Below are 268,483 nucleotides of genomic sequence, written 5' to 3' on the forward strand. Positions count from 1 at the left end.
GGCACTCCTTACACAATACTAACTATTTCACTCCCTGAGACCCTCCTGTAAACCTTCAGCTCTTCAAGCTGTCAACAAATATTAGGAGTCCTCACTCTCACAATTACTGCTCATTACAGAATACAGAATACCTTAAAACACAGTTTTTTTAAAAGGTTGGGAAAATTCATAGACATCAAGTTTTTAGCCTCATAGCTACACAAAATCTCCACCTTCAGAAGTAGCATGTCTCTGAACACCATCTTCTGTGGGGCAGACGACATAGGATGCCTGTTGCATTCATTCCCACCTGTGGACTTTTCCAAGATGTCTGGACCAACCCGCTATTGGAAAAAGGAGGCGGGACCAGATGGGCCTTTGGAGCCTAATGCAGCGGTAGCGCAGTTCTTACTGTCTGTCCAGAATAGTTTAAAAGCATAGATGACTTTAGAAAGATTAGATAGATCCATGGTCTAGCAGCAGCTGTTATATGACTAAAGGGAAACTCTGTGTGTTCATATAATTTCTCAATCTTAATGTTGAGAGGCAAACAGAAGAGTGCTGTTTTAAACTGTTCTGTTGGATTATTTACTATGTTAGATTTCACCCCAGCATTCCGGCATAAAGCTGAGATCAGCATTCTCGTCCCCAGTCCTAGCCTAATAGCTTTAGTCAGTAGAACACCTTAAATCTTCTACAGAATTGCTATCAGACAATGCAATGACAGTCATTGCCTTAGATGGCTTTGAAAGGGATTAGACAAATTGGATGTAAAGATGTTGGGCAGCCCAAGCCAGATGCGGCAGGGGGAGCTCCACAGTGAACAGGGACAATTGGGGAAGGGGGTGCCATGTCATCTTCAAAGAGCTTTGGGTAATATGGAAAGAAGGGAAATTAAAAAACCTTCCTGTCACCAAATAGACTAAACAGGCGTACACCACACTTTTCAGCGGCATAGGTCTGCAGCCATGGAGGGGGGCATTCTGGGGCTGGAAGGCCAATGGAAGCTGACTAAAGTTGGCTCCATCCCTAGGAATACTCCCAGCCTGCCCCCTGCTGTGCCGGCATGCACTTGAATGCTAGTACATCTCTTGGGGGGCAGTTATTTCTGGGTGTGGCTGCCACAAAGATGTGGCACCCACACAATGCCCTCTTTGGTTTTCCCACTGGCGTAAGTACCTCTTAAGCCAGCAGGTAGGTAAATGTGCTGGCATAGTTCCCTGCCACTCTCACAGGTCAATTTGCCCCCTCCATCTGAAATGGGCCCTAAAGACAGTTATCAGTTGTTGTTGTTGTTGTTGTTGTTGTTGTTGTTGTTGTTGTTGTTGTTGTTGTTGTTGTTATTATTATTTATTGTATTTGTATACCGCCCTCCCCGAAGGCTCAGGGCGGTTTCCAACAAAATAAAAAGTTAAAACATCATATATATAAGTTAATTAAAATACATAAAATATTAGACTAGAGATGGCTTCAGCTATTCTATTCCCCCTTTTATGAACCCACGGGAGGCCAGATGTTTGCTTTTTGTTGCAGTTGATATCATCCCGGCTGGCCAAACGTTATGATACTTAAAGAGAGTCTCCAGTCAGAGATTTTGTGCCACTGAAGAAAGGGGCGGAAGTCACAAACTTGGTTCATCAGCTTTCTGAAAATACTTGGTGAACCACTTTGGAAAAATGGATGCTTTATGAGATGGCCTCTACTCTTTTCCACCAAAGGATGATAGTAGAATTGTACATTAATCCACCATATCCTGGACCTTCTTTGTACTAGAATGCTCTGCTTGGGTCCTACTGCCTACTTAGTTCTATCCCCAAGGCACAAGTACCCAAGTAGAGCATTCTAGAACAAAAAAAGTCCAGGATACAGAGATTAATATACAATTCGACAGTCACCTTTTGGTGGAAAAGAGGATAGATGATTTCCTGACCTCCCTGTCAACTCTAGAAACTGTATGGCTGAGAATTTCAGAAAGGTTAATCTGTAACAGCGAAATAAAACAAGGATCCAACCTACTCCTTAAAGGGTAGAGAGTTATTCTAGCTCAAGCTTTCATGAATCAAAGCTCACATGCAATAAGTTCGGACTCCAAAAGGCTTACGCCAGGGAGTAAGGGCCCTTGAAGTGCCCATCATATCCCTCAGTTCTGTATGAATGAGAGAAGATACTTTCGGAGGATAAAATAAAGGGGGCCTTTCTGGAAAAAGCGCTTTTGAAGGCAGGAACATGGGGAAAGCTTAAGCGGGGACATGCCTGCGAAAGAAAGGGAAAAGTGGTTTGGAGCAGAGCAGGAGACACAACTGGGGGCTCCCAGAGGAAAGGGTGCTGCCTGCCCCACCCCTCTCTTTCTCACACACCCCTCTCATCCCTTCCTTCTCCTCACCTGGGAGGCGACGCCGGGACGGACAATATTTAGTGGCGGCCGTGAAGCGCGTCAAGCTGCCGATGGCTCTGACAGCACCCGCCATCTTGGCCCAGAGGGGAGGTTGAGCGGACTGACAGAAGCGGAGGCGCCCCTGGCGAAGAGGTCGGCACGGCAGGCAAGGTGGGCGGGACCTTCCACTTTCAGAGGCGCAGCACGCTCCGGAGAGGGCTGTCTTCGGCAGTGCCTGCTTAGAAAATTTGGCTTGCCGCTTTTCTGCTCGGCGATCAAGCTTTTTGAAAAATTGCCCTTCCTCTCTTTTATAATCACACTCTTACTTAGAGTCACACGAGGTACCCCGGGGGAAAGACCGAGATGGTTAGGCAGCGATTTAGGCGACTTTATGCAATAGCTGCGGTTGGTAGGGGGCCTTTCTGGAAAAAGCGCTTTTGAAGGCAGAAAAAGGGTGGGACTATGGTGCGTCAGGCTAGTCAGGGGAGCTGCTCGGTGGTTTAGGAGCAGCCGCGGTTCGCTGTCGAAAAGGTAAAGGCGGCCGACCCGCAACCTTCTAGAAGTTCTGGGTTCGAATGTAGCCATGGGTTGTGAGGCGGAGGGGAAGGATTACTCTGAAGGGCTGGTAAGGAGTTGTGGGCGGGGTTTAGTCCTTTTTAGCTCTGTGCTGGATGGATGAAGAGAGCGAAGAGTTAAACAAGAACCAGTTTGGTCTTTAAAATCGTCCAGAGCCACTGAAAGTCTTCTGATTAATTATGGTTGTTCTGTAATAAATTGCTAGGTTTTCAGTGGCTCTCTACCGGGCGGGGAGAGAGTCCCGTCTGGGTCTTATTTTCTAGAGCTTTCAGCCCTGCAATGCAAGAGAGTGTTATCTCCATGTGGCATTTGGAGAGCGGAAGCTAAAAAAGTGGTTTGTTGCACAACAAAAGCTGTCTAGCTTGTTGTAATAAGTGCCCTGGAAATTGGTTTGAGGGGGGTTGTTAGCTAGCCACCTACAAGGAACTTAGGAAGCAATGACTTAGATCCCTTAGAGCATTTCTGTGAGTGGAAGGATGTCTCTGCAGGGCCACCTTTTCTTGCCTGCCTTCTCTCACTGCAGCCCAAAAATACCCCCTGAAATTCGAAATGCTGTTCCTGAGCAGCACTTAAATATGATGTGTTAACTTAATTGATCTGGTTTTCCTTTGAACAAAGTTAGATTTTCTAGTCTGGAGGAGAGAGGAAACAGTTTTCAGCTGAATGTTGAGCAAAACAGCCTGTTTGTAACTGTGTTTTAAAGAGGGAGAGCTTTATCAACATGAAGTGTCAGAAATTCTGTTCAGAGTAGAAATAAAACGTTAAGCTGTAGATGTTAGATTTAAGTATGACTTGAAAGTCATTCAGTGAAACTTCATATTCTCCTAAGAAAAACTTTTATCAGAGACTAGATCGGTTGGCTTGCAGTCTTTTTCACCTTTTCAGGAAGCCTCATATTAACCCAGGAAATAAAATAGAAGCAAAAAGAAAATTTCAACCAATTATAGGGAAATATTCAGGAATTTAATCTAATGAAGGGAGATTGCATCTTTTGATGCACAATGGAGAAGCACCACCACAGCCTAAGATGAGATTGCAGTTTCTGCCTAATGGGAGCAGTTTGAAGACTTGGCAGTGGTTCTGGAAATCAGTCTAGCTGTGACCTTGACTTTCTTGGATGGATGTGTGAACTGGGCTGGATGCCCACCATGAGTGTTTCTAACAAGCCAGCAGAGTCAAGTGCTTTTTTTGTCCTTCCTTTTCAGGTTTCAAAATGACATCCATATTGACCTGTACTGTCAGAACCTTTCCAGCTGCCACAACTTGGGCTGCCCGGTTCCGTAAGTGCTCTCCTGATTAATCACCAAATTGTGCAGCACAGGGAGATTCCACCCTGAAACTGCTATGGCTTTTAAAAGAACATCTAACCATCTGCCACAATCTGAGTTTCATTGCACTGGTTTTCTTAGCCTGGGAAACATAGCCTAGGAAAATTATACATTGGCGTAGTAGTTAAGAGCAGGTGTATTCTAATCTGGAGAAACTGGGTTTGATTCCCCGCTCTGCCGCTTGAGCTGTGGAGCCTTCTCTGGCAAATTCAGATTAGCCGGTACGCTCCAACACATGCCAGCTGTTAATCACAGCTCTATAGAGCTCTCTCAGCTCCACCTACCTCACAGGGTGTTTGTTGTGGGGTAGTGGGGAAGGGAAAGGAGCTTGTAAGCCCATTTGAGTCTCTGTACAGGAGAGAAAGGGGGGATATAAATCCAATCTCCTCCTCTATGTGTGTGTTAAGTGCCATCAAGTCACTTCGGACTTATGGCATCCATATGAATTAATAATCTCCAAAATGACCTGTCTTTGATAGCTCTGCTCAGGTCCTTCAGACTGATGATCCTGGCTTGCTCTGTTGAGTCAGTCCATCACATGTTGGGTCTTCCTTTTTTTTGTATTATCCAAGGCTTTCATGTTTGCAATCAAGCGGTACCATGACGTGCCTCTGAAGATGCCAGCCATAGATGCAGGTGAAATTTTAGGAGCAAAAATTACCAGACCATGGCCCCACAACCTGGAAAACTCACGACAACCAGCTTTTGTCTTTTCTTAGCATTATTGTATTTTCCAGTGACTGGTTCCCCATAATGTGACCAAAGTATGATAGCTTCAGTTTAGTCATTTTATCTTCTAGGGATAGTTCATGTTTGCTTTGATCTAGGACCCACTTGATAGTTTAATCCTCAGAATGTCACCCTAGTTCATATATTTATATTTATATGGATATTTGATTATTTTATTATTCTGCTTTTGATTTGTGGAAGGCTGAGAAAATGTATTTTATATTTGGGTATTTTTATGTTCTTTTGTTTCAGCTGTGAGGGCATTCAGCTGTTCACACCAGTTAAATACAGCAGGTAAAGCAACGGCATTCAGTTATTATATCTAGATACGTAATTAAATGGGAGCTTTACTTTCATGCCTGTTTCATTGCACAAGTTGGAATATGCAATTAAAATTTTTTGTTAACTGAGGGCTATTTTGTTAAAGCTGTAAACACACAAACTACTGGATTGCATCCTAGGCATCTGTTTTACTAATGGCAAAACCTTCCCCTGATGCAAGAGGGTTCAGCAGTGGCATAGTGGTTAAGAGCAGGTGTATTCTAATCTGGAGGAACTGGGTTTGATTCCCTGCTCTGCCGCTTGAGCTGTGGAGGCTTATCTGGGGAATTCCGATTAGCCCAGGGGTCTGCAACCTGCGGCTCTCCAGATGTTCATGGACTACAATTCCCATCAGCCCCTGCCAGCATGGCCAATTGGCCCCTGGACTAGACTGAGGCAGGTGAAAACTACAACCATCTGGCCCTTTGGCACAATTAGCTGTTATTGGCCATGCTGGCAGGAGCTGATGGGAATTGTAGTCCATAAACTTCTGGGGAGCCGCAGGTAGCAGACCCCTGTGCTAGGGGACGGCATAATTGTTGGCTTAATAGATTCATTGGATTCAGTCTGTGGTTCCAAAGGTACAGTATAAGAAACACAAGCCAGTTCCAGGAACACATGCATATGTATTCTGTGGGAACATGTTTTTTTCAGATTTGGGGGTCCTTTTATGTGATCTTCATTTCTTATTTGAAATTCCTAAATTGCTAGGAAATAAATCTGAATGTTTTTATATAAATGTGTTTAGCATTGCACTATTAAGTTGTTTCTGGATGAAGCAGGTATCCTTTTTCCATTTTATATTATCACTAAGTTATTAAACATTGTGTACATTTTGGAGTCTAGACTTTTGTTGAGTCCCAGCAGTGGCTTATGGCAATTTTGTGACTAGGTTGCCAGAATGAAGAAATTTAGCAGTTAATGGATGGCACCTGTTGATGTACAACAACAAAAACAGTCCCCTTTCCCTAACATATATATTTAAGACAACTGAAAAACTATAACTATAGTTATGGACCACTAAGAAATGTTTAATCAGCATCTGAAAGGCATTAAGGTACAGAACAGGGGAGGGTTTCAAAGCAATTTACTGAGGGGACTTAAACGCTTATATTTTCCTCTTGAATGTCTGCTCCTTTAATCTTTTTTAACATTGGGAGTGTAGACAATGAAGCTTTGTATTTTACAGTGCTTCTGAGCATTTAGAGAGCTATACACACGTACCACTCTGCTTTGGATTTTGCTGCATATATGCTGATATTTGTCTTCTGGGGCAAAATAGTGGCTGTGGTTGGGTCTGAGACTGGTGAAAACAATGCTTTTGAAGAATAAACATTATTTTAAGCTGAAGTTTTGCTGTGAATCCTGGTAAACTGTATTCAGTAATTGGGTGATATTTTCTTTGTGCAGTTCAGCCCAAGAGTAAGAAGACTTTAGCCAAAAATGGGGTGAAGAATATTGTACTGGTGGATGGGGTTCGTACTCCATTTTTGCTGTCAGGAACCTCGTAAGTATTAAACCCCTCCTTGGCCAAATGACTGGGATGAAATAAGTAAGGCAGAGGGAAACCATACATGCTCAAAGCCTTCATTATTGTTCCTTTCTTTAATCCTCAGGTATATAGATCTGATGCCACATGACTTGGCCAGAGCATCCCTACAGTGAGTACCATATTGTATTAAAGGAGTACAGAAAAGTGTGACTTTATGTGAACATAGACATGCAGTGATTTAAAATATCCCAAGTTTGTCCTGTTCTCCTACTCCTGCCTCTAGTCCTGGAAGAGTCTTTTATTCTCTGTTGATCAGGTTCCTTCTCCGAGTCCTTCTTCAGTGGAACCTTTCAAGACCCACTTTTGATTGCCCTGCCTTTGTGGAATGATATAAATTGTGGGTTTGTCAGTTTCTTCCTTTTCTTTGCCATTCCAACCCTGCCAGTCTATTGTGGAATATCAGTATGTCAAGTAAGGATCTTGAGCTGAAGATGCTGTTGGTACTAAGTCAGGGTAGACCAGAAGGACATTGGCACAGATGAGAATTGATTTGCCTATCTTATTTTTTAAAGGCTGTATTTTGCTTTGTGCCGTAAAGATTCTGTGTTATACTGAAATTGAAATGGTTTAGAACCTTTTTGATTTGTTGGTCCAAGTCTGACTTACTCTGAGATGGGAGCATCCAGCCCCTTCCACTTTCTGTCTTGTGTGCATTTGTGTGACTTCACTCCTCTAAGATCATAGCAGAATGAAACAGTCTGTTCCCTAAGTTCAAAAATCAACAAAACATATAACATTGGTTCAACACTCAAATTATTTCTTAGGGTCTTGCAAATGAGATGAATAGTGAGAATGACGTAGAAGTCATCACCCAGTTTATAAAGGTCTCAGATATTTTCTCTGTCTATTTCTTGAGGGTCATCTGTATGGGTAAAAAAGCATCTGGCCTTTCCTGCTTAACCTCACCTGCCCACAACTCTGTACTGTCTTTCCTCTTCTGACTAGATTCCACTTGAAACCTGATCTGCTAAATTTGATCTTGTAAGCTTTGGTTATGTTCCATCATATGGTTTGCAGGGTTTGACCAGTAGTCATGAAGTAGCCTTGAATGCGTGATCTTTGGCCAGGCAAATTCACTTCCCTCCTTTTGCAGGCGCAGTTTTTAATCAAGGCTGGCTAGTGATTTTCTTGATTTTGCATGCATGTACATAATTTCCTCCTCTGACCTCTTTCCACAGGGGCTTGCTGAACCGGACCAATGTACCAAAGGAAGCTGTTGACTACATTGTTTTTGGCACTGTTATTCAGGAGGTGAAAACAAGCAATGTTGCTAGAGAGGTGAGTTAAAGGATGGGGGAAAGCACTAAACAGCCTCTTTAAGACACTGTGTGAAGGAAACAGAATGAATGTTACCTTGAATTCTTGTGCAGTCTAGTTTTTAAAGCAGCATCTGTGCATTCCTTTGCATTTCTCAGAGTACTCATTGTGTATTATAGAAGCCCACAGCTCAGTTCTTCGTCATCACTATACAACCTCTGTGGGGAGTGGGGGGTGGGGTATGACTGTCCCTAGCCTTTTCCCCACATCTGCTTCTGGAAGTTAAGAAAATAAAATTATTTATTTCACTTCCAAAGTAAACCCTGTCCCCAAGCTCTGGATTAAGTGCTGACTCTCAAGCATTGTGCTTTGGAAGTGCTTGAAGGGTGCCAGGAGCACAGCCTTACACAGATGAGTTCCAGCCATCCTTGTGAACTAATAATGAACTAATAATAAAGGAAAGGGGCGTTGCTTCTGATCATGTACTGTAATTTAGAGTGTCTGTGAAGCGCCTCCTTAATTCAGCTTGATGTTTGAGACAAGACTTCCTTCATCCTGAAAGAAGTGGTGTCTCAAGAATTATTGGCATTCGGCTCTGCAAACATCCCATTCACCCCTTTTTTTCTATTAGTTTCCTATCCATTTTGCTCTCTCCATCTATAATGACTTGTATCTCTGAGGCTTCATTGTAAACTATTTCAGAACTCACTTTTGGCAGTGATGGGCTATAAATATCATAAATAATTTTATTTCGGAAACCTGTCCAGGGAGTACACATTAAGTGAGAGGCCTAACTAATTCCTTGCTTTCTACACTTCCTATCATGAGACGTTGTTCCTGTCTCTTCATGTTTGCTAGACTAGTTGGACTTCCTTTTCACCCTCTTTTGGTCTGCTTGTGGTCTGATCTCACAGGCTGTTGTGCCAACTAGGACTAAATGCATGATTAAATGCACCAGTGGAGTGTTGTAGGCCACAAATACAGGTAAGTCTGCAGTTCAAGAGGGCTCATGTTCAAGGCTTCATAGCTGAAACTAACAAAGTCAGACTGTTGTAGAAAGGGATGATGTTAGAGACTGGACAAGAGAGGTAAGCTTTCAGCTCACTTGTAACCACCTCAGCTGAACTGGAAACATGGCTATTAAAGCCCAGGCTGACCTGCCAGCCAGGAAACAAATGAACAAAACAAGAGCAGTGAGGAGAGGAACTTGGGCTGCCAAATGATCAGATGAAATTAATCTCCTGGCCATTTCAGTATTCTATAAAGGACTGACCATGTTTCCTGTTCAAATGTAGCATCCAAGAGATGTGTCAGTGAATTTATTCCTTTTGGGTTAAATGAGAGCCTCGGTCAGTGAGCTAGCCTACTGAATTCAGCCCCATTTTGTTAGAAGTCCTTGACACCATAGGTGATGTGGAAAGTCAGTCTTCACCAGCACATGTTGACAATCTCTCTGTTGGTGACTGCTGCTCACTAGCAAAACTATGGCCAGGGCAGGGGAATGTTACCAACTGAACATTAGCTACTTCTTTGCCTTTCTGAGAACAGGTGAGCTGGGTGAACCTCTGGGGTGAAGTGAATGTTTTCCAGGAATACCATTGCAGTTAAGAGCTTTAAATAATCTATTTCTGCTAAGCAGATTTGTTCCAGCTCTCCTGGTGTGCTTGCCTGTTGTTGCATGCTTGCTTTCTTGACACGCTGTCCAGCAGCACCGATAGTTTGTTTACCTTGCGGTGCTGTCCTGACCTTTAACCCAGCTGGCTGTGTGTCAATTAAGGTGTGTCAGCCAGTGGCCATGGGTATTTATGGTCGGCTGACTCAGACATTCTGCTGCGTCATGTGAAGTGGCTTTATGCAGTCAGACCTTTGACCCACATAGCTTAGTATTATCTACTCTGCCTGGCCACTCTTCTCCTGTGTCTTGTTCTGAGATGTCCGTCTGCATGTCAAGCATGTTCTACTAGTGAACTCCACAGACATAAAGGATGATAATGTTTAATCATTTGTGTAACTCTTTTTCTGGGGCAGTAATGGGCATTTGTGGTCCATTCGTTCTTACTATTACTGGCATACTTTCAGGAACTTTGATGGTCGCTTCCATGCCAGTCAGAAGACATCCAAAGTCTTCCATCTGTGTGGACTGCTTGGGTGTTGTGCCTAGCAGTCATGCAGACGGTACCCTTCTCAGGCAGTGGGAAGTGTAAGTTGATAGTTTACATGCACCTATTTAGGCTCTTTGATTGCCTGTGGCTACTGCTTCATCCCTGCCGGTAGGAGAATTTGTACAAGCTGTTGGTATTTTTAAAATCCAGTTGGCATAAGATCCACTGCCTCCATGAGACTTTATGAATGTATTATTTACCGGAACGGATGTAAATAGGATTGGATTTATGTTAGCAATAAGGAATGTAATTGTATATAATACTTGATGAAAATGAGAGGATATCATTGAATACAGATGAGTTTGTTTAATAATGTTTGAAAAAATCATTTCATAAGCCAGAGTGCATTGGGTGTTTTATTGGAGATAGTTGATATTGACGTTGCACTCAATTTGTGTATATGTTCATAAGATCCACTGGAAGTAGCAATCTCTAGGGTGCAAAGGAATATTGAAGACCCAGCAGGGGACAGGCAAGTGGTCAGCTAGATGTGGCTTTAAGATTAGAGATTCTTCTATCCTTTTGTATAATCTCTTGTTTGACCATAGTCTGATAATCTCAGACATAATTTCCTCCTCCTTCTCAGAAGTCTCATTTCCCTTCTTCCCTAGCTAGCGAGGTAACTGAAGGCTATCTCTGTCTCTTACGACTTGTAGCTGAAATATAGTTCCCTAATAAACGTTTAATCTTACCTTTAATCAGTGAGTTTGCTGCTTTTCTGCGTAATTAGCAATCTGCCAACACCATGCTGGTACCCAGTGACAAACTTTTAAAAACAAAAAGGTCTACCCTTGAAGCTTGTGGAAGAAGATTCCAGACAAACTCATTCAAATGTCACAAACCTGCATTTGAGCAGCATCCACAAAGTAGTAACAGCTGAACTTACTGTACTGTGAACTTCTTGAAAAGTCTTAAAGCTGAATTCAGATCCCAATGTAAACATACCTTGAGAGCCTTCATTTTTCAGCACCGGCTACCTCAACAGCATTTTTCACGAGACCAAATGAACCACGTGCCGTAAAGCTCTTTACATTCTCAAGGAGCACTGTAGGAATGAGACTGTTCTTTGTGCTACATCCGGCAAGCGCCTGACGACCTCCATACTCTCTGTTTTGCAGGCTGCCTTGGGAGCTGGCTTCTCAGACAAGACTCCAGCTCACACAGTCACTATGGCTTGCATCTCTTCAAACCAGGCTATGACGACAGGTACGTCAAGCAAAAAGGACACTTAACAGGAGCCTGGTGCTCTAAGTAACAAAAAGGCATGCTGATTGGCTGCTGATGCATGAGCTGACTGGAGGGTGATTCTCAGACAATTTGCAGGATGTTGGCTTCTTAGAAGTGGCTGATTTCTATCTTGTTCCTTCATGAACTGCCTTGCTTTGTAACATTATCCATTTGAAATGGAGGAGGCTGTCTCCAAATGCATGTTTCCATGAGCAACATCTTGGCAGTAATTGCTGAATTATTAGCTATCTACAGAAAGGACTGCTTCTGTCATCACTCCACATTAAGGTTACAAATGGTCAGACTCAAATAAGACTAAAGATTAGGTTCTCAGAAGGAGGATGGAGGTTTAGCAGTGCAGGAGCAGTGAGAACCAAGGAGTCAGTAGTAAGCAACCTGAAACTGAACAATGTGAACTGAGGGGAAAGCTGAGCTTTTGTGTAGGGATTTAAAGTAAGAAATTGAGCATGTGCAACTGCTATTCTCTGGGGAAGAATTCCCTGCTTTTGTTGGCACTGTTATTTAATGTGGTGCTATTGTGCATTGCCTGACCTTACTTAGAAGGGGCTTGGACAGATTTATGGAGAAGTCGATCTGTGGCTGCCAATCTTGATCCTCCTTGATCTGAGATTGCAAATGCCTTAGCAGACCACGTGCTCGGGAGCAGCAGCAGCAGAAGGCCATTGCTTTCATATCCTGCATGTGAGCTCCCAAAGGCACCTGGTGGGCCACTGCGAGTAGCAGAGTGCTGGACTAGATGGACTCTGGTCTGATCCAGCAGGCTCTTTCTTATGTTCTATTTTGTAACTAAGAGTTGGTTAATCAGTCCTATGAATGTGCAAAGGCAAGGGTGGGGAAAGCTTAAAGAGTGGTGCATTCGAATGGAGGGGTGCTGCTTAAGGCTGGTGAATGATACAGACAAAGCTGTAGGAGGAGGATTCTCCTTCCTAAAATAAAAAGAGGCTTCATTTTCCTACTAAAAAGTGTCACTCTTTGGTGCTGTCTTACTCTTTTCCTCTGTAGGAGTTGGTCTCATTGCTTCTGGCCAGTGTGATGCAGTGATTGCAGGGGGTGTTGAGCTGATGTCAGATGTTCCCATCAGGCATAGCAGGAAAATGAGGAAGACAATGCTCGGCCTCACAAGGGCAAAGTCCTTGGGTCAGAGGCTGTCCCTGATCTCCAGAATCCGTCCTGATTACTTTGCTCCTGAGGTAAAAATGTACATGCACATGTGCACATCCCCTGTTTCTTTCTCTGCTCATTTGTTCTGTTACCAAAAGAAGGGATAATAACTCAGATGTGGGGAAATTATATCCTTTTTATTCAGTTCATTGGGTTTCTAATAGCTATGGCTGATTGGATTGCAGCAATGGCGAGTGGGTTGGTACTCTTGAACAAATGTCACAATTTCAATGGTCATTGAGTGCAGAAGAGTGGGTGAGAGGACCAGATCTGGGTCTCTGTTCACTTCTTTTATTGATATTATTTATCATCTGCCTTTTTCACAGGCACTCAAGGCGGATCACACATAGGGAATCAGTACAGTCAACAAAATGGGACATTCAACAGATAACACATTAGGAGATTAGAAGTCTGCAACCACCAGAAAGAAACAGAAGCATAGCTTATGTATTAAGCAGTACAGAAATTACACAACAGGATCCTATTTATAATATTCAATTTACAGCAGTAAAGATCACAAGTCCCATTTATTTATCCAAGTAAATTTGTAAAACCATTTTGTGTTTTGCAGCCTTATATGATTTTAGCAGCCAGAACTGGCTAGGATCCAGAGTACAGGTAATGGAAACGTGGTCAAAATAATCCTTGTGTAGGCCAGGTTGTTGATTGGAGCTTTCTTCTGGTGTATCTATGTGAAGGTGTTGAGTTGGCCAAGTCCTGCAGAGGGCATACAGGTAGGGCAGTGGCAGTTGTGCTGACTGTGTGGTCCTGGGAGCTGATCTTTACCCGCTGCCTTCTGACTCCCTACAGCTCCCAGCTGTGGCAGAGTTCTCCACCAGCGAGACCATGGGTCACTCGGCAGACCGACTGGCAGCTGCCTTCGCCATCTCGCGTGCTGAACAAGACGAGTATGCCCTGCGGTCGCACAGCCTGGCCAAGAAAGCCCAGGATGATGGGCTCCTCACCGATGTAGAGCCATTCAAAGTGCCAGGTACAGCAGCTGCTCAAAAGCATGTGTGGAAGGTTCATAGAGTGTGGTCATAAACTTGAGGGGGGGGGGATTTCTGTATCCAAAGGAGTCAAGATGATTGACAGTCAAAAGGCTAGGAACATTTTAAGGATGCAAATGGCATTGGGGAGAGAGGGATGAAAATGCCCATCTCCTTTGTTAGCATTACATGGTTCAAAAACTAGAAGCAGCTTAAAGTGTGGAATGTTACATTAAAGTTGATGTAATAACTGTAATAAGTGTACTCAAGGATTCCTCAGAAAAGTTATTCCTGTAATAACAAGTTACTCAAGGATTCCTCAGAAAACTTCCTTGTGAATGACACATATCCCCAAATAACTCTTCAGTGCCAACTGCACAGTTTTGCAAGCGTGACCAAAGCATCAAATTTCTCTCCATCTGCATACCATGTGATAACAGGTTCTGTTTCCCCAAGCAAGGCTCTGTTCTGTGGGAACAGTATGTGTTGTGGCTTCAGTGATAAAATACTAAGGAATCTACTTAAAAGGATGAAGCTACTGGCAGTGATTACATAGTTCATAGTTCGAAAGATCTCTGACGTTTTCTGATCCTAAGGGTTGGTAGTTGGCACTGATTTCACAGCCCTGATCTAACGAGTGTACAGCTGTTGTTTGCTGATGATGCAAGGGCTTGGAAAAAGAGCTTCACTGAAAATGAGGTGAAAAAGAAGAGGAGGTGTGGTTGAGAATGGGCAGAAACTGGAATGAAACCAACTGTGGGCTCCTTGTCCTCTCAACTGACTCTTGCAGGCAAGGACACTGTCGTGAAGGACAACGGAATCCGCCCTTCTTCAGTGGAGCAGATGGGCAAACTGAAAGCTGCGTTTATCAAGCCTTATGGGACTGTCACAGCCGCCAACTCTTCTTTCTTGGTAAGGTCAAACCTGCATTTTTTTCCCCTTCGAACAATGGTACAGTTGAAAGTTTTCAGGTGTTTCAAAAACTGTTGGCGCTAAAATCATAGGCTAGACTCCTGTAATCAACAATTTAGCTGGTCACCTTTAAAATATATATGGAATTTAGCCCTTCCCTGCTGTGATGGTCTTATGGTTGCCTTGGCTTCCTGGCCTATAGTTCCTTGTCCTCCCTCTCAGCCAGTCAAGCATTTATCTGCCAGTCAACCTATATCTGTCCACCTACACATGCCTCCTCCTTTAAGCAATGTGTGAAAGGTTCTTCCCACCACATTCCTGTTGCTGTTCCCTTTCCTGGATCATCTGTTGCTCTTTCCCTCAAGCAGCTGCCACCTCCAGCATTCTTCCCTGCAGTCTTTTCTCCTTCTTTTGCCCCTTCCTTTCAGCCAGCTTGACTCCCTGCTCTTTCTACTCATCACAAGTAAATGAGAGCTTTTATAGTGTGAAAGAAACTCGGCAAGGGGCTCAAAGTCTGAATCATGATATGAGAGAAGAGAAAGGGCAGGAAGGAACAAGGGGATGGGAATAAGCTGAAGGAGAATAGGCATTTATCCTAGTCTTGTCTCTCATGGTGAAAGGCAGATGGTGTTTCTTTCTGTGGCAGGAATCTGGGGGTGGGGGGAGGAGGGCACATGTTTTTGTTTTGTTGCCTGGCGTAGCTTTCGAGGCAAGACACGTTCAGAGGTGGTTTGCCATTTGCCTCCACGTCACGACCCCAGTATTCCTTGGAGGTCTGCCATCCAAATACTAGTCAGGACTGACCTTCTTTGCTTCTGAGATCTGACGAGATCAGGCTAGTCTTCGCTATCCAGGTCAGGGTGCGTGCACATGTCAGTACCCCTAAGTACATTAATTCAGAGGTTAAATGATTGAATCCGGGTTGTCTTGGACAAGCCACCATCTATCCCAGTAAATCTGTGCCCTGTGCTGTACCATTTGAGGCTGCTGGTTGAGCCTCACACAATGGAACGTTCCCCAATGAAGACGGGGACCTGCACACAGAAACCTGGCACGTCAAAAAAGTCACCCTTAGAAGCCTTCCCCCTAACATGCTATGTTCCACGTGCAAAGGGTGTGTTTTGTATGTCAAAGCACAATTTGCTCGCTTGAGTCCGAAGCCTCCATCAAATACCTCCGGGGCGTTTGTGAGGTTACAGTGCAGTTCTGAGCTGCTCTGGCAGAAGTGCGGCGTCAGTCACAGAGCACATTCTCTACTTTCACCACTCTTGGGTCTTGTGCAGTCCCGCCAGTGTCCAGCACCGACGGCCTGCTTCTGATCAAGCTTGTCTGGCTTCCTTTTTCAGACCGATGGAGCCTCAGCGGTCCTGCTGATGTCAGAGGAGAAAGCTCTGGCGATGGGCTACAAACCAAAGGCTTACCTCAGGTGAATGGAAGTCTTCCACTTTTACTGCCACCTGCGTTGTGCTTTCCCTCTCTCCTGTCTGCTTCTTGATAGCTCTTTGCTCTGCTTCTCTCATCTAGGGATTTTGTGTACGTATCCCAGGACCCGAAGGACCAGCTGCTGCTTGGGTAAGTTGCAGACTATTGGGCTTCAACCTACGTATTTGTCTTGCCGTTTGAAATAATTATGTCACAGTAGGGCTCCTATGCTGCAACATGAGGATACCCCCCAGCCAGCCCTTTGATTCTCCACCCCCATAAAGTGATTTCTGTCACTTCAGTTCTGGCTACCAAGTATGCCAAAGGGAGATGATAGTCCAATTACTCACTGCTAGAGCACCTGTCGTGCAGGTCTCAGCTTCAGTCCCCAACATTCACATTTCAAAGGATTTTTGGTGGCACTGTTGCAGTAGTCCCAGTCCATTGGTGCTCAGTTGCCTCAGCTGGAGGAATAGATCCTTTACTAGTCCTCTCATGGGCTGTTTATGTGACCCCCAGTGTCATTTGCAAATTGGAATTTCCACAGACCCAAATTAAAGTGAAAACAAAAACCATCAGGAACTGCTTCATGAGTCCCCTTGCATCTTTTGTCTGGTTCATTTTTAGTTCTTTGCAAAAGAAAAGTGCAACTCAAGTAATTTTAAAGGGTCCAGAATAGTGCTTGCAACCTACACATCTTTGATACATTCTTAAGAGCCCAGCAAATCTGCCAGCACGATGTAGTGGTTAAGAGCAGCAGGCTCTGATCTAGAGACCCAAGTTTGTGTCCCTGCTTCTCCACATGAAACCTACTGAGTGACCTCGGACTAGTCACAGATCTTTGTGAACTCTCTGAGCCCCACCTTCATCTGTCACGGGGAGAGGAAGGGGAGGAGTTTGTAAACTTCTTTCAGACTCCATACGGTTGAGAAAAGCGGAGTGTAAATCCAAAATCTTCTAAGTCCCTCTCGATCTCAGTGAAGATGGAAAAATATAGTGGGCTGGCTTCTCACTAAATACTGTCTTTAGGGATGCCTCCCCCACCCCACTTCCCTATCTGTTCCACTTAAATTTTTGTTCTGGTTTCCAGGAGCTAGATTGGTGGTACTCAGTGGAAGTAGCAGATACGTGGGGTACAGACTGTAGTAAAATGAGGTGCCTCACGAAAGAGAATCTGGTACACATCCTTTCTCCTCCGGTATAGTCTAGCCACAAGATGACAACATGTTTACAGCTGTGGTCTGCCAAGTTAACAGTGCAAGTGCTGAGCAGTCAACTAATGGCAAGAATTACCAGTTTGGGTGTGAGTTTTTGGACGAGGGTCTTGGAAAAGCAATGAAGGAAGATCGTCATTGTGAGTTTGAGCAGCCTGTAGAAACCATATGTGACAGACAGGTGGCTGTCCTGCCCCTGAAGGGAAAAACAGCCACTCAGATGAGCCCATGGGAATGCTGCTCCAGTATCCAGTTCCCTTGGAGAAAGGGGATGAAATGTCGGGAGGAAAGCAGAGGAGAACAGGAGAGTTGAGTTCTGCCTCAGAGGGAGACTTTGTACAGGAAAAAGGGCAGCCCGAGTGAAGGGTAGTACCTGAGTAGTGTGGAAAGTGGTTTAGCTCTGTCTCTAGGGGAGAATAGGCTACCCAGTTGTTAGGTCTATCTCTGGGGATTAGCAGACCTTGTACAGTTTCGTTGGACTCTTGGGAAAGAGCAGACTGTTGTGGGTGGGAATCCTGGGCGAGAGAGCAGATCCAATCTAGTAGCTCATCAATAAAAGCTTGTTTGTGCCTGAAAGCATTAAAGAAAATTCTGGCTACTCTCCGAAGCCACAACTAATTAAAATTTATGTGCCTCAGCCAGCTCTCTCCTTTGTCTCCATGGAGACCTGCTGTCGGGGGGGGGGGATACTATCTATGTGATTGAGATGCATTCCTGAATCAATGTAACCATTTAAAACAACCAGCTAAGGCTGCTAAAAGATGTATGTAACCAGCCCGCTATATGTAATCATCGCTATTTGGGGCATTTTTTCCTTGATCGTTACTTTATGGCTTCACACGCTTTGTAAATAACTAGGCTTCCCTGGCCCTCTAGTCCCATGAGAGAAAGAATTGCATCTGTTATCTCATAGGGCAGGAAGCCAGGTGGCTCTCTCTTACTACTCTCTTACAAACCTTGGGGCGCCAGCTCCAGGAACTGTTTTTCTGTCTTTCAAAACTTCTTGGGAAAACGGGAGGGGGATTTACAACGGGGAATAAAGAGGATGGCAAAGGCCAGGTTGGTCAGAACTGGCTTTGCCAAGCTTGGGTGCTCCTATTCCTCAACAATAAATATGGAAGGTGATCCAGAAATACCTACAGAAAGCTGAGGAGGACTATAAGAGGCATGCGGACAAAAAGTGGATGAATTCTGCTTCAGTGATTTCCATAAACTCCTTGCGCACCACGAAACTTAGATCACAGTGGCAGGCCCAAAGCATATTCACTTGCCACCTTTAGAACACCTGGTAACTGAAGGGAATGTTTATAGTTCAAAACAAACCTAAGTCCCAAAAATCATAGTGGCTGTGTGCATTCCCTCAGTAAGGAAGCGGGGGATTTGTCATACCATATAATAAAAACTTGGGGGAGTGTTTGCTTTGGGAAAGCATCCCAACAGCATATCGTCTCTCTCTCTCTCTCTCTCTCCCCTCCATCACAGAGCACCAAACATAAAGCAAATCCTCTGTTATTTTTGTGTTCTGAACAAGAAGGGGCATTTCTTATAGCAGTGGTGGCAAACCTTTGGCATTCCAGATGTTATGGACTACAATTCCCATCAGCCCCTGCCAGCACGGCCAATTTGCCATGCTGGCAGGGGCTGATGGGAATTGTAGTCCATGACATCTGGAGGCTAAAAGGTCTTCACCACCTAAGCTTTGTGGCTTGTCTTTGCTGCCGGTGGTAGGGATTGGGGAAACTGTGTTAGTGCCTTCTGTATTAATATTTGCAACTTTTCCCAAGAAGCAGATGGTCCCCTCCACAAGCCCTTGAACACAGCTCTTTTTTTCCCCTCCCATCAGCCCCACCTACGGTACTCCCAAGGTGCTAGAGAAGGCTGGCCTGACAATGGCAGATATTGATGCGTTTGAGTTTCACGAAGCATTTGCAGTAAGTATTTCTAAAGTTGCATGTTAGGAGGGACTCCTGGGACGCACTCCCTATAGGAAGAAAAGCCACACACACTTCCTCAGGTCTTAACAGAAAAGGACCAACCTTTGTGCAAGGAAATGTTGGGAGTTGTACAGCCAAAGATAACTATGGAAATTGATTCCTCGTACATAAAAATGCTTTTGTGTTAATATTTGAGCTGTAAAATTGAGGACACCATCTTTCAGTGGCTATTCTTAGTCTAAGTGCCTTAGGTGGACTCCACCAAGAAAATCTAACTGGGTGACGCTCCTTGCAGCACTGTTCATTTGGGCAAATCTCAGTTCAGGCACATAATCACTGACTGAATTCACATGTCACAAAATAACCTCTGTCCGAGCTAGGCATGTCTGCAGCTTATTTTAATGTGCTTCCTTTTGTGGAGGGGAGGTGCAGGATACATGTGAATGTAACAAGCTGGGTTTGTGCCCTTTCTAAAACACTTGAATGCAGGTGCTAAGTATCTTATGGTAAAACAAGGGGCATCTCTCAGCTTTTGTTCCCCATTTGCAAAATAACAATTAGGCATTGACCTCACAATATGATATTTTATTTAGAAACGAGAACGAGTAAGCTGAAGAATAAACCACTTTGGGACAGTAAAAGGCCTCAACAGATTTTGGTGGCGGTGGAAATATATAAATCCCAGGCATTTGCACTTTTATGAGTCAGGGTCTCTATTCAAAGAAACACTAGAGATCTTCTTAGTGGGAAGGGTTTGTGTACTTGAGTCTGATTCGACTAATTCTTTTCTATATACTCATTTCTTTTCTTTTCCTTTCTCACCTAGGGGCAAATTTTAGCTAACCTGAAAGCTATGGATTCAGATTGGTTTGCTCAGAACTATATGGGCAGAAAGTCTAAGGTAAAGTTTTAGTTAGCAGTTTCATTGTAAATATGTGTTTATGCACAGTTTAACTCTGCCTGCCCTTGGTACATATTCCAACCTCTCCACATGTCCCTGGCTTGTTTGCCTCGGGCAGGCAGCCCTGGGGGACAAAGGCTACCTCATGTCTTAGGAAGCTGGGTATGTTTAGTTTGGCTTAGGGAGCTGGGTATGTTTAGTTTGGTGAAGAAAAGGTTAAGAGGTGACATGATAGCCATGTTTAGATATTTGAAGGGATGTCATGTTGGTGAGGGAGCAAGCTTGTTTTCTGCTGCTCCAGAGACTAGAAGCAGGATTAATGCCTTCAAGGTGAAGGAAAAGAGATACCACCTAAACATCAGGAAAACAGTGGAACGCACTACCTTGGAGTGTGGTGGAGTCTCCTTTGGAGAGGCTGGATGACCACCTGCCAGAAGTGCTTTGATTGTGTGTTCCTGCATTGCAGGGGGTTGGACTTGGGGTCTCTTTCAACTCTATGATTCTTTGTAGGACACTGTTGGAACTGACTGCTTTGAATAACCAGGCCCCTCAGCCTACTGCTGTTCAGATGCAAGAAGCATTCCTGCAGTAGTCCTTATGCAACCTAATTGGCTGGTTTGAGTATTGCCTTGTGTTGTGTGTGTGTGTTGTCAACACTGGTCAACCACTGCTACATATCCCATTAAAGGGGGAATAATGTAATTTATCGAAGGCAAGGATTTTGCTTATGATATTTCTGTTTACAGGTTGGACTCTCCGGAAAATTCAACAACCAAGGACCGTCACTGGGGCACTTTGGCGCCAATCGCCGCCGCTTATAGTAACTGCTGCCCACAGATTGAAGAAGGAGGGAGGGCAGTATGGGCTGGTTGCTGCATGTGCTGCTGGAGGACAGGTAAGAATAAGAAGGTTTTCCTGTTGTACACACATTGGGGCATTGGCTGTCCAGGGACAAGAAAGGGCCAGGGTTGCCTCTCTAATGCTGTTTTCCCAGAATTATGTTTTCTTTTTCCCTCCTGCATATGGTGTGAGTCTGTTCTTCTATGCATTTTTTTAAATCCAGTGCTTGCTATTCCTCTTACAGGGTCACGCAATGATAGTGGAACTTTACCCACAGTAATGGCACGGAGAACTGCAGCACACGGCATTTCCTGAGGCAACGGTGCCATTCCAGTGCACTTGCACAACATAACTGTGTCTGATCCTGACTAGAAAGGATTTTTGCTTGACTAGAAAGGATTTCTGGTGGCCTTTGTAAATATTTTCTACTTGCCTGTGAAAGCTAACTAAGGGTAGGCAGAAAGAGCCTCTGAAAAACTCGTATTTATGTCAATAAGGGGAGTCTACCATTTGTCCAACATATCATGGTGAGTTTCTTACTTTTTTGAGAACAGCTTTCAGGAGTGCACTAATTCTGAAACAGAGAGGCTTGCCAGTGATAAATAGTTCAGGTTTTAACACAAAACTTGTATGAAATATTAACTTTTTTAAAAAAGGATCTGTAATCTGAACTGAAATGAACTTGGTTATCTTTTACAATGTGGGGTTGGCACAACATTGTTGAGGCAGCAGGAAGTAGACTATGAACTGCATTGGGGTACAGTGCCTGTCACTGCTTATCAGCCTTAATAAAGAAAAGAAATATTTAGGTTTGAGTGTTCTTTGCTTTTTATCTGGTGCTTTCACAGTTGTGCTCTCTACAGCAGTTGTACGGCTCAGGGGTAGAGAATCTGCTTTGCATGCAGTTCTCAGGTTTGATTCCCAGCGTCTCCAGTTAAAGGAATCAGGTGATGCGAAAGACCTCTATAAGAGATATTGGAAAGCTGCAGCCAGAATAGATATTACTGATTGTTGGTTGCTGTCCAGTTAAGGCAGGTTCATATGTTCCTATATGCTCTCTCCCTCTTCCCAGTGGGACTCCATTTGAGCTAGGGTTACCATCCTAAAGGGGCCTGGAGTCCCCTGGAATTATAACTAGTCTCTAGCCTACAGCAATCAATTCCCCTAAAGGAAAGGGAAGCTTTGGGGGGTGGAGAGTCCAGGAATTTCCCAAGATGGAGTTGGCACCTCTATGTATAGGTTAAGGAAGCCTTCATCTGTCAGTCCGTACAAGCTGAGTGGCAATTTATGGTAATCTTTTTGTTGAAATGTGGAATAAGGGTGGGGGTGGTGGCGGGGTACAATATCCCATGCTGTGTAAAATCATGCTGCTGGTTTCCAGAGTCTTGCTTGATTGGCAGGAGGCCAACCCGCTGTCAGAGTAAGGCTCTACAAATAAGTGGATCTGCTGGTCCATGGTCGTCTTCACAAAGCTGTTCAGCTAAAAAACAAAAAGGCATTCCTGACTTTCTGCTCAAAGTGTCGCGAATGCATTTAATAAAATAAAACCATGAGGGACAGAGAAATGCCACCACCATGCTCAAACGGTTCCTCCGCCACGTACTCAGTGACAGTTGGGCTGTATTATGCCTATTTTTGCCACATTAATTCAGATTTTTAAATATATATACAATGAAAGCCCCTCATGGACCAGTCTTTGGCCAGTAAGCACCAATTACTGTGAACGTTGCTTCCTTCCACTATTTCCCTTATATTTGTTCTAATCAGCAGCATTACACCAGTGTGGTATAGTGGTTAAGAGCAGGTGGACTCTAATCTGGAGAAATGGGTTTGATTCCCCACTGCTCCACATGAGCAGCAGACTCAGTATCTGGTGAACTGTTTCCCGGCTCTTACATATCAAGCCTGCTGGATGACCTTAGGCTAGTCACATTTCTCTCAGAACATTCTCCATCCCACTTACCTCACAAGGTGTCTGTTATGGGGAGGGGAAGGGAACAGGAATTTGTAAGCTGCCTTAGACTTCTTACAGGAGAGGAAGGTGGGGTATAAATCCAAACTCTAATTCTTCTGTTTATATTTTTGTGTGTATGTTCTTCCTCATTATTATTGTGGGATATTGTTACTGCAGGCCTAGGGCTGCTTTGCTAAGGGACACAGCTCCTAAAAAGTACAGTTTTATCATCCAAAACTGTTTGTTTTAGATCCTGGCTGCCTTCAGAAGTGGTCCTTTCCTGAGGTTTCTTATTTAAATATTGTTCTTGAGCTTTACAACTCTGTGTGTGGAGAAATTGGCTGTTTTTTAGCAGGAACAACACACACACACACACATATATATGTCTTACCTCTGCAGCCTGCCAGCCTCTTTAATTGCTCAGCTTGGAATTTATAGTTTCAATCTTGCTCTGTGAACACAAATTGGAATAAAAGGGTAAACGATGGAACAGGACAGGACTTTTGCAGCAGGATTCTGCAGCTGGGAGCCCCGTTCCTACAGAATCCACTGGAACCAGAAGAGAAGTATGGGGGTCATGTCTCTGGCCCTGCTGTGCTCTGCTGCACACTTTCCCTCACCCCACCCCAGATACAATAAAGGAATAACTTAACCTGCCCAGCCCTTAGCATTGATGGCACGCTTCCTCGTGCCTAGCAAGGGGTTACTGCTTTCCAGAAGAACACAGAAAGGGAAGATATAAGCTAAGATTCTATTTCTCATGAGACCATGTGGACAACTGTGGGTTTCTCAACAGGCAGACTCAATTGCTTCACCTAGCATCAGGTAGGTTTGTCACCAAAAAATCCGCCCCGCCCCCCGCCCATTGCTGTCTGCAAATGAGAGGAAAACATTGGTCAGCCTAACCCCAGCCCTTGCAGTGGATGCAGTTGAAGGAAGAGGATTTGTAAGACTTCCAAGAGAAACAGGCATCTGTCAAAGGCCGTTCATACGACTTCCGACGCCATCCTCCAGTCACGGCAAGAATTACCTTGGCGTGGAGGCGTATACGCTCGCGATGCACGCGACAAGTGGGCGTGACCTCAGCCGGTTGGTAAGCGGCAGGCGGTTCAAGATGAGCAGCCTCTTCCCCATGCCCGTCCCACTCACCTTGTCGGCCGTCGCCTGCTGGCCGTCGAAGCTTTACAGCTCGCCTCTTCCATCGCTGGAGTCCTCGACGACGCTGCCCTCCATCTGTGGGGTCGGAGGACAGCGTGGGCATGGGCTTCTCCGACGGCCAGCAGGCTGCACGACGGAGCACAAGGTGCGGAGTGGGGACGGGGCAGGAGATGCATTAGCATGTGAAATCCCGCCGGTGCGGTTCGCTACTGCGCCGCCGGAAGACACTTTTCTCTCAACAACAACCCTTTAAAGGGTTGTTGTTGTTTAGGGCGGCCCGATCGCCTTACGCCCTGGGGGCGGGGAGCCTTGATCAGGTCGGCGCTGCTGCGTTGCAGCAGCACCGCCTATGCGAACGGCAGCCTGGGGGCTGTGTTTTTACCACCCCCAGGCCGTCGTTTTTGGCCCGTGCGTAAAGGGCCAGATATAATTTAATCCTTAACCAACTGGGTAGCAGAATGCCCAAGTTATAGCTCTTCGTCTCTATATTATCCCAAATGTGATGGCGTGGAAGCCCAGAGGAAATGACCAGACAGGGTCTTGCTTACCTGAGATAAAGTTATTGCATATGTGCGTGAACAGTTCAGACGCTTCCGAAGAGCTCCCCACACCTGCAAGGAAATACACGAACCTTGAATGCCAGCAGAGGACCTCAAAGTTGACACGTTTCTGGACATGGACAGTTCTCCTTCTGTGGTGTTATACTGCTGTCTAAACAGATACCCCCAAACTGTTCCCTACAGTTTCCATTCTGGGACACTTTGGTACAAAGCTACTTAGTGGGGCAAAAGAGGAATTAACAGTTTTTAAGAAAAAAGCTGGCCGGAAACCTGCGAAGACGATAGGATCTAATGCTCATCAAGTAAAAGCCCAGTAGGACAGAGAAAGGTTCTAATGCAACCCACTCCCTCCTGGGCTAGCTTTCTACATTCTGGGAGCACTTAAAAATGCAAGTCTTCACTTGTGCTCTAGTGTAATCCTACTTCATGCCTTGACTGCCTCTGATTGCTGCATTTGTTGACCATTTCTAAGTCAATGCTACTAATGCAGGAAAAGACACATGAATACCTGCCCTGCCTGTGGGATATTTTTCTTACAAGCACAGGCTTCTGAAGTTTTCTTCATGCTACTGATACAATGCAGTGGTAATGGAGCTCCCACTTAGCAGGTTTCCTTGTAGTTGCCTACCCCAGTCTTTCTGAGATCTTTCCCAAAACATTGCCACAGAGAAAATGTGGAAAAGATCAGGGAGCAGCTGGGAAGTTCATGGTTGCACCATGAAGGTGTGGTGAGGCAGGAAGAAAACTTGCTTCCCAACAGAATCACTTCCAGGGCAGGATCATGAAGGTAGAAGCCATTTCCAGATGTAACTAAAAATTAACAATTGACTGGCATAATACTCAATGTATCAGGTCCTCTAACTTCCCAGCTTTCATTTGTTGAAATAGAGCAGGGGTAGGGAACCTGCGGCTCTCCAGATGTTCAGGAACTACAATTCCTATCAGCCCCTACCAGCCAATTGGCCATGCTGACAGAGGCTGATGGGAATTGTAGTTCCTGAACATCTGGAGAGTCGCAGATTCCCTACCCCTGAAATAGAGTAACTTTACCCTTTTTGTTGCAAAGGTATGCCTGTCCCCTTATATCTGCACAATGAAAAGAGCTAGACACTTTTTAAAAAAAAGATAGGTATTAAAAGGTCCTGACACATTGTTTATTATAATGTTATAATTATATTCAAAGGCTGTCACAGGGATAGAGGCAAGGAAAATGGCTACCATATGGATGGGACCAGGAACATCTCAGCTTTCCCACCCATACAACAGCCATCCAGGCTTTACTGAGATCTTTCCCAAAACTTTGCCACAGAGAAAATGTGGAAAAGATCAGGGAGCAGCTAGGAAGTGCATGGTTGCACCATGAAGATGTGGTGAGGCAGGAAGAAAACTTGCTTCCCAACAGAATCACTTCCAGGGCAGGATCATGAAGTCAGCAAATCCCCCACTTCCCGTGCTTTGGAATAGGCCAACTGTTCCAGAGTAGGGTTGCCAACCTCCAGGTGGGCCTTGAGTTCTTCTGCGATGACCACTGGTCTACAGAGGTCAGTTCTGCTGGAGGAAATAACAATTCTGGGATGTAGGCTCTGTGGCATCACATCCCTGCTCAACCCTTTCCTCTCCAGGTGCCACTCCCAAATGTCCAGAATATTCTCAAGCTAGAGGTGGCAGCTCAGCTCTAGAACATTCATAAAAGAAACGAGCGCAAGTATGTTGGCGAGTGAAAGGCACACTAACCTTCTTGTCCATTAGGCAGGCAAAAATCAGAACAAAAACACCCTGGTCAGGAGGAGAATAATGATTTTTGGTTAGCAAAAGTGGCAGTTATTTGCTTAGGTTTTTTTAAAGGACTTTGTTAGCCCGTTCAAGAACCCCTGCTTAAAGTCATAGAAAGGTTTTCAATAAATAGAACAGTTAACTACCAATAAATAGTAAATCTCAAAAGCCAAAATAAACCAGGGCATCTAGAAAGTACTTCTCAGACTGATCATACTACAGTGATCCACAGAGAACTGAGATAGGAGAGGAGTCGGACTCTTGCACAGACAGGAAGACACATTGGTCAGGGCAGAGAAGGCAGCAGCAGCAGCAACGTTCTTCCTCTTCTAACTCAAGAGCTGCATGATGCTCCCAGCTGTGTGACTACCCAGAAAACTTTCATGAAGCTGGTTGTGGTGGGCTTTCCAGGCTGTGTGGCTGTGGTCTGCTGGATCTTGTTCCTAATGTTTTGCCTGCATCTGTGGCTGGCATCTTCAGAGGTGTATCACAGAGGGAAGTCTGTTACACACTGTGTCCAGTGAGAATGGGAATGTTTTAGTGGGGCATAAAATTGTCATGTGCCCGGGTGGGGAACCAATCAGTAAGTGCTTGGGTGGAACTTGCTATGCAAAGGTGTGGTTGATAGTATAGTATTGCAGGTGGGGTTTCCCACCCAAACAACTTGATTTACACAGGTACATTCCCCACATAACCTCAACAAGCATCTACGCACCTGAAGTGAATTGAGAATAGTAAATGCGTAATGGACAAACCGGGAGGCCTCCGATGTCATGGTGATGACCCCCAGCCCCCAAGTCAAACCAAAGACCGGCGTGAGGATAAGCAGTGCTTTGAAAACGCCCAGCAGAGCCTTCTTTTCCTCTCCATGGGATCCTTCTGACACCGATGGCCTCAGGAGTTTGATCAGCACCACAAACAGGATCAGGAGGTTGACAGCCACAATGATCAGGATGGGGATAGAAAAGGCGTAGATTGCTTTGCTGCTGGCACTGAGCCAGCAGATGGTTTCTTGGAGGTAGTTCTGCTTAGGGAAGAAGGCAGCCATCGTAGCCCCAGCAAGGACTAGAGGGCAGAGGTAGCCTACGGCGATCATAGCAGGGATGACGGACCTGATAGGCAGGTGGTGGAAGACAAAGATCAGGCGGTGGCAGAGCATGAGAGCCTGGACCAGCATCCAGAAGAAAGTGGCCAGGTAGAATAAATGGGTGAAGAAAGCAGCAGCCACACAGAGCTTGCTTTCGTGGCTGACTTCGAGCAGGGAAGCACCCAGGAACCATGAGCTCCCCACCAGCAGAGAAAAGGAGATGTTGGCCAATGTGGTGTAGCGGAAGAAGGAGACCTGGAAATCAAAAGAAGGTTTTAAACTACTATGGCTCAGTTACCCAGGTGCTAACTAGGACAATGATTGATGTGGAGATATGGAATTTTGGTGGGATTTAACCATGTCTCTTTTGAAGGTTATTTGAGGGCATTCTCGTTTCAATTTGTTTGTCTACAGAGCTTTGAATACCACCCACCCGAGATGCAATGTTTGTGTGATCATTTATTGTTTGCATATATGTAGGCCAATTACCAGCATTCTGTCATGTCTTGATTTGACCAAGAAAGAGAGGGCAGAGCTCTTTTGGAGGGCAGGGAGATTGAAAGCTGGAAGCATCTTTCTGTACCCTGAAAGACAGCACGGGTCTCGAAAAAAGGGAGTTTCTTACCCTCTTCTCTGGGCCCAGAAGCAGGCGAAAAGGGCCAGAGGAAAAATGGTCCTGGCTCTGCCAATAAGCTTGGTAGGCTATTAACTTGCCTCAACCACTCAGTACAACACAGAAAAGGTCAGAGTCCCTGTCTGTTTTTTTTCAGGGGTTCTTAACTCTCTCTCAGTCCTTATTTTTTAATTCATATTAACAGGACATACTGATGTTCCTCCATGCCTAGAGCGTAAATTTCTAGAGCGCTCTTCTTAGATTTTTCCTATTAGTTACAACAAAACTTTCCTTGGAGGAAATCGACAGGCAGGATTTGCTCATACTTTGAGATGCTCTCATTCCTATATTTGGGTCAGGGAGGATGGGAGAGAAGGGCCTTGTTTTCATTGTATGCAGCATGGCTCACATGTTTGAGCCACTCAGAACTGCCTGCTCTGGACTGTGTAGATTGTGATGTGAGGTGGGGATGGAGCTGGAATGTGCTGGAGAGAGTGTATGTGTGCGCGCACTCACACAAGAAGCCTCTTTGCATTTAGACCTGAGATTCTAACCTTGTTCTTCACCACGGACGTCCAGACGAGAGCATAGATGGACAGGCTGGCGACAAGAGCAAGAATGGTGGCACAGACCCCAAACTTGCTCAGGAAGGTCAAGGCAAAGCTGACAGGCACAGGGTTGATGGACATGAGGACAGAGAAGGAAGTAAGGTGGTGGCAGGAACAGTTAATAGTATTTTCTATTATTTCAGTCATTTCTGTGGTGAGAGACTGGCATCCCTCAGTAGACCAGGCTCCTGTCCCCTCAAGCAAGTTGTGATTCCAGAACACACACTGAGCCATCAGGTTCTCCTCCATGTTGGAGGTCATGTTCCGAAGACCAAACGTCATGTCAATATCAATCTCTGTCACACTCCCATTGGGGGACATGATGGCATTGGACATCACTAAACTACCCAGGATGTGGCCGGAGTCCACACCATAATGTCCTGGCAGGATCTGATCCATCTTCTTCAGCACCAGACTGGTGATGATGATGCTCTGCTCTTCGTGCACAACTTCGTCCAGTTCTTTCCTGGAGATGTGAGAACGGAGCGGGGGATCCGTGTCAAAGATTTTGTTGAAGTCACCGAGCCAAGTCAAGTTAAACGTGGAGCTCTGGAGTTCAAGGTTGGGGAGGGTCAAGTTGAACTCGCTGGTTGGAGGTACCAGAAGACTAGTGAGGTCCTCAATTGCCTGCAGGAACATGGAGCCAGCTGACTGATTCCGAGCTTGGACCTCAGACCACGTGGTCTTGGGGTCCAAATCCAGCATCCAGTTGACAGTATTCAACAAGTCCTAAAAGCAAGAAAAGAATTTCCTCAACATTGTGTGTCATTCAGTTGATTTTGAAAGGTGGGGACTACCCGAGGGAAGGTGGGAAGTACCCGAAGAAAAGAAACAGTCGCTGTAATAGTAGTAAGGTAAATCTATCAACAGATACAGGTGAAACAGAAAAGGGAACTTCAAAGGATTTGTGAAAATCAGGTGTTGGGGCTAAAGGACAAGGACGGCGCGCTCTCTGCCATGCCCTGCCTGGGAGCTTCTGTCTGAAGATCAGACCCATACTTCAGAAAGGTGAGGAAATCCAAAACTGTGTTGGCCACCAGAACCCATTTTTAATGCTTCAAGGTTGTTGGGAGGGGTAAGCATGTTTAAAGGGGTGAAATGGTGGTTGTATGCTAATATAGTTTTGGGTATTGATCCTGCGCCCTACTCTTTTCAGCCTTTCTGCTAAAGCTGGAGATTTCTAGGGGTGGATATACAATCCTGACAGCAAGCTAGCTGCTAAGAGCAAGCGAGGCCTATTATGCATGGAATGCTTACATTGGGGCTCTTAGCTGCACATGGAGGCTGTAGTGTGATCTCCTCACGTTTCTTGGTTTATATGAGAGGAGACATTCACTACCTGCTCCTCTGCTTTTCCTGGTAAGAAAACCATTTTATTCTGAGTCAGGTCATTGGTCTATCAAAGCCAGTATTGTCTACTCTGGTTGGCAGCAACTCTTCAGGAGCTCGAGGTCTTTCAAATCACCTACTATCTGATCCTTTTAACTGGAGATGCTGGGGATTGAACCTTGGTCCTTCTGCATGCAAAGTAGATGCTCTGCCTTTGAGCCACAGACCCTCCCTGGGTACTTACAGTCACAGAATGGCTGTCTAGCTGCATACTGGAATCCAGAGCCACCTCAGAGATGATGTCCAGGGTGATAACCAGAGTCAGAAGGTCCACAGGGTAGATCTTCTGGTTCTGGTCAGGCTTCACCTCCAACTTCAGCCACTCGATCATCCAAGGGACCTCACTTTGGGGACTGCCCAGCCCTGCCTGGAGTAACTGTGGAGAAGGATGTATGTTTGTGTGTCAGTGGAATCATTCCCATAAGACAGACAGAGAACAGTAAACTGAAAAGAGTCAAGGAGAAAAGGAGTGTATTTCTATGGAACTTATTGCCATAGAAGCTGTGAATACCTAGTGGCCAAAAAAAGATTAGATGAATACAGAAGATCCTTTTATCTGTAAAGTATGAACTGCAATAGTAAAAAAAAAAGTATCATTAAAGACTACTAGCCTGTATCCTAGAAACAAGTTGCATTCAAACATTATGATAAACTGTAGTCTGTGCAACAAAATCTGATTATGCTCATGGGCAGCTTCCAACATATAAACAATAGAAACACAAATTAAATTACAGTTACAATTAAAACTTCAGATAGGGTGCTGTGGGTTTTCCAGGTTGTGTGGCCATGTTCCAGTAGTATTTTCTCCTGATGTTTTGCCTGCATCTGTGGCTGGCATCTTTACCAGATGCCCAGGGGAACATGATGATCAAATACAGGGAGATCAATTACCTACTGGGTTTCTGGAAATCAGCCGTGGCTTGATGGCACTTTAGATATGCACAGATTAACTGAAAAAAGTTTGAGTTCATGTGCATTTATGCGAACGCTAATACCAGGAATAAAACTTTGTTGACTTTCAAGGCGCCACTAGATTCAGACTTTATTTCTGCTGAAAACTTTCTTCACAGCTTCCTACCTGAATCTATCCACACAGGTTAAGTGCCAGATGTTCTCATATATGCTGTTGCTGAGATAAGAATTGACTTTAAATTCTGGCCTAGAGACCATGGGGCTCAAGTCTCTTTTTACCTGTCCTGATATGATACCCCTCCTCCTCCTCCTTTCATGCATGCCTAGTCTAACAAGCACGGCTGAAAGACAAGAAAATTTCTGGCCCATGAAGGGTTCAAGTCATTGACTGTGAAAAGTCCCAGTCTCTCCACTACCGGCCTTCATTTCTCCTTGCTGTGCTTGCTCCTTAGCCTGTTTTGCATGAAGAGGACCGCTTCCACCATCTTGCTCTCCAACTCCCTATTCTGTGCCTTCTTCTCTATGGCACATTGTGCAAGACCTGGCTTGCCCTCCCTCTTCAGGAAGCCCTGGCCCAAAGGAGATAGACCCTCTCTCACCTGAGCCTCGTGTAACCCAGAAAGCAGCTCCTTGCTTGCACAGTTGTTTTGGACGTCTCCCCAGATCCCACTGGAGAAGCAGCTCCGAAGCATTGTCCCCTCTCTGCCCGTGGGACACGGGATCTCAGCCACCCGTCCTGCCCTTGTCACATTCCACCGACCCTGCACGTTCTCACCAGGGCAAAAGAGATCTCCAGCTGTGGCACAATAAAAGCACAGTGCAAGCACACCATGATTGTAATGTTACAGATTGTAATGTGCATTCTACCTGCAATCAGGCACACATACAGATAGAGTCAAATTATGCTTTATGAAGTTACACAGCTCTGGATACATATACTTCGTTTGCATAACCCCTTTTGTTTCATGACCGACAAAACCAAATTGTGAAACTCACTGCCTGATCTCCCTGTATTCGATCATCATGCTGGTTACTAGTGTAAATGGCTTTAAACTGTGATTAAACAAGTTAATGGAGAATAGTGTCAACAATTTCCAAATAAGAAAGCAATTTTTAAAAAACCCTGGGCTTCCATTCTTCCATATCTCTCACATTACCTTGAATCACGCTCACTGCCACAGTTGTTTGTACGGATCCAAGGCCACTGCTTTCAAACGTGCAACGGTATGTGGTGTCACTGCTGGGACAGGAATTCAGGACAAGGGAGTGGCAGAGTGAATCTTCAGTGCCCACCAAGTCAACTGAAGAGAAAGGACATAGCTCAGTGGAGCAAGGAAAGGATTTGGATACATGACAGGAAAATGGATGAAGGGTCTCCTTGGCTTGGAAATGACAACCTAGTGAGTTGCAAAGTCAGAATGTACATGATCACATTTTACATGGCAAGAATGCCAAGATGCCTCTTTACATCAAGCAAAACCTTATCTCCCAGTAGAAGTGCTGATGATACACAGGTGAAAGAGGAACTTGCATTGAAGGCTGAAAAGCTCTGGGCATTTCCCTCTCCCCTTTACCCACCTGGGTCTGGAGCTCCAGGATTCCAGGACGCTTTCAATGGGATTCCTCTGTTTCGGATGCAGCACTGTAGAGACAGCACATCCAGGGGGTTGCAGTTCATTGAGACTTGTGATGGAGTCTGGACGATGTCTGCTGCTACAAGGGGGACTGTAACTACCTGCCTCCATTCCTGCAGGGCACTTCCATTCCGAAAGCGGCAGATATACTCTCCTGTGAAATATACAAGGCAGAACTCTCAGGGGTTTGCACCTGTTCCTTGCCTTGAAGCACTGAGCTGCTGTGTGTGTGTGTGTACATGGAACTGATAGAAGGAGGGTGGCCTTTTGAGTACAGCTAGGTGTACTCCAAGTTCAAAATAATCTCAGGTCTTGCACCCAACTCAGCAATCAGAAATTATACAAAAGAAACAAACATTCTCCTGAATCTGTTATGGATGTATAATTTATTCAGGGCTCAATAGTCCAATAGCTATTGGACCACTATTGGACCACTTGGACCACTACCGCCCCCTCCAAAACCTGAAGCTCCTCTTCCTTTAATTACTAGGTATTCACCTGACTCTGCAAGCAAAATTTTGAGCTTCCCCCACTACTAAAGATATGAATTCTAGAAACTTAAAAAAACAAAAAGAAAGCAGAATTTGTAAGAAGGCAAAATTAGGACCTGCTGTGAAATGTTTATGCTTGTTCAACAATCTTCTGGCCAAACAGAATGTAGACCACTTTCTGCACTGTGTTTAAGAGAAACTGTCTCTCCAGGGTGAGGCCAGTGAGCAATTAGACACATAAGCTGGATGGTCACGGAAAAGGGTTCCTTCAGATTGTTGTCAAATGATTGCACTGTAGCATAACAACAATTGCTGATTTTTTAACAGCACCTGGGGAAAAAAGCCCTCCTTTGGTGCAGCAGTGGAAAAATTCAGGGGAGCGGACAGTTGGCAGAAGGAAGTGCACACAACAGTCCTGTGCAGATGATCCGCTGCCAAATCAAAAAGTAACACAGAGAACCGTCACATTTCAGATTAATTCATCCCAGCCTCATATGTGTGTGTGTAAAGTGTCATAAAGTCACAGCCGACCTCTGGCAACCCTGTGCAGATTTTCAGGCAAGAGATTTACAGAGGTGGTCTGTCATTGCCTTCTTCTGCCCAACAACCCTGGCATAACTTGGGGGTCCCCCATCCCATTATTAACCAGGGCTGACCCTGCTTAGCTTCTGAGATCTGAGGAGATCAGGCTAGCCTGGGCCATCCAAGTCAGGGAAGCCTCATTTTTAGACTCGGAGGAAGAGAGGAGAAATACAGTACCTGCCCAGTCTGGGGAAGAAGAAGAGACCCTCAGGACAGCCTTTGAGCCATTTTGCAGTAGCGTAATTTCTGTCCCATTGTAAATCTCTTTGGCATCACTCCACTTAGGATGGAAAAAGTACCACTTCACATCAGTGGCTCCTTCTGTCAAGCTGAAGGAGAGCGTCAGATCATCCTCTGCTCCAGCAGAAGCTTGTTTGGGGGGAAGGGTTGAGCTTTTTGAGACTGAAATGAAGAAAGAGAGTGTGGATCAGGCATGGAGGGATTATTGAAGGGCCATAAGAAGCAACTGGAAATGCACTCCCATGCAGACTTGACCTTTTTTTCTGGGTCTCGCCCACCACTGCTGAGCCTGTCAGGGAAACCACATGAATCCCAGAGAATGTGGGTTTCTCCAAAGAGCTCCCTCTAGGACTGTTTCAGGTTGGGAAAAATGATGCAGGAGAAGACTGAAGCCCCTTCTCTACATGCAACCTGGTCCTGTCCCTAACCAGGAAGTGCATACTCAAGAACTGAGGAGGACACTCAATTCATACTTATGACAGAGCCTATCCACCTATCTAGTCCACATTACCCTGTGCTTTTGACTCTTACCCAATTTAGCCTCACAACTACCTCATGAAGTAAGCTAGTGAGAGAGAGAGAGAGAGAGAGAGAGACTGGCCAAGGTCATCCAGCACACTTCAGGGTGTCCAGTTGCAAAGAGAACAGACAAGGTCCTGGTTAAGATTGCCTACTGGTTAAGATTGCCTACTGGACAGCAGCTACCGAGGAAGGAGGGGCTGAGAGAGTTCCAAGAGAACTGTGTTTAGCCTAAGGTCACCAAGCAGGCTTCATGTGTAGGAGTGGGGAAACAAACCTGGTTCACCAGATTAGAATCCACCATTGATGTGGAGGAGTGGGGAATCAAACCCGGTCCTCCAGATTAGAGTCCACCACTCTTAACCACTACACCTCCCATTAATCTCTTCCCTCACGTCCCATTTTTGGCTGTAACAGGTTGCAGTGGGCAGGTCAATTTTTTCACAGCATGAAGTTAAACAATTCCACCTGATAATGCAGCTCAAACTGTAAAGGGAGAGCAAGAGGGGCCAGTTCAAAAGTTGGCTACTCTAATTCTGGGGTCTGTTACTTTTATATAGAAAGGGACATTTGTATGGCACACTACAGCTTTAACAAATGCCATCCAGGGCTATTGAAGCCCAGCTACAAACTCTTGGGCAGCCTCACCCATTCTTCTTTACAAAGCCTCACCCCCAACAAAGAAATTCTCAGATTTCTCAATAAGACTAAAAGATTATCCCCTACACAGATCTGCAAACATCTGGTAACTTTGCTGCGCTTGTTATCCTAATTTTAAGATTTTTTTTTTCAGACAAGGGTTCCTGTAAAAATCTGGATGATTGTGCTAGGACTGTGGTGTCATTGGGGTGTGTGTGTTACCTTTTGAGGCTGAGAAGGGTGACTGGCAGTAACCAGTGTCTGAAGAAGTCCAGCGAAGACACTGGCAGGGGGGCGGAAGGAAGACGGAGATAAAGGACTGGAAGATGCCGCCAGCCTCACAGGCCTGTAGGCGTGCGCAAGAGTCATCGTTCCACCGATAATCTGGAAGGCAGCGGCAGTCCCGGCTGCTTCCCTTCAATGGATCACACTCTGGAGGGAGGACAAGAAGAAGGAAGGAGCAAACATACACGCAGGTTTTTGTGAGCCTTTGAGCACCAGATGCCCATGCTCCCCTCAACTATGACTCTCTTATCTGGGCCACTTTCCTCCCCTCAGCTCAAATTCCTCCCAAAATAAATTGTCCTCCCCATGATTCTGGCTAGAAATGTGGCTACACTGGAAGGAAGAGAATGCGGCTTTCGCACACACTCTTTTTAGCACCCTCCTAACAACCCTGTCTGAAAGGCATTGGAAGAGATGCTGCTCTGTAGCAGGTTCTTGCCCTGACCTGGATGGTCGAGCCTGGCTTGATGTTAGATCCTGGAAACTGATGAGAATTGGCTCTGGTCATCATTTGGATAGCGAACTACCAAGGAAGTCCAGGGTTGCTACCCAGGGACAGGCAATGGCAAACCCCCTCCGCTCATTACGCGCTTTGAAAACTCTATGGCGTCACCATAAGTCAGCTGTGACCTGACAACGCTCTTCACCAACAGCAAGAGCCCCTGGAAAACTTGCCAGAGATGCCTGTAGGAGGCAGCAGAGCACAACTGTCTTGCTCTCTGGTTCCTCAGATGACCTCAAGTGCTTCCTCCACTAAGGGTGAAAAATATACAGTTCATGTGACATAGGTTGGGTTGGAGGGGAGCTCAGATGAAGATATTTATGTTGCTCCATTCAGCTCATGAGTACTGAAAGAAAAGAGGAGGAGTTTCCCTCCCATGCTGCTTTTATCAGAGGAAATGGCCATGGGGGGGCATAGTTGCCCTTCCCTCAGGCTACGCCTGCCAGCAGCCCACCTGTTCTTTTAAATACTTCACTGTATTCTCCTTTACTGCCCTGCTGACTGGAATTCCCTCCCAGAACGCCCTGTGTGGTGCTCTCTGTGTATTCCTAGATTGCACTGATAGCAAAATAGACAGAGATTAACTGTGTCAGCAACTCCGACTGAGAACTACAAGACTAAATACTAGAGGCTTCGTCTGACAGAAAACCAGTGTCTGGGCTAATATGTCCCCTGCAAGATTTAAGAAAGGGTGGGGGGCTTATTCAGTTGGGCAAATACAGCTGCTGCCATAGGTGATCCTGGAATATCTGTAGCAGGGCCTGTCAGCTACTCACCCGTAGTTACACCGAGGCCAGTGATGGTGATTGTTGTGCCAGCAACCGTCCTAGGGACACTCACAAGTCTGAGAGTACTCTGAGCATGAGCAGAGTTCATGACAGCGGGCGCCACTGAAGTCAGCTTGATGTAGGCCGTGCCACGAAGAGTGCCTGAAGTGACAAACACACACATGCAAACTGGAGGTAGGACAGTGGTTTCAGGGTAGAGCAAGTACAATTTCCAGGTAGAAGGTCACAAATTAAATCCCTGGTATCCCTAATAAAGGCTCTGTGAGAAAGCCCAAATATGCTCTCTCCATCTTAGTGGCCATAATCAGATAGATACGATAGTTCTGAGTATAAAAGTCACGCTTGGTAATTAACCCTCCCATCCTTTCTAAAAGAAGCATGGCCTTCTATCTGAGGGAAGACATTCAAATGCCTTATAAAACAGAACAGGCTTTCCTGTTTAATCCTGATTTATTTATTGCACCTGAAAGTCTTTTTTTTTTTACTCACCAGGTGCTCTTCTGACTCGAACCGAGGGATCACAGGAGCCAATATCCTTTTCTGAGCTTCTCACACACTAAAAAAGATGAAATGAATTCTAGAGGATAGGCTCAAGCTAGCGGCCTACCTTTCCAATATACCAGTATGGTGTAGAGGTGAAGAGCAATGAACTCTAATTTGGTGAACTAGGTTTGATTCTCCACTCTACCACATAAACAACAAACCCTAATCTGGTGAACTAGGGTTTTTCCCCCCACTTCTCCACATGCAGCCTGCTGGGTGATCTTGGGCAAGTTACAAGTCTCTCAGAATTCTCTCAGCCCTACCTACCTCTCAAGGCCAAATGGAAAATATTCTCGCTAAACTGCTTGCTTTAAATTGTGAAGAAACTTGAGTTTATGGGCTGCCTGATTCAAGATAAAACAGGTTCTATGAGCACTTTTTTTGGAATTGTAAGCTCAGCAAGTTATCATCATTCGTTTAAGGCAGGTGAGACAATGGGGTAGCTTTCTATCAGGCAGCTGAATGTCTAAGATAGTGGCAGGAGCCCCAAGTTAGAGAAAATGGCTTCCACAGGCATGGTGAGCCCCAGCATATCGGGTTCTGCAAAACAAAATGAAAGGCCATTTGACGCCTTGTAAGAAGATAGCCTCGTTTGGAGGTAGTGCATCAGGTCTCAATGTATATAACCCTTTCTTGCTGGCCCCACAAGGAAGTGATCAGTTTGTAACTGGCAGCTCTGTCTCCAACTACAGAACATCCTGTCACATAGTGGGAACAAACATCCTCAGATTTACATACATTTTTTCTCAGTTCCTGGGAAAGACAGGAAATGCCTGCCTGCATGCAAAACTCAGTCTCAGGTGAAGGAGGAAAGGGGGTCTTGACAGGTCTGATGAGGTTTGTGTGTCATATATGGCCAATCTAGAGCAAGCAGAGGAGAGTGGATGAACACAAGACCTGTTTACTGTGGCGTGCAGACTGGGAAATACTTTGCAAGCTGGTGTTGTGTTTTGGCTTGAGTCATGTCTCTGATGTTTCACCCTGCAATTCTTTCTCTTTCGGGCACAGTCAGATCACTGTAGCTACTTACAGCCTCAATATATTTTAGGAAGATGCCAAATTTGCCATGCTAGAAGGATCCAAGAAGTTTTCTTCAGTAGGAGAAAGATGGGTTTCTTGCACTCTTGTCACTATATAATGTTATCCTATTTGGTTTTGTCTGACTGGTATCTGGTGCATCTTTGAAATTTCTACATTTTTGTAACCGTAAGCTCAACAGAGTATAATACCATGCATTTCACTCTCCAAAGCATCCATTTATCCTTCAGAAGTAACCTGTAGTGTGCTATTGTCAAAGGCTTTCACGGCCGGATTCAACTGGTTGTGGTGGGTTTTCAGACTGTGTGGCTATGGTCTGGTAGATCTTGTTCCTAACATTTTGCCTGCATCCGTGGTTAGCATCTTCAGTGGTGTATCACAGAGGGAAGTCTGGACACAGAGTGTGTCACACTTCTCTCTGTGATACACCTCTAAAGATGCCAGCCACAGATGAAGGTGAAACGTTAGGAACAAGATCTACCAGACCACAGCCACACAGCCCAGAAAACCCACAACGACCGGTAGACTGGTATCTGAAGATGTGTGCATGTACACGAAAGCCTATACCAAGAATAAACATTTGTTGGACTTAAAGGTATCACTGGAATCAATCTTTTTTTCTGTATGCCTGGAGATCAGCTGTAATTCTAGGAGATCTCTCAGCCTCATCTGAAGGTTGGCAACTCAACCCCAATCTCAATCTTCCTGCTGCCCTACCTCATCTGACTCACCCTCTCTGCTTATGGCAACCTTGACTCTCTAAAGAAGAAAGTTATCCCTCAGTGGCAGAGGCCACATTATTTCCTTAGTCCCACACAGCAACTAGAAAAGGGTAGACAACCTTTTGGACCTAAGTGTCAAGAAACCCACTCATGGTGTGGAAAAAGTGTATACTAGCAAACCAAAGGGTGGGGGATGAGAATTGGACTAAGTTGGAGCCCTGCCTGGGAGTAAGAAGAGTCCTCGCAGCACTGCTAGGGCCTCAGAGCTCAGCTTAATCCTTTGGGGAGAGAATGCATTCCAAGCAACCTGATCTGTCATGTTGTAGTTCAATACATATACCAGGGGTGCCTACTCCTGACATAGAATTCAGGGCAGCAGGAAACCAAAGGGACACTGAGGCTGACCTCTGTGTTCAAAAATAATTCTCTCATCACCTCTCTTTAAATGCAGTTCTACTGCAAAGGGTAGGTAGAATGGAGAGAAAGGGATTTCAGAGAAAGGAGAAACGTCTTATCCAGCCTGTGTGCCATATTAAGCATTACAGAGAAAGGTAATCCATTTCCCCAACCCTCAATCCACTGCAGAACTGCTGTCCAGTAAGAACAAGGAACTTTGGCACTGCAAAGAGCTGTCAGAACTTATGCAGGAGCAAAGTTCTTCCAGTGATTGAATCATAATAAAAGGCAGGCTTTTTTTCTCTATGGTTAGCTGGGAGGGCTGACTCAGTCACATTCCACCCAGCATCCCACCTAGTTGGGATATTCACGAGAACTCCAAAGGAAAGGAAAGCTGATGGGTGAATATAGAATTCAGAGTTGGAAGCAGGGCAGGCAGGTGGCCAAAGGTTAGGGAGAGCAAAAAGTGAGACTTACCATGTGTGCATGTCCAACAACAGGTCCCAAAATCTGAGAGAGGCAACTTAGGGACACAAAAACCAGGCAGGGGAACATTATGCCCAAGTGACCTACAGCAACTCTATCCCAGAGCAGCCCACACTGAATGTCCTGCAACCAGGGCTGCCTCTGGCTCAGAAATGCAAACGATTGCGGGTATGTCCAAGATCCAGCCAGAATAAAATCCAAGGCTTGTGTGTTCAGGTGGGGAACCAAAAGTGGGCAGGACATAGAACAAGCACTGGATTAGGATTTGCATTCAGGCTCTATGGGGCTGGGCCCAGTTAAATTCTCAAAGAGTTAAGAGGGGGATCTAATGGGTAAAGATATGAGGCTGAACTTGGTTTCTAGTTCCCAGTCTGCAGTGCTCGGTTCCTTATTTATAAATCCGAGCACAAATAGTTACGATGCTGAAAAAGTTCAGCACCCGGATGTCTTACAAATAACATATATTGATACCTGGTCCAAAGTCTGCTTTTATTACCAACTTCTCAAAAACAAAAGTCCTGAAGAGGAATTGACTGGGGGCAGCAGCCCTCAAACTTATGCTTTGGACCATGCTGAAGCATATAACATCAAACTTTGGGAACTGTACTGTGCAAGGCACCATGCCGCATAAAAACCTGGTTTTAGCACAAAAGGCTTCCACTTGGGTTGCCCCCGAGATAGAACTCAAGTTGAGCTGAATAAGGAACTGTGGCAACTGGAAAGGGAATTTGGGCAACTCATCAATCCCCTTACACACCCAATAAGAGCTTTGTGGGACCAAAACCATACACCTCCAGACTCTGGGAAACTGTGCTTCGTAAAGTCATATGGGTCTGTATGTTAAGTGCCATCAAGCCACTTCTGATCTACAGTGATCCTATGAATTAATGTCCTCCCAAACATCCAAAATGCCCTATCCTTAACAGCCTTTCTCAGGTAAACTGAGGGCTGTGACTTCCTTTATAGGCAGTCCCCCAAAGCATAACTCCTCCTTCAGGGATGCAAAGTATCCCCACTCTGGCCTTCGTTCTTCAAAATGGACTTTGGAGAGGAAGAAGCAGGGAGGGAAAAATCAGTCTTATAGCTTTTCTAAGGGGCAAGGCAAGGGGTCTTGTTGTTTATGACCTAGCCAGGCCATGTCAAAAGACCAAATGGTATGTCCTTCTCCACACTTCACACTTCTGGCCTCCTGCAGTAGCCATTTTGTGGCAGCCAACTTCAACTGACTTTTATTAGGCAGAAAAATAAACAAAATACAGGACAGAGTGGGTGTTAAAACAGGACATAAAACTGGACAAAGCATGTAAGGTTGGTAAAGAAGAGATGATCAAGCTTCCATTATGTCTTTGACTTGAGCACTTCTAATAAAAATTCAGCGGTTTTTCCAGTGATCCCGCCGTCGCTATTATTCAGCAGGTGAATAGTCTTGGTATGCTCCAAACAACTTTTTTTATTCCCTAGAGCTGGGACAAGTAGGGAGATTCTAGGTAACGCATACCTTGGGCAAATTTTGTGGCAGCCATTTCATTGCTGTGGCCATATCAGAATTGCAAATATGCTCGAAGGCTTGAAAAGATTGCATTATTTCAAGCGCCGCAAGGTGGCATGCTTGTTTCTCTCCCCTACTCCACAATAACAACCCTGTGAGGTAGATTTGTTTGGACTAGGGAGGACCTCTTAAAAGCCCTGGAATAAGTAACATGTTAGATTATTTTCTTCTCATGAATGAATCACAGTCTGTTCCATATTTCTGTGGTATTTGGGGCAAAGCTTCCAGCTCAGAAGCTTATGCGAGTTCTGGCACCTTTCCTTCTAACGTTTAACCAGTGTACTGGCACAGAGTATTTTGAGCGTGAAGGGAGAGGCGAGGCTTATCAAGTTATGCTTCTGCACACACCCAACTGAAAGGTGTGCCCATGTGAGAGAATGTCTCAGTGAAACTGGGATGTTTGCAAGACGGTGCATCACATTAGACAAATGAGTGTGCGAGGTTTTGTAGCGGGGAGGTGACATTCCATTCTTACACTTTACTGCCCTGTCATTAAAGGGAGTGTATCTCTGTGTATGGTTTTGGCAGCTGCAAACCAGGAGCCCAGGGTCTTGTTTAGGCTTGAAGAGGTGGAGCAATGGGGAGCATAGGAAGGCATAAGAGCTGAGATCACTTTCCTGATGTGTTTGGAGACTGGTGCAAGGGCTGGGAGGGTTTGTTCCAGAGTGAAGGCTGCACATAAAGCTGAAGGGGATGGATCGGACAGCTGTTGCCCCTTAGATGTCATCCTGCTGGGTGCCCAGCTAGCCTAGGGTCCCCCACAGCCACCCACAACAAACACAAGAATATTGGCCTAAAGGACCTTCAACATCTCTGAACACTGCTGGATGGTGAGTACATAATTCACGGGATGTACCTGCATAATGTGTCCTGTCAGTCCAAAGAACCCCCAGGCTTCTGAAGGCTGCTTGTGCTTTCACTAGCATTGTCGCTGTGGGCCAGCATTACGCCTGCAGCCATTCTAACTAAACGACTTACATACCAGTGCTTCAAGGCCACAATAAAGTAAGTAAATTGAAATTCAGGTTCGTTGCATGGTAGCAAGTTCACATGAACAGCTGGCCTCAGGTAAGGACTTGAGTGTCAGCTGCAGTTCCTGTTGCTGCTCGTGAGTACCTGATTTGTATCTATATTTGGCACAAATTGTCCCCCAACAGCCCCCTGCAATGACAAAATATGGTGATTTTGCACTGACATTTGAAATGATGAAAATTCAGCCTGTGTGGGTATTTGGGGGTGGGGGGGGTGGGGGTGGGAGAACATTATGGAAGAGAGGAGAAAATGAGAGTATCACTGCTTCAGAAGGGGACCATAATTTATTTATTTACCTCATTTATATACTACTCTTCTCCCCCCAGGACTCTGTCAGTTAAACATTCTCCTCTTCTCCACTGTATTCTCAAGGCAGTCCTATGGAGGTAGGTTAGGCTGAGAGTATATGTCTGTCCAGGGTCACCCACAGAGCATCTGTGGCCTAGTGTTGATTCAGACCTGGCTCTAAGATCCTAGTCCACCCTGACTACTAACTCCAGCTCAACTAGCTATCCCAGACTTCCCCCATCCCAGGATTCCCACACAACTTCCCACCCTCATCGTTACAAAGACAGCTTAAATAAAGAAACACTTCTAATGTTACCCATGGTTCTGACTTTTCCAAATAAATGGGGTTAAATACATTCATGAAGAATAAGTTCATCAATAAACCAGCATAATGTAGTGATTAAGAGTGTTGGAAGAGAAGGACTTTCCCGCCTCAACCTACAGAGGGGGTTTCACTAGATAGCCAGTGATTAGATAGGGACCTAGGAATTGACACCTTTACTCTATCATGCTGGTTCTATCCCTTTGATGTTAGACTGATACTCTCAGGGACTTCCTTCCTTCTGCCTTCTCAAACTTCTCCATCTTACTTTCACCATGCCTAGAGGAAGGATGGGTGCTCCGGGCATCCATCTCCATCCAGCTAGATTAGGATAGCTTAGTGAACCTATCTACCTACCTTTCTATCCAGAATGGAGTTCACTAACAAATACTCTTTTTAATAGATTAGAAACTACAAACGACTCCAACTTTCTTTTGTGCCTAAGCTCTCTCTCCCAAGCTCACACACACACTCATGCGCAGGTAAGCTCCGCTGTGTTTTAGCCTACAGTGCACTCTATTCATTGTGCAACGGGAAAACACACACGAGGTGCTGTTTCTCCCAACAAAGAGTAGGTGGACTCTAATCTAGAGAACTGGGTTTGATTCCCCACTCCTCCACATAAGCAATAGACTCTAATCTGGTGAACCAGGTTTGTTTCCCCACTCCTCCACAAGCGGCCTGCTGGGTGACCTTAAGCTAGTCACACTTCTCTCAGAACTCTCTCAGCCCCATGTGCTTTACAAGGTATCTATTGTGAGAAGAGGAAGAGAGAGAGTTTGTAAGCCACTCTTTGACCTTTTTTTGGTTGAGAAAAGCAGGATATAAATCCAAACTCTTCTCTGGTTCTTCTTCTATTAGCCATGATGGCTAAATGGAACCTCCATGCTCAGAGGCAGAATACCTCATTTCTTGCAGCTGAACAATGAGAAACGTAGGCCTCTCTGCCCTGCTTCTTAGGGCATCTGCTGGCCATGATGTGAAACAGTATGCTGGACTGGATAGTCTGCTGGCATGATGCACTTCGTGAAAGTTCTTAAACAAATAGTTGGGAATGAGATTTGAATAATCTTCTACAAAAAAATTTGCTGCAGCATCAATGCTTTCTGGGTGCTGGAATTTAATTCAGGTAGAGGAACCAATTGTCCGACTGACTGCTGTGGCCATCTGCTTGCACTTTAGTGCTCCTGGAGAAGAAATTTGCTTCTTGGCAGGCGTCCAGATTTTGTTTTGCCTGATAAGTACACAGGAAGGACAGTCCCTCTACCTCCGGCCACCCACCTCCCATGGCAAAGTTCAGTTGAAAATAATGGTTTCTTATTTGCAGAAGGGAGCAACATTTTACTAAGTCCCGGATTTGAGTCAACACTCCACAGGTGCCTGGCTGCAGGCTTCCTGTTGGAATAAATCTTAAGCAAAAGGGACGGGAGTGGCCAGAGGACAAAGCACAACCTCTTGCTAATAAACAAACAAACAAATTTAAGATTTCTTCTTCCCTGCTAGTCCCTGCTTGATGTTTTTCACCATGGGATGGGGGAGACAGCTGGAAACCTGGGGAAGGCTGATGGTTTCTCCTGATGATAGATAACGTTTCTCTTTTGTGCCTTGGCTGCTACGAACATTTGTGTCAACACAAGAAAGCTAGCACTGTAGCAAACTGAACACCCTCTAAAATAACCTCTAGGCCAAACTTTGCTATAAGACAAGACCTCGTAGTCCCTTTTGTTAAATGATTTGGCTTCTTTCAGGTGGCTTTGCAGCAAGCGTCTCCCAGAGACTCGCCTGGCTGCCTTCTTTGTCCAAACCCCTTCGAGAGACACCACTGGAGTGCTTAATAGCACTCAGCTCACTGCAGTGAATCACTCTGGAGAATGTTTTATCAAGCCTCCTGACCTACCTGACTCTCTTCCTTAAAGTTTGAGAATTTAAAAATAGTAGCTCCTCAGTCTTTTTTTAAAAGTTAATTTTAAGGGCAAGAAATATAAGCTCATCAAGTTTTCACATCCACATATGTTGCAAACCTAACAGCATCCACAACTGAAGAGAATCAGAATTAAAATATGAATGTCTGCAGCCTAACGGATGTTTGTGGTTTTCAGATATCCTCAAACATGAAAGGGAGGAGGCAGCTATCAGTAGAACTACTGTGATAAAGTTAACTCCCTGAAGATTTGCAACTGAGGTAGAACTTGATGGTAGGTCTAGAGCAGGGGTAGGGAACCTGCGGCTCGAGAGCCGCATGCGGCTCTTCTGCCCTTGCACTGCGGCTCCACGAGCTGAGCCACCGGCTTTCCCTCTCGCCCGCCCTCTTGGAGCGGGGCGGGCGCTTTCCCAGCAGCCGGCAAGGCCGAGCCGCCGGCTTCATCCTTGCCCGCCCTGCAGGCAGCAGGGCGGGCGCACCAATTGCCCGCGGCCGGCTAGGCCACGGGCTTCCCCTCTTGCCTGCCCCGTTGGAGCGGGGCGGGTGCTTTCCTGGCGGCCGGCGAGGCCGAGCCGCCGGCTTCATCCTTGCCCACCCTGCAGGCAGCAGGGTGGGCGCACCAATTGCCCGCGGCCGGCTGGGCAGCGCTGTGGGTTTCCCCTCTTGCCCGCCTTGTTCGAGTGGGGCGGGCACTTTCCCGGTGGCCGGCAAGGCCGAACCGCTGGCCCCATCCTTCCCTGCCCTGCAGGCAGCAGGGCGGGTGCATCCATGCGCTTCTCAGAATGAGTGGAGTAAAAGGTAAAAAACCCCAATATATGCAGTGTTATGTATTGTCGAAGGCTTTCACGGCCGGAATCACTTAAGAACATAAGAACATAAGAACTAGCCTGCTGGATCAGACCAGAGTGGTTTCACCAGCTTTTCGCCATGCATTGAGCTGGACATTCCCCATGGAACCATTTCGTGGTTTCTTTTGGACTGGGCTTGCCTTTCCTAACTGTTGGTGTGGTTCGGCTAAAGGGAAACAGAAGTTTCTAGTAGCCTCTGATAGTTGCGCTTCAGCTGGCATCTTCAGAGGATCCTCTGAAGATGCCAGCCACAGACGCAGGCGAAACGTCAGGAGAGAATGCTGCTAGAACATGGCCATACAGCCCGGAAACCACACAGCACCCAAATATGCAGTGTTATCTTTATTATTTGTGGCTCCAAGTGTTTTCTTTTCCCGTGGAAAACGGGTCCAAATGGCTCTTTGAGTGTTAAAGGTTCCCTACCCCTGGTCTAGAGGGGTATTCGGAAAGCATTACCTCAGATGCATAAAATGAGCTCTCACAAAAGCCGACACTGGAACAAGCTTTCTTAAAGATACCTATGGACTGGTTGTTGTGGGTTTTCTGGGCTGTGTGGCCGTGGTCTGGTAGATCTTGTTCCTAATGTTTCGGCTGCATCTGTGGCTGGCATCTTCAGAGGTGTATCACAGAGAGAAGTCTGTTACACACTGTGTCTAGTCACAGACACACAGCCCAGAAAACCCACAACAACCAGTTGAATCAGGCCATGAAACCCTTCAACAATACATTGAGTAACCATGGATGCTTATAATGTGAAGTAAATCACCCCCATCTCCATTTCTGCCTCTTGCACAATGTTTTGTGTTTTTACTCAGGTATACTTGACTCATGCAATTAAAAAAAATGCTATTCCCCAGTAGTAGAACTTCCTAATGATGGGTAAAGGAGAAACAGATGCTCACATGCCTCCTGGGATTGTGAAGGTAATGGAAAACCTTAAGGATGCCGAGACTCTACCTATGCTGAATCCACACACTAGTGGATATGGTTCTATAACAATAATTTGCATCTAGGTTGGCTTGCCCACTCAGGAAAATCCAGTTGAGCATTGCCGAATTGCCGAATAAACAGTTGAACAATAATATTGAATAGTTGGATACAATAATGTTGGATATTGTTCAAAATAGATTAATAATATCCAACAATATGAAAATATGTGTAGCTGTAATGAAAATATGGAGACATGCTGTAATGAAGTGAAAGAAAGTCTGAAAGAGATCCATGCTTTGCAGGGCTCGGAAGACGATGAGACAAGGCGGTTCGTTGGCCAATGGACTGTATCGGAAGTGTGTGCCTGGCTGGACAGCCGACCCTTGGGGGTTCATGGGGGCCCCCTGCTGGAGACAGCAAGCAACCACGCCATCTCTGGCAAGGCGCTGCTACGGCTGACAGAAGAGACAATGGAGCGCATGGGGATAGTGCCACAGAGCTTGCGCAAGGTGCTGATGCATGAAATCCTCTGTCTCCGCATTCAGCAGGAAATGGAAGACTTGCTGGACATTACAGATGGTGAGGTTACCCCTGTTGGGTTCATGCTCTGTGCAGAGACGGTGAACACATTTGTCGAACTGTTTTGGAAGGGAGGCTGTGCCTGATTTGAAAAGAATGTGTATGCAAGAGAGAGGAATATCCAAGCCCTGCCATAATATTTTTGAGATATTTACCCCTCTTTTTCTCCCCAATGAAGACCCAAAGTAGTTTGCATAATCATATCCCCCCTCCCCTGTTTTATCCTAACAAATAACCTGTATGGTAGATCAGGCTGAGAAAGTGATTGGCTCAAGGTTACCAGTGGTATTCTGAGGCAGGGAAAGGATTCAACCCTGGGCCTCCCACATCTGAGTCTGGCATCTTTAGAAGAAGAAGAAGAGTTTGGATTTATATCCCCCCTTTCTCTCTTGTAAGGAGACTCAAAGGCGCTTACAATCTTCTTGCCCTTCCCCCCTCACAACAAACACCCTGTGAGGTAGGTGGGGCTGAGAGAGCTCAGAAGAACTGTGACTAGCCCAAGGTCACTCAGCTGGCGTGTGTGGGAGTGTACAGGCTAATCTGAATTCCCCAGATTAGCCTCCTCAGCTCAGGCAGCAGAGCTGGGAATCAAACCCGGTTCCTCCAGATTAGATACATGAGCTCTTAACCTCCTATGCCACTGCTTCTCCTTTACCTACTTCACCCCTCTGGCAATCATGACCAAGCCAACAAAGCTGTAGAGCCGAGCAAGAAAGGGGCAGGGAGGTTGCTATAGGTACAGTGACCCATACTTTTCTGAGTTAATCAAAGCAACAAGGAACAGGGGAGAGAAGGGCTGTTCTACAACCAACTCCAGCAGCTGCTTAGAACAGAAGAAACAAAACAGTGCTGATACACCACAGGGGCTTGACTCATGCCCAGCCACCAGGGGCACAGGAATTGCTGGCACCCAGCCCCAACCTTGTGTGAGCTCCCAACCTATGAAAGCCAGCATGGCGTAGTGGTTAAGAGCTGTGGACTCTAATCTGGAGAACTGGGTTTGTTTCCTTTCTCTTCCACATGAAGCCTGCTGGATGACCTTTAGCCAGTTCACTCTGAACTCTCTCAGCCCCACCAACCTCTCAAGCAGTGCTGGGATTCAGCAGGTTTGCACCACTTCAGCAGAACTGGTTGTTAACAGGGTGCTTGCAGGCAACCAGTTGTTAAATTACTTGAATCTCACCACCTGAAGCGGTTGTTAAATTATTTGAATCCCACCACTGCTCTCAAGGTGTCCGTTGTGGGGAAGAAAGGGGAAGGTAATTGTAATCTGCTTTGAGATACATTAAAGTGAACAGAAGGGCATGAACACCAACTTTTATTCTTCTGTGTTGCAGGGGCTTGATATGAAGTCCAGCTGTGACATTGCAGGCCCATATGGTGGTTATGAGTGCCTCAGATTCTTCAAGCCACATCTGACTTATGGCTACCTCTTCTAGGGTCTTCAAGGCAAGAGACATTCAGAGGTGGTTTGCCATTTCCTGCTGTGACAGCCATTTTTCCTACTGAGGGAAGGCACACAGCCTCCAAAGATTTTTGGGATCTAGATTTGTTTTGAATTATCAACCATCCCCAGTTCCCAGGTGTTCAACATATAGAGAGTATATAGGCTTTGTGCTTACTGCTGTGAGGCGGGTTTTGTAGTACACAAGAAAACTGAGATAATTGAGGCTGGATTAATATATTAACAGCTAAGATTTACTTACAGGTTGGTTTTAAAGGAACAAACCTACAACACAGGTCTCCAGGTAGACAATATAGGAACCTGGCAGAGGCACAAACATTTAAACTGATTATGACTTCAGAGAATAGTTCTACAATAATTTCAGGCACGCACTTTGGATCCTTTCTCACACTCAGTATTCTACTCACACTTGTGTGTCAGACTAAATTGTACAAGGCCTGCCCACTACCAGGCAGGTCAAACAATCCAGCACTCTTTTCTCTCCTAGAGTTAGAGCTAAACGGCACTGCCATCCTACCAGGCAAAGCTACCCTTCTGTCTGTTTTTTCCCTGACCCTTCACTTCTCTCTCCCTGAGGCACAAATCAACTCCCCTTCCTCCTCTGATTATTCCAACATCTTGTTCCTCTTCTTGAAGGTACTTGGATGCTGGAGGAGCAGCACTCCCATGGGCTCATATGAGTGGCTGATTTGCCCTTCAGGGCAGCACAGCTTCCTGTCCATCATACTACCTCTGCATCACAACCCTGATATTCCTCGGAGGTCTCCCATGCAAATACTAGCTGACCTGGCTTAGCTTCTGAGATCTGACAAGATCAGGCAAGCCTGGGGCTATTCAGGCACACCATGATTAAGGTGACAAAATACATGAACTGACCCTGGAAAAGGCACAACAGGGCTCTGACAGCTTTCTAAACTGTAAGAGCAGAGAATTATTAAGAGCCGGGGGCCTTGTCATTTGACTTAAAGAGCACCTAGCAAGGCTTCTGTCTTGTACTGGTGACAGAACAAAGAGAGTTATCACTTTTCTACTGTAAAAAATAAGGAACATCCTTGAAAGATGCCAGGAAATTATACTTGGGTGTTAAGACATTGCCATCTCCTTTTGGGAAGTCTCCATTTTGCAGGCAACAGCTGGTATGGCATCAGCCAGATAGAATAATACTCACATGAGCCAAAAGTGGCTCTAAGGCCCAGCCCTCTTTCAAAACTAGCATGGTCTTGAAGGCACCCTCAAAACAAGGTGCTAGACAACCTGTCAAGCCAGTTTGTGTTCTTGTCCAATTCCCAGACCTTTCAAATAGAGCTTCTTTCCCACCCTCCTCTCAAAATTTTGTTTAATCTTTTGCGTGTAAAGACCTGGTCTCCGCGTGCTTGTGGTAGAGTTCGCTGTACCACTTCAGTCTGCAGGGGAGTCATATTTATTCTCCCTGGAAGAACCTTAGCACAGACGGCATGGTCCTAGCCTAGCTGTTTGCATGCTGTGCTAGTTTTGCCACCTACAAGGTTTTTTAATTGAGAAGTTTGAAAAACACACACACATAATCTATCACCAGCCATCTGAAATGGTACATTCCATCCTACCAACTCGCCACTTTGCCCCCTCGTTACTGTGCATGTGTAGACCAGGCCAAAGTGCCACACTCAGCAGTACCTTGCCCCACCCACCAAACCCCAGTTATTATAGCTGCTCTTCACCATCCTTTGCCAGAATGGGATTTCTGCTAGGTGTGGTTCTCTATAATTTTGCCTTCTTTTTACAGGGAGTGACACAAGACTGTCCGCAGCTGAGTGAGAAGCTTTGGAGAGAGCAGGCAGCTCAGTCTATGTGGATCCGAGCTTTGTTGATCTGCAAGGGATCAAGGACTACAGCGAGAGGAAAGGATGGAAGTTGCTGGACTTCAGGGCTTATCTAACAATGCCTCCATTACCAGGAAACAGGGATTTTTTTTTCAAGGAACGACTACTCTGTATGTTTTCAGGAAGCTGTCCAGCATGGGTTTTGATGACTTGAAAAAGATGCCATTCCTGTTTGAGCTTTGAGGACTTCTGGGGAGGGGGGGGGGAGGGTAGACTTCTCAGTGGCTTTTGATACCATCAATCATTATATTTTTCTGGACCCCCTAGGATTGGGAGGTGCCATTTGGCAGGGGTTCTGGCCCTGCCTGCAAGACAGGTTTCTGAAGGCAGTGCTGTACTCCTTTCAGTTTGCTCCTGTTGTAAGAGTTCGTCTCTTGCTGTTTCCATTGCAGAGATAAAGGGTTCAACAAAGCTAAAGATGGACTTATAGAAATAGACACTTCAGAATTCAGGACCTAATGTATGGCAGCAACAGATTATGACGTTACTGTGCTGTAGTGATTTACCAGTTGCCATTTAAAAAGGATCTCCTATGGCCGTGATGGCGAACCTATGGCACTCCAGATGTTCGTGGACTACAATTCCCATCAGCCCCTGCCAGCAATTGACCATGAACTTCTGGAGTGCCATAGGTTCGCCGCCACTGTCCTATGGCATGGGGGGGAGGGGAGAAATGGCTGCCATGAGGGCAGGATATGAAAAAATGTACAGCCTCTGATCCATATGGTCTGCCAGGACACTTTGACTGTGATCTTTCCAAAAAGTTTGTATCAAACCAGGTTGGTGGAAGATTGCAAAGCAGGAGTAAATCCAGTGGATAATTTTAGAGGATAACATTGTGAGGATGTTTCCCTCTTCCCCCAAGTCCAGTCTGGATGCCAAACTACAGCAAAACCTGCATGTGAAGCCACTGAAATGTGCTTCAAGGTCCCCAAATCACTTTTAAAACATTCTGTAAAGCGCTGAGAATTCCTTCATTTGAAATTAATAAAATATCTTTAAGCGGCCCTGACCTGAAAGGCCCTGGCTAACCCAGTTTCATCAGATCTCAGAAGATAATCAAGGTCAGTATTTAACTAGGAAGTCCAGGGCTGCCTTGCAGAGGCAGGCAATGGCAAACTACCTTAGCTAATATCTTGCCTTGAAAATCCTATGGGGTTGCTCTAAATCAACTGCAACTGGATAGTACTTTCCACCACCATTTTTATGCATACCATGTGCAGTCTTTTCTGTTTTCGCCTCAGCATAGCTACATTTAAATGGGGTGGGGGGAATCCCTAGTCATCATTTACACTTCTAAAGGAGATGTATAATTGCTAACTTAGATTAAGTTCATTGAAGGAACAGCTACCATGTTCAGGGGCAATTCCGGAACCACTGCTGTGTTGAGGAGCAGGATATGATTTACGTTAGAATGAAGAAGTCTTTAAGTAGCAGTTCATAGCCAAAAAGCTATTTGGGTCATTCGAAATTGTTGTGCTATACAGCTGAACTTATTCACCCAACACATCCCAAGCAGTACTCAAGAGGCGGCATATGAATTCCCTGAAAGCAAGTTGGAAGGACCTGCATGCACTTTCTCCATCCTAGAGACTCCTAGAAACTCAGTTGCCCCTTCATCTTCTTCCAGTTCTATAGGAACATCTATTCCTTGTACCACCTTGGTTTTAACCCTAAAAGCAGTTTCTTATTTTTAAGAATTCAGAAGAGAGATCTTTAAAAAGCTTGGAAAAATTTTTTTATTGAAGTTTATTTTTATAGTAATTTTTAATACAATAAATATTTACCAGTAATAGCATTTCATGGATCAGAATTCAAACCCATTGTAAGACAGTCAAACCTCCCAATAATGCATGTATAAGACAAGTATAATTCCTGGTAGAGGGCTGGGAGACACCCTCCCGGCTGTGACAGGGAATAGTTTCCTATAGCAATTTTATTCCACTAATAATAATTCTGTACAATCAGTTTGCATTGATGCAGCCAGTCCTGGTCAAAGCCCGGTGGATTGAACCCATGGAAAAATAAAAATTAAAAGAATCCCTTGCCTTAGAACTGTGGTAAGTCCTTCCAGACAGAGAGTACCGAAGACCGAGGAACCATTTGAAGGGTCAGATTCATGGGACTCAAGTTTTTTACATTCCCCCAAGGGGGGAAGGGACATGAGCCAAATCTGGCCCTTCCAAGTATTCTCTGCTGAAGAAAGAGTACATCTTTGAGGCAACGATCTGCAAATAAGCTTTTTAAAAATGCCAAGATCAAGACCCTGTCTCACATAAGCAAGGAAAATCCAGAATTTAGGTGCAGTTCAGTTGTGATAAAGCTGGTACCTGTTTCCTAATGGGGCCTACACTGAATGCAAGCAAGATAAGGGCCCTTTCCTTTCCAATTAAGAAATACCTGCAAAGACCCCTTTTCAGGCCTGGCAGCTCTCCCATGCCTGAACAAGCAACATCTGTGGCCTTTGCTAGAGCATGGAGAGCCCCTTTCCAATTTTATGCACAGCTTCAGAGGGAGGTTTAAGTCAAAGCTACAGAGGCAAAGTCAAAGCCTGAAATGCCTGCATTTCTAGGTGGGCCTGCGGTACAGGATATGCCTCCAGTCCCAGAACAAACAGGTAGCAGAGCTGGTGCTAAACCAGGGGGATGGGTGGGTGGAAAATCAATCTATATGAGTAGGATCTCTCTCAAATCACCATCACACAACTCTATATTGTAGGAATGCTTTGCAAAGCAGCAAAGGGTGCCTTCAACCTATGACTGACATATTTCCACTTTGCCCAATCAGGACTGCCGGATTAAGTCAATGCGGTACTGTCTGTGAACCCAAGCACACTGGGCGTGCACATTGTGTGAGATTTAGTCTAGAAATAGCCAGCAGGTCCTCAAGAGGCACATATTAGCCCAAACTGTTAGGGTCCACTCTATAAAATGAGAACACATTGGTACCAAGTAAAAGCAACCAGGTGTATAAGCCAGCGAAGTTTGCTATCCATTTGTCACCCCAGTCCCGTACTCTCACCTCCCCGGCAGAAACTGAACTTACATTCTATAGGAATTTTCTGGATTCAGCCAAGTCTCTGCCTCTCTCCCATCGGCAAGGATTTGTGGAGCACTTATGAAAGCTTCACTGAAGCACATTCCAGGACCAAAGTTCTGCCTCCAGTTTGGGTCCTGCAGGATGTAAATGTTGGATCTGCCCTATGGTTTCCACCCACAGATCGCTCTTGAAGAATTGCTCTTCAGGAGTGACTTAAAGAGCCAAAAGCAGATATTGAAAGGCAGTGAGTCAAGCCACAAAAAGCGAAGCAGCAAGATGCGGTCATCATTTCAGAAGACGAAGAAAGGGAATGCCAGGGCAGGGAAAACGACTGCCTCACTATTGGAAAGCAATGCCACTTATTCACAGGGGGAAATCCAGAAAGCAGGGAAGAGTCACAACATCTTTAACTTTAACAAATTCCTCTGAATGCAGGGGAGAAAGTGGTAGGATGCACACTCGCCTCCTGCGGTACATAATATATTTAACACAACACACACACACAAACACACAGAGAAAGGTGCTACAAACACCAGAGATGAAAAAATTGGTGCATTTGATTCCCATTAAATTTGCAATAGTGTTTACACGGTTACTGAAATTAAGACAAAACCAGCACAAATTAGATTCATTCATTCTATTTTGACATTAGAAGATGTTATCCTTACAGTTTTAACTTGGACAGGAAGTTAAAAAAAAATTAAGACAGCTGACTTCTTTCCTCAGCTTGAGGCAAGTCATTTAAGGCACCGATTTCCTTGTTATAGAAAAGCTCAGAAAGTAGAACCAGGTAATCAGACAGAAGGATACAGACAAGGGATCTGCCTTGGAATAGACCAGTAACTTAAACACAGACACATTATCAAGTGGAAACTGTCGTCATGCACTGGTGGACATGTGCAACTGAGCATGGGTAATAATTATGCTTCCAGGTAGTATCCGAAGGAATGATTCACTGCACAATATCATTGTGAGGGGTTTTCATGCAGGTAATATACTCCACCCATTAAAATCTGGGGGAAGTCATTCTTCTATCCAGAGGATTTTTACACGGCAGCAGCCTGCAGAACACTGTCCTAGGACCCCCAGTAGAGGAGTCCTACTTCGAAAGAAAGAGCATTCCTGCAATGATTCAATGCGCAGACAGACATGCATACACAAAAGCCACGCCCCTGCTCTGAATCAGTAGCCTTCGGAAGCCAGGAAACACGACTTTTGTAAGATTTTACCTCAGCTCTATATTTCTGCAAGGTGCCATTTACAACCCTGTACTCTATTTGATTCCACTTGTACACTGCCCTTTTACTTCCCCTTTCCTGTGCAAAGTCATTTAATAAAAACAGGGAATCCCCTTTCCCACCTTGGTTCAACATTCATTAAACAAGCAAAATCCAAATTTTTGTTTTGTCACCCACGCCCACCAGCAGTCTTTTCCCCCTGCTCCTTTCCCCCCCCAATTGTACCATTAGTTACTAGAATCTGCTTTTCTCTTGCACATTTAACATTACAAACAGAATTTGTGATCAAACTTAATTTAAAAAAAATCTATATACAAGGGGAAAAAGTGAGCTAAGAACCAGCTCCTGGATTTTACATTGCTTACCTCTTGCTTGACATAATAATTCAAGTTTACAAAACAAGAAAAAAAAAGTTAAATAGCAGTTTCACAATTGAGATGCTTTCCCCCTACAGAAATATATTTCACCCATAAGAAGGTATTCCAAGCTGGATTCTCCTCCCGTTTCATAGCATGAAACTTTTACCCTGCTGTAAATTGCGTATGAATATCCTCTGCTGTGCTCCGTTACCTCCGGGTGCAGCCTTTCCAAGGAACTTGGGTTTAGGCGGCACTCTTCATACAAGCACAAAAATTTAAAAAAGTATTCTTCATTAAATAAAGCAACAAAAGAGGAAAAAAAATCAGCGCTTGAATCTTCACCACCACTCAGTTTTAAACAGGATTAGGAACAGTTGGACACAACACTGCCAGTTGGAGAAACAGAAACAAGCCACGTGGTTAGAGGGGTCTACTAAAATTAAGTTGTGAAGGGAGTTGCTCTTTCATTTTTCTGCCCCCTCGCCCAAGGAAAGAGAAAACAAACTAATCCCTTCCTCTCTTCTAATAAAACAATACAGTGCTAGGAAGGTTTATGTACACAGACTCATGTGCCTGCAAAAACAGCCTCCCAATTTGACAGTAATTGTAGTTGCAAGAGTACACATTATCACAAGAAAGTAACACCACACACCACAAACAAGGCCCCCCCTGCAGTAAACATAATGTATGAGGCTTTGACTACTTCACCAAAGTACCTCGTTCTCCAAGTGTGACTACTCACACCGGGTGGGATGACAACCCATCTGGACATATTTGAGTAGACAACGTCTGAAGCATCAACATTTGCAGGGAGACAATGGCGACTGGGTAGAGGGGAGAAAGGTACGTGTGCGTGTGGAGGGGGAACATTCTACACATTAGTCATGCATCCACCAAAGCACTTTCATCAAGCCTTTTCTACAACGGATTTTTTGTTTACAAAAGCCCCTTGGCACTACTGCTTCTGTGGCAGGAGATGTGGACCAGTCCACCACTTTGTCCTCTGATTCCAAGAAGTCACATTATCATCACAGCCCATGGATGCTCTGTGGCCGCTCTGTGGCTCCTGAGCCACTGATAGCGCCTGGTTTTGGGGTGTCTCAAGGCTTCCACGTGGCACTGCCCCCATGCCTGGTCGTGAGGTTTCCCTGGGCACATTCCGTTGGTCTAGTGCAGGCTCCTGGCCATAAAGGTTCTTCCCCCTCTTGTGGCATGATGGAGGGGGCAGGGAAAGAACGGCCTCCACTGCCGGTGTCTCTTGAGTTCTCTGCCCCCTCCCATGGCCTTCCAAACTGAGTCAGTTTTAGTTCCATGGTGATGGCTGAAGTATATTTACACAGGCTACTGGCTTTACAGAGCCTCTGCAGACTGCAGGCTGACTTTCTCCTCTTCTGCTGCCTCCTCCAAGTCTAGTCAATCGGAATTCGGCTTTCGTAAAGAGAAGGGCCGAATGTTGAAATGCTGGCTCAGTTGGTTCACCTGTGGGAGAGGGAGGGGAAAGATCAAAGGCAGAGGACACATTAGCTTGAAAGCAGGGGTGATGTTCTGGCTGGCTGCTCGGCGCCATGTTGTCGGGCATGTCTCCCGCCCAGCCCGGCATACCACCAGTCGAAGCCCAAGGCCACACCTGGGCCTCCTTGCATACTCAACTATCTTATGTTAATGGACCTTTTGTGTTTAGTCACTGTGCTTGGAAACTAGTAAGTAGGGGACCTCAGCAGAGGCCTCCAGAGGGGGGTGGGGGGAGGGAAGAGGTTCCTGAGTGAAGACATGCTGTATTCCATAACAAAGCTATTCACACCTTGTTGTACCATTAACCTGTGCCGTTCTAGCAATCTGTGGGGAAATGGGTGAGGGACAAGATGCTTGCAAGAAGCTGGGGCCTTAGAATGTAGGAGCAGCAGTGGCGTAGTGGTTAAGAGCAGGTGTACACTAATCTGGAGGAACCGGGTTTGATTCCCCGCTCTGCCGCCTGAGATGTGGAGGCTTCTCTGGGGAATTCAGATTAGCCTGTACACTCCAACACATGCCAGCTGGCTGACCTTGGGCTAGTCATAGTTCTTCTGAGCTCTCTCAGCCCCACCTACCTCACAGGGTGTTTGTTGTGAGGGGGGAAGGGTAAGGAGTTTGTAAGCCCTTTTGAGTCTCCTATAGGAGAGAAAGGGGGGATATAAATCCAACTCTTCTTCTTCTTGCCATTTGAGCTTCTGCTGACATCTCAATAAAGGCTTCTGATCTATATCCAGAGTCTGAATAATTGACCTGTGTACCAGGAGTCTAACACATGTACGCCAACACTGAAAACAAAACTTACCACACCGACTCCGTAGTGGATGTGTGCCAGGGTGATGATTGTGGTGAGCAAGTAGAGGAGGAGAGTTTCATATTGAGGTATTAGCCCTGACATGACGACCAAGATGATCAGGGCAAGGGGCAGGAGCATCCAGTTGAGAGGCTGACACCGAGTGCTGCTCATCTGGCAGACGATCAGCCGACACTGCAAGGGATGAAAGAGAAAACATGAAAAAGGCCATCCAAGCACCACACGGGGCAGAAGCCAGGTCCGCCATCAGGCACGAGGTTTACCACGAATAAAAGGCAACCTTCGCAGGGATGAAAAGAACAGCGGTCAAAATTCCGTCATGAGATTAAAATAGGTAGATCTGTAGGCATTGGTGTATTTCACGTTAGATTGTTCCCAGAAATCCACAGGGGCAACGGCTCAATAGAACAAATGGTTTGCCGGCAGATGTTGCCAAGCTCAGCCTCTGGCCTCTACTGTTGGTTTGAGATGTTGGGAAAGACTTCTCTCTACCTGACACACTGCACTATCACTGCCAGTCCAACAATGGATCAGGGATCTGAGGCTAGAACAGGGGTCTGCAACCTGCGGCTCTCCAGATGCTCATGGACTACAAATCCCATCAGCCCCTGTCAGCATGGCCAATTGGCTGACAGAGGCTGATGGGAATTGTAGTCCATGAACATCTGGAGAGCTGAAGGTTGCAGACCCCTGGGCTAGAAGAAGCCAGCTTCATATATTCTGCAAATGGATACTCAAGAAACCTCAATTTTTTCTTGTTATGGAAGTGCAGCCCCAACATGGATGGCCCAGGCCAGGGGTCTGCAACCTGCAGCTCTTCAGATGTTCATGGACTACAAATCCATCAGCCCCTGCCAGCATGGCCAGGGTAGCCTGATCTCATCAGATCTCAGACGCTAATCAGGATACACCCTGGTTAGAAAAGAAGAGTTTGGTTTTTTACCCCTTTCCTCTCTTCTAAGGAGTCTCAAAACGGCTTACAAACTCCTTCCCTTCCTCTTCCCACAACAGACACCTTGTGAGAGAGTTCAGAGAGAACTAGCCCAAGGTCACCGCGCAGGCTTCGTGTATAGGAGTGGTGAAACAAATCCAGTTCACCAGAGAAGAGTCCACCATTCATGTGTCTACTGCTCTTAATCACTATACCACACTGGATCTTGGATGGGAGACCACCAAGGAAGTCCACAGTTGATACGCACAGGCAGGCAATGACAACCACTCCTGTTCACCTCTTGCCTTGAAAACCCTGCAGGGTCACCAGAAGGCAACTGTAACTTGAGGGCATGTTCCACCACTATGAAAGTGCAGGATGACCAAGATTGTAGAGCAACCTGAATGGAAAAGATCAAGATGGTTCTTTGTATCCACCATCTCATTTCCAATAGAGACCAAATTTCTCCAGGAAAGCCACAAGCAGGGCATGAGTGCAAACAGTCCTTTCCCTTTGTCTGTTTCCTATCAACAGCTATCCAGAGTAATACTGCATCCAAATATGGAGGTTCCATATAGCTGTCATTACTCACAATGGCTGACAGACCTATCCTCCACACTTGGCTAAACCTTTCTCCCTCTCTCTCTCTAAAAGGAAGAGCTGGAAAACAGAAACCCAGGGGAAAGGTGCTCAGTGGTACACCACTTGCTTGGCAAGGCAAGGGTCCCACATTGAAATGTGCTCATGAATCCTTATTCTGAATCAAACCAGTGGTGTATTAAGGTCAGTACTGTCTACTCCAGGGGTCTGCAACCTGAGGCTCTCCAGATGTTCATGGACTATAATTCCCATCAGCCCCTGCCAGCATAGCCAATTGGCAGGGTCTTTCATATCAGTTCCTACCCGGTCCTTTTAAGTGGAGATGATGGGGATTGAACCTGGGACCTTCTGCATGCAAAGCAGATGCTCTCCTATTCAGCTACAGTGCAACCCTTCATGCCTCCAGTTCAGGGGTCTGCAACCTGCAGCTCTCCAGATGTTCATGAACTACAATTCCCATCAGCCCCTGTCAGCATGGCCATTGTGAATTATCTTCAATTAAGGCTCTGGCCCACCAGAGTAGGCAACACTTTGACAGATCAGCACTTGGAAGTCCACTTCATCTACGGAACCCAAACACCTGCTCTCCAGAAGCCCTATTCAGCCCATGTGGGAATCACCCATGCATTCTGCATGTTCCTCCGTAACCTTAAAGGGCTGAAAGCTGCCAAGTCCCAGGGCTGATTTTTTAAAAAGCAGTTCAGTTATAGGCTTATGCACATATCCCCCAAACTCACGGAACATGTGAAAGCATGAACAGGTGTCATCTTGGATGCAAATGGGATAGTTATGCAGGAAATGCATAACTTGAGCAGGGCCCTTTTCTTGCCTCTAGGCAGGCCATTTTCACTATAGAGTGCAGCCTTTTCCTTCTGGCCCCACCACTTGACTCGGGCTAACTGGGGCTCTTGCCCGACATTAATTACTGTTGCTTGCCCCTGTGTGATGGTTTTAACATGAGGGTAGGGAATTAGGCTTTACCGAAATATTAGCAAATGCTGTCCCAACCATGAAGTAAAAGAGGCGCGGGTGGGTCTCCAGGATGTCTGACGGTGACTGGAAGATCCAGACGATGCACAAGATGAAGAGCAGCACAGGTGAGAGAAAAGGCAGCATCGCCTCATAAAAGGAGTCGTGTTTCAATGTTTTGCTTGAGTAGGCCCTGAAAAGCAGGAAGTGGTGGAAACAGGCATCGTTAGAGAGAGGAGAAGAATATTTAGCACCAGAATGCAAAAATTTGAGGGGATTTTAAAGACACCTTGGGAACGCAGCATCTGGAGAAGTCCCAAGGTTTACATTCATACTTCCTGTATGTTAGCCAAAAAGGGAATATCAGTGTTTGGAAGCAAAGTTGGGACGGATGAAGAGCAGGGCCTTTTTGTGGTGGCCTCTAATTCTTCCATGGCATTTGTAAGTGAGGAGGGCCTGTTAATCCCATTTACTTGTAGCTTTTAGAAAGGTGGTATTTTCAGAAGGCTTTTGGGAAACGACAATTTGCTTAGCTGTCAATGTGGGGTCATTTTTTTAAAAAGTAGCTGCTGTTTCTGGATATTTTATTGCTGAAATCTATGGTGTTACATGATTTGACTGATTTCATGGACTGGTTGTCTGAAAGAAATAACTGAACAGCACCCTTGTCCTTTCTTCTATGTATTCCACCTCAATAAGGTCTCTGCCAGAAAGCAGCAGCTTCCCACATTCAGCTAGGTAGGAGAAAGGGAACCGTCTCACAGAGAAGCCAATGCCGTCTCCCTACTCTGGCTGCTTGGAATGGAAAAAAAGTTATTATCACCAAGCCTAGAATTGTCTGGGCACATCTTCAGCACTTCTTTGTACCCCTAAAGGGAAGGGGAGATTTGGGGTGGGGGAGTGGAAGAGTGATCAGTAGCAGAGCATGTGCTTTCCATGGACCAAGCTCCAAGTCCAAACCTCTGACGACTCGAATGTCTGCACCCAAAAATGCCTCTGCCAGGACTAGGATCTATTACCAAAATGAACTGAACAGTAGTCTGGTAGCATTAGAAAAGGCAGGTCTAACATCTGCCCCCAATTTTACAGCTGCAACAGAAAGCAGAGCATTTGGCTTTGCTCACAAAACGGAATAGAGAAGTGGGCAGCCAATAAGTGTCCCCGCTTTATATCTCAGGGAAGGCTCCTTGATTCTCACCCAAGGCGTCTTTTACAATAATACACTGGATGAGCGGCCAGGCAGCGCCACAGCTCATATCAAGCACTGACACTTGATTTTGGAAAGCACTTACTTGTAGTAATTATGCAGGCTCATGGGAAGGGTCACAGTGAGCGCACAACCTAAGGGAAGAAAGGGCAGTTACTACTTCACCAGAAGCGCCTACGTTCCTTTAAGCAAAGCCTACCTGCAATTCCCCCTTCACATTACAGCAGCGTTGAAGTCAAAAAGCAGCACTGAAGAAGCCTTATATTGAATCAGACTACTGGTCCATCAAGGCAACTTATCTACTCAGGTAATGGTTCTCCAAGGTCTCTCACATCACCCTTTTAAATGGATATACCAAGGACTGAATGCAAAAGAAAGGTCTGAATGCAAAAGCAAACACTCTACCACTCAGCTATGGTCCCTCCAAGGACCCTCTACAGATTCAGTGCATAAGAATAAATGTACCCAGTATGCAAAAAAATGTGTGCAGAACATAATGTTATGTTTGAGAGACTGCTGGCAAGCCCCAAAGTCAGCACTAGAGGCCTTCCCTTGGAGATTTATCCTGGCTATGCAATGCTAGAGCCTTTTTTGGGCATCTCTGATTGAAGATGAAACACACAAGAATGCCGGTATTTTCAAACACAAACTGAAGGGGGTGCTGTGTGGTTTCCGGGCTGTATGGCCGTGTTCTAGCAGCATTCTCTCCTGACATTTTGCCTGCATCTGTGGCTGGCATCTTCAAAGGATCTTCAGATCTGAAGATGCCAGCCATAGATGCAGGCGAAATGTCAGGAGAGCATGCTGCTAGAACACGGCCATACAGCCCGGAAACCACACAGCACCCCAGAGATTCCGGCCGTGAAAGCCTTCAACAATACACAAACAGAAGCTTTAGAAAACCTGCACTTTTTCAATGCTTTATTCAGATTTCCTTGCTAATATCAACATTTTATCTTTAAAGAGAAACCGATTGGTTAGTTTCAAAATCTTACTAAGAAGAAGAGGAGTTTAGATTTATATCCCACCTTTCTCTTCTGTAAGGAGACTCAAGGTGGCTTACAAGCTGCTTCCCCTCCTCTCAACAGACAGCTTGTGAGGCAGGTGGGGCTGAAAGAGTTCTGAGAGAACTGTGACTAACTCAAAGTCACCCAGCAGGAATGTAGGAGTGCAGAAACACATCTGGTTCACCAGATTAGCCTCTGCCACTCAGGTGGAGGAGTAGGGAAACAAACCTGGTTCTCCAGATTAAAATCCACCTGCTCTTAACCACTACACCAGTTGAAATGGGAAATTCCAGAAACTATAGGAACATTTTTCGGGGAAAAGCTTTTGTTTTGCAGGGATAATGGTAGGCTATAATGGCACAACCACCAGCCATGCACTCCAAACTCTAGGTATCAGAAGGAGCAAGACGAGATGGTCACTGCCACACTGGCCACAAACGCTACAAGGCAATTGGGTCAACTGGTATTTAACCTTGCTGCAGACAGAAATGCTCACCTCCTCTTGCCAAAGGTGATGCAAGGGGAACACACATACTTCACCCTTGCATAATTTGGCCTGCATTTAATTATTTCAGAAATGCCTCCTATATCATTTTGGTTATGAAACTGGTCTAATAAATATGTGGATGCAACTCCAGCTGGATAAAAGGAGCTGCGGGCATTGCATGACCTCCTGTAACCAACAGCTTGGTTTTGAAATAGTGGGCCAGAACACAGCAAGACTGCAAAGTGATGAAGCCAGGCAATGACTGACTTCTCCTGGCCAGCTCATGCCTCAGTCCTACAGAGGAGCAGCTGGCTCACTGGTAGAGCATCTGTTTGTCATGCGGAAGGTCCCAAGTTCAATCTATATCTCCAGTTAAAAGGATCATGTAGTAGCTGATGTGGAAGACCTTTGCCTCAGTCCCTAGAAAGCTGCTGCCCCATCAGAGTAGATAACAGTGATCTTCATATGCCAATGGCCTGATTCAGTGCAAGGCAACTTCATGGGCACACATGTCTTATGACTCACTGGTATAAAGGAAAAAAGAAGGGGGAGGGAATGAGGATTGAGCTGCAGGGGAATCTATGACCCTATCAATACACTGATCCAAAGGAGAGGAATTGACCAAAGGCAACTTCTGAAGCTCAGCTGATGTTCAGGAGAGAAACCCTGCCGAGAGAGGCTGAACAGGTCCATTCAGCATCATAAAAACCCTCACCCATTGCTTGTGTATTTACTTAGAGCAGGGCCCCCCAGTCTTTATACCTGTGGACACACCTGCAGTAAGCACAGCAACAAAATGGCTGCTGCAAGAGCTGGAGTTGGCCACGAAATAATGGCCACAGCTTAACGTCGGTAACACTGTACAGATCCTTGTGCTGTGGTGGCAGCAGCTGCCCAAAGCAACATTTTTAAAAAATCTGCACAGCCAATCAAATCTCCAATTGGCAATTAATTAGGCCTTGCCAGGCAAAAGCCTTACCTGGTCCTGCCAACTTCCTAAAAACACTTGGCAGGTGCCAGAAAAGGTACTGGCATGCGCCACGGTGTCCACAGGCATTCCAGTGAGGATCTCTGACTTAAGAGCATTTCTACGCTGCCTCTTCTAAGGGCTGCTTGAGGCAGTTAATATTTTTGTTTTAATTTTTTTGTACTGTACACTTAGCTCAGGAAAGTGTGAAGCCTTCCTCCAGTCTAAGGAGCTTTCCTCTGATAGACGTTGCTGTTCCGTTCAGCGCAAGGGCAATTTGTCAGAGGGAAGGCTTCGAACTTCACTGAGTGCAGGAAACAAGTCAAAAAATCAATAATGCAGTCGTTTTGGTGATCTAGCCACTATGTTTTTATTGTCACAGTGTAGTGGCAATGTACATGTTCTAAGGTTGACAATGTAAGGCTCAGGCCAAATAAGGTTTTCTGCCAGCAGAAGGGTGGAGTGATTTGTTTTGCAAAAACTTCCACCTATTTCTCCCCACCCCTTCCTGAAGATCTCAATTTTTGAAAGCTTGGTTAACTGCATCACAAAAGGGAAGACAAGAAAATTCTATTCCATGCCAGAAGCCGCTCCCAACAGGGAAAAGCAACCTTTGGATCCAAGCCACTGTTTTATGGTCAAGGCCTTTTAAAACATGTTTGATACCAAAATAAAATTAAAAAAAACATTTCACAGCTTAATCTCTTTTTGAGAGAAACAAGGGCTATTCTATATTGTTTTATAAATGTTTTTATGACTTGTTTTATAATGATTAATTGGATTCAACACAGTAGAAACCGTATTGTTTCTACTTCATAAGCTACCTTGAACAGGCCTCTGGAGAGGCAGCCTATAAATTTTCTAAACAAATGATAAAAAATATCCAGCAATTAGCTTAAGTAAAGGAGATCTAAGCTGGTACTACTTGCACAAGCCCAATCTCAATACTGTGAAAGGCAAAAAAGAAGAAGACATTAGTCAGAAGAGGAGAACCTCAAAGGCTGGCATAAAGGAATGCTAATTCACTGGAACTAGATCTGCTTTCACCCCCATTGAAATAATATACTTTCAATGAACTTTAGCAATTGCTTGCAAGCGGATTTTCACACACTAGCAAGCGTTTGCAAAAGTGCATCAAAAGCGCATTGCCCAATATGTATGAAAGCAGTCCATGATACCGCAGTAAGACTGGTACCCATTTTGCAAGGTGCTGATTACTGCATTAATGTGGTGGTCTGAGAAGACATGGGAGAAGAAGCATAATTGCACAAGTGGTTGGTGGCACACTGCCCATCAGGATGAGAATGGGGAAAAAATCACCTTGGTGTAGGTAAAACCGAGGCAAATGCCTCCATGTTTTCTAGGACTCGTAGATAACATCCCGGATGAGTCCAGCAGCACTCATTAGTGGCCTGGAACAAAAATTTGTAGGCTTCTCTTTGCTTTAATTGCGTGGCCTCAAATGTGCAAGCACCTGCCCTCCTGCCAAGAAGCAATCTGGCAGCTCTGATGCTGGCACACCCTGCGGAACACCCACCCAAATCACTTGCACCCATAGCCTGGCAGATGAAGCTATCCACGTGGCTTCAAGTTTTAAGAGGGAGGAAGATTCTCAGGGTTTTGCAAATCCAGTTCTCCTAATCGAAAGCCAGATTGTGCAACACTAAGAACTCCAGCACAGCCAGTTGGCAGCTACCTCAGCCACCATTTTAAGGTCACCTCAGCAGCATCACTTGATCCCGTTTCATTTAGTAATTCTGTTATGTACAATCCTGTTTGCTTCTGATGAGCTCTACTGTAATCTGGACACAGGAGGGGCCAAGCTAGCCCGATCTTGTTGGACCTGGGAAGGTAACCAGGGTAGGCCCTGGTTAGTCGTGTTTGAATGGAAGAAGAAAAAGAAGAGTTTGGATATACCTGCCTTTCTATCCTGTAAGGAGACTCAAGGTGGCTCACGCACTCCTTTCCATTTCTCTCCCCACAGTAAACATCTTGTGAGGTAGTTGGAGATAAGAGGGTTCTAAACAGACTATGACTAGCCCAGGGTCACCCAGCAGGAATGTAGGAGTGGGGAAATAAATCTGGTTCACCAGTTAAGAGCCCATCGCTTTTGTGGAGCAGTGGGGAACCAAACCTGGTTCTCCAAATTAGGGTCCACCTTCTCTTAACCACTACGTCATGCTGACTCTGAATGGCTGAATGGGAGACTACCAAGAAAGTCCAAGTTAGTTGTGCAAAGGCAGGCAATGGCAAGCCGTTTCTGTTTGCTGTTACCATGTCAACTGTATGGGTTTTATTTATTTATTTATGGATTTATCTCCCACCCTATCCCTGAGGGACTCTGGTTGGTTGTAAATTGGCTGTGACTTGATGGCACTCTCCACCATCAATCTGGACAGAAGTCACTTGGATTCAGGAGAGACTAAATTTAAACAGGGCTAGGCTAAAATAAGCAGATGTGACCCGATTTTTGATACATTAAAAACAAAATAACTCTCATGTCAAGAATTTATTTTACAAAAAAACACTGGATCGTATCAAAAAAAAGTGACAATTACAAAGATAGGCTTCAACAGGGAGCTCCTTACCAATAATCATTGCAGTGAATAGGTCTCTATATAAGAAATTAAACAGGAAAGGTTCATACCAGGCCTCCACTCCCACAATCGAAGTCACTATGTACACTATGGAAATTGTCTGGAAAAAGAATTACAGAGCGTTAGCAGCCAGAGAAATTGATCTGATCAGGTATCCTCTTTCCAGAACTGCCTAACAATTAGGACGTTCTCACTCGTATCATGTTACAATACAAAGAAACCTGAGCTGCGGAGGCAGAAAACAGTCCAAGAGCTATTTCTTCCCACACCCACAACTGAACTTTCAAGTTTATGCACTAGTAGCAACTGGCATCCAGACTCAACCACAGCCAAGTTCATGCAAAATTGCAAATGAAGCCTCTCCTAAAAATGCGTTCAATTTAAAAAGCAAGGATGTTTGGACTCCGAGCCAGAAAGCCCCAGGTGAGAGTCTCAACCTCTGTTACAAACTTACCAGGTGGCCCATGTCAAGTCATCTGCACAGGGTCACCAATCCTCATCGGAAACAGGCTGGATGAACAGCACATGCCTCACTTTACTTGCAAAGGGAACCATGATAACTTGAAGCGTATGCATAACAGTCTTCCTAAAAATCCCAAGGCTTATGTAAGACCTTTGCCCTCAACTGATTCCTTTGGTCATCCAGTTTTTTCTATGGTATTGCTGGATGCCAGTTTCTCCACTTTTCTGAACAATTAATCCTCTCTCATTATCACTGAACAGCAAGTGTGGTGTAAAGAACCAGTGTGAAATGGGATAGTTGGGATTCAAATCCACAAGAATCCTGGGTGACCTTGGACCAGTAATCACTCTAACAGGGATATTGAGAGGATCGAAGGGAATACTGACTGATGTTGCCCTGAGCTCCTTGCAGGAAGCAAATGTACCAAGTAATGGCTGGTCCATGACCACCTCTGGCAATGTAAGAATTCCTACACTGCTTTGACAGTGCATCCCTCAGCTCTTTCTAGGATTGCCTAAATCAGAGGTGTCCAACTCTGGTACTTCAGACGTTCATAGACTACAATTGGCCATGCCGGCAGAGGCTGATGGGAATTGTAGTCCATGAACATCTGAAGCGCCAGAGTTGAACACCCCTGGCCAAAACCATTTTTTCTCCTGGGGTATATTCAACACTGTGGCAGTGGATGCCACAGGCAAGTGGCATAACCCAAAACCTAATAATCCATCTCAAAAAGCAGATGGATTCAGGTGGAGCTTGTAAAGAAAAATGGACTAGCAGAAATTTTGGAGATTTCAGCACCAGTTTTGGCCTATGAAGAAACAGACATTTGTTCCAAGAACCTTCTCACATTTATTAGTAGTCTTCCTTCACACACAAAATGTTGTCAATCTGCAATTTATAAGCCATATGCTGGGCCTGGGTATGAGACACCAAAGTTCAGTTCCTTATCAGCCATTAAATCAGTGAGTTTCCAGTCAACAAAATCCCGCCAACTGGGTGAGGCTACAAATGTTAAGAGTGCAAAGGGCTTTTGAACAGCTCCAGCGTAATTACTAGTCAGAAAATGCTACACAATTTGCCTCAGAAGCACAGAAGTTAGATTCCCCTTTCCACAAAATGCTGCTAAGCAAGAAAGAGAAAGGGGGGGGGGGGGAGATGACTAAACTATTAATGGATAAAATGTAGAAAACAAAACCAAAATCTATACCCTTTTCCACCGAAAGATCTAAGCGCAATTATAAATTAATTTGCCACTTCTTCCTGGATCTTCTTTGTAGTGGAATGTTCCACAGTTGGCCTGGTTGCGATTGAGGATAGGTCTACCCATCACTTCTTAATTGGAGGTAGACCTTCCCTCCAAACAACTGCAATTAGACCTCCCTCAAAACAAAACAAAAAAATGTCATGTGCATGGGATCACAAGGGAAAACAAATTTTATTCATCTACTTTTCACATTGAAATGGCTATTGGATGACCTGCAAACTCCTGGAAACATTCTCAAAATTGCCGTGGCAGCACAGAGCCTACTGAACCTGGCAAAAAAAGGGGGGGGTGCTATTATAGAACAAGGCAAATGTCACCAATAGTCATTCCAGGAACTATAAATGCCTTGAATGACTGACACTTACCAAGGATGACATGTACCAAGGATGCTTTAACCTGATCCTGCATTGAATAGGGGGTTTGACTAAATGGTCTGGGTGCCCTCTAAACAGGCATTTGTAGGATTCAGCTTGGCAACCCAGTTTTTACATGGGTGTGGAGCAGCCAGTGGAAGGAAGGTGGCATGGTATAGCCCGATTTTGTCAGATCTTGTAAGCTAAGAAGACAGCACTTGGATGGGAAATGCTCTGCAGAATAAGACAATGGCAAACCACCTTTGCTGCTGTTGCTTTGAAAGCCCCTATGCTGGGGTCACAAGTCTGCTGTGACTTAACAACAATTATGTCCACCCATCCAAAGGGCAGCTCTTAAAAGACAGTTCTTAAGAGTCATGCTCCATTGCCCAGCATGACTGCACGCCCCTTGAATAGGAATACACTACAGCTCCTCCAACAGGTTCCAAGCTCTCCTTGGGAAATTCACATGGCAGAAAAGTCAACACTCACCACCTGGCTGATGTCATATCCCCATGGCAGGAAAAGGATCCCTGTGTTATACTTCTCCCAGTGGGAGAGGATAAATGAGAACAAAACCACCCACAGGAGTAGGTAGAGGACAAAGACGCTAACTCCATTGGGCCCCCGGCCGAAGGTGGAGTAAACCGTCACCACGAAGAACATGCAAGCCCAGCTGTCCAGGCCATGGTCAAAGAGCTCGCCAAGTGGGGTGCTGGATTTGGTCCGGCGAGCCTGCTTCCCATCCACACCATCTGGAAAAGGGGCACAAAGAGCACAAGAGGAGGCCTTGTTAACATTTACTGTAGTCTAAAACTGCACGCAGCCCCAATGAATGGCTGCAACTGACCCAGAAAGAAGACAACTACTGTCCAAACCTACTATGTACGTTCATTCAAAACATTCAGCATCAACTTTCCTCTTGCTGTCAACCATCTTGACTCTAACTCAACTCATAACAGAGACCTAGAAGTAGCTAATGGCCTCAGTTTTCCTAAATGGCTTTAACAGTTGAGGATTACTTCAAACTGAGGGGCTGGGGTTTTCCAGAGCCTGTCCTCTTGTCTACAATCAGTCTGAGATGGAGGAACAACACTCAGCTCAGTGAGTTCTTCCTTGGTGATGATGGATACCCAGTGGATTGCTGGTTTCTGAACCAATGCAGCAATTCAGAGCTTGCTGGTTTCTGAACCACCCCTTCTTGACCTCAAGCAGAATTTCCTAATTTATCACAGCACAAGTTGGTTGCAGAATGAAGCTGTGACAGGCTCCACACCAAGGAAAACAAAGGAGAAACTGCTCTGAGTGTGCATTCTGGTTTTAGGAGCGTGAAAAGCATGTGGCAGGCTAGGCTAAAGTTTGCTAACACGGTCTATTACAAACAGATGCACATGCATGAAGTTGTAAACTCTTACCTAGCGTGTAGGCAATGAAATTGAGAAGACCCACCATGACCCACACTTTGTTCGGAACATGAACGTGTTCAGGTGCTGCAGAAAGAAAACACTGAGATAAGAGTCAGGTATGCAAGATGTGAAACAACCTCTGTTAGGGAACACATTGAGACTGGGTCCACTCTATTCTTGGCCCTCAGCTCATTCAGCTGCCTTCAACCAACCTTCTTGGCAGGCATTAACAAGAACTTAGTTGCAACAGGTTGGATCCAGCAATACGTGAGCAGAAAGGACAATGCAATTAGAGATGCTCTGTTTGCACAAGTGATAACCCAAGACTTGTAACAGGTAGTGTATCAATATAATTTTAATGAAACAGCAGCAAGCATATGGAGCAAGAGAACATACAACAGATGTTTTGCACAATTTCATTCCATCTGCTCTTGAAATTGTTTGAGAATAGAAACCTTGGGCTAAGTCTTGGGCACACAGATGCATAAAATAGCAGAGATACAATCACTTTCTTTTAGCACAAGTTGACAGCAGTGAGTAATTTTAGTACTTGCACTTGAGAAAGAATTACTGCGCACATGGTGCTCCTCAGTGGGATCCAACACAACAATTGCTATCCCCACTTGCTTTTGACCACTCTAACAGGAGGGGACTTGAGGGAAACTAGACTGGTGCCAAATGTGTTAGTTTGTGCTAACTTCTCAGTAAAATTTTGGGACTGCCAAAAAGATGCCTCCCAGCTTCTTTCCCAGGGCAACCCACATATCCAAATAGCGCCTATCAGATAAGACTTGAGAAAGTTAGAATCCATGGGATGCTAAAGATAGGAAAATGTTGGGTCCAGAAGGTCATTTTTCTCTCTTTCTCACAATACTAGAACCAGGGGGCATTCATTGAACATGCTGGGGGGAAGGATTAGGACTAATAAAAGGAAACACTTCTTCACGCAACGTGTGATTGGTGTTTGGAATATGCTGCCACAGGAGGTGGTGATGGCCACTAACCCGGATAGCTTTAAAAAGGGCTTGGACAGATTTATGGAGGAGACGTCCATCTATGGCTACCAATCTTGATCCTCCTTGATCTCAGATTGCAAATGCCTTAGCAGACCAGGTGCTCAGGAGCAGCAGCAGCAGCAGGGCATTGCTTTCACATCCTGCACGTGAGCTCCCAAAGACACCTGGTGGGCCACTGCGCGTAGCAGAGTGCTGGACTAGATGGACTCTGGTCTGATCCAGCAGGCTCGTTCTTATGTTCTTATGTCAAGTGCAGATGCAAAACTCTGTGGTCTTGAGGGCTGTCAGTTCTGAGTTGGGAAATATCTGGAGATTTGGGGGTGGATCTTAGAGGGGGTGGTGGAGTTTGGAGAGGAGCAGGGATTAATGCCACAGAGTCCATTTTTCAAAGTAGCCATTTTCTCCAGGAGAACTATTGTTGGGAGATCAGTTGTAATAGTGGGAGATTTCCAGGTACCGCCTGGAGGTCCGCAACCCTAGTGTTCATGCACATGATTGCTGAACAGAGATGACAACCTCAAAACGCCATCTAGTTATTGTAATGCATCAGAAGTTTAGAGGCAGCTAAGCTCAATTATTTCCCTGGTTTAATGCATGTTTAAGCCTGAATCTAGCCTGGGGAAGTGACTGTCAGCCCAGAACTAGGCCCAGCCATTTAAAGCAGAAGTATGCTAACTGAATTTACGTACTCAGTTGATATACATGACTGTTGCAGTATGTAAGCAATGACAGGAATCTGCCCTTTTGTTTTGAGATTTTTCCTTGAAGAATTTTTTATTTATAAAGGTCACAACATTCTTCTCCCTTCCTCCATTTTACAGCAACAATCCTGTGAGGTAGGTTAGGCGGAGAGAATGTGACTGGCCCAAGGTCACCTGTTAAGCTTCCACAGCAGAGGAGGGATTTGAACCTGGTCCTTCCACAGACTAGTCCAGTTCTCTAACCACTATATCATGGTGGCTCTCTATAAATTCTTCTGGTGAAACACAGAAGCCATCTCCTGACATGACTGCTATTGTGTATTGATCCCCGGTGAGGAAACAATCATCCTTGTTCACCATAAGAAATTGTGTCCATTTTAAAAGTTCCTGAGGAGGAATCTCAAAAGGCTTCAGGAATTGTATTGTCGAAGGCTTTCACGGCCGGAATCGCTGGGGTGTTGTGTGGTTTCTGGGCTGCATGGCCGTGTTCTAGTAGCATTTTCTCCTGATGTTTCGCCTGCATCTGTGGCTGGCCTCTTCAGAGGATCCTCTGAAGATGCCAGCCACAGATATAGGCGAAACGTCAGAAGAAAATGCTACTAGAACACGGCCATGCAGCCCAGAAACCATGCAACACCCCAGCTTCAGGAATTGTTTTGTACCTCTTCAGTGGCAACAGAACCTTCCTGTAGTCTCTCTCAGAGATTCTGAAGTATAATTCTTGCTGAGATAGATTAGCTGGAACCAAAACAATGCAAGTGATAATGTAACAGTCGAGGGTAGGCTCACTGAGGATGAGGACAGCAATATAAAAGCAACATATCAGCAGGATGCACGGAGCAGGAGCTGAAGCATCTCTAACGCTGCTAATGAATGGAAGGAGGAAAAGGGACTACAATGCTGTGGCCTAAAGGGAAAGAGTGCCTGGTCAGCAGCACTGTACTTAGTACAGGCCTATGACAGCATTCCAGGCTGCTATTTGCAGACTGTTCAAGGTCAGCAGATAATGTGAAATTGCCTTCTATTCACAAACTGCCATCTCTGCAAACTGATGGCACCTTATGCATATCAGGTCAGAGCATAATTCTGGAGTTTCCTTAGGAAAGGAATACATCAGCACTACACTCCCAACATAATTACACTGCCAAGAGCTAAGGAAGAGAACATTCGAAGCTACAGGTCCCCTGGAACATGGTGCTCATAGGTGCCATGGCAGCTACAAACAACTTTCCTGGTGCCCACCAAAGTGTTTTTAGAATGTGGGAAAGGCTGAGCAGGGCTTCTGATTGGCTTGGCAGATTTTTAAAGCTTTGGCAGCAACTGCCATCACAGCACAAAAGATCTTCCCTGTGCCACTGAAAGTAAGCTGTGTGTATGCAAGAAAATGTTTTTTAAACAATATGTTCCTTTTAAAAAGGCATCCTGTTGGAGATTCTGCTTGAATTGTTGAAGAGCTACTCTTAGCTAAGAATGACCTCGTTCCCTGCCTCCTGTGGCGGCCATTTTGTGGCAGCCATTTTGACACCACCCTGTGTCAATATTCCAAAGGCGCCACAGATTCAAAAAGGTCAGGGACCCCTGTCCGAAGCCAAGAGGACTGGTGTGTGTATATAGGGGGGAGATGTACAGTCTGAAAATTGCAGCAGAATGGATCCTAATGATCAATCCAGGGAAAAGGGCACAGACAACTCCTCCTCCTCCTCCCCCCATGCCTGAAGATAGCCTAGGAATATGCATAAAGTAGTGAACAATCGTACAATCATTTTCTTGCCTGCCCAGTTCCTAGAACATGCAAGAGCATACTACTGGAGCCCTGACATTACACTGCAGCCAAACTGAATACACCACAGTAAACAAACAAATCATTCAGAACCTTTCAACGTGCAGATGTGCCAAAAAACCATGCATCTCGCATCTCTACTATTCCAGTGTCCGTCAACATATACATATTTTTTAAAAAGAGGCAGCCTTACCAGATGCATAAAAGTCAGGATCAAAGTATGCCATGAGGAAGAAGTTGAAGACAAGCAGCAGGAAGCCACAAAACGTTATCAAATTGGGGGCCAGCCACGTAGGGAAAATCTACGGGAAAGCAGTAAGAACACATGCAAAAAACCCCACATTAATTAGCATGTACAAAAGGCCTCTCTGTGGCATTTTAAGAGAGGAGAATGTGACTGTTAGTGCCAGACAAGGTTAGCCTTCAACAGCTATCACTGTGTGACCGTTAGTGCCAGACAAGGCTAGGCTTTAACAACTGTCCCTGTGCAGTAGCACAAGAACTTCAGGCCGTAATGCGAGTGTATCTCCAAACACTTAACATCCTCTTCAAGAGGCCAAGCTTTTTGCATTAGTCACAGACAGAAAGGGCAGGGTTCATGTCAACCAGGAAGCACCAGGCTGCTCTGGAGATTTCTCTACTTACAGGGACATTACGCAGATTCACTTCAAGCACAGATACACTCGAAAGAGCAGAAATCAAAACAAGGGAAGGCAGCTCACCTTAACCACCGTATTCCAAAATGGGTGCATAACATACAGGGAGAGAGGGTTGCTGTCCACAGCGCTGTACTGTGAAGGAAACAAAACAGGGAGAGAGGTTAGGCTGAAGGCCTCTGCAAGTCTTCGAAGAAGCCTTCTTCTAACAGTTACAAAGAAAGATACATCTTCTTTCTCAATGCCATGCATATTACCAAGCATCCATTCAGCTACTTGGAAGCTTCTGCATACCTTTCACCAGCAAACTTTGAACCCAAAGAGGTTCATTCTGCATCTCTTACTCTGTAGTACCAACAGAGCAAGATCTTAAATACACCATGACTTTTACTTCAGATGTAGTGGCAGGATTCAAAATGATCCGGACAGATGAGAGAGCTGGGCCAAAACTAACACAATGAATTTCAACAGAGATAAATGTGAGATTCTACATGTAGGCAGAAAAAAATGAAATGCCCAGATATAGGATGGGTTACACCTGACTTGACAACAGTACATGTGAAAGGGATCTGGGAGTCTTAGTAGACCACAAACTGAACGTAAGTCAGCAGTGTGATATGGCAGCCAAGAAAGCCAGTGCAATTCTGGGATGCATCAATAAGAGTATAGTGTCTAGATTGAGGGATGTAATTGTACCACTCTACTCTGCATTGGTCAGACCCCACCCAGAGTTCTGGGCACTGCAATTCAAGAAGGATATTGACAAGGTGGAACGGGTCCAGAGGAGAGCAACCAAAATAGTAAAACGTCTGGAATCCATGCCCTACAAGAAGAGACTTAGGGAGCTGGGGATGTTTAGTCTGGAGAAGCGAAGGTTATGGGGGGGACATGATAGCTATGTTTAAATATTTGAAGGGATGTCATGTCGAAGAGGGAGCAAGCTTGTTTTCTGCTCCTCCAGAGAGTAGGAAAAGGACTGATGGATTCAAGGTTCAGGAAAAGAGATTCCACCTTCTGACTGTCAGGGCTGTTCGACAGTGGAATTCACTGCCTCAGAGAGTGGTGGAGTCTTCTTCCTTGGAGGTTTTGAAACAGAGGCTGGATGTATGTCGGGAGTGCTTTGATTGTGTGTTCCTACATGGCAGGGGGTTGAACTTAATGGCCCTTGTGGTCTCTTCCAACTCTATAATTCTATGTCCACTAGTGGTTTTCAGGACCGAAGGCTGTTCTCAAAAATCTTATCCCCTTTCTAGTTTTCACTCCAAGCCTCATACTGGACAATAACCTGTGTCACATCAACTAGACCAAATGCAGAAACACAGCAACTGGGGAAGCCACCTGGAAGATCAAGTGAATGCAACAGCTCACAGGGAAACCTACTTATCACAAAATTTAAGTATTACTGGTCTAGGGACTTCTTACTTTAGCAGGTCAGGGATGACTGACCTGTTATCATGCACATGATCCCTTGACCTGGGATGAAGACAGGCAAAGGGCTAACAAACACTTTTGATTTTGTTATACAGTTTTGTAATGAACCACTTGCCTGTGGTGAAAGAGAATTACAGAAGAATGGGATATTTTGCCTTCGAATCTTTGATGTTTCCCGGCTAAAAGCATCCAAAATCACTTGGGAACTACCACTACCCAATAGAGCTGGATGGACTGTATAAGGAACCAACACAATCTTTTTGCAAGGCATCAACAAACATTCAGGAGCATCAATGAAGTTGCACACCACACAATTTAAGAGGTGCAATTCAAAGATTCCTTGCAGCATAGCAGTGGATGCTGTTGTGCAAGTCTGACCACAAGCCATAAACAGCATTTTATGCAAACCCCCTCAAGAGATAGTTCCACCTCTCAAGTTTTCTACTTGTTCCCTTCTTAAACGCTGTACCTTAACATCAAGACACACAACTCAACTGCAATGTTAATTTTTGTGCTGTAATTGCAGCAACCCCTTGCAGACTGGGAGGGCAGGCCCTCCACCAAAAGGCCCTATCAACTTGTTCCCTGGGCATTTGCAGAACTGGTTTAACATCATTTCTGAACACACAACTTCAAAGAGATTTACGAGGTAATAAGATTTCAGTTAATGGATGGGGATACTTGGCAGATTGCTTCTATCCCATTATCTCTATCCCTTCTGCAGAATTAGAAAAAGACTAGCTCTGTCGCTTGGAGCTGGTGAGTAGAAAGGATCTCTCAGGATGGAAGTCTGCTTACACTATACAATAACCTTAGAACTGGAGACGGACTGGAGGGCCACCTGATCCAAAATTTGACCTGAAGACAAGGTCATCCATCTCCTAGCTCCTCACCTCCATCATCTGCTGCAGTACAGGAGGACACAATCAAGGAGCCAATAAGCAAGATGTCTGCAATAAAGCAGAAATCCATCTCAGCCAGCATCCTGCCTTGGGATATAACAGATACCAGAGGGAGACGGAACTTTCCTGGCTCTGAGAGGTCATAAAAAGACCTGAAAAGAAAATACTTTTCTAGAGACCTAGTCTAATTCACCTGCAACTCCAATGTCTTGCTGTTTACATTTCTACACCTATAGCTTTTGATTTTCAGTTGCATTTTCCAGCTTTTAAAATCTACTTTTAAACACTCTGGATTTCACCAATTTATAAAATGCTATCCATGTATTTGGATCTTCCAGATTACTAGGTGTGCTAAAAATACGAACTCCAACGATGCCAGGTCACAGAAATTGAACAAGTATATACTCTGTTCCACAGAAAGATGTTAGCAGATTGTATATTCCTCTGCCACAGAATAAAGAATGCCGGACCTTCATTGTTGGAAAATGCTCTGCCTGGGTCCTAGTGGCTACCTAGTCCTTCTCCCCCCATCCATCTGAAAGTAAAAATACATTCCAGCATAAAATGCTGTTGTATCAAATTACCATGTTCAATAATGCACAAAATAATAGTTTTGACAAAGGTAGTGTGTAAAAATGAATGATAATTCTAATATTAATTCAGGACTATATTTTAATGCGGAAGCATACAGCCTGTCAGCCCTGCCTGCAATACTGTCTGCCAGCCAGAGAAGCCTACATTGGCCACTGGAAGAACTGCAAGCCAGACCAGGTGAGCTGCGGCCTATTGGGAAACCCCTGCAGGGGGTGGGGCCTGGCAGCTCCTTCAACAACGGCTGCACAAGGCAGCAGCCAAAGGGTGGTGGCATAAGGGCGCTGCATGTTGTAGGCCCTTTTGGGGACAGTCCCCTTTTTTCATGCAAGTTGGGATGGGACTTATGTGCATGTGGCTGGTTGGCGAAAGTCAATAGAGTTGCTGTATAGATTCCCTCAGGGAACATTATCAATCTTCCCTGAGAGGACTGAAGTTTGGAGACCTTCCCTGAGGGACTGAAAGAGGCAGCTATGAGACCGCTCTTACCTTCATGGATGACCTCTGGAGACACCTGGACCAAGTCGGGTCAGTGTCGCTGATCTGTCAGCAGCATCTGACTTTGTCGATTATGACATCTTGACCAACTGCCTCAGCCTTGCAATGGCTGGGCTCCTTTCTCCAAGGCCAGGGGCAGAGGGAAGCAATATTAAACCTGTGCTCCGCTAGCTGCATGGCTTCAGGTGGAGCACCAGATCAGATTCAAGGTTCTTGTATTAACGTATAAAGCCTTAAGCAAGTCTGGGACCAGGGTTCTTGCAGGATCATCTCTCCCAGAATGTCCTTCAAAGATTGCTCCATCCAGTGAATTCCAACCCACAGGAAGTCCCTGGCCCAAGGGAAGTCAACCTTTCTGGCCCTGGCTTCAGCCTGGTGCAACGTTCTGTCTGAGGAGACCAGGGCCACGTGGGACCCTGTGAGAGCCAGTGTGGCATAGTGGTTAAGAGCAGGTGGATTCTAATCTGGAGAACCAGGTTTGATTCCCCACTCCTCCACCTGAGTGGCAGAGGCTAATGTGGTGAACCAGATGTGTTTCCGCACTCCTACATTCCTGTTGGCTGACCTTGGGCTAGTTGTGGGGAGAGGAAGGGGAAGGAGTTTGTAAACCACTTTGACTCTCCTTACAGGAGAAAGGTGGGATATAAATCCAAACTCTTCTTCTTCTTATGCAGTTCTGCAGGGGATGTAATGCAGAGTTGTTCCACCAGGTATATGGCTAAAGCAGCTCCGGTCAACAATCTAGGCCTCCCCCTTCTATCTCTAACTTTTGACTATCAACTTATTAGTCAGTTCCATTAGGACCCTTTGGTGTTGTTATTATGTGTATTTATTTAATTTTTTATGGAATTGAAATTGAATATGCCACTTGATCTTTATTATACTTTTTGGATGTTTATTACTAGAGATTTTCCTATATTTTATTGAATGTTTTACTAGATGTTTCAATGTTTTATATAAGTCATGAGCCGCGTTGTGAGTCTGGAGGGGGAGGAGCAGCTTATTAAATCCAATAAATCAAATCCAATTGTAAGGAGTCTACATGCAGCTTACAAAATCCATTTCTTCATCTCCCTGCAACAGACACCTTGTGAAGTAGATGGGGCTGAGAGAGTTCTGAGAGGACTGAGACTAGCCCAAGGTCACCCAACAGGTTTCATGTACAGGAGTGGGGAAACAAACCCAATTCACCAGGATTAGAGTCTGCCACTCATGTGTGGAGGAGTGGGGAATCAACAATTTCTAATTAAGCATCTCTTACCTTAATATGCTTAATTAGTGTAACGAATGCAGGACCCTTAACAGGACTCAGCTTTCCTTGCTGCAGAATTTTGGTTACATGCCTTGATGTAACACTTTGGTGTTCTTTAACAACAACACAGCGTTCCATGCACCACCTTGCACATGCCCTTGCCGAAACGTCAATTTTAATTTCACAGCCAGTTAAATCATCCCATTAGAGAGAGAGGCCCGTCTGCTGCCCTTAACAACTCTGGCAGCCTCCAGGCTGTTCATTTGTCAAGCCTTTCAGCACTACCAGTGGATCCGCTTACTGCTGTGAAGTTTCACAGCAAGGGGGGGTGGGGGGAGAGCCACAACCACATGTGTGTGTCAAACTAGCTGGAACGATGGAGAAAGAAGTAATGCAATCTACAAAAAGTAATGCAATCTTCACACAAGGTACACAAAGTCCCGTTTTAAAGTGATCCAATGTAAAGGAATCCAGGCAAGAACCTCCCAACCTTTATCAATACAAACAATATGTTCACTTAGATATTCTTTTACAGGAGACTAGGAAAAAATAAATCTCTTCTCATGCCTTTGTTATGCTTGCTAAGCAATATGTTGCTCCAAGGCAGGCTTGACACTTGAGCCACTGCTGGCCTAATTGAGCCAGGTCTTGGCAAGTTCATCTCTTTGTCTATCAAAAGATGCAGCTATCACCACCCAAATGCCATTTTCTTCAGCTCAGGTCCTCTGCTTGACGAAAATACCCTAGCAGTCCAACAAGCCCAAGCATTTTAAAATCCTATAGCAGAAAAACAGCCACCTTTAGTGACATTTCAAGCTACAGATGATAGATAATCTTCCAGAGTTTGAGAACTGTAATGTGTACATATGCTTTTTGCTTTTGTTTTCTGCTGGTACTCAAACTGTTTGAAGCTGAATGTTTGGATCTTTTCCAATAATGACTGTCTACTCCTATACAAACCTATCCAACCACTAAGCAAGATGCTGGCAGGGGATGATGGAACTGTAGTCCATAACATCTGGAGGGGCGTGAGTTTGACACCTGTGCTTAAGGTCTTACAATATCCTGCTTCAGGTGTCCCTGACTTATGAGATCAGATGGGTGGCAACCTGAGAGAAGGTCTTCTCAGAAATGGCCCCAACACTCTGGAACCCTCTCCACAGGGATATCTGTCTGTCCCCATCTGAATCTTCCACCAGCAGGTGAAGAATTTTTTGTTTCATCCAGCATTCACTCAATGATCCCTTCTTCCTCCCCCATGTTGTGTGTTTTATGTGCTTCTAATAAGTAATTCAGTTTTGACTTAATTGTTTTTATGTGTTTTTATAATTTTTTATGTATTTGTTTTATTAGATTTGCTACTGTACTCTTTTCCAGCCAAAGGCCAGGCTCAGGACAGCTCACACACATAATTTAACAAGTAACGATCAACCATAATAATCATTAGAACATAGTACCAATTAATATCAATGATGGTTACTGATCGGGGTAAGCGCCCCAATACAGCTAAAACACTTTCAACCCCCATCCCCTCATAATTCAATTCAATTTATAACAACTGGGTGGGTGCGGAAAACAATCAGCACAGACTACTTATTTTAATGTCTACTACATTAATTGTCATTGCAGAAAATCTAATGTACTGGGTGTACTATGTACTACCACTGAAGAACAGATGTTGGGAGATTTTTCCCCAGTGCCTTTAAGAACCCAAAAAAACAACACTGAGCATGATGAGTCCTAAGTCATTAAAAATACCTCTCTACCCATTTGTAACAGTGGAAAGCAGTTCTGCCATCTCTGTCAACACAAAAAGCAACTAAGGTGATGTGCTCAACCCCCTTGCTAGAATTCTCAGCCATTCCTTTAGAGACGCATGTCATTTGAGTGGAGGCCCCTCCCAAATCTGCACCTGGCACCTCAAGGTATTTTGTGGACAAAACTCTCTTGACCTCAGGAACTGGGGTTGGGGTTTAGGTTAAGTGGAAGGCCAGGAACAAGCCACCTCCACAAGGGCCTTGTACTCACAGTTCATAGGATGTACCCAATACGATTACCCTACCTCTAAATTATGAAGTAAATTTCACAGCAGTAAAACGCTAACCCAGTCACTGAATGACAGGCATGTGGCAGCAGATATTTGTTTAGTAGCTCTTGGGCTTGCTTGTTACTGTTTGCCTATGCTGTAAAAATAAAGAATAGCTGTTTAACGTACCAGCTAGGAGTAAAAAAGGAATCCCCACAATGAAATCTTACCTCTGCTATGAACTCCTCAAGCATCTCAGTCATTTTCAACCTCAGCCTTCCCCCTCAAACCAGCAATACAGGATAATAACCACCTAAATGACAGACCTGAATCAAGGATGCCAGTTTATGTGAAGTAGATTGCAGATTCCAAAAACAATACAGTGTAAAATGGCATATAAATACAGGAACATCATGAAAGCCATCTGGGAGGCTGTGGCAGCCAACCTGAATATTCCATTTGTGAACTTAACCTAATAGTAGGTCCTTCACACAACAGGATTTCACGCAGGGATATATATCACCCCCTTTACCATGCAGCGTTCACAAATGTGTCAGCTTCCATTTGAATGATTTTTCTACTTAAGCATGACATACAGGAAACTCATAAATGAAAGGATTCCAGGGTAGAAATGATAGAGAAGCACAGTACAGTAACTCTAAGTCCCTAAAGTTAAAGTCAAGGTTGTGGGTTAATGAAAGGAAGCAGAGTTTTTCACACTTCAAAGTCCACCCCTGCTGCCTCACATAGACTGTGCGCTTTTTCTTTTTAATACCTCAGCTAACTTACGTTATATTTTCTTTTTAGACAGCATTTTGTTAATTTATCTTTGTGCACAGAGGTCCACATATTGGCTTGCGGTTGCAAATGTACTTCTCTCCTGCTGAGTGAGTAGGATAAGTGACCACCATTTTCCCTAGCAGGAACCAGGAAGACCCACAGGAAATGTCCCTCACCCTTGTACTGAACTGAGGATCAGAATCACATCTGAGACAAGATCCCATCCGTTCCTCTGAGCTGTTACAAAGGCAGGTCTATAACATCCACAAATTGGAGTGCTGTGTGGTTTCCGGGCTGTATGGCCGTGTTCTACTAGCATTTTCTTCTGATGTTTCACCTGCATCTGAAGATGCCAGCCACAAATGCAGGCGAAACGTCAGGAGAAAATGCTACTAGAACACGGCCATACAGCCCGGAAACCACACAACAGCCCAGTGATTCCAGCCATGAAAGCCACAAATTCCAGCCACAAATTTTTACAACAGCTGCAGAAATAGACAGTGGGTGCATCCTTTCTCCACACCCAGCATTTGTCTACTACTTTGCTTTGCTTCTAGAATTTGGACACGGGGGCTATTACCTATGAAAGCTGATGTCACAATGAACTAGCTCACCTCTGACAGTTTCACAGAAAACCATCCATTACACTGAGGTCTGGTGGGCCACTGTGAGTAGCAGAGTGCTGGACTAGATGGACTCTGGTCTGATCCAGCAGGCTAGTTCCTATGTTCTTATGCCTGTGTGCCAGCATGTAAGATAACAGTTGCAAATATTTTAACAGGTGATCTAATACTGTTTTTTTCTCTGTTTGGGGGGGTGTTTTAATGCATAGCACTGTTAAAAAAAATAGAAACAGGCCTCTGTTAAGGCTTATTTCTCAGAAGTGAATTCCAGGGGGAGGGGAGGGACTAATGCGATTGCCAAGGTCTGAAGTTCACCTTGCACGACTCTAATTCCTTCTGTAAACTCCAGAGTTCATACTGCTCAGCCCCGGTTCCATTACAAAGGCCGCGTTCTTATTTCAGAGCTCTACAGCGCAAATGATTGCAAATCCAGTTTTTGGAGACGGCTTCACAAAAACATTTGATCCTACTTGAAATGCAGGACTGCATCTCTTTTACCAAATGTTGTTGAGCCTTAAAATGCGGGCTTGCCTTTAGCACTGCTGGGCTCTTCAAATAGCTGGGGGCAGTGTCATCTTCCTCCATACAGCCCAAACATGAATGTTCGGTATGTTGTCAAAAACAAAACTCTGGAGGATCTCTGCATTCCTCTATCAGCTGAGGCAGGTACAGGTAAGTCAACTTTGACCACTCCTGGATACAGGAAACCTGGTCACAGACACACATTCGCAGGCACTTGAGCTTGATGCTTGCCAGAACGCACTGTATATGAGGATGCTTTTGAAGACCACCTGGAAACTGATCCAGAACAGGACAATCAAGTTGACTGGGACTGTCAAGGCTACAGTTTGACATGAAGCCATGAATTTGGCCAGCTTTGGATAAGGGGGCGTATTTTAACAGCTGAAAAACTACTCAAAGCTACATAACCGGGCTTTTGGGGGGACCGGCCGCTGATGTGCGCCCCTTTCCCCTCCCCTTTACACTCTGGGCCCTTAAAACTTATGGGGGCCCTCCGCTCTCTTATCTTGTTTCTTTCCAGGGTGTGTTTATGAAGTTTTTATGCTGGACGCCAATGTAATTTTGTTAATTTGCTGTTTTAATGGGGTTTTAACGTAATTGTTGTTTTATTGTGTTGTTCACCGCCCAAAGCCCTTCGGGGGAGGGGCGGTATATAAAATAAATTATAAAACAAACAAACAAACAAACAAGCAAACAAACAAACAAACAAACCCTCTCTTGCTAAAAGGCAGAGGAAAAAGGAACGGACCAAAACTGAAACAAGGTAAGAGGCAGCCACGAACTTGTAGGTTTTCCTATGATTCCATACTCCAGAGCACTATTAGAGAGTGGCAGATCACGGTGTCTAAAAAGAACTCAATATCATACCGTCTCTACAACAGCAACAAAAAGCCAAGATTGAACCAAGCTGAATTTATATACTATCAACCATGGGAGAACTGCACATAATTCACAGTAAACACAGCATGGTTTTTACAGATGCCATTGATTTTTCCATAACTATGCGACGGAAATAGCCTTTGGATGCTCCCTATCTGCTATAATCACCACATACATAAGCTTCAGCCTCCATGGCACTGAGCCAGAGCTTAAATGACAACCATCCTGCGCTCAACCCCCTTCCACAATTCACGCAACTTCCTAATTAGTCCAATTTTGTAACAGCTTCAGTGAGTCAAGACACTTGCTAAAACCACACTGAAACCAAATCTCTGTTCCCAGTAAGAGCTTTTGCTTACCAGTTTTTCTACAGTATTACTATAATCTCCAATGCATTTCCCTCTTGCATCACAGGATTAATTAAGCAACCTGTTCTTCTCAGAGACCTTGTGGGGGAAGCAGGCGAGCAATACCATGGACTTAAATAAAAAGTGAACCAGCTTTAGACTGAATTTGATTGGCTTTTCATTACAGTTACTGGTGTATGGAAAAAGAACGCTCAATTTCACTCTTATCCCAGCTGTAAGGTTAAAATAATGAACCTACACAGGAACCACAGTGACTAGGAATCTAGTGACCAAGAAGAAGCACAGAAAAACAAACGCTTGCTGCTGGCTCAGTTCACTGGCGCTGTTTCACTGACGCTGTTTTACACATTAGACAGTTAAACCCTGGTTTGAGCACATGAAGCTGCCCTGTGCTGAATCAGACCATTAGTCCATCAAATAATGTCTACTCAGATTGGCAGAGGCTCTCCAGGGCATTAGATTGAGTTTCTTGACATCTTCTACTTGAGCCTTTTAACTGGTGATTGAATTTGGGACCTTTTGCATGCCAAGTAGATGCTCTACCACGGAGCCCTCCCCTAGGAGTTTGCCCCACAGTAGAGTCAACAGGGAGGGGGCATATAATCACTGTGTAACAAATGCGCTTGCTGCAGTGACACTCAAATATTGCAATGGTTAAACACACCACATATTCTGCACATTCCTAAAAGAGAAATGTGAACTGTCTAAGTTAACCTACTTCAATAGAGGCCATTGAGAAGTTATGCATTTAGAGTACCGGGGAAACGAAACACATGATTTGCCAAGTGTAATGCATTAAGAGCCTCTGGGTCAAAAGCAGATGATTTGTGCAGCTAAAGAACAATCACCCCTAGTTTGGCTGCTTGCCTTCAAATAAACAGACAAGCAAGTTCAAGAGCATTTATTGATTTATGCTCCTGGTTTGTACTCAGCTGAGTTCAGGAAGGTTTGAACCACTAAGTTCCTCTACACCCACGCCATTCTGGCATATCCCAGCTGGAAGATGGAGCGGCCATGTGCAGAAGATTAAACAATTCAGCTTCGGCATGGATTAGGAACACCTGGGCAATTATTATTTCATGTTCAAAACAGCATCTGTTTCCCAGGAGCTTCTATATGTTGGGTTGCTGCTTTGCTACTACACATAACTTTTAAAGTCTATATTCACAAACTGGGACAAACCACGATATGGACGAGTGTCTGGTTTACCTTTCATGAGACTGGCTCAAGCAGCACAATTACTGACACAAATGGGATGGATGATCATGTGAAATGACCCAGAGTCCTGTAGTTCTGTATCTCTTAATTGCCCCCAAAGGGGGTCTTAACAAGCATCAAAAGTCACTTTAGGATAGAAGAAATCTGAAACCAGTTCCATTTTTTCGAGGAAGAAAATATGCTTAAATGCTATTCTGCTCTGGAGTATTTGCCCACTGACATTGTCTGCCAGCCCCCTGACAATTCAAGCCACAGTTGGAAGCATTTTTCGGACACTCACATGCACATTCCTTGAATAAGTTAGGAAGCCCGTGAACAGCTTAAGAGAGTAGCATGTTTCTTCCTCCTACTTAAAGTGTTTTTTTAATTACAACTACTTCTTTATTGCGTTTATTCCAAGGCTTATCATTATACATAATTCGCTATGGGGTGGGATGCTGTGACAATGAACCTCACCCCCTACCAATCAGCGTGCAGGACTCACTCCTGCGCGCCCAATGGTGAAAGGTCATCTCTTGACATTCCACCCACTTGCAAGGATTTTTTATATGCTCCAGAAAGATTCAAGTCCAGTAGTACCCTAGAAACCAGCAAGATTTACAGATCTTGAGCTTTCAAGAACCAAAGCCCCCTCTATCTGACAAAGGGTGCTGCCTCACTGGCCTAGCCCAACACTCCCCACTCCCCTGACTACTCTCTCCCAGGCCCCAACCAGACATCTGGGCCAGTGGGGTAGCGCCAGGTTGCCATGCACTCACTCTCCAGCCCAGCCCAATCCTCCCTATTCTACTCCCCCCCACCAAAGTAAGCTGGCTCGCCAGCCTGACCCAAGACTGCCCACTTCCCCACACCACCTCACCCATCCTCCAAAGACCAAGTCAGGACTGGTGGAGTATGGGCATCAAACCACCCTCCCCACCAGACCCCTAACCCCCCTCCCCACCGACCTGGCACACACTTTCCCAATCCCCCTCATGCCCCCTCCCGCCCCTCAAAGACTGAGCCTGTCTTGGAGAGCCACATGGAGGATCCAGGAGAAGCCCTCTCTTTCTCCACTCTCAACAACCAAGCCAGGCCTTGAAGGGCACCCACAGTAAGCCACCAATGCCCCGCAGGTTCCAGCAGAAGCCCCCCTCCACCCCAAACACAAATCCAGCCCACCTGCTCTCCTCACACCCCAAAAGCTAAGCCTTGCCCAGCGGGGCCACGACAGAAAGCCACCCTCCCTGCCACTCCAGTCAGCACTCTCCCCATTCCCCTGCCACAAAGACCAAGGCAAAGACTTACCCAGTGGAAGAAATGAAAGGTAAATGGGGGGGGGGGGTTAGGGAGAACAGCAGGGGAGGGGCGTGAGAAGGCAGGCAGGTAGGAAAAGCAGTGGTCCTCCCACCAGCCCATTCAGTCCCACCCACACACGCTCCCCCAAACCATATCTAGAGCCCATTTTCTTTTAATTTAAATGGGCTTTACTGGTAGTGAAAATACAAAACGTCACAGATCCTGATCTGTATTTTGTACATTTATTTCCTCCCTTGTGTTATGCCCGAAGGTATGTTGGGAACTGCTGAAGCAGTCCTCACCTGAACCCAAGTGGGTAGTGTCCTCAGGATTGTATAAAACAGGCTTCTGTGTTATAGAAATTAGTACTTCAATATGCCACGCTAGCTCTTCAAATATGCCCCATATCCCAACTGTGCTCTGCAGGAGTCATTACCTCTTCAAGGCATAATATTACACCTACACATTTAGGAAGGAGGTAACTCATCATTATACTGTTTTCAAACATAAAATAAACCTATTTTGCTCTCTCTCTGTCCTGGTCTTAGTGCATCTGTGGCTCAGGAAAGAAAGAAATATTTATAAAATATTTGTGGTCAGCATCCAAAACATACATTTTAGGTGCTCCCAAGGAGCTTGCCCAGGGGGAAATTACATTCTCTGGACAGCAAACCACTTCTGAAAATTACCTGAATTTCCCTAAGGAGGCATTCTACAAGTAAACCACCCTTACAACAAAAGTCCTATTCTATACTACACAAGCGAGGCCTATCTAAAAGGCCTGTCAAAAGATCTGAATCGAGCCACATGAATTCTAAAAAATAGTTGACTCTGACAATCAAGCGTGCATCATCATTGTGCTATAAAACAGCCGGCCGAAAGCAACGCAGCTCTTGCAGAGATTTACCGTATGTACTTTTCAGCCAACTTCTGTGAGAATTCTTAAATTTGGAGGCTTGACAGGTTGTTAACTCTTTAAAGAAATAACCTGCATGTTCTATTTGCTTTAGTCCTATCCCCATCCCATCAGTCACTTGACATCTTCTGTCTCTTCCCCTTGATGACTTAAGAAGTTATATACTCAGTGTGGCAGAGGTTGCTACAATTGCATTATCTGTTTTATGGATTTTAACTATTGTATATTTCAAATGTTGTTTGCAATTAAATATAATAGTAATGTCAAAGCCAAATAAAACATAAGAACTTAGAATGTTTATAATTCTCATTTGAAATATCTTGTGGAAGCATTTTTCTAGCTTGTCGGCTGAAAATGTATGCGTGTAAATTTAAAAAGAATGTACGTTAGCATACCAGAATGGCATGAATCCGGGTTGGAAAAAGAATTGTGCTTCAGAAATCAAACTATTTGGTAAATACTAGTCTGTGCCTTGGTCTCATACTAGCAAGGGGGTTTTTTTTTTTTGGTATTTCAAAAGTACCTGCAGGAATCAGATTGCCTCAGGGCTATTTGACATAGTTGTTGGGTTAGTATCTAAGCAATTCAGGTTCAGGTCCTCTGTGATATGGAAGATTGCTGGATGACCCAGTTTGTTGTGAGGATAAAATAAAGGAGAGGAGAAGGTCGTAAGGAGCTTTACGCCTCCATTGGGAATAAAGAGAGGGTATAAATGAAGCAATACAAATAAATACTATATTGTCACTTGCATACAGAATCTGTGTGCTTATCCAACCAGGCAAACAACAGCAATTGGGGTGGGGAAAATGATGCAACAGAAAGACTTGAACAATCTACCTCACCTCCACACCATGATGGAATCTGGGTTCTATTACTTATTCAGACTGAACACACACATTCAACTGGATGCTCCATGCATGCAATTTTCAGAGTCACACCTCCATTTTGTGCCTGGCTTTCAAGTTCTAGGTGCTTCAGAGATGGAACAGTCCCAGGAGGAATAGTTATTTATGAAGCCAAGTGCCAAGCTGACATCTAGGGAGCTGTTTGGTGTATGTACCATACTTTTCAATAGGGAGGTGGGCTAAAATTGCTTCTGGATTCTTTCCAGCTAATTCTATCACTTACTATTGTTTCTTCAAATGTCCAAAGACAGCACTTCTCCACAACTGACTCTTAAAATAATCTGTTTGGTAAAACAAATTGGGTGGGGGGAAAAGTTCTCCAGAGATGAAGACCAGAGACAAATGCCTTGGTTGCATAATGCCAGAATCAAGTCCAAAGGAAGCAGCAGAGATTGCAAATGAGGACAATCCATCAAACCCAGTTTATAGCACAAATACACCTGCATAAATGAACTTCCTAATAACATGCAAACAAGCAAATTTAATTCTGGAACTTATTAACCTGGTTCTGCTTTTGCCTTCCCGAGGGAAGGTCAATGAATACAATGGATTTTTGTTTTGTACTGCAAATTCCCAGGGAAAGACAGAATGAGATATTAAAGCACTATACATGCCAGCAAGAACAAATATCTCAGCAACAAAGAGGCACAAATGGTTTTGGAAGCACAATAGAGACCAGGAGGTCAGGTTCAAGATGTCTAAAGTGCTGCTCTGCAACCACATTTCTCTGTCACGTAGGTGAAAACCCCCATCTCACATGCTACATGCATGTGAGAGAAATCTAACCTGTTAAATTATGCAAGGTAGCATTCCAAGCGTGCTCTAAATACATTCTTAATCAGACTAGATGAAGATCAAGGTTTTGGTGCCGATAAAAAAAAGAAAGAAAGAAAGAAAGAAAGAAAGAAAGAAAGAAAGAAAGAAAGAAAGAAAGAAAGAAAGAAAGAAAGAAAGAAAGAAAGAAAGAAAGAAAGAAAGAAAGAAAGAAAGAAAGAAAGAAAGAAAGAAAGAAACTGCAGGCAAGAGATGGAGTTGCACATGTTGCTGATGATATTGTCACTACCAAAACAAGCACTGCTTATTGCACATCTGATGCATAGGGACAGTGACACCTATCTGGGTTCCTTCCATCCTCCCCTAGAAAATCTTCAGTTACAAACAGTCTCAATAATACTCAGTTGAGGCATTGTTTCTCATAAAGCTGTATTGTGTGCCAATCTAACAGGGCATATGTATGAGAAGGTTTCATGGTTCCAGAGTTAAGGAACTCTGAGCAACCTTGGGGAAGGTCACTGCAAACAAGAGGACAGGCATTGATGGTTCTGTATAAGTAATGATGATCTCTTGACCTAACCTATTCCACAGCATTCTTGCAGGGCTACATAGTTGATCTGGGGCAGTGTAACTAAAGACAAAGGCTATCAGCTTCAGAAAACCATTTATGCCGACACAATGGTAGCAGCTGCTGCCAAAGCAATGTTTTTAAAGCTCTGCATGAGCTAACAAATTTCCAACGGCCAATCAGAAGCCTTGTTCAGCCAAAGCCCCATGTGGCCCTTTTTACTTTCCAAAAAAAAAAAAGCCAGTATGATGTAGTGGCTAAGAGCAGGTAGAGAACCAGGTTTGATTCCCCATTCCTCCCCCTGAGTGGCAGAGGCTTATCTGGTGAACCAGATGTGTTTCCGTACTCCTACATTCCTGCTGGGTGTGCTTGGGCTAGTCACAGTTCTTCAGAACTCTCTCAGTCCCACCTACCTCACAAGGTGTCTGATGTGGGGAGAGGAAGGGAAAGGAGCTTGTAAGCCACCTTGAGTCTCCTTAGAGGAGACAAAGGCGGGGTACAAATCCAACCTCTTTTTCAAAAACATTTGGGGGCATCAGGAAGGGTACTGACGAGCGCCATGGTGCTGACAGGCACAACACTGGGGACTTTCTGCACCACACGACATGCAAGTGCATTACAGAAACAAGTAAAAAGAAAAGACCTGTAACAAAAGAGATGCCACGCCAACGCAACTGACTCAGTAACAGACTATGTTACTGGATAAATGCTTGAAACCAATGGTGGGTGCTTTAAAATTCTTCTCTATTCACTGTCAGTGAGACTTGTTCCCATTGGAGTATTCACTGAAAGATGCAGTGGGAAGAGACAAATGATAACTGATCATGAATGACACCTGGTCATATATTAGCTCTGGATGTTTTCAGACACATTTTTCCCCCTTCTTTCATTATTATACTCTCTGCAGTCAACATGCTCAGCTTCCATAGAACATTTCTAGTTCAGTGATGCCAACATTAAATATGAGTACGAGCAGAGCACTTAGCTGACAGATCACAGATCATAAAGCCAAGAGAGAAAAACACAAAATCCATACTGCTAAGCCAATAGGCTGTTCATAATAACATTGCAAGAAACCCCCAACCTATCCTTTTTATTGCCTCAAAGGATCAGAAAAAAGCCTACAAATCATGGTGTGGCATACATTTTAAACAGAGGGCAGCTGAAGTGTTAGGAAGAAAACCTGAATTGTAACCTAGAAAAGCCACAAAAGCTTTAACAAAAGCTAATCCCACAGAAACCCGAAGTAGTTAATTATTTCCTTACTAGGGGACAAAGCAGCAGGCAAAGTGACAGCATTCCTGCCTTCCTGGCCTTTAAAGATCTACCTGCAGAATGACCAGAGTCAATACATGGGACCGCAGGATATTTTTGTTTCTCCTTCCTAACTCCCAGACTTAAAACATCATCTCAGACTTAAAACATCAGACTTAAAACATCATCTCTCCACAAGAGTCCTCCATTTCCCCTTACCTGCACAACACACTAGCGGCATACAGTGCTCACCTCTGCCCTCCAATTTCAACAGGCTTGGCTCCACCTTTGTCTTCAATCCCACTGGGGACACAACATGCAAAAGTTTGTCAGGGTCTGCCCTTGACCCTCCTTATTGAAAGAGGAAGACTTTACCCTCTATTGTTGGCCCTGAGGCAGGGGTCATTTACAAGACAATTGACACAGTCTGCTTCTTCTCAAAAGGTGCCCATGTTTTTAACACTGGTCTTTTCGCTGGATCTTTCCTAGAGCCTTCATTTGAATCCTGTTGAGTTCTAATGATCTCTAATCTATCATATGTATCACAGGAACTATAAATTTGTGAGGCACGGGCCTTTTCTATCGCATATTAAATAGTTTCATGTATGAGGAAGAGAAAACTGTCATAAGGCAAGCAATAACTAGGAAAAGAAACTGCCCAATGACAATGAAGACATGGTGTCACATGGCATTCTACTGCAACTGTCAATTAACAAGCACCAATTCCTAAATGTACACTAAACATTTACACAAAATCTACAAACTATAGCCCTACAAAGCAGCATATCCTCTACATTCCTTATTACATCCCATTCCTCTTGATCTACAACCTGGATATTCAGAAGACCTCCTGCCATCTGTCACAAGTTGCTTCTGTTCAAGAATCAGAGATGGATTTGGACCTGGCTCCTACCCAAGACTCAGAGTCTCTGGCAGAACAAGGACTCCCTTATTAATCCTATATGTCGTGAGACCGTTGACACTTTCCCCAGGACAAAGAAAACCAGGAGCAAAGCCTAGACGTATCTGGCAGCCTGGGGCATTCACTCTTCTAGTTGTGCACAAGAAGATGCCAGTCCTGGAGACTTGGCAGGATCAGCAGTCCAACTCTGGCTACAGGAAGGAGTGGGGTCATCAGATCTCTGGCCTAGCTCATGAAATGTTTTGGATAGCAAGGACCCTGCTATGCAGATGCTGCTTGGCTTAATCTTGGCTCCCTGCCAGAAACCCTGTGCCTTCATCCTCAAGTCAGGTAGAAACTATGAGGAACATCTTTCAAGTCCATTTCTATAGGCTAGTAACACATGGTTTGGCCAATCTTTGGTTCATAAAGCCACTTTTCACAATATGTGGTTGCCTATTATTACAGGCACACCAGGAAAAGCAGGGGGAAACCAAAGATAGAGACCTCCTACTTCCCCAGCCTCCTCCACATTCATCAGGTAGTTGCCACCACCTGTCACTTAGATCTGAGGCAGAATCTGACAAGCCTACTTTTGCATTTCGGTCAAGATGCACTGCCTGAGCTCGCCTCCAGGAGAACAGAATAAGAAAGGAAGGTGGATGTAAATACTTTAAGGAGAAGGTAGTCCCTTATGTGAGCACCCAGCCATTAATGACCCATGGGGTGATGTCACAATCCAACATCTACTATATTTAACGGGTGGTTTGTGATTGCTTTCTCCAGTAGTCTACACTTTATCTCCAGCAAGCAACCTCATTTTACCAACCTTGGAAAGATGGAAGGCTACCCAAAAGCAACTTCTGTCCAGATTTAACTCAAGTGGTGAGCGCAGCTTACCACTCTGTGGGGCCACTTGAAAATAGAAAGATTTAATGCACACGGGGAAATGCAAAACCTATGAAACATTGCACTCCAACCCAACCCGAATAATCTGATTCCCTAGCTTAACAGTATACAGTTCTCTATAGATTCTGAGTCATGCCAGACTGACATAAACCTATACTCTTGCTTGCTCCTGGGAAAAAGCAACAATGACTCTCCCTTCAGTTTTATTATTTTTGCAATAGCCTCTCTCCCACCTCGCTATAGATAGCTCTTTTCCTGCTCTAGATGGAGTTCAGCTTATCAGTCAGATCCTAAAAAACCCTATACCTCTCTGTGGGGCTGTGTGATTTACTGTTCTGTTCCTTCTCTTACCATAGAGGCTACCCAGAGGAATTGTGTGATTTTGAAGCTGGATTAAAATAGGAAGTCATGGGGACCAGGTGGGGATTAATGATAGTTATACTCAGCTGCGCTTTGGAAAGACACTCTGTTTTCTCCAGAGATCAAACATGCTTTTGAGTGAAGAAGAAGAATCCTGAGAAAAGCCCACAAGAACTCTCCTTCATCTTGTGCACTTAACCATAACCTTCCATCTAAAGAGTGCTCATGTTTTACAGAGGTAGCTTCAGTAGCAGATACAACACTAAATTGTTATATCCCAAATGAAAGACAAATTAGGGACTTTTTTTACTAGTATTGACATGCATGAACTGCAGACAAACATAAACTCCTGTAGTCAGCCAAACATGCCTTGACAGCAGATCAGATGATTGCTAACACGTCTTGTTTTTTTTACAGAAGCCTCTATGTTAATTTGTTTGCCACGTGTCAAAGTTAACCACTAAGGAGAAGAAATTATTTTTAGCCTTGAAAATCCCAAAGGAATCTGAGAGGTATTACAGACTAAACAGCAGCACCAAGTCATACACATGGAGCATGTTTAAACCACTCTTTCCACTAGACCCTGCAGAACTGGAGAGGGGGATAGGAATATATGGGGGTAATAAAAAAGGAATGATAAATTTGGGTTATTATACAACCTTAATGACTAGGCTGCCATTCCCCCGCTCCCCTGTCTCATCCCCCACCTCAGATGACTGTTAGTTTATTCTTAAGGTATAAGAGACCCATGGGTAGAGGAAAGCAAGAATAATTCCTACTTCCTCCATTGCCAGTACATGCAATGGAGGAAAATAAAAGACATCATCACCCCCTTGCTTTGTCAATCATCCCACAATTTCTGGACTAATTAAAGGGGCATAGGTTTACTGCTTATTGATCAGCTGGATGGACTCTAGACTCCACAACTTTATTCCCCAAAAGGCTTGATTCATTTATTTTAACAGCTGGTTATTCAGGATGTTGCTTTCAAGTCCTGGTTGCAAGTTTCCACAAGCATTTCATTGGTTGTCTTTAAGAGATAGAACTGGACTGTTGAGTCCATAAAGGTTCTTCTTCTACTCCTATAGAAAAGGACTGGGCAAGTCTCTGGAACAAATCAACATTTCTAACTGCAGAGTTGCCAAGAAAAACCTGAAATCATGGGCTGTGGCTACTAAACACTCTGTATCTAAAAGGGGATTGCCGAAGGTCTCTGTTCCACAAGACTCATTATGCCAGCCTACAGTATTATAGCCGCACCCCACTCCACCAGGGATCTCTCTGTGCCTTATTCTTCCCCTCTCATTTTGCTACACAATTCCATTTTTCACAAGTCATCAGGACTAACTAACATATGTAATCCAAGTCATGCAGTTCCTAGAATCCCTAGTAACCATGCAATTTCCATCTGCCAGGGTGAAATTTTCAGGATGTTTTTCTCCCTTGTTCCATTTCCACTTTGAACAAAAGCAAAAAGGAGGAAAGAGTTCAATGGATCAAAGTTTCATTAGAACAAACTGAAGTTGGCCACCTGGAAGTTCGTTGCTCTCTTGATTCTTTATGACAACATAAAGGTCATAAAAGCTCAGAGCTAAAAAAACTCACTTAAATCCACAAAGGATTTTGGGGCACAGGCCAAATGTAGTACAGAGGCATCAACAAATATACACTAGTTTGAGTGTTCTGTCATGATCTAATTAAAAATAATCACAGAACTCAGAAATGATAATAAAAAATACAGCCTAACCCCAACCTCCAACCTTAATAAAATAAATAAACCAAATTTCATGCCCATCAATCCTGCTATTGAACTACCATTGGAACTGAACGGCCACATGCCTATATTCCAGAATGGTGCAACCTTGACTACAATTGAGTTTGCTAATACTGACAATATCCAAAAGTTCACATTGCAATAAAATAGCCTAATGAAGCTACTGAACCCTTGTCAGAGAAGGCATTCTATGAATCTGTTCTCTTCAGGGTAGGTCTTGATCATATGGTACACAAGTGCACCCCCCTCTGAAAAAGGCATTGAGCTGGTTAAATTAGTGGATGTACCTGAATAGAGAGAGATAATCCTTCAAGTATGTGGATCCCACATATTTTAAATATTAAAATCATCACATTGAGATTTCTGAGAAACAGACAGTCCATGTAGCCATTGGAAGTCTGTCATATCTGAGAAATCATCTTGCCTAAAAGACAGTATGGCAGGACAACAGTGAGTTACCATGTCCATAAATCCAAACATGAAATTCTAGGTAGCCACTAGGTGCTCAACTGTCTTAATGGATATGCCCAGCAGCCCTGAGCATTCTGGAAACACAAAGTGTCCATCTGTCTTTGAACAAAGAATGGGTCCAACCACCATCCTTTTTTGGGGTGGTGGTGGTGGAGAGAGAAGAGATAAGATCAACTGAATTCTTTGAAAGATAATAATCTGACCACAAAAGTGGTCTCCATTCAAGACCCATAACCCCACCACCAGAAACCTGCTTGGTGCAGAAAATCCAACATCTACCCCTTCTCACACATCAGACTGTAAACAACCTGGGATAGAACCATAGCTGCTATGTAGGTCATAAAGTCCTTACAAAAGCCCAATAGTATGAACTTTGCATGGATGCTGAAAGATATTAACTACCTGCATTGGAAAATTGTGGAAGTAGGAGGACTGGGGACAATTACTGCAACTGAAACTGGAGAAAGGTCACAGATCCAAAATTGGTTCACTACTGTCATCTATGGAGATAGCTCATGGTGGGCGAGTTAGTCTGTCTGCAGCAGTAGGAAAGAGTACCTTAAAGACTAACAAAGACTATTCTGACAAAAGTTTTGTTAGTCTTTACGGTGCTACTGAACTCTTCCTCTTTTCTACTATCATGCAATCGGGTTTTACCCATGTGAGTACTTCACATTCTCCTATCAGTCTTTGAGATATCAGCAACTGCCTGCCAATTACAAACAGAAGATGGGTCATTGCATGTGCAATGAAGCAACTAGGTATCCAGCCAGCAAGAGACATCAGAAGTCAACCATACTCTCCTACATCAGTGAGCCATCTGTGACATCTGCTTCCTTGTACCTCCCACTCATTTAAGCAACTGCTTGGTCCATCCCTTGAATGAGCAAAGATGAGCACTCTTCAAGCTCTTCTGCCAGAGACACAGACTCAGCGTGAAAAACCTCAGGGGATTCTGCATTCTTTACAAAAAAAACTCTGATCCAGAGTCACAGGACAGCAGCAAGAGATATACAGAACTGTAGAATCCACCTTTTAAGCTGTGCTACTACTATACAATGCCTCTGTTTTGTTATTGGGGGGGAGGGGGGAATGACAAAATAACAAAAACAAGAATTGACCTAGGGCTTGTCCCGCTTTCTACTCTTCGGATTTGGCACCAGTATCATTCATAAAACCAGCTATTCCCCTGTGGATTTTTGCAGAGACTGTCTGTTTCAATATTGATTCTCTGATCTGTATGGAGAATTTGGCTTATACGGAGAACTTTATGAGTCTTAGCGTAGATTCTTTTTGCTGGATGTTGCACGTCACATATGAAATTAACCTTTCATTTAGTGCTTGTGCTTATATATTAGAGTCTTAAGCAGCCTGGTTATAGTGGTTGTGTGGTATTGTTTGCGTTTTTGCTTGGTTTCACTACACGTTACAGTTGAATTAGATTTACACTTTAATTGGTGGGGGGGGGGACTGTCATAAGAGTGATCATCTTGAGACATCCAGTTTTAGCTAGCTATAACCTTTGCCAGGTGCAGAGTGCATTTTTCCCTTTCAGTTACTGCTAATCTTCAAGGCTGAGCCCCTAAATGCTAATTACATCATTTGATGCAGCTGAGAATTTATAGGTGGGTGGGGGTAAGATGCTCATTCCAGTTGGGAGGAGGCACCTTGAGTAAGTCCTGGAAGATTCCATGTGGATTGGTTGAGGGGGGTCAGGAGACTATGGCTAGCCATGCCAGCAGGGGCTGATGGGAATTGTAGCCCATGAACATTTGAAGCGCCAGAGTTGGACAACCCTGGGCTAGCATTTCCATAAGAATAAGAAATGTGACAGTTAGTTACCCCTTTACCTTTCCTCCTCCACTTCCCCCACCTTTGCTGCAGGAGAGAACTTTGTTCACGCTTTGAAACCGCAGGTCTCAGGAAACAACTATGCTGTATAGGACTTCAGTGACTATTTAGAGAGTTAGTTTTATTTTCTGTGTATCCTGTCAATGCTAAACTAGATTTTGTTATTTTAACACATCTTTCCAATTATCTTAATAAAACTCCATTTGCTGTTTGAAGCAGTGTGAGTTTACAGACCAAACCCAGAAGCGCTTGATTACGTTACTGACAGAGGCTGGCCTTTCCATTACAAGGACTCTATCACTCTTGAAGAAAACCAGGCAACAGTTCTCAGTGACCCAGACTCTGAACTGTCAATTCTGCTTGGCTTCTGGCTCGTCTTGACAAAGAACAGTGCTATTCCGGGGACAAAGCACTGGGTCCTTAACTTTTGCTTGCAGAGATAATAATCAGATAATATACAAATAATCAGATTTGTCTTAGTCTTACGCTACACCAAGAAACAGTGACCTTTGCTTCAAGCCTCACCACTAAAATAATTTAGCAGCAGAGAAACATCACAGGGGCATAGGTATGCCCAGTGGGAAGATGCATACTGGATTTTGGGAAAGGCAGAGAAGCTGGACTTGGCCAAGAAAAGGAAATTGGAAAAGTCAGAAGCATTTCAACTGGGTAATACTGTTCTATCAAAGCATTCTACAGAGTACAGCACTTCTATTAACTGGAGACTCGTTTTCCCTTGTTAACAGTATACAGTTAACAGCAGGAGTTTTCTTTAGACCTTACAAGCATCCCCTCATTCCTATCATTAATGGCAGCATCTTCCAACTAAATACAATTTCTATGAGCAGTGCACTCATACAGCAGTGTCAATGCCAGCTGTGTGAAAGTAAACTTCTTTGTTTCTTCATTGCCACAACCAAGCTGCTGAAACCATCAGAATAACATCTCTGAGGAAGAGACTGCACTTTTATTCCTAGCATTTCAAGGTGCCATGACATTCCTAACAGCTTTTCTCCAGCTATTTGGTTCAAAGGCTGCAATTAAGCACTTCCAATTCAGACCTGGCAAATTTAAACTTGTAAATTCAAGGCCAGGTTATTACAGTGCACTAGCTGGCCTCTTTTGTGATGGTTTGAAAAATTCAATTGGTGCAAAAATGGTCCAGACATTTTTATCCCAAGGGCTAAGAGAACCAGGTGATACCAGGTAAAAGAACCAAATGAATTCCCTGCTTAACTATTCAACAAACTTGGATTTGCATAACTAAAATATCTCTACTGCAACTGGATACAAGGGCCAAAGTGGTGTAGTGGTAGGGGCTTCCAATTAGGAGCTGAGACATCCAAGGTTTGAACCCCCAGTTTCCTGTAGTAGGTCACTAGGTGAACTTGAGCCAGTCATACACTCTTAGCCTAACCTAGCTCACAGGTTGTTGTGAGGATGAAATGGAAAGAAAATGTAAGTCATTTTGGGTTCTCATAAATGAAGTAAATGAATACAGGAATGGAAGTCGCTTTGCTTGAGATTTTGCTGGCACCATGAACAGTGGTGAGATTCAGCAGGTTATCACCACTTCAGCAGAACTGGTTGTTAAAATGGTGCTTGTAAACAACCAGTTGTTAAATTATTTGAATCCCACCATCAGAACTGGTTGTTAAATTATCTTAATTCCACCACTGACCATGACAAGGAAGAATTGTTGCTCTGGAGACTAGATCTATTGCAAACCTGATGTGACAGACAAAAAGGGGGGGAAAAGGGGGGGGGAGAGGAAAAGCAACCAGCTAAATATGAATAATTATGTTAGACAATAACACCAACATGGCCCAGACACCCTTGAATTTGGTTTAAGTCACTTAAGGAAAAACTAGTAAACAAATTTCCAAAGATTTAGCCTTGCAATATAAAAATTACTTGCCCAGAAAGCTCAGACTTGTGAAGGCACATTTATCTTTTGTTAAGTTACCACACATGAGGAAGGGAGACACAATGAGACATAGCAGAACACACTACCCATGTCTGTTCCCATTCACCTCAAAGAAAACACACAAATCTTTTTGAGGTAGATAGTGAATCTTAATGGTCAAACCAAAAAGAATAATGGACCACATCAAGGTCATAATTTCACTTCTGTATTCACTCCAAATATTCAGATTTTTGAAGTCTATTTTTTGAAATAAAACAAACTTTTGCATTTAATTTATATCCAATGAATTAATGAGTACAAATGAGTCTGGGGGCAGGGAAAACTGTAAAGTCTATAAAATTACAGACGCTATCTGAAAACAGCATTAAGAAGCAGATGGGTACTGTGTTTAGCATCCAAGTTTGATCCTAGAACACAGGTGTCAAACTCTTGGCCCTCCAGATGTTCATGAACTACAATTCCCATCAGCCCTTGCCAGTATAGCCAATGCTCATGTTGGGAGGGACTGATGGGAATTGTAGTTCGTGAACATCTGGAGGGCCGCGAGTTTGACACCACTGTCCTAGAACATCATACTGTACCAGATTCTTCTGTTTTTAGTCAAAATTACTTCCATATTATCAGCACTTCTTACCAACCATTAGAAACTTGTTGTTCATGACAGCAATGGAATAAACTCAATTTTGGCCCATGGCAACATGAAAGGCGCAGGCACTAGCTCTATATAGGGAGGGAATGAGAAGTTGCTAGGCACCTGGCATTTTTCTAGCCCTACTGGGATCTACATAAACAACTATTAGACACATTGCCTGTCTAATTAAACTAGTTCCAATTGCCAGGTTTTCCCAGAACTATGAGAGAATGATCACCAGTTTTGCAACCATGAACCCCACTCGTTTGGTTGCCTCAAAAAATTCTCTTGGGTGATCACCAGACCTAAATTCCCACAAATCCCATGAGCAATTGAAGATTCTCAGATGAGTCAGACACCAAGAAAATCCGGTAACACGGACAGGCCACTACAAATCCTCAGCTATTGGCAAAATTGCATCACAGATAGAGAAACATGTGCGCTTGGTACAGAGATATCACTTAGTTTCAGAGAGGAAAACTGAATGGGAAAAAAATGCTGTCTCTTATCGGGCTAGCTACTGTTAGAAAAAGACAACACAAGAATCTTTTGCATAAGGGTACAGATTACCATGGTAATCTGCAAGTGAAAGCTACTCATGTAACCATACACAACAGGACTTGCAAACAGAAGCAACTGTGTACAGAAAAACAGATGCCCAAAGGGCAGTCTTTGCTACAAGCTATAGAACTCAAGCATCAACAACTGCCACAGCTCCTCAGCTCTGTTAAAATTCCAACCTCCAAAATGTCCTATCATTAACAACTTTTCTCATGTCTCAAAGACTGAAGGCTGTGGTCTCCTTTATCGAGTCAATCCTCTCATGAGAGCCAGCGAGGTATAGTGGTTAAGAGCAGGTGCACTCTAATCTGGAGTTTGATTCCCCACTCTGCCACTTGAGCTGAGGCTTATCTGGTGGACCAGATTAGCTTGTGCACTCCAACACATGCCAGCTGGGTGATGCTGGGCTAGTCACAGTTTTTTCTGAGCTCTTTCAGCCCCACCCACCAACAGGGCGTTTGTTGTGAGGGGAAGGGAAAGTCCCTTTGAGTCTCCTTATAGGAGAGAAAGGGGGGATATAAATCCAAACTCTTCTTCTTCATGTTGGATCTTCTTTTCCTACTACATTCAGCTTTCCCTAGCATTACTGTTTTTCCCCCAGTGAGTCCTGTTTAGCAAGGTGACCAAAGTAGTAGTAAGAAGCAAACACACATTAGCATCTAGAAATCTTTAATGGGATAAAGGCTGGCAAACATTGGTCGAAAGCAGTCTCTTCTGCAATAATAAAAATCTCTTCAAGTAGGTCAGAGAAGTCATGCAATTTCATCTCTCTGCTGTTGCAAGAGAAAAAGGACTTCCACGAGATATAGTCCCAGCACACACTAACCTCTTCAGTCAAAGTCCTAAACATGGTTGACATGCTGATCCCTTAATCACTATAAGACCCCTCACAAAGGACCAGCAAGAAAAGAAACCCAACTATCAGAGGCTCATTGGGCAGGGGTCATTCCACTCACATCTCCAGGTTGGCATTGCTTGTAAGTGTGTAGGAAAACAGCTCATCCCAGAGGCAAATGTGGTTGCACCTCCACCCTTTCCCCTTGTCTTCAACATTCTTCCCACATATACCCTAGGAAAGTCTTTACAGCATAAAGAAAAAAAATGCAATAATCTCTATGACTGAAAGCCAGACAGAGATGAAGTGAGGGACATCTGTAAATGAATTCACACAGGAAGTCAAGTTGGGTTCACACAGAGTATGTATTTTTGTTACCCTCCAGTTATCATCAACAATACACAGGACACTGAGAAAAAATTACAAAGACTCAGCACAGGATTGGCTGCGCACACCTTCCCTTTTATGTTGCTGGACTGATGCAAGCAGCAGAAAAGCACAGAGACACCTCAGTGGAAGATACCTCTGCACTACTGCTATGTCCTCCTCCTCCCTCTCTTGCCAATGCAGATTCTGCTGATGCTTCCCATCAGATGCAAACCAAAGGTGCGATAGCTTCTTACTGACACTTTCTTGAATACTGTAACAGGGGAATGGGTATGTTGAAAGGAGAGTGAATGCCTGGGGCTTTGCCCCACTGTGTTTGTATGGGGGGCAGTAACTCTCTCTCTTTAGTCATGTCATTCATTCCACCCCAAAATCAAGTGTGTGGATAGGAGAGAGAGACAAGGAGGAGAAAGTGAAGGGGCAAGGGAGATGTACCGCCTTCTCACTGAAAGGCAATCAGTAGAAAGGAGCTATGCATAAAGAGTGGATCTTGCACAAGAATTTCACATATGAAAATACCTTAAGCAAAGCCAAATCAATGGCTTGTCTAAGCCATTGGAATTGTGGTCAAGAGACTGAGATGTGTTTTTTAAAGCCTTTCCAAGCATCAGGGACTGGACATTGTACATGCTTCTGTCCACAGCTTCCCTAGCTAGAGCCCCTTTTCAGCCCGGCATGTTTGCAAATTCATGTACAGAGCCACCACGTGCCAAATCAGAGTATAGCCTAGAACTATAAGACTGAGAAAAAGGTCACTCCCAGATTTGCTACATGAAACCTTTCAACTGGACGTGCCAAGGGATTGGACCGGGGACTTTTTACATACACACCATGCGATACCAGGCACCGAGAGAACCATGGCCCGCTCCCCACAGCGCTGCATCAACATACAACGTGCAGGAATTAAGATGTCTTACAGCGTGTGACTGCAAAACCCAGCGCCCTCTCCACTTACTCTCACCCTGTAGTAGCCTCTGGCCGGAAAAAAGTCTCTCTCAGATGCAAACCATGTGCTACCTGCGTGCCACCTTCTACAAATTCCTGCGAGCCGCCATTCAGCATCCTCCCAGATTCACTACACAAGATCATCTGGGACCTTCTGCATGCAAACCATGTGCTACCTGCGTGCCACCCTTTGCAAATTCCTGGGAGCCGCCATTCAGCATTCTCCCTGCCAGCCCCTGCCTATTGCCCCTAAAGGGGGCAATGGGGGGGGGGGGCAGGGAGGGAGGATGCTGAACGGCGGCTCCCTTGCAAGGACCCCAATGGAGAACTCCCACCTCTCTTGGAAACACCACCCCAGTCCCCATTGCACACCTTATACTTATCGAAGCCGGCTAGCTGCTCGGCGCTCACATACTCGTAGCCGACCATGGCTGGGACGCAGGAGGGGCGCGGGGTTGGTGGGTCGCTCCGTCCTCCCGCCGTGCCTTCCCCACCTTCAGACAGAAAGCAGCGGCAGCGGCCCCAGCCGCCCGGCTTCGTGAGCAATAAATGCAGAGCGCTGTCCCTCCTCGGCTTCCGTAGTTCCCTCCACCTCCTCCCCGGCTCGTCAGTGTCCGCCCCTCTCGATCAGCCCATGAGTGACGCCGCTGAAGCGTCATCCCGCCGCCATCTTGAAAGAGGGCGCATATCCGACAATGACCCGCCTCCTTGAAATCCGCATGTATTCGCCCCTCTGATTCGGTCTTGTTGCTGTCAGTCACAGTATCGTCTCCAATAAGATCTCGGCTCCTCTTTCCGGCTTTCCCACCCTTTAATTTACGCATTACTTTATAGACGCCTCGGACTGGGGGTGCTTACGCAATCGTCGTGACGCCTGGGGAGTCCCTTAACATAAGGAAAAGAATTCTTGTTACAGGAGCCCAGCAGCACGTTACAAATGACTACAAGTCATCCCAGTATAAGTTTTCGTGATTTGGAGTGTAAATTCCCAAAAGATGTAAACAATGGGGGGTGTAGGAACTGTGGCTGAATTAAAATGAGTTCCAGGCAAAAGAGTAATCGATGCTCTCAGGGTGGGGAAGGACTACGCCCATATTTTGTTAGATAAGGCTGCATTGCCTAGTGTGAAATTAAGACTTAATGAACGGGTAAAACTACATCAGCACATAGAATGGAGGCTACATAAAGCTATAGCTGAACTAATCAACAACTGTACATGGTGGGCGAATTGTAATGAGATATTAGCACCTATTGTGAGAGACATCCCAAATCTTTGTTCTGTCTTGGGGGTATTTATTTTATATTATTGCATTTATACCCTGCCCATTCCCAATTGTGGTCAAACTCGGGGCCACTTATGAACATATAGTACATATAATGTTAAGAAAAAGAATGTTAAGAAAAAACTAAGAATACTAAAATCAAGACATACATCTACCGATGGCAAAATTATTATAATTTCATTCAGCCTATACTCAACATCCCTAGTCTTTCATTGATCTTTATTGATAAGGGGGACTACAGGATCATTTGACAATAAGAACAGACAAAAAGGGAGAAAGGGCTGAGATGAAAATTCATAATGCTAGATTCTATTAGTAATTGATGGGTGGTAGTTGGTTAAAAATTGATGGTTGGGAGACAGGCAAGATGTGGGGGACAGCGAATGGCCTCAGCCAAATGTCCGGTTGAACATCTATGTCTTATAGGCCCTGTGGAACTGATTAAGATCCCGCAGGGTCCTGGCGTCAGCTGACAGAGCAGAAAGATTTTATTTGTTCATTCATTTATTAAAACATTTATCTCCTGCCTTTCCTCTTGGTTGACAGTGGCTTACAAACACACCCTGCTAAAACCAAAGACAAAAATAACTTCCCAAATCCCTCTACCCCCTTAAAAGTTGCTGGCTGTTCAAACCCTCTCAAAAGCCCTGGCAAATAAGCAGGCCTTGCAGCATCTCCTGAAGGTCTCCAAGGAGGGCCCCCTCTCAGCTTTTCAGGGAGCCCCTTCTACAGAACCAATGCCATGATAAGAAAGCCCTACGCTCTGGTTGGTGCCAGATTGGCCACCTTAAATTTTGTGACAGACAACAGATCAGAGGTGGGATCCAGCAGGTTCTCACAAGTTCCTGAGAGTGGGTTACTAATTATTTGTGTGTGCCGAGAGGGGGTTACTAATTGGGTCCGCTTTTCCATCTCCACGCCCTCGCCTCCCCGAGAGGCATACTGCCTTTGAACGTGAAGGTTCCATATAGCAATTGCGACTAATAATGTAACTCCCTGAACTGGGCTAATCCCTTTCAGGTACTGCAATTCATTGATTCTCAGCCTTTCGTACCTTTTATCTCACCAGACTTTATCAAAGAACCTGTGTGTTTCACCATTGCTTTGCGTGTTCCAAGATTTGGTAGAGTTGGGGCATTTTTTCTATAATGTGATGATGATTTAGAAATGGACCTGGTGCAAAAAAAAATTTGGGGGGGTTGTGGTGGGGTGGCTGCCCATGGGGGGGGCATCCAACTCAGGTTTTGCCCAGGGCTCAGGTTTGCCTAGGTACGCCTCTGCCCCCTTTGCTGAGGGGGGGCTGGCGAGGGAACCTGTTACTAAAATTTTTGGATCCCACCATTGCAACAGATGGCTGCTTGATAACCATAGTTGGCACACAGGAACATATGGAAGGAAATGAGCCTCTATATTTGCATATCCCTTTAAAGACATACTTAGCACCTTGAATAGAACCTAGAAACGGACTGGCAGCCAATAAAACTGTTTTCAAAGTGGGCAAAAATATGTTCCTGGTGTCTAGCTTCTGGCAGCATTTAGGTTGCCACATTCTGAACCAGGTGTAATTTCTGGATAGTCTTCAAGGGAAGCCCCACAAAGAGTGCACTGCAGAAATCCAACCATGAGGATTATTTTATTAATCCTAATTTATCATTTGAGGGTTGAACATTTTTTTTGTAGGAGGATAGTGACTTTTAGATCTGCAGTAACAGAATGGCAGATGAAATTGGTTATTGAATATTAATTCTCTTTACCATAGCTACCCACAGTTGGGAGTTGCCCTCACCCACTGATAGTATTACTTTTGTTTTGGATCTTTTGTTTGGAACTTGTTTTAAACCATCCTCTTCCTAACATCTCCTTTCTGTTATTTGTAGCACTAAGGTATACATGTATCACATGTACAACCATTACACAGATGAAGTGCACTCTGAGTCAAAAAATTACACTGGAATAAATATTGTTAATCTTTAACGTGGCTCTGGACTCGTTTTATTTTTTCTGCAACCAACAAAGCTACCCATTTGAAATGTGTACAATCAACCTTTTTGCACCTCCTGCCCTTCATATTTGATTGACAAGGCTGAAGGCCACATTTTTTTGGGGGGGGAGTGGGGCTGCTATTGACACCAGCAGCCCCTCTATCTTATCTTTTCCCATCCCAAAAGAAAGTTACACTTCTCATCCTATAGGAATGTTGTGATTAAACACAGGTTACTTGACAGCGTCATCCTAAACAGGTCTTCTTATAATCCTTCTTAGGCCTATTCAATGATGCTTACTCCCAGGGAAGTGTTTAGGATTGTATTGCAAGTGAGCATTGGGTTAAACATGGGAGCCTTTAGGCATATTAAATTGGAGATAAGGTTCATTGAAAGCAGTGGCACTTAACTTCAAATTACAGGTGCATATGAGTGGCTTTGAATTGCAGTAGCATTGTGTGACCCATCGGACTGACAACTAACTGACCTAGAGAAAAATGGCCTGACTTTGTCGCAGAGGCTTCATGTTTGGAAAAGGACAGCTGAAGGTTTTCATGGCATAAAATTCTATTAAATCTCCATTAAAGGGATATAATACTTTGCTCCATACTTGTTGGCAACCCTAACAGCATGCTGTAGGCCTGAATAAAGTATGATGTGCAGGAGGTCAAATGCATCTGCAAGAGTTTGCACTCAATTAGTATCCTGTGTAAATTGAGCTGCTACCTAGGCTTCAAGTGTGTAGCCATGTTGGTTTGCAGTAGAAGAGCAAGATCAGAATCCAGTAGTATCATTGAGACCAACAAGATTTCCGTGGTATAAACTTGTGAGAGTCAAAAAGGCAGCTTTGACTTGAGTGCTTATACCCTGGAAATCTTGTTGCTTTTTTAAGTTTACTGAACTTAAATCTTGATTTTCTTATGCAAAAGTATGTTATTACAATATTTATATCCTGCTGTTCCTTGTGGCTTATAAATTACAACATGCAAAATAAAACCTCAAATGAAATCACAAAGTTGGAAGAGGTCATACATGCCATCTAATCCAACACCCTGTTCAATGGAGGATCAGCTGACAGCATCCCTGGCCGATTTTGCACTCTGAAATTGCCCCTCTGTTGGCACGGGGAATGCCCCAATGCAATTGGGAGTTTTGCACAGCCCCCGGCGCTGCCGTGTGGCTGCCAGGTTTCTGCCCCAGAGCCACCCCGGGGCGTTGGCTTTGCTCCATGAATTGCCTGAACAGCAAAGGTTAAGGTCCTTTTGAAATGCCCCTTTGTTGCTCCAGAGACTTCCACCGCACTCCTCCGTAGCAGAAACATGGCCAGTTTTCCCGCCTCACTGCTCTGGCCCACCCCACCAATGGACAGGCGCTGAGAAGCGGCACCCTCCCCCCCTTGCAGTGAAAAAAACCTGGAGGGAGAAACCTTGGTCTTTAGAAAGGAGAGAGAAACCTTGGGCAGAAAAGCAGCAATGTCAGGCGCCGTGAATAGGAGGACAGCAATTCTATCACACATGCAAGGATTTTAGATTAACATTTCAGATGGAGGGGAGTGGAGGACGGCGATCCAGTCGCACACGCAAGGATTTTAGATGGGGAGGGGGGGCAGAGGTGCGATCCAACCAGTTCTCACCACTTCTCCAGAAGTGGTTACTAATTTTTTCTGAGTGCCAAGAAGGGGTTACTAAAGCAACCTCCCTGCCCAATAAGGACTGGAGGTGCGTGTGTGTGGCTCCGCCACTGTTTGAATCCCACCACCATCGGAACCTGTTATTAAATTTTTTGGATCCCACCACCCGGGGGGGGGGGGGGGAAGGGCGCTGATTCTCATCACCTGTTTTGTGATCAGAGTCATGGAAATTAACAGAAGTTCTTTCAAGACATGTACAATAGGTTGCGTCAAGTTCAAATCCATTTTTTCACACAACTGTTTGCAAGTGTATTTTGCTATTCTGCACAGCTTCAAAGAGCACTGAAAGCAGTTTGAAAGTGCATTATTCTGCATGTGTGGAATGAGCTATAGTGAAAGTGAGTTGGGGAATGGGGCAAGGAACACAGGAAACGGAGGCTGACTGTGCATGCGTGAAAGAGACTATGAAAGAGCTCGCGGTGCTTAAGGGAAAGCCTGGGCTTATGGGGACCATTTGGGACTTCCTGCACTGGCTCTGATTCAAGCGAAGGAAAGAGCCGGGCAGCAGCCGGGAACTACAAGCAGGGTGAGAAGCCCCGCAGCAGGTACGCTCCCTGGCTAAGCCACGGAGCATTGAGAAAGTGCAAAATCAGCCTCTGACGAGCATCTGTCCTGCTGCTGCTTAAAGACTGCCAGTGAGGGGGAGCTCACCACTTGTCTAGGTAGCTGAACAGTTCTTACTGTGAAAGAAAAATCCTACTATCTTTCTAGCCAATACCTTTCTGCCCATAATTTAAACTCATTCTTGCAAGCCCTATCCTCTTTTGCCAACAGGATCAGCTCCCTGCTCTCCTGTAAGTGGCACCACTTCAAACATTTAAAGAGAGAAATTATATAATCCCTCAGCCTCCTCTTCCTCAGAGTAAACATTCCCAAGTCCCTCAGGCTCATTCCGCACATGCAGAATAATGCACTTTCAAACTGTTTTCAGTGCTCTTTGAAGCTGTGCGGAATAGCAAAATCCACTTGCAAACAGTTGTGACAGTGGTTTGAAAACGCATTATTTTGCGCGTGCGGAAGGGGCCTCAGCCTTTCCTCATAGGGCTTGGTCTCCAGGCCCCTGATCATCCTTTTTGCTCTCCTATACATCCATTCTATTCTGTCTACATCCTTTTTGAAGTGAGGCCTTAAGGGTGTGCGCCACCGGGGGGGGGGGGGAGTATTTTTTGGGTGTAATATTTTCAGGAATTTAAAAAAAAGCTGAAAAAGCCAAATCTCCATACTGGCTTTTTTTTTTTTTTAGCAATTACATCTTGTAATTTGGATATTATACCTCTGTTGATACAACCCAAGATTGCATCGGTCTTTTTTGTCTCTGTATCACTGTGGTGACCCTTCTGCCCACGGCCCCCAAATGTGGTGTCCACTCTTTTTCTTTCTAAATAAATATATAATAAGTGCCAACTGATATTTATTCCCTTAATTCCTCCCCACTTGGTAGCTGCCACCAGGAATATAAATTTTTTAAAACTCTTTTTCTCCTTTTGGTAGCGTGATGAGCTTATAAGGCAAAGTGGATGGCCCACATGGTCCTAAGGAAATTAAGGTGTCTCAGGGGGGATATGATTGAAGACTATAAAATTATGCATGGGGTAGAAAATGTTGACAGAGAGACATTTTTCTCTCTTTCTCACAACACTAAAACCAGGAGACATACATTGAAAATGCTGGGGGGAAGAATAAGAACTAATAAAAGGAAACATTTTTTCACGCAACGTGTGATTGGTGTTTGGAATATGCTGCCACAGGAGGTGGTGATGATCACTAACCTGGATAGCTTTAAAAAGGGCTTGGACAGATTTATGGAGGAGAAGTCGATCTATGCCTACCAATCTTGATCCTCCTTGATGTGAGATTGCAAATGCCTTAGCAGACCAGGTGCTCGGGAGCAGCAGCAGCAGCAGCAGCAGGCCATTGCTTTCACATCCTGCATGTGAGCTCCCAAAGGCACCTGGTGGGCCACTGCAAGTAGCAGAGTGCTGGACTAGATGGACTCTCGTCTGATCCAGCAGGCTTGTTCTTATGTTCTTAAGGTGAGATTCCAATGTTTCTTCAAAGTAAGATTTTACTGGTTGTGGTGGGTTTTACGGGCTGTGTGGCTGTGGTCTGGAGGATCTTGTTCCTAACGTTTCGCCTGCATAAAGTAAGATTTTATTTGTAGCCGATAGGTAACTTAAGGTTTCAAGCATAATATTTACAAAATCAAATCAAGCTGAGACAACAAATACTGTAGCGACTTCACTCAACATAAATTCACTCTGACACTGTCAGACAGCTACTCTCTCTTAGTTCTCTCAGACTGTCTGTCTTTATTTTGTCTAACAGTTTATCGAGGCTCTGACTTTCTCTGTATACCCTCTGACTTTCTAACTCTCTCACAGAGCTTTGACACTCTATGACTTCTCACTCAGAAACCCTAACACACTCTGACTCTCCGACTAGAGTTTTGACACTCTTAATCCTTTTACTCTGCGTTCCTGCCACCTTCTGCTCTTTCTGATTCTCCTGACACCATTTGCCAGTCCAGCACAGTCTTCTCACAGGCACACTCCAGAATCAGTCAATCAGTACAGTAAACCTTTATTATTTATGAATCAGTCAATCATATCATCCCTCTCACCCCGCTCCCGCTTTCTCTCTCCAACTCAGCTCTCAAAGTCACACACACGCATACACACACACTAAAATCATTACAATCACACGAGCTGCTTCTATTTAATTTACAGTTCACCGGTTCCTCCAAACCTTTTTCACACACTGCTACCCAGAAGTGTATCCCCCTTTCAGTACACGTGTTTCTCCTTTTTGTTACCCAGATGTAGAACTCTGCCCTTGTTCTTGTTGAATTGTATCTTGTCCACATTGTTCCACTTTTCCAATGTGTTCAGATCTTGCTGAATTCTGGCTTCTGGGGTGTTCCCTGCTCCTCCCAATTTTGGTGTCATCTGCAAATTTAATGATTAGTCCCTCCACCCCCTCATCCAGATCATTTGTAAAAAATATGGAAAAATACTGGGCCCAGAACTGAGCCCTGTGGTACCACAGTGGACACCTCCTCCATCCCTTCGGATGAAATACCACTGATGCTTGGAGTGCGATTATCCAACCAGTTTCTTATCCATCTAACTTTCCTAGAGTCCAGTACACAGTCCTCTAGTTTACCCATCAGAACTTCATGGGGGACCCTCTCAAAAGCTTTACTGAAATCCAGAGTAGCGATGGCGGTGGAAGCTTAAAGAGCCGTATTTTGCGAAAGATGCCTCCCGACGTTTCGGCTTCGCATCTGCATACTCCAGAGACAGATGCAGGCGAAACGTCAGGAGAGAATGCTGCTAGAACACGGCCATACAGCCCAGAAACCACACAGCACCCAAGTGATTCCGGCCGTGAAAGCCTTCGACAATACGATTTCAGAAATAACTTCCCTGCCCTAGAATATCTGCAGAGCATACACTGTTAAGCATCTTGATAGTAACGTTGCAGTGCCACATTAAGATTTCTAGTAACAGTCCCTCCTCAGGGAGTCCAGACCACGGAGTGGGAGCTGTAATAGACTGGGCTCAGGTTGATGCCAGGCAAGCTACTTTAAACGGGGGAACAGCCAGCAGGTGGCAGTCTGAGAACATCAATGCTCCACAGCGGTTTAGGAGAAATTGTGCCTTTGCTTATATGAGTCTGCTCTTACAAGGTCAGTAGGCCAGTTTCAGTAAAAGGCCATGAATATAAAGGTGACACCAATGACAGATTTTGCCTTGCCAGCATCATTTTTAAATCAGGCCTTAGTGATGCATGAAAATCAGAGTTCTGGAGATCTTGGATGAAATCTTTTCATAAGAACAGCAATCCAAATATTATTTGAATAAATGAAAGTAGAGAAATAAAGCAGCATAGGTGGAAAGTTGATTGGAGAATAAATTTTAAGAAACCAAAGATTCATGCTAAACACCAGGGACTAAATTCGATGACTTGCTTCTGAATACACGTTCATAAGATTATACTACAAGAGAGGAATATTTATTGATGATCTTTATAGACTGTATTTATAGACTGCCTTTTTCACTGAGACTTGAAATGTATTTATTATCCAGATTTATTTACCAAATATTGTAAGAGCTAAGTAAAAGAACAATGTTAAAAAGGAAGCAGAAATAGTATATGGTACTCTATGAACACACAGGGCAAAACTCAAATAGAAAACACCAGCTATGTAGATACACAACAATAAAGTTTGCTAATGTGGATGATTCCTAACTATCAGTGATCCCATTGAGATTCCATCTACCCCCAACTTGAGGTGAGCATTCAGTTCCCTTCAAAAGTAGCCTCACTGTCACCCAGTTTCCAAGCATGAGCACCCTCCCAGCCTGTGAGGAATCTTATGTACTATCCCTCAAGGTTCACATTCTGTACTAGTGACTGGCTACTGTATTTCCCTCCATTTTCCCAAATCCAACACTGAGGCTTGAAGGTCGCCTGGAAAATGTAGGGCTGCAGGAAAGTTGGGAGAAAAACCTTTGTTCGAGACCTATAGGCAGCTACACTCCTTAGCTTCAAACCTAGGATCATGACAAACCCAAACATCTTTAGGGAAAAGTGTAACACCCTCTTCTGGTACTCTGGATAGGAGCATCAAAAATGTAACTCCTGCAAACAACTAAGATAATGAGATCCAGAGAATGATTGACCCAAGATCACCCTTTTGAGACTCAGAGGGAATTTGAACTAAGGTTTCCCCAACATGGCTGCCATTGCTTTCCCTGGTACTTGCCAAGTGTTTTAGAAAGCTGGTAGGGCCAGGTGGGTCTTTTGCCCAGTAGGGAATCTGATTGAACTATGGAAATTTGATTTGCTGTGCAGATTTTTTAAAGGCTTTCTGAGGCTTCATTGCAGGATGTCAGGTGTGCCTTCTTTTCCAGGGTCTGTGGGATGAAGGTGTTTCAAGGAGATAAACATGACAAGCAATATGACCACTTGAAAAGCTAGTAACACAATGATAGGATGAAATATTACACTGAAAAGAGCCAACATGATGGTTAAGAGCAGCAGACTGTAATCTGGAGAACCGGGTTTGATTCTCCACTTTCCCACATGAAGCCTGCTGAGTGGCTGTGGGCCAAACACAGTTCTCTCAGAACTCTCTCAGCCCACATAGTGGCAAACTACCTCTGGGGTTGTCATGTTGTGACTTGCTGGTACACACACACATTACATTGTGTGATTACACTGAAAGCTCCTGTACTGGTAGAGGACATATGTTGGGGTGAGCCAGCGAACCTCGTAGGGTCTCAGAAAGTGCGCAGGAACGCCTGTGCCATCTGTTACCCCTCGGGCAAGCAGACTCACCGATCACAAGACCCCATGACTCACGGGTCACCAGGTGTCCTGGACAAAGGGACAAAAGGTGCGTACCCCCAGGTATGGATTAGGCCCACACAGGAGCGTTTCCTCCCGCACGTACGCAGCCCCTATGACTCATGTATTGCCCAATATTCTCCCGCTCTCCCGCCTTCTAACCCGCCTCCCGAAAACCCTAATAAAAGGTGCCAGGGACCGCTAGCTCGGCAGGTTAGCCGCTGGCTTCTCTCCACTGGATGATATCTCTGCATCTCGTCTCTTCATTGCATCACCTGTGACGACTTCAGACATACCAAGGAAAGTTTCCCACCATGAATGATCCCCAGCAGTCTGACTTTAGCTCAGATCTGTATGATGTGCGCATTTGCAAGTCCCACTTAAAATAGCCTTCCATCCCATTTCCTTGACTGTAAGTAACTCTTGTTCCAAAGAGGGATGAGTTAAATTTTTCTTAATTCTAAACCTGTTCTTAAAGAAACAGGGGAAGCATTTCATAGATGGAAAGGGTAACTGTCATATGCAGATGTGTTTGGGGGGGACAGAGGGAGCTGACAACCCAGGTGCAAGACAGGCCAGAGCCTTTACCCTTCATCCTTCCCAGTCTCTCCACCTGGATGGCTGGCTGCCTGTTGTGTTTTGCTGGACCAGGCTTGGTACAAGACAACCGGGCCACAGTAGAGAGGTGAAGGAGAGAAGCCACCACCAATGGAGCCCTGGGCACTGCTTGGCTGGGTTACATGAAGGGCACATTGGTGAGTTGCCCCCCCCTCCCATTGTGGCCTCCCTGAGCTCCATGTGGAGTTCGGGAGCAGGGACAAAGTTGAATGCTGAGCTGGCCAATGTGGACCTGGCCCTCCCTGAAGTCCACATGGAGTTTGGAGCTGGGCTGGCCTGTTTAATGATGGGCTTGGATTGCCCAGGTCAAGCTCAAAGCCTGCAGTTTAAAGCTGGATGCAGACAAACCCAGCCCAGCATGGAACAGGACTGTCTGGCTCCCATTCAGTGGGGCAGCACTGGCCAGCTCAGTGTTCAACTATGTACCTCCTGCCAAACTCCATGTGGACTTTGGGTGGGGCACAGTTGGGCTGGGAGCAGTGGTACACCCCTGTTAAACAGTAAATATATGAACACTAGAATAGGAAAGTAATAGAATGCATTTTGCCCATCTAGGCTAGGATAGAGATACATTGCAGAGAGCTCGTCTCATCCTCATGGCAATTAGAGAAAGAAGTAGGAAGAGAAGAACTCAGCTTGAAGGACAAAAGTCCCTAAGAGCAGCATTCTGAAAAACAGAGAGAGACCAGCAGACAAGAGGAAGGTTACTGAGGAAATTGACCTATCTAGCTTGCTACCTCAACTTCTTTTTCTGATATGCTCTGTACAAAAAAATTTGTATGGTCCTTTACTTCCAGCAATCCCTCCATAATCTCTGGTCCAACATACATAGTGCCTCCAAAATCTGCAAAATCTGATTGATGGAGGATGACAGTGGAGAAAAAAGTACAAGAGTGTGACTATCTGGGTACTAATTTCCCCCTAACAGTAGGAGGACACTGACTAGTGAGGAACACGCACAAATTCAGTCGTTGGGTTAAAATAATTGGAAATGGTTTATTAATCACAATGCACAAACTAGCAAATAAAACAATGCAAAAGCAATCAACTCTTAAATCAAAGACAAGATAATACAGGATACTGAACAATCTGCTGAAAACATGGCTGTTGAAAAATGAACTTACAAGGCACTTTATGCAAAGCATTTAAAAGTCAAATGATTGATGAATAAAATAAAATAAATGACTACATAGCAATAAAATATGCATCATCTCCATTACATATAGTTAAAAAGCTAAGGCCAGCACTCTAAGCCACCCTGTGTTTCTACAAAGCAGTTTGTATAACCAGCGTGGTATAGTGGTTAAAACTCTAATCTGGATAATCCAATTTGATCCCCCTTTCCTCTGTGTTGTGCCTACTAGGACTACTCATAGTTCTCTTAGAACTCTCTCAGCCCGCCTTCCTCACAAGGTGCCTGTTGTAGGGAGGGGAAGGAAAGGTGATTGCAAGCCACTTGGAGACTCCTTAAGGTACAGAAAACAGGATATAAAACCCTATTTTTCTTCTTTTCTACCATTTCTTCATCTGAAGTTCCCAGACAGAATACTCTAAAAATACTTCAAAAAGGCAAACCGAGGAGAAAAGAAAAAATACACCAATCAGAAAGAAGCAAATCAGTGCAAGAAGAAAGAAGGGGGAGGAGGAAGAGTGGGTTGAAGATGGGATAAAATTTGACAAATTAGGAGCGGAACATTTAAGATGTGTTCTCTAGTTTTTCATATTCTTTTTCATGGATCAGTAACAGCCCCTTGTGTTCTTAGGTGAAGTTACACATTTTTCTTGGCTAGCCAATGATCAACATTTATTTCCCAAATATTTTATTTGGGAGATCAACATGATGGGTCTCTTCCAGGAAAATTCTCTTTCTTATCCATTAGGTCTCAACCAACCTCATAATTGTCTATCTATCCCATCTCCATCACCACAAATGGGTACAAGTGAGGCAAATGGTTGAATGATCATCTTCACATAGCCTTGCCACATATCTGAACTCCTGCGATCACATGATTATTCCGTTGTCATATGAGATTAGTTTTGTCTCTCACAGTCAGTCCTATAATACACCAATAATAATTCCCTCATAAATTAGGCCTAAACTATATGTGATGTTTGGCACAAGTTGGGATTGGATGTCCTCTGAATCAGCTCCTATGGCGATATAGCTCATGATGTAATAGCCCCCTTCTCCCCCAGTGCTGTGGTTGTGATCTGCATTGGCCCCAGGCATACGTTACAATGTTTCTTAAAGACAGTAACTTTTGACTGTAACTCTGTACAACTGGGGGTGGAGGATCCCTGCAACCAATTTATGACCAAATGTCATATCTAGTTCAGCCCTTTGTGGATGAGAGAACAAGAAACTTTTGATTTTAAAATGACAGTGGCACTCTAAACAGAAATCTATGGGCTTATCGTCGCATGAAGAAGCTTCGGATGAATGTCTGAGTAATGTTATCTAATTTCAAGAAACTATCTAATTTCAAGAAAAGCTCTAATTGCTCCATGTGAAGACGAATTTCATTTGTGGATGAATTTTCCCAGTCATGTGGTATTTCTCCCTTTCCTTCAAAAACTCCTTCGTAGAGTTCTTTTAATTCATTTCTAAAGTGGCAGATAAACCATTTCCAGTAAAACTTTGAAGCGATGGTGTCTGTTTGGATGTTCCACTTTGCAAAATCAGATCCTGCTGTACGATACTGTTTGAAAGGAATATTCTTTCCTTCAAAAGTGAAGGTGCAATCACTTGCTACAATACTAGAGCAAAACTCAATAACAAAATGATTTGTTCCTTCCCACTGCCTGCCCATTACAGCCTGTGGACGATGGAAATAGGTGCTGTGTTCCCCATCATGGTCTGGAATGGTGTTTGTGCAGACAGCTTTGCAAAATGGGCACTGCTTCATGCATCCGCAGAGCTGATCAAACAGAATCTCATGAGGCTTGGCAAAAAATGGTTCCAAATCAGTTTCAGAGAATGTTCTTTCCAGATCATCTAGCACAGGGATCAATGCATCGCTAACAGTTTCTTTAATCAACTTTATGCCTATGACTTCTTGGTGCTCAATGCTGCTCAAGGTGTGCCTTGGAAGATACAAGTAGTCTCCTACCCTGCTGCAGAATTCATCCAGCCACAAGGACACATTGCCTCCTTTATCTTCAACGACTGTGGTCGAATCACTAATAGACTTAAGAATAAGATTTTTTAAAAAATCCAGTTGAGAATATAAGAACATCTTTAATTTTGGATTCTTTTTATCCAAACAATAGTTGTTAACTCGTTGTTGGATAAATTCTCCCATTGAGTAGCTTGGATTATAAATGTACTCAATATATTTATTGAAATTTTCCGTTTGGGCAAGATGAGTCAGCAAGTATAGATCCAAGTTCTGTCGGCCACCATTAAAAGCTGGGTCTTCAGACTTCATCACATTGACTATGTTGATTGCAGTTTTTTCATAAATCACATCACGGATTGCCAATTTAAGGCTGCTGCATAAAACGTCAGCAAATACTGTGGCTGATTTTGCTCCTTGGTAGGATATAGCGAATGATTTAAAAAAATCTTCTTTCTTGCTGTTAAGGTAGATAACAGGATCACTTTCTTTCTGGAAGATTTCATACATTTTCTCAAACCTTTGTGCTGCCTTTTGGCACAAATAGAGTGATACATCCACAGGGTATGAAAATAGTGATGTCTGATATGCATCTTCAAAAGCACATATTTTGTCTTTTATTAATTTCACTATTTCATGAAAATAACTAGAATTATAATTCATCATTTCCTCTTCTCTCTTCTTGATGTATTCACAGATAAGCCTCTCTAGCTCTTTTGTCAACTCACAGAGATTCGTCACAATGGGTTTCTCATTTTTTGGAGAAAAGAATGCCTTAAATTTCTTTAAAAAAATGTGATAAAGAGCCTCAGAAGGAAAACGTGTCCATTTAGAGGATTCTGTAACCCTGTTTCTAATATCATGTTCGTTTCTGAAGTATTCACAAAGGAACTTTTCCATGTCAGCCCTAATACTGAATGTCTTTTTGTGGGATGCAGGAAGAGATACTTCTGCAATCCATTCTTGCCACAGATTATTAAAATAATCTCTCAGTTCATTGTCATTCAGCTCTCTGTCTCGGCAGCGTTGAGCTACTTCTTTGCTTTTTCTCGACAACTCGCCGATGTACTCAGATTTCCTTTGTTCAAAATTCCTCTGCCTCTTCTTGAGGTTAATAAGCTTTTCACAATTTTGACAAGTTTTATTAATGAGTTCTTCTATTAAAAACTCCAACTTATTTTCTTTATGCTTTTTCCACTGAATAATTAGACTGCTGTATTTGTCCTCCCGGAAGTATTTTTCCAAATCTGCTTTAACATCTTCATATGTCTTTTGAATGCTCTTTTCCAGGGATGTTCTCTTTATGGCTTTGAGTATTCCATTTTGGATCTGGATGTTCAGTTTATGGTGCAGATCAAGCATGAAGCTCCTCAGCTGCCAGGTCCAATTGCTGTATTTATTATCTAGCCTATTGTAGGCAGCAATCTCCAGGGTATTTCTAAAACTGAACACGAAAGTTTCATTCAGCAATGCCTGCCACAAGTCCTGAATGCGTACTTTTAACTCAGAGAACGTCAGGAGGCCCAGCTGGGATTTTTTCTCTCCATCCAAGAGAACTTTTCTTTTCAGTTCTTGTACCTTCTGACTATAACAGGGATTTGGAGGGGCCATGGGTAGCTCTCCCTCCCAGAGATGAGGAAAATAATAAACATGAGAGTTCACATCAAACTGGATCACTTCATTAAAGCAACTGACATCACAAGACTCTTGCTGAGCCGATGCGACGGACATTTCATCCAGGTTTTGCTGGAGGCATCTCAGGCTTTCCCTGTTTTTTTCTTCTGTAGTTATTTCCCCGGTATTTTGGTGCACAAACAAACAACTTGGGTAAAGGTTCACTTTCTTCATCCTCAGAAATGCCTGCACAGCAATCTGAAGCACATCCTGTATTTCCGAAGGGTTCTCTCCAAAAATATTGATTATTGTCATGTTGCCCAGGCCAATGACAAAAGTGGCTAACTCATTATCGTGATTAAGTATCGCTCTGTTTTCTAGTTTTGTAGCCTGAAGTCCTTCTGTATCAACAACAAGCAAAAACTCAAAGTTCAGCCTCGGTTTGAGCTCATCAGCCACTTTTACTAGTTGCATGAAAGCACCTTTAGTGCATCTCCCTGGACTGACACTGAACTGAAGACCAAACATGGCATTCAGGAGGGTTGACTTTCCTGTGCTCTGGCTTCCAAGGACACAAAGAACAAACACTTTTTTGTCCCCCAGCTTCTCAGCTAATGTGTCAAAAATGGCACTGATCCATTTTATTGGCACGTGTGACGTGTCACCATCCATCAACTCCATGGGATATCCTGAAATAATTAGATCAGCTGCTATCTGTGGCAGGAACTGGACAACCTGATTCTCTTGAGGCAACACATCCAAAACTTCGTAAAGCAGAGCAATCTCTCTAAGAAGATGCTCTAAGCCGAAGGTGGACTGGCTTATTTCCTCCGATAGTTCTTCTAATTTACGATGCAAGTCACTGTTTTCTCCTTGCAGCGTCTGTGACCATAAATCATGGTACTTTTCTTGAAGCTCTGCTAGGTGATCGGAGGACTGGTTAGCCATAAAGGTTTTCAGCCATTGCAGAAAGTATATTTTGGTTTTATGTGAGGAAGAATTGAGATCTGTAAGGAGTGATTTCAAAAGGTCATTAAAGGGGAAAGCCTGATTTAAGTGATCTTGCTTTATTCTTTGCTTTGCAGAGTATATTTGGCTCATTTGTTGCTCGAGTCCCATGTTGTCATGGTCCTGCAGATGGTTTTGTTCCCTGTCTTTCTTACACCACATGTGCCATAATGATCCCTGCAGGGGCAGCAGCGTGCTTTTTTTCCTTAGGATATGCTCATCTTTCAGTATATTTACTGTATTTTCTGCCATGGTCTTGCCTGATTTACATTCCTCCTTGTCTTCATCTACGATGAAGTGATGCTGTCGGGCGATGTCTGCACATCTCTCAAGGCTATGACAAGCATTAGAAATGTTTAGAGCAGATTTAATTTCTTGTGCCAGTTCCCCAATTAAGGCTGCCTCATTACGATTATTGACAGCTATTTTTACTCGTGTTGCAAGCCTATTAGTTACAATTTGCTCTTTGTCAACACAAAGGAAAATGAAGGGTTTCGGAGACTGGAGGAGTTTTCTCAGAAAAGTTTTGCTGTCTCCATTCCAGTCCTTTTCTGATAAAAGAACCACAGTGACAGAGGCTATCTCTTGCAAAAAATCAACCTGCTGCTCATACTCTTTTGAGTCTCCATGAAGATTAGTGAATGCAATGCAAGTGTCAAATATGTCATTTTCCTTCCCACCAGGACAGTACCAGGCAATTTCTACAACTCCTTTCATCAAGAGACCATTTTTGTTGCTTCCTTTGCAGTGACGATGGAAAAAGATATCATGCTTTTGTTTATTCAACAGATGGTTCAAAAGCTGGGATTTAGAATATGAAGATGTGCTAAGCCTGATGAAAGACACCACAGGTGTCTCTACCTGATAAATCAGTTTATCAGTGCATTTGCTTCCCTTCTCTTGCCACTGCTTACGGACCTGGCAGAAGGACCAAAAAGGCAGCTCTATTTGTGAAGTGCAGGGAACGGGGACCAAGAAAGGGAGGGCTAATTGGCAGAATGAGAGCTTTGTTGCAAAGTACTGCCTCATAAAATCATCTGCGCAGTAGAAAATGGCCATCTGGACATCCATTGGGTGGATGGACTTCCAAACACTTTGAATAACTTCATGACATTCCTCACTAGAATCTCCAAAAATGTAATCTAAATCGTCTAAGTGCTTGCTTACATCCAACAGACTGGTTTCACCATGCTGAACACTAGTGCCATCTTTGCAAGCCACATATCTTGCCTGGTAGTCCAGCATTAGTATCTTTCCCAAGAAATAATATGGCAGTTCTTCATCAGTATGAGGTTGGCCGTTAAATAAAGATGTTTTCTGAATGAGATGGAAGTCTGACATTTTCATTTTATTTGGATAATACTGTTCCAGCTGAAGTCTCATCAACAAATTTAAAAACTCATTATTCAGATTATGGCTCCAAGTTTTGTCCTGGTCAGAATTCACATCTGTGATCTCTGAATTTCCTGATTGGTTTCTGTCCTGGGATATATCCATTAATGCTCTTAAGGCATTCTCTTTTCGTTTATCATAATTTGTAGCTTCATAATTCCCTTCAATAAGGTAAGTCAAATCTCTTTCCAACAAGTTCCAGTTATTGCAGGTATTATGTTTTCTGAGGACAGTAGCAGTTTCATTTGGCAAAGGATGTTTCATGTGGTGAATGATAAAAGCCAAGCGTCTTTTCTTCTCATCTGGAGACACATCTTCATGATCAACTGATATTGTCAGACCTGTCAGAATTAAGTAAGCCTGAGCTCTATAAGAATCCTTTTTGTGAAGAGCCAGATATTTCTCATGGGCTTCTTGCATTTCCATTAACATGAAGTCAATTTCTGGAACACCAAGGTCACATTGGAACATATCAAGTTCTACGTGGTATCCTACACTATGAGCAATTGACTGCAGCAATAGTGTGCTAGGTCTTCCTGGGAATTCTCTCTCAAGGCCTTCAATAAGGAACAGAAAGCCGGGCTCAAATCTGAGGAAATTTGCACTATGTCCTCTTCTCCTTCTGCTGCAGCAGAAACTGAAGGCTTCAGCAGTGCATCCTTGATGCCACTCTTCTTTTCATGAAGGATGCTAATAAAGTCAGCTATGTCTGTAACTGAAATTGCTTCAGGCTGCTCATTTTCACCACGATAGATCCACTGCATGATGAGTGATGAACTGGGAAAATACTGAACTGAATAAATGTGAGGTTTCAGAAGGAGGCAGAGAAGAAGTCGCATATAGCTGATGTTTGGAGCTATCAGATCCTTTTTCAACAATAAAACTGTCCGTTCCAGGAAATTCTGAAGTTCTGGATTTGACAGGCATATTGTACGCCACATGTGTTCTGACTTGGTTTTTTCATAGAGCTTCTTTTTGAAATTAACCAGTTCTTCTAGTTTATCTGGATCAGTTGTGATCTTCCATCCACTGAGGCCCTTCAAAAATGCTGTGACTTCTTTCTCCATACCAATCAGTTCCTCCCCACATATCCTACTTACTTTTCTGCCACTTAAAGTTTCGTAAAATTCCCTGAGATGGTTAGAAATGTCAAGAACATCTTCAAAATCTTCCTTGTGATTAGACAGGACAATGTCCCATATAGGGATGAACTCATCGCCCCGATCAATAACACTCCAAATTTTATTACTAGCAGTCAAGCCAGATTTCCAAGGTGTGAGTGAATCTGCTTCAGGGGGACCACCTGTTTTGCTTACAAAGAGTTGGATTTCTGTTTGTGATGATTTTCTCTCAGTACTATTGGATGATACATCTGTTTTGGATCCACCAAAATCAATGCCGCCAACCTGACCAGAAAAGCAACCTGCTATGTAGACCCCAAGAACGTTTTGGACTCGTTTCTTCATTTCTTCTAGTTGGGTTGTCTCAAAGCCCTCCGAAGATGCTCTCCACCAAAATATCCCACCCAAGTGGACTTGACTGTTAACATGAGAACCAAATCTCTTGAAAAAGCTCCCACATCTGCTCTTTAAAAGGTCAGCCTTGTCGTTATCAGAAATCTGTCTCGAAAGATGTTCAATCTTTCTTAGCTCTTGCAAAGCTGAACTGGAAAGCTTGAGCTGGTCCTTTGAGAAATGGCACAAAGCAAGTGGGATGTAGTTATATTGGGCTGCGCAAAAATAAGAATGTTCAGTGGAAGTCTTCAAGGTTTTAGCATGTTTTGAAGTTCTGCTGTAACTACCATGGGTCTCTGCAATTATTGTCTTTAATTCACCCTTACAAGCAAGGCTAAAACTGAGACCCAAGTGCTCTACTGTCTTTCTGAATGTAGATTCATCTTTTGATGATGAAAACTCCATCTTCTCAAGAAATGACCCTTGAACTGGACCACAGAACTTGAATCCTTTTGGAATCTGGATGAGCTGCTCTCGTTCACCCAACAAATCTGTGATATTTGTGGTTTGATAAATGCCCTGCAGAGCCAGACCTCCTGATGCCCATGTTAAAACTTCATGGTCAGAGAGATTCTCACTTCTGGTCACTAGCTTTTCTGACTGGGACTCTTGTGGAAGCTTCTTCTCTGTCACTTCCCTCAAAGTCTCTCTGGGTTCCTTTAAGCTCTCAGGAAGAATGTCTATAGCCTCCTGCAATTCCTTCACGGCTTTTTCATGTTGGATTTTTTCTTTCTGTAGTTGTTCTTTTATATCCTTCAGGGCTGATTCAGCTGATTCAGCTGATTCTTTAGGGTCTTTTGATTTTGAACTGTCTTCAGGAGATGACTCTTGAGGCTTCTGGAGTGACGTCATAGATTCCTCACTGGCCATCATCAGCAACTGTTGTGATGTCTGCTTCTCTTGGGTGTGCTCTCTGTTTTACACAGTCATCCTAGCTCAGTGGTGTTAGCACCTGTTTTGGTCCTACAGAATGAGAAGAATGAACAAGTCAACCAATAGTTCTGATCTGAAGGCAGGAAATTCTAATACTATTGTAATAAAGCTTTCAATCTCCATCTTGTTACCAAAGGGAACTATCTCAGATGTTAAAATTCTATTGTTCAACCAGCCTGTATACAGATACAGCCCTCTAATTTTTCCCTTTCAGGCATTGCTTGAAGATATGGCTATAAACCAGGGTTTTAAAAAGCAGGTGTATTACAAAGGTGTACTTGTCAGATCTTTTTGGGAGGGGGAACTACAGAGCTCTGTAATGTCATCTCCAGAAAGCACCTTCCTACACTATTTTATTTATAGATGTATTTATAGAAACACCACCAATTTTGGATATATGGTATAGTTTTTTCAAACTCACTTTTAGTAAACACAAACTAAAATACAGCATGCAAACAAAGAAGCAATTTTAAAATTGAGCAGAATAAACATTTAAACCAGCGTGATTCTATGGCCCCTTCCGCACATGCAAAATAATGCGCTTTCAAACCACTTTCACAATTGTTTGCAAGTGGATTTTGCTATTCCGCACAGCTTCAAAGAGCACTGAAAGCCAGTGGTGTACCTAGGCAAACTGGAGCCCTGGGCAAAACCTGAGTTTGATACCCCCCGCCCCCCACAACAACAACCTTTATTAGGCATTTTCAAAGAACAAACAAAGAAAGAAAACAAGCATTGGCAGGAAGGTGGATTTAAAAGGAGAATCTAGGTTCTTACCAGGTAACATGTCAGGGCAATACATATAGCACCGCAATTTCAGAGTATCTTCATGAGTTTCAACTGATATTACCTGTAGCTTGGTGGAAGTATTCAGGGTCCAAAGTTATGGACTTCTCAAAGGTGTGTAGCCCCCCATCTCCTATTAGCTCCCGCATTGGAAACAATGTGATGGGGACACTCCCTATGGAGTCCATACCTTTGACTTCTAAACCAGCCATCACCAAAACCTGGGTGATATCATTAGGATAATCTCATGAAAAATCCCTGAAATTTTGGTGCTAAGCACTAAAACTGCGACCCCTGCAGGCCAAAACAGGAAAAACACTGAAAATTCAAAAAAATCCCACCTGCATTTTGGTGCCCCCTCACTGGGGCAGGTGGTGCCCTGGGCAACTGCCCACTTTGCCCAATGGGAGGAACACCTCTGCTGAAAGCAGTTTGAAAGTGCATTATTCTGCGTGTGCGGAATGAGCCTAGGCCAATAAAGGCTTGCTTAAGTTGCTTAAGTTGTAAACCAGCGTGACTAGTGACTGAGATGCCAGTGCTTAGCAGGTCTGCTCAGAATCCTACTGAGGTCTATTCAGTGGCATTTTCACCCAGAAAAGAAGTTTTTACAATTGCAATGTAAAACAAGCAACTGCAGTGATTTGTTTGAACCAGATTTTAAAAAAAACTGAAACAAAACATTCTAACCACCTCTCTGAAACTTAAATAGTGAAATGATCACAGCAATGGTGGTGTGAGACTTGGGTTGAATTTAACCAAACATAGGCTAGGCCCCGCTGTGTGGTGGTAGTAAAAATTAGTCTCAGGGGGAAGAGAGGTCCACAATCCTGGCACTTCTTTTTTGTTTCCATTACAACCCTTTCAAATATCCCACCTTCTTCTCCATCTTAATGGATATGGCTGAGGCTTCTGTCAGGGGACAAGGAATCCTCCTCATAGCTACCCCCTCAAACAACGGCAGACAGGGCATCCTTTCAAGTGTCAGACAGACTCCAGACTGGCTCTAGCTCCACCAAGAACCTAGAACCCAGACTAAAGTCCCTGGTAGCACTCTCTTTGTATTGCGTGGGCATGGATCAAGAAGAGCCTGGGACAGATGCAATCTTGCCAGGACTTTGAGATGGCAGATGGTGTGGGACGGCAGAAAGCAGAAGCACGAGGGAACTCCCACTATAACTCACGTCATTAAGCATTCAAGCAGCCACCTTCTCACCTCTGCTAGCCAGCCCCAGTTCACTTTCTGTTGATACCTGTCAATCCAGTGTGACATTTGTTGTGACTGTATTTTCAGCCATGTGAAGATATATAGGAAACCCCTGGAGCTGACTTAGATTCCTTTGGCTTCGACTGTGTGGTAGCTTGACCTTCTTATGCTTGAAACCAGTGTGTTTCGCTGCTCATTGTTGTGTCTCAACTAAGGAAAGAATAAACAGTGTTCAGAAACTTGGTCAGGTAACATCAGATTAAAACTGAGACAGACAGACAGACAGACAGACAGACAGACAGACAGACAGACAAAGACCTTTGGCAGCTGTAGATTTATTCTTGCTTTCCTGTACATTTCTGTAAAAGATATCACTTTTTAAAGGAGTCACTGGAAATGCTCACTCTGAAAAAGCCTGGATGAATCGTCCTGTGATTATGTCTCCTCCCTGGACCATTCCCCTTTTTCCTTATCCAACCCAAGCTTTGCTGGCCATCTTAGGAAATTGTCAGAATAACAGGCGTCCGCTTAAGAACATAAGAAAGAACCTGCTGCATCAGACTGTCATGATGGTGTCGGGTGGCTTGAGCACTGGGGATGGAACTTGGCTCAGTGAACTCAAGGTGAAACTATTCTTCTGCTGTTTCCTGACTGCTTATCTCTCCTCCATTCAGCTAGTGAAGGCAACATACTTTGATCTCTAGTGAAGTTTGGTTCAGAGGGTCCAAAGTTATGGACCCTGCCGTAGCCCCATCTTCTATTAGCTCCCATTGGAAACATTGGGGGATGGGGCACCCCCTTTGGGAGTCCATAAGTTTAGACCCCCTGAACCAAACCTCACCAAACCTGGGGGATGCCATCAGGAGAGTCTCCCAACAAATCCCTGAAATTGTGGTGTTGTTAGTCTAAAACCTGCACCCCGTGCATGCTAAAACCCAAAAAACACTATAAAGACAAAAAACACAATGGGGGCGGAGCCGGACATAATGGGGAGGCTGGAACTCCTAACCCTCACTCTTACCACGCCCTGACCAGTGATGGCTAACCTTGAGACCGAGTGCTCAAATTGCAACCTAAAACTCCATTTATTTATTAAAAGTGCCAACATGGCAATTTTAACCTGAATACTGAGGTTTTAGTTTAGAAAAAAATGGTTGGCTCTGAGGCACATGTTACTCAGGAATAAGCTTATTGAAGCAACCGTGCAACGATCCTAGGAGGGTTTACTCAGAAGCAAGCCCCATTGCCAGCAACCGAGCTTACTCCCAGGTAAAGGATCATGCACAGGCCAGCCTAGATGTGTGTGTGTGTGTGGGGGGGATTTTCTACCCTCCATTACGATGAACTCTAGCGCGAAAAGCCCACAGAGAGGTTCCTATACCTCTGCCCCTCGCCATAGGTTCGCCATCACTGATCTAGTCCATCACTCTGCTATCTCGCAGTGGCCTTCTGCTGCTGCTGCTCCGGAGCACCTGGTCTGCTAAGGCATTTGCAATCTCAGATCAAGGAAGATCAAGATTGGTAGCCATCGATCGACTTCTCTTCCATAAATCTATCCAAGCTCCTTTTAAAGCTATTCAGGTTAGTGGACATCACCACCTCCTATGGCAGCATATTCCAAATAACAAACACGCATTGCGTGAAGAAATGTTTCCTTTTATTAGTCCTAATTCTTCCCCCCAGAATTTTCAATGGATGCCCCCAGGTTCTAGAATTGTGAGAAAGAGAGAAAGGTGTCATAGGGCTATCTGAGGGGACTCTTAATCAGAGGCATAGCTAGGGGTTATGTACCTCGGAGTTTTGCTGCCCCCCCCATGTTTGTGTTTTTGTATTTTTAGTGTTTTTTTAGTTTTTGACCTGCAGGGGGCACAGTTTGTCGACTAGCAGCATCAAAATTTCAGGGTATCTTTAGGAGACTATCCTGATGATACCATTTGGCAGTTTTATTTATTTATTTGTTTATTTATTAAGCTTGGACTTCTATACCTACCATCCCAAGCTTGATCATGGGGTCCAAAGTTATAGACTCTCGAAGGTGTAGCCCCATCTCCTATTAGCTCCCATTGGAAACAATGGGGGATGGGGCACCCCCTTTGGGAGTCCATTACTTTGGACCTCCTGAACTAAACCTCATCTAACTTGGGTGGTATCATCTGGAAAGTCCCCCGAAAACTCCCTGAAATTTTAGTGCTGCTAGCCTTAAAAACTGCACCCTGCAGGCCCAAAACTGAAAAACACTAAAAAAATACAAAAAACAAACCTGAAATTTTACACGCTTCTCGCCAGGGATACGAGATGGTGCAACGTGCACACCATCGCCCCTCAGGAAGTCTGCCTGTCCTATCAATTCATTGGGAACCTGGTGGTTCCTCCCTTTCACTCTTCCTTACTTCCTGGAGGTGTCTGGACTTGTTTTGGTGGCTCCATGCCTGGACAGAGCAGCTCTTCCCCAGCATGCAAGGATCGTGTACAAGTGGTGGTGGGGTGGGGGGCAGGCAGTGGTAGGAGCCAGCTGATGACAAGCTCTGTTGTTGCTAGCTTCCATTGGGGAAACATTGAAGCACCGCACTTCAACCCCCCAGGTTCCCACGGTGCTAAGAGTCCCCCCCAGATAGCCCTATGGCTCCCCAGGAAAGCCTCCACAGAGTCAGCCTGCTCCATGGTCCATTCAGAATTTCAGCCCAAAGGTTGCTTATCACAGCACTACAGCATTACGTTTACTTATTTTAATATTGATATCCCTATCACTTTTGGAGCCCACAAGGGTGGAATTGACTTTGAGAGGGAAACTAGCAAACCCTGTATCAGGTCTTGTAGAAATATTCATTTTTTAGCCAGGCTGATGTAGTTTTTGTTGCAGCCAGCTTGTAAGGCTGCATTCAGTCAGTCTTTTGGTTCAACCTCTGCCAGTTCCTATGCTTATTACATGTCTTTTATCCAGTAGGTTTCATTATGCGGACTACAAAACAATTCGTTCCTCTCTTTTACCAGTGGAAAATCCTTGGATCCAACCCAGAGTGTCATTTGTGGAATGGGACCTGGACTTCTGCATACAGAAGTCCCACTATGATGAAACAGCCACTGTACAAAATATACAGTTAAAGCTGCTTTCCATGTAATGATACACACTATCGGCTCATCTATCTCAGCACAGTGTATTCTGTCTGGTAACAGCTTTCCAGGATCTCAACAGCACTGAAAAGGAATGGCTAAACAATGCAAAACAACTGCAGTGTGGAACCATTTCAGCCAAGTTATTGTGCCATAATCATTCATAAGCCAAGAAATTAATATTGAGGGGGAGAGAGAGAGGGCTATAGGCACACACACAGTGCTACAAACAGAAGAAAGGGGGGGGGGGTCGTCACTATGAAAAGGAGGCTCCTTAGTCCAGAACCTGTGTATACTGCATTGCATTACAAGCCAAAGATAAAAACAAAATGTCATGAAAAGAGTAAATGATCCCAACAGAATGTGTTATTCCTGGGAACATGAGGGTTTCCTTCCTAAAACACAAACATTCATAGTGATTGCTATTTCAACAGGAAATCTGTTTATTCAGATAACTTGGAGACAGCCTCCAACTCAGCAGTATACTGGAAAAGGAAAGGAAAAGAAAAATACTTTGGCTATGAGGGTGTGCATGCTATTATTTCCAGTTAACACGTTCCTACCACTTTACTATTAACTGTGATGTGGATATGCTAGCTTATAAAGTTTTAAGCCATTGTATTTAATCATACAAGTTATGTGAGTGTAATTCACGAGGCACCAAGCACTTCCGAAACTTACTTTAATTGGAAGAAATGAAACTCATGGGGCAGGCTGACACTGAGCTTTTCAGAAGGTTTGGGAAAACAGGGTCCCTCAGTAGAGATAAGAAGTTAGCAGAAGCTCAGAAAACATTTGATAAGGGTGGAATAGGTTGATATAGCAACCAAAATATCTGGGCAAGATGACATAAATCATTCAGTGAAGGTCCTTGTGCTGTAGTGTTGATAGGCACAGCGCAAAGCTCACTCAGCCAGGTTAAAATAAACCAGTTCCACTTACATTCCTCTGTTTCAAAGTTTTATTCATTCAAAGCTGCAGCTCTGGGAGATCTCCTATGAGGTTCAAAGAGGAGTCTCAGAGCTTTATTGTTTGCAAACATTATTTATACTCTTTTTATTAAGCCCTCCCAAGCAACTTTTTTTAACATTATCCATTGGTTGGACTGTGACGTATAGACTGCCTGTCATGCTCCAACCTTTTTCCTCCCATAGCCCAATCTTTGCTTTCTATATTTGGGCATAATTTTATGTCATACCTCTGCCCCTACTAGATTTTGCCGCTTATCAATCGCTTCAGCCCCATTATCTCTCTTGGCTCCACTTTTGCATTCTTCTAACCATTTGTTACCGCTGTGGCTCGGGTAACAATAAGTGATTTCAGCTCAGCAACATAATGAGGCACAGGAAGCCGATGATCTTCAAAGCCCAAAGACGTTCAAGATGGTGGTCACACCGGGCAGGGAGAATCGCGCTCTTGCAACCAAGTGCAATGTCTTTTATTCCCAAACTTCAAAGGGGCAAAGAGGCAGGTAGAAAGGGGAGGTAAGGGGGGCAAGCCCCTCACCAAACACCAATAAGAAAACAACAATACAAAAGCAAGATACAATTACAACTTTGGATGGGATCACAAAATCCTGCTGTCAAATGTAGTCCCGTGAGATCTCGCAGGGGGACTACGTTTTGAGAGTCCATAACTTTGGCCCCCCTGAACCAAAATGCACCAAACCTGGGGGTATCATTAGGTCAGTCTCCCGATGAGACCCCAGTTTGAGACTGTACCTTCAGAAATGTGCCCCAGCCTTCAAACCCGCATTCTCCAGGAACGTCGGCAACTCAATGCAGAACAAAGATTCTTGGGCAAATTTCAGGATGTTCTTGCAGGGAGGGCATTCTTGGACGTATCAGCACGTAAAATTTCTCCTCATAGCTACCCCCTCAAACAACGGCAGACAGGGCATCCTTTCAAGTGTCAGACAGACTCCAGACTGGCTCTAGCTCCACCAAGAACCTAGAACCCAGACTAAACTGGCATAACTCTCTTGTATTATGTAAGGCGGATCAAGAAGAGCCTGGGACAGATGCACCTTGCTGCGGACTTTGACATTTAGATGGGGGACGGCAGAAAGCAGAAGAATGAGGAACCTCAATTATACTACGTCGTCAAGTATCTCAAGCACCACCTTTCCCTCACCCTTGCTAGCCCCAGTTCACTTTCTGAAGGATACCTGTCAATCCAGTGTGACATTTGTTGTGACTGTATTTTCAGCCATGTGAAGATATAGAAAAACCCTGGAGCTAGACTTGCTTAGATTCCTTGCCGCTGACTGTGTAGCGCACCTTCTTCTTATGCTTGAAACCAGTGTGTTTCGCTGCTCATTGTTGTGTCTCAACTAAGGAAAGAATAAACAGTGTTCAGAAACTTGGTCAGGTAACATCAGATTAAAACTGAGACAGACAGACAGACAGACAGACAGACAGACAGACAGACAGACAGACAAAGACCTTTGGCAGCTGTAGATTTATTCTTGCTTTCCTGTACATTTCTGTAAAAGATATCACTTTTTAAAGGAGTCACTGGAAATGCTCACTCTGAAAAAGCCTGGATGAATCGTCCCCAGATTATGTTCTCCCTGGACTATCTCTTTTCCTTATACAACCCAAGCTTTGCTGGCCATCTTAGGAAATTGTCAGAACAACAGGCGTCCGCTTAAGAACATAAGAAAGAACCTGCTGCATCAGATCAGAGTCAGTGATGTAGGTGTCGGGGTGGCTTGAGTACTGGGGGATGGGAACTCTGGCCTGTGAATCTGCTGTGTGAAACTATTCTTCTGCTGTTTCCTGACTGCTTATCTCTCCTCCATTCAGCTAGTGAAGGCAACATACTTTGATCTCTAGTGAAGTTTGGTTCAGAGGGTCCAAAGTTATGGACCCTCAAATGTGTAGCCCCCATCTTCTATTACCCCATTGGAAACATTGGGGGATGGGGCACCCCCTTTGGGAGTCCATAAGTTTAGACCCCCTGAACCAAACCTCACCAAACCTGGGGGATGCCATCAGGAGAGTCTCCCAACAAATCCCTGAAATTGTGGTGCTGCTAGTCTAAAACCTGCACCCCGTGCATGCTAAAAACCCCAAAAACACTATAAAGACAAAAAACACACAAATGGGGGCGGAGCTTCGGACATATAATGGGGAGGTTGAACCCGAGAACTCCGCCCTTACCTACGTCCTTGACCAGAGTCCATCTTAGTCCAGTGATGGCTTTAACCTTTTGAGACCGAGTGCCTGTATAATTGCAACCCAAAATCCAGTTATTTATCGCAAAGTGCCAATACGGCAATTTAACCTGAATACTGAGGTTTTAGTTTAGAAAAAAATGGTTGGCTCTGAGGCACATGTTACTCAGGAATAAGCTTATTGAAGCAACCGTGCAACGATCCTAGGAGGGTTTACTCAGAAGCAAGCCCCATTGCCAGCAACCGAGCTTACTCCCAGGTAAAGGATCATGCACAGGCCAGCCTAGATGTGTGTGTGTGTGTGTGGGGGGGTGATTTTCTACCCCCTCCCACATGATGAACTCTGTGCGCGAGTGCCCACAGAGAGGGCTCTGAGTGCCACCTCTGGCACTCGTGCCATAGGTTCGCCATCACTGATCTAGTCCATCACTCTGCTATCTCGCAGTGGCCTTCTGCTGCTGCTGCTCCGGAGCACCTGGTCTGCTAAGGCATTTGCAATCTCAGATCAAGGAAGATCAAGATTGGTAGCCATCGATCGACTTCTCTTCCATAAATCTATCCAAGCTCCTTTTAAAGCTATTCAGGTTAGTGGACATCACCACCTCCTATGGCAGCATATTCCAAATAACAAACACGCATTGCGTGAAGAAATGTTTCCTTTTATTAGTCCTAATTCTTCCCCCCAGAATTTTCAATGGATGCCCCCAGGTTCTAGAATTGTGAGAAAGAGAGAAAGGTGTCATAGGGCTATCTGAGGGGACTCTTAATCAGAGGCGTAGCTAGGGGAAATGGAGCCCGGTGCAAAATCTGAGTTTTGCTGCCCCCCCATGTTTGTGTTTTTGTATTTTTAGTTTTTGACCTGCAGGGGGCACAGTTTGTCGACTAGCAGCATCAAAATTTCAGGGTATCTTTAGGAGACTATCCTGATGATACCAGCCTGGTTTGGTGAAGTTTTATTTATTTATTTATTTATTTATTGCTTGGACTTTTATACCGCCCCATCCCCGAAGTTTGGATCATGGGGTCCAAAGTTATAGACTCTCGAAGGTGTAGCCCCATCTCCTATTAGCTCCCATTGGAAACAATGGGGGATGGGGCACCCCCTTTGGGAGTCCATTACTTTGGACCTCCTGAACTAAACCTCATCTAACTTGGGTGGTATCATCTGGAAAGTCCCCCGAAAACTCCCTGAAATTTTAGTGCTGCTAGCCTAAAAACTGCACCCCCTGCAGGCCCAAAACTGAAAAACACTAAAAAATACAAAAAACAAACCTGAAATTTTTGCTGCACGCCAAATTTCAGGATACGATGGGTAACGCGTAATACCTCACGCCAGTTCCCCCTTGTAGCTCCGCCTCTGTCCTTAACACCATTGGGAACCTGGTGGTTCCTCCCTTTCACTCTCTTCCTTTACTTCCCTGAGGTGTCTGACTTGTTTTGGTGGCTCCATGCCTTTAGACAGGAACAGCTCTTCCCCAGCATGCAAGGGATCGTGTACAAGTGGTGGTGGGGTGGGGGGCAGGCAGTGGTAGGAGCCAGCTGATGACAAGCTCTGTTGTTGCTAGCTTCCATTGGGGAAACATTGAAGTACCGCACTCCCAACCCCCAGGTTCCCAATGGTGCTAAGAGTCCCCCCAGATAGCCCTATGGCTCCCAGGAAAGCCTCCACAGAGTCATAGCCTGCTCCATGGTCCATTCAGAATTTCAGCCCAAAAGGTTGCTTATCACAGCACTACAGCATGTTTACTTATTTTAATATTGATATCCTGCATTTCCACTTTTGAGCCCAAGGTAACACTATGGAACTAGCAACCCCTGTATCAGGTCTTGTAGAAATATTCATTTTTTAGCCAGGCTGATGTAGTTTTTGTTGCAGCCAGCTTGTAAGGCTGCATTCAGTCAGTCTTTTGGTTCAACCTCTGCCAGTTCCTATGCTTATTACATGTCTTTTATCCAGTAGGTTTCATTAAGGTGATCACAAAATACCTGTTCCTCTCGTTTTTACCAGTGGAAAAACTTTTTGGATCCAACCCAGAGTGTCATTTGTGGAACTGGACCTGGGACTTCTTGCATACAGAAGTCCCACTATGATGAAACAGCCACTGTACAAAATATACAGTTAAAGCTGCTTTCCGTGTAATGATACACACTATCGGCTCATCTATCTCAGCACAGTGTATTCTGTCTGGTAACAGCTTTCCAGGATCTCAACAGCACTGAAAAGGAATGGCTAAACAATGCAAAACAACTGCAGTGTGGAACCATTTCAGCCAAGTTATTGTGCCATAATCATTCATAAGCCAAGAAATTAATATTGAGGGGGAGAGAGAGAGGGCTATAGGCACACACACAGTGCTACAAACAGAAGAAAGGGGGGGGGAGTCACTATGAAAAGGAGGCTCCTTAGTCCAGAACCTGTGTATACTGCATTGCATTACAAGCCAAAGATAAAAACAAAATGTCATGAAAAGAGTAAATGATCCCAACAGAATGTGTTATTCCTGGGAACATGAGGGTTTCCTTCCTAAAACACAAACATTCATAGTGATTGCTATTTCAACAGGAAATCTGTTTATTCAGATAACTTGGAGACAGCCTCCAACTCAGCAGTATACTGGAAAAGGAAAGGAAAAGAAAAATACTTTGGCTATGAGGGTGTGCATGCTATTATTTCCAGTTAACACGTTCCTACCACTTTACTATTAACTGTGATGTGGATATGCTAGCTTATAAAGTTTTAAGCCATTGTATTTTAATCATGCTGCTATGAGTGTAATAATGAGAATCCGGGCACTTCCGAAACTTACTTTAATTGGAAGAAATGAAACTCCTGGGGCAGGCTGACACTGAGCTTTTCTAGAAGCGTCGAAAACAGGGTCCCTCAGTAGAGATAAGAAGTTAGCAGAAGCTCAGAAAACATTTGATAAGGGTGGAATAGGTTGATATAGCAACCAAAATATCTGGGCAAGATGACATAAATCATTCAGTGAAGGTCCTTGTGCTGTAGTGTTGATAGGCACAGCGCAAAGCTCACTCAGCCAGGTTAAAATAAACCAGTTCCACTTACATTCCTCTGTTTCAAAGTTTTATTCATTCAAAGCTGCAGCTCTGGGAGATCTCCTATGAGGTTCAAAGAGGAGTCTCAGAGCTTTATTGTTTGCAAACATTATTTATACTCTTTTTATTAAGCCCTCCCAAGCAACTTTTTTTAACATTATCCATTGGTTGGACTGTGACGTATAGACTGCCTGTCATGCTCTTAATCTTTCTCCCCTCCCATAGCCCACCTTTGCTTTCTATATTTGGGCATACTCTTTATGTCATACCTCTGCCCCCTACTAGGATTTTGGTTGCTATATCAATCAAGCCTGTTTCTCCCCATTATCTCTCTTGGCTCCACTTTTGCATTCTTCTAACCATTTGTTACCGCTGTGGCTCGGGTAACAATAAGTGATTTCAGCTCAGCAACATAATGAGGCACAGGAAACCGATGATCTTCAAAGCTCAAAGATTTTATTCGAAGATGGTGGTCACAGCTCGGGCAGGAGAATCGGCCTTTGCAACCAAGTGCAATGTCTTTATTCTAAATCCTCAAAGGGCAAAGAGGCAGGTAGTAGAGGTATGGGCAAAGCCCTCACCAAACACCAATAAGAAAACAACAATACAAAAGCAAGATACAATTACAACTTTGGATGGGATCACAAAATCCTGCTGTCAAATGTAGTCCCGTGAGATCTCGCAGGGGGACTACGTTTTGAGAGTCCATAACTTTGGCCCCCCTGAACCAAAATGCACCAAACCTGGGGGTATCATTAGGGCAGTCTCCCGATGAGACCCTGAAAGTTTTGAGACTGTGCCTTCAGAAATGTGCCCCCCCCCCCAGCCTGCAACCCGCATTGACAGGAATGCTGAAAACTCAATGCAGAACAAAGATTCTTGGGCAAATTTCAGGATGTTCTTGCAGGGAGGGCATTCTTGGACGTATCAGCACGTAAAATTTCAAGGTATCATCTGGAGACTGTCATGATGGCACCCCCAAGGTTTGGTGCAGTTTGGTTGGGGGGGAGCAAAGTTATGGACCTCAAAAGGGTAGTCCCATCTCCTTAGCAAAGAATGGGGGATGGGGCACCTCCTGTGAGGTTCCATAACTTTCGACCACCTAAACCAAACTGCACCAAATTTGGGGGGTCCCATCAGGACAGTTTCCAGATGATACCCTGACATTTTGGTGCTGATACATCCAAAATCTCCTATTTGTTGGGGGGCAATAGTGTCTGGATAAGCCCTCGAGGCACGGCAAACATTCTGCTTGGAAACGGGTCTCCACAGCGCTCGGGAGTGGTCTCGAAGCAGCAGCACCTACTTGGAAAAAGGACCCCCAACACCCAGGGGGGTGCCCGAGTACAGCAATAGACTGCTTGGAAAAAGGCCTCTCACCTGCAACTGACCTCTCCTTCCAAAGGTGGTTTTGAAGAAACCTGCTGACATTGCAGACTCTCTGGCTCCAATGTGTGCATGTGAAAATGCCAATTCTCCTGCTCAAATCCCCCTGTGCTCTTTGCCCCGTCCATTGTGTTGTGCTTCCCCCCTGTTTGTTTTTCCACCTGTAACTGTCAATAAAAGGGCTGGGGAGAAGACACTATGGCAGAGTTGCCCGCGCTTCTCTCAGTCCACGAAACAACATGCTGCCTCGGTTGCTGTAAGACAACACCTATTAGCTCCCATTGCAAGCCTTTATTGACATAGACAACAGTACAACAATAATAAAAATGGATTAAAAAGCATATACAATACAGGACATAAATGTTAGGTCGAAGGAAATCTACTAGCGTTTAGTAATTTCCAGGAGAAAGTCTGCCACTATCATACAAAGAGAAGGATCAGAATTGTCCAACAAGTAGTGTAATTGGGGAGATCTGGTAAATGTAAAGGAGTAAGATTCAAATACTTGGATCTGATTTCCTTGAATCTGAGACAGTGTAGTAATTGGTGGGCCAGAGATTCAACTGAGCCATCATTACATGGGCACAATCTTTTAGCCTTTTCTTGCTTATTAAATCTGCCATGTAATAAGGCAGAAGGAATAACATTGAACCTGGCGAGCATTATGGCTCTCCTTTGAGCAGGGTTTATTAAGCAATACAGGTAGCATGCCAAGTGGCCCCATTCAAATGGGAGAGAAAAATACAGGGGGGAGCGTGTTTTTCATATGCGGTGATTAGGGTAGAGAACTTTCTATCCAATAGAAGTTGACCTTTTAATTTTATATAAGCTTATGAATAGGACAAAGGGAAAAGTGAAAGCACTGAAAGTGCATTTTTTCTGCCATGAAGGAAAACAAGGGGTTGGAATGGGTGTCAGAGAGCAGAAGGTGGGATCAGGGAATTACAGTCCGAGAGAAAATGAATTCGCAGCCAGAATCTAAAAGCCCTCAGCCAAGCGGCTGATTCCAAGGAGTTTTGACCTAACTCCAGACAAAGGGCTGCATAGGGCACGCAATTTGGGGATTAGTTCCATTTGGAAACAATGGGGGATGAGGCACCCCCTTTGGGAGTCCATAACTTTGGACTCCTTGAACCAAACCTCACCAAACTTGGAGGGGTAGCATAAGGACAGTCTCCTGATGATAAGCTGAAATTTTGGTGCTGATATGTCTAAAAATGCACCCCTTGCACGCACCAATGTCCTGGTGCCAAAAATTTTTGGTCATGGTGTAGTGGCCGCCCATGGGGGGGGGGGGGGCATCCAACTCAGGTTTTGCCTGGGGCTACAGTTTGCCTCATTACGCCCCTGCTCCCTGCTCCCGCTCCTCATCTTTGCAACAAAGAAAAGTTCAAACTGTCCAATGATCTTCCCTACACGTCTTCCAACCTGCCATTAGATTTGATTTGCAAGTCCAAAGGGGGTCTTTGTCTTTGCTAAGGAGTCGGATGGGTGTTGGTCTAAGCTGCATTCCAGAGCCAACTTCCTTGTCCCTTAATATCAGCCTCTACAGGCTACTGTTTTTGCTGACAAACACAAATCTTGAGAATAACACTTTTAAACTTAAACATTAGGGAACACAGTACAATACAAGCACATAAGAATCTCCTAAATTAACAATAACAAAACCTTAAGCTAACTTGGGGTACCTAGTCAAACTAAAATCCTAAGCAGTGGGCAAATCATAAATTCAACTCTAAAGGGGCTTTTATTACATCCTAGAAGGGCATAAACAAGAGGGAAGCCATACAACATTGGCATAATCGCACGTTCACGACCTTTGCAAGCCTTATGAAGGCTTCTGAGCCACACAAGTCTCCGCGTCCGGGCATGGAGCCAGTGTAGTCACATAACTCAGGAAAATATTCTGTTTGGGCGTTAACATTAACACCAGTGAATTTACAGCTTCTTGCAAGAGCTAGTGTCTTGCTTAAATCTTACATTTCTCTAATACCCATAAATACCTATAATAAAATGGCTTGCCTTAATACACACATATATATTCCTATCAAGTTCAGCCTCTCATATCCTCATCTCAGCTCCCCCCCCCATCTTTTTTCACTCCTTCCAGCCCTTCTTTCTACATTTCAGCCTTCCTAATTTATTATTTTACTTTAAATAAGCAGGAAAAAACCAGACTTGAAAAGTTTAATAGTAGCTAACTGTATTGTGGTACTAAATTTTGTACTGGCAGGCAACAGATTTGAGCTTCCAATGGAAAGCTTCCAGCATTTCCTAAATACTTCACATCACTTCTGTGTGACAAATACCCTCACATTAGTAGAAAAAGATTAATTTATAAAAATCTGTAGTCAATTGTGAAATGATTGAAGGGTTGTACTTTTAATCGGAGAATTTTGAAAATGCACACTACAGTCCCATTGCACAGCTAAGTACTTTGAGGTAGGGTTCCATGAATAATAGACCTCCTACTGATGTTAACTTCTTCCTCTATGCTACAGACAGGCTGTGGTTGTTTTTGAAATAGCTACCGAACTTTGACCATGTTGCTTCTTAAACCCCCACGTCACTTTGCTTTTTCAGTATGGAATAGGGAGTAGGGGTGGGAGAGTGGATTTGAGTGCAGTTCAAAGCAGTTCTACACAGCAGTAATTGTTATTTTATTCAGTTTGGCTTATTTCCCCACTCCTCCTTTAGGGGTTTATTCTGAACACATGCAACCTCTTTCTGTGTGGGTCTCATCAAACTAATTCAGGAACAGAACTTGCAAGACAAATAGATTTAAAAAAAAAATTAACTCACCCTTTCCATTGTACAGATCAAAACGGATGTAGCAAACACATAAATATAGAAATGACCTGGAAATGCAACATATAGTCTCTCTCTGACTTTATTTAAACAACTGATTCTGCAGGCAACGCCCTGCTTCTCAAGCCTGCCAAAGGTAGGATTCTTCCCTTCTCTTTTAGGATTCCGTTCTAATAAAGTGAACCATGCAACAACCAGACAAGGACATAGCCCTGCAATAATTACTACAGTAATGATTGTGATAATAATATGCAACATAATAATACACTAATGAAAAGCCAACAACCAGCTAAAGAACCGGCAGCTGTGATATCTAAAAATATAATTACTACAATAATAGCAGTTTAACTAAATTTAACCTCCCCCGTTTACTAATTAACCGTCACTTACAAAGTTTTCCAATTACCTTAGTGATATGAGCCCATAAATGTTTATGGAGCTGAAGAGGCACTAGCCTTTTCCTCTGCTGATAATCTGTACTTTGTCTCTGCCCGCAGTGTGGTTAAGCAGATTGTTCCTCGGGTTTTATCAATATTTACAAGAAAGAGTCTGCACTTACAGGAAACAAATGTGAAACTGAAAGAACTTTGCTGCATGCCGTAATTTCTGTTCCTGAATTAGCCTGCAGAACCCACACAGAAAGAGGCTGTATGTATTTAAAAAATAATCCTAAATGGGACAAAGGGCCATAGGAATTGGACTGTCCCTTGTGATGGAGTATCTGGCAAATACACTTGAGGAAGTGCCATTTATGCTGGCGCAGAGCACTAATTTAGTTGTGTCCCCTGGCATAAGAAGAAGAAGAGGAGGAGTTTGTATTTATCTCCCCCCTTTCTCTCCTGCAGGAGACTCAAAGGGGCTGACAATCTCCTTGCCCTTCCCCCCTCACAACAAACACCCTGTGATGTGGGTGGGGCTGAGAGAGCTCCGAGAAGCTGTGACTAGCCCAAGGTGTGTGGGAATGTACAGGCTAATCTGAATTCCCCAGATAAGCCTCCACAGCTCAAGCGGCAGAGCTGGGAATCAAACTCTGTTCCTCCAGATTAGATACACGAGCTCTTAACCTCCTACACCACTTCTGCACCCCTTCTCCACATTGGGGGTCACTGTGGCATAGCTGAGCTTGTGTTCTGAGCTAGCATAAAAGTGAATGGTTCAGAAGACAGAGATACAATTAGTCCATTCCCTGTGCTCCTTTGACCGAAGACCATCCCTTTTCTAAAACTCAAATTATGTCATTGAAAATGACAGTATAGCCCAGGGGTTGGCAACCTTTACCACCCAAAGAGCCATTTGGACCCATTTTCCACGGCCCTGAAGATCTACCGAGCCGGAGAAGTGGCCCCCTCCACTCACCTATCCTTCCAGCCCTGGGAGGCGGAGGCGCCAAGCAGGGAAATCCCCTCTGCCTGACGGAGCAGGCAGACGCCTACTCTGTGGGGCAGAGGGGGGATGTCAGCCATGGCCTGCCCAGTGCCACCGCCTCTCGTGCTAAGGGAGGAAACAGCGCCGGGCAGGGAAACCCCCTCTGCCCGGTGGAGCAGGCAGACACCTGCTCCGTGGGGCAGAGGGGGGATGGCGGTTGCGGGGATGGCAGAGGGGGAATGGCGGTTGCTCTGGTGGGACATGCCCACGCTACCCTCCGACTTCCAGGTGTCGCACTGCAGCGTGGGTGTGTCCCTCCAGCCCTCCAGAGCAGCGCTGGAAGGTGAGGTGAGTGGAGGGGACGCAAAAAGCGGTGCCCTCACGCACAGAGCCGCCTCCGGTTCAGCTCCTTCACTCACCTTTCCTTCCAGCGCTGCTCTGGAGGGACATGCCCACAGTACCCTCTGACCTCCAGGCTATGTGAAGCCGCAGTATAAGGCTGAAAGAGCTGCCTGCGGCTCTGGAGCCACAGGTTGCAGACCCCTGGTATAGCCCATAAAACTCACTGGTATAGCCCCCCCCCCCCATATTGTTGAAAGACTTGATTGCTTAGGATGCCAACTAAGGGGAGAGACTTCCTGGCACAGCAAAACTCCCTTCCTAACAACCAATGACACCGCCCCCTGAGCTTTAAAAATCCAGGCCAGGACAACACACACCTCAGAAGACAGGGAGACTGGCATGGGATGCTGTCTGACACCTATCTGCCATGTGGACTTAATAAGAGAAGTCTGGACACAGTGTATAACAGACTTCTCTCTGTGATACACCTCTGAGGACACCAGCCACAGATGAAGGTGAAACATTAGGAACAAGATCTACCAGAGATGGAGAGAAGGCCTCAATGTTTCCAGGACACAAGTTTAATTGAGTAGATCACATACACACAAAACATGCTCACAGACTGTAGTCTAAGTCACAGTGCTTCTCCAAGTGACTGAATTCCCCAGTCCAAGAGGTGTCTCATAGGTCACACAGCCTGGAAAACCCACAACAACCAACATCGAAAGTGATACTGTTTGGGGGGTGGGTGGGGAATCTACCCTGAAACAGCATCATTTTCAATGTTGTTTAAACTAGGGAGCCCAGATTCTCCCTTAAAGGTGGATTTAAAAGGAGAATCTGGGCTCTCTAGTCTAAAACAACACTAAAAGTGATGCTGTTTCAGGGTGGAATCCCCTCCCCCCCAAACCGCATCACTTTCAATGTTGTTTCAACTAGGGAGCCCAGATTTGTGTGTTAGGGCATATATATTCTATAATGTGATTGTGACTTTGAGATGACATGGTGCAAAAAATTATTCTTTGATCGTAGTGGGGGGGGGGCAGCCTTTGGTCCTGGGAGGCCATCCACGGGGGGGGGAGAGGGGGGGGGACAACGACGCAAAACTCAGATTTTGAACCTGGCTCCGTTTTCTCTAGCCTTCGACAATACATCGATCAGTAAGTATTTGGGTGGAACTTGCTATGCAAAGGTGTGGTTGAGTACATTGTATTGTGGGTGGGGTTATCAGTCCATTTTTTAAGTACTGGGAGTCATAGCTGTGTTTATCTCTCTGGATATGCAAATAGTTATGACTCAGCACCATACTTGGGAATGTGGGTACTATCTGAAGAGGAACACATTGCCAGAAAAAATCTTGCCCGTGTCAGACGATTAATAATACCCCACTAAACTCTATGAAGCTTGCATGGCAGTCTGTTTTGGGGCTCTTGCAAGACTAACGTTTTATTCCAGCAGAAGGTTCTGTGGGGTGTAATACAGCGAGGAGAACTGCGGCTCCCACGCCTAAAGCAGGCATGGTTGGAGACACAGGGCTGAATTATCAGATAACCACACAGTAACGCCCTTAAAAATCTTCCTTCCCCATTCCCCTCTGAACGTCTCCCCTCTCCAACCTAAAGATGGCCCAGGCCAGCAAATCTGTTTCCTTGATTCCCCCCTTCAAGTTGGGCCCTTCCATTTCGTCCTTTCTGCAACTCACGACTAAGAGTTTTGGACCTTGGCAGGCACCGTCGCCCTGGTGGGAAGAAAACCGCGCGCGCTAGAATTCAAAAAGCAACGGGGGCGGCGTGCAGAAGGAACTTCGGTGGATTTGAGGTGACAGCAGGTTTGGGCTTCCCTTTCTTTTTCCTCTATGGAAGCTTTTCGGCATTAGAGGGCTTATTTGTGGTATTCTTTTCTTTGCAGCGGGAGTCCAAAGTGACTTGCAACGCTGTTCTCCCTTCCTCTGTTTTTTCCTTGCTACAACAGCCCTTGTGAGGCAGGTGAGCGTAAACACAAACACAGAGCACGACTGTCGCAAAGTCCTCACACACGAACGAGTGGAGCTTTAAACCTTCCAGAGCATAGGATGACAATCTGAAACATCACATTTGCTGTTATGTCCATTGTCTGTTGCAGAGAATTCTGGGATGCTTTCTCAGGTCTGGTGTGCCTCACTGTAAAACTCAGTGTGAGTTCAGAGTGGAAGGTGAGGGGCAGGATCAGTAGTGACTGTGCAGAGAGCCAACGTGGTGTAGTGGTTAAGAGCAAGTGGATTTTAATCTGAAGAACCAGGTTTGATTCCCCACTCCTCCACCTGAGTGGCAGAGGTAAACCAGATATGTTTCCGCACTTCTACATTCCTGCTGGGTGACCTTAGGCCAGTCACAGTTCTCTCAGGACTCTCTCAGCCCCACCTATGTCACAAGGTGTCTGTTGTGGGGAAAGGAAGGGAAAAGAGCTTGAAGCCCACCTTCAGTCTCCTTGCAGGAGAGAAAGGTGGGGTATAAATCCAAACTCTTCCTCCTACTAACTAGAGTTTCACTAATTTAGCAAAGATGTTTTCCTGGGGGTGGGGGTGGGGGTGGGGGTGGGGGTGGGGGGCATGGTTGTGCAGTTTCCCTTTTGCAGCTATTACTATGGCAAATTTCTTTTTCTCTCCTCAAAGCGGCTTCCCACCCACTCTATAAGTCTTCACTTTTGCAGCAACTGAGTATTGTTCTATTGTTGTGTTATAACAATGTGTGTATTGTATTCTCAATTATTGCTGCTGTGAATGGGCCCTGTACTTTTCTTGATTATATTCACATCGTAGATAATTATCTCTCACCTTGCATCTTCTTAGCACCAGGCAGACCAGCTTCCTTCTCTTTCACCCTACTGTTTGCAACTTTTGTCCCTTTATAACCTTGTATATCTACTTACAAAGGCCAGGTTAAATACATTTGATGAAGGAGACTCTTGTCCTTAAGAATGTATGCTAGAGTAAATATTTTAAGGTGTCACAACATTTCTGTTTGCATTTGTAGAAATGCCGATGTACGGTATTTATTCTGGGCATTAATATCGCTTCACTGTGATCCATGGAGCTCTTTAATTTATCTTCTACTGAGGAAATCTTCTGAAAAACCCAAGGGCTCTCACAACCTAGCACTGGTGTATGATATATTGGATCCCCTCTCAGCAGCAAATAGTGCTACACAAAGAAGTTATAATTGTCACAGTGTGCTTTTTCCTGTCTTCTGCAGGATAACTCTTCACAATGGAAGCAGAACTTGCCTTAAAGACCCCCAGCAAACAATCTGAGAGAAAGAAAGCAGGTGAGTCTGTACTTAGTCTTGTGTGAGTCCAGTTTTTGAAAACAGAGGAGGAGGGATAGAGGAAAGCTGGATGATGATGATAATAATAAAATAATTTTCTGCAGGTTTGGAATTGAGGGAGAAGCTAGCGTAAGTCTTATGCTCAAAGTACCCCTTCTTTATTTACAGACAGAAACTGGGGAGTTTTGAATGCTCCTTTTTTCCTCTGTAAACATCTGTCCAGGTGTCAGTTAATGCTAGTGAATGGGAGCTCAAGGAAGCAAATGGGACAACTCACAAGAGGTTATTTCCTAGATCCTGCCCCTTCCATTTCTTGGCAGAATGCAACTTATCCCTGAAATCAGGCTCTATCCCTGAAGACTGGAAGATGGCCAATGTCACACCAATTTTTAAGAAAGGATCTAGGGGGGACCCGGGAAATTACAGGCCAGTCAGTTTGACATCTGTTCCTGGTAAATTAGTAGAATCTATCATTAAAGATAAAATTATTAAACATGTAGAAAAGCAAGACCTGCTGAGAAAGAGTCAGCATGGCTTTTGCAGAGGCAAATCCTGTCTTACAAACTTACTAGAGTTCTTTGAGAGTGTAAACAGGCATGTGGACATTGTCTACTTGGATTTCCAAAAGGCTTTTGACAAAGTTCCTCACCAGAGACTGTTGAGAAACCTCAGCAATGAAGGAATAAGAGGGGAAGTCCTCCTATGGATTAAAAACTGGTTGAGAAACAGGAAGCAAAGAGTGGGTGTAAATGGGAAGTTCTCACAATGGAGAGATGTAGGGAGTGGTGTCCCCCAAGGATCCATTTGGGGACCAGTGCTCTTTAACCTATCTCATAAATGACCTGCGGAAGTAGGGGTGGGTGGCGTGGTGGCTAAGGTCTGCAGATGATACCAAATTATGTAGAGATTGGTGAGAACCTGAATAAAGCGATTGCGGCGAGCTCCAGCTAGACCTTGATATGGAATTAGGGTGAGTGGGCTAAGAAATGGGAAATACAAGGTTCTATGTAGCAAAATGCAAGGAAGTGATACACATAGGGGCAAAAAATCCAAACTTCACATACAAGCTACAAGGGTCAGTGCTATCAGGGGTCACAGACCAGGAAAGGGATTTGGGCGTCTTAGTTGATAGTTCAGCATGGGAATGTCCAACTCAATGCATGGCAGCTGTGAAAAGGCAAGAAACTCTATGCTGGGGATCATTAGAAAAGGAATTGAGAATAAAACTGCAAAGATTGTCCATTGCCCTTATATAAAGCAGTGGTGCGACTGCACTTGGAGTACTATGTCCAGTTCTGGTGGCCCGCATTCTCAAAAGGATATTGAGGAGATAGAAAAAAAGGGTGCAGAGAGAAGGAGCCAACGAGGATGATTGAGGGACTGGAGCACCTTCCTTATGAGGAGAGAGGCTGCAGATTTGGGACTCTTTAGTTTGGAGAGGAGATGGATCCTGAGGGGGGGATATGATTGAAGTCCTACAAAATTATGCATGGGGTAGAAAAATGTTGACAGAGAGAAATTTTTCTCACTTTCTCACAATACTAGAACCAGGGGGCCATTCATTGAAAAATGCTGGGGAAAGAATTAGGACTAATAAAAGGAAACACTTCTTCACGCAACGTGTGATTGGTGTTTGGAATATGCTGCCACAGGAGGTGGTGATGGCCACTAACCTGGATAGTTTTAAAAGGGGCTTGGACAGATTTATGGAGGAGAAGTCGATTTATGGCTACCAATCTTGATCCTCTTTGATCTGAGATTGCAAATGCCTTAGCAGACCAGGTGATCGGGAGCAACAGCCGCAGAAGGCCATTGCATTCACATCCTGCATGTAAGCTCCCAAAGGCACCTGATGGGCCACTGCGAGTAGCAGAGAGCTGGACTAGATGGACTCTGGTCTGATCCAGCTGGCTTGTTCTTATGTTCTTATGTTCTAAAGACAATCCCATTGAAATAATACAGAGCAGCAGCTGCTTCCCTTGAGGGGACAGATGCCTTTTGGACGTCTGCGCAGCTAGAGACTGCTCACTAGTCGCTAACCCAAAAGAGTTCAGTCACTGGGTGAACAAACAACCAGATTTGCCCTGGGAGGAAGAGGAGGAAAGTAAACACTTCCTTTTCCTGTGGGCACCTTCAACATGCAGGCTTTTAGAAGTTGTAGTTCTTTGTGATTAGAGAAAAATGAAAGTTTTATAGGATGTTTTGATGTTTTAAGGAAGCAGGAGCACCATTTTAGGGGAAACAAGCATGCTGAATATTTCTTCAGATCCCAGCTGTGCTGAGAATTGGCACCACAAGATCTTAAAAAGGAAAACGTTTATGCTTCTGGATTTTTTTTTAACATGGTGTGGGGAGAAGGAATTAGACCTCTTCCATGCCCCAGGAGGACTATAGAGGGATTCCTCGCCCACCTCCCTCCCTCCCTCCCTCCCTCCCTCCCTCCCTCCACACACACTCTTTCTAAGGCAGCAGAAACCAAGTGAAGGGCACGGCTGGAGGCAGCTGCATCAGAGACTGCTTGCTCCTAGTGAAGGAGTGAGGGGGGTTGACCCCAAGCTACCCAGATCCACTCTAACCATACCTTCTTGGCTCTGTTTGACAGTGGAATTCACTACCTCGGAGTGTGGTGGAATCTCCTTCTTTGGAGGTTTTTAAACAGAGACTGGATGGCCATCTGTCAGGAATACTTTGATGTGTTCCTGCATTGAAGGGGATTGGACTTGATAGCCCTTGTGTTCTCTTCCAGCTCTGTGATTCTAAGAATTTAGAGATGGCACTGTGTAACTACTAAAGGATTTCTCTGCCTTTTTTCTTTGTCCAATATAGGACCAGTTAATTCACCATTAATAACTATCCCAGCTTCTCCCTTCATGCAGAAACTTGGCTATGGAACTGGAGTCAGTGTTTACCTTATGAAAAGGTAAAGAAACACCTATATAGTAAAATTATAAGTTGCTCACAGCTACAGAAAATGTATTTGAACAAAACAGAATTATGTGGGATAACTTGAAAAAGGTGGACAGTGAATAAGCAGTTTTGCTTTTGGCATCTGTATGCCAAATTTGGCATAAAGAAGAAATTATTCCCCTGTTTTAAATTAGCTGGTGATACAGAATGTGGGAGTATGTCAAGCAAGCCTTCACAGATTTTCTTTAGTTGTAGGAGCCACCCCAAAAATTCAAGTAGAGTCATTTCAGCATTTTCATGGTACAATTCAGGATTTTCATGGTACTCTTTTCTAATTATTACTACTACCCCGAAACCTAAATTCTTCAGTTTCTTGTAACTGCAGTTAAGCTATCACAAAAAGCGTTTTGTATATAAATAAGGTTTTTTTGGGGGGAGCCCTGGTTGCCATCACAACAAAACCCTAACCTCTAGCCCTAACTTAACTTCTCCCATTATTTCTCAAATTATTAACATTATTCCTTTAAAAAGCTCAGAAAGTTGGAGCCAATGTAGAAAGCAACTGGTGAGCAATAGATTCATCAACCATCTCAGAATGGTGTAAAGTTAACATATGAGAAAGCATGTGTTCATCATATCACAATGTGTATTGTGATGTGAAGTAATCAAGCTTTGTACTTGCACTAAGGATTGCAGAGAGCAACTGCAATAAAAACCTGGTAGATAAGTCAGGAGAAAATACTACTGAAACACGGCCATGCAACCCAGAAAACCCACAACATCCTTGCAATAAAATAACTGATTGCAAAGATTGTGCCACAATGAAATTTCTAGGCACTATTCAGCATGTCTTTTCATTAGCTGCTGTTTTCAAATGCAATCAGTGTCCTTTGTCTGCCTGCAATATGCTTGAATCTGAAATTGCCTAAAGAGTGGTCTCTTGGTGGATTTCTTGAATACCTAATTACCTAAACAAGATAGTTCAATACATTCTGGGTTTCTTAACCAATCTTATTTATTGTAAATATGATGTGTGGTACAGTTCCCCCCTGAGCTCAGTTAGAAATGGTAATCTGTTAGCTGAGTCAGATTCCCCACCACTGACTGTATAAGTGGCTGTAGCAATGAGAGACCCATCTTTACCTGGAGGTGTTTTTTTTAGGTCTCCAAAAGGCATCTGTCACTCCCCCTGGGCTGTGAAGAAAATAAATCCTAAATGTGACTCCAGTCAGCAAGATACATATCAAAAAAGACTGAATGAAGAAGCTAAGATCCTGAAAGGAATTCAGCATCCTAACATCGTGGGTAAGTTGGAATGAGAAAAGGGGAGGGTAGCTTCTTCATTCTGAGATTCCTGATAGATACATGGTAACAGACAAGAGTAGTTTCTGAAATTTACTATTTTCTTGCCCTGGTGAGTCTGTTCACTGGAAGCCACCTTGAGCCAAAAGGAAGTGTGCAGTATGAATATTTTAATAAATAACTATAGCCGGGTGGTACTTCAAGACTCTTGGCCTGTCAGGGTAAAATGTGTTTAAAGGGATACACCTTTTAATATAAGGAAATGGAGCTGGAGATGTGGAAAGAAATCTAAAGGATCTGTAATAGTCTTGGTGAATATCTACTGTGCATTGGGAGGCAATTTTACCATCTCCAACTGAGAAGCAGGAATGAGGGACCTACTGCACAGAATGATGTTGGAAATTACAAAGTATATGCATGTAGAAAAATTCCATATAAAGGATTAAAAACTGATAATTTCCTGCCACTTCAAAGTACACTAAAGGAATGAATCACTCTTCTCAGTGTAAACTTTGAGAGGCATTGGGCCGAACACAGGTTTCCGCAAAATCCTAAACAAGACAATTGTCTCTTGAAGGGTATAGAGCATTTACTGAAGCCAAAGATGGGAGCATGTGCCTTGCCATGGAATATGGGGGAGAAAAATCTCTCAATGACCTAATAGAAGAAAGGAGAGCACAACACCAGGGACCCTTTCCAGCTGCCACCATCCTCAGAGTTGCCTTACACATGGCAAGAGGGTTGAAGGTATGTGTCCGACTTTACTTGCAGAATATGTTTGTGACTGTAAGAGCAGACATTGTTCTAGCAAAGTCTGTAGTAGAGAGAACTCTGGGAACATAGTAGAAGAAAATCACTTGTCTATGACTCAGATCATGGCGCCAGCCTTTGGTGCTTGTTCTCATGCTGTGACATTTAAGATTCCAAATGCAGTAACTGGGGGGAGGAGGGGGCACATGGCTATTAAAAAATGCCAATGCATGGAGCTTTGTGGGGCAGGCAAAAGATAGACAGCCCAGGTCATTACACAATTGCAAGTCCAAAGACCAGCAGCTATTGAGCACTGAGTTGGGGATGGTCTGTTCCCAAGGGAAGCAAGCCTGATTTATAAAACAAGCGAATTCTTTGCAACTGGAGTGGTGATTGGTGGAAGATGTGGAAGGGATCTTAGGATACAGGGCAGGGGCCCAAAATCTGCTACTGAAAGGTGTAAGTTAGGAGACAAATGGGGACTGACAGTCTGTTACAATTACTGGGTCTACATTTACCTAGCAGCAATAGCGCAAGATGCTGAAGGGAACCTGGAAGTAGTTTGGTCCATGTTAAAAGAGAGAAGAAATAGATGGGAAGAGGCAGAGTGCTGGAACTGAAATATGTAGAAGAGAAAGGGGGAAGCCAGGTGGTGATGGAGAAGACAAGGTCGTATAAGGGAAAATGGCGAGGAGAGAGGTTTAAAAGCAAGGGCTGAAGAAAAGAGGTGTAGGCAAAAATAATGGAGAAAAGGAAGATTGTTATGGAAATTGTTCTCAAAGAGAGTCTCCAAACAAGGTGGTCAGCAGTAAGCAGTTTATTGAATACACGGCTGCAGGTGTGGAGAGAACGCACCCAGGGTGCGGTCTCTGGAGGGGCTCTCCAACACAGCTCCTCTTATACCTTATTCCTCCCTCCCATTCCTGTCCACCCATCCAGTCCTTGCTGATATGGAAGGCTCACAATCTCCAATCCCCTGATTTCTTTAACAATGTTTCTATGTGTGGCATATTATTCTTTGTTGTCAGCATGTACTAATTGCTGTCTCATCTCAACCTTTACACTTGTTTTCGATATGCTTCACTTCACTTCCCCGTGACCCACTTCCCCATTTTTCAACTGCTGTGGACATCTATCACAATCTTAAAACCATTTCCTTTCCTGATATGGCATAAACAAAGCATTAGATTCAGCTGAATCGTCTTCTAAAACTCATGCTGCAAATACATGTGATATAGGTATATATAGACACATCTTTGTGAGTTCAGACTTTCTTAATTCCTTAACAAGATGGATCTAGCAGGTATATTTTAAAGAGAGCAGTAAGGGAAACCTGGGGATGGGCCATTGTCTGAGTGAACAATCTACCTGTCTGATGACTTATCTGCTGTTTGTTGCCTGTTGAACTGCTTTAGTAGTCTTGTTGCCTTGATTCTACGAAAACCCTGAGATCTCATCCTGATCCCTTCCTCTTCTCTTCTTCAGTATCTACACAATGACAAAAAATTGCTTCATGGAGACATCAAATCTTCCAATGTTGTTGTTAAAGGTGACTTTGAGTCAGTAAAGATCTGTGATGTGGGTGTTTCATTACCACTGGATGAGAACATGATGGGTACGTTGAACTTGTGGCAACCCCTTTATGGTCTGTGGCATTCTCTTGGAGGCCAGTCTTCAGTTCCTTTTTCTGAGATCTGGGGCGGCATGTGGCCTCGTTCAAGCACCTGCCTTGATGGTGGGACCTCCTCACTGTCCACTACTTTAGTCAAAAATGCATTACTCTGAAGAATTAATTTCCTTGCCAAAGCTAGTGCCTGTTACATGTTCTATAACTGCATTCACACTGGAAAGCAGTGAATAAGTAATACAGTATTTACTCAAATGCAAGTCTAGTTTTTTTCACACATATGCCATAAAAATAGTCTCCTTACATTTGCATACATGTTACAGTTGTGTCCAATAATTTTGTGTGTGTGTGATTTTTAGGGGAATCCTCTTACATTCTTTTGATATGGTAAGCGGCAGAGTTTCTTCTAGGACACGGGTCAGGAACCTTTTACACTCAAAGAGCCATTTGGACCCATTTTACCCGGAAAAGAAAACTCAAACTCATGGATGCACCGCGAGAGAGTACTTTTTTTGACATTTTTTTAAATAGCCAAGATAGTAATTCGTGTATTTTTTGGTTTTTTTTTTTAAAACCTTGTCATCCTACGAAGAAGGAAGGGCAGCCACAACTAGAGCAGGGCGTCCTCGCCTTCTGCTCGCCTCTAAGCCGGGAGAGTAGTCTCCCACTTTGTATCGCTGCCTCCCTGGCGCTCTTAGTTAATGGAGGAGGCGTTAGCCTGCTCGCTTCACTTCACCTCATCGGCCAAAAGCAGGAGCAGGGTCTTCCCGCCAAGCTGCTTTGGCTGCGCACGCTGCCTCCCGCCTCTGGGCGGCCACGGGAGGAGGCGTTGTGGCTCTTATTCGCTTCACTTCCCACCTCACCTGGCCAAAAGCAGGGGAGCAGGGTCTCTCCGCCGCTTGTTTGGTTGTGACGCTGGCCTCTCCTGGCGTCGGCACATGAGGAGTGCAGCCAGGTTTCCATTCGCCCAATTTCACCTCACCTGGCTAAAAGCAGGGAGCAGGTCTCCTCCTGCTGTTTTGGCTGCACGCTGGCCTCCCCGGGCGCTTTCCAAGGCCACGGGAGGAGGCAGCCGCTCTATTCGCCTACCTCCCCACCTCACCTTGGCCAAAAGCAGGGAGCAGGGTCTCCTCCCGCCGCTTGTTTGGCTGCACGCTGGCCTCCTGGCGCTCTTAAGGCCGGAGGAGGCAGCCAGGCTTCCCATTCGCTTCACCACTCTCATCACTCAAGGCTGCGCAGTGAGCAGGGTTCTCCCGCCGCTTGTTTGGCTGCACGCTGGCCCTCCCCGGCGCTCTAAGGCCACCGGAGGAGTGCAGCCAGCGCCCCATTCGGCCTACCTCCACCACCGGCTGCGCAGGGAGCAGGGTCTCCTCCCGGGCCGGGTTTTGTTGGTTGCACGCTGGCCTCCCCGGCGCTTCCAAGGCCACGGAGGAGCCAGCCAGTTCTATTCGGGCCTCTAACCTCACCGGGGCCAAAAGCAGGGAGCAGGGTCTCCCTCCTCACGTTGCACGCTACCTCCCCGGCGCTCTGCTGCCACGGGAGGAGCCAGCCAGGCTCTATCTCGGGCTTCAACCTCACCGCCAAAGCAGGAGCAGGGTCTCCTCCCGGCCGGCTTGTTTGGCTGCATTGCTGGCCTCCCCGGCGCTCTAAGGTTTCACTCTTCCCTGCCTCGGGCTTCACTCACTCACCTCGCCTTGGCTGAAAGTTCCCTGCTTTAGTTTAAATTGGCGCCGGCCATTCTCGGGCGGGATCTCCGCTGCTCCCAGACAGCTTGGCAATGGGAGCTGGAAAGCCACCAGGAGCCATCTCACCGGCTTCACCGCTTTGCTCGCCTCTGTTGGCATTGCCTCCCCGCGCCCGCTTTACAGTTAACTCCCGCCGCCTGCAAGCTAACGGAGCTCGCAAAGCTCCAGGAAGGGACAGCCACGTGGGGAGCCGCACAACGGCAGGAGAGCCGCATGCGGCTCGGGAGCCGCGGGTTCCCGACCCCTGTTCTAGGATTAAGAAACCAGAGTTTCTCTGCTAGGATACTGGAACAACCTATGGTGATGCCTCAAAGCAACCTATGGATGCCTCAAAGAAGCTAAATAGCCAGGAGGGAGATTTCTCTTTTAAAAATTCAGTGATCCATTAAGGTTCCCTGTCTGCATTATTGCTCAGTGGTGACATTTAAAAATATAAACACCTGCTTAAAACAAGAAGTACAGCTGCTGTACTTTAGGAGAGATGGGAAAGCTATAGACTCAATGTAAGCTTAGCTATTCAAGATTTCTAGGAACCAAGACTGGGATGTCTATCTAGTATTCAGCTGCCAATCACTTTTGTTTTCTGTTAAGCCTCCTAAAGCTGTATAGAGGGGAGAAGCGGAGGCTTGGATGCATGAGTGGAATCCTTTTGCTTTGGTTTTGTGGCCTTTCCAACGTCCTACCTCACCAATAGGAAGGGAAGGGGCAGCAGGATGAGGCAGAGTGGTTTTCCTTATTGGTACCTTAGATACAATGTTAAGTAACTTTAGGTGACTGCCTTAAAAAACAACAACAAAGTACAAAATCCTGTCCATCTGATGGGGTTTCTGTGCAGTGTAAATTATTCAGATGAAACAAGAGTGGTGCAAGTGTCTGAATTCCCTCTTCCCCCAATTATGCTTATCTACCTCCACCTTCTCATTCAAGCATCTGAAGTTTCACCAGCACATTTTCAAGCCTCACTTCCAAGCAGGGGGACGTGGGTGGGGTATAACAGCATTACTGAATAGAGGGCATTTAGCTGCTTATGCGTCTCTTGTTTCATCTGTAGAACTTTATTTATTCTATTTGTATCCTGCCCCTTCCTGATGAGTCGGGCTCAGAGTGGCTTACAACAATTTAAAATGACATATATAAACAATTAAATTCCTTATTAAGTAAAACATGAGCATAATGGTGCCCTAAAAATACAAACATGGGAAGGCTGTTCAGAGGAGAAAGGAAGAAATAGTTAATCACAGATGAGGCATAATAAAATAGAACTTCAGCAATAAAATAAATAAATAAAAGGGTCCCAGAAAAAAGAAGGGAAGGTAAGCTACCTATACTCTTTTCCACCAAAAGATAACAGTAGAATTTTATATTAATCTGCCATTTCCTGGATCTTTGTTCTAGAATGCTCCACTTGGGTCCTAGTGCCTACCTAGTTCAGTTCCCAAGGCACTAGGACCCAAGCAGAGCATTCTAAAACAACGTAGGTCCAGGAAATGGCAGATTAATATACAATTCTACTGTCATCTTTTGGTGGAAAAAAGTATAGCAGAAACTATTGCTGCCTTCAACCATATGTCTGGCAGAACTTCTCTGCTTTACAGGCCCTGTGGAATTGCATCAGGTTCTGCAGGGCCCAAGTCTCACTGGCTTCCGCAGATGGCTCTGCATTTCACTTGAATGCTGTTTTCCACACAGTGAGTGACCCAGATGCCCACTATATTGGCACTGAGCCCTGGAAACCAAAGGAAGTTCTGGAGGAAGATGGCATCATCACCGACAAGGCTGACATCTTTGCATTCGGGCTGACTCTGTGGGAAATGATGACGCTTTCTGTACCTCACCTTAACCTTCCTGAAGATGATGAAGTATCAGATGAAGGTGTGCTTGACGGGGGTTTCCTCTTGGTCTGACTCAGTAATGGCTTTCATGGCGCTTCTCCCTCTCTTGATGAGGTGGTTCAATAGAAGGTTACTGTATATACTCATAAATCAAATTTTTTGTGTTGAAAAAGCCCCCCTCGAGTTATACGCGAGTGAGGTGTATTTTAAAAAATATTTTAGGGTTTTTACTTCACAGCCACCAGGGTGCAGTTTTGTTAAGACCAGAACTCATGTTTCCAGATAGCTCAGGGACCACCCATCAGCCCCTGCCAGCATGGCCAATTGGCCTTGCTGAAAGGGGCTGATGGGAATTGTAGTTCCTGAACATCTGGAGAGCCGCAGGTTCCCTACCCCTGGGCTAGCAGCACCAAAATTTCAGGGTATCATCAGGTGACACTCCTGATGATATCAGCCAGGTTTGGTGAAGTTTGGTTCATGGGGTCCAAATTTATGGACCCCCAAAAGGGGGTGCCCCATCCCCCATTGTTTCCAATGGGAGCTAGTAGTAGATGGGGCTACATTTTGAGGGTTCATAACTTTGGACCCCCTGAACCAAACTTCACCAAACCTGGGTGGTATCATCAGGAGGGTCTCCTAAAGATACTCTGAAATGTTGGTACTGCTAACATAAACATTTATTCCCTGACAGGTACCCTCAATTTTCCCCCAGATTCTCCCTTTAAATCCACTCAGAAGGGGGGGGGGTGATTTAAAGGGAGAATCAGGCTTACAGAGCTAGTTTACTGTTTTTCTTTGAAATGAATATTCAAAAACATTTAACCTACTGATGCCTCAATCAATGTAATTTTATTGTTATCTATTTTTATTTTTGAAATTTACCAGTAGCTGCTGCATTTCCCACCCTCGGCTTACGCATGAGTCAACAAGTTTTCCCAGTTTTTTGTGGTAAAATTAGGTGCCTTGACTTATATGCAGGTCGACTTATACACGAGTATAAACGGTAATTTGTTTATGGTCTTGGGCAGGATGGGGAAGAGCCTCTAACTCAGTCACTTTAGGCATGGGGCTGGGACCAAACATGTTCCAGTAAAAAAGGGATTAACAAAGAATTTGTTGAAAAGAAGGCAGTTACACTTTTAACATAAAAATGGCCATTAGCTCTAAGCTCTAGGCTTCACTGAGTTAGTAAAAATGGTGCTCAGAGTGACTGCTTTGTACCCCTCTTAGAATTACTTGGTCTCCTTGTACACCCGTGCATGCACAGAGTCTGATGTATGTGGGATGAAATGGAGAGAAAGATAAAGGTCCCCTGTGCAAGCAGTCAGTCACCTATGTCACCTATGGGGTGACATCACAACCCAATGTTTACTAGGCTGACTACTTTTATGGGTGGTTTGTCATTCCCTTCCCCAGTCTTCTACACTTTACCCCCCAGCAAGCTGGGTTCTCATTTTACTTACCTTGGAAAGCTGAGTCAACCTTGAGCCGGCTAGAGACCATCTACTTATTCCAGCTTGAGACTGGCCTTTTAGAATATGACTCCCTCCTATTGACCCAGTTTTAATATCTTTTCAGATGCTTCTTTTGATGAGGATGACTTTGATGAATCTGCGTATTATGAGGCTCTTGGGACACGGCCACCGCTCAATGTGGAAGAGCTGGGCCCGCTATATCAAAATGTCATTGAGCTGTTCTCTCTCTGCACCTTGGAGGATCCGAAGAAACGTCCTGCAGCTGCACGCATTGTTGACTGCTTAGAGGCACAGGGATCCATGCAATAAGTGCTGCTGCTGTTTCCCTGCATTTCTGTGATAGCTTGTTTTTTCATGACATTTCTTTTGGCCACCATTGAAGTTACTAGATTTTAAATGTATATAGTTTAATGACATAGAGAAGCACGAAGATACTTTAACTTAAATGCATAGAAGATGGGTGGTCTTACACTACAGTGTAACCATTTTGTAGTCTTGAAATATTGTTCCTAGTGGGTGGAAATAGTTTGGTTGGCTGATAAACTGATACTTTAGGGACTCCTGAAAGGCTCCGGGTTGTATTGTTTCCTTTCTCCATCTCCCTCCCTATTGTGTTGTAATTTCTGAAAACTTAATTCTTGGGATTAAAAACTTGGAATCTTATCCTCCCTGTTGATCTCATTTGACCACGACTATACTCTTTCTCACTAAAAGATGACAGGAGATTTGTGAATTAATCTTTCATTTCCTGGACATTTGTTCTAGAATGCTCTGCTTGGGTCCTAGCGCTTACCTAGTTTGGAAGTAGAGTGTTCCAAAGCAGAGAAGGTCCAGGAAATGGTGGATTAATTCGCAAATCTCCTGTCATCTTTCGGTGAGAAAGAACATACCGTATATACTTGTGTATAAGGTGACCCAAATATAAGTTGAGGCACCTAATTTTACCACAAAAAACTGGGAAAACTTATTGACTTGAGTAGAAGTCTAGGGTGGGAAATGCAGCAGCTGCTGGTAAATTTCAAAAATAAAAATAGATATGGTTGGGCGCTATTTGGGGTCTCTGCCACTGACTCCTCCCCCCCATCTCACCAATTCCGAAGGTCTCTGCCACCGACCTCTCCATCCCGCAGCTTGTCCAGCTCACCCATGTCAACTGGCTGTCACCTGCCGAGAGCCAGGGGCTGGCCGCCACTGAGAAGAAGGCAGAGGCAGAGAAAGCGGCTGAAAGGGGGAGGGCAGAGAAGAAGGCAGGAGAGAGCCAACATGGGAGAGGGGGAATGCCACAGAAGAATTAAGTGGGACCCTCATTCGCGTATAAGTTGGGGGGGGGGCTTTTTCAGCACAAAAGATGTGCTGAAAAAGTAGACTTATACACGAGTACATAAGGTATCTAAAATGATTTGTATGTCTTCATTAATGCAGTTTCTGAGCATGTTACATAACAAAAGAGGGCTGTAACGAATGCCATGTGCTACCCTGTAATAATACTAGTTTTACTTGCTAAAATACCATTTTATATAACTATATAACATCAGCTTCCCATGGATGCATTGCAACTTACACCCAGGGAAATAGGCACTGAGGAAACATCACCTGCAAGCACTCTCAGACACCTTGCTTGGAACAAGAATACAGGTTTCAGGGTTTGAGACTGAAATGTTTATTACAATCTCAGCACAAACAAGTTCTAGACCATAGTTCTGTGGTGATATTTTACTCTGTTGTGTAGAGATGTTGCTAGGTTTGATGGCTGTCCAGGGAGGATAACTTTCATTGTACGAGCAAGGACACTTGGTAGTAAAGAGTGAGGCAGTTTTGAAGTCAAGGTAAGTTCTAAGTAGATATGTATGGGTAAAGTTCATTAATAATTTTTTTTTACTAAATTTATGCCGTCTTCTGGCCTCATTAGGACCGTCAAAGCAGCCAACAGATTTAAAATGTACATAATCAAATTGCATCTTAAAAATCTTTTTTTAACAAAACAAATCCATCCTTCATTAAAAATCAAAGCTAAAATAAACACAAAAATGAAAACTGGGCAGGAAGGAGGGAGCGCTAATACAAGTCTTTACCTACTGGTGGAAAATATCAACAGCAGGGGACAGACAAGTCTTCCTGGGAAGAAAATTCCCTAGAAGGGACCACAAGGATACCTGTGGCATTCAGAGAATAGGTGGCCTTTCAGGTATGCTGGTCCCAAACCACATAGGGCTTTAAAAGTCATCACCTGCACCTTTAATTGTGCCTGGGAACAAATAGGGAGCCAGTGTAGGTGACCTTTCCAGTCTTGGCTGGAGCATTTTGTACCAACTGGAGTTTTCAGGAGCAGCCTCACATAGAGCATGTGGCAGTAATCTAATCTGGATGTAGGCAGGTGATATGCCAGAGCGGCCAGGCACTCCTGGCCACAGTTGCCACCTGCTTTTCCAGCTGTAGGCCCAGGCCTAAGAGCACCCCCACACACACACACTGTGGACCTGTTCCCTCAAGCAGAGTTTACCTTGTAGAACAGGTGACACCTCAAATTCTGGGTTAGACCTACTTGCTAGTAGCACTCCTGTCTTGTCAGGACTGACCCTCAGATTATTAGCTCCCATCCACTCCAAAATTGCTTCCAGCCATCAGTTCAGCCTCACTGGGATCATCTGAAAGTGCAAGATTTAGCTGAGTGTCATCTATATATTTGTGACTACCCAACCCTAATTTCCAGCTGACCTCACCCAGCAATTTCATGTAGATAGTGAAGAGTATAAGGAACAAGATACAAGCAGCTTACAGCAGCTCAAACATGCATTAAAATTCAATTGCAAATCCCTAGTATCCACTTGAATTATGACAAAATGTAACCAATATGAGGCTAGTCAAGTAAAACCACTTTGGAAGAGGAAATGGTGCATGAATATTGTTAACGAGAAGAATACTGGAAGATAATGGGAGCCTTACGGGTATTGAGGGAGGATGGCACTAAGAGGTGGGGAAGGAAAGTAGAATGGGAGATTGAATCATGCTCTGGATATGTGAAGGTCTACATACGAGTGGTAGAAAACTAAGTCAAAATGTAGAGACCCGTGACACTCATTTTATACCCCTTTTTCTGCTTGTGCCAGGAAAGAAACTCTGGATAGTTATGTCACTCAGAGCGAGATACTGATTGGGAGGGGGTTTGGGAATAACAGGCTGCAGCTACCTGAAGCCATTTGCTAACTTTGCCAGGTCCAAGTGGGCTGTTCAGTATACTGACGAATCAGATGCAACCTGGCCACCTTACCAACAACTGATCAGAAACACAAAAAGATAGGTACAGAGTAGGTGGCCATCAGAATGGGTCATTGTAATGGCAAATATGCCATTACTTGAAAGCTTTTTGTCAGGAAAGAATGTGAGACTGGTACACTCTACCTGGTTTATGTCAAATGCAGCTGCCCCACTATTATCGCAATTATCACTTTGCAGTGAGTAGTTATTTATGTTTGGCTGAGGAGAGCCAAGGCTTGGTGAACAGTGCTGGGAATAGGGAGAACACCTTTTAGTAAGTCATAGCAGGGTAGGAATGAGTGTGGAATCTTTACTGATTCCCAAGTACAGATGCTTACACACAGAAAGGCAAGGATGCCAGTACCACTTCTTAGAGAGAACAGTTGATAGCCTCATATAACATGTCTGATGTGAGCTGTTGCCAGCCAACAAAGATAGTAGGCATTTATGTGACATTAAATTTGCAGAGTCAGCATGGCACAGTGGTTAAGAGCAGTGGCCTGTAATCTGGAGAACCCAGTTCAATTCCCCAATCCTCCACATGAAGCTTACTGGGTGATCTTGGGTAGTTACAGTCCTCTCAGACCACATGGCGGCAGGCAATGGCCCAGCACCTCTGACTGTCCCTTGAAAATCCCACAGGGTTGCTATAAATTAGCTGTCACTTGAGGGCACTTTACACACACACAAATTTGCATGATATACTCTGGCATTTAATGTAAGAGAGGACATCAAGGACTATCCTGATTAAATGGGCCAAGCTCATTCATGACAAGGGATTGCCATTTCCAGTATTCAAAATCACTGTAAAGGTCATCTCCACTTCCTTTCCTCATTGCAACTTAAACCTTTTCAAGGGAGAAGGGCAGATTTGCATGACAAGCCTGCTTTTACCTTTTGGTGGCATAAAGAAAGCACACAAGACACAGTATAATCCATTCAGACTTCTGCAACTGTTCATATTACTCAGGCACACTGTTTTGAAAAACTAAGCAGGAAATTATCTGTGAATATCTGGTTTCTGTCAATTAATTACAAGACATTTTCTGCTTTGTTCCTGTTTACAAGCAATCTGGGATAACAAGTATGCAGTGGAAACATCCTGGCTGGCTATCCAAAGTTTATTTGCTCTTTCCTCTCACGCTGGTTGTAAGGCGGAGCAAAACTGAAGCCCTGCTTGAAAGAGGCAGTGGGAGAATTATTGTAGTTAATGGGAGATTGCTGCAGTTTAGATCAGTTACGACATCAGACATGGGGCTTGGGTTGCTATAAATCTTGGGTTGAATTCCTCCTGTTTAGTCAGCTAATGAATCTTGTCCTTCCTCAAGCTTCTTGGATGCAGAGTGCGGCTGTTAGGAGACTGAATCCGTGAGATCTGTAGCTTTTTCTTTCTGCAGTACAATAGCAAAAATAAGACGTAGCTTCTACTATGAATGTATCTTGAAAGTACAAGGAGGTATGAAGGAAACTGGTTAGAAATCTGAGTCCAGTAGCTCCCTTAGATACCAATGAGATTCTCAGAGTATAAGAGTCAACGTGTCTGCCAAAGAGAGCTTTTAAAAGTTTATACACGGAACATCTTGTCTAAGGTATAACAGGACTCATTCAAAACGTTGGGGGGGAAGAGAACGCCAAGCGCCACCCCATGATTTGTGAGGTGCTGCAAGGGGCGATCCTCTCTCAAATGTTTATTAACATCTGCATGCACCCCCTAACTGGATTGGTCTGGAGTTTTGGGCTGAGGTGTCTTCAATGTGCGGATAACACCCAGCTCGTGTTCATGATGGTGGGCTGCCCGTCCTTGGCCCCAGGGCTCTCCAGCGTGGTTAAGGGGCTGTGTCTGTCTGTCTGTCCCTTTCTGCACGAGCAATTTACAGCAGCCCAGGGATGGCAAAAACGCCATCCCTTGGCAGCTGTTCGCACAGGCAGCGCTGCTGCAACGCAGCAGCACCGTCCTGTGCGGCCCAGAGCGGCGTGAAGGCGCCGCTTTCCACCTCCCTTCCCAAGGGAGTTTTTGGAAGGAGCCGCTTTCCCGTCCACCCCCCCCCCTCACCTCATCCTCTAGTGTCGGTCTGGAGGGCTGCTGAGACCCGCCCACGCTGCCCTCTGACGCTGGAGGAAGAGGTGAGTGGGGGGGACACAGAAGAGGCAACTCCATGCAGAGCCGCCTCTTCTGTGCTGGCCTCTGCGGGGGCCGCTCCCCCGGCATAATTTCTGCCGGTGGAGAGGCGCCCTTTCCGCTGTGCGGAAAGGGCCTCTGATTGAGAGCGAGCTGACTGAAGCTAAATCCAGTGGAGGTTCTGTGGGTGGGTCAGGAGGAGAGACCGGTTGCCTTTTGCCTGCCCTCACTGGATGGCGAGGCCTTGTAGTTGGCCTCGTCTGTCAGAAGCCTGGGGGTGACCTTGGACTCAGCTTTGTCGCTGGAGGCCCAGGTTGCCAAGACAATCCAAGTGGCTTTTTACCATCTGCGACAGGCATGGCAACTGGCTCCGTATCTCTCTCGTTCCAACCTGGCCACAGTAATCTATGCAATGGTTACCTCCAGACTGAATTATTGTAACTTGCTATATGCTGGCCTTCCTTTGTTTGTGATCCAGAAATTAAAACTTGTCCAACATGCAGCAGCCAGGCTTCTTTCTGGAACGTCAAGTGGAGACCGGATCACTTCGGTCCTATACCAACTCCATTGGCTGCCGATCAAGTACCAGATCATATTCAAAATGTTAGTGTTAACCTTTAAGGCTGTGAGCAGTCTTCGACATGCATACCTAAGGGACCGCCTTTCCCTGTATTGCCCCCTAGATCCCTCCGTTCATCGGAGGAAATTTACTGGAGATCTCTGGCCCGAAGGATGTCCGGCTCGCTTCCACAAGGGCCAGGGCCTTTTGAGCCCTGGCCCCTATCTGGTGGAATAAGCTCCCTAGTGAGATCAGTGCCCTGTGGGACTTGAATGAGTTCCGCAGGGCCTGTAAGACAGAGCTTTTCCACCAGGCATTTCCATCTAGCCAGCTGGTCTGACCATGAATATCATTGGCTTCCCACAGGTGCAGTAGAAAAGGGGAGGGATTGTTTGCCATCTATGGTTGGTTTTGCTGTTTTTAATTACTTGTTTTTATTTGTACTGGATTTTGTGTTGTTGCTGCCCTGAGCCCTGCTGGGGAGGGCAGAATATAAATATATAAAATAAAAATAAATGTTCTACTGTACCAACATGGTTAACCTCTGAAATCTGGTTTTCAGTCTACCTTAGGGGCTTTATTAAACCCTTTCTTACGCCCTAAGTGCAACCTCTTGCTATGTGTGTCGCTGAATCTCTGTTGTGGAGTTCATAAAATACCAGGTCGCCCTGTTGGGTATCAGAAATGGGCAGAAGAGCACTGTCTACATCTGGAGCACTCCCTAGCATTAATAGTTTGTGGCAGGTGTGCCAAGTTAGAGAATATTATTTACAAACCCCAAAGAAAGGAGTTAATTACAAGCAAAAATGCTGATGCTCTAAGATCACTTAAGAACACAAGAGTCCTGATGGATCAGACCAATGGTCCTTCTAGCCCAGCATCCTGTCCCACACAGTGGCCAACCGGTTCCTCCTGAGTGCTAACAGTGCATGAAGGCCAAGGACTTCCCCCGGTGTTGCCTCCTAGCACTGGTATTCAGAGATTTATTGCCTCTGAATATGGAGGTTCTATATAGTCACTTTCCTCCCAGGGAAGGTGCTTCAACCTCTTAATTATCTTGTAAGATGAATCTGCTTAGTAACTGTTAGTTTTTAGCTGCTGCAAAGAGTACATACCACTACCATAAAGAAATACAGCACAGGCTAATTCATAAACATTTATTTGAACAGATGTGATCAGCTCACAAAATTTAGTGCAAGAAATGTAGCGCTTTGTAGACGCAGCCCACGTGGACTCTACCCTCACATGAAATTCTTCAAGATTACAGTCCTAGTGCTGCACATTCACCACCAGGTATAAAATATAGCTCATTAGTCCATAGCAGCATAAAACTCTTTCCGCGTTATACCTATTTCTTTTCTAGAAAGCAGCTTTTACCGAGTTCCTCAGCCTGGAGCTGATTTTGTTAGCACGGATTTTCACATCCCACACTTAGAAGCACAGCTACAAGTAACCCACCAGGTTTGCCAAAAACATGATGGGAACCAAGAGCCTAGCAATATCAACCAGAGGGAGACTAGATATATATATATATATATAGTATTAGTCACTATTCTCCTTCAAATCAACTTTAAAAGTTTCAATTTTGGCAACAAAAGTTACCGAAGCAACAGCTACTTGATACTATTCCTCAGTTAACATTGAACACTTCATCTAAATCTCAACTTCCTGAAGAACAGGCACCCTTCCCCATGAAAAGGTAACTTTTCAGTTACTCTAATGAAACACACTGAAATTGCACAGCCCTAATTAAAGAAATTATAAACAAGGAAGTTGGGAGTTTGACAATATTTGACTGCAAATAGCTTGCCATCTGGGGTGGGATCAGAGAAAGCAATTTCATCGGTGCTTAGGCAGGAGCCAAATAGGAATGTACGCCTGGAACAGAAAACAAGAATGGATGACCAATGCAGCACAAGCATCTTACCTTCAAAATTAATTCACTTTGTTGTCCTATAAAATAAGCCACATACAGTTGGAAGAAAAAAAGTACCCGAGACTGCCCAGAATATAATTTTTCTTATCTTTCCAGCATGCACACTTTTAGCATTAAGGGAAAATGCTTATTTAAAATAGTATTTCCTATCAGACTAGAATAGGATTCACATATTAGTTCATTCTCTCATGTTGGAGGAATCATTTGCCCAGGGCTCTTTTAGCACTAGTTCCTATCAGTGTGGGTAACAATCACCACATAAAATCAGGGGTGTCAAACATGTGGCCTGGGGGTTGAATCCAGCCCCTTGAAGGGGGCTTATTAGGCCTGCAAGCCAGCTGAGACTACCTCCCCCCCAGATCTGGCCTGGTGAGCCCTGGGATGCACCAGGCCAGATTAGGAGTGAGGGTTTTTTTTTGCTCAGTTGGCTCAAGGGCTTGATAAGCCCCCTCAAGGCAGTCATCCAACCCCTGCTGCAGGCTAACCTGACCAGCATGCCCCCCCAATCATATTTACATCATATCTGCCATGTGTAACAATTGAGTTTGAAAGCCCTGACATAGATAATTCACTGTTTAAAACAAGGCTAGGCCCTTTCCGCACAGGGGTTTTATGGCGCCCTGGGGACGGCAAAAATGCCGTCCCCAGGGAGCCATTTGCACAGGGGGCGCAGCTGCTGCGCAGCTGCGGCACCCTCGCGGCGCGAAGCCAGCATTTCCCAACCTCGCTTGGGGAGCGAGGTTGTTGGGAAATGCCGCCTTGGAGCTGCTGCCGTGCGAATGGCAGCGGCTCCAAGGCGCCCTCCCCCTCCCAACCTTCACTTACCTGGTCCCCGGCCCTCCGGCGCGTCGCCGAGGCCTGGGGACACGCCCCCCTGCCCTGCGACGCTCAAGCAGGCGCGCAGGGCCGGCGTGCCTCCAGGCCTCAGCGACGTGCTGGAGGGCCAGGGACAAGCCGGGCCGGCCGGGCGACAGCGCTCCGCGGCGCCGTCGTCCCAGCGTCGTGGGGTCGCCGTGGTTTACGCCGACCCAACCCCTTCCGCCTCCGTGCGGAAGGGGCCCTAGTGAAATATCCAAGCCATGATGAGCCCATTTCATTCAAACTATCAGCTTCCTGCTCTGGCTTGAATCCAGCATTTATATGCTCACTGGATCCTGCTGGAGAAAGCCGATAGATAAAATTAAAGCTCTCTGTATATTGCTATATGTAGAAGGTGAACCAGCTTTAAGTGTAAATGACCTGGGTGCTTCCTTATTGTTTGTCCCTTAACCCAAGCTAAATGTGGGTGTCATGCTAGGGAATATCCCAGAGCAGGGGTAGGGAACCTGCGGCTCTCCAGATGTTCAGGAACTACAATTCCCATCAGCCCCTACCAGCATGGCCAATTGGCCATGCTGACAGAGGCTGATGGGAATTGTAGTTCCTGAACATCTGGAGAGCCGCAGGTTCCCTACCCCTGTCCCAGAGTCTTGTGTTGAATTCTGGGCTTCAGTTCATTTTTAAATAAAAGACTCAACTATAGTTTCTCACCTGACTACATCCACCAGGCGTCTGGCAATGCCCTTTCTCCGCATCAGGCTGAACACCCAGATTCTACTGACCCCACAGACCACTTTTTCAGGCTTCGTTGAGCAGCACCAGGCACGATGATGCTCCAGGCTGTTCTTAGTGGGAGATTCTGCTGCCTCAGAAAGCACCCGAAAAGCCTAGGAAAAGGGCAGATAGCTTAGAAAGCGATGGAATGGGGAAAAATCCACAAGCCTGCACTCAAAGGCAGTCTTATGGGACAGATGACAATGTCTGTGGTTGCTGAGTCACATGTTACTTTGGGTGTGCCACTATCAAGAGCTGCAGATGTCACGACTGTTCTTGGATGCTTTATTTGCAATAGGCGTTGTTATCCAGTACTTGATTATCTGGAATGCTGTTACCCAGAGGGTAAACGCCTCCCTCTCTCTAGCCACCATGCCCACCACCCCACTCTGGTCTCTCATGCTGGCCACCTTGATACCTCTGGCTGTTGTTGGGTTTACACAGCTTACACTACATCATCCTCCACTGCCACCATCTTCGCAGCCTGCCTCGGCTGAAGAGTTCTCCAAGCAGTTGATCTACCTGTTTCCTGCAACATGGGATGGCTCTATGGCTTGGTCCTACCAAGCATGGGGGCTTTTGCCATGGTTGTTTTCAACAGGATGATGCCCAGTTGCTATGGATTCCATTGAGTACAGGGTGAGGAAGAACAAGAAGCTTGAATATTGGGCACATTCAATTAACCTCCATCCCCCAATCTCTACAAGTACCAGACAACAAAGCTTTCACTATACATCGTGCTATAATAAATTCTTTACTCCTTAGGAAGCCACGAGACTCTTGTTTTTGCTGCAGCAGACTAATACAGCTGCTTGTGTCAACAAACCCCAGAGGAATAAGAGCCAGCATGGTACAGTCATACCTCGGGTTTCGCCGGTAATCTGTCCGGCGACACTTGGCGAAACCGGAGGCTACGCCGTATGCGCATGCGTTATGCAAACAGCGTAAATTAGGTTCAAATCCCCACTTGCACCATTTGCTGGGAGACCTTGGGCCAGTCACACTTTTAGTCCTGACCCTGGCTACTATTTGGATGGGAGACCTCTAAGTTTGTGACATGGAGGCAGGCAACGGTAACTCACCTCCTACAGGGTTGCCATAAGTCAGCGGTGCCTTGACGGCAAATAACAACAACAATAATAAACCCATTAGTCCTAAGGAAGCCATAAGACGGCTTTTGTTGCAACAGAATAATACTGCTACTTCTGTCAGCAGCTAGAAACCCCTCCCCCAAAACCCAGAGAAATACGGCCACCACAAAAACTGTATTTGAATGCGAAGTTTCTTATGAATTGTAAATGGAAGGATTCTGAAGACAGACTCTGAGGAACTGTTAGACTGAATTAATTGGCTGTTGTGCATTTTCCGGGCTATGTGGCCATGGTCTGGTAGTTTTTGCTCCTAACATAAATCTGAAGATGCCAGTCACAGATGCGGGCAAAACATTAGGCGCAAAAACTACCAGACCACACAGCTTAGAAAACCCACAGCCAAATGAGCTTTTCCATCAAGGATATGCCCAGAATTAGCTTTCAACACTCTGCATACTACATGTTCCTCACCTGCCTGACGGGTTCAGCAATTAAACAGCCAACTATCTTGTTAACTGATATAAACAGGTATGTTTGAGTGTGGGTTGGACAGGCCAAAGCTACTTGTTTAAACCCAAGTTCATTATCGACTAGCTCCCGGACATCTTCCATCTATACAAGAAAAATGAGACATGTCAGGTTAGTCACAAAAGTAACACTTCTTGATAAAGCAATCTGCTGTACCTTGTTATCAGTTTGCTACAGCACCAAAAGGAGACTCCCACCTAATCCTAAGTAGCAGTCAAGAGCAGGTGCAAACAGTAAGCATTTTCTATCTGCTTGGTACTGTGTGGCTATAAAGTTGTTCTTTATAACCCTACTTTGCTTTAAATAAAGTACTTTGAAAAGTCAAAACCATTTAATTTCTAAATAGTCAAATAAAAAAGGAGAAAGCTAGTTAAGAAAATAACTGAGGAAGATGAACAATATTCATTATTTTAAAACATTTCAAACAACTGGAGAATTCAATTCAAGAAGGACATTTGGTGGATATTTATACTTGTGTCATGAGCAAAAATATTCACTCAAAAATACAAGAACTTTGGATCATCCCAGAAATGGGCAGGAAGCAGCTTTATACTATTTCACAGCTGGAGAAACAATGCTAGAAGAAAACGCTAAAATGTACCTTCTTGGTGGCATATTTTGGATCATCCTGCCGGACCAAGATAATTTTCCCATCCCAGAACTCTGCAACTACACGTTCATTCTTCCAGCCCTGCCAAGGAAAGAAAATGAGGGGTAGAAAAATGTAGATTTCTAATAATTAGGACCTCAGAAATAAAAATCATACAGCCTGCTTGTTCCCGAACTTAAGCTCTAGGGGCGACCTGGGAAATGCCAAAGTAAGCTTATATATGGCAACACAAAAACCACCTCCAGAGAGATTGCTGGAACAAGTGGTTATTAGGACATTTCAGCTGACAGTCAGACAGTTCTGTTCAGCTTCCTAGCAAACTGCCAATTACTATTCCATTTAGTGAGGTGCATTCCTGAGATCATTGCTGTCCAGAACAAGATTGTTCACTCACAAAGGAGAGATGGTGGCTCATCTAGCTTTTGTCTTACCACATATTTTAATCCCTCGAGGAATCTCTGGTGGTACTGGACATGCTGTGCCTCATCTTCTGGGTTGGCAGCAGAGTAAACCATGCCACATGCTTTGCAAACAGTGGCACCAAAATGTTTCTGACCAGCATCCTGTCAGGGCAGAGAAGGTATGACTATTTTAGAGTGGTACAAATAAACTGACGTATGGAAGGAGTTCTAAAATATGGATGCACAGAGAGATCTTTCTGGCAATGGCAACATGGGTTACTTCATTCTAAACAGCTAAATGGAAACCTTTAAAGTATATAGTACTTTAGACTTCCTTTGAAGCTGTATGACCACACATAGAAATATACTCACAATGACCATCTGATCTTGAAAGTCTTTGCGCAGTTCCTTTGCCTTCTTGCTGGTTTTCAGTATGGCAGGAACCTTCTGCACAACAGGACTACGCTCCACAAGTGTAGGCTGCTCATCTGGGAGAACCTGCAACCTAGAATTATTTATTTAGATGTGCCACCAACATAATTCTGAGGAGACTCCAGCACAATTCATATTTCCTTTTTTAGCTATCCACTCTCCACAATGGTCAGACCACACTGGTAAGCTGATCTCCAGAACAGAGCAATCAATCCCTGCACCCCATCAGAAAAGTCACAAGCAGCACAACTTGATTTGTCTATTTACAAAAGCAAGTTTCAAGAATGGCTCTGGTTCCTCCCAGTATACTACAAAGCATTCGTTTTCACCTATACAGTCCTAATATTTTATGCTGGCAAGATCATACCTGCTAATGCACAACTGGTCCTGTGTGAGCTATATAAATAATTGGAGAATGTTTTGCCACACAACTAGCCAGATCAATTTGCTCTATTTGCACAAGAGGTTCCAAGAATCATCCCACACCTCAGATACTGAAAGGACGAATGGTGACACCAAAAGCCAGAGATTTTTAGGTGTTTTTTTTAAAATTAAGATACTAGACAAGATGGATTAAATAGTTGATTTGTAGTTACATTGTGTCCCCAAAGTATTGTAGAATAAAGAAGTAAGAGAAATGCATTTATTACATCATGTCAAGTAACAGTAGAAGTATGTGACAGCCTGCAGTGATGCTAAGAGTGCCCTTATGCTATGCAAGCACTTCATACTTGACCAGCACAGTTCCTTTTTCATAGGCATTATCCAACGATTCTGTAGCCTGGATTTTAACATCAGGGCCAGGGGCTAGTGAGGCGTTGCCTTGGAAACAGTTAACAAATCCCAGTGCTGGGAAGAGGTAACGGTCAAGCCCTCTCCATACATAGAATTTGGCACCCTCTCTCAAATAATTTTGTTAAATTACTATTTTTATTCCTATTAGTATTGGAGTTCATTAAGCCTCCAATTGATAATCCTTCCAGGCCCAATATAAGGACGTTGGTGAAGCAGGATTTTACTACAGCCCCACTGGCATTGTAAGTTTTTCTATCGTTTTATGCCACATTTGGATTCAAACCGAGAAGGAAAACCAGTGCATAAAAAGCATCTATACACATTTAATTACTTATGAAGGCCAGAATAAGATTACCTTTTTTTGTTCTCAGAATATGTACTCAAAGGATGGAAAACATCGGCCACAGAGGACGCTGGGGACAAAAAAAAACCTCTTTGAGATTTCCTCCATGTCCTCCATTTGAGTGCATGAGCCAGACACCAAATGCATGGTATTCTGGGTATTAGTTTGAAAACGTTGAAGAATAGGATAATATGTCATACCAAATTTTTATGACAGAGTAAAATACAGAGGACAGCAATGCTTACATTTAGTAGTCTCAACAGGGTTCTTACTGGAAGAGGCATTCTCACGCTCATCTCTATTTTTGGTTGGTCCTTCTGATATGCCTTCAGAGATCTGTGACAGAAAAATACTTTCTAAACAAAGAAATGTTCAGGCGATATACTTTTCAATATCGATTCCAAGGATTGGTCTGAAGGTACGTGACTCTGCAAGTACAATTCAGGCCAGAGCTGGGAGACTATCTAGGTGACTTATATGAACCCTAAATAAAACCTGCTAATTGCTATAACCAGTCTTGCCATGCTACTGTGCCTGTTGAGTAAGGCAACAATGCAGTAAGCAACTTTCCGAAGCACAATTACACTTCCAAATGCTGCAAGACGGCATTGCCGTCACTATATCATACAACACTGTGTGATTTTCTCCAAAAATGCAGTAGTGGAGAGAAAAGGGTTATTTCAGATTATATAAATGTATTCATGTTCATTTTGGGGTATGGCATTAACCACATGAGGGTTTAAGGATCTTTTAAGCCTAAGGCCCATTCCTCACAAGCCATGTAGACCAGCATGGGGCCTGTAAAAATACCGTCGTGGAGAAGATCGCACAACTGCCGCTGCTGCAGCAGTGGTGTTTTCCCTCCACAGTGGCGTTTTCTCTTTTTGAAAATGTCGGCTTCCATCTGGTGCCAAGCGGACAGCATCATTGGAAGTCGCTGTTTTCCCTGCGCCGCTCCCAGTCCCCTTTTACCCCCACTCGTGTGGCCCATGAGGAAAGAGCCAAAGAGTCACTCTGGCCCAGTCTTGTCAAGAAACATTAAGCCAAAATAAAACAAAAAATCCAAGCATCTGGTACTGCTCATTACAATGCTGTCAAGATCAGCAGGGCTGTAATGTAGTTTTCAGCCCTCTCAGGTTGCTGTATCTGGGAACAGAGGCTGCTGTTGCAAGTTATAACTTGTCCACATACACATTTTGTAACATTCCATACCCCTCCAGAGAACAAAACTGTGACCATATGCATCACAAGGGAAAAAATGTGAGAATATTAGTATGTGCACCGAACATCTTGCCAGCTTTCATAAATACTACATACCTCTATATCAACTGCCTTTTGATCTAAGGTGTTTGAGCCATCAGAGTGAGAAGGTTGGAGGGCCTCACTTCTCCGCAAAAGGTTCGTGTCATGTGTAGTCCTCACATCTTGGTTAGCATTAGTAGAAAGTGTCCCACTATCCTCCTCTTGTTTCTCCTGACTTTGGGTCTCATATGTTTGGCTTCTTTTCTCACCAATCTCAGCTGCTTTGCCTTTAGTGGCCAAATGGAGCTCTGTATGGGCTTGGACTCCATTCTGTTTCTCCCTCATCACGGACTTGCTGACAGAATGCAGTGATGACGGAGATGAAAGGTCCTTCTTAGAGCCAAAGGGCGTCTTCTTCCGAGTCATGAAAAATGCTGCACTGGTCTGAAGTTTCAGCGCAGGCTTGAATTTCATGCTTAAGATTCTGAAAGGAGTCTCCATTTTCTTTTCAACAACAGAATTAACATTCTCTTTCTGCTTATTAGGCTTTGCAGGAGTCATGTCTGTTTTAGTCTTTTTGCCTGTTTTAGTCTTTTTGACATTTCTTGACAAAGTCTTGCCTTGTCTCAAAGCTGCTGAACACCTGGATATTTTTGAACTGGTTTTCATAACAGGCATTACTTTCACCCAGACTGTCTCTGTCTTATTGGCAATAGGTAGGTTGCCTTCATCTTTTCTTGGACTAAGAGGGAGGCTTTTGTTTGCAAGCTTTCTCTCCAGTACATTGCGATATGGTTTCCCTTTGCTATAAAAGGAGCTGGAGGACACAATGGAATAGTGTGTAGTCTCTGACGTAGGGGACATTCTCTGCTGGAACTCCCTTCGTGTCCTCCCTGGCACACTGGCTGTCTGAACTGGAGAAGTGTCCAATTTCTGTGAACTGGTTGACCTTTGGAGCAAGTTCTGGTTTTCTTTATCATTATCTTGAACGCCAGGAGTTTGCTTTGTTAGAGATGCAGCACTGTGACCTGTGGGCATCTTTACCATAGACTGATCCTCAGTGAACTCCAGCATCAGTTTTTTTACTGGATTCCCATGTACTAACTGCAAGCTACAAAAAGTAAAATTACAGTAATATTTCATCCTACACATTTCAATATGAATTCAGCTATCGTGGTAATGTTTCGGCTCAAAAATAATATTTATGTCACTTTATGAGTCATAAGACAATGAACTTTATTTGCAAATATAAAACTATATTGAAGTATGTTGCTGATCCCCTTTTAGATTGGATTTGAACTGCACCATTCTCAGTCATCTTAACAGCGTTATTCTAAACAAAAAAACTTTCAATGATAATTCTGTATTTGTTTAATTTTGAACTGGTAGAGGGAAGAATTAAAGATGAATGGGAAATTATCGGCCATTACACATTATCAATTATATAACGGCCATCAGTTGTTTTATGATATTGCAAAATGAACAGGAATATGTCCATATAGATCAACAGTTATATTCATGCTTCACAGCTGTTACAAATACTAGACTTAAGGGTAAGAAATCTTCCTAAAACCCTAGAAATATATAATATAAGCCTCACCCAGATGTAGAAGAACAGTATTTTCTTTTTCTTGGAGTAATGGTTGCCATGTCTTCAGTAAAGTGCCTAGAAATCAGAAACATTTACATACAGTTTTTCTGCCTGCAGAACTGAATTTAGAAAAACATTATGCTTGATTAACAGTCTTAGGGTGGGTCCTTTTTTCCTTCACCCCCTCCCCTTTATCTGGCTGAGTTGATAACAGCAACCCAAAATGGTGTCTCACAATAGGTCCTCATAAGACTTCAAATGCTTCACAGTTAGTGTATTACCCTACATGCCAAAGTTTTCCCAGTGAGCTGTGGGCCTGTTTGTACAGCACAGCTGTAATTTCTAAGGATGCCTAAAAGGCAGCCTTTTGGATCTGCAGTGCATTTTTACCCTAGCTGGGGAGGGGAGGGGATGGTACATTTTCTGCTTATCTGACAGCAGATATAGTATGTGAGTCAGTAAACTGAATTGGTTTATTCTGTGAATCTGTTTACACATGTAATCCTTACAGTGGATATCCGGCTAGATGACTTAACATGGATCATGTGAAGTGGTTACAGGGCCCTATTCCCTCCTCCCATGCAAAATGAAGTTTTATTCCCTCACCCCTGCACAATGCACTGTCTGAATGGTGACAAGATCTGCTCTTCTACTATGCAGACCCAACACATATACCAGGAATGTATTTACTTCATTTATACCCCACCTTTCCCCTCAAGAGGAATCCAAAACTACTTGCATCATTCTCTACTCTTCCATTTTATCCTCACAGGAACCTGATGAAGTAGGTAAATTGGGACAACAGGAATGGAGTGAGACTGGATGTCTGGTAAGGAGCTGCAAGCCTAGCACTGTGCCTTAGATCAGGGATGGGCAAGCATCAACACCAGGGCTTTTGGAGAAGAAGCTGCTGCAACTGTTCAGACCATAGCAACTTTGTAGGTAAGTCCAGCTGCACCTATCTAAACACACTTTCTGGTTCACAGTTTTAAACTTGAGCTATTTTTGCAATCCACTTCAGGCCTTTGGCTTGACAGGCCAGATTATAAATATCTTAAATGAAAGTATTCTTCGGCTCAACATGCCATAGTTGTGCATATGTGTGTGCTGCCTGGTTCAGTTTCCAGTCAACTCAAAGCTCTCTCTTCCAAAATGACAGGCAACTTTTTCTTCACATACCTGCTCCTTTAAGTGGATTAGTGGATTTTTCCAAGCTCTGACAGGACAGAAGACCACCTTGTAACAACTCGCACCCTAGAGGAAACACCCACAGCCAGTTATATTAAAATAACCAGATGCCAGATGTTAGCATTGTCTGGGAAAAGCCTTGGCTCCACAGCAAGGATCCCCAAAGTGGAACCCACCCACCAAGCTTTTTAGAAATTAGACAGGTCTTGCTATTAGCTGCCTTCCTGCAAATTAAAAAGGTTTCTATGCCTGGAATAGCAGCCACAGGAAGGTCAACAGGGCTAGTAAGCACCCATACTTTCCTCGGTGTGTAGGTCCATTCCCCATGTAGGCTTTCATTCTTTTTTACTGCTCCTTTCTCTACTAGTCTCCTTCTGCAAAGCAAGTCGGAAGGGATGTTTTTCCCTGCCGCCTGTGGCAGCCGTTTTAGATGGCGTTCACCATCTCTTCTCAAAACTCCAAAGGTGCTCACAGTTGCAAACAAGTTTGGGTTTTTCTTCAGAATACTAAATAGAAATTGGGGAAGGTTTCCTCGACGTGTGGTGTTCTCCGTGTCTTCTGTCACAATTCTACACAGGCGAGGGAAGCTTTAGCTACGGTCGCACCACTTCAACCTGCAGGAGACCGAGGGTGACTGAGACGGGGCTGCGGAAATGGCTTAAACACTTATTTCTCTCCTTACTTAGCTAAAATTCATCCAAACCTGTGTGTACATGGCGGAGGTGGGTGGGGGGGGGGGGAGATTTAAGCAACTACGGACCTTTCTGCACGTAGAAAGCTAGCAAAACGTGCTTTCTCCCTCAGTTGCGAGTTTTCTCCAAGCAAGGAGGCGTTTTCGGTTCTTTCTCGCCTACTTCTGAATTTGCGAAATAGGATCGCGCCTCCTCTCGTGATTTTTTTTTTTTTTTGCCCATTCATCAGTCAGAAGCCCCGACAGATCTTAGCTTCCGACACCGAGCTTCCAATGTTCACCTCTTGGCGTCATGAAGCCTAACGAGGTCCGGCACGCCACCCCGTTTCTTCGCCGCCACCACCATCTTTTCGCTTGCGATATTAACATTTTTCTTTAACAGAACCAACCCCCGCCCCCCCTTTCATAATTACCTCAGAGAGAAAAAGAAGTCGCGAAAAGGCCGGATCCCGCGCCAACCGCCTCAGTCGACGCCTGCCTGTCTTGCTCGCACCTTTCGAATCTCCGCCGCGCGCGCGAGAAGAGCCTCGTTTGCTCCTATTGGTCGATGTTGTGATTGTTTCCGGAGGTTCTAAACTGCCATTGGGTGCGTTAATAGCCAATGATAGTTTTCTTATGCCAAGCTCAAGGAAAAATAAGAAACCCGCCCTAACTAACTTTGGACCAATAGAGCGTGCCGTTTTTTGTGTCAACAAAGGCTATTAGCCAATGAAATAATTGGGCGGTTGCTGGGCAAGGCTCTCCCTGTACAATCTGAAAATGAGGAGAGAGAAGAGAGAGAATTGCGCAGTTTTCTGGGAAGTGTAGTTTTTAGAGGGACTTTGTGTCGTATTTGTCGAGCAGCGCGGTTTCTTCGTGTGCCTGGAGCGGTAAGGCATTGCAGACTTTTATTGAATGTGGGGTTCTTGTAGTCATTCAGGGTGCGACGTCAGTATGGTCTACAAGTCACTTATGCTCTTAGTTTCCTGCAAACTGAATCCTAGTTAGTGCCAAAGAACTAGATGCACGTGTTGATTTAAACTGATTTTTCATCAGTTAAATCACGTGTGTCAAACTCAAGGCCTTTGGGCCACATCTGGCGAGATGGCGGCAGCCACAGAATGTGCGGAGTTGCAGCCTAAGCTGCCTCCATTGGGACATGCAGTCACAATCTCCCGCCTGCAGGTTAGACAACAGGGAGGTGAGCTCAGAGCTGCCACTTGCCTCAATGGGAGTGAGGAAGGGAACTTTGCAGAATTTCTGTGCCAAGAAATGTGGACAAACTGAAGTTTGCGAGGGAATATCTGCCCGGGAGCCCTTGAGCCCTATCTTTATCCCTGAATCCGTCTTCTGTGACTTTTTGTGCTTCATCTCTTGCTGGAGGTTGAGGGGGGAGGGGAGAAACCCGGAAAACACCTTCAGAAGGGAGAAGAGGAGAAACCTTGGGGTGGGGGAGAGAAAAGGGTGGGGGGAGCCATGCCTTAATATGTATGTGGAATGTGGGGGGGGGGGAACAGGAAGGGATTTTGCATGTTGAGAATTGGAATTTGGAGAAGTTTCAGGAGTGAGCAAATTCACCAGAGGGCTGGAAAAATACAGCTTGTGGTTTGGGTGTTATTTTTTTTTTTTGCAAGGCTGCCTTTTTGCAGCTGCAGGCTTTCAACGCTGCCTCCTTTGGCTGGCCCTCCCCATGCCACCCTCCCCCCCAATTCAGGACAAGATTTTTTGTTCATGATTCCCCCCAATCCACCCCCTTGCAAAAAGGAGGTCTGCAGCCTTATTAATGCAAAAGCAAAAAGTGCGCGCCTTTGCAAAATGCATGGGAAACTCGGGGGTCCCACACAGGTGCAAGAAGCTGGAAAGAAGACAAGCCTGGGGTTTTTTTGGGGGTGATGGGAAAGTGGAGAGAAATGGCCGCAGGAGGGGGCGGTGGGCGCATAGTGTTGACTTTTGAATGCCTGGCGCATTCAAGGATCCCCCCTTCCAGCTGGTAAGGATTTGTTTCCTGTGATTTGCAAATGACCCTGGAGCAGCAGCAGTGGTGGCATGCATGCAAGCAAGGTGGTTGGGGGTAGAGGCTTTCGGCACTTTGGGGTTAATAGAGCCCACCCCTCCCCTCATTTCCAAATGACCCCATTGCAGGTTTTTTTTTTGCAAGGCTCCCCACTCTTCTTGTAATGTATTGCCAGCTTTTTACCCTGGGGAGGGGAGGTTCCAGATCTCCTCCATGTGAGGGTAGGGGAAATGCCAGGTACTCCTCTGCTGGGTTCGTTCTTTCTTTCTTTCCCCACAGTAAGCCCCCAACCCACAACAAGGCCTCCCCCCTCCTCCCAACCCCAGCAACCCACCCTGGCCCAGGGATCCGAGCGAAAGGGAGGGAGCCGCGCTGCTCTCTGGCGGCAGCTGCTGCAGAAGGAGACGCCGCAGCCGCGGCATGTTTACTCAGTCACTGAACCCACCCCAATAAAAATCTATACCTATGTGCTTGCTTTTCAAATAGGCTACCTGCGATCATTCCTGCGTCAAGTTCGTCAGATCAAGCATCTGTTGACGTATACAACCCTAATTTCAAATCAAAGCTAGCCCCTAACAATGGCCAAGAGAAAAGCTGATTCTGAAAACATTTGCGGAGGTAATGTGCCTGTAATTAAGGAGTATAATCTAAGACAGCACTACAAGACAAAACATCAGGACAAGTTTAAAAACCTGGATGCAAAGCAGAAACTACAGAAGGCTGAAGAGTTGAAGAGGAATCTGACATCCCAGCAGACCGAAGTGAAATCACAAAGTGAAGCTGCTATGAAAGCAAGTTTTATTGTGGCAGAGAAGATTGCCAAATCAGGACGGCCATTTAGTGAGGGAGAGTTTCTGAAGAACTGCATGATGAAAGCGTGGGACATCATGTGTCCAGATATAAAACAGGCGTTTGCAAATGTAAGCCTTAGCACAAATACGATTGCTGATCGGGCTTGTGAGATGGCCACTGATTTGAAAACACAGTTGCTTGAAAGAGGGAAAGACTTTGTTGCATACTCCCTTGCTGTGGATGAAAGTACTGACACTGCACAGCTGGCCATCTTCATCCGTGGAGTGGACTCCAGTTTGTGCGTTACTGAGGAAATATTGGACATTAAATCGATGCATGGGACAATGGAAGGAAAAGACATCTTTGAAAACGTATATCAAAGTGTAACCGACATGAAACTGCCTTGGGACAAACTTGTTGGACTTACAACAGATGGAGCACCAGCGATGTGCAGTGAAAAAAGTGGACTAGTGGGAAGGATGCGCTTAAAGATGCGGGAGGAGAACTGTGCTGGTGAGTTGACAGTATATCACTGCATCATACACCAAGAAGCACTGAGTGGTAAAGTCCTAAAAATGGATCATGTGATGAACACTGTAACACAAACAGTAAATTTAATCAGAGCCCAAGGTTTAAATCACTGCCAATTTCAATCTTTTCTGCGGGAAATAGATTCAGAGTTTGGCGACATGCCTTATCATACGCAGGTGCGGTGGCTAAGTCAGGGGAAAGTTCTCAATAGACTTTTTGAGCTGGTCGAGGAAATCTGTCAGTTCATGGACAGTAAAGGAAAAGACTCCACAGTTCTGCGGGATGAAAAGTGGAAATGCGAGTTGGCATTTCTGGCTGATATAACTACGCATCTCAGCGTCTTAAACCTTCAGCTCCAGGGACAGGAGCGCATGATAACTGATATGTATGATGCAGTGAAGGCATTTCAAGTAAAGCTGTGCTTATGGGAGACACAAATGCACCAATGCAACTTGTCTCACTTTCCCTGTTGCCAGGTAATGTTGAACCAAGTTAGCGCCACAGTGTTCCCAAATGCTCACTTTGCTGATAAACTGAGCGCACTTCGCACTGAGTTCACATGGCGCTTTGCTGATTTGGAAGCACAGAAAAGTAATTTTGAACTGCTTCGCAACCCATTTGCTGTCGATGTGGAAACTGCACCAGTAGAAATTCAGATGGAGCTGATAGAGCTGCAGTGTAACGGAACGCTGAAGGCAAAGTACGACAGTGTGGGGCCTGCACAGTTCATTCGCTTCATTCCTGAAGTGATGCCCCAGCTCCGTCAACATGCGGCTCGAACCCTGAGTTTGTTTGACAGCACATACCTATGTGAGCAGCTGTACTCTGTGATAAAAATTAACAAAACCTCGCACAGGAGTCATCTCACTGATGAACACCTTCAGTCCATCCTGAGAATCTCCACAACACAGAACCTAACCCCAAACATAAACGAACTTGTTGCCAAGAAGAGATGCCAAGCATCAAACTCTGATAAAATGGCATCAGAGCACAAATAATGTAATGTTTTGATTTGTTATGATGTAACTTTTACTTTAAAGCACCATTTTTATGAAGAGCAAAATATTTCAAGTTTAAGTTTATGTTGCAATGATATTGTATCCTGTGTTTCAATGTATATTAATGTTCAAAATGTTCAGTTTTAGTCTGTTTAATAAATGTTTATCCTGTTTGGCCTGTTTGGCCTGCAACCTAAAGTGTGCTTTGAGTTTTGGCCCCCTGTGCCATTGAGTTTGACACCCCTGAGTTAAACCTTTCTTTCTTGGAATGACCAGGATACTTAAAATCAGTGGTGGGATTCAGCAGGTTCGCACCACTTTGGCAGAACCAGTTGTTAAAATGGTGCTTGTAAACAACCAGTTATTAAATTATTTGAATCCCACCATTGCTTAAAATGCATATGATTAATAGCATGACTTTCTGTTTCTTCCTTTTTGAGCTCAGTCCCATCGATTTTTTAACTGCTTTTTTAATTTGGTTATTTATAACGCACCTTTCTCTCTGAGACATAAGGCAGGTTACATAGTGTATGTTATATACAATCAACAAGATGGGAAATCCAAGGAACAGTGTAATAGGATTCAGATTACAGAAATCTGAAAACAAAACCGAAATGTCAACAAAGCAGAAACAAAGCATTAGCTTGTAAACACGGTATTTTAAGTGGTGTAGAAACTACCTAGTGTAACTTTACAGCAATAGGCAGCAACACTTGGTTGACACTTTAATTGAGCTGTCCGCTATGACCCCGAGGTCTCCTTCCCTTTCAGTTTCAGCAAGTTCAGACCCCACTACTAAGTATTTAAAGATGGGAGGTTTTTTTTGTTTCAATCTACATCATCATTTAACATGAGCTTTTATGGAAAGCAGCCTGCCCTCCTCAGAGCATGGAAGCTAAGAAGACTGAGGTTGCTGTGTTGAGGAAGGCAGACAACCTTGTGAGATCCAACGTGGTGTAGTGGTTAAGTGCAGCACCCTTTAATCTGGAGAACCAGGTTTGATTCCCCTATTCTTTCATATGAAGCCTGCTGGCTGATCTTGGACCAGTCACCATTCTCTCAAAGCTCTCTCAGCCCTACCTACCTTACAAAGTGCCTGTTGTAAAATCAGGAAGAGAAAGTGTTTCTGTGCCCTTTTGAGACTCCTTAAAGGAGAAAAAAACAGTATAAAAACCTCTTCTGCTCCTTCACCTCTGCTTGTGTCTTGTCTGGAATGCCCTATGGACGAGCTCATCTTGAGTCAGTTGTGACTTTATGGTGCATTCTTCTACTTACTGTTGAAATGCATTATCTCCTGACTCACCTATATCTCAAATGCAAAAAGCACAGGGTGATACTTTTTAAAATTCAAACCAAGTAAAGAAAAAAGGCCATTTGCTTGTCATTATAGGCCAGTTAACACCAATAATGGCAGGCAGACTCCAGTTTTTGCTAACAGAATATGTGTAGAGCCTGAGAAAGCCCAGTTGCAGGGAGGTAGCATGAAAGCTTCTATCCTTTCCTAACCCCTGTTTAGCTGTTCAAGTGCCCATCTTGAAACTCCACACTTCCTTTCCATATCACGCCATCCATACATGGCACCTATGATGCCATGATACCAGCAGTCACTTTTCTTGCTGCCTGCCAACAGTTTTGGGAAAGTAGGCAGGGCCAGATCAGGCTCTTGTCCATCAGGCCTTCTGACTGGCCATTGGCCATTCTATCTGACTGGCCATTGGCTATGCAGAAGTTTAGGAAGTTGCTTTGGCAGCAGCTACCACCACAGCACAAGAATCTTCCCTGTATGACTGCAGATAAGTTGTGTATGCAAGAAAATATTTTCAAACATGTTCATCTTAAAAGGTATCCTGTTATACAGAGCTTCTGCTTCAAATGCTGAAGAGTTACTATTAGATGCGAACCTCACTTCCTGAGATTTTTGTGGTTGGCGTTGCCTCTTGGGGCAGCCATTTTGAGGCTGTGCCCACCATCCAGTGTCGGAATTCTAAAGGTGCCCACAGACTCAGAAAGGCTGGGGACCACTGTGCTAAGCAACGTTGACCAAGCAATGTTTACTAAGCAGTGTTTACGTCCTATGCCCATTGACTTCAAAAGGGTTGAGGAAGGTGCACCTCTAAGAATGGAAGCTTCTCTGGCCTCCATCTTCCTCCATATCTCCACCCAGCCTTCTTCCCTGCTTGACTCTGATTTATCCCTTTCCTTGGGGTGACATTTTGAAACTTTCAAACCTTCCTGAAGGAGCTGGGAGGACCCCCACCCCACACACACTCTAATTCATAGCACAAATTGACCATCCCCTTCAGACTAATGACAGTGACGTTAGAGTTCAACCTATTTATTTGCACCCTGGGAAAAAAAGACAACACAGACCTGCTGTGTCCCAGCAGTGAAGGTGGATATCACAGAGCAATAAACCCTGGCAGGAGAAAGTGCCCCAACAATGAGCACGCCAGGCATTCTAGTCAGTCTGGGTGTCTGGCAATTTTGCTAGTGCTTTTCTTGGAGGGAGTCCTCTTCAGCAAACTGGGGGATTTCCTTGGTGTCCCAGGGGAAGTCGATTTTTTAGTGCTACTGGTCCCTTTCTGGGAGACCTTAGGTGAATCTGGTTCTTTAAAGCTCAGGGATGGCCTCCTGCGGTCTGTGGGGGACGTCTGCTTGGTGAAAGAAGCACGTTTGAGTATAGGAGGAGTGGCTGATTTGAGGGGAGAAACCTTTTGTGTGCTGGGGGACAAAGGAGAGACTTTTGAAATGGCTCCTTTCTTTTGGACCTCAGAGGTGGAGGACTTAAGTGAAAGAAGAGCCCCTGGTTCTTTCCGGGGCTGAGGGGAAACACGGGCAAATTGGGGAGAGTCTGGTTTCTTGGAGGGAGAGCTTTTCTTAGGGCAGAACTTCTCGGGGCACTTATTTCGCACCTTGGCCCAAATATTCTTGATGGTGGAGAGCAGCTGTTTCAGAATGGAGTGGGGCTTCTCGGGTGTTTTCGGATGGACTTTCTTTGGAGGTGGTGGGGACGGCTTTGCAGATACCGGAGATGGCCTTGCAGATAGTGGGGGTGGCCTTGCAGATCGTGGTTGGAACTGTGTTTTAGTAGTTTGTGCACTTGCAGGTGCTGGGGTAGTTGCAGCAACCCGTGCAACCTGTTGAGCAGCCACTGGATTTCTGGTCTTCCGGTTACCTCTCTCTGGGAGATGCTCCCTAGCAACATGAGGTGTCTTATCTGGGATTTTGGGACCTTGGGGTCTTGGTCCAGCTGCGCGGCCTTGGCTCTTTCTATGTGGAGTGGTGCGCTTACTCTTCTCTCTCTTTGAGGGACGTTCTTTGTCACAGGGTTTCTTGAGCACATCTGTTCCTTGTGTCAACCCCCACATGTCAGCTTCAGACCTCTTGATCTTAAGGAGGAAGCCGAGGGTCATATACGCATTACCATCCTGCACATCCAGCCGTGGGTAGACAAGGAGGCAGGGGCTGTGCCGCATACGCGGGTGGGGGCAATATGGGGTGCAACGGCCACATAGCAGGCACAGCGGATACTCCACGCTTGGTTGGCTGGACCCCATCTCCAGCCCTTTGGCCAGGTGCATTTTCAGGTCCTGCATTGCTTGCTCAGAGTCCAAAGACTGTATGATGGTGTGGGCCAAGCACTGGGGCTTAGGAGTTCTAGCAGCGGGACGTGTACTGAGTTGTGCAAATGGGTAGCTTTTCTGGTTCTGTTCTTCTCGTGCTGCAGCAATGCAGGGCAACTCCAGTTGGTTCTGGCACATAAATGAAGGGTCCAGGAACTTCGGTTGCGTAGTAGCAGGTTGCGCCCAGGTCAGACTTGGTTTCTGAAATTCAGGCATGTTACTCCAACTCAAGGTGTGCATTGTCTGGTCTGTTCTCAAGCCGGCCTTGACCTCTCCTTGCTTGTCCTTGGGGCTGCCAGCTCTTCCCACCCTGCCAAGATCCTCCTTGGGAGACCCAGGTCTCCTGCCAGGGCTGTGACTATCCTTCTTTTTTTCCTTGGGGGTCTCGAGTCTTCCAGATTCTCTTGGTGTGGAACTCTGCCCAAACACGGTGATCAGTTCTGTCAGTTCCTCCTTGGGGATCTGGCTGTTCAACGTGACTTCTACAGATTCATGAGCATTGCTGTGATGTTGATCTTTCTTTTTTTCCTTAAGGGTCTCGGGTATTCCAGATTCTCTCAGTGTGGGGCTCTTCCTTTGCCCTAACACGGTGAGCACTTCTGCCAGTTCCTCCTTGGGGGTCCTGCTACTCACCTTGACTTCCACAGATCCATGGCCATCGCGGTGGCTTTCTTCCTTGCAGATGAGCGTGACGGGAGGAGGCAAGTCTTCTGAAGGAGAAGGAACAGGTATCATCGGCCGTGCAAAGAGCCCTGGGCTTGGTGGGCGAGGGGACTTGGGTGGTGTATGACGTCTGATGCTTTGAGGAGGTGTGTGGCTGTGTGGCCGCTGATCTAGAAGTGACTGCTGGGTCATCCCATGCACCATCCCATCTGCCTGAGTTCTGTCATTCCCAGTATGTGCCACTTCCTCCTCCTGACGTTTCTTCTGAATATGCCAGTTGAGCAACTCCTGCTCCTTGTAGCTCAGGACCCTAGCCGTCCTACTCTGCATATCGGGATTGGTCCTGTTGGTTGCTGGATGCCATTTAGGGGCTGAGGAGATCAGTCTGGTCAGAGACTCAGAGTGGGGTGTCGGTCCTCCCTGCTGCTCCTCCAGTTGCTTCTGACGTATGTTGAAATCGACCTTGCGATGAGACAGGGCCTGTAGGCGGACCTTCTGGAACCCAGCCCCGGGGGGTCTGATGAGATGTTGCTTTTGCTCCCTGCACTGAACATCATTTCCCAGGGTATCAGGTACTGGGGGAGATGGTGTTCTAGATTGGCCACCTGCTGATGAATGGACCCAACTGTAGAGTGAAACAGCAGTTTCCACAGAGGCATTGGATGTAGATGAGTATGCAGTCCTAGACAGTCTTGGGGAGGAGGGAGATAAAGTCAAAGAAAAGGCAATTCAGGACACTCCCTGTGGGTTCACCCCAACTGCAAGCCTAAGAGAAGGTAATCCCAATTGATTAAAAATTGGGCTTACTCCAAAGTACATTTGCTTAGGATTGCTCTCCAAGTAGCCCAGCATCCTAGACTCCTAATTTGTTCAGGATTCCACATGTGCTGTGATTCTATGGGAGCACAAAAAAAAAGGTGCAAACGATGACAACAAAACCAAACTATCTTAATCTGTCAACCTATTGTTCCCATCATATCTGAACAGTCTACTCCAGGGGTAGGGAACCTGCGGCTCTCCAGATGTTCAGGAACTACAATTCCCATCAGCCTCTGTCAGCATGGCCAATTGGACCAGTGCGGGAAGACACAATCGAAGCGTCCAGCCTCTTCTTTAAAACCTCCAAAAAAGGAGACTTCACCACATTTCAAAACAGTGTATTCCACTGTTGAACAGTTGTTACTGTCAGGAAGTTCTTTCTAATGTTTAGGTGGAATCTCTTTTCCTGCACCTTAATGATCCAGGATAATCAGCTCATATTTCCTCAATGGGAGCTATCAGCTGAGGATGTTTTTTGAAAGGGTATTTCTACCTTCAAGATGTAGTTTGGGTGTGGGGGAGCAGTTTGGGAATACGGAGGTAAGAAGAAGAAGAAGAGTTTGGATTTATATCCCCCCTTTCTCTCCTGTAGGAGACTCAAAGGGGCTTACAATCTCCTTGCCCGTCCCCCCTCACAACAAACACCCTGTGAGGTGGGCAGGGCTGAGAGAGCTCCGAGAAACTGTGACTAGCCCAAGGTCACCCAGTTGGCGTGTGTGGGAGTGTACAGGCTAATCTGAATTCCCCAGATAAGCCTCCACAACTCAAGTGGCAGAGCTGGGAATCAAACCTGGTTCCTCCAGATCAGAGTGCACCTGCTCTTAGCCACTGTTCTTAGTCACTACGCCACTGCTGCTCCTGCAGCAGGTTGAAAAGAGGATCCTTAGAGAGGGGACCTTCCAGTTTGCTTTTGGGAAAACAGAAGATGTTTAAAGATCCATGCTGTCTGGGTACCGGTCTGCTCTTCTATGCTCAAAAGTGCACATTTGTAAACTGAGGTGCGTTCATATATGCGCTGACCTAGCTGCAAGTATATCTGTTATTCTGTCAATTGCATTTCTAGTGCCTGCCTCAGCATGGAGGTAGAGATGGTTGTGATTTGGCTTTGATGCAGTGCTTGTCCTTGGAGATACTCAGAAAGCAGCAAAGGAATTGCACTCTGTTTCTGAAGCTTAGCATAACTGTGGTGGGGATAAGTTCCTGCCACTGATAACCTGTTCAAGTTACTCACAGTGCCAATCCAAGCAGAGTTTTTATGTTTTTATTCCATTTCTATACTATAGCAGCAGCTTCTTGGTATCCCAACTTAAAAGCTGCAGGACTGGGAAAGAGTCTGCTGTAGAACCTGGAAAGCTGTTGCTGGTGAGAACAGACAATTTTGGCCTATGGGTGGACCAACTGTCAAGTCTACTTGTTATTTTTGCTTATGTTACCACTAATTTACTGCTGGCCTGGTGCTGAGGAGCTTGGGATTTGGCAGGCTAGTCCCCCTGCATAGATCCTGATCCTCTGACATGCTGTAGTAGTAGGGCTGCCAACCTCAATCTTAGGTGTCAAACTCAGGCCCGCCAGATGTTCATGGATTACAATTCCCAGCAGCCCCTGCTAACATGGCCAATTGGCCATGCTGGCATGGGCTGATGGGAATCATAGTCCATGAACACCTGGAGGGCCAGAGTTTGACACCTGTCATCCATAGTGAAAATGGGGTAGGCTGCTCAAAGGTTAACAATCCAAACAAGCACCTGTATGGCTAATGGTATTATCGTACCAATATTTCTAATATTCAGCAAACATTTAAACCATTATAAATGAGCTTTTATACTGTGTTAAACTTAACAACACAAACAATACCTACACAGGCTTATTGCTGTGCGATCATTTATACAAAGAAACTTTGAGCTTTGAATAGAAGGTATTGAGACCAGAGCGGAGTAACAGGCCAGAGTCTCTATCCTGGAGAGTCAGTTCTTATATAGCAGAGCAAAAAAGATTTTTTGTAGCCTTTTTGGAAAAGGATTTTTTTTTTAATTACAAGATAACGCACCTCTGTGAAGGTTTCATGAAGTAATTCAACAACTGGGGAATGACAGCCAATGTGCATATTTTTCATGTTAATTTGTTGTTGTGATGCCTTTGTAGAGGGACTATTTGGTTTAAGTTTCTTTGTATAAATGATCACACAATAATAAGCCTGTGTAGATACTGTTTATGTTGTTAAGTTTAACACAGTATAAAAGCTTATTTATAATTACTTACTTGTCTATTAAATATTAGAAACCTCTAGGTTATAGCTAGAGATTTCCTGGCATTACAACTGATCTCTAGGGGACTGAGATCAGTTCACCTAGAGAAAACGGCTGCTTTGGAAGGTAGATTCTCTATAGCATTATACCCTACTGAAGTCCCTCCCCTTCTCAAGCTCTGCCTTTCTCAGGCTTCATCCTTCAAATTTCCAGGTATTTCCCAATCTGGAGCTGTCATCCCTATGTGCCTTACGTGCCAGCGATGCGTTGCATTTGCCATGCAATGTACTGGATATTCCTGTCCAATGTACTCAGAGTGTACTTCAGATTCAGGTCCTCAGATGATCTAGCGAACATTTAAAAAGTGGAGTGTTAGGGTGCTGGCATTGTGTTGCCATACAGTGAGATTTTCTTTTGTTGTTTATCTCACCTCTGGCTGTTCTAAATTATTTTTCTCTTATTGCTATAGTAATCTCTCTTCCCCTCTCACTCACAAAAGTCCATTCAATTAAATGTCCCCAAATAAAATACAGTACAAATCAATAACATACAGTACAAATCAATAAGAAGTCTGTCAAAAGTCCATATCCCTCTTCCATCCCATTTATCAATCCAACTCAAAGGCTCTCTAAAAAGGCCAGTCTCAAAAACTGACTGGAAAAGCCTTTGGAAAACAGCCATTCTCTCCTGTGAGGAGACTCAAGACAGCTTACAAACTCCTTTCCCTTCCTCTTCCCACACAAGATTGTGATTGTGAGGTAGGAGGAACGGAGAGCGTTCTGAGAGAACTTTGACTAGCCCAGGGGTCTGCAACCTGTGGCTCTCCAGATGTTCATGGACTACAATTCCCATCAGCCCCTGCCAGCTTGGCCAAGTGGCAGGGCTGATGGGAATTGTACTCCATGAACATCTGGAGTGCCACGGGTTGCAGACCCCTGGACTAGCCCAAGGTCACTCAACAGGAATGTAGGAAAGGGGAAACAAATCCAGTTCACCAGTTAAGAATTCGCCAGATAAGAATGTGGAGGAGTGGGAAATGAAACCCATTTTTCCAGATTAGAGTCCATCTGCTTGTAACTACTACACCATGCTGGCTCTCAAAAGAAAAAGCCCCAGGATCTGGCATTCCCAGTGCAAGAATCTAAGTAACAGGCATAGGGCGGGGTGGGGCAGTGGGGAGGACTTGGTCTGAGTGGCTGATGTTGGGTGTTCTTTTTTTTAAAGGAAGGGCCAGACTGACCCTCAATGTATTTATTTTGCTTCTTTTTTTAGAGGCTGCAGAGAAGGGTTGAAGGAAGGTATGTTTTATATGTGGGTCTTATTTAAGTTTTATAGCTCAAGAGCTTGATCTAAAAACAGGTCTGAAAGAAAGGAAGGGCTTTGGAGTGGCTCACCTCTCTGGGTCTGTGGCTTCGTCCCTTGTCCCTTGCAAAGATGCTGTAAATGAAAGACAAGAAAGTCACATGAGCCAAGTTAAGTGTAGAGAGCAGCATCTCGCCATCTGTTGAGCCAAAAAGGAAGAAATTTGGCCATATCTGGCTGCTTACTTAAGCATGGTGTCAAGTACTTTGATTTCTTCTTGGAACCAGGAGCCTGTCAGAAAACCGAACAAAAAGAATTAGAAAATGTCTTATGTAAAGAGAGCAGAACTTCATATCCTGATTGTTTGTTTACTTGCTTACTGCATCTGTTTATAACCTGCCTTTATAACCTGTCTAATCTAAAGCCTGCCTCTTACCCTGAATTTTTTAATTGTTTGGATGGTCCAGTGGGTGGTGATCAGAAACAAAGGGACCAGTAGTAAGTCGCAAATGCTTGGGGTGTTATTTAGCAGACACGCCAGCATGATCCTGGAGCCACGTTGGAATAACAGCAGCTGCTCAGACAACCACCAGGCTGGGAAATCTCAGGGCTCCCCCGCTGAGGTCATGCCTACATCACAAATGTCTTTTGCAGCCCACCCTGACTTGACTGCCAGGCCTTCCCTTATCCCTGGCTAGCTGCACATTTGTCCCCCAGCCTGTCCAGCTGGAGCTCATATAAGTGCTTAGAACCTCAAATGAGAGAATGTGGTGTTCAGATCAAGCCTGTACACTCCCTGATCAAGAAGACTCCTAAATTTAGTGAAGAGAAAGGCAGAGAGACATCTTTATCTTTTTGCTTGTTCCTGGCCATGAACATTTATCCCAGTGGACAATTAATACCTCCTCTGGGCTGTTTCACATGAGGAAAACACTTCCAGAGAAGGCTGAAGGCTGTTCTACTTGTGTACCACAGTCCCAAAATGTACAGCTGCCAACTTCTGGGGGGCCTGGTTGACCTGCAGTCTGCAGAGATCAGTTCCTTTGGAAGAGGTTGCTTTGGAGGGTGCACTCTATGGCATTATAACCTGGTGAAGTTTCTCCCATCCCCAAACACTGCCCTCTCAAGGTTTCAGCACCAAATCTCCTGGATTTTTTCCAACCTGGAGCTGGCAACCCAAATCTTAGCCTATTCACAGCTGAGAGCCCTAGAACAATGTCAGTTGGGGGATAGGACAGGACATGGACTTTGCAGCCTGCAAACTGGCCATTGGATTAACAAAATGAGTACTCCAGAACATCCCATCATCTCAAGAATTAACATCTTGGAGAGAAGGAGGGGGAGAATGCAGCAATTATCCTTATATTCCTAGTTTGCTTTTCAGAAATTGTCTCCCAGAGTGATTCGTGTCAGTAAAGGCAGTCATATAATTAGAATGTACAGACAATTGGGCCCACCAAACTGATGTTCCCTCACGGTCTTGTTTCGATGGAACAGATGGAATTATTCTAAGGCCCTTATTCTCCTGGTTCGTACCAAAGGTGAGCATGTCCTTGTCTACATTGTCTACTCAGAAATTCTAAAAAGTCAGCGGGTAAACCTTTTAATCTCAAGGATCAAACCACTGGAGCCTTCTAACAGTCATCATTAAAGCTGTTTTTAAATGGGTGCATGAAAACAATTTATACAGGCTTTTGTATCAACCAAGGCCTACACAGGGATTATGCTCCTGATAATAAAAAATGGTGGTGGTGGTGGTGGGGGGGCATTGTTTTTGTACCTTTGACTAGCCACTGTGTAATCCCTTTAAGAGTTCCTGCATAAATATTCCACCAATGGATAAAATGTGCAGTCCAGTTTCACTGTCTTCTTATGAAATAGATAATAGCTTCAAAACATCTAAGGCAGTGGTTCTCAACCGTCCTAATGCTGTGACCCTTTAATACAGTTCCTCATGTTGTGGTGACCCCCAACCCTAACATTTATCAGATGGAGAACACTGATGCAGAGAGTCTTAGGCGACCCCTGTGAAAGGGTCGTTCAACCCCCAAAGAGATCCCGACCCACAGGTTCAGAACCACTGATCTAAGGAGTGCAAGGGGATCTTCACAACTCCAAACAAATTTCACATGTTGTAAGTTAAAAGTATTTTCAAAGGATGTTAATTTTAATAATTTTGTTTGCCTCCCAAACTCTTTGTTTTTTATGAAGGTTCTGAATAAAACTCCAATAAATAAGCTGGTATCTTGTTCATATCCTCCTAAAAGGTAAAAGTCCCCTATGTAAGTACTGGATCATTCCTGACCTATGGGGTTGTTGCCGCAGAAGGCAGCAAGCAGGCTTACCCAACTCCCGACGGGAGGGACATTCCAAGAAAATTTTATTGAATCCAACAGCACCTCCGGTAGCAATGGTAGGGGATCAATGAACTGGTGAAAAGCAGGGTTTTTTATAGGAACAAACATGGGAAAGAGTGTCTCCAAAACAATTCAAAATATTCAAACATTGATACATCATTGTATTGTCCAAGGCTTTCACGGCTGGATTCAACTGGTTGTGATGGGTTTTCCGGGCTGTGTGGCCATGGGCTGGTAGATCTTGTTCCTAACGTTTCACCTGCATCTGTGGCTGGCATCTTCTTGGTGATACACCTCTGAAGATGCCAGCCACAGATGCAGGCAAAATGTTAGGAACAAGATCTACCAGACCACGGCCACACAGCCCGGAAAACCCACCACAACTAACTGATACATCAGTTTGCAAAGTACTGGTATCTTGATGGCAACGGTTAGGATTTCAACATCTGTTTTCTCAGGCAGCACCTAGATATCTTACCCAGCTAATACAACAAAAGGAATCCTTTTACAACATTTGATGGCGCTTTTAGAAATGCAGATGTTTTCTGTAATCCTATTTGAAGGCTAAATGTGCTTGATTGTGGAACACAGGGAATGTCTTAAGACAACATTGGGGTGGGAGACAGGGCAGCTTATCAGTATTCAGAGACAGAAATTCTACTTCAGTTTAACAAACATTCTGCAAAACTATCTTCATAAAGGCTAACAGGCAAGTAACATCACAAGCTTCATAATATCATTTTCCTACAAATTATAAACATACAAAAATAGGAATACAATGTAGTAGAAACAGGTACATTGGAATCTTTAGGGCTGAAATCATGGATCTTTGAACAAAATAAATCATTCTCCTTAAGGCACACACCCAGTATTCTCAAGGACCCTTGGGGCAGACTACATGGTTTCCTGATATATTCCTTCAGGAAAGGACTATCCTTTCTGCAAGTCAAAAGGACTTTTATTCTTCCATGGGCCTTTGTTATCACATCCTGTGTATGTAACAGCTTGCATGTCAGCACCGTGGTGCGGTAAGGGCTTGGGCTGAATATGGCTCAGTGTGGGATTCTGGGATATAAAATTGGCCAACAATTAAAATCAGAGAGAAAATAATTATGCTGTTACAGGGTGATGTTACATCACGACACTTATTAGGCAAACTATATATTTGGGCAGGATTGCCATTGCCTTTCCCAGTTTATCCCAAGTAAGCTGGGTACCCATTTTACTGACTTCAAAAGGATGGAATGCTGATTCAACCTTGAGCTGGTTACCTGAAACTATTCTTATTATGACCGAGCAAGAATGATGCTGAAGGACTCTGGCATGAACAGAAATTGCAGCAACAGGAAACTGTTTAAGCATACCTGAACACTAAAATCAGCAATCCCCCCAAATGGTGTCCAAGGTCGTCACTGTGTTTCCTGGCACCCATTTGCTTCTTCCTTAAACTCTCTCTTCCCTCAAAGCAAAGAGCTGATCCTAACTTCAACTCCTTGGATCAGGAGAAGCTTGAGAAGGGCCCAGGAAGTATCATGTTTGTATCTGAAGAGAGCACCCATTTGGAATCAGCTGCCTCTGTGGCAGGATGTTTGGTTTGTTTTCCATGTTTTGCCTGCCCCTTCCTAACCACCAAGAATATACAGAAGGGGGTAATTGTTAATTTCAGATCTTTTGGTGGCTTTTCACAGAAGAGCAAAGGAGGTGTTTCTTGGAGATATCTTTGTGCAACCTTTGATGGAGGCAGGATCCAGATCAAGAAAACCCTCATTTAATAAATAACTTTACACACAGTGGATCCCCCTAACTTCTTAGGTGCTGCTTGGTGTCACGCTTAGTTATCACAAGATTATGCTGGTCGCACAAAGACTCTGTGTGGTGGGCTAGCAGTCTCTCATGCTTCTCATAGCCAGTCTGCCCTGTGCTATTCACTAGTTTCTTTTCTGACATTCCACTAATTTTAATCAGGGTTGTCTTCCTCAAGTGTCAGGATCTCTGAAATAAGCCCAGTTTCCTTCTCACTTCCTTGATCTTCTTCCCCTCAATGTTCAACTGCCAGTTCCACCTCCCGCTCCACCATTCCAGAAACCATGGCAACACAGTTGCCTGGAGCTGTGCTTGTGAATGCTCTCTTGATTTTTGCATTTGCTGACATTTCCTCTCCCTTTCACAACCCCCCCCCCCGCCCATCTGTTGTGATTTTACTGAGAAGCTTATAACAAGGGACAGTTGGGGAGATACAAAATCGGTAAAACTAACATTCTCAAAAAAAAATTGAATAACAAAATACGTTACACCAGATTCTTCAAGTGCAGATACCAGGGATTGAACCTGGAACTTTCAGCACGCAAAGCACGTGCTGCATCTATCCCTCTCGAACAGAGTATGTATAAGAATAAATCCACGAAGTAGTATTCTGTAATGGACCATAGCCGCGTATTGCATCTACATTGGCAACTACAATCCCCAGAGTGCAAGGGAGTGGATCTGATACCTGCTGCGTTCTTAACGTGCTCTACCACCCAACAGTACTTGGGCAGAGAAGAGATAGAAGAGCAACTCATAATTTTGGAACTCTTATCCATATACAGACTAACTAAACTCAATGCCAGTTTTGAATTACTCTGCATTCTTTGTTCCTGCCCATTAAGTATCTTTTTCGGAAATCAGAAGAACTCTACTGTTTTATTAGAAGGTTCAAGAGCGACCGATTCTTATATACTTCCGCCACTCTTGCCCCGCATAGGGAAAACCTCACCGGAAGTGTTAAACACCTCCGTAGAACATGGCAGAGTGGCTTCGCTCTTGTCATCTCTATGATGAAAAATTCGCCAGACTTCCGTATATCGGCTGTTGAAAATCGGAAGTGACTGTCTCAACAGACGTATGATATTCTGCCCCGCGGGCCCAACTTAAAAACGTCACGTCCGAAACGTCATCTGAAACCGGAAGTGGTTCTCTGCGAGTTGCCGTTGGTATCTTACGAGTGTTTTTGGCGAAAAGAAATACTTGGGGCTGTTGCCATGGTGTTTTACTTCACGTCCAGTGGTAAGTGTGGCCTGACTCTGCCTATAGGGCGCTAAGAGGGTTATTTATGGCAGGCCCCCCCTTTGAGTTTCCATGCCTGGGTCTGCTCATACGATGAGTTGGATATTGGAGCTGGAGAACTTGAAAACTCGTCTTTCAACTGAGTCTGTTCTCAAAACGACTGGAAATGAAGCATTAAAACCTCTCGGGTGGAGTGGGGGGGCATGGTGGTTTCTGTCCCAAGTTGTTTAACAGTGTACATTTCACAGAGAAGCTGTGAAGGGGTTGGGGAGGAGGTGAGGGCAAACTGGAGAAGGCTTGACGTGGAGCTGCATATATATAATAAAAGGTAGAACAATGTAAAATGACAAACAGAAGTTCAGTGGTTGCAGTATCTCCCACCTAGAGGGAGGAAATGGATGGAAGGGCTCCTGGAACCTCATAACCTGCATAATTGTGATTTTCCCAGCCCTTTCCCCAAATTGCTGCCTTCCTGACAGATGTAGTTCCTTATTCCTTCTCATTCACTTTCTTCTGGTCAGCTTCTGCAGGAAGACTTGATGCCCCCCCCCCCCCCCAGCACTGTTGTATGTGTTTGTTCTATGTATACCCTGTTTTTCCTCAAGTGTAGATAGAGTGGTATGTGTGGGGCTTTCTCTTTTTGATCCTCTGAAGTTACTTTAGGCTAAGTGGTGGTGCTCAGCCAGTGCCTTTGTGAGAATGTCCCAGATGCAAGTCAGGCACACTTTCTTTTTGTGTACTCCCCTGTGTGATCAAAGTTATGAACAAACCTGAAAAACAAATTTAAATGAGATTTCAGTGAATCTGAAGAAGTGTGCATACACATGAAAGCTTATACCAAGACTAAAACTTTGTTGGTATTAAAGGTGCCGCTGGACTCAAAATTATTTCTGCTGCTTCAGACCATCGCAGCTACTCACCTCAATCTATCAAAATGGGGTTAGTACTCATAAAATACTCATAAAGTACTCATAAAATGAGATTAGTATTCATGAAACCGTATACTTCTTCACTGTGTTCATAATATCACTTTGGGGGAGCAACAAAATATTGTTCTTTTAAAAAATAATATCTACTAATAAAAAACCCAAAACTGTAAGGCATTCTGCAAAATTTGTAGAAAAATATTTAATTATAAATATAAATAATTTAGCAACAAAATCAGGGTCATTATTAGGTCTGACTTTGTTGTTTTTGTATTAGCCATCCAGTTATCTCCCATTCTGATAGCAAAAGAATAAATGGGACTCAGAGTTAATTCGGTAAATAGCGGTTTCTTGGAAATTTGTAGTGCACTTGCTTCCATGCTGTCACGAGAAAATGCTTTTGAATTTGTTTAAAACTGAAACTGAAATGTTGCTTGGTGAAAATATTACTGAGACTTCTACTAAAATGTCAGATACTAATTTTTCCTCTTTTTCTTCATGGTCTTGTGGGCTATCTGAAAGAGCTTGGGGGACAATTGATGCCCCCTGCAGCAGAGTTCAATGCTAGCAAACTTTGCAATGACTTGAAGTACCTAGAACAGAGTATTATAAATTGTTGCATTTTGTTTCTGTTTTCTAGAATATATCTGTTTGTGCTGTGTATGGTTTAATTCATAATGCTATCTATTTTCCATTTTTTGTTCCTCAGTTGTCCCCTCTGCTTACACCATTTACATGGGAAAAGATAAATATGAAAGTAAGTACAAAACTTCTTGTAGGTGCCTGACAAGATAAGGTCACTTTTATATGCTTTATTTTAATCAGAGGCCCTGTGGCCTTTATTTGAAATTTGATGTTCTGATAAATTATGCATATTCCTAAAGAACTCATTGGCACTTATTAATGGAAGTTGGAGTGACAAAAGCTCTCGCCTCTCCTGATGAAGGCTGTTTGTTGTGCGCTCTGTATTTTTGTGTCTTTAGTATGACTAAACGCATGTCCATAGCCACCAATACTACGTCAGGGAGTAAATGTCACACAAAATTCAGTGTAGCATTGCACCATAAGAGTCAATTTCTTCCTACAAATAATGACATTAGCATAGAGCTGTACACAGTTCAACTTGGAAAGGACACAATTTTGCCAGTTCCCCTCTTCCACCGCAGACCACCACACTGTAGCCAGTGCTGTTCCTGGTACCCTCCTTCCTGATAGGGGCAGCAGTTCAGGAGCTGCTGTTGAAGGGAGAGATTATTAATAACTTATTTTCTAGCCCACCAATTTCTTATGGAGACTCAAGATGGGTGATGGTATGTTCTTTCCCTCTTGTTAAACTCCACTTAACACAACTTTGGATCTAGGCCTAAACCTGCAGGGCTCTCTTTAATTTTTTGTTCTCATCTTGTAATTCTAACAAATCTCTACATTTCAGATGCCAGCTGCTTATTCTTTTCAGGGAGTACTCCGTGGAGTTGCAGCACTGGGTGCAAGAGTGCAGGGTTTTTTATGCATGAGGTCCTAGTTCAATCCATTAACAAAAGGGACTATGAGTATGGGTGCTGTGTGGTTTCCGGGCTGTATGGCCGTGTTCTAGCAGCATTTTCTCCTGACGTTTCGCCTGCATCTGTGGCTGGCATCTTCAGAGGATCTGATGTTGGGAAAGCAAGTGGAGTATATATATATGGAGTATATATATATATATGAGTAGCTGGGTGGAGGAGATCTTTCTGTGCCTTGGTGATCAGTCCCATTTAGTGAAGAGACAGTACAGTGCTGTAGTTTGACTTTGCATAACGCTTTTACATCCAGAATCCACTGGCTATTGGGTGTTTACTGGGCTGCATGGCCTGGTCTGGTGATTTTAGCTCCTAAAGTTTCACCTGCATCTTGACTGGCATCTTCGGAGGGATGTCGTGGTGAGATGTGCCACAATGTGCTATGGAGAGAAACACATCTTACTGTGACATACATCTGAAGATGCCAGCCATAGATGTGGGTGAAATGTTAGGAGCTAAAACCACCAGACCAGAAAACTCACAACAGGCAGTAGTTTCCTTTATTTAATAAAGTTGGGCTGTGGCTCAGTGGTAGTACATACTTTGCATACCTACAGTCTCTGGTTTATTCTCTGTGATTGCCAAGTAAACTGAGAAAGGCTTCTGCCTATAACTTTAGGCTTCTTAGCTGTGGTCCGGCTTGGTTTGGTGGCATCTTTGTACATTTTTATATAAGCTGAATTAGACATCTGACTTGTATCTAAACTGTTCACTAACTATTTTGCTTACATTTTGGGAAAGCCTGTTGAAACACAGGCAGGGTATAAACACTGAATAGAAAAGATTGAAGCACATTGTTCAAGAATGTTTTGTGCATATCACAGAGCGCTTCCATCCCTGATGTGACTATGGAAAATGTGCATGCATCAGTCTTTAGAGATGCTGGTATTGTAATGTTCCGGTCATCTCTTCATCAAGGTTGCAGCTCTATTATATCTAATGAGAGGTCATCACTCAGAATTCAGACTAACAGCTCATGGTTTCTTGGTAACACTGTATTGGGCCCCCCCCCCCCCCCCCGAAAGAGATTTTTGGCATAGGCAGCAATGTGCAAAGTATTTTGTTTAAAATGGTGTATAGTGTAAAAGGTTCATCTCTTGATCTGAGAATTGTCTACTCAAAATTGACTTTAATTTTGTTTGTTTTTTAAAGATGAAGACCTAATAAAGTATGGCTGGCCAGAAGACGTTTGGTAAGTCTTGTAAGCATCCTTTCTGATTGCATTAGAGATAGCACACTGGTCAATTAACTGGTAGGGTACTGTTGATTGATTACCTATCATCTCCAAATATTGTTGGATAAGGACAGTGAAGAATGCCCATATGTAGGTGACAGCTTACCTCTTTAGTTTTATGGTATAGTCATTTGTTAGGACAGACATTGAGGGCTGCTAGAACGCTGCTCTAAAATTTACTTCTAAAAATTACAGAAAGTGAAATCATGACACAGCTGCTCCTACTAATCACCTGCTATAACTCTAGGTGCCTTTGGGCAGAAAGTTAACCTGTTGCAATGGATTTTTGCTTAATAATTGTTACTTTGATTTCATTCTGTTTCCAGTTAATTTTTTAAAGAAAAATGAAACTATAGTCTGACGCTCATGATCCAGATAAAAACCAAAGAGTATAACGTTTCTAGAATGCCCTACCTTCCATGGTTATAAATTCTTTACATTAGAAAAATTCTAAGTTAACTAAGTTTGTAGTGAGAAAAAATTTCAGATGTTCAAACAATTAAAACAACTTTGTTTTAAAGAAGTGAATGCTTTAAAAATATTTGACAAATATGTGATCAATTCCCCAAATATTTTTAACCTGTCAAGTGAGCAGCTCAAGGGTCTAGTCAAGTGAAACCTTCCTGAAGCTGATCAATGAGTTCTGAAAATCATAAGGCAAGCCCTTTTCCTGGTCTCTGCCCCCTGGGGGTAGGGGGGTGTTACATTTTTAAACATAGTTTCATATTACAAAAAGCAAACCTCTGTGTTCACCTAAACATCTACCACACCAGGGAGAGGTCTGAGACATTTTACCTTAATGTCCTTGTTTTCTAAAAAGTTTTAAACAAGCAGCATTCAACCATGTCACTTTCTTTGGTCTATCCCCTTGTTTTAAATGTCTTCTAGTGGCAAGCATTTCCTAGTCCATGTTGCACTGTAGGAGTCTTGTCAAACTACTCTGATTTTTGGAATATCCCATTTTACACATTTCTCTGAGGCCCCTTCAGCACATGCAGAATAATGCACTTTCAGTCCACTTTCAATACACTTTGAAGCTGGATTTTACTGTGCGGAATAGCAAAATCCACTTTCAAACAGTTGTGAACGTGGATTGAATGGGCATTATTCTGCATGTTCAGAAGGGGCCTAAGTCCAGCTAGCCTCATGTTAGCTCACAGTCAGAAAAACCATCAGATTTCTTGTATGCAAATAGGTGACTTTTTTTGCTTAGGAAAGAAAGTGATGGTAGCCTCAGACATAGAAAATTCAAAAACATTCAAATGGAACCCTCTGTTAGACTTCAGTAGATCCAGAGGGAGATTTTATTTGCAATATTTGGGAAGTCACAAGCAGATTGGCAGAACTTCTTTCACTAGGCTCTGTCAGCCCACAATAACCTTGACTAAATCCGCTCATTTGTGCGTAAGCCCATTTAAATTCGACTGACTACACTACGCAGTCCTAAAGACAGTTTCTGGGTCCCATCCTTAATTCTGGCAATGTGAGTCCCACAAGGACCTGACCATGTTTGCAAAAGCCAAACTTGTGCCTGTATTAATTATTCTCTTTAGATTCTTTTTCTAAGTTTCACATCTTTGACTCATTTAAAGGTGAGGATGGCGAAGAACTTAACTGTGTGATGCTGCATGTACTCAGTGTCTCATTTAAACTGGACCTGACCTGCCATACTCATCTTGCACATATAGCGGCTGAAATGCCTGCCTGGGATGGATCTTTAGGATATTTGCATTATTCTGAGAGTGGCTGAGGGCTGGCCTTAATGAGATGCTGCCCTTGTCCACCATGCTTACATTAACCCTTTCAACCCTGATGAGAACTGAAATGATGGGGTTGGTTTGTAGACTATTCAGGGGTGGGTTTCTCAGCCATTTGCTCGAGTGATGTTTATTTTATTTATTTATTTATTATCAAATTTATCCACCGTCCCTCCCCCGAAGGGCTCTGGGTGGTGAACAACAATGTTGTGTGTGGCTATCTAATTTAATTTTGTTTTAACACTGCCTCTCTGTTGAGGGTTTTTGAGATGGCTGATAAAACTGCCATTAAAGTATCAAAAATCAGTTAAAGCATCCATAATGTCTATCCATGCAAGATAACAAACCAGCAGTATTTTTTTAAATCCAACAATTATTGAGCAAGGTGAACGAAATAAAAAAATAAAATGAAACATGCGCAAACCAAACGCCTGACTGAGTAGGAATGTTTTTGTCTAATGCCTGAATCTGGGGGAACAAGATGTAGGGAGTGGTTTCCATAGCCAAAGTGCCAGTGCCAAAAATATAACTATATGTACACGCACACATACAACTGGAAATTAGGACAAACTGCACAACTAAGTTAAGAAGTCCAAGAGATTGGAAGTTATTGAAACAAAACGTATCTGGGATGATTCATGAATTGGCTGTTCTTTGTTGGCAGGGGAATGTCAAGGATCTTGTAAAGGAACACTTTCAGCTCTGATCTCATTCAGTGAGCTCTGGAATCACTAGAGGGAGCAGTTGGCCACACATCTTTATGTTTTTTAAAAAAAATAACTCAAAGAAAACATTGGCCATTTTAGTAGATGTTTCCATCCTTTTCAACCTCCTCCTCTCAAGGCTGAAGAAATCCTTGCTAAGAGATGTGAGCGTGATAAGCCATAAGAGTTCCTTTTCATGCCGGCAAATATACATGTTTTAAAATGCTCAGATCCAGGGGCCAGCAAGCCAATTGATGGCAGCCTGTATGGAAACTTTACTTTTGGATTGAATCACTGCCTCAGTTGAATGAATCTGTGCTGTGTTGTGTAGGTTCCATGTGGACAAGCTCTCCTCCGCTCATGTCTACCTCAGGCTACACAAGGTAACTGCAACTTTTCCTCCTCGTCAAGTGGCATTGGTGCTTGGTGAGATTGCTGCTCTCACCAGCTGCTGGCATCCCATAAGAAAACATGCTAGCTGGGGTCGAGGTGCTGGAAGCCATTAATGGCTGTAGGAACACGGTGGAAGAATAGAAAGTGCCACTTCAGGCACAAGGTTGCCCTTTTTAAACTTTCCCCTAAAACAGCAAACTTATGCAAGTAGAAGCAGGGGGAATGAAAACTTCCTTCCTCCCTGTTCTTGTTTTGTATGGTCTGCTATTGTTCACCTGGGGGAGCATTCCAAATTGACATACTCCACCCAGAGTTCTACCATTGCCATTTGATTTATCTATATGTGTTCACAAAGGTCAAAAGCGATAGAGCATGGGGCAGGGGGGAAAGATGCTGCTGTGGCCCAGAGGGATGGTTGAATGAATGAAGAGGCTCAGCAGACCTAGTGTCTGCTCGAATGTGTAATGTTTGGTTGAAGATCAGGTTTGCAATGCCTCTGGGTGGGATGGAGCATGATGTGCAGGCCCAAGGTTGCCAGAGGGGAAGAACGAGAGTCTTCTTCTGCAAAGGCAATATGCCATCATTAAAGTGCCTAAATCATAGGTGTCAAAGCATGATGCTGGCAGGGGATGATGGGAACTGTAGTACATAACATCTGGAGGGCCGCAAGTTTGACACCTGTGGCCTAAATAGTAGTTGGGGTCATGAAGGCTGAGTCTGAGCTTCTTCGTGACAACTGCAGAGGATAGTAAGAGGATGGGAAGACTTCAGTCCCTGGTTCAAATGCCATCTTGGTCACCTAGTGATCTCCCACCCTCAGTGGTAGGAGGGGAATAATGTTGGCTCGCCTTACACGACTGTGGGAAGGATAACTGTGGGGGAGAACAACTCAAACTAACTGAAAGGCTAAAGTAGTAGCAGTAGAAGATATTCTATTAACAGTTAGGGCCCATTGCTATGTTTGAGGACTGAGTTGATTTCATGGCATGCTTTTTGACTGCTGCTGCTCAAGGGTTTCTCATGACAACCTTGGACTGTTTTAGGGGCAAACAATGGATGACATTCCAAAAGAGGTTTTGATAGATTGTGCGCACTTGGTGAAGGCCAACAGCATTCAAGGTAAGGCTCTGTGAGAAATTAGGTCATTTCATTGGTGATACTGACAAGTGGGCAAGAATACAAGAGACAAGTGACTGGGGTGGGGGAGGCCTTGGAATTGGGAGATATACAGTACATGGGGTGCGATCCACATGGGTTAAGATGTGCCTCAAGAGAATCTACAGAATCTGTTTGTCCAGGACCTGAAAGGGGAAATGGGCGAGTTTGTACTAGAGATGGTTTTGTACCTGAAACTTTTGGGAAAACTTTGTGTGAGTTGCTGGGTAACTTTATAGAAGAGGTAAGGGGATGTCATGTGCTTTGAGGCAATGTCGAGCCCTGTGTTGCCTGTGAATTTGGACCATATGTATTTTGGATTGTATTTATTCCACCCCACCCCTGAGTACTGAGATCTGAGTAATGAAGTCTTAAAAAGCACAACAGGCAGTGAACTTCAGTTCGCTCTCCGTAGAAAGTGCTACATCAGATTATGCAAGCCTGCTCTTGTCTATCAAGGGCCAGTGCCAACAGGAAGGTCTGAACAGTACCAAGGCTCTGGTACTGAGACCTCCAGAAGAAGGGAATTCCCACATTTGTGGGTGAGACTTTCATGAATGGACTTTAATGAATCACTATGACTCTTCTCAGAAGAGAACAAGAATCTCTAGTGCACCATTACTGTAGCTGGGTTGCAGTCCTTAGGTTTTTGAAGCTCATTTCATGTTTTGCTGTCTAATGTGAAGTAGATTGCTTGTTCAGTGATTGCTGTGTCTATTCAGAGTTTTCTTCTTGAGCATCCTTTAACCTCTCTTGAGTCCTCTGGGCTGCTTTCTTGTTGCATCCTGAGTCAGCTGATGTAGGGGAAGGGGTCTTGAAGTTCCCTGTGAAGTGTGTGACCTTCTGGGACCAGTTTAGCTCTGTTTAATCTTCTGGTTTGCACTGGGGTGTGATGTCACTTTTCTGTACTTCAGCAACAGAGCAACAGCTTTTCCTGCTATCAATAACAATCACTCCACCTGCTAATCTCTGTAGAATTTATCATCTCTTACAAGCATTCTGTGTTACAACTGAAGAATTCTATTGCATAGTAAATACATAGACAGGGAGATAAATATTGATTTGACTCCTCTTGGTGAAAGGAGTGACTTTTCCCTTCGTCTGTCTGTCCCCCTTCTCTCCCCCCACCCCCATCTTCCAGGTTGCAAAATGAACAATGTCAATGTTGTGTACACCCCATGGACTAATCTAAAGAAAACAGCAGACATGGATGTGGGCCAGATCGGGTTCCACAGACTAAAGGACGTAAGTGTGTGTGATCTTGCTGGCTTCTCCAAAGGCACCCACTTTCCTCCTCCAGAACTTTGACTTGCTTCCCAAGGAACTAGTGGGAAGCTTTGCAGATAGGCTCCATAGAGTGTGGGATGGGGTTTTCCATGAAAGGCAGATTGGTACAGGCACATTTCTGAGGCCCCTTCCGCACATGCAGAATAGTGCACTTTCAATCCACTTTCAGTGCACTTTGCAGCTGGATTTTACTGTGTGGAATAACAAAATCCAATCCACTTGCAAACAATTGTGAAAGTGGATTGAAGGTGTATTATTCTGCATCGTGGAAGGGGCCTGAGTCTCTCCATTACTGCATTGACAGCCACTGTAGGGTGCCCTCTCCACACTTTAAGGAACCACTGCTGCTCACCATTTTTTTTTTTTACCAGAGGGGCTTGCCAAATGCTCCTGTGAAACATGCACAGGAGAAGTCCTTTGTGGATTGCATGTTCGTTAGCTTGGGATTTGGAAGAAGGCATAGCTCACTTGTAGAGCTCATGTTTTCAACCCACAAGGGCTCTGAGCAGTCCTTGGCTTCCCTAATACAAAAAAATGGATCTCAGATGGCAGTTTGGGGCAAGATCTTCCTCTGTTGGAAACTTTAGAGAGCTACTCTAAGTCAGAGGAGGTAGTCCAAGGCGAAGATGGACTGGTAATTTGACTTTGTATAAGAGAGCTGCATGTAAGAGCCAAGGTGTGATAGTGGTTAGAGTGTGGAATACCCAGCTGCAAATCCCCACGGCCATGGAGGCTTGCTGGGTGACCGTGAGCTGATCACATGCTCTTAGCCTAACCTACCTCACAAGATTCGTGTGAGAATAAAAGGGAGAATGTTGTTAGTTCTGTGGGACTCAACTGCAAAGTCAAGTGGGGTATAAGTGAAGCAAAAAATGTTTGTTTCCCTGCTTTCATAATTCTTCTAATCATGTGTGCAGTTTTTAAGAACCTAAACTTAAAGAAATCTGAAAGCTAGAATCCAGAAGCAAACTTTTATAGCACTGTAGCCACCTGTGAGCTGTAGATATGACCTGTCCCCTTTAATTTGGAACAAGAAGCTTCACTTTCATTAGCTCCAGTTTTCCTTCAAGATCAGAGAAGTCCAGAAGTTTTTTTTAACTTCAGAATGTAAAGGAATCCATTGCTTGTTGAGGTCTTTCTCATTTCTCCCCTCCCCAGAATGATTGACCGTGTTGTGAAGTCTGAAGTCGTCAGGGATCAGGCCGGGGTTGAGTACAGAGAGTGGCTAGTTTCCAGTAAGGGATAGAGCCATCCAGTTTCACCTCCTGGGGTTGCATTTTGGCTGCTCCTCAGACTTCCTCTATTACCTAGGGCGAGTGATGTAATCTTGTGAGCCTGGAAAAAGAAGCCTTTCCAGTTACATCACAGAGTTAGGATTTGGGTACTGGAGGCCCCAAAGCACAGTGAGATTTTTTTCCCCCAAGGCAGGAAGCTTGTGTGCTAATATTTTGATCTCATGATATGATGGAAGGGGGAATTAGAGTTCACAAGATCTTCCGTTCATAGCAATTATAAATAAATTGTGGACAATTGCTGCTTTCCGTTCAGTCCTGGCAGCCACAGGGTCTTGCCCATTCTGAGATTCTTTGTAATCCAGAGACTTTGCTTGCACCTCACAGCATTAGCTTTGCAAGAGTTGGAGAGTTGTATTTGACAGGAGCCTTGTTGTCTGCCAGTTGCCCTGCCCTAGACGCTAGAATCCAAGAAGTCGTTGGGATCCTTGATTTGTCTTTCTGTCTGCCTTCCATAAGCCAGTCTGTTGCCTCTTTTCTTGCAGAGAACGGTTTTAAATGTCTGCCAGTTTCAGAGGAGCTGAAGTTGGGCGGAGACCGTTGTCACTCTGTAGCATCCCCATGGAGCTTCCTTCACTTCATGTGTCTCACTCCTTGTTCCCTAGTTCAGTAGCGTGACTGTTGGTGGCCAGGGAACGTTGATCTGCATAAATAATAATAATAATAATGTGCAAGGACCAATTTTTGTCTGTACCTATAGCCTGATAAGTTTGCCTAATGTGTAATTCTGCTCTGTTAATGGCTAGTAGCAGCCCCAATGGCTAGTAGCAGATTGGCACTGCAGTGCAGGCTTGCCAGTAGTCCTTTGCCTGGTGACCTGTAGCAAGTCAGAATCTGAATGAGCAGAGGAAGTATTGGGTTATCTAGCTTTGAGGTCATCAGTGGAGTCCAATCAGCTAGATGCGCTTGTAAGAATCTTGGGTGGGCTACCAACTGAGTTCACAAAAAGCTTTTAACAAGTGAGATTTGAGAATGGCCGAAGAGGGAATGGACAGTGATTCGATTGTAGCATGGCTATGTCCAGAACTGTGGGAAATGGGAGGATGAGAAGGAAACAAGCAGCCGAGTGGAGGAGGGCCGGTGAGAATGGGGGTGTATTGGGGTTGGAGAAGGTGCAGCAGGTGGAAGAAAGTGATGCAGGAATTCCAGGGGGGAAAAAGGATTTTAGTAGGGCACTTAAATAATAGAACAGTTAAAAATTTTAGAAGAAGCGCATAAGGCTTCCCACGACAAGAAGTTTGTAAAGGAAATTAAACAACTTAAAAGTCAGATCTCTTTGAAACTGAAGAAATGCAAAAGAAACTTAAAATTTTAAAACAGAGGAATTTTGAAGTTGCAGGTAATCCAGAAAGATTTCTAGCATACTATTTAAGAAAGGAAATAGAAGAATGGCAAAACCATTTATGTGGAGAAAGAAATTCAAGATCGATTTGTCTAATTCTTTTCAGAGTTGTATAGGCAAAAAGGCATCAACACAGCAGTTCTAAGTGAATTCATTAAAAAGCTTTCACTTGAGAAATTAACTGCAAACCATTGTGAAACATTTGATCAGAATATATTGATTCAGGAATTGACACAGGCTGTCGAAGAACTAAAAAAAGGTAAAGCCCCAGAGCCAGATGGCTTCACGGCAGAATATTATAAAGCACAGAGGAGGAGGAGATAAGTCTAACAACACTACTTGAAGTGATGAACATTATCAACTCCCCTGACAATTTAGTATCCTCATGACAAGAAGCACATATAATCCTGACCCAGATTTACTGCAATCATATAGGCCCATTTCCCTATTGAATGTGGACTACAAACTTTCTACATCAGCAATAACAATTAGATTGAGAAGATGTCCAGACAAATTAATTCACGAAGATCAAACTGATTTATTCCTAAAAGATATATGAAAGATAACTTACTATTTGCTCTAAATGCCTTTGAATATGTTAAAGTAAAGAAAACTGCCTTTATCTTCCTGGGTCCTGAGAAGGCTTTTGATAATCTCCCTTGAGACCTTATGTTGAAAACTTTGGAACCTTTAAAATGTGGCCATAGATTCCCTAATTGGATTTGAAGTATATATACATTGGTACCAATGACATTGGGAAATGTAGCCGGGAGGTTCTGGAAGCTAAATTTAGGCTGCTAGGAAAAAGGTTAAAATCCAGGACCCCCAAGGTGGCATTCTCTGAAATGCTACCTGTTCCAGCACTTAGAGGCTGAGCTAGGCAAGCAGGAGATACAGAGGACCTCACTCAATCGTGGATAGAGAAAGGTGGTGCAAGGCAGAGGGTTTCAGATTTGTCAGGAACTGGGGAACCTTTTGGGATAAGGCAGGCCTGTACAAAAGGGACGGGCTTCATCTTAACCAAAGAGGAACCAGGCTGCTGGCATCTGGCATTAAAAAAAGGTGGCAGAACAGCTTTTAGAAACTGATTCCTGGGAAGAAAGCCGACAGGAGCTGAGGGAGTGACTTAGGTTCGGAATCACAGGAGAGTCCATGGGGACCTGCAGACAGAGAAGAAAGGTTTTACATCAACCACATACAGAAGAGTGAGGAACATAGCAATGTGATAAGTGATGAGTGTCTACAAAAGGCTAGAGGGCAAAGAAAACACATAAAATCCCAGGTTAGGGACAGAGACAGAGTATACAAGTGTCTCTATGCTAATAGTAGAAGCATTAGGCCTACAAAATGGGGGAGCTGGAGTACAAGAGTTTTTTTGAAGGAGGACGCATTGATATAGTGGAGCATCACAGAGAACATGGTGGAATATGAGGAGAACCAGTGGGATGCTGTTATCCCAAGGTTACAGGAAGCTCTACAGGAAAGGATAGGACAGAGGCGTATTGGGGGTGGGGTGGCCCTCTGCATCAAAGAGAGCATAGTGTCACATAAAATATGGACAATGCAGGGGAGCTGATTCCTCTACAGAAGCACTGTGGATATCAATACCAGGGGTGAGAAGCATAGTTTAACATTAGGGAATATATTATAGATCCCCCCCTGACCAAAGCGCATTGAAGAGGATTCTGGAGATGGAGGAAAAAAGATAAAAAAAATTAGAGAGAGGCCAACAAAAGCAAAAATAATGTGCGGTTGGTAATGGAAGCGATTTTTAACTTATCCCCATATATAAACTGGAAAAATGCATGTTCAGGTCATAGTAAGGAGAGAACATTCCTGGATATGCTTGCCTTAAAATGACTTGTGGTGGCTTAGAGCAGATGGTTGTAGGAACCAACCAGGGGAGATGTGGATCCCTAGGATCTAATTCTATATGGGACCCAGTATAGACCTGAAAAGATGCGGGGAAGTCCAGTGTTGTTGAGCCGATAGGGAACAAAAGCGACCTACAATGCTGTCAGATTCAGTATCTCTCTGCACATCTTGAACAAGTGGTACTAACTACTAATGTAGATTAGCCATTACGCTTCCTTCAGAAAGGGAAATTTCTCAAAGATGAGGGGGATAGTGCATAAAGGAAGCTGAAAGGGGAAAATCAAGAGAGTCAAAAATGTCCAAAGACTGCTTGGAGGTTATTTAAAACACACAGTCTTAAAAGCTCCAACTGGAATGTGTTCCACAGGTTAGGAGAAACTGGCAGCGCCCAGTCCAAAAGAAAAGCCACTACGGTTAACAAGGGAGTTGAGGAAATTATGTAGGGAAAAAAAAGATTGATGTCTTTGGTAGAAAATGGAAGTCCAACTTCTAACTTAGATATAAAGAAGTCACCTCAGAGAGAATCAATAAAATGGTGGCAAAAGAGAAGCAAGGATATAGCTGTAAGGGAGGCCAAAAAAAAGTTATGAGAGGAACGCATGGCTGTGAACATCAAAAAAAACCAGCAACAAACAGTTCTTCAAGTACATCAAAGCAGGAAGCCAGCAAAGGAAGCAGGTAGGCCCGTTAGATGACAAAGGAACAAGAAGGTGTGCTAAAAGATGACACAGGAGGAGATTGCCCAGAAAAAGCTGAATGAATTCTTTGCATCTGTCTTCACCCAGAAGGAGGAGGTATGAGGAAATTCCTGCACCTGAACCAAGAAGAAGCTTCTTAGGAGGCCGATATCCGAGGAACTAACGAAGATGAGTGGTAGACAAGGAAGAAGTTCTGGCAGCCATTGATAAACTAAATGCCACCAAATCCCTGGCCCAGATTGCATTCACCCAAAAGAAGTTCTTAAAGAGCTCAAGCCATACGAAATTGCCTGATGTTCTCACTTTAATATGCAGCACTTTACCCTTCTTGAAATCAGGCCCTTCCATCCCTGAGAAGACTGGAAGATGGCCAATGTCACACCAATCCCTTTAAGAAAGGATCTAGGGGCACCCGGGAAATTACAAGGCCAGTCAGTTTGACATCTGTTCCTGGCAAAATTAGTAGGAATCTGTCATTAAAGATAAAATTATAAAAGAAACACATGTGCAAAAGCAAAACCTGCTGAGAAAAAGTCAGCATGGCTTTGCAGAGAGCAAAATCCTGTCTTACAAACTTACTAGAAGTTCTTTGGAGGATGTAAATAGGCATGGATAAGGGGGAACCAGTGGACATTGTCTACTTGGATTTCCAAAAAAGTTGCTTTTGACAAGGAAGTTCCTCACCAGAGACTATTGATGAAAACTCAGCAATGAGAGCGAATAAGAGGGGAAGTCCTCCCGTGGATTAAAAAAACTGGTTGAGAAACAGGAAGCAAAAGAGTGGAGTGTAAATGGGAAATTCTCTCACAATGGAGAGATGTGGGGAGTGGTGTCCCCAAGGATCCGTGAGGATGGGACCAAAGTGCTCTTTAACCTATTCATAAATGACCTGGAAGTAGGGAGGTGGGTAGCGTGGTGGCCAAGTTCGCAGAATGCATACCAAATTATGTAGAGGTGAGTAGAGAACCACAAAGCGATTACTTGAGGATCTCCAAAATAGGATCCTAAACGATAAATTAGGTGAGTGGGCCAAGAAAAAACGGCAAATGCAGTTCAATGGCAAAATGCAAAGTGATTGCACATAGGGGCAAAATCCAAACTTTTCACATGAAGCTGCCTTCTACAGGGGTCAGTGCTATCAGTCACAAGAGACCAGGAGAAGAGAGTTGAAGTCTTTAATCTCGATAGTTCCATGGGAATGTCAACTCAATGTATGGCAGCTGTGAAAAAAGGCAAACTCTATGCTGGGGATAATTAGAAAAGGAATTCGATACAATAAAACTTCAAAGCACACGGTACGGGCGTTCTTATAGTATAAAGAAGCATTAGTGCGACTCACACTTAGGAGTACTGTGTTCAGTTCTGGTCACCACCACATCTGCCAAAAGGATATTGGAAAGAGATAGAAAAGAAGATGCAGAGAAGGGCAACGAGGGATGATTGAGGGGACTGGAGCACCTTCCTTATAGAGGAAAAGGCTGCAGCGTTTGGGACTCTTTAGTTTGGAGAGAGGGAGACGATCTTGAGGGAGGATTATGCAGTTGAAGTCTATAAAATTATGCATGGGGTAGAAAATGTTGATAGGTGAGAGAAATTTTTCTCTCTTTACTCACAATACTAGGAAACCAGGGGAGCATTCATTGCTTGAAAATGCTGGGGGAATGGAATTAGGGACTAATAAAAGTTGAAACAGTTCTTCACCACAAACGTGTGATTGGTGTTTGGAATATGCTGCCACAGGAGGTGGTGATGGCCACTAACCCGGATAGCTTTAAAAGGGGCTTGGACAGATTTATGGAGGAGAAGTCAATTTATGGCTACCAATCTTGATCCTCTTTGATCTGAGATTGCAAATGCCTTAACAGTCCAGGTGCTCGGGAGCAACAGCCGCAGAAGGCCATTGCTTTCACATCCTACATGTGAACTCCCAAAGGCACCTGGTGGGCCACTGCGAGTAGCAGAGAGCTGGACTAGATGGACTCTGGTCTGATCCAGCTGGCTTGTTCTTATGTTCTTATGTTCTTATGTTCTTATACACCAAATGAAAAGGAGGAGGGAAGTGATGCAGGAATTTCAGAAGAAATGGATTTCAGTGGGGTGTTTTTGAATAATTAAAAAAGTCATCTGGAGGGAAGGCTAGGTTTAGCTTTGCTGGATTCCATCTACTGGGTTTTTTGACTTGCTGCTTGTGTTGAGTCTTACACTTACTTGTATAATTGTGTAGGACACCTTTTCAGAGGTGCGCCACAGGCTCCCTTGCTGGGCTGTAGTTCACCTGCTTTATTGGCGCCTTTAAGAGCACTACCTTTCCATGTGGTTTGCTTGTGTGTTGGGATTGCTCCAGATTTATTCATTTCATCTGCATCTCATATGAATGTGGTTGTAGCAGTTTCCTTTCTTTTCTGTCCTTCTGTTACATACCCTTTAACGGCATTTTTTGACCACGGTTCTTTCCTTGCCCCAAGGTGAAGATGGTGACAGTGGAGAAGAAGGTGAACGAAATCTTGAATCGACTGGAGAAGACCAAAACGGAGCAATTCCCAGACTTGGCTGCAGAGAAGGAGGCCCGTGACCGGGAGGAGAGGAATGAGAAGAAGGCCCAGATCCAGGAGATGAAGCAGAAAGAGAAGGAGGAGATGAAAAAGAAAAAAGAGATGGAGGAGCTCAGGTGAGGCAGGATGAAGGGGCCTGTTGCATTTGCTACGGTACGTGCAGTGGTGTAGCGCCCATGGGGCGGTGGTGCGACTCCCCGGGAAGAGCAGCGGCAGAGGTGTGGTTTTGCTGTCAAGGGGGTGGGGAGGGGCGGGGGGAGGGTGGGGTAGGGGACACCATGGCAGGGGCACAGGGTGCGCATGTGCCCCGGCCACAGTTTCCCTTCACTCCACCTCTGGGTACATGTTCTGTCAGCTGCTGGAATGTCTGTAGTTCTTGTGCCTGACAGGCATGAGAGCAGTGAGCGCTAGGAGGAGGCTGCTCTGGTTTAGGGCTTATGCCCCTTGTTACTGTAAACAAACAGTGCCTGTTCTCCTCCGAGTACAGAAAATATATGTTTGTTCTTTTAAATGTGTAACTTAGCAGACATCTTCATTCCTGACACCATGGAAACCTTTTTATAGACTTTTAGTGGCAAAAATAGACTTAGGTTTGAATGTGTTCAATTGCTATTAAGAAAATTTTTTCATCTCACTTGTTGAATTTGGTTTTCCCTTCTGCTGGTTTTTTTTTGGGGGGGGGGTTCTTTTGCTATTATCTGTGTAACTTTTTCTTCTTCTTTTTGTTATGTACACAATCTTATGGTCTAACCACCACATAATACAGTCCCTGAAGTTATAGAGAGGCTGCAAAGTAGTTTAACAATCAAAGCACCACTTTTGAATGGCAGGACTGCGCGTTTGCTTTTCGGCTGAGTGTGGCTTTTGCCCTTGGCTAAATTGTTTTCTTCTCTGAATGAAAGTCATTAGAAGGAGTGTCAAGAGTCCACCTGATTACAGGGCTTCAGCCTTTTCCTCTCTCTGGCAGCTTACATTTGGAAAACCATTTCCTTGTTGGAAAACAGTATATTTCCATCTCTGGCATTTTAGCAAACATCCTATTAGCATATGGCCTCCCACCTGGGTCCCTTAGGAATACCTTTGTTGCTTTGTTGGTATGAACCAGTAAGTAACAGTGAGTGGCAATAATTGCCTTATGGCTAAAGGTGAGGCTTGCATTGGTGGAAACTTCAGCTGTGCCACTTCTGCTGGTAATGCAAAAGAAGCAGAGGGTGAAGCACCGAGAGCATGCACAGTTGAAGGTTTTTAAACTTCCTCTTGGAGGCCTTCATAAGGGCATCAGGAATAGTGAACTAGCTTACAGCAGTCCCAAGACAAAAAAGGTTGTACATCCATCGATAGTGAGTAGCTAACTTTTTTCTTTTTGCAGGAATTACTCTTCCTTAATGAAGGCTGAAAACATGTCCTCGAATCAGGTATGCCCGGGCTGCGGCAGTCAAGGGCTTGTGGTCAAAATACTGAATCCAGTGATTTTTGTCAATGAAAGGCACAAAAGGTCGTGCATTCTCCTCCCTCAGTAGTTATTTATGACTATGAGAAATTTTACTCACAAGGCTTTCAGACCTGCATGCTGGGGGGAAGGGTTGCAGTGGAAGGAAGAGGATGAACCTGCCACCAAGAAGCCTCTAAAGGGCTTAATAAACTTATACCACCCAAAAGGGTGACTTAAGTCTCAATTTGCAGCTGCTGGCTTAAAGTGCCAAATGGCTGGGAGGGAGCCGACTAATGTTGGGCCCACCTTTGCTATGCCAGTGGTGGCAGGGGTGCTGGGATGCTGGCGCAGCATCCAGCACTGCATCTCAGCCCCAGGGAGACCGGTGGCTTCACTCCTCGCCGAGGTAAGTGCTCCAGGGAGGGCAAATTGCCGGCGCTGCCATGCACGACTTCACGACAGATTCAACCCCCCCTCCCCCCCAGTGGGGCTCCTTGTCACATTTCATTCAGAGCTAGGGGTATATTTCTTTCTGTTTCCCAGGGTGGTGATCCATTTAACTTCTGAGCAAGAAAGGACAGTTTTGAACCTGACATCCTGTAAAATCGTGCAGTCCTCAAACAATTGTACAGTTCATTAAAAAAAACTCTTCCTTTCCTCCCACAGGATGGTAATGACTCGGATGACTTCATGTAAACCAAGGCGCTTACCTTCCAGAAGATGAAGATGGACTTTGATATTATACTTCTTTAATGCTGATGGCAAAAACAAGCCAGTGAACCTTGGGCGTCTCCGCACTTGTTTGCCTGTTGGCCTCGCCTGGGAGGAGGTGGGCTAATCCTCCTCGAGTGAGCGTCCGCTGGGATGCTCTGAGAACGTGAGCTCTGTCTTGTAAGCCACTGGTGACGTGTGTATTATCTGGGGGATGGGAACGTGGAGGCTGCTTTTGAAAGCTGTTGAGTCGGGCTCTTCTGCCGTAAGCCTCCGTTGGGAACTAATCAACTTGATAAGTTTTGCCGTTGAAACTGCTGACCTTAGGACATCGTCATCCTCATCTTGGAGAGAAGGAGGATCCCTGTTTTTTTTTTGTTTTTTTTTTTGCAAATGTTAGAATGCACCAGAATTTTGCCATCCCTCTAAACTCTATAGGGATATGGCCTTGGCACAGCTGCGTTTCCACACTGTAAAAACGCTTGCCTGGATCCTTTGTACATCAATGCCACAACCTCCCCCTTGGCACTGGTTCAGCCCTCCTCATCCAGATCCAAGCTTGTTATAACCCCGTCGTTGGGGCAGAGTGCAGAACAACAGCAGCTAGAGTAGCAGATGGCTCTGGCAAGTAAGCCAGTCCTGAAACTGTTGTTCACTCAGCCTGCGTAGCCGTTGTGTAGCTTTTGCCTCAAGCAGTCTGCGAAGCCTGGTATCGCTGTTAGCTTGGTTTGAGATAAAGCAGCATGTGCCTGACGTGTCTGGCTAAGTCTCCTTTGTCATTCTCCCCAATCCCAATCATCATTCTGGTGCCATAATGTTCCAGAACCATACCCAGAGAACAGGAGCTCTTCCCTCAACCCACTCTCCCCACTTTCCTGTTCGTTGTGATAGCTACACTCAGTAAATGCTCTCTGTAAAGTTACCTGCCACAGCATGCCTTAGGCCCGGCTATTGCCTACACGTACAGTGTAACGAGGAGGGGTCAGAGGAGATGGAATGAACTTTGCCGCTTCAGACTGCAGGTGAAGGATTATATTGCTTATGGGTCCTCCACAGTAACCATTCTTTGTAAGTGGAACAATAGTACAGCGTACAAAAGGCTGGGCTAGTCTCAGGGAGAGATAGCCCAGCCTCACTTTTCGAATGCTGTGCCAGTTTGCCATCCTCAGGGAATTAATGTGGAGGAACTGTGAACAATTTAGACCTTTCTTACAGTCTGAAGTGATACGTTCTGTTCAACCGTCTGATTCTGCTACACGTGTTAAACCAGATCTTAGTGTGTCTTTCCTCACCTTAAAAACTATTGTTGTGGGGTTTTTTTAGTGTAACTGGGCATTCTCTTTTGAGTTTTCTCATCCCCCCCCTCCCCCGATGGAATGAATAAAAGAAGTGGGTCTTTCAGTAGGAAGGCCTCTACCTCAGATGAGCATGATGGCTGCTTGGTTTGTCTTGGCAACAAACTCATGGGGGACTCCTGCCTGTGTTGTTTAAACAATGCCAGGCAAGCATTATTTTAGCATTTTTTAATTTATGTTATTTATAACCTGCCTTTCTCACTTGGACTCAAGGCAGACTACACAGAGTGAGTCAATACAGTGGACTGGATGGGACATTCAGTGAACATTGCAAAAGGAATTAGGACTGTAGAACCAACCAGAAGTCTAAAAACAGAACTGAAGCAAGGTTGAGTACTAACATGACACATCAGATGCGGCAAAAAAAATTGCATCGTAAGAGCCTAGCTTCAGCAGGTTCCACCCAGCAGTATAGACCCCAGTCCCTAATAATTTATTCAAGCAACTTCATGAAACATTTAGTATGATGCACGTTTCAGTTGTCCTTCTAAGCTTTGATTGCCATTTGCTTTGGGATGGAAAGTGCAGGTTGCTGTTATTTCTGATCAGTTTATGCAGTGCTGAAGAAACCTGGCCTGGATTCCATACCTCTGGTCTGCATATGGAGGCACTTTCTTCCAGCTCAAGGGACACTGGGTTGGGGGAAGTTTATGAACTGGGGTGAAGTGCTCCTGGCTGTGGATTAGATCTGTGGCATCCATCCCCTGTTCATTCAGTCCCAGTAGTCCCAGCGTCATATACTGCAGAGAAGAGATTGGGGTGAGACCTCAGCCCTTTCCAGTTTTCATAATCCTTGCAGGTCTGGTTCTTAAACCACTCTCAAAGAAGCTTTCGAAACAGCCCAACGATCTGGATCAAAACTGTTGGATAGTTGAAATAGGTACAGCAATTATGCAAACTATATTGTCAAGTGGCAGGTTCAAAGAAACTTGTGAGAAGGTAGCGCTCGTTATTCTTTTGGTTCTGTTGCTAGCTGTATGTGTGCATTATTAAATACATTCTTCAAGGAAGAAGGTTTGCAGCAGAGAGGAAACTCAGAATGAAGCCTGTGGAAGTCATGTGTTGAACCATGAAGAGTCTCCTTTTTGAGCAAGAGTGCCAGTTCCTTGGCTAGATCATTGGGATTATGTGGCGCATTTATCTACATGTGTCAGAAAACACTGTTACAGATTCTTCAGACCCTCTGAAGATGCCAGCCACAGATTCAGGCAGAACATCAGGAGAAAATGCTACTGGAACATAGCTATACAACCTGGAAAACCCACAACACCCTGGTGATTCTGGCTGTGAAAGCCTTTGACAATACCCTGTTAACAGATTTTGCCTATGAGCCTTGATGCAGGCCGATTCCCCCCAATGGTGGCCGTTTCTGGACCCTCCATTAAGCATGGAGCTGTTGGGAGAGAATCTGCCTCCCCAAATCTGTAGTGTTATATGAATGCTGTTATGCCTGGGGTGATTATAGTGAAGGCTGAAATGGCGATGTACATACACTAGAATTAAACATTCTGTTTTATTGGAAAGGACCTGTGTTCTTTAAACTTCTCTAAGATCTAGTATTAAAATAGAAATAAGGGGTCTTTGGGGGAGTGGAGAAATGTCTGCATCAGAGGTAGCTCAGGGTTCTATCAGACTTGATTCATGCTTTATTGTTAACTAGCATCAAAGCCCATTTCAACATTAAATAAAATGGACTCTAGAAGCGGGGGTAGGGAGAGCCAGATGGGGATCTGCTGCCTCTCCCTCTTCCAGGAGTCCGCCCCCATATCAGCATCTGCCCAAGCTAGACTTACCAGAGGGCACTTCTCTCCGTCATTTAGGTGGGTCCCCCTTTGGGTTGGGGGGAGGTTGTTGGGGGCATGTGGAGGCAGGTGCCAAGGCTGGGGAGGGGGAGAGTGGCGGGCCTGAGTTTGTGGTTTGGAGGGGGGAGTGGGAGGGCCATTGTGCAACTGATGGGGAGGGCGATTTTTTGGTTTGCCCTGCCAGGCCTGGGTTCATCTTGGGACTGGGAGAGGGCAGGGGGTGAAGAGGGAGGGGTTTTATGAGGGTGGTTTGGGAGAGGGGGAAGTGGGAGGGCTTTTACCAGACCAACATGAAGGGCGGCCTGTCAGCAATGAGGGCAGCTGGCAGCCATTGGCCTCATGCCTGCCATGGCCGGTTTGCTCCTGGGTCAGGGAGAAGGCAGGAGGAGAATTGCCTGGTGAACGCTCAACCAATGGGAGAGCAGACGGTCCTGCTTGCCCATTGGCTGAAAGTTCGTCATGGTGACACTTTATATGTTACTTAATTATATAGGATAAGATATGCTCAGTGTCTGCAGCACTTTAGATTGTTCAGAACACCTCAACCATTTCAAAGTGATCTGTAGACAAAGCTCCTCCTCTTCTTCGTTTTCGTCATCCTCTTCTTTGACTCTTAAGAGGCAGCTTGGTATTTGAGAGCGGGTCTGATTAATATTGAGCTTTATTAAGCTGTGGTTACAGAGGTCATGTAAAGGTCATTCCCCCTGTGAATTTCCCTTAGAGGATTGCACAGAATGTCAGTAGGTACTGTGAATGAAGAATAATGGGAGACATGAGGGTTCCATCGCCCCCTGAAACTCACTGAGGGGGTCTGGATTTTTGCCAAAGATGCTCCGCTGAAGTGAGGTTTGCCTAATCCCCAGGGCATCTGCCTGGCTGCTTAGGAACAGGATACTGCACTAGATAACCTCACACAGCAAAGGAGTTCTGGATTCTTACCCTTTGAGGGTTGTGTAACCAGGCAAAGAATTTGTTTTTATTTAAGCTCCAAGTAGATTAAGAAAATCTGTTTGCGTGACCTTTCCTCCAAAAAGCCACTGTTTACTCAGGCTTTTCACTTTGCAAAAATTAAGAAACTTGCACAACTTGGATCACGCACAGTTGAAGGGACGTGCCTTTTCAAGATAGCATTGTGTCTCCAGCCAAAATGTTATTTGGATATAAAGATGAATTAGATGAGGCTTGTGTTTTGCTTTTGTTCAAACGTGAGATGCGGCTCCCATACTGAACAGAAATCTTGTAGCTACAGGGAACTTGAAAGTTAAAAACTGTCCATGAGAGAGACTTGACAGAGCAGGCGGTTTATCAACGGATAGGTGCGTTACCAGAGAAAGATAAGTGCAGTTGAAGACGGCTTGGCACAGCAGACAAATAACTCCACACCACACAGTAGCTTCACTTCAAAGAAGGAATTTTACTTTCAGGTGCAAGCTATATACAGTGAACTTCAAGGAACAAACCGGCAGCATGCCTCGCAGTAAACAAGAATCCCTAACAGATAATGTGCACTGATAGTGTTCTGCTAATATACAAACACTGCCCAATCACTGAGAAGGTCACAGCACCGGATCAGACTGGTTTGGTTCAGTTGCATCAGGCTTTTGCCAACTGACCCTGGATGACAGGTGCTGTCATTTAGATCTCCATGATCTGTGCACAAGATGCACACCTCTTTATTTTGCTTCCCTGACACCCCTTCTCATCTTGTGTACAGATTATTTATTTACAACACATTTTACATGGTTACATTACACATCATGCAACACATTGGGTACAGATACAATACCAAGTTCAGGTAACAGGTTTCTATACTTGTGCAAAGTACCTGCTTTGTAAGATAACTGCACAGTTACTGCCCAGTTGGTACATATTCCAATCTGATGTCACCTTTCTGAACTAACTCACGCTTTGGTATTTAACTGTAAATGTATTTTGGTCCTAGCTTCTCATGCTTTTCCCATGTTAGCCATATGAATGCATGTTTGGGAATCTTCTAAGATTTTCGGTGGCTTTTCATACACTGCATTCAGATCAGATAACAGGATAACAATTGTTGAGTCCACAAAAGTTCTGAACAAGTTTCAGAGAGTTTAACAGAACTCTGCTTCTTGAAGTTGACAATGCTACAGTGTTCTGTTTTCTAGCTTTCCAGCCATACTTCACAGAGTTTGCATATTTAATTACAAACCCTGAACACGACTTCCTGTCACTTTCTTCTGCAGAAGAGCTATCAGCTACCGCTAAGATACATACTGTCATCAGGATAAATGCAACCAATAATCCTTTGTTATATGTTCCTTTTAAATATCTGACAACTCTTTTGACACCTTTGCCAGTCACTTAACGTTGGTTTTGACACTTTTCTGCTTAACACGCTTACTGCATATACAATATCTAATCTTTGTCCAGTTACTTAAAAACAAAAGACCTAAATTACAGAACCAAAAAAGGTCAGGTTTATCAAAATAAAGTTTCACATTCGGGTTTTGAGAAAATCTACAGACATAGGGAGTATCAAATGTTTTAGCATCAGTTAGACCACATGTTTTTACTAACTCTCCTATTTTCTTAGATTGTAGCAAAACAAGACCACCTTTTAGGATTGTGAGCTATTCTCAATACCTAAATACCATTTCAGATGATCCTAGGTCTTTCACTTTAAATAATTTGCTTAGCTCATGGTAGACAGAATCAATTGTCTCTATCAGTTTTAGCTGCAACACATAAATCATCAAATATACACCAATAAGATGATTTGCTTGTCATTTGAACCTTTTGTGTAAACACATGAATCAGCAACATCTTTCTGTCCAAGGTTTAACAAACAATCATTTAAGCATTGATTCCAATTTCTTGTAGATTGACGCTTCCATACAAAGACTTCTTCAGAAGAAGCACCTTGGTTCTTTTGGTTTAGTTTGAAAGCTGTGGTAATATTGCATATAAATCTCCTGATTTAAAGGAGGACATTAAGGTAAGCAGTTGTAAAATCATAATGACGTATCTTCAAACTCCTTTCTTAACTGCTAAGGTAAGATACAGTCTTAAAGACTCACCTTTAGCTGTAGGAGAAAAGGTTTCTTCAAAAATCTTGCATGTAGGTTTATCTATAGTCCTGTGCTAATGGCTACCTGCTTTGATAATAACACTTTCATCAGGTAAGGCCTTTCTTCATATAAACCCACCTAGAACCTACAACTCTTTACAACCTTTGAGGCTTCTCTACTTCCTCAAAAAACATTTTGCTCAACTAAGGGAATCATATTCTTTTTGCATTGCTTCTTGCCATTTTTGCTGCTCCTCAGGATCTCTGATTAACATTTCATTGTAAGACTTTGGTTCAACCTAGGTTTGACACACTCTAACTGTCTGTGTGGAACTCCATATCTATCAGGGAGATCACCTCATTGTGTCTTCTAGACCTTCTTGGAATAACTGGGCTTTGCATGTCAGCACTATTTTGTTTCCTTGACTCAGTCTCACCTCCTCTTTCACTACAGTTTCTGTTTTCACAGGAGGTGAGCGAAAGCATGACCCTTGAATAGGCTGGAAGGAGGTCTGTATGGACTGGCTGCTGCTAGAAACAGCACGCTGATCAGGACAACAGGGGCAAAAAAATATCAGTATTAGTAATGGATTTGTTCTAACCAGCATGGTTCTCAAAATTAGCGCTTCTAAATATCACTACACGGCCAAAAGACAGAAAAATGCTATAACCTTTTAGTTTCTCATTGGTAGCCAATGAACCTTAAACGTCTGTATTTGGGCTTGTCCTTTCCTTCTTTGTTCCTTTGGAATGAGAACATTTGCAAAACTTCCCAAAAATCCTCAAATGCTTTTAAGGAGGGTGCTTTTCCAAAAGTAAAGTAATGGGGTGTTTGATTGATTGTCACACCCCACAATCTATTTATGAGATAGGTATTAAAAGCTAATAGCTTCACCCCAAAAGTGAAAAGGTGCTTGCAAATCCATCAACAAACAATCACGCATGGTTTGTAGATAGGAAATTCCATTTTCAGAAACTCCGTTCTCAAACGCAGAAAAAGTGGATTTAGTTTTCCTGTGAACTATGCCTTTTAATGGGCCAACCAATGTTGAAAATCATTGTCTAGGAACTCTCCCCCCCTATCAGATTGTAAATCATGGCTACTCTATAGGGAAAATTGCTGCCTCCAACCATTGCCACCCACTGTTTAAACTTCCTTGGGAAGTGGCTTCAGCTTTTGTCTCTAACAACACAGTATAAGTATACCTGCTGAAATCATCCACCAGCACCAAGGAAATATTTGGCACCACACCTTGTGTGGGAGAGAATCGGGCCAGTTAGGCTCTATTACGAAACAAGAGAAAACGGTTTCCTCTGTTTGTCTCTTTTTGACTGACTGCAGTGGAGGGGTGAGCTTTCACTTTAGCTCTTTACTGCACACTGTACAGTCAAGATACTCATGCATGGCTTTTACATTCACGCCAATAGCTACTTTAGCAAGTTGCCTTAAAGTAGAAAAACTGGAATGCCCAAGTACTCTGTGTAAGGCATGGACACAGTTGTCATGCATAGGACGGTTAGATAGACAAGAGACATGTTCTTCACTGCCTGCATTCTTGGGAATCATTTTATATAACTTATTCTCAAGCTTTTCCCTTTGCACACAGACAATGCTATTCAGTTTCACATAGCACATGTCATCCACAAAATCAACTTTATAACCATCATGTGTTAGACTGGCTACAGATAACAAACAAAAGTCTAGATTTTGCACTAACAATACATTTTTAAGAGACTTGCCTAAGGAAGGCACAAACGCAGTTCCTTGTAGGCTAACTTCCACTGGACTGCCGTCAGCAAGGCTTACGTGAGCAACTGTTGATTCCTTTACGTCCTGCAGCAGGGACCTGGAATTTACGATGTGCTCAGTACAAGCAGAGTCAATAAGCCAGGAAACAGTCTTAGAATCTTCAGCACACGTAACCAGCAAAGCAGAACAAATAATGACATTAAAAATAAAAGTGCTGATAAATTAATTTGCATAGTGGATACAGTGTGCATAGCTCTTTCATGAAGGGCTCTGCCTTCTGAGATGGTCTTGATTGCATGTATACCATGGTAACACTTTATAAATGAGGAACCAGTTTATGACTCAGATACAATAGTTCATTACTCAAAGGAAGAGCATCCCCCTCAGAATTTGTGTGCATCACTGTACAAATATCCTCTCATCCCTTGGCACAATTTTTAAGCAGGACTGCCACCTTCCTGCTGGCATTAAAACTGGGTATAGGCTTTGACTTCTGTGCCCCTGCTCATTGGTTTTTCAGGGAATTTCATTGCCCTTGTAGGAGATGAGAAACTGGATTTGCAAATGGACTGTCATTTGGATCCAACAGGACTTTTCTTATCAACCAAAGGCTATAATTCCTTCTGAGCACAGTGTATGATGCTTCTTGATGCAAAATCTGGCCTCAACATTGGAACTTCTTCATCCAAACTAGGTGTGTTGCAACAGTGGCAAAGGAAAAACCTCTGTGAAAGGATTGTGCAGAGACACATTCTCTTCCCTTCCTTCTGTATACTGTATAATAGTTCATTTTGTCTCAGCTCTAGTACAGAGCTCAGAGTTGGTATACTCGAATGATATTCGCCTGCACTACAAGGCTGCTGTAAGGATTACAGAGGAGGGGAAAGTATATATGAAGCACACAGGACCAGTGTTGTGCAAGCGTTGAAGCACTGGGATATCCTGGTTTTTCCCCCACTTCACCCACTAAAAGTTTTGTCTCTTGGTTGCTGCCCCTTCAGGAAAGCAGAAGCTGCCACACGGGCAAGGAAGTCCCATCACTATGAATTCTGTTGATCATTCCTATTGCGGATGCAGCAGCCTGAACAAGTGCCCCTTCTTGCTCCCTGTGGTGGCCACTAGGAGGCAACGTGGCTTCAACATTCCCTGGCGCCACTCACATGCCTCTTTTTCATGGACAGTGTCTTTTTCTGATGTTATCCACCTTTGGTTAGCATTTGTCGGTAAAGCGGCAGAGGTATTAAAGGATCGGGGTGGGGGGATTGGAAGAGATCTGGGTATCCTCCGTGGGCATTCTGAATGCCGTGGCTCCTTTAGGGTTCTTTTCCTGGTAACGGAGATTTTGTGTCAGATGCGTTAATGTTTCTGTGTCAAGCTGCTACTCTCTCCTCCTCCCTGATTAATGGAGCTGTTGTGATCTCTGACATTGGGTCGTTTAATTTGGTTGGTCAGAGGGCTTCCAGAGATGGGTAAGCATGAAAAGCAGTCTTCCAAGCAGGGAAATTATGACTTGGCATGTGTAGTTTGGGCCAGTGGCGCAAGCAACCCAAGAGGGCTGCTGTGTTTTTGTGGGCAGAAGATGGTGCCAGTGTTCAGAGGTGCACCTTGGACTTACTTGCAGAGTCACACAACATGAGTAGGTTTGACCATTTGAAGCAGGCACAATTGCCAACTCCAGATTGGGAAATTTGTGGAAGTTTGGAGGTGGGAAGGGCAGGTTTAAGAAGGAGCCTCTGTGAGATATAGTGAGATATCTTTCCTCTAAAGCAGTCATTTTCTCCAGGCGAACTGATTGCTGTCATCTGGAAATCAGTTGCAATTCCCAGAGACCCCTAGCTCCATCTGGAGGTTGGCAAACCTAAAGGTGCATTAACCTAAGCTAGACCACTTGTTCATCTAGCTCAGCCTTGTCTGTTCTAACTGGCATTGGCTCTTCAGTCAGTGAAGTGAAAAGTTTTGTTCAGCACATGCTGCTTTGAAGTCCTTTTAAGTGGAGACGGCAGGGATTGAACCTGGCCCTTGCGTGTGGAAGCAAGGGTTCTAGTTCCTCCCCATCTGGTGGCGTAGGACTCTTGGATCTCTTGCAGTGGCAGGAGAAATGTCTCAAACCAGTCCTGACACCTCTTAGATCGATAGTCCACAAAGCAAAGTAAGAAAGGATTACATATGTCCACTTGCATGTCACTTTAAAGTGTTTTAAAGTTAAAAAAGATTCTTGCCTTAAAAAATAGACAATGGGAGAGGAGGGAAAAGAGGAAGAGACTCAGGTATGAAAGGATGAATGGAGGCAGATGTTTTGGATATCCCAGTTAGTGAGTCTCCAGGCAGAGATGGGATTCAGCAGGTTCGCACCACTTCGGCAGAACCAGTTGTTAAAATGATGGTTGTAAACAACTAGTTGCTAAATTATTTGAACCCCACCACTGGAACCGGTTGTTAAATTATTTGAATCCCACCACTGTCTCCAGGTCAACGGATGGTCTAGGAGTCCTATAATGTTTCATGAAGTTACAGCTGGGACAAGTATTTCTCACTATGAGAAATTCATTTTTGGCAGTTGTTCAAGTCTCAAGTGTACACCATTCCTTAGCCTTTTTCTCTCTCTCCTGAAGTGGTGAAAACCATCTGGACTTGTTTCTGATGAACAAGGAGAAGTTTTCACGTAGAGTTTTTAGCAGGGTTGTGTGAACGTACAACAAATGCCTCTGATCTACACCAAGGTGACCCAAAGTTGTGTCAAGAAAAGCTAAATCCTGTAAATTGTTGACTAAATCAAACAGAAAAGCGAATTTTTGGCCCATTATGCTTGGAACATTTATCTCTGGGCTTCTTCTACACATGAGGGGGCACTCACTCCTTCTGTGGAGCTTTTCTGCAGAGAATTCTCTTGGGTCTGGTTCCCTTAATTCTGCCCATCAAGTAATCCTTAAAGGCACAGATATCATTATATCTGGAAGTGAAGATTGTTGGCATAGCCCTTTAAACTGCAATTATATTGATAATACGATTCCAAAATACCCCCCCCCCCCCGAGGCAAAGCAATTCCATGGACCACAGGTTGCTAAAGAAGGGGACTGACCTAGAGCTGGTATTCTCTCCCACTCTCCTCCCCTTGTCTCCATTACACACACACACACACACACACACACACACACACACACACACACACACACACACACACACACACACACACACACACACACACACACACACACACACTGCTGCTTCTGCTGCTGCCGCCGCCGCCACTGCCAGAGGACAGAAAGGCTTGTTATTTCTAAGCACGCACCCTATTAGTAGCTATATTGCTATGAATGCATACATCACTAGTGAGAATTAGAGGTCAGTGTGTTTTGGCTAAGTTTCTCCATGTGGGAGTGGGAGCTTCTATTTTCTGTGACTCTGTGCTAGCTGCCAAGGCCATGGAAATTGGGAGGCATGGATGACAGTGTAAGGGAATGAGAAGGCTGGCCGTGAGCAGAGGGAAGATGTCTGGGGCAAAGCTGTGCTCACTGGCAAATCTGTCCCACTATGCCAGCAAAGCAAATTAAAATCGTACTAGAAGTGGTCTGGCTTGCTGTGGAGAAAACAAGAAAGGGAAAGCGGGTCTTGAAAAAATAATATACCATAATTGGAGAAAACTTTACAATGGCTAGGACTTCTCATCCTAGCTGTATAGGTGGGAGATCTCAAGGTATAATCAGCCTTTGCCTTCATGTGCATATTTTTGCCTCTGACAGTAAGTTGACATGGGGGAAAAATTAAGCAGCTGAAGCTTTCCTTAGCACTTCTCCCCAGGCTTGGAGAACTTCCAGGCTGCTGTTTATAAAGCCACAAGAGCAGGGCCAGTCCCAAAGACTGACAATCCTAACCCTAACCCAAGCTCCATAGTCAGAAGCAGTGAAGTGGGTTGAGTTCCATTTCTGTCTTGGGCTTTTCTATCAAAGTGGTGGTTCTGCTTTGAGGGAACTCTTCCCCTCTGGGGCTTGTCTGCCGTGGGACTTCCTGAGGTGATTCTGGGGCACATTTGCATGGGCCTGTTCACTGTCATGCAAGTGAATGGAATCTGAATTGGACCTGTATTACAGGGAATCCCACCACCATTTAAAATGATTTAAAATGCTGAGAGGCACTGCGTCTCTGAGTAGGCCAGCAGGGGGTGCTCTTGTCTGTGCCTCTATTGGGCAGCTTGTTTTGGCATTTGATAAAGGCACTAGCAAGGACAAGAGTCCCCAAAGCCATATGCTATGACATTCAGAATGGCAGCAACAGTCCTGTGGCAGCCATCATGTCTAGTTTGTCCCCTACCGTCCAAGGCTCCTGACAACTATTTATAATTCTGTGGTCTGCCTCCAAGAATACACATTCCCCTCTGTGGTCAGATTCCTTGGTTGTTCCCAACAGAAATCACTGGCTGATACACCTAGAGAAGCCCTGCAGCTTCCAAACCTGATAAGTGCAACTCTTTTCCCTTTCTCATCGCTGAGAAAGTAAAAACCTTTACAGTGTTCAGCATGCCTCCACCCGGCCTCCTACTACTTGACCCACGTGGAATCTGGCCTGAGGTGCTTCCTTTTTTCTTTCAAAGAGAGAGGGAGAAAAACAGGAGTCAATAAGAAAAGCGGCAGGGGAGGGAAATGTCAGCCGGGGAAGCTTCGTAGCAGGAGAATCCCTGTTAGCACTGAAAATCACAGGAAAACCCCAATGCATAGAAAAGAGCTGTGAAGTAAGCCCTGCATGCGTAATAGACCAGTATGTGGAAGATCTCCCGGGAAGATGTCGTAAGGGCAGCTGTTTGGGGATGAAATTGAACATGAGGTCCCTTACTGATTCTTTCAACAATGTTTAATGTTGGTTCCAAGGGTCTCTTGAACCTTATGTGCTCTTTTTTACTCTGGTAATCTCCCTACCAAGAAGTAAAAAATGTAAGGAACCAGAGCTTACCTTAAGCACAGTTTGAAAATCTCTTGAGTTGGCGCTTGTTCCCCCTGTCTTTCATCCACAGTGAACAAGAACTGTCTTGTTTCTGGTGGGTGAACTTCACAGTTCCATAGTTAGACACAATTATTTGGGAATGAGGCTATTTTGGGGTGAAGGGCATATTACGGGATACTGTCTTTGTTCGTAATCCTTTGGTGTAGATTAACCATTCCCTAAATGATGGTTTCTCTTTGAGAACATTTTTTCTCCTACTAATATAAAAGCAGGTGCAGAGGGCAGATTTTGAGAGAAATGTGACTGGGAAAAAAGGGTTAATATGTCTTGCCATTCTGAGTCACTGCCTCCCTGGCTATTGTTTTAATACCTTATTTTTAAGAAGGACAACGGCGTGCATCTTCAGCAGCATCTAATTTTGCCCTTATCTTAGGGACCTCTAACCTTTTGGAATTCTGACAGCATCTTTGGAATTCTGACCCAGTATGACGGATGCAGGGACAAAAATAGCTGCCTCTAGAGGTGGCTTTGCACATTTGACAAAGCAAGAGGGGTATTTTTGGAAATACTCAGGTAGTAAGTGGAGAGGGTGGACAGAACAAAAGCCGGGCCCTTTGCTTCAAGGAACTGAACAACATCTCTTAACCTGACAGTTGGGTCTGACTTCCAGCCTGTGCCAATCAGAAGCCCTGCTGGGCAAGAACCCCACCCAATTTCCAACATACTTGATGTGTGTCAGCAAGCACCCTGTTGGGAACTCCTGCCTTAACTCTTACAACCTTTTTTTGTTTCTAACCTAAGGTGGTATGACACAGCTTGAGGCGATGATGCATCTGTGCTTCCTTATTTGCTTTGCCACAGGCACCCTGTATGACCTGAGACGGCTTCTGTGTAATGAGGCTGAACATATGGAAATCTCCATGGGGGTATCAGGCTTGGACTGGACAGCCACAACCATCTGTTTCCTCTTTTGGTCAGATTTAAAGCAATCCCAATTGAGACCCACAAGTGGGGCACTCTCTTTTCCAGGCTGGTTGTTGGGTGCCAATCTCCAGCTGCATCCGCGCAACTGAGGGGCTGTTGGGTGAGGCCATCTTCTCATTTGCTTGTTCTGGAGGCCTTTGCAGAACATCGTGAGTCTTTCCGGCCGGTCAGCTGCTTTGTTCACTTGGCTGGTTTTTCCCTTGACTGTGTGGGAGGCCTGCTTGAATCCAGTAGGTGTGGTTTTCAGCAGGAGAACTGGCTGAACATTTACTGATGGGTTCTGGCTGTCAGATACAGGAATTTGCCATGTTGTGGGTCATGCCACTTCAGGTTTGACTTGTGATTCAGGGCCGGCCAGTGCATGCAGCCCCAAAATGTCAAGTGGCTTCTTCTTGCAAAGGTGTAACAAACAACGTCATTCCCAAAATGTGAAATATAGAAGTGTGACAATCTATATGAAAGCCAATTATTGTAGATTTTCCATAATTAATACAAAGCAAAGTCTGTGTGTGTGTGTGTGTGTGTGTGTGTGTGTGTGTGTGTGTGTGTGTGTGCCAAGCAAAGTGTTTTTTTGGGGGGGAGGAGGGGAGCATTTAAAAAAGGATTTAAAAATTAAGTACTTGCTTGTTGTTTCATCGTTTACATTTTAGAAAACTTTTAGCATGACGCAGTGGTTAAGAGCAGATGGACTCTAATTTGGAAAACCTGGTTTGATTTCCATATGAGCAGCACACTTTAATCCGGTGAACCAGGTTTGTTTCCCCACTCCTCCACATGAAACTTGATGGGTGACCTTGGGCCAGTCAAAGTTCTGTCAGAATTATCTCAGCGCCACCTACCCCACCAGATGTAGAAAGAAGAAGTGAAGGAGTTTGTAAGCCACTTTGAGTCTCCTTACAGTGAGAAAAGTGGGTTATAAATCCAAACTCTTCCTAATGTGGAGGAACAACCCCCGTTGGTCTCCTGCAGGACAACTGTGTGTTGCAGGAAGTTTTTAGACATATTGAGTAGGCCATTCTGTATGAATGGAGCATATGGTCCTCAATGCACCCCCCCTTTCCATGCCAACTGCACTGTTTCCATGTGAACTGCATTCTTCCCATGGAGTTTGTCCACCATTATTCTTTCTCTCACTGAAACATTCCAACTATTATTGACTGGCCTCCAAAAGATTGTGCCAACTTTGCATGTCATAGCTTCCTCTTTCCAGTCCAGTGCTTTCTAGCTGCAGGACCCTGCTGCCTCTCATGTACTGATGAAGTTACCCAACTCATACTTGGATCATACTTAATGGGCTTGAGGGCATTTCCTTCCCTCCTTGTCCCTTAGGATGGCTGAGTCAGTGCGTACGCTGGGGCCAGCTCTGGGTTGTTTCCTCTGCCTCTTGCCTTCCCTTGTGATCAAAGATGAGCAAATGCTCTCCTGTGGCTCAGCCCACACAAATGCACACTGTGCATATTGCAGACGCAGATTGAGCGCCAAATGCTGCCAAGCTTTGATGCCATTTTCGTTTGCTTTGGTTTTTATAAGGTCAAGCACAGCCTCAGGTGAGAGACTTTGAACACCCTATCTTGGAATAGGAAAACTTAGAACCTCAACCAATCACGACATAGTACTCAAGCTGTGTAGAGTAGCCCTGGAGGGTTTTTAATAAGCAACCTATTCCTTTGCTGAGAAAGAGGGCCAGTCAGTTGAGGTTGTCAATGCCATTTTGTTTCCCACGGAAGGAACTGGAAAGAAAATGGTGGGCACAACTTTACAAAAAGGCAAGTCTTGCTAACAGCCATCTGGGGCAACATAAATGCTCTTTTTTCAAAGTTTCATGTTTAACAGTGCAGGCAATAATAGTTTTGACAAATGTAGTGCTTAAATAAGATTCTCTGATTCTAAAAGAGAACCAGAAAGGGGGGAAGACAAGACAGTCACTAGAATAGAATAGAATAGAATCTTTATTGGCCAAGTGTGATTGGACACACAAGGAATTTGTCTCCGGTGCATATGCTCTCAGTGTACATAAAAGAAAAATACATTTGTCAAGAATCATAAGGTACAGCACTTAATGATTGTCATATAGGTCTAGTAAGCAATCAGGAAACAATCAGTAGTAATGAAAACATAAAATGTAAAATCATAAAATAAAATAAAATAAAATAAAATGTCAGCACGGGCTATAGTCATACAGTCATAAGTGGGAGGAGATGGGTAATAGGAATGATGAAAAAAGTAGTGCAGTAATTATATAATAAGTATATAATAAATAGTTTAACATTATCGAGGGAATTATATTTGTTTAACAGAGTGGGATGGGCATCTCGGGAAAAAACTGTTCTTATGTCTAGTTGTCTTGGTGTGCAGTGCCTGTAAAGCTGCACGCTTAGAGGGTAAGGAGCTGGAAACAGTTTATGTCCAGGGATGCGAGGGGTCAGTAAATATTTTCACAGCCCTTTTTTTGACCCGTGCAGTATACAGGTCCTCAATGGAAGGCAGGTTAGCAGCAATTGCTTTTTTCTGCAGTTCTGATTAATATTCTCTGAAGTCTGTGGGCTCGTGATCTTGTTGGCCAGAACCAAAACCACACAAATTATAGAGGGTGCAGATGACAGGACTCCAATGATTCCCAGGTAGAACTGTATCAGCAGCCTCCTTGGGCAGTTTGAGCTTCCTGAGCTACAGAAAGAAACATCTTTGTTGTGCTTTTGATGACATTTTTTTGATATTAGGGTGACCATTTTAGGTCATGAGATATGATGGAGCCTAGAAACTTTAAAGGTCTCTACTATTGATACTGTGTTGTCTAGGTATTGTGAGAGGAGTGTAGGATGGGAGGGTTTCTCCTGAAATCTACCCACCATTTCTACGGTTTTAAGCGTGTTCAGTTCTTAGATTGTTCCAGAAAGGTTCACCACGAGGCTAGTTGTTCAACCTCCCGTCTGTGCATGCGGGTTTCATCGTTGTCTCGAATGAGACCAATCACTGCTGTATCATCTGCAAATTTCAGTATTTTAACAGATGGATCGTTTGAGATGCAGTCATTGGTATACAGAGAGAGTAGTGAGAAGTGGTGAAAGTACACAGCCTTTGGGGGGGGCCCTGTGCTCATTTTACAGGTGTCTGATGTAATTTTTTTCCTAGCTTCACCTGCTGTTCTCCTATGTGTTAGGAAGCTTGTGATCCATTCTACAAATATGCTCAGGTAAATTGCTAGCTGATTTAGTTTGGTTAGAAGAATGTCCGGTCTGATAGTATTGAAATGCTGAACTTAAAGTCAACAAAGAGGGACCCTTGCATGAGCAGGTCTTTTAAGCATTCAAGATGCTGCAGGATATAGTGTGCAGCCATATTAACAGCATCGCCTCAACAAATTCTGTTTGCTCGGCAAATCTGCAAGGGGTCCAACAGTAGATCCCAGTGATGGTTTTCAAATGGTACATCACTAGCCTTTCTCAAAAGTTTTCATAACTACAGATGTTAGAGCAACTGGTCTGTAGTCGTTCAGTTCTCTTGATGGAAGGCTTCTTCGGCACTGGGACGATAGTGGAGGTTTGAAGCAGGAAGGGAAACATAGCACATCTCAGTGATTTGTTGAAGATTTGGGGTGACAGATGGGGGCCAATTGGACAGCACAGACTTTTAGGCAAGAAGGTGTTATCTTGGTTCTGGGCCTGGTGCTTTTCCAGGCTTCTGTCTGTGAAATAGATCTTGCACTTCCTTTCTGAGATCACCAGGGGTTGTAAAACTCCCAATTAGAAATGGGTCTAGTTGTAGGAAGTCGCATGGCTATTGTTGTTGAAAAAAGGCTGAGATAGGAGAGGTGGTTGTGGGAGGAAAGCGCGTGACTGTAGATTGTTTTCAAACCTACAGTAGAACACACACTGTGGCTGCCTCGCCAATTGCTGATTTCCTTCAGCTTGGGAAGGTGGTTTGCTGTAACCGGTGATATTTTTGAGAGTTTTCCACATGTTTGCTGTTTCGTTTGGTGAAAACTGATTTTTAGCTTTTCAGAGTAGTTTCTTTTTGCTGCTCTGATCTCCTTTGTTAATACATTTCTGGCCTTGATTATACAGCATTCTATCACCCTTTCTGTAGGCCTCTTCTTTGGAACGATGTAACTGCTTAAGTTTAGCTGTGAACCAAGGTTTGTTGTTACTATATATACGCTAAAGTTCCTGGTTGGTATACAAAGATCTTCACAGAAGCTGACATATGATGTTACAGTATCTGTGAGTTCATCCAAATCTGCAGAGGTGACTTTAAAAATATTCCAGTCTGTACAGTCAAGGCAAGCCTGCAGCTTTAACTTTGCCTCTTCAGTCCAAGTTCTCACTGATTTAGTTATTGGTTTTGTGGCTTTAAATCTTTGTTTGTAAGCAGGTACAAGGTGAATCATGCAATGATCAGAATGGCCTACAGCTGCTCGTGGTAACTACGACCCCGTGGAATATTTAAACACAAGGAAGGTCCAGAAAGATGTGGCAGATTAATTCACACATCTTTCTCTGAGACAGAATATAGTTGTTTATGATGTCAGGCATAATAAACCACTGCAAACTTTTCTGTGCAAGGGAGAGATTATCTATGTTTTTCCAAAGGCTGGTATACCCACAGACATTCCCTTCTCCTACCTCTGACCCAACAGCCCTGTTCCAGAATCCCAAACATTGGCAAGCCAGCTGATTTTTTTTCTGAAATAAAATGTGTATGATCACAGGGGCACTTTTTCAGGTCTGCGTATCCCCGTGTCTTTCCTTGTTCCTGTTTTGTTTTGGGATTGGGTTTTTTTTTTTTTGCTAGCCTTGGCCCTGCGTGAGCCAGACCTATTTAACCTGCTCTGACCCTCCCATTCCATGTCAATGGGCCCTTTCATCAAAAAAATGCTTTTTGCCAGTCTCCCAAGAAACAAGGAGCATCTTTTTAAAGTTACTTTGTCATCAGAATCAGGCCTGCCAGCAGCCCCAACAGCTGTGGAAATGTTGTCCTTGGCCTGGCCCTTTGGAGCAAATGAAAACCTGACAAGCCCCAAGTTTTTGGACCGCTCCTGGCCCTCCACTTTATGTAATCACTTGTCTTCCTGCTGAGCCAGCACTGGTGGGGAATTCTTGGTTGACTGAGGGGGGTAACACGATTGGGGGGAGGGGTGCACTTTGTCCTATACTCGAGAGGATTTTTGGAGGGGGATAATTTATCTGTGTGTTTTGTAGCAAACTGGTATAGAGAAGAAAGGAATTCTATGGCCTCAGAGGCCATTAACCTGATTTTTTTACAAACTTAACATTTATGTTAGGAATCTGCCATGCTAATTAAACTTGGGGATAATTTTAGAGATGGGTTCCTGGTAGGTTAATTTCCCAGTTGGTTTTGGAAACTCCTCACTATGGTCTGAGGAACTTTCAGAGGGTTCCATCATGACATGGTGAGTTGCAAATACTTCACAACATTTATAAAAAATATTTAATAAAAGTCTATCCTTTCCTAAATAATTTATTTTTGATCTATTTGGTTTTAATTAATTAATTACATCAATAATTTAAATACATTTAAATACATTTAAATACATTTAAATAAATTTAACTTATTTAATAAAAGTCTAAATTTGCCCCTACAGCTTTGACCTCCATGTAGTTACCAGTTGGATAAACTGCATCCTCTTAATTTTGTTTACTTAAGAAGTGGAAAATCCCCCCAAATTAGGGAGGAGTATCTTCCAGAAATAATGTCTATTTTATTTATATCCCACCTTTATCCTTAATGGGAATGAAAAGTGGCTTACATCTTTCTCCTGTTCTGTTTTAACCTCACAACAATCCTGTGGGGTAGGTTAGACTATGAATGTGTGACTGGTTCAAGGTCACCAAGCAAGCTTGTGTGGTAGAGGGGGAATTTGAACCTGGTTTCCTAGATCCTTGTCTGACACCTTGACCATTACATGATGCTGCTTCTCTAGAACATAAGAACGTAAGAAAGAGCCTGCTGGATCAGTCCAGAGTCCATCTAGTCTAGCACTCTGCTGCTCGTAGTGGTCCACCCACTAGCGTAACGTCCATTGGGCAGGATGGGCGGCTGCCCAGGGCATGAGACCGTTTAGTCACGTGGGGGGCATGTGAGGGATGTAGTCACGTGCGTGGTGAGAGGTGTGTGGGATGCAGCTGGTCTTGGAGAGGTATACTCATTTTTTTTTAGTGCGGAGGAAGGGGTTGCTAAGGTTGCCTGGCCTGGCCCTCCCCCCTTCCCCTGGCCTCACCGGCCGGCCACTCTGGGCATCAGCATCCCTGCCGAGGCAGAAACAAAGACTTGTAGCCAGCAGCACCTTCTGTGAGTTCAGGCAGTGAAAGGAAGGAAGTTGAAGGTAAACAAAAGGAGTGAGGTAAGGCGGACAGCCAGCAGCTCGGAGAGCCTCTCAGTAGTTGTCGACTTTCTCAGGCTCTCTCCTGCCCCTCCCTTCACACACACACACAGTAGACTTTCTTGAGCCAGGGGAGGCGAGAGGCGGAGCTTGCATGCAACACGTGGGTCACGGGTCAGGAGAGCAAAAGAACGCAGTAGCAGAGGAGGAGACTCCACTCCGTCTGGAGTCTGGAGAGAAGGATTAAAAAAGGGAAGAGACAAGGTAACGAGCTTCAAGACTCCAGTGGGTCAGAGGGCAGCTCAGGGACTCTTTCCTCAGCTAAAGTTTGTTCCTCTCCCTCTGGGATGCAAAGCAAATCCCCCTTTCCCTCTTTCCTCTCTGTCTGTGCAAAACGGGCTTTGCATTTGGTATGGGGATGAAAAGGGAGGAGCAGCAGGTCTGGAACTCAGTGGTTGGAGTAAAACACAGGGCAGGTATTCCTCCTCCAGTGACCTTGCACACTAGCTCCTGCAACCGTTTCTGAAAGAAAATTGCAGCATCTGCCACCTCTGAGAAAAGATCCTCCCCTTCCTGCTTTGTTTATCAGGATAGACTCTGTCTCTTTTGAGAGTCAGGAAAGGATTAGCATCAATGACATCAAACTCTGGATTTCTGTGTGAATCATCCATCCTTGGATTGATTCTGGCTCTGCACTCAATTCCCCACTGGCTCTGCCAAATCCTGGTACACAATCATTGAATTCAAGCTTACTTTGTAACTCCAAAACAAATTCTTTTAAAATATCCATTTTATTTTACACTGTAAGACCCCCTGAGTTCTGCAAAAAAATGGAAAGGAGGTTAAAAGAAACATTTAAAACATAATAAGTAAAAATTAACAGTACAGAGCCTCCTTGACATCTCTAAAACTTTATGTTGCTATTCATTTTCCATTGGTCTACAGTATTACAGAAGGAGAAGGCCTACACCTTGCCTGCTGATTGGTGGGGACTTGCTGGAAGCCTCCTTTGCCATGACGGCTTAGGTGGAGTGGGTGGGATGCCAGTGGCAACTTTGTTTTGTTCAAGAGCCCCTGCAGCCCTTAGGTGGAGTGCCAGAGCGCTGCCAGGGTATGAGTTCTGGGCAGGTTGGGAGTCCAGCATCTTCTGGACTGACATGGTGCCTTGGGGAGTCTTGAGGAGGATGGTGGAGGGGGGGCCATGGAAGGATTTCTCTACCGCTCCTGAGACTTAGAAGCCTTTCTGTTCAGTGGTTTCTCACAGGTGAGGAAATAACAGTTCATTTGGGGGGACTTCCTTTTGTACCTAGATTTCCTGTTAATGTAAATGGGTCATTCACTCTTTTAATTGGCTGTCCTTGCAGTGGGTATCTGCCCACAAGGTGATGGCCTCACCCAAACATCTCTCCCTCCCACTTCTAAGGACAGGGCTCTGCCAGAGACTGTGTGGCCTTGGTCTGGTAGATCGATCTTGTTCCTAACGCTTCACCCAGCATCTGTGGCTGGCATCTTCAGAAAGTATCCCAGAGAAACCTAGTCGCTGTTATTGGGTTTTCTGGGCAAAAAATGTGTGGCCCGTGGTCAGGTAGATCCTTGTCATTTCGCTTCTGGCCTGCATCTGGTATTGGCATCTCTGGAGGTGCAATCACAGTAGAAACTGGTTGTGGTAGGTTTTCCAGGCTAAAATGGCGATGTAGTCTGAGTAGGATCTAGTGAGAATGAAGCCCTATAATTGTTATAGTGAATGAGCCTAATGACTTCATTACATATCCTTTTGATGTATCTGTGCCTGAGCTCTGTGTGTGTGTGTGAGTGCTGCTTTTCCTGTTGTTTGTCACTGGGTTTCCTACATCGCATACACCATTGTTTGTTCTGTTGTGGGTGTATTATTGAACAAATTGTAAACAGCTTTTTTGGTTTCTCTCCTCCTCCTACTAAATGAACATAAGAACTAGCCTTTGCTGGATCACTCCTCAGGAGTCCATCTATAGGTCCAGCACCTCTGCTACTCTCGCAGTGGCTCCTACCCTAGGTGCCCTTTTTTTTGGGGAGCTCCTTACGCAGGAGGGAGAGAAAGCAATGGCCTTCAGCGGCTGCTGCCAGTTCCTGGAGAGGACCCTGGTCTGCTAAGGTGGCATTTGCAATCTGAGACTAAGGAGGATCAAGATTGCAGCCAGGATTGATTCCCTCTCCCATAAATCTGTCCAACCCCTTTTGAAAGTTTATCCAGGTTATGGGCCATCACCACCTCCTGTGGCAGCATATTCCGTCACAAACATCCAATCACACGCTAGCATGAAGAAGTGTTTCCTTTTATTAGTCCTAATTCTTCCCCCGCATTTTCAATGTATGCCCTCTTTGTTCTAGTATTATGAGAAAGAGAGAAAAATTCTCTCTGTCAAGTATTTTCTACCCCATGCATAATTTTGTATGATCTCATCATATCCCCCCCTGACGCTTCCTTCCAAACTAAAGAGTTCCAAAAGCGCTGCAGCCTCTTCTCATAAGGAAGGTGCCTGCAGTCCCCTCAATCATCCTCAAGGTCTTCTCTCTGCACTTTTTCTGTCTCTTTCCTGATATATCCTTTTTTGAGATGTGGCGACCAGAACTTGAACACAGTAATTCCAAGTGCGGTCGCACCGCGCGTGGCTTTATATATAAGGCATGACAATCCCTGTAGTCCATTATCAACCTTCTTCCTAATGATCCCCAGCATAGAGTTTGCCTTTTTCAAAGCTGTTATGCATTGAGTTGACATTCCCATGGAACTATCAACTAAGACAGTCCAAATCCTTTCCTGGTCTGTGACTGATAGCAGCACTGACCCTTGTGTATGTGAAGTTTGGATTTTTTTTGCCCTATGTGTGCATCACTTTGCATTTTGCTGCATACATCAGAACCGTATTCTGCCATTTCTTAGCCCACTCACCTAATTACTTAAGGTCGCTTGGAGCTCTCAGCTTAATCCTTTGGTGTAGTTCTCACCAATCCTACATTTGGTATCATCTGCAACCTTGGCCACCACACTACCCACCCCTACTTCCAGGGTCATTTATGAATAGGTTAAAGAGCACTGGTCCCATGCATAACTATCTCTTTGAGGACACCACCTCTACATCTCTCACCACCAGAGAATCTTCCCATTTGTTCCCACCCTTTGTTTCCCAAGCTGTTCCTCAAATAGCTTTTTAATCCAGCAGGAGGACTTCCCTCTTATTCCTTCATTGCTGAGTTTCCTCAATAGCCCCGTGAGGAACTTTGTCAAAAAAAGCCTTTTGGAAATCCATAAAGTAGGACAATGTCCACTCTAATTTTATTATCCACATGCGCGCTAGTTTCACCTCAAAGAAGTTCTAGTAAGCTTGTAAGACAGGACTTGTTTCTGCAAAAGCCATGACTCAGGCTGCAGGTCTGTGAACGGCGTTTTCTACATGTTTAATTTTTATCTGTAATGATAGGATTCTACCAATTTACTCAGAACAGATGTCAAACTGAACGCTGGCTCAGAATTTCCTTCTGGGTCACCCCTAGACCTTTCGGGTCTTTTAACAGATTGGTGGACATTGTGCCATTCTCTCCAGTCCTTCAGGGATGGAGGCTGATTTCAAGGATAAGTTGCATATTAAAGGAGGAAGATGGCGAGCACTTCATGCTTGAGCTCTTTAAGAACCTCCTTGATGAATGCAAATCGGGGCCAGGGATTTGGTAGCATTTAGTTTATCAATGGCTGCTAGAACTTCTTCCTTAATCTACCACTCATCTTGGCTAGTTCCTCTGATTCACCTCCTACAAGTGTTTTTTCTGGTCTAGGTGCAGGAATTTTCCTCACCTCTTCATGGGGTGAAGACAGATGCAATTTGTTCAGCTTCTCTGCAATCTCCCTGTCATCATCTTTTAGCACACCTTTTATTCCTTTTGTCATCTAACGGGCCTCTGCATCAGCTTCCTATAGCTGGCTTCCTGCTTTTGATGGTACTCTTGAAGAACTGTTTGTTATCATTCAGATGTTCAGCAGCCATGCTCCTCATAATCTTTTCTTGTCTCCTTACAGCTAACTTCTGCTTCTCTTTTGCTACCACCACACATTTGTGTTCTCTCTGTGTATTCTTCATCAGTTAAGTTGGACTTCATTTTTCTAAAGAGCATTCTTTTTTTCCCTAATGCCTCTCTCAACTCCTCTCATTGAAAGCAACTATGGTGGCTTTCTTTTTGGACTGTGTACTGCCTTTCTAAACCTAAGTGAAGGAACACATTCCACTGAGCTTTGAAGACTGTGTTTTTTTTTAAATAACCTCCAAGCATCTTGGATGTTTTGACTCTTGATTTTACTCTTTCAGCTTCCTAAGACTATCCTCTTTCATCTTTGAGTAGAAATTTCCCTTTCTGAAGGCAACGGCAACTACATTAGTGAAGTTGTCACTTGTTCACAATGCAGAGATACTGAATCTATGGACAGCACAGTGGTCGCTGTTCCCTACTCAAGCCACTAACACTGAGACTTCCCCACTCAGGTCCTTAAGTACCACATCGAATTAGATCTTAGGATCACCTCTCCCCTGGTTGGTCTGCATGAGTCCATCTGCTCTAAGTCAGATCATTAGCATATCAAGGAATGTTCTCTCTCCTTACTTATGACCTGAGGATGCATTTTTCCGTCATGAGTATATGAGAAGGTTAAAATCTCCAGTTTTCTCATCACAATACATTTTTTTGCTTTTGATGGCCTCTCTGGATTCCTTTTTCCATCTCAGAATCCTCTTGTGCACTTTGGTCAGAGGGACTTATAATATATTCCTAATGCTAAACCATATGCTTTCACCCCCCTGATATTGATATATCCACAGTGCTTCTGTAGAGGAATCAGCTCCCCTGCATTTTCGTCTATTTTATGTGACACTATGCTCTCTTTTGATGTAGAGGCCACCCCTAACTATCCCCACAATCCTATCCTTCCTGTAGAGCCTGTAACCTGGGATAAATACATCCCACTGCCCCTCCTCTCTATTCCACCATACCCTAGATGCCCACTATATCAATGTCCTCCTTCAGTCCTTGGTACTCCAGCTCCCCCATTTAGGCCCAAGGCTTCTACCTATTAGCATAGAGACACTTGTATATTCTTCTGTCTCTGTCCCTAACCTGGGATTTATGTTTTTCCCTCTAGCCTTTTGTAGACACTATCACTTATCACATTATATGCTCGCCTTTTGCTATGTGGGTTGATTTAGAAAAAACTCTCTCTTGGTCTGCATCCCCATAGATACTGTATTCTGAACCTAAGTCACCTCTGCTCCTGTCGCTTTCCCCTCAGGGATCAGCTTCTTAAAAGCTGTTCTGCCACCTTTTTTTTTTAATGTTGGGATGCCAGCAGCCTGGTTCTCTCTTTGGTTAAAGATGAAGCCCACGGCCCGTTCACAGGCAGGCCTGCCTTGTCCCGTGTGTGCTGTTCCCAGTTCCTGATGACAAATCTGAAACCCTCTGCCTTACACCACACTTCTCTCATCCACACATTTGAGAACCCCTGTATCTCCTGGGCTGGCTCAGGCTCGGGCCTCAAGCGTGGAACAGGTAGTTCGGAGAATGCCACCTTGGGGGGTCCTGGATTTTAACCTTGTTTCCTAGCAGCCTAAATTTAGTTTCCAGAACCTCCTTGCCAGCTTCCTAATGTCATTGATGCCAATGTGGGACTACAACTGCTGACTCACTTCCCAGCACTTTAATCCCACAGCCTATCTAGACTTAAGCTAGACATCCGCCAAACGCCAGCACTAGGCAGGCAAGTCACCATGGGTCACTACATGCCTCTCACACAAACCTAACTCTCTATTATTCCTAGTAATGATCAACCACCCACTACAAGGAGCCCCCCACCAGCTGGTAGTGTCATCATCCTCTAATGCAGGAGGGATATCTGACTACTCAGCTATGGAAGGGGTCCCATCTAAGGGAGTTTCTTCCACCACCTCAGACTGGCACCCTCTGTCTCCCAGAACTTATTTCCAAAGACTAAGTTATTGTTGTTGTATTTTCTAAAGTTATTTTCTTAAAGCACTTTTCACAGCAAAAAAAAATTTTAAAGCATTTTTTTATTTCTGCTGTGTGGCATGGCCCATTGCTGTGCTCAGATTTGTGAGTTGGGGCATATTCTATAATGTGATGATTTAGAAATGACCTGGTGCAAAAAAAAAAAATTTGGTCATGTGCGGTGGATTAGGGGGGGGGGGGGGGGCATAATAACTCAGAGTTTGCAACGAGGGAATACGAAGCTTGGCTCTCTAGCTTCCTGGGTCCAGCCCCAGATACCTTTGGGAGCTCACATGCAGCATATGAAAGCAATGGCCTTCTGCTGCTGCTGCTCCCGACATTTGCAATCTTAGATCAAGGAGGATCAAGATTGGTAGCCATAGATTGACTTCTCCTCCATAAATCTGTCCAAGCCCTTTTAAAGCTATCCAGGTTAGTGGCCATCACCACCTCCTGTGGCAGCATATTCCAAACACCAACCACGCGTTGCATTAAGAAATGTTTCCTTTTATTAGTCCTAATTCTTCCCCCCAGCATTTTCAATGGATGCCCCCTGGTTTTAGTATTGTGAGAAAGCGAGAAAAAATTCTCTCTGTTAACATTTTCTATCCGATGCACAGTGTTTGCTTTTCTCCCTTTGGTGATCAAGTACACAGTCTAACCGCTAAAATATATTTAGTAGTTTTAACATACCCACTCAAAGCTGTTGAGAAGGTGTGATCCATCAAAGTGCAACATACTTTTCTCCCCCGCAAAAACACTATACAAAACTTCTTGGTGGTTTAGGTGATCTTGCACAATTTTGGGCTGTTTACAGTGGTGGTGGAGCCGGTGTGGTGTAGTGATTTATGGTACAATCAAAACAAACTTAAGCTTTTCTAAACCTACTGACTTCCAGTTAGGGAGACCCAAGTTCAAATATTCACTCAGTCATGAAGTTCAGTGGGTAACTGCAGGCCAATCACATATATACATAAGACCGCCTTATCTCCTTACAGGAGAAAAAGGTGGGGTGTAAATCCAAGCTCTTCTTAAATTATTTTTTCATCACAGTTGTTTGACCATTTTTAGGGATATTGCTCCAGTTCTCTCTAACAATTGCGACCTTCCCGGAAAAGACTTAGAAAGTGCATTTCTTAGACTCCTGACTCACAGTAACAAATCTCTATTAAAGCAAGGGGAACGGAGAGCGAGAATAGAATTGCCAACTTCTAGATAGGGCCTGAAGATTTCTTAGAATTACAACTGATCCCCAAACTACAAAGATCCATTCTCCTGGGGAAAAAAATGGCAGCTTCCCTAAAGTCTGTCCTCCCCAGATTCTTCCCCAAATCTTTATGACTATCCCTACCCAGAAGTGGTAACCCTGAAGGAAATCATTTTCAACTTATCATCTGAAATTTGCGCAACTAGGAGGTTAACATGTCAGGAAGCTAAGGAATGTCTGGAGAGGTAACTTTCTAAAACTGTCCCTCTGCCCAGATTTGGGGGGGGGGGGGGCGGTATCAGTTTTGTTTCCAGGTCTCTGGAGATCTGTTTTTGTCTCTCAGTTTCTTATCTTATTGGGTGGCAATTTGTTCTGGCCTCTTGGCATCTGCTGATAACACGCTCAGTAAATGTTACCAGCTGCTGTGTTGGCACAGCCTGAAAGGGCTTCTTGTCTTGCTTGCCTTGGTTACGTAAAGGCCAGTCGGGTTATTCCCAGGGCCTTTGGCATGGGCCCAGGCTGTGCTTGGAATGAGGGCAAGGGGAAATTGCTTGGCAAACCTAGCCTGAGGCGATCTGTTGCCTGAAGTGAGAATTCCAAATGGCACCTCTTCCCATTAGCTGTCATGAGACACGACTTACCAGGAAATTCTGTGGAGCAGGCCTCCTTGAAACGAACAAAGAGCACAGTTCTCCCGGACCCATCTCCCACCTTCAGCAGCATCCAATATCTGCCACTTCATTGTGCTTTAGATTCAAGCTAACACTACAGACAGTGTTGGGAATGGGCCTCCTGCCCTAGCCTGTTTCAATAGGGGCCTTTTGTGCTCACTTGCCCGCCTGTTTACACCCAGCGGCAGTTTCCTGTATTTCTTTCTGTCTTTTTTTGGTGTCTGCCTGCTGCCTCTCAAGATATCTGCACAAAGCAGCTCACAAAGGAAACACAATACAATGAAATCATTTATTTATTTATTTATTCTTTACATTTATATCCCGCCAACACTCCCATAGGACTCAGGGCGGCTCACAATAAAAGCACATAAAACAATCCATACAATAAATACAACAAATAATGTAAAAACAGACATTTAAAATATTATAAATAATGTAGTTTAAAAATAAATTACAAGAACGGATGGAGTAGAGAAACCTAACATGGGAGGCCAAAAATGGATGCAGGACCAGGAATGATCTTTTAAAGAAAGGGTTGCCCGGCCAGCTGGCTCGGCAGAAAAGGCCCAGTGGAACAGCTCTGATTTACAGGCCCTGGGGAACTGGGATAGACTCTGCAGGGCTCGGATGTCACCAGGAAGAGCCTTCCACCAGGCCGGGGCCAGAGCTGTAAAAGCCCTGGCCCGTGTCGAAGTCAGTCGGACATCCCCGGGGCCCAGACCACCCACAAGGATGCTGATTTTATGCCCCAGGTTGTTTTAGTATTGTGGAGGGGTCTTCGAGGGCAATATGGGGAGAGGCGGTCATGCAGACATGCAGCATAAAAATTATCAGTATTACAACAGCATAAAATTATCAATACTAAAACAAACTAGGGCATAAACTCAGCATCCTGTAGCTTAATATAATTAGCATGAAATGAACCAGAAGCAGGCCATGAAAACAGCTGAGAAAAGAGTAAATCCCTCATTTAAGAGGCTGAGTAAAAATCAAGGTTTTGGCTGGGTGCCTAAGGGGCAGTAAAACAGGCACCAGGCAAGAATAAAAGGCAAGGGCATTCCACAGGTGAGGTGCCACCACTGAAAAAGCCCAATTTCCTTATCTCTGCAGGTGGGACACAGAGAGTATGAAGTGTTGGAAGAAGATTTTAACTCTGGGACTAGACTGAGTTCAGGAAGGGACAGTTCTTCAGGTGCCCCAGCTCCCTAAGTCAATTAGAGCCTTAAAAATAAGAACCGGCCATTTTAATAGTGCCCTGAAATATTTTTTCAGCTGCTTCACTTTGTGTCCTCTTCAACATACTGCAACATCTTATTAGTCCAGTGTCACTTTTTTGGTGCAAACTTCTTAGTGCTCCTTGAGCATCAGGGCATTGTTGAACATAGAATCTGCACTGCTTTATTGAGCTGTCCAATTCCCATTATAATGGTTCTCATGGTACTAATGGCCTGTCCCATTTTGCGTACAAAACAATATTTTATCGTTTTAAGAATCCTATTCTTCCCCCTTACCTTTGCTGATGATGCTGCATGAGATGCCACAGATTATGGTTTGTGCCCACGCCCAGGTGGTATCGGAAAACACATGGCACCCAGAGCCCAGTAGGCTAAAGAAGTGGAAGCCGGGAACACTTTGTCATCTGACTGCCTAGGATACCACCACTAGGACAGACTGTGAGGTGAAAGTGCCAGGTTATAGTGATTCTGTGTCTAAACCCACGAGCAACTCTGCTGTGGCAGCCGTTGGAAGGCAAGACAGCACATCTGGCCTTTGTTAGCAACCTGCTTTTCAGAAAACACATTGATGTTAGTTTGCTTGGCTGGTTCCTCTATCAATCTTGGCTCCCTCGGCCCTTGCTTGGCTTGTTTACTGGTCTGACCGTATGCTTGGACTCATGACCACGCTGTGCGGAGAGCCCCATTATGCTTTGGCTTAGCCTTCCCAGCCTGGCCCCAGTGATTCAGCTCACCACCCACTCACTGTTTGCCCAGCTGGACAAAAGAATCACTCGGCCTCTTCCCCTGAGAAACAGCAGCGCCAGAGGACTCTTATCAACCGCCTGCTGCAGCTGCTGCAGACAGTGATGTTCTGCCTTCCCGCTTCTGCCTTCTCCCGAGATTGAGATCCATGCCCGATGTCATGCTTCCATAGGGCAGACTGTAACCTGATCTGCAAAAGAGATGTTTTGCTACAGTTATGGCCAAACTGGGGTAATGGGTTTCTTGCTGGTAGCAACTCTTTAATTCCAAATGCATTTAAGTTGCAAGAAGATTTGAGCTGCTTCTCTACGGTGTTTTGCTCCATCCTGGTGTGACAGATTCCAGCTCTTTACTGAGTGTAGCCAGAGCAAAGGTTTCTGTACAAGGAGTTAACTTCAGTAGCTTTTGATGCTGTGTGGACTGAGAGTCAGTCTGAGGCTGAGAGTCAGTAGTGGACAAATCAGGCAGACAGGGCAGTCTTTTCTGAGTTCCTAATATAGCAGTATATATATATCCTAATCCTGAGTTCCTAATATAGCTAAATATATGTATATATATGTGTGTGTACATATACATACACACACACACATGTGTATGTATGTATATATACACATACACATACACATACACATACACATACACACACATACATACATACATACATACATACATACATACATACATACATACATACATACATACATATATACACACACATACACTCTGTCTGTCTGTCTGTCTGTCTGTCTGTCTGTCTGTCTGTCTGTCTGTCTGTCTGTCTGTCTGACCGGCCGTCGGTCCGGCCATCGGTCCATCGGTCCGTCGATGGATGATGGATGGACGATCGATGGACGATCGATGGATAGATCTCAGTCCACATTGTTGCCATTTAGTCTGGCCTGCAATTCCTTCACTCCTTCTCCAGAGGGTTTTTTGCCAGCTTTAAAAAAAGGTAGTCCCTCCTATTGGTGCAGCATTGTAACACCGCAATGATGTACCTATTACCTTTTTGAAAAATCAACAAAACACCCATGGTGGCGGGGTAGGGAAATGGCAGCCATGAGGTGATGCTGAGGAAAGAATGGAAAATTGTTGTTGAATTCCTCTGTATCTGCAGCAGCCATAAGTGCAGGATGGAGAATCGTCTCCGTGGAAAGCAGCCTTAGGCATACCCATATAGTCACCTTCCCTCCCCCTCCCTACAACAGTCATCTTTTGAGATAGGTGGGACCGAGAGAGTTCTGAGAGAGCTGTCACCCAGCAGACTTCATGTGGAGAGGTGTGGAAACCAACCTGGTTCACCAGATTAGAGTCCACCACTGGTATGGAGGAGTGGGGATTCAAATCCAGTTCTCCAGATTAGTGTTCACTGCTCTTAACCACTACACCATACTAGCTCATGAAATCCAGCCTCCTTCCCCCTTCCTTTGTTTCCTCCCATGTCTCACATTTAAAACTGTAAGCTCCTTGGGGCAGGGTCTGGTTCCTTGTGCTCTGCAAAGGGCTGTGCACCTTGACAGTGCTATATAAATAAAACGCAGCAGCAATATTAATAAAGGCAACCAGTTTTCCGAAGATTGCGTATGTCCCTCAGCCAGGGTATTTCCTGACTCTGAAATTCATTTAACTGTTAGCGCCAGGCAAAGATGGCCAAGAATGAAACTGCTACATCAGCTCACCCAGAGCTGGGCGGGCTGAGGCTGGGGGTGGGGGTGGTCAGAGCTCCAGTACAGGCTGAAACGTGCTGCCCTCCACAGCCTGAATCCAGTTAACTTTTCAAGAGTTTTTGCTAACATGTTTGAAATTCTATTCTGCAATTCCTGCCCTTCCTCATGCCAGACACTCTCCCTCCCTGTTCCCTTCCTACATTAACAACCATAATGTGCTACTTTAGCAGAATTTCCATCCATGAAAGAGAAAAACATTCCTCTCGAACACATTTTTTTAAAAAAAATAAAGACTGGAAGAGCTTCCCTCCTCAAACAATGGCCCATTTTGCTGCCTGATATTCCCCTACTGTGGTTTATAAGGTACCTCATCCCTCCTTTTGGAGGAGTTTGAGACCCCCTACCCCATCATTTTTCATATCTCCGAAGGGCCTCTGTTTTACTTCCTGAAGTCTGGTGGGGTTCCAGGAGCTCATGGGAAAAAGGACGCCTGCATTCTTTTGCAGCTCTGTATGGAGCTCGAGTGTTTTGTGGAGAGGAGGCTGGTGCCTGCGTTTGCCAGCTAAGCCCTACTCTGGCCTGGGGTGACCTGAACGAAGCGAAGCGCATTGAGTCTGCATCCAAGTTCTTTAGAGGGGTGGTGGGATAAAAGTATTGACAGCTAAGACTATAGATTTCCAGAGCTTCTCCATTTGATGCTAGTCAGCAAAGTATAGGATTATAAAAATCAGGAATTCAGGATCATGGTTTGTGATGGTAGGATGATTTTAAGGGACAAGAAGAAATGGGTAGGGTCCTGTGGATCCATTCTGCCTATGGGGGCACTCCTGCCAGTGCATGGGACCTTCACCTGATGGAAGAAACTCCTTGTACCAGGAGAAAGCACCACTGTTAGCAAAATGGATCCAGCCCCTTGTCTCCAAGGAAGTGTTGAGAAATTGACTTTGTTTTGCCGAAGGTTTTCACAAATGGAATCAACTGGCTGTTGTGGGTTTTCTGGGCTGTGTGGCCGTGGTCTGATGGTTTTAACCAGTGGGCAAAACATTAGGAGCTAAAACCACCAGACCACAGCCTGGAAAACTCACAACAGCCAGAGTTGCTTTGCTCACATTTGTTACCAAGGTCGTGGAAGACTAGATAATGAGGGAAAGAAGAACCATCTGCCCTGGCCAAGTGAGTATTTGGAAGATAAACAGGCCGCAAACTTATTTGGAAACTCATTTGGAGTCGCAAACACATCTGGAAGCAATCCCATGACCCCTTTGGGATGGGGCAAGATCTGCTAGCATCAACTAGTTGTGTTGTAGCTGGGGTTGCCAACTACCAGATGGGCCTGACAATTTACAACTGATCTCCAGACTACAGAGATCAGTTTCCCTGAGAACATAGCTGTTTTGGAGGATGATCTTTACAGCATTATAGCCTGCTGAAGTCCCTCACCAAATCCTGCCACCTCTAGGCTCCATCTCCAGGGATTTCCTGACCCTGAGAGGTCAACCCTAATAGTCAAGAAGGGGTCACTGAGCACCTGAAGCACAGTTTGGCCCCATCTCCACCAGTCCCATGCCATATGAAGCTGTTGCCTTTAGCTCAGTATTGTATACTCTGACGTGCAGCTGCCATTCCCATCACCAGCTTCCTGGGACCTTTCACTGTAGATGCCCATGATTGAAATTGGGGAAGCTTCAAGTTCAAACCAAGCCTGCAAACATGTCACATGCCAGCTGCACTCCAGTGTGCATTCAAGTAGGTGAATTTGTGCTTGACTCTCTCCCCTAACCTCCCTAAATTTTAGACATGGTTGCCAAGAGTGGCACATGATCATAACTTGACAGCACAGTTCATGCTCTCAAATGATCAGCTTGATAGCTACACTTTGTCAGCTCCCAAGTACTTCAGGTTTAGAGTTTTGCAGTGAAAGAGGAGGGGAACAGCCTTCACGTATGTATGTAATTTCCATCAAGTCACAACCAAGGTATGGTGGCCCAGGCAAAGGGCTTTCAAGGCAAGTGAGAAGTGGAAGTGGTTTGCCATTGCCTTCTCCTGCAGAGTCTTTCTTGGAGATCTCTCTTCCAAGTGTAACCCCCATGCTCAGAATGGGTTGACCCAGAAAGGGGTGGAGCAGGAGGCTGCAGACCTCATGTATTTTGGAGGAGACAAGGCTACCAGACTCGGACCTTGATTTCTATAAGCCCTTAACACCTTGTTAAGGGTTTTTTTTGTGTTTGTAATGGGTGAAAGTTCTCCTGGAAACCTTCATCATGTTGAATCCTGTTCATCAAGCTCTTGGAGTCTTCAGGAGCCAACCCACTTGCAAAGAAGAATTGGACTTGGCAATATCAGTAGACTGTAAATATCAGGACTTGAAAATGCAACCTGAACAGGGCCTTGAAGTGTGATGTTAAATGTTGATGTTATATGTTAAGAAAGTAAACTATTTTGTTTTTAAATTTTGTTGTTGCAAACTCATTCCAAGTTCTGCCCCACAGAACCCACAGATAGAGGTTACACAAGCACTGACTCTCCTTAGCTTCTAGTCTAAGATCTAATGTGATCAAGCTATAACTTGCCGCCCCTCCTCCCAAACAGCCTTTGAACTCAACTGTAACCCCAAATGATGACTTGGAGCCCACAAAGCCAATACAATATAGTATAGCGGCTAGAGCCGTGGTGGCGAACCTTTGGCACTCCAGATGTTATGGACTACAATTCCCATCAGCCCTTGCCAGCATGGCCAATTGGCCATGCTGGCAGGGGCTGATGGGAATTGTAGTCTATAACATCTGGAGTGCCAAAGGTTCGCCACCACTGGGCTAGAGTTTTCAAACACACTGGAGAAACTGTGCTGTCACTCATTGGGTTTGTCACACAAGTCGAGCTGTTGCAGAAAGGATGCTTGTTATTAGACTGAGGTTAGTTGAAGTTTATGCAAACCTTTGAGTTTCACAGAACTCTTCCTCTTTGGCCTCCTAGAACCCCATCACCCAACTGTGATTTACATGTCCAGCGCTGACTTCAGCAGTACTGTTGTCTCCTATGATGTGCTGACAGCATTTCTGCTCAGGCAATTGAAGATTGCAGTTTTTTTGCCCTGTTTTGCAACATGACCCTCACCTCACCCACCCACACTTGTGAGTCACTTGGGTGCCTAAGGGGGTGGGCTCCATTCCCAGTGACTGGGCTGCTGCATTCTAGAGTTTAATTTAATGGAAAGCCTGAAAGCCCAACCAAAACAATCACTGAAGCCTCCCCCTTCCTAACCCAGCCTTGGATGCTGAGCAGGTCCTGGCAGTGAACATGGGCCCAGCAGCTATTTGGGAGCTTGGTAGGAAACGTAACACCGCTTGCTTATGGAAGATGGAAAAACACACCATCCTTAAGCAAGCACAATGGCTGTCAGAGCAGAGACTGGGCAATCCAAAAGGCAGAGCAAAACTAACTCAGGCAGTCTTCAACTACCTCAGGCAAGGTTATTATGGATGCCAACCTGAAGTTGCACCTGGAGATCTCCCGCTATTACAGCTGATCTTTAGACAACCAAAATCAGTTAGAATTGTTCCTTGGCATGAGAGACAGCTTGTCATTCACTGCTTATTTGTTATCTTAAAATAGTAATACCTGACATTAGAACAGGGATTTTCAACCAGGGTTCCGTGGTACGCAGGGGTACCGTGGCAATGCTAACCCCCCCTCACTTTTGTGGTGTCTCCTGCCGGCACCAGCAAGGATATGGAGCTGGCTCGGGGCAGGGCCTGCCACAAGGTCAGCAGCCACTTCCTGCCCCCCCCCCCCCAGTTCTTCCCTTCACCCTGGGAGGGGAAGGTGGGGAGTGGTGCAAGCAGGGGCATTGGGAGGGGAAGGTGGGGGGGATGGCAGGGGTACCGTGAGATATGAAGAGTGAGGTCAAGGGTAAGGTAAGACATCGAAAAGGTTGGTAAACACTGCATTAGAATAATAGAATCATAAAGTTGGAAGAGACCATAAGGGAAGGTACAAACCCTTGCCACGCAGGAATACACAATCAAAGCACTCCTGACAGATGGCCATCCAGCCTCTGCTTAAAAACCTCCACAGAAGGAGGCTTCATCACACTCTGAGACAGTGCATTCCACTGTTGAACAGCCCTTACTGTCAGGAAGTTCTTAATGTTTAGGTGGAATCTCTTTTCCTTCACCTTGAACCCATTACTCCTGGTCATAGTCTCTGAAGCATCTCCCTCTTCAACATGACATCCCTCCAAATATTTAAACAGGTCTATTATGTCACCCTTTAACCTTCTCTTCTCCAGAATAAATATACTCAGCTCCCTACACCTCTGCTCGTAGGGCATGGATTCCAGATCTTTTACCATGTTGGTTGCCCTCCTCTGGACCCATTCGAACTTGTCAATATCCTTTTTGAACTGTGATACCCAGAACTGGACACAGTATTCCAGGTGAGGTCTGACCAATGCCGAATAGAGTGGTATTATAATGCCCCTCAATCTAAACACTATACTCCTATTGATGCAGCCCAGAATTGCGTGGCCGTCTTGGTGACATGTTCAGTTTGTGGTCTTCTAAGTCTTCCATATCCCTTTCACATGTACTGTTGTCAAGCCAGGTGTCACCCATCCTAAATCTGCATTTCATTTTTTTTCTGCCTAAGTGTAGTATCTTACATTTATCTCTGTTGAAATTTATTTTGTTAGTTTTGGTGCAGCTCCCTAATTTGTCCAGGTCATTTTGAATTCTGGCCCTGTCATCTGGGGTATTAGCTACCCTGCCTTTAAAATTGTGCCTTCAATATCTCTCTTTTAAGAAACTCCCATCCACCATGCACTCCCTTCTCTTTTAGTATTCCTAACCACAGGATCACACCCAGTAGTTTCCTAAAATCAGCTAAAATCAATAGTCAGCTATTGAAAGCCTTTGACAATACATTGTGTCTGACTATGTTTGGTATCCCCTTTCCACTGTATAACAAACTCCAAAATCCTACCACTCCCACCTAAGGATCACTCCCACCTAAGGATCCTACCACTTCCACTTCATTAATCAGGTCATCAAAAAGCTTCAGATGTGATGGGGAAATGTTGGACACTAGTGGCGGATGAAACTGACGAGACAGCTTTAATGGTCAGGTGAATGAGAAAAATAAGATGTCTCCAGAGCTCCACACAGCAAGATGAGACAACTTGCAGATGTCTGGGGGGGAAAGTTGGTAGTTTTGCCTCCTCAAAATATGACAGCTCAAGCAGAAATAAAGTATCCCAAGGACGTCTTGGGGGAAAAAGCTATGCCAAGTTTCCCGTCCCCAGGATGACTTATTTGTGCTGTGCAGAATCAGCCAGTTAAGCCTATCTTGAAGAGCCCTGTGGTGCAGAATGGTATGCTTCAGTACTGCAGTCCAAGCTCTGCTCACAACCTGAGTTCAATCCTAAGAGAAGTTGGTTTCAGGTAGCCAGCTCAAGGCTGACTCAGCCTTCTTTCCTTCGGAGGTTGGTAAAATGAGTACTCAGCTCGCTGGGGGTAAAGGGTAGATGACTGAGGAAGGCAATGGCAACCCACCTCATAAACATAGTTTGCTGAGTAAACATTGGGACGTGACTTCATCCCATTGGTCAGTAATGACCCGGTTCTTGAACAGGAGCAGGTTCTTGAACAGGTTCTTTACCTTTAAACCTAACTTTATAGTTGGCGACAGGGACGGCCTGAAAATCTAGGCCTTAGACATCAGTGAACCAGAGTTAATCACAATTGCCTTATATTGCCTCATAATCAGTGGTGGGATCCAAAAATTTTAATAACAGGTTCTGATGGTGGTGGGATTCAAACAGTGGTGCGCTGCACACACGGACCTCCAGTCTCTATTGGGCAGGGAGGTTGCTTTAGTAACCCCTTCTCGGCACTCAGAAAAAATTATTAACCACTTCTAGAGAAGTGGTGAGAACTGGTTGGATCACACCTCTGCTCATAGTGCCTGTTTAACTGAAGCTAGAATATTAAGTAAAACCTACACAGTCACATATCTAAGAATAACTTCTGCTTATGGTAATGTCTATAAATTGTGTAGTTCTTCATCCAAAAGTTATTTTTTGAAGGACAAGGTGACCCTGGCTCATGACAGGAACATCAGAAAAGAGGCAGACATGTTCTCCTTTTCCTTTGTGCTGATGAGGAGGAAAACTAATTCTTGCCAAAATTGAGGAAGTTAACCTCTGCCAAGCATGAGCATCTGCAATAATTTTGTGTTAGTTCTGCCTAATTAAAATTGTTTGTATCTGCCTATAAAAAACCTTGGCATGCCTGTTTATTCTGTGAAAGTTGCCTTAACCCTGTGGTTAGATTTTGTTGCTCTCTCCTTGTGTACACAATACATTTTCCTTTTTAAACAATATTCCATGTGTACCTTTTTGGGTCAAGTGGTCAGCTGGCAAGTCCAGTCTCCCAAGGGAACAGACCTCTCCATCACTGGGATCTAGGAAACCGGGGTCTAGGAAACATGATGCAAATTTCAAGTCTCAGAACTACAGGCTACATTTGTAATAGTGCTTGTAAAAGCGGGTTTTTTTTTAATTGCAAGATGCATATAGCCCTGCTTATATCGGGGAGAAAGAATTTGGACTAAGGAGTGAGGTAGAAGGAGAATATATCCCTGGCACAGGCCAATCTCCAGTAGACAAAGCGCAGCTGGTTTAAAACCCGAATTGCGCTTGGTACTCAACAAGAGTAGCCGTGTTTAGAGTCCATTCCTTCTGGCCCATGTTCTCTTCCACAGAGGCAAAGCCACACCAACCGAACAACAAAACCTTCAAGGCTTACCTGGATAATACATCTTCTGGTTTGCACTAGGTGGATACATCTATGCTGTACAGAGCCAAGACTTAGTTTGTACAATGTCTCTATGATGCCTTAAGCAACCTGGGTCAGCAGGAACAGCAGCTGTGTCAGAAGGAGGTGATGATAGAAGAATTGATGAAAGACTATGTGGCAGTGTGTGTGTGTGTGTGTGTGTGTGTGTGTGTGTGTGTGTGTGTCTGTCTGTCTGTCTGTCTGTCTATCTAAAAAGCAAACCGTGAGTTTGTTCCTGATGGTCTAGCACAGGAACTGCTGGGCCAATCCCTCTGAAAATTCCCAGCCACTGCAGTCAGCCAAGCAAGAGTGTTTTTAGATGTTTATGTACCTAAAATTTCACACCTGGCCCAGGTAAAACGCCTTTTTCTTGCTGCTCCATGGTGAAGGACATGAAGCTGGCTGTGTGTAACTGTCACCCTTAGAATATTTGTGCCCTTAGAATGTTCGCTCAGATGGCCAGATATGAGCAATGAAAACAGTACATAGGTAATAACTCTAGTGGAAGTGAAACACATCCACAAGTTGCCATGTGAGACGTCAGGTGGGGTTCCCCCCCCCTCACACGCAGGTACCTTTCACTCTCTGTGCCTCACCCACTACTACCACACAACATACATACTCTCATACACATTCCGCGGAGGGAGAGGGAAGGGACGGAGGGTGAGGCATGCAAGGGAAGAGAAGTGAGGGAGGGGACAGAGAGTGAGGGGTGGCATGCAAGGGAGGGGAGGGAGGGGGCCCAGCATCTGGATATGACCCACCCACCCTAGCGGAGGGAGAGGGAAGGGAGAGAGGGGGAGGGGTGGCATGCAAGGGAAGAGAAGTGAGGGAGGGGAGAGAGTGAGGGGTGGCATGCAAGGGAGGGGAGGGAGGGGCCAACCAGCCTAGATTCCCTGAATACTGAGGTTACAGTTCAGAAAACCAGGTTTCCTCCGAGGCATGCGTTACTCAGGAGTAAGCTCAGTAAAGCAACCGTGACATATTTTGAATGGCTGAGTCGTGCCCCTCAGAGGGTTTACTCAGAAGCGACACCCATTGCCACCAACCCAACTTACTCCCAGGTAAAGGATCATGACCAGCCAGCCTAGATGTGTGGGAGCAGTGCCTTTCCATCCCCCCCCCCCCACGGAATGCGGTCAAACACATCAATGACATCGCACAGTATCAGCCTGCGGGTTTCCATGAGCACGTACTGCTGGCCTCTGCAATTGATTTGCTGCTACTGTTCCTTTCCCATTTCAACACAATAAGGAGGTTGAAAACATTTTGAAATTGTTGTTGTTCCATCCATCCATCCATCCATCCATCCATCCATCCATCCATCCATCCATCCATCCATCCATCCATCCATCCATCCATCCATCCATCCATCCATCCATCCATCCATCCATCCATCCATCCATCCATCCATCCATCCATCCATCATCTCACAGTACTGCAGAGCCCTGTACATTCTGCCAAAGCAGCCGCTGCAGAACTGGGGCCAGCGAGGGAAAAACACACATGCTGACTTCTGTTTCAAGGTACATCTTTATGCACCTCATAACATATAACCACAGTCATATAACAAATGTCATGGTTCAGAAGATCAGATCAGCCACCTTTTATCAGTGGCATGGGGGTGGGGGAGAGACAGCAGAGACGAGAGTATGTGGATGCTCCAGGGGCGTACCTAGGCAAACTGGCTTCAGGGACAAACCTGAGTTTTACGCCTCTCCTCACTCTCTCGCGATGGGCTGCCACCTCCTCCCTACCCGTGACCAAACAATGATTTGTACCAGCTCACAAACACCTCCCTCCGCTGCCAAAACACATGGCTCTCCCAGGGTGTGGCGGTGCCCTGGGCACTGTAGCCCTGGGCAAAACCTGAGTTGGATGGCTCTGGCCACATGGGCTTTCACTCCACCATGATCAAAAATTTTTTTGCACCAGGACATTGGTGCCTGCAGGGGGTGCATTTTTAGACATATCAGCACCAAAATTTCAGCATATCATCAGGAGACTGTCCTATGCTACTCCCCAAGTTTGGTGGAGGTATTGAAACAATTCCACTGGCGTAATGTCCATTAAGGTTTTGAGGGTCCATAACTTTGGCCCCCCTGAACCAAACTGCAATTCAAACTTGGGGTGCCATCATGTCCAGATGATACCCGGAAATTTTGGTGCCTACATCCAAAAATGCACCCCCCCTGCAGGAACATCCTAGAAATTTGCCCAAGAATCTTTGTTCTGTACATTTTCTGCATTGCTGGGTCACGGGGCTGTGAAGCCGTGGGGGCACATTTCTGAAGTACGTCTCAAACTGGAAACTATCAGGAGACTGTTCTGTTGATACCTCTCAAGTTTGGTGAAGCTGCAAGGTCCAGGGGCCATGGACCCTCAAAAACTGTAGCCCCTATCTCCCATTAGCTCCCATTGCACAATGGGGATACTCTCGAGTCCATAACTTTGGACTCCTGGAACCAAACCCTCACCAAACTTGGGGGGTAGCATAGACAGTCTCCTGATGATATGCTGAAATTCTGCTCAAAAACCAAAGCCTCTGTGCCAAAAAAATGAAAACCACTCTAAAAATACCAAAACTAATCTTGCATTTTATGCCCCCACAAGGTGATGTGCCCTGGCAGTCTTACCTTTGCCTTAATGTAAGACATGCCAGTGCTCTCCCTACTCCTAACCCTTTTCTCCTAATTTCCTAATCACAACAACCCTGAGGTAGGTTGTTAACCTGAGAAACAACTCCAAGCCAGTGCAAGTGGGTATTAAGTAGCAAATCTCTTTTCAAATTCCCCAGCAAAACATTTACCAAACAAATGTCAGCATCATCTCTCTCACAAACACCTCCAGTTGATTCCCACCTGATGCTAGCATCATTTTCACAGGTTTAAAACTAGGAGCTGGGGATTCTTTCTTTTTCAACCTACCTTTAAAGGGAGAATCAGGGGTCCTGTTCAGGGTTCAGAAAGTGATGTTTGGGGGCTGGATTCTCCCCACCCTGAAAACAGAGCATCAATTTTGAGAGTTGGAGATTCAGATGAAACAAATAGGCAGATTCAGCTGGAATCTGGGCAAATTTAGCACTTTCGACAAAAATTGTCCTGGATTATGTCCTGCCCAAATATGTTCAAATGCTAATGCAAGGTATTTAAAGTTTCTGGGCATTTTTGTGTTTTTTTGGCCTGCAGGGGAAGCACATTTTTAAAGCCAACTACACCAGGATTTCAGGGCATCATCCAGAGACTGCTCCTGATGATTCACCTGAGTTTACGATGCTTTGTTTCAGGGCAGCAGTTATGGACACTAAAATGGAATGCCCCCATCCCATTTGCTTTCTGGCAATGGAGCTACCCAGATGGGGGGCTACCCATTTGAGGGACTTCATAACTTTGGTCCCTGAACATGACTCTCACCAAACTCTGGGTAGCATCATAAGAATAGTTAATAGATGATACTCCTGAAATTTTGGTGCTCACTAGCTTTAAAAAATACACCCCTTCCAGGCACCCCAAGAAATTTGCCCAAGATTCTTTGTTTTGCAGTGACTTTGCTCCATTGTAGCTAATGAGGAATTTCTGGGGCAGGCTGCAGCATTTTGAAGATAGAGGCCCAGACTTTCAAAGTGGCTCCAGGTCTTGGTAATAAAGTATCCGAAGGTTTGGTAAGCTTTGCTTCTGAGTAGTTGAGATAGTTCTGAGGAGAACTCAGGCCATTTCACGGTGGTGAGCCGGGAAACAAAATGGAAGCCCTTTAAATCTTAAGCAAAATTGAACCCCCAGAAGCAGTTAGTCTCCCAAACCTGGATGCCACTAGGAGGCCCCTCCTGATGGTCCTGAAAGTCTGGTGCCTCTATCTTCAAAAAATGCAGCCTGCCTACACACTCTCAGAAATTCCCCATTGGCTACAATGGAGCAGTCACTGCAAAACAAAGAATCTTGGGCACATTTCTTTAAAAGCCTGGGAAGAAGTGTATTTTTAAAGAGGATTACCAAAATTTGTGGGTATCATCTGTTAACTGGCTTATGATGCCACCCGCTTCAGGAAGAGGTTCAGGGGACCAATGTTATGAGCTCTCCCCAAATGGGTAGCCCTCATCTCAGGTTAGCTCCCAATACTTAGAAAAACAATGGTTGGGGCCTCACCCCCCTTTGGGGTCCATAACTTTGCTGCCTTAACCAAACATCACCAAATCTCGATAGTATCAGACAGTCTCTGGATGGTACCCTGAAATTTTGCGGCCATAGTCCTAGAAAATGCACCCCCTGCAGGTCGGAACGTGAAAAAAACACTTTAAAAACTTAAAACCCATTTCTTGAAATTGGCTACCTATGTGACCAAAGTCGAAGTTCGTAGAGGCACTCCCCTGTCCCTAGGCAGGAACGCCACTGGGATGCTCCCTTCCATGCTGCTAGCCGCTGCCGCCTTCGTGTGTGTCTTGGAGGACTGTGCTGCTATGTGGAAGCAGCCATATAATGAAATCAGCTGACAGTAGTGCCATCTGGATTTTCCTTTAAAACTCAGTGAGGGAATCAAGGCAATTCCAGACTAAATAACAAGTGTACAAGCAACCAAGGTCATTAGGTGACTTATGGGCTTAATGCTGGAATTTGAACTGCCAATTAAAAATAAATAGCCCACAGCGACTGAGGGCACAAGCGGAGGAGGCTAAAATCAAATGCCTTATTCTGTCAATAAAATGCTAATTGCAGTCTGAGGCTACCTCAGTTTGCCTTGGGGCCATGCAGGGAAGAAAGAAGAGGATTAAGTCAGCCTCCATTAAGTTTTGTTATTCAAAACTGGCTCCTGACTTGTTCTTAGCATTATAAAAGAGAAAAAAGACATGTTTTTACAGGCACGGTGTTGCCTCTGCTAGCTCATTAGTTGCTTTAATTTGATGTAATAAGCTTGATCCTGAGATCAATAGAGAAATCAAAGGCCTGAGTCAGCTGGTTGCTGATGCTCCCTCCCCTAGATTGGAGGAAAAAGATTTGATGGTGTGTCTCACTTGCTCTGAACAGATGCCAAACCCAAAGCTACAATGGGAGGGGGTGCTCTGTCTTTTGTGAATAGCTCCCTCTCCCACAATCCGAGGGCAGCGTGCAAATACAATGGGCTGTTGACAAGTAACTAGTCCCAAAACTGGCCTGTAATCTGACCCAGGCTGTGGTCCTGCTTGCAGAGATTGCTTCCGTTTGATAATAGGCATTTTGCTTCACTTCTCTCCCACACGGAAATTAGTAATTAATCTTTTGATCATTCTTTTCTAGTTTGTGGAAAACTGACATTTTGCCAAGCAAGGCTGTTGTTGGAAGAAGAGGAAGAATCATAGAATAGAACCATAGCGCTGGAAGAGAACACAAGGGCCATCAAATCCAACCCCCTGCCATGTAGGAATACACAGTCAAAGCACTCCTGACAGAAGGCCATCCAGAGTTTGGATTTATATCCCGCCTTTCTCTCCTGTAAGGAGTCTCAAAGAAGAAGAAGAGTTTGGATTTTTATTCCCCCTTTCTCTCCTTGTAGGAGACTCAAAGGGGCTTACAATCTCCTTGCCCTTCCCCCCTCACAACAAACACCCTGTGAGGTAGGTGGGGCTGAGAGAGCTCCGAGAAGCTGTGACTAGCCCAAGGTCACCCAGCTGGCGTGTGTGGGAGTGTACAGGCTAATCTGAATTCCCAGATAAGCCTCCCAAACAGCTCAGGCTGGCCAGAGCTGGGGAATCAAACCCATTCCCCTCCAGATTAGATTACACAGCTCTTAACCTCCCACGCCCACCCACTGCTCCAATCTCTTCACAAACTCTTACAAACTCCTTTCCTTTTCTCTCCCTGCCACAGATACTTTGTGAAGTAAATGGGACTGAGAGAGTTCTGAGAGAACTGTGACTAGCCCAAAGGTAGGAGTGGGAGAACCAATCCAGTCCACCAGATACGAGTCTGCTGCTCATGTGGAGGAGTGGGGAATCAAACTTAGTTCTCCAGATTAGTCCGCCGATCTTAACCACGACACCACGCTGAATTCTCTTTCTTTTGCAACAAGTGTTTGGTTCTCCATTGCCTTTTTCTAACAACTTTGGTAGAAAGTAATACATTTCCATTGGTAATTTTAGACCAAATGGCTGGTGGTCAAGTAGAAAGCCTGTACTGGTAGAGGCACTTGCCACATGACAATGCAACCTCAGATCCCTGTCTGAATAGTTCCAAAGATACCAGTTTCCAAAACTGGGGCTGAATCTATAACTGCATTGTGTCTATGAGTATGTCAGTTGATTTTGGTGTGCACTAACTGACACAATTTAACAGAAGAAAGAACATATTTTTTTTGCCAAGGATAGTACCCTCACTTCCAGAGCAATGAAAATCCTGGTCAGCTTCCTCCTGCCTTTTGAGATTCTAGTATTGTTCTCACAAGTCTCTTAAACAGAGGCTGGTTGAACATATGTCAGGAGTGCTTTTATTGTGTGTTCCTGCATGGCAGGGGGTTAGTGTTGATGGCCCTTGTGGTCTCTTCCAACTCTATGATTCGAAGTCCTGACCTGAACAGCTCAAGCTAGCCTGATCTTGTCAGATATTGGAAGCTAAGCAGATCAGCCCTGGTCAGTATTTGGATGGGAAAACCACCAAGGAATATGAGGGTTGCTCTGCAGAGCCAGGCAATGGCAAACCACCTCTGAATATTTCTTGCCGTGAAAACACCCTGAAGGGTTGCCATAAGTTGACTGTGACTTGATGGCAAAAAAAATGTCCTTGCAAATACTGTTTTCTGAAGCACTGTGAGTGGAATGAAACATGATCACTTCCCCTTCCTGTGGGAGCCTCCTGGGATTCCCAAAATGCATTTCCTGAGAGATGATGGGCCTTTGGGAGCAGTGTGGATAGCCCATGGGCCGGGGTGGGGGAGTGGGCAGACAACTAGCATGAGCACAAGCATCCCTTGCACAAGTACAAGGAAATTTAGGAACCAACCACAGGCTATGATAAGTACTATACTTAAAAAAAAAACCTGGTTCCAATACCCATGGCTGCACAGTACATCTCCAGAAGTATTCACACCCTGGCCATGTTATCTTCCTCTATTTCCCTCTCCTGTCTCTTCAAGTTTCACCTTGCAACACAAGCTTCTTTCAGCCTTTACCCAGAACCAAGCCTTATAATGTTATAGCAATTTGACCATACCTGGTTTTTTGAAGCCCTTCACGGGTGGTGGGAAAATGGAGGGAAATACACGGAAAACATTTGTGTGGATGCTCTGTGGCTAATGCAAATACCTCTGCCTTTGCAGCAAGAGCTGTACAGAGAAATGTCTCTGTGCGGAAGCTGCCCTGGTTGCCCCTCCACACTTCCCCCCTTCCTTACATTTTTCTGCCTCTTTGCTAGCAAGAAACTTAATTTTGTTTGTTTTGCAGTGCTCTATTTTTAGAACTGGGAATCAAACAATACCCTCCTCCTTTTCCTTGGATCAGCTTCCCCAGATCTCGGGGGGACGTGTGGTTTTATTCAACCCTCCATTTGATTTGAAGGTTGTCATCAGCCTGATTATTTCCCACGGTATGGGTTGTTCCAAAACTGCAGGATGGTGGGGTGAGGGGATGTTTGGAGAAGAAGGGGGGGGGCACGCTTTGTTCCAGTTCCACCCTGCAATTAGGCATCCGCACTCATGGCGTCTCTCTGGCCAGGCAGGCAAGGGGATGAAATGATAGGCGGTGTCTTTTGTGAGCCACAGATTGCATTTCAAGGGCCCCCAGCAGTGAGGACCCCTTTGGAGATTTACAGAAACTGCTTACAGAAACTGCTTACAGAAACTGGACAGCTTGGAAGCTGTCAAATTCCCAGGGAAAATGTAGCTGCTCCCAGTGCCTGAAGAAAACAGTTCTTTCTATGTAGGGTCCAGAGATTCAGACTCCTAGGCTCATTCCGCACATGCAGAATAATGCACTTTCAAACAGCTTTCAGTGCTCTTTGAAGCTGTGCGGAATAGCAAAATCCGCTTGCAAACAGTTGTGAAAGTGGTTTGAAAACGTATTATTTTGCGTGTGCGGAAGGGGCCCTAGAGTCAAAGGAAGCCTTACAGGTGATCTAGTTCAGCTGTCTGCTAAAAATACACGAAACTGAAAGATAGAGCAATCTTAGTAGACTGGCCTTGGCAAAGACTGAAGTTGATGGGTGGACACTTAGATGGGTCTTTAGATGCCCTTGTCCCAAACTGTTGGAGGGCCAGCACTTTGAATCATACTTCACAATCAACTTGGTAACCTGTGCAGTTGTAACAAAGTAAGTAAGGTCTACTCTAAACAGAGCCCTTCGGGGGTTGGGCGGTATATAAAACCCATAAATAAATAAATAAATAAATAAATAATAAACATGTAAAGTCTATTTTAGTAAGTTTTGGGTAGTTTTAAAATTTGGAATTTATTGTAATGCTTTAAGATATTATTTGTTATTATTGTTGTTTCAGGCCAATTTTAAGCATTTACATTTGTACATAAATTAGATTGGTGTATTCTGAGGCAAGAAATTGTAAAGGCCTATGCCCACATACAATAAAACTGACTGACTGACAATATTGGTAGTGGGGGGGGGGGAGGGATTTAATTCCAATAATTTTGAGCCTAACAGCTATGGTTGTTCTGCATTCTGAGCCAATTAAAGTTTCCAAGCAGTCTGTAAAGGTAGGTCTGTGTAAATGCATTACAGTAGCCTAATCTAGATGTCACCAGAGCATGAATTACCGTGTTCATATCCTGCTAACTGAGGAATGATAGCATATGAAGAGCTGGCCGTCTCAGGGGCTTCATACCCCAGGAGAGACCTACAAATCTATTATTAGACATAGATCTAGTTGAAATCCCAAGGTACGGATCTGTTCTTCTTGGGAGAGGGCAAACCCATCCTCTACAGACTGACTTTTTAAACCTTAAGAACATAAGAACATGCCAGCTGGATCAGACCAGAGTCCATCTAGTCCAGCATTCTGCTACTCACTTTTTAAACCTTAAGAACATAAGAACACGTCAGCTGGATCAGACCAGAGCCCATCTAGTCCAGCATTCTGCTACTCGCAGTGGCCCACCAGGTGCCTTTGGGAGCTTACGTGCAGGATGTGAAAGCAATGGCCTTCTTACTCAGTAGGATGCTCAGCTAACAGCACCTTGAGCTTAACTGGGCCTCATCCAGTCATTTATTGCATCCAGACATCCCAACAGCTGAGTGTAATCAGCAGTGGCATATCTGCCTAGGGACAAGGGGTACCCCTTGTCCCCGGGCGCCACTCTTCTGGTCACGTGGGGGGCGCAAAATTGGCCCCCCCACGTGACCAGGAAGTCCTGCTGTCTCGTTGTTTTCGCGCGCCTCGACCCTGTCCGAGGCACGCAAAAATGACGAAACAGCAGGACTTCCTGCTGCCTCCAAGCCCCCTCAACCCCACCCTGGACTCCTTCCTCCCTTCCTCCCCCCCTGCCAGCTGGGTCGAGGGCAGTGTGGGCAGAGCCGAGGTGGGCAGGGCAGGGGCAGAGCCTGGGGGGCGTCCTGGAGACAATTTGTCTCTGGGCGCCATTTACCCCTGGTACGCCTCTGGTAATCAGCATTCTCCAACTACAGAAGGAAAACTGCCAGTGCCGGCAGAGTCTACTAGGTGTTCCATTTGTTCTCAGTGGGTGCATGACCATGAGCAATAGTGTTGTGCAATTTCTATTCATTCTGCACTTGTGCAAAAAAACTCAATACATAGGCCGATTACTCACGGCTGGCTCTGCCTCACCCTTGCCCCACCCCGGTGCAAAAGTCATGCCAGAAGTCCTCTTGCTTTCCATAGGAAAACAAGAACCACAGGCAGGACAAGAGGAAGTGCACTGGGACAAGAAATCTTGCCTTGACGTGCTGCCTCTCTCAGTATGCCTCAGGGAGGAAGTGCTTTAGGATAAGATTTTTGCCCCCAACTTGCTTCTGCTCCTGGTGTGTGCCAGGGAGGAAGCATGTCAGGACAAGATTTCTTGCCCTGACATACGACAGCTGCCAGCACGTCGCAGCTGTCCTGTGGATAATCAGTAATTAAATTGCCTTATTCTGAATTAGACCACTGGCCTGCCAAGGTCAGCACTGTCTACTCCAGGGGTGTCCAACTGTGGTCCTCCAGATGTTCATGGACTATGATTCCCATCAGCCTCTGCCAGCATTATGTCAGCATAACTCTGGAGCTCCACTCCAAGTCAGAGTAGACTAGGGGTGTCCAACTGTGGCCCCCAGATGGGGCGGTATAAACTGTGGGTTCTCCGGGATGGGGGCGCTAAAATCCACAAAGGCCAAATAAATAAGGTGTCCAACTGTATCTTCATGATACCAGACTATGATTCCCATCAGCCCCTGCCAGCATTATGCCAGCATAACTCTGGAGCTCCACTCCAAGTCAGAATAGACCAGGGGTGTCCAACTGTGGCCCCCAGATGTTCACGGACTATGATTCCCATCAGCCCCTGCCAGCATTATGCTGGCAGGGGCTGATGGGAATTGTAGTCCATGAACATGTGGAGGGTCACAGTTGGACAACCCTGGTCTACTCTGACTTGGAGTGGAGCTCCAGAGTCTCCAAGCAGAAGTCTTTCACATCACTTTCTCCCTGATCCTTAAAGCAAAAAAACCCCAAATACTCGAGATGCCAGGGACTGAAACTGGGGCCTTGAGAATGCAAAGCAGATATTCTGTCGCCAACTTGCCACAACCCCTGCTATAATTAAAATGTACCTTCACAATTCATGTGTTCTTGATAGGCATAGTATGTACCAATATTTCTTCTGCTCTGCATAATGTTTTCCTTTTGTGAGCTATGCTACATGCCTGCAGAATAAAAGGAGCTAGAGGGTCAGAAGTCTGAAATAGAAGTAATCCAGGAAGTGAAACAAGAAATGTTTATTTAGTTTTTGGGCAAGACTTTACAGCATTGTTCTTTTCCCATCTAAAGTGTTGATAACATTAGCCAGCTGCAACTAGTCTGAGTTGGTCAGCAAATCTCTGATGAGGTTAAGAAAGGTCAGCAAAACCGTTAGCAGTTGTGTAACCTGACCACAGAAAGAAAATGGACATGCTGTATATTTTGGGCCTACTTTGGGCTAACAGGGGAGGATCTTTCCCGGATTACAGACCCACCCCTAACTGAAGCAGCTCCAGATGTGTCATCATGTGATGAAGCCTGTTTCTCCTTCCTTCAGCCTCAGACCCTGGATCTAGTTGCAAAAAAGACCAGGAATGCATAAACCAGGATTTGTGGGGACCGAAAGCCAACTTCAGGATTGCTTGGGAGATGTAACAATCTCTCAACAACAGGAAAAAAGGTAAAAAGAAAAGCAGCTGCAGGAGGTGGCATAGGACTAGAGCAATGTCAGGGCAGAAGAGGTGGCTTAACTATTCCCCTCTGGCTGATTTCAGCTCAAAATTGTTTTCTTTTCATGTTATTTCTTCCTGTAGTGTATTTTACCTACCAGTGGTGTCTCTTGCACTTTTGTTAAATGGGGAAGCGGACAGTCTTTAATGCCAAACAGACATACATGTAATGGGGAGACGGTGTGGAGGAGAGTTAGTGTGATGGAGTGAGGCAGTGGAAGAACCAAAGTCAAATTCCCATGGAAGCTGTGTTTGAATTCTTTTCTCCTGCATTACCCTCCTTGAAAATGGCCTTTGAAGAGCTGCTGTTTGCCCCAAGGAAGTGACATACAGGCAGTAGAGCTGCCAACCACCTGGCGGAGGTGAGGGTTGAGGGTAGGGGAATGCCTTGCACCTTTAATAAATAGAGGCTTAATGACCAACGTGGTTATAGTGGTTGAGATGTCAGTCTAGGTAGGTGGACCTGAGAAACCCAGGTCCAGATCCTCACACATGCCCTAAAGGCCTGCTGGGTGACCTTGGCCAGCCACACACTCTCAGCCCTGACTCTGGCTACCGTTTGGATGGCAGACCAGGATCCTGACATGGAGGCAGGCAATGGCAAACCACCTCTGACATCTCCTTAACCTCCTACGCCACTGGAACAGCAGTGGCGTAGGAGTTTAAGAGCTCGTGTATCTAATCTAGAGGAACCGGGTTTGATTCCCCGCTCTGCTGCCTGAGCTGTGGAGGCTTATCTGGGGAATTCAGATTAGCCTGTACACTCCCACACATGCCAGCTGGGTGACCTTGGGCTAGTCTCAGCTTCTCAGAGCTCTCTCAGCCCCACCTACCTCACAGGGTGTTTGTTGTGAGGGGGGAAGGGCAAGGAGATTGTAAGCCCCTTTGAGTCTCTACAGGAGAGAAAGGGGGGATATAAACCCAAACTCCTCCTCCTCCTCCTCCTCCTCCTCTTCTTCTTCTTCTTCTTCTTCTTCTTCTTCTTCCTCCTCTTCTTCTTCTTCCTGCCATGAAAACCCCACCATGAGCCACCATGTCAACTGTGACATCATAGCAAAAAAAGGGATGGTGTTGTTAACTACCAGGTGATGTTATTTGCCTCTGTGCCATAAAAAGCATCTCCTGCCAATGCCATAATCAAGCCTCTGTAAAAGGGGCAAGACTTTTTCCCCCCTCCAGGTTGTTGGCAACCTTAACAGGCACCCTTTGGGCAGCAAAGCCTGGGTGGACTAAAGCTCAGCATGTTGGTCCTAGATTAAGAAAATCAAAATTGAACGCTGCACCCTATAATGTCCTTGCTGGGTGACCTGAGTCCACTCACTATTTTTTCAGACTGCCCTAATTCACAAGGCTGCTAAGGAGATCAAACAGGGGGATGAGAGATTGCAACCTGTCCTGAAGGAAAAGAGTGAATAAATAAGTTGTATGTTACCCCAGCCGGTCCAATAGCAGTTAACCTGGAGGGCCTGAGGTAAGGAAAACGGTGAAGCAGCAAAGAGTTAATTCACCCTGTGCCTTGGTCACAATGTGAATCATGCCTCCTGCAGCTGTTATTTACAAAGGAAACCTGCTGAAAAGCCAATCCTGAATCTTCCACTGGCTTATCTGGTTTGACCTTCACGACGTCCAAACACTCTTGTGAGCTCAACTGCACAGTGTTTACAACCTTCATTGCCAGCCTTTGGGCCCCCAGTAACACAGAGCCCAACCCTTCCCATGTTTACTTCGAAGAAAGTTCTCCTGAGTTAATTAGGATGTCATCCATGGTGCGGGTGCACAGGATTTCAGCCTTCATCCTGCCTGGAACACACTTCCCTGAAAGCTCCAACTTGTTGTGCAATCGTTCATGTTGATCTGATAATCTACCACCCCCCGGGGAAAATGCAGGCAAATCTCAACCAATTTCCTCAGAGCCACTTGTACAACTTGGGGGCTTGGCACTTCTCTGGCTGGTGTAGTCCTTCTCTGAGATCAAATATATGGCATCATGAAAGCATTTCCTGACAAATAAACACATGTTGGTTCCCCCTTACCCTCCCAGTTTTTCCTCTTCCAAAGTATTTGATTTTGTGCCTCTAAACAACAGAAATACTTGCTGGTTGGAAAAAAAATTACAAATATTTATTTCCTGGATAAAGCTAGATGATACTTATCTTGCCTGTTTAGTAGTCAAAGCACTTCACTCCTGCTATCTTGTAATCTTTACAAGAGTCCTGTAAAGTAGAACAACATTATTTTAGGCTAGCAGTAAAGCAGTAAAGCTGAACAGTCCAATGAGCTCTAGACAGTGGTTTCAATGGTCTGGAGATCAGTTGCAACTTCAGATCTCTAGGCCACTCCTGGAGGTTGGCAAACTGCTTATGTAAGTGGTTCTGGTGGGTTTTCCGGGCTGTGTGGCAGTGTTCTGGTGGATCTTGTTCCTAACGTTTTGCCTGCATCTGTGGCTGGCATCTTCAGAGGTGTAACAGACTTCTCTCTGTGATCCATCTCTGAAGATGCCAGCCACAGATGCAGGTGAAACGTTAGGAACAAGATCCACCAGACCATGGCCACACAGCCTGGAAAACCCACCAGAACCAGTTGAATCCGGCCATGAGTGCCTTTGACAATACATTGCTTATGTAAGATTCACTTTTTTAAAAAGGAAGGGAAAAATCCAGCTTTGGCCTACAATGGACCCAACAGCAACCAAGCCATATAATCCACCTTCCAAAGCACTTGGGAAGTGGCTTTAGTGGTCTGGAGATCAATTGCAAGTTCAGATCTCCAGGCCCCACCTGGAGGTTGGCAACCTGTGGGTATAATGGTGTTTTTTTTGGGGGGGGGTGGAAGAAAATGAGGAAAAATATCCAGCTTTGCCCAACAATTTGTCCAACAACCACCATATAATCTACACTCCAAAGCAGCCATCTTCTACTAGAGAAGTGGGTTCAGTGGTGTGGAGATCAGTTGTAAGATCAGCTCTCCAGGCTCCACCTGGAGATTGGCAAGCTGTTTGTGGGCCCTATCCTGTGTGTTGGACTCAGCTCGGCAAGTCCAGCATGCAGGATTGGGCCTATATCTCCCCCCACCTCGCTTCATGAGACCTGAAGGTTTTGGGAAGGGAGGTGGGGCTCCCGATCCTGCATGGTGGAGTCAGTGTGCTGACTCCAGCATGGAGGATCAGGGCTACTTCTCTGGCCAGTTCACTTCCTGAGGCCTGAAAGTTTTGGGAAGGGAAGTGGGGGGGCCTGATCCTATGTGCTGTGTCCAACACACAGGATCAAACCAGCTTCTCCCCCCCAACTTGCTTCCTGAGGCCCAGCGGTCTTGGAAATGGAGTTGGGGGCTCCATTTCCTGGTGCCTCACCCACCCACTCTCCCTTGGGCTGGCCACCTGCCACCCATCTGGTGATGTTTGCAAGGTCGCAGACTCGCAGGGGTCTGATACGTGTTGAACGGTGAATGGGGTTGAATGGGGGAGTGGTGGGAAAGTGTGTGGGAACAACGTTGTTTGGAGTGGTTAGAGGGGGAATGGTGTTGTTTGGGGGGAATGTGGAAAGGGGAGGCTTGGGATACGGGAGGCTAGAATGGGGAGACTTGGTGCGGCAGGAAGGTTGAATGGGATGGCTTGGGGCTGGTGAAGGGTGGAACGGGGAGGTTGGGGCCTGGCCAGAGGTCACTGCTTGGGGACAGAGATTGTGGGCAGGGGAGTGGGGAGGCTTGAGCCTGGGGGCAGTGAGGTGTGTTTGGGGGCAGGGAGAGGGTAGGGGGTGAGTGGGGAGGCTTGGGCTGGGGGAAGAGGCAGCGGGTGGCAAGACAGAGCTGGTCTATTTGAAGTGTGGGAGTCAGCGGGTGGGAGAAGGGTTCTGGGGACACTGCAAAGTATTGGTGGGTTACTGCTGGTGCTCTCCAGGGTCCGACTTGGTGGTTGGGGGTTAGGAGTGGGCATGGGGGGGTGGGAGGCTTCCACTGGACTTCTCAGAGCATTGGCGTCTTACCATCAATGCTCTGAAGGGCCCAGGAAGGTGTATTGGTAGGGGTGGTTGGAGGGCAGGCGGGGCAATAGGGAGGCTGTGGGGTGTGTGTGTGCAGGGCAGCAGGTCGCAAGGCATTGAAGTCCCGTTGAAGTCCTTCCCTTCCCCAAACCCTGCCCTCCCCTGGCTCTACTTCAAAAATCTCCAGGTATTTCCCAACCTGGACCTGAAAACCTTTGAGGGGAGGGACCTTAAGTCCTCAACAGAATATAATGCCATAAAGTCAGAGGTGGGATCCAGCAGGTTCTCACCAGTTCCCGAGAGTGGGTTACTATTTATGTGTTTGTGCCGAGAGGGGGTTACTAATTGGGTCCGCTTTTCCATCTCCACGCCCTCGCCTCCCCGAGAGGCATACTGCCTTTGAACGTGAAGGTTCCATATAGCAATTGCGACTAATAATGTAACTCCCTGAACTGGGTTAATCCCTTTCAGGTAAATTGCAATTCGTTGATTCTCAGCCTTTCGTACCTTTTATCTCACCAGTCTCTATCAAAGAACCTGTGTGTTTCACCATTGCTGTGTTCAGATTTGTGAGTTTGGGCATTTTCTATAATGTGATGATGATTTAGAAATGACCTGGTGCAAAAAAAATTTGGGGGGCTTGTGGTGGGGTGGCTGCAGGGGCGTAATGCCCATTGGGCAAGGTGGGCAGCTGCCCAGGGCACCACCTTGTGGGGGGCATAAAAATGCAGGGTACGTTTGGGTATTTTTAGTGGTTTTCCATTGTTGACCTGCAGGGGGCACGGTTTTTAGGCTAGCGGCACCAAATGTTCAGTATATCATCAGGAGACTGTTCTTATGCTACCCCCCAAGTTTGGTGAGGTTTGGTTCAGGGAGTCCAAAGTTATGGACTCCCAAAGAGGGTGCCCCATCCCCCATTGTTTCCAATGGGAGCTAATAGGAGATGGGGGCTACAGTTTTGAGGGTCCATAACTTTGACCCCCCCTGAACCAAACTGCACCAAACCTGGGGGGTATCATCAGGGCAGTCTCCTGATGAGACCCTGAAAGTTTTGAGACTGTGCCTTCAGAAATGTGCCCCCCCCCAGCCTGCAACCCCCATTGACAGCAATACAGAAAACTCAATGCAGAACAAAGATTCTTGGGCAAATTTCTGGGATGTTCCTGAAGGGGGTGCATTTTTGGACGTATCAGCACCAAAATTTCAGGGTATCATCTGGAGACTGTCATGATGGCACCCCCCAAGGTTTGGTCAGTTTGGTTTAGGAGGTCCAAAGTTATTGGACCCTCAAAAGGGTAGCCCCCATCTCCTTAGCAAAGAATGGGGGATGGGGCACCCCCTTTGAGGGTCCATAACTTTGGACCCCCTAAACCCCCTAAATTTGGTCGTGGTGGAGTGGCCACCCATGGGGGGGGGGGTCATCCAACCTGTGTTTTGGCTCCATGGCTACAGTTTGTTCTTCTGCTACTTCCATGGGTGGCTGCCCATGGGGGGGGGGCATCCAACTCAGGTTTTGCCCAGGGCTCAGGTTTGCCTAGATATGCCTCTGCCCCCTTTGCTGAGGGGGGGCTGGCGAGGGAACCTGTTACTAAAATTTTCGGATCCCATCACTGCATAAAGTCCCTTCTCAAAAACAGCCATTTTCTTTAGCGGAACTGATCTCTGTAGCCTGGAGAGCATTGTAATTTGGGGAGATGTTTGGACGCCACCTGAACGTTGGCAGCCCTAGCCTTTACAGGCAACTATCAACCCATTTCTCCTAGTCTATATGGCATTCCACACTCTGTAGACACTCTAGGGGATCCATTTTCTTCTAGCGTGTATTTTTCCTTCAGTAGAACTGAATTCTACAATTTTCAGATTAATTATAATTCCAGAGGACTCTAGGCTTCATCTAGCAGTTGGCAAACAATATTGCTTTCCCTAGCACAGAGATACAGCAAAGGGAATAGCTTACTCTTCTGAATTTCTGGCTGCTACAGAGCTGATAAAAGCATAAATACCCTGCCGCCGAAAAGGAAAAACCATACTAGCAAAACTAGCTCTTCCTTTTTGGAACACATGATGACCTCCTCTGAAAGACTAACCGGATTTATTTCAGCCTGAGCTTTTTGAATGACTCAGCAATGCTTACGCTGGAACAAACTGTGTTTGGACTAAAGTGGTGGGCGAACTCCAATTTAATTTTGATGCAACGGACACAGCCAGACAACTGGAGGTATCCTCTGCAGGTTCACGTGTATGATGATTTTCATACGTTCTCGACTGAGGAAGTTGCCACAAGTTGCCTTTTTCATGGAATGACTGGTCCAGAACGTTTCGAATGTACTTTGCGATAATGAATGTCTACATCTTGCCTCAACTTATCTCAGCCTAAAAAGAAGTGGTGAGCTGTGCCCTTGAGGCATGTCTGAGCTATAATAGAGCATTCACTAGATGGAGCTCTTGCTAAAATGATGACAACTTGCACTGCCTTATTTACATGCCTTAATATCCCTGTTCAATTTCCCTTTGTTATTGCTCTCCCGCCTAATTTACACAATTTTGTTACCAATCCCTCACTGTCCCGTTTTCTCCCTGGTCTTTCTGAAACATGTTTTTCGAAGGAGGAGGGGAAAAACACTGGAAAACCAGGACAGTGAGGCTTTGTTAATGAACCTGTGCGGAAAGGGGGGGGGGGGTGTAACAAAAGGAAATGAAACTGGAACATTATGGCTGTCTGAAAACACCCCAGTCTGGGCCACAATTGGTAGGCCAGAATGTGTACCACCCAAAATGCACTTTGCCTTCTGGTCCCTCTCTCTTGCTTCTGATCACTGATGTTGTCCTGTGTGTACCCTTCAAAATGGATATCCAAAATGAAGCTCCAGCATTCCTCAGCGAATGAGGAAATTGTGCTCCTCACCAGGTTTTCAGTTTTTCAACTTTCTTCCCTCTGGATCAGGCAGGACCCTCAGTGCACCTGGGAGTGGCCAAGCGGCAGTGGGGATCTGTTCTCCAGATGCTCACAGCTGAGAGTCTAGTTGAGACGGCGCCACAGAACCTGTGAACTGCATGTGCTATGTGAAATAGGCAGATTATAGTGTGCATAAATCATGCGAGCTTGCAAATTAAGGTTCATTAGTACACTGCTGGTTGGAAGCTCCGAGTGCTTCCTGGCCTGTTTGCAAGTGGAAAGATGACAGGAATGAAAAAGCCTGCCCGCTCTCTTCCCCCAAATCATCTGGATCACGCTTAAGTCCCAGCAGGAGAGGAATGGGTTGAAGTTTGGAGGCACCCTCTCCACAGACATCCCTGGCAACTGAGTCATCATCTGGTCTGCTGATGGAAAGATAATTCACAAATAGTCCTAGATCAGGGGAACTGCAAACAACAACTGTGTTATTAATCATATGAGATGACCCAGGAACTCTGTAAATGGACTGCTGTATGTGCATTTAATCGGGAGGTGGAAGTTCAGCTTGCTTGCTAATCATGAAAAACCCCGCCTCTGACTTTGTTCTTGTGCCTTCAGTGGCAACTTGATGTGTGGAAATCAACAAATGCAGAAATTTAGACAAGCATTAATAGCTATGAAAGGCAGGAATGAGTGGGCTAGAGGCTTATAGGCAGTTTGGGTTATTCTCTGGGAGGCTTTGATCAAATATATCCCTGCCACTTAAAGGTGTGTTTCCCAGGAAGGCAGTTTTCAATGTAGTCATCCCAGGAACTGGATTCAGCATATGAAGGCACCCAGGGGCGGAGTGAGGGGGAGCTGCGCCCGGGGCATGCCTGTGTCCTGAAGCCCCAATGGAGGTGGCACAGTGCTACCTTCGCAGCGCAGTCCCCGGCCACTTGTGTTCACCTCTCATTTGAATTGCACTGCTAATTCCCAGGCATATAGAGGCCTGA

General features: G+C 44.7%; 11 protein-coding genes across 21 annotated transcripts; 5 read left to right on the plus strand and 6 right to left on the minus strand.

Annotated features, from left to right (window-relative positions):
* The first annotated feature begins 2,777 nt into the window (after positions 1-2,777).
* On the plus strand, positions 2,778-21,707 carry HADHB (hydroxyacyl-CoA dehydrogenase trifunctional multienzyme complex subunit beta). The gene is given in 17 exon segments (XM_048516367.1): positions 2,778-2,884; positions 4,135-4,209; positions 5,239-5,280; positions 6,718-6,814; positions 6,924-6,968; positions 8,038-8,137; positions 11,397-11,484; positions 12,529-12,716; positions 13,498-13,678; positions 14,467-14,588; positions 15,935-16,014; positions 16,113-16,160; positions 19,068-19,155; positions 19,985-20,059; positions 20,806-20,875; positions 20,878-20,954; positions 21,144-21,707. Coding segments are annotated over 16 exon segments (1,404 nt in total). The 5' UTR covers positions 2,778-2,884; positions 4,135-4,142; the 3' UTR covers positions 21,180-21,707.
* Positions 21,708-26,221: 4,514 nt separating this feature from the next.
* On the minus strand, positions 26,222-36,721 carry ADGRF3 (adhesion G protein-coupled receptor F3). The gene is made up of 10 exons (XM_048504623.1): positions 36,622-36,721; positions 35,281-35,490; positions 33,838-34,062; positions 32,532-32,741; positions 32,111-32,254; positions 31,553-31,749; positions 30,226-30,417; positions 28,599-29,381; positions 27,060-27,686; positions 26,222-26,347 (listed from the first exon to the last, which is right to left on the minus strand). The coding sequence occupies exons 1-10, from the start codon at positions 36,719-36,721 to the stop codon at positions 26,222-26,224; spliced, it is 2,814 nt and encodes a 937-aa protein (XP_048360580.1).
* Positions 36,722-41,557: 4,836 nt separating this feature from the next.
* On the plus strand, positions 41,558-52,340 carry LOC125443973 (sterile alpha motif domain-containing protein 12-like). Of its 2 annotated transcripts, none has more exons than XM_048516408.1 (3): positions 41,558-42,197; positions 47,011-47,287; positions 50,515-52,340. In XM_048516408.1, the coding sequence occupies exons 1-3, from the start codon at positions 42,195-42,197 to the stop codon at positions 50,544-50,546; spliced, it is 312 nt and encodes a 103-aa protein (XP_048372365.1). In that variant the 5' UTR covers positions 41,558-42,194; the 3' UTR covers positions 50,547-52,340. The 2 variants fall into 2 exon arrangements, with proteins under 2 accessions (XP_048372365.1, XP_048372357.1); XM_048516400.1 differs by lacking the exon at positions 41,558-42,197 and adding an exon at positions 42,657-42,785.
* SELENOI (selenoprotein I) lies at positions 52,332-102,890 on the minus strand. 2 transcript variants are annotated; one of them, XM_048516379.1, is made up of 10 exons: positions 102,687-102,890; positions 74,044-74,112; positions 73,515-73,623; positions 69,834-69,908; positions 68,911-69,173; positions 66,327-66,435; positions 61,363-61,411; positions 60,083-60,263; positions 57,562-57,744; positions 52,332-56,726 (listed from the first exon to the last, which is right to left on the minus strand). In XM_048516379.1, the coding sequence occupies exons 1-10, from the start codon at positions 102,741-102,743 to the stop codon at positions 56,598-56,600; spliced, it is 1,224 nt and encodes a 407-aa protein (XP_048372336.1). In that variant the 5' UTR covers positions 102,744-102,890; the 3' UTR covers positions 52,332-56,597. The 2 variants fall into 2 exon arrangements, with proteins under 2 accessions (XP_048372336.1, XP_048372343.1); XM_048516386.1 differs by having other exon boundaries at positions 56,661-56,726.
* Positions 102,891-114,210: 11,320 nt separating this feature from the next.
* Positions 114,211-120,944, minus strand: LOC125443983 (interferon-induced very large GTPase 1-like). The gene has a single exon (XM_048516420.1). The coding sequence runs from the start codon at positions 120,838-120,840 to the stop codon at positions 115,651-115,653; it is 5,190 nt and encodes a 1,729-aa protein (XP_048372377.1). The 5' UTR covers positions 120,841-120,944; the 3' UTR covers positions 114,211-115,650.
* Positions 120,861-138,832, minus strand: LOC125443991 (interferon-induced very large GTPase 1-like). 4 transcript variants are annotated; one of them, XM_048516439.1, is made up of 3 exons: positions 138,753-138,832; positions 130,085-130,249; positions 120,861-122,846 (listed from the first exon to the last, which is right to left on the minus strand). In XM_048516439.1, exon 3 carries the CDS (start codon positions 122,754-122,756, stop codon positions 120,861-120,863), a length of 1,896 nt encoding a protein of 631 aa, XP_048372396.1. In that variant the 5' UTR covers positions 122,757-122,846; positions 130,085-130,249; positions 138,753-138,832. The 4 variants fall into 4 exon arrangements, with proteins under 4 accessions (XP_048372396.1, XP_048372389.1, XP_048372403.1 ...); XM_048516432.1 differs by lacking the exon at positions 138,753-138,832 and adding an exon at positions 138,341-138,427; XM_048516446.1 differs by lacking the exon at positions 138,753-138,832 and adding an exon at positions 135,533-135,641.
* Positions 138,833-141,715: 2,883 nt separating this feature from the next.
* On the plus strand, positions 141,716-155,656 carry PBK (PDZ binding kinase). 4 transcript variants are annotated; one of them, XM_048517888.1, is made up of 9 exons: positions 141,761-141,871; positions 141,962-142,038; positions 143,284-143,355; positions 146,182-146,275; positions 147,425-147,567; positions 148,142-148,311; positions 149,800-149,929; positions 153,376-153,558; positions 155,097-155,656. In XM_048517888.1, the coding sequence occupies exons 3-9, from the start codon at positions 143,298-143,300 to the stop codon at positions 155,300-155,302; spliced, it is 984 nt and encodes a 327-aa protein (XP_048373845.1). In that variant the 5' UTR covers positions 141,761-141,871; positions 141,962-142,038; positions 143,284-143,297; the 3' UTR covers positions 155,303-155,656. The 4 variants fall into 4 exon arrangements, with proteins under 4 accessions (XP_048373823.1, XP_048373829.1, XP_048373845.1 ...); XM_048517866.1 differs by lacking the exon at positions 141,962-142,038 and having other exon boundaries at positions 141,716-141,871; XM_048517872.1 differs by lacking the exon at positions 141,962-142,038 and having other exon boundaries at positions 141,734-141,881.
* A 6,413-nt stretch (positions 155,657-162,069) lies between these two features.
* On the minus strand, positions 162,070-173,890 carry ESCO2 (establishment of sister chromatid cohesion N-acetyltransferase 2). 2 transcript variants are annotated; one of them, XM_048511726.1, is made up of 12 exons: positions 173,781-173,890; positions 172,668-172,742; positions 171,498-171,563; positions 169,973-171,008; positions 168,901-168,991; positions 168,668-168,725; positions 167,458-167,590; positions 167,116-167,247; positions 166,676-166,765; positions 166,018-166,158; positions 164,393-164,568; positions 162,070-162,804 (listed from the first exon to the last, which is right to left on the minus strand). In XM_048511726.1, exons 3-12 carry the CDS (start codon positions 171,545-171,547, stop codon positions 162,672-162,674), a joined length of 2,040 nt encoding a protein of 679 aa, XP_048367683.1. In that variant the 5' UTR covers positions 171,548-171,563; positions 172,668-172,742; positions 173,781-173,890; the 3' UTR covers positions 162,070-162,671. The 2 variants fall into 2 exon arrangements, with proteins under 2 accessions (XP_048367683.1, XP_048337596.1); XM_048481639.1 differs by lacking the exon at positions 172,668-172,742.
* Positions 173,891-174,097: 207 nt separating this feature from the next.
* LOC125425257 (general transcription factor II-I repeat domain-containing protein 2-like) lies at positions 174,098-177,873 on the plus strand. Of its 2 annotated transcripts, none has more exons than XM_048482859.1 (2): positions 174,098-174,236; positions 175,847-177,873. In XM_048482859.1, exon 2 carries the CDS (start codon positions 175,939-175,941, stop codon positions 177,679-177,681), a length of 1,743 nt encoding a protein of 580 aa, XP_048338816.1. In that variant the 5' UTR covers positions 174,098-174,236; positions 175,847-175,938; the 3' UTR covers positions 177,682-177,873. The 2 variants fall into 2 exon arrangements, with proteins under 2 accessions (XP_048338816.1, XP_048338822.1); XM_048482865.1 differs by lacking the exon at positions 174,098-174,236 and adding an exon at positions 174,319-174,547.
* Positions 177,874-180,028: 2,155 nt separating this feature from the next.
* LOC125427171 (serine/arginine repetitive matrix protein 1-like) lies at positions 180,029-190,992 on the minus strand. The gene is made up of 4 exons (XM_048486289.1): positions 190,984-190,992; positions 186,580-186,625; positions 186,427-186,469; positions 180,029-182,658 (listed from the first exon to the last, which is right to left on the minus strand). Exon 4 carries the CDS (start codon positions 182,295-182,297, stop codon positions 180,144-180,146), a length of 2,154 nt encoding a protein of 717 aa, XP_048342246.1. The 5' UTR covers positions 182,298-182,658; positions 186,427-186,469; positions 186,580-186,625; positions 190,984-190,992; the 3' UTR covers positions 180,029-180,143.
* A 615-nt stretch (positions 190,993-191,607) lies between these two features.
* Positions 191,608-213,528, plus strand: CCDC25 (coiled-coil domain containing 25). The gene is made up of 9 exons (XM_048516463.1): positions 191,608-191,736; positions 193,372-193,419; positions 195,371-195,410; positions 198,245-198,296; positions 199,350-199,425; positions 200,603-200,706; positions 208,421-208,623; positions 209,877-209,922; positions 210,606-213,528. The coding sequence occupies exons 1-9, from the start codon at positions 191,712-191,714 to the stop codon at positions 210,633-210,635; spliced, it is 624 nt and encodes a 207-aa protein (XP_048372420.1). The 5' UTR covers positions 191,608-191,711; the 3' UTR covers positions 210,636-213,528.
* The last annotated feature ends 54,955 nt before the right edge of the window (positions 213,529-268,483 follow it).

Source organism: Sphaerodactylus townsendi, linkage group LG01 (genome assembly GCF_021028975.2).
Source record: "Sphaerodactylus townsendi isolate TG3544 linkage group LG01, MPM_Stown_v2.3, whole genome shotgun sequence".
NCBI lineage: Eukaryota > Metazoa > Chordata > Lepidosauria > Squamata > Sphaerodactylidae > Sphaerodactylus > Sphaerodactylus townsendi.

Bases quoted from the DNA above. Each gene is read 5' to 3' on its own strand.
- ADGRF3 (XM_048504623.1), bottom strand. From the start codon at position 36,721: ATGAACTCTGCTCATGCTCAGAGTACTCTCAGACTTGTGAGTGTCCCT. The intron at 35,491-36,621 runs GTGAGTAGCTGA...TCCTCCCTCCAG, and splicing joins TGGCCTCGGTGTAACTACGG to AGTGTGATCCATTGAAGGGA. The intron at 32,255-32,531 runs GTGGGTAAAGGG...CTTTCTCTTCAG, and splicing joins TCCTGGAGCTCCAGACCCAG to TTGACTTGGTGGGCACTGAA.
- LOC125443973 (XM_048516400.1), top strand. The intron at 47,288-50,514 runs GTGAGGTTACCC...TTCTTTTTACAG, and splicing joins CTTGCTGGACATTACAGATG to GGAGTGACACAAGACTGTCC.
- SELENOI (XM_048516386.1), bottom strand. From the start codon at position 102,743: ATGGTCGGCTACGAGTATGTGAGCGCCGAGCAGCTAGCCGGCTTCGAT. The intron at 69,174-69,833 runs GTAAGAGTTTAC...CCCCTTTTCCAG, and splicing joins TTTCATTGCCTACACGCTAG to ATGGTGTGGATGGGAAGCAG. The intron at 56,727-57,561 runs GTAAGTTTTGTT...CCTCTCCCACAG, and splicing joins TCCACTACGGAGTCGGTGTG to GTGAACCAACTGAGCCAGCA.
- LOC125443983 (XM_048516420.1), bottom strand. From the start codon at position 120,840: ATGTTCCAATGTGACCTTGGTGTTCCAGAAATTGACTTCATGTTAATG.
- LOC125443991 (XM_048516439.1), bottom strand. From the start codon at position 122,756: ATGATGGCCAGTGAGGAATCTATGACGTCACTCCAGAAGCCTCAAGAG.
- PBK (XM_048517866.1), top strand. From the start codon at position 143,298: ATGGAAGCAGAACTTGCCTTAAAGACCCCCAGCAAACAATCTGAGAGA. The intron at 143,356-146,181 runs GTGAGTCTGTAC...TGTCCAATATAG, and splicing joins ATCTGAGAGAAAGAAAGCAG to GACCAGTTAATTCACCATTA. The intron at 146,276-147,424 runs GTAAAGAAACAC...TGTTTTTTTTAG, and splicing joins AGTGTTTACCTTATGAAAAG to GTCTCCAAAAGGCATCTGTC.
- ESCO2 (XM_048481639.1), bottom strand. From the start codon at position 171,547: ATGGCAACCATTACTCCAAGAAAAAGAAAATACTGTTCTTCTACATCT. The intron at 167,591-168,667 runs GTAATCTTATTC...AAATAATTCTAG, and splicing joins TATTCTGAGAACAAAAAAAG to GTTGCAGGTTCTCCCAGATG. The intron at 167,248-167,457 runs GTGAGTATATTT...CTGCCCTGACAG, and splicing joins TTCAAGATCAGATGGTCATT to GATGCTGGTCAGAAACATTT.
- LOC125425257 (XM_048482859.1), top strand. From the start codon at position 175,939: ATGGCCAAGAGAAAAGCTGATTCTGAAAACATTTGCGGAGGTAATGTG.
- LOC125427171 (XM_048486289.1), bottom strand. From the start codon at position 182,297: ATGCAGAGTAGGACGGCTAGGGTCCTGAGCTACAAGGAGCAGGAGTTG.
- CCDC25 (XM_048516463.1), top strand. From the start codon at position 191,712: ATGGTGTTTTACTTCACGTCCAGTG. The intron at 191,737-193,371 runs GTAAGTGTGGCC...TTTGTTCCTCAG, and splicing joins GTTTTACTTCACGTCCAGTG to TTGTCCCCTCTGCTTACACC. The intron at 198,297-199,349 runs GTAACTGCAACT...GGACTGTTTTAG, and splicing joins TCTACCTCAGGCTACACAAG to GGGCAAACAATGGATGACAT.